The sequence below is a fragment of the Pieris brassicae genome, chromosome 12, assembly GCF_905147105.1.
Source record: "Pieris brassicae chromosome 12, ilPieBrab1.1, whole genome shotgun sequence".
NCBI lineage: Eukaryota > Metazoa > Arthropoda > Insecta > Lepidoptera > Pieridae > Pieris > Pieris brassicae.
In genome coordinates this window covers 4796799-5085156 of record NC_059676.1, presented here as the reverse complement: position 1 = coordinate 5085156, position 288358 = coordinate 4796799, and the positions used below count along the sequence as shown (strand labels likewise).

The window sequence follows — 288358 nt, the reverse complement described above, 5'->3', positions numbered from 1 at the left end:
ATGATGTTCAAACTTGTTAAATGGTTAAATGAATCGCTTTACTATATAAATATTAATTTACCTACTGAAAGAAGCATTGGAGAAAACCTAGTATTGCTAGTGATAAAAGAAAGTTTTGACAACGGATTAATATTATCTATTTTTATCTATTAGAATTAATCGCTGTCAGCTAAATAAATAGAGAGAAAAATTCATAAACATTACATTTTAATATAACAAGCTTCGAAGCAAGATGTTGCTAAAACTTTTATTAGTTTTCTGTGCCTTTGTGGGTGAGTAAAGTTTTAAAATATATTTTCATATTTCCTCATAGCCTTAAACGAATAGTAAGGATACATTTTGCATTTAATTAATGTACATACAAATTCTTGTTAGTATTCATTAAGTAGTGAAAAAGAAACCAGTGGGGGCGAATGGCATATTTTTGGTTTTTTTCGCTTCGTTCGTTTTTCTTTCAGAGCGTATGCGACGCGATATTAATTCAACATAAAGTAACTTTTAAAATAAACCATTAATGATTGAGACAAATGAAGAAAATATTTATTTTTTATATATATATATAATATTTATGGCGGGAAAAAACAAAAATATACTCTAGGACAAAAATTCAAGAGTTACCATTTTGCTCTGATATTTCTCAATAATGCCTAAATGATAAACTCGTAAATAAATGACAATATCTACCATATGAGAATATATACCTAAATGACATGTATTCTATGTGAAATGAATAGACATACATAATTAACAATTTATTATTATTCGATACTACACGTATTACCGATATAATGTTTTAGTTTCTAGTTGTTTAAATTTCTAGGATGCCTGACTCAGTCAGAGTACTTTGAAGATAATTTGGGAGGATCGGGCAGCTTCAACGAATATATTGCATATACAAGGTAAAATTATAGTATCAAAAATCAACATTTACATTATGTTGTCTGTTTTATTAGATAATGCTAAGATATGTTTATTTGGTTATAGACACGTATAAATAAATCGCATGCAGGTACAGTAGGCTGATCACCTACTTGACTATGATAAAAAGCAAATGGTTACGAAACAGATACAAAAATTTTCGGCCCAGAGCTTAATATTAAAAGTGTTAAGATAGTTAATATTAAAAGTGTTGTCTTTGATGTATTTAGTAAACATAATGCTTTCTAAATTTTCATTAAATATTTATACAAACACGTTGACTTTTATAATGTTTATTGTTTTAATTTTTGCTAGATTAAAAACACTTTCTAATATACAATTTTTTATGAACAGAGCTTCAGAAAATGGAAGGGTGGGAATACCATTCAACACGACCCTAGAGTCCATTGAAGCGGTTAATTTTAACAGTAACTTAACCACAACTTTCATTGTGCATGGACACCAAGGATCGGCGACAACATCTCTCAACCCCACTGTTAAAGATGGTGAGATCATAATACATACTTGCAGCATTTAAAAGTCGAGGCGTAGACATTTTTACTACTAAACCCTTTTCTGTGCTTCCATAAATCCAAATGTTTTAACGCGAAGATTCCTTCACTAACATGGCAAGTTACGTGTAATTAAGAAAACTGTCTTTGGTGATATTATTTTAATGAAAATAGTTACTATTTAGAAGTGAATTGCAGCAGTCAATATTTATTTAGTCTTTTCAGCAATTATCAGGAATCCATATCGTGAAAAAACGTTACTGCTGAAATTGACATTGAAACCCTTCGTATTAATTGGATTCCTCGATCGTCAGTGCGGAAAACGTCACACGCCAAAATCATAGTTGCAATTCAATACTTTACCATTCATGTTTAATAAATAAACAGGAAAGAGATTGAAATAACATTTGATAATATTAATTATTAACATATGTGCGGTTCCGTAAATACAAGTATATTTCCGTGTTTATTATATTGAACTTTCGACTTCATGCGACCTCTTCAACTCCTCCGATGTTTTTGACTGTATCGCGTTCATAAAGACACGGATCTTTATAACATTTAATGATTACTAAGGAGCAAGTAGTTCCTTTGTAGCTTCACGCAAATAATGTTTTGTGTTTATGTGTATTATCCAGGAACAAAATATAATATGATGAGTAGGAGAATGTTTAAATAAGTAGGTTTAAAAAAAAATCTAAAATTTATCATTTCCTGCTATTTCTCAAACCAGATGCGAACCATTCCGCCATACTTTTACTCTTTATATATAAAGTAGCTCTTACTAAAAATCATAAAAGTCCAAAGTCTTTACAAACCAAAATGAGTACAAAACGATAAATAAAATATTTTTGTTTCGCAAGTATCAAATATTTAGGGTGACATTCAAAAGCAAGATATCACAAACGCCAAGTATCGTCTATAAAACTGAGAGTTAGCATAATGTTTTTTAAATTAACACGTTTAAATATCAAAATTCGAATTATTAAAAACTTAACTCAGAACTATGAAGACAGAAAAAAAACTTAGGTAAACGTAACCTATTCTAATTAATAATTGTATCAATAATTCCAGCTATATTAACAGTCGAAGAAGCCAACGTTATTATAGTGGACTGGTCGCAATATTCACTGCAAAGTTATGAGAACGCTGTCAAAGCAGTTCCCAGTGTTGGTACCTACTTAGCAGATATGATTCAAGCCCTTCTGACAGCTAACGTTACAACCCTGGAGCAGGTTCATTTAGTCGGCTTTGATCTTGGGGCACATGTGGTGGGATATGCTGGGAGAACACTGAACGGCGAAGTTGCGAGAATCACTGGTATGTAGAAGAGAAATCAGTCCCCATAAATATGTAAAAGGAATAAGAAAGTACGTAAGTTGCTTGGAGTCCAAAATAACATAACAAGATTCGACTGGTACTTTATCGATTTGTATTACTTTGTAGTAGTTCCGCTAGGCTAGTAATGCTAGGCTACTACATATTTTCTAGAGTTGAGTTCCTTAATTACATTATTAAAGAAGTCATGTTTTATATATTTCAGCATATACTTCTCCTGTGTTAGACGGTAAAAATATATCTCTTAGACTGCATAATATAAGTAGTAAGAATACTACTGTGAAAAGGAACTATTCAAACATATCTACCCAGGCCGACTACAGTTTATCAAGTTATCTATTTTCAGGCTTAGATCCAGTACGAAGAAGCTGGGGAGAGAACACCCCCCGCCTGAACATAGAGGATGCGAAATACGTAGAGGTCATTCATACCGACACTGGTGGTGTATTCCCCAATGGGATTGGAACTCCTTTGGGCCACGCTGACTTTTATCCTAATGGTGGAGGGAGCCAGCCTGGCTGTCTTCTCCATAGGCCGTGTTGTCATAATCGCGCCTGGGAATATTTCGCGGCCTCTATCACACACGGCCATTTACAAGGAAACCAATGTTCGTCATTACTCCAAATGAACTTGAACAGATGTCGTGGTTTTCTTCACCCAATGGGCAACAACGGTTTGTCAAAACTTGGGTAAGTACATAGAAAATTTAATTAAATTTTTTGAATTCTATTACTTAAATACTTTTGAGTTTAACTTGTATCTTCATATAAAACTTTAAAAAAACGCAATTAATAATGTTAATATAAACTATAATTGTTGTTACTATGGTGTCATTAATAAGTGTATAAAATATATAAAATATAGAAAGTGTTAAAACGTTTTAAAGGTCACGACGACAAATGATAAGGACTAAGCGTTCAACAGCTATATTTATTAATAATTATTATTTATGAATTTATTTATTTTATAAAATAATTATGATATTATTTTCGTTACAGAAGCGGAATTTATCGTCTAAATACTAAAGGAACGTATCCTTATTTATTGACTTGGTTTTAATTCGACTAAGCTCCATCACTCTTCTCAAATAATGTTACGATAAAACAACTATTAAGATAAGATATTAAGATTTGTAAAATATTAGCTATTATTTTAGTATTTAAATAAATAAAGTATTATTCCAAATAAAACACTATTATTTATACATAGCGCATAATATACCACGAAATAATTACAACCTTCACAGTGAATGAAATATTAATAAATTGATATAATTCATCTGGCTATGTAACACAATTTCTTTACCTAAACTACTTCTTTACTTTACCCTAAACTTTCGATACCTAAGGCATACCCCTGAGAATACAATCAGTACATACATAGAATCGCACTATTGAAGTGTTTACAACATCTTGACATCAGGCGCGTCATCTGGGCTCAGCTGGGCTCGTCGAGGATGCTCCGTTTAACAATACACCATCAAACCTTCCACGCCATATTTTTACTAATTTTAGTCACGTTATATTTTACTTGGGATGTGTAGTATATACATAGTATAAATATAGACTTTATTCTCTGACAGTTGATTATGAAAAAAATATTATCATTTTATCTGCAGTCAGTTTTTAGTCATATGGCCTTAATTCAAAGGTCTCCCCGTATTTTGGCCTATTCTGCTCTATCTTGGCTAGCCTGCTCCAACTTTTGGCTAACCACCTGCCCATATTTTTAATTGACGTCCCTACTTCCTTTTGCCTTCTCTTGGATACCATCCTAATACATATTTTGTCCATTTCTCTTTTTTGATTTTTGTAGAACGTCATTTACTTTTGTCTTTTTCCGTATTTTTGTAGTCATCCTGTCGCGTAATTTTATGTTTAGTATATGTGTGAGCCTGGGTATCCGGAAGCTATATCCAGGATGCTTCCTTCCCTAGGTGAAATAATATGCGCTGGTTCGGCTGTCGCGTAAAAAAACAGTAAATAAACCCGTTCACATACATAGGTTCGGAAAACTTATTGTAATTTAATAGTAACTTTGTACAACACTCAGTTGTTATAAAATGATTTTGGGAGCCTTGTCTGTCTATAAGACAACGCAAAATATTATTAGGTTCGTCTAAGGAGCCAGATGTGACACGCGCACAAGTACTATCAACTAGCAATGACTCAATGGTTCGAGCGTTTGATCGGAGTCCATCGATAACAGGTTCGAACGGTTTCACCTGTTTTTCAAATAAACTGGGATTTGACGAAAAATGCAGCGATGTATTGTGCGTATTGGAAGTGTAAGTTTTACAACTTAAACAGAATTACAATTGGTGGTTTTATGTTTTACGCTTAAACATTTTACGCAATAATTCAGTTTTTTAATGATATTGAATCGTTCTTTTGCATTTAATTTTAAAAAATCTGGACAACTGTATAACTGATCGTGAATTTTACTATAACATAAAGGACGTTTTGAATTAGTTTGAACAGAAATAGAAGTTACAAAAGATTTATGCTTTTGGAATATTTATTATTCGCCGGTTTTATCATAGTAGAATTTGTTCGTTCTATTGTCATGCTTCTCTGATTGACACCGATCTAGCGCGAACAGTATACTTCTCTCTATGTTTCCTTGGAAAACTATTAGTTTTCACCGTAACTGACTAAGATTGACAGCCATAATTTAGACAGGAGAGCACGCATGTGTTCTGTATCATAACATTCGCATTTGCTTGTTTGCGTCATTGGCATTGTGTTATTTTTAAATATTTGTTTTAGTGGCGTATTCGTTTACGACCTATTTATTTAAAAATTTCCAAGCATTACTTTCCTCTGTCGACTTGAATATTCATCCTTTATAGATATGAAACCACTTCTTATATGGAAATTGTATTCGTTTTTACAACAAAAATTAGAGAATTTTCACTAAATAAATTCAAAGCCCTCGTAAAACTTAAATTAATAAATCAAGCTTTTTATAAATTTGACGAATAGTTTAAGTATCTCGTCGTATGTTCTTCTAACAAGTTCTTCTTGCCCGCTCTACACCCTTGACTTGCGAACTGTTAATAATAATTATTCCACATCTTTGACATACATTTGATTAAAAAAAGATAAATTTACAGTTTTAACTAAGATGCGGACCCTGTCCGGGAGAAGGCCTCCTCCAACTTTTTATTTTGTGCCATCGTCATCCAATTTCTACTAGCTATCCTCTCGATTCCGTAGGCCCATCGCTCTATTAGTCTACCTTTGTTCCTTTTTCCTTTCGGACCCGTCCCTTTGGTTACTGCTCTAGACCATCTGTCATCTGTACAACGGGCTACGGGGCCTGCCCTTCTCCATTTAAGCATAAGGGCACACTCCTCTTCTGATACGAAATTATGGTCCAAGTCGGTCCAGTTTTACTTTACTGGTACTCTTCTTATATATGTCTTTAATAATGTTGATGTATATGACTGGTATGTCTTGATATGAAAGCGCCTGACAAATACTTTCATGTGAGGTACAGTCAATTGCTTTAGTATAATCAATGAATGCTAGATATATGGGCTAGTTAAATTCTTGATGCTTTTCTACTATAAAATCTACCGTGTGTATATGATAAGTCGTTAAATATCCTGCCCGAAATCCAGCTTGCTGTTTAGGTTGGTGCTTTTCTATAAATATAGGTATTCTTTTTTCTAGACATATTGCGAACAGTTTGTTCAAATTTGGTAGAACACTGATAGGGCGGTAATTACCAATGTCTGATGTACTTTTTTATACAATAAAACTATATGAGATTCCCCCAAATTTTGGGAATTTCTTGATTTTTCAATATCTTGTTGAATAATGTGGTTATCAAGCTTATAAGGATATTTTTTCCAATTATTAAGGCTTCATTTGGGATACTGTCAGGATCTGGACTTCTGTCAATCTTCAGCTTAATTTTATTGGTTAGTATTTTATTGGAATCGAAGGGTGAAATTGGTGGAGTTTGTTGTAAGTCATGTTTGAAGTAGCCTTGCACTCCATCCAGATTGTCCTCATAGAGGTCACGATAAAAGTGTAATGCTATATTTATTATGAAATTTCGAGATTTAAGTTTGTCTGAGTATCTCTGGGATTTTAAAGTGTGAATCTATTTTTTCCTTGATAAGTTCTTTGAAGGCTTTCATTTGACTCCAGTTATTTATTAAGTTCCTTTCGATTATATCCTTTCTGTATTTTATATGGTCGTATTTTATCACTTATATAAATTTGTAAACTTATATAAAGCGGACAGTTCTGTCTTTTCTTCTTTGGTCTTGGATGGTTTTGATTGCAGTATATAACGTTTTTTTATTTGTTGTTTTATCTCATCCGAAATAATTTCTGGTTTTGTTTTCTTTATAGTCACGCTTGCCAAACTTTGTTTTATAGCCGTTTCAATCTTTACGTAGAATGAGTCTATGCGAACTGGTAGTAAATGTAAATTTACTATTAATTTAACTTCTTTTCTGACATTCATTCATGACACATTCATTGTTTAGTATTATGAATAAGTTATTTTGAGTTTGAGTTTGATCGTATGTATATTGGCAGGCAGGTAAAGCACGTGTGGCTTTTTGACCTTATTGATCATAAACGCGAGAACTACAATCTAGAACTAAAGGATATAAAATAGGAGGCTTACTACATAACTACGCTCAGTAAATCATAAAAAAGGTGTAGTTTTAACTTACAAGTATTGCTAAAACATATATAAAGGCGTTTGTAAAATATTTATTTACTCCTATAATAAATTTACTAGCAAGATAATGTCTTAGAGTCAGTATAATAGTTATAGTAAAGTATTAATAATAACTAAATCCTAAAGATTGCAAAGAAGGAACCTGCCTGGCTAAATATTTCTTACATTAACGCCATATAACCCGACGTAAAGAAACATATCAACAAAACAACTTACAGAATCTGCTTCATCAAGAGGTTTCACCATATATACCCAGCATACATATAAAAAGATAGTTATTACGCCTTAGAGCCGTTCGTAATCCAATACGATAAGTACGCATTTACAGTAGAAGGCTTCTTCCTAATACTCGAGCTGGTCACTGACTTCAGCCCAGTAGGCAGTATGAGACCTATTATTTAGAGGCATACAATTTATTTAAATACTTTTTAATTATAGAATTATAATTTCGATTATAAAATATATGGAAAGCTGATTTCAGAAAATTAAGGATGACTTTTCAAATGCTCTAAACTGTTCACTACTGCCGGGACACGCGTCGTTCGTCTGAAAATAAATTTAGAAGTGTCAAAAACATTTGGACACAGTTACTAAGTTTAATGTGCATCGGGTATTTTGATTTATTCGCCTCCTGGTTTTTTACCTTTGAACACAATACACGTGAATCTAACAAGTAACACTTAATTCAGGGTCCGCCATAGCAGTTTTGCTTGTTGGGTTTTTGCGCAGTAGATGGCAAAATTGCGATATAAGTGTATAAGTCCCTGAAATTATAATTTGAGATACAAATCAAAGACAAATCAAATAATAGACTAGCAATGTTCATATAAAAATAAATATACCGACAATTCTAGCTATAGTAGAATGGCGTGACTGATAAGGAGAAATACATGATATGATTTAATCTAAAGAAATATATAAAACAATCTTGATCTTTTATATTGTATTTCCGCTAAAACTTATTTCGCGTCAATATAACTTAAAAAAAAATTCGTTTTTTATAACGTTAACAACAATTTTATATTTATAGCAACAAATTCCTTAATGAAAGGGAAGATGAGACAAATTTTTTAGGATGGCTTGCTTGTTACTAAATAAAAACCGCTAATATTGTGAGCTGTCTTTTCTTAATATATTAGTATATTTTAAACATATATTTTTAAGACTACCCCTGATCTAGGTATATGTAATAAAAATTTAATAGAAATTTATAAATCTTTAGTGCGGCATCCCAACCATTATAAAATTTGCGACGTTGCCGCACTTGAATTCAACCATTCCTATTAAATGATTGGCACCTTGTTAGGCGCCAGTGCGTAGGACAGACTATTATAGTGATATCGATAGGCGGTTTTCTTAACATTTCGAATTATTAAGTAATAATTTATTTATATCTTGATATAGGTTATGACATCCATCGTCAAAATTTGTGATTACCACAAGAGTTACGCAAGTTACTCACCGGTACATAACGGAAGTCCTCATTCCATATGCAAAACCCACATTGACTGCTCTTGAGGATGAACTGCTTTATTTTTGAACAACAATATCCCGCACCGATTTGGTGAGGTGGAAGTGTATATCCAAGTTGGGATCAATCGTTTAGATCGGCTAGCTCGAAGTCCTCAACTCACTCCAATTGAGCATGTCTGAGATGTTCTAAAGAGATTTGTAGGATCACTGCAACCACTTTAAAGAGCTAATTCATCAGAGTGCAAAAAAGATTATTTACACAAATGTCAACGTATTCCTCAAAATGTTATTAAATCATCGCGGAAAGCATGACCAGAAGGAACCAAGCTGTGATTTTGGCAAGAGGAGGTGACACTCGTTATTAGGTGTTTACATTGGTAACTTTATTTCGTTTTAAAAAAGTTAAATAATCTTATTGCCGACGTCTTCTTTACGTTTGGCCGTGTACGTCGGTTTTAAATAATTCATTAAAAAAAATTAAAAAATTCGCAGAATTCACTTCACGCATATTAATTAACACGATTATGAGTATACAGACTACGTCAGATATTTAAATTTCATTTATTTAACTGAAATCGACAGTAGGACGTAAATTTCCTCAAGGGTTAATATATACGATTGAATAAAGTCAAATAATCGAATTAATTAATCAATTCGTTATATAAATATTATTATGTTTTATTCAAGCCCCCTTAAGAATAAAGTTCATCGTACATTTCTAGATAATAAATAATATCATATTTTGATAATCGTTATTATCACACAGATATCTGTTTACAATCGGTTGTCAATTGCCAAAAGATATTTATTCCGACCACTGTCATGTCGAGAGAGTGTATAATTAGTGTGTAATTTAGTGCTCTGTGCATTGAGTACAAAACATATGACTATATTTTTCATAGGAATAGATTTTCAATGTATATGTATTATAATTATTAATGAATTTGATGAAAAAATCGTTTTGTATTTGAAACTGAGTGACTCAATCTGGCGGCCAATCAAATATTTATCATACTTTATTAGTATTATAAAATTTAGTTCTTATCTTTAATATTACTTCCTATCTGTTCTAATATGACGCATTAGTAATTTTCCGGTGTAAACAATTCATTTATTTTTAATTTTATAGTAACTTAACCTTCAGTATTATGTGGTATAATTTTAATGTTTTTTATTTAAATCATATTTAATATTTTAAGCATTGTCACTTATCGATGGGTTCATATGGGGTTGACCCTCTCTCTATTAACGGCGAGAGAGCCGATGGCAGACCATGCTAAGAGCTCCTGGTGAATTTTCAGACTTGAATTCGTGTATGCGTTGATATTAATAACTTAATTCTATCCTCAACGCCACGCTTCGGCTGATAGAGACTAAACATTTTTATATTAAATTATTACTTATTATATTATACAATCGCAAGATCCGTACGTTATAGGTATACCAAAACAAATAAATATTGCATATCGTTATAAAATGGGTAGAATCTATATGGCCAAGAGATTTGTTTTACTGTCCTATTAGAGGTGAGATTCTGAAATGAGATTTAACGTCTGACTCAAACATCAAAAATTTATTGGATTTTGACATACGGAAGACATAGTTCCCGCTATGTACCGTTTCTGAATTTCATCCTTTGAGTCATGAAATCTCTAAATATTAAAAAGTTTGTTCTTAAATAATATTTTCGATAATATCATCGAAGTTAGGTAAGCACCTTTCAATACTTCTTGTATTGAGTGTTTCAAAGTAGTATGTTGCTATATTTATAATACTTACTTTTATGCTAAGTATTCAACAATCACAGTAACAAGGATTAGATAAATTATTGATGTTGCAAGGGCCGCCGCTTCTACACCCGCCACATTTGACACATACGAAAAATCTATGAAATATTATAATTTCAATTTAGTTTTAAAGCACAGTATATGTATTTGTCTATGCATCTCATTATCTGTGGGTCGATCTCGATCTTGACGTTTCTCACGAACTTTTTAAATTTCTATTTTTAACATCCTTTTATCTAGTATAGTCTTTTGTTAACATAGCTTGTACACATTCAAATTATAAGTTTATAATAATACAAATAGCTTTAATCCGGTTAAAAAATTGTTATCTTTCGATTCTTTTATCTGTTTTGTACTTTTTCACAATTTTATAACATTGTTTCTCTTCATTTGGGTTGCCGAGAAGGAAACATTTATCGACGCGCATCTTGTTTTTTTTGTTCCCTTGTCTCAAATTGTATTAACATCACAAATTTCAAATTAAGAAGATCTTTATAAATTTGTGATGTTCAAAGTTTGCTAAAATTAAAAGAAATTTTTAGATACATCTTTAACTGTACAACACTATAGGAAAATTATTTACAAAATAATCAAGGTCTGATAATGCGCTGTCGTGAAGGACAATAAACTTTTATTTGTATTCAAATCTTAATAATTAATTTTATATCAATCATATCAGATTATCAGTCTAATCAATCTATTGATGAAAAGACGCCGCTTTTTACGAGATATTTTCAGAAAATTAAGGATGACTTTTCAAATGCTCTAAACTGTTCACTACTGCCGGGACACGCGTCGTTCGTCTGAAAATAAATTTAGAAGTGTCAAAAACATTTGGACACAGTTACTAAGTTTAATGTGCATCGGGTATTTTGATTTATTCGCCTCCTGGTTTTTTACCTTTGAACACAATACACGTGAATCTAACAAGTAACACTTAATTCAGGGTCCGCCATAGCAGTTTTGCTTGTTGGGTTTTGTTCCCTTGTCTCAAATTGTATTAACATCACAAATTTCAAATTAAGAAGATCTTTATAAATTTGTGATGTTCAAAGTTTGCTAAAATTAAAAGAAATTTTTAGATACATCTTCAACTGTACAACACTATAGGAAAATTATTTACAAAATAATCAAGGTCTGATAATGCGCTGTCGTGAAGGACAATAAACTTTTATTTGTATTCAAATCTTAATAATTAATTTTATATCAATCATATCAGATTATCAGTCTAATCAATCTATTGATGAAAAGACGCCGCTTTTTACGAGATATTTTTTTAACGGTCACTTTTTTATCAATTTTATCAAATTATTTAAGTATTTAAATGCGTCCCTACTAAACATAATATAGTATTGCATTGATAACTTTTAAGACATGTTGTTCAAGGTGCTAGTACTGTGCCTTGCTGTGGCGGGTAAGTTGATATTTTTTTAATAATTTACTTAGATCTTTGAAATCATCTTTCAGTTTCAATTAAAAATGTTTCAGTGGACCAATTTGGTTGCAAATTTGATAACACTTAACTTTAGCAATTTATCACAACTTTATATGTTTATTACTAGTTAGCTCCAATGCTCCATTTTAAGTATGTATTTCTGTAATAAATAAATAAGTATCGTACTCGTTTGTCACTTTCTATTAAGTTGGCTTTACGCTGGAACGAAGAGAGACAAGATATGGGTTTGTTAATTAATTATGCAGATTTAGTTTTGACGAAGGCTATGATTTCTAATATACTTTAGATAAATTTACGACATTGAACAGCAGTATTCAATGTCGTAAATCGTCGTGTTACTGCTAAAATATTTCGTATATTTTTAATAATGTGTCTTGTTTCCAGGGAGCAGTGGAGCGTATGAAAGCATTAAACCATCTAACGGAAGATTGAACGTATACTACGCGTATACCAGGTAACGTTTTAATTTATTAAATGGCAACATTAAGGTAATAACTAGACTAAATGACCATAGGGTGAGATTCAGAACAGTGTCGCGAATTATGGCTCATGTCGAAGTCCACTTCATTCAAACTGAAGAGCATACGAATTACGTATATGTTTTAACTGAATATATGTGTATAAATAACGTAATATATGTTCTCTTTAGAGTTCTTAACTTTTCAATTGATTGTTTCTTGCAGTTTCACTTGGTATTAATATGATTTTATCTATTTTTGCAGTAAATGCATTATTATTTTGTTATATGGCTTCACAGATTAGAAACAAAATTTTCACTCTAATTATGCCAAAAACAAAAGAAAGATTTAGCTAACTTTGACAAGAACAATGTTTCTGAATATGATTATGTTAGTCAAGTTGACTTGGCTTAGTCCGGAGTTTGACCGTCTTACAATAACGTCTCTTAAATCTCAGCCATAGATAAAGTTCAACCTTTCCGCTCACCTATTATGTGTCGTATAGTTTTAAATTAAACATAATAACATAATGTTGTATACATAAAAATATGTCCAAAATTTTTCTTAGAGATAACATACGTAATCTTGAGAGATTCAATGGAACGATCCAGTCTATAGGAGAAACTTCATTAGCCGGCACGCGTAATGCCACAACCATCATAATCCATGGTCACGAGGGAACTGCTTTTACCAGTCTAAATCCTACTGTTAAAGATGGTAAGTGTCGACAAAAATATAATCGCAATATTAAAAATATGTACTAGAAATACGTTGTTGTTTAAAGCAAGCTTTTATATTAAAATTTAAAGGCCGGCAATGCACCTACTAACATGAATGCCCATGGGATACGGCAGCTGCGTTTTTGACCTCTCCAAAAGATGCTGTGCCCACTTATAAAAAAATATTTTAACGCAAATAAAGTTCGGTGGCGCTTGTTGTATAGAAATGTATAAATAAATCTCTTTGTAAATAGCTAAGTAACAACTGACTTTAATGCTTTAAAATAAGAGCTTATAACTGACACAAAATTAGGAGTAGAGGGGTTGTGACCCTAACAAAGACAAACTTGGCTTACCTGAGGATCCATAAATCTAATGACACTTATGTTATTGTGCATTTTCGGAAACGAGAATGTTAAAATACAATTTATAAGTGTGGTAAAAACTAAAGGGCTCTATATTGGCTTCAAGTGTACGACGGTTGTTTACATTTGGTTAACGCTTCTCATTATTACACCTAAATTATTTATATGTAACTTAACTAAAGTTAGGTTACATAACTCGCATGGCAACTTATTTCTTGAGATAAGAACTTTCTAGAAAATATGTTAAGTTTAGAGGTCAGGAATTAGTGACAAACACAAATACATTTTCGCATTTCTATACCAATTAATAGTTTTCCTTAAAGCTATGATGATGCTAGGTATGATCAACTTTCTATGGCTTATAACCAACCACCCCCCCCCCCCCCCCAGGAAGGCCTAGCAATATGTTTTTAGGGCTAATTTGATAGCCACAAAAGGTTCTATGTATTCAATTAATTTTGATTTTCCAGCGATGCTAACTGCTTTCGATACAAATGTCATTGTTGTGGACTGGTCCCAATACTCTCTACAGAGTTATTCCAATGCTGTAAGTGCCGTGCCTAGTGTTGGTACTGCTGTGGCTGAACTTATTAGTAATCTCGTAAAAGCAAACGTTACCACTCTCAACGATGTGCATTTGGTCGGATTCAATCTTGGAGCGCACATTGCCGGATACGCAGGAAGAACCCTGAACGGTGAAGTTGCAAGAATCACAGGTAATGCCTATTTCCAACATATTATTGGTGTATTAAAATTATTTTTATTTATTTGCACTACATATAATTGAATACATTCCGTATTTTCTGTTGTTTCTATTTATCTCAAAATTTATTGATTAATTTTGAAGTGTTAAATATTTGTTTAATTTTAAATAATTTACCAGACTTGTGTTAATTAATATTTTGTTATATTTAAATATTATATGTATATTAAAATACTATTGAATCGATCAACTTGGGAACTAACAATAAGCACGCTTCAGGTCTGGACCCTTCACGTGATCAATGGGGAGCAAATTCCCGGCGTCTTTCTTCAAGGGACGCGCTGTACGTCGAAGTTATTCACACTGATGCTTTCGGCCTCTTTCCGAGGGGTATCGCAGATGCCATTGGTCATGTAGACATCTACCCCAATGGTGGGGATGGTCAACCAGGATGTATTCTATCAGGACCTTGTAGCCACAACCGTGCCTGGGAACTGTTTGCCGCATCGCTGACAAACACCCACCTCAGGGCTAACCAATGTTCAAATTTGTCTGATATGAGATGGAATACCTGTAGGGGATTCCTAATTCCCTTGGGCACGAATGATCTTTTTAAACTTGGGTAAGCATCACAATTACTATGGTTATAATTTATTACAGCTCTAAGGGTTGTTTAGTTAATACAGTGCAATCAAACTGATTTAGTTTTAAAAGGAGGCATATTGATTATGGCTATCTAGGTATGATCAACTCTAATCTATCTTAATCAGTGATTTAAGAGCCAGAAAATGTTGTGTAAGGTGTATAAGACGTGATAAATATATCTACTCTTTGTTTATTTACGTTTAATCCAACATACATTACAATAACAGCGGCGCTACAATCTGTAGATCTTGGCCTTCTGTATCAGTTTCATGATCATTTTATAGGTAGCTAGATCTGCTTTCTGTTCCTGACACATGCCGTCGAATTTAAGGTCTAAGGCATGCCATTTCACTACGTTTTTCATCACCGACAAGCAAATAAATTACCCACGTATATAGTAAGTTCATCCGCTGTGATTCGAAGGCACGACATCAGAGTTTAGAGGCCCACGCTCAAGCCAGTACCATCACTGCACATACATTATATCGACAGTAATATTGATTGAATATAAGGATCGACAAACAAACGACTTTATGACAAAGACAATTTGATTATCTGATCACGATTTTATTAAGCATTAATGTTAATTAAAGTACTTAAGTTCGTGATATTATCTATGTTAAACTGCGTCGTATTGTTAGTTGACGTAAAGTTAAAGATGCTGTTATTTTTAATTTTAACATTAATTAAATTATTTCAGAACTGGAATATTCCGTGTAAACACCAAGAGGAACTACCCTTTCTAGATCGAATAAAATATATGACCGACTATTTAGTGTTTTATTTATAATTGATTTTAATAACAATCTCATTTTAGATCAATATTTTTCAACCATATGAAAATATTTTAGTACAGTTAAAAATCTAGATTTCTTTTAACTCTTGCCTCTATTAGATATAGGAGGCTTCCGACCCACACGTTAAAAAATATTCTTGATAAAGATGTTGTCAGTAGGCAGTATAGGTATGCGACGAAATAGCCATAAAATACATAAATTACAGCATTTATAAAGGTGCTGGTAAGAATTTAACGTTAATTTACTGGTCCGTCGAACGCTCCTTCAGGACTTTCGTTATATAAGTAAGTTCAGATGTAAACTGATTGATGGCTACTGAAACATTAATGTTTATGTATTTTATTGAGAACACCAAGTTACAGTGTCTATTACACGGCTGTGGGAGCCTGCATGTTGCACCACGATATATTTGAAAAATTTACTATAATTTTGACAATAATTATAAGTAACTTAACTGTTCTTATTGACACTATGATTATTAATATTTATATAATATAGCTTTTATATAAATAATTAATCTGATTGTACCATTTTAATTGCAAATAAACGATTTATAACTATAATAACCATTGTAACATTTAAAGTGAATTGTGATAATGTTAAACACATTTTAAATTAATAAAACGTAGTTCAAAACTCTGACGGTAATTATGGACTTTCTTCTAGGACTTTCTATCAACAAACAGTTGTCAACTAAAGTATGCAATAACCGTGCCTCTGTAGTCAATTGCAATAATGAGGTTGGGTTTGCAGAAAAAATTCTACCTTTCTAGAGCCCTGCAATGGTGAAAGTCAAATAAAAATCAGTATAAAATAAAATAATTGATATTAATTTATTCATTATTATCTTAGTAATTAAAAATGTTTTTCAGTGGAATTTAGACACATTTATTTTATCAGACATAATGTACACGTTTAGAATCCCAAGAGCTCACGATATCGATTTGACTAATTAAAAAGAAAGGTCACTGAACTCTCTAGTATTATAATCTAAAATAGAAAAAGCTATCTTTAGAGCAAAATCTCACTAGGATTCGTACACAATCGTTTAAAAGGATTTATCGTGTCTATTTCGAGCGTTAATGAATCCTTCTTTGAGTATCTTTTAAGCTTTCTATACCTTACTTTTTACATATTCGACGGAGTTCTTTAAATCTCAATAACTAATAAGTCAATGTCCAGAAGTGTACCGTCAACTTGTGGCAGTATCTCGCTGACGATAGCTGAAAACAAATGAATCGTGTAGATGTGTAAAATGCAATAAATTATCTTAAATTAAAAACAATTATAAAATAATTGTTTCCGACTCTCACACAACTTTCTAGTTACATGTACCTATAGACATGTTATATTTAAATATTAATTTGTACTTTCATGTCCAGGCTGCTATGGGACTGGAAGCAAACAAAGATAGTTACATGCAGTTGAGTTACTATTGAAAGTGAATGTAATATTCTGTTCCATAATGAAACAACAGTTATACAGATATGTCATATGTGTACAAATAAAGAAAGAGCCTACAACAAATTAATTACAATGAATGATTAATTATTTATACAAAACACAAAAAACAGTTAATAAGTATCCTTTTTTATGTCTGGGCCTCAGATTTCTGTATCTGTTTCATGATCATTTGTTAATCTAATAGGCAAGCAGGTGTGACTTATGACTGATGCCTTCTGTGCCCGACGCACACCGTCGACTTTTTGTGTATAAGGCAAGCCGGTTTCCTACGATGTTTTTCGTCACCGTTCGAGCGAATGTTAAATGTGCACATAGAAAGAAAGTCCATTGGTGCACAGCCGCGGATCGAACCTACGACCTCAAGGATTAGTCTCACGCTGAAGCCCATAGGCCAACACTGCTCTAACAAAAAACATTTAAATGTAAATAATCTGAACCATTCCACTTAAACATCAAAATCGGTCCAGCCATTTATTGTATGACGGCTTTGTCGGAAAAGAGACGATCGTCCTGGTCGTGGCATTGTTAATGATAATATCGGCACGATAAGGTAATAGAAACTCGAAATAAACACATCGACCAAACAACTGTAAAACTTCTAATTGTCCATTTTATACTGAACCATAGATAACATTACGTTTAGCTGTCAGTTGTGTTTTGTTATTTCGTGTTACTTTGCGATATATCAGTTTTAACAAATAAACGGCCTGACTGATATATTTTTTAGATTGCTGTTTGCTGCGTTTTGTTATATGTTTATAACATTATATATAACGTTTTACATTACATCCCACGGAAACGGGATAAAAAGTCCGTCTGCTGGTTCTAAGCTAACTCTAACTAACTAACTTGAATTATAAATAGTGTAACAAACGTGACCTTCTTTTATATAGATAGATAGATTTAATGCACCAACAAGGCCACATATTCAAAGAAAAACAGACTAAAGCGAATGAGTTTTCTAGATACTCGTAATAAGTGCGGATAGCGTACAATGTGATAAAACCTATTAAAATATTACTTAGTAATATCCTATTCACAGGTATAGATTTTTTCTCAGAAATGCCATGTTTCTCATAGACAAGCCACCTAGAGCCCGTGCATCCTAGCAGTTTTGCAAACGTTCTTAAGGTCGTCCTATGCGCTGTTCGAATAATGGTCTTATCCATGATGTGACACGTTTTGTCCCTTTTGAATCTAAAATGTAGATATTGTAATCTTAGTTATTTTTCTAACTATAATATAAATTTACATCTATGTACCCCAGACCAGTGTCTATATAAACCCGTGAATGTTTAAACTCATTTTCGTATGATAAGAATACAAAAGTATTATTCAGAATTCGAATTCCAATATAGCGACCATCAAGGGAAATGTCTGATCTTTCGAGCATACCACGTGTTAGCTATGTCGGTCACAGAATGCCAATTAATTAGTCCAGTTTGAATGTCGGGACACGTGCGTCCAAAGGCTTTTAGTGGTGAGTTCATTTAAAATAGATGGGACAGATTACTTGAGGGTGTCTAGACCTAGACTGTATTGCTTACCTTCATATTGTATAAATGTATGTTTACACAAAATTACCGGTATTTCTATATTTTTTAAACCTTGATTATGATGCAACAGAAAGTGGTAAATGTATTAACCATAGATAGGCCATTTGAGATAGACTTTAAATTAAATTAAAATCTTACAAATGCTTTTAATTCACACATATGCTCACGCCACTCATGCTTTAGTTTTTTTATTCTTCTTATTCTTATAGTACGTCTCCACTACTGGAGGTTGGCGGTCAGCTCGTCATACTTCTTATTCTTCGCCAAGCGCATCAGCTGTTCTACGCTGGTTCGACGACTTCCTCCTTCTGCTAGCACGTCTTTTCCCTCGACCGACCGATCGATTAATCATCTCCAGGTATTTTAACCCCTCTTGGTGAAGTGCCTGGGCCCACAACAATGATTCCATATTCCGCTGCATATCTAAAATCATTGACAATTTAAATTAAAATACTTTTTTAAATTTATAGTATAATAGAAGTACTGAGTATATACCAGACCTTATCATTTACATAAAAATGTTTCGTTTTCATTAGTATTATTTTTACTTTATTGACTATATAATTTGATAAAGATAATGAAATAATAATAAGTCTTGATGTGGCATGAGGTCAAGTAGTCAAATATAATACATAATGATGACTAACAAGTTTTTAAATGGTGGTTTCCATTTTCTGGTACACACTATATGTATGTTTCAAATAATATGTACATTTTAACTAACACTCAAATGCACATGTCCTAAGTAACTTATCTTCTTCTTTTTAATGGTCATAGTGAGTTCTCGGGATCGTTTGGCGCGCCTAAGAACTTTTCATTCGTGGCTCTATGGACCCAGCTTATCCTCAAAATTCTTCGGTAACACCACATTTCAAAGGCGTCGAGTTTCTTAATGGTTGCCTCCTTCGAGGTCCAAACTTCACAACCATATATTACAACCGGCCAGATGTAACATTGAAGCATCCTACTCCGGAGGTGTAAACTGATGTCGTTGTTGTAATGAGAAAGGTACTCTACCTTTCTCATTTGGTTGAAGGATTCACGACCAATTTCTATTCGGGTCTTTACTTCAATTTCAGATTTCCATGCGTCAGTCACCCATGTGCCTAGGTACTTGTATTTAGTGACTCTCTCCAAAATAGCACCTGCCACCGAGATTGTTGGGTTCAAGTATTCTTTTCTAAAAACCACCATAAACATGGTTTTGGCGAGGTTTATTGCTATCTTCTGGTTCATGTGTTACTTTAGTTTAATCGTAGTGTATAGTCATCTCTTTGAATGACTGTTGACCTGTTACCACAGACTTCTAAAGATCTTTTATAGGCACCAAATCATCGTGAGGAGATGGTATTACCTGTAAAATGCAATACTGTGATGAGGCAAACAAACTTAATACATATTATTATTAAATATAAATAGGTATTAAATAAATTAACTATTGTTTAAATTTCTATTGCGCAGTTTAGAGTTGAGTTGCAGTTTGTTACAAATTATAAATTGTGCTTATGTTATAGTCTCGGCACGTAACTTGGTCAGATTATGCATGGTGAACAAAATTTCATCGCGCTCATATTTTTAATAGGAAAAAACCTTAAAGTCACTTATAGTATTTGTACTGTATCGGTACTGGGCAACTTATTTGTGGTTCATTTAAAAGCTTATTCAATAAAGTGTTATCTAATTGCACCCTTTTAATTTCACTAATATTTCTCTTTTGTACACAAGTCAGTTTTTAGCAACATAATCTATATTGAGAGATTTAATTTTAGAAGGTACCTATGGAACTTAGATAAATCAACGATATGGTTAGACTCATTAAATAAATGTTTGATAAAGGACCTTTAGTCAAGAAAAATTTACGGAAAAAGTTTATTAAGGTTTACCTCCTGTATGTTTAAATCGAAACTAAATCTAGGCTTAACTCCTGCACGTATGAGATAGGATATTATCCTACGATTTAGTGGACCCGGTGCTCCATAAAACGGTACTAAGTAAACAGAAATTATTCCTGATATGCAATGCCTATTGTTCTCGGATATTAATTTTTTTACAATTCTCTTTTATTTAATATTTACTAAATTGAAACAAAATATATGTTCCGAGTTTTATAAGCTTTCCAGCAAGCATGGTATTACTATAAAATATGACGTAAAAATTACTGACATTCCTTGGTTAAGGAATTCCAATTGTATAACTGCAACCTACGGATCCTGAATACAACGCCTGAGAACTTATACCCGAACTAAATCTCGTCTGCCCGAGTATAGAAGACATTGAATACAAAAGGTTGAAATGGCATAAAATTTTCCATAAATTATTGAAATGAATCAGCTCAAAAATTAATTTAACGTAACATTTCAACGAGCAAGTATTAGTACTAATTAAAACCCCTTTTCTTTTACAATAGAATGTAGTAAACATTCTTATTATATACTTATCCTATTTTAAATTTACACTTTAAATACCTTTTTGAGATCAGCGCCATCTATAGTACATTGTATACAACTTGTTACATTTTAGTTAGTTTTTATTTTATTCCAACTTCCGCATGTATTTCAGTATATTTAATTATAACTACTGACCTTTTAATGAAGACTTTATAAATATATTCATCTAATATTTTGTTACAAATTCTAAATGTCGTCTAAATTATAAAACATAAAATCGACTTGACTTCAAAAGGAAATGATAATCAGATGTCAAGTCTGACAGTTGACGATTGATCACGTTAATACATACATTAAAATCTAAATATTATACTGGGTAATGCTTTAAGTATCTGTTAAAGTTTTTTTTAAATACGCCATCTACTTTGTTGATGTGTAAATATCATGACTTTTAAATAGTAGTTATTTTATTGTAGGCGAATGCCGCTATGGCGTTGATTTCTGAATTGTAACTTTTGATATTGCAAAAGCTATCAATTTACTTTTCATGAACCTGTACATTTGCTGGGGGAAAAAATTGAATTTGGGACAAACGCATCTCTCTGCGTTATGCATAATTTTCTAGCCGTAACTAGTTTTATCAGCTATTTATATTCCCATGAAATCGAAACCAAAAACCTCCGTTGTACTTGTAAAAGGTCAAAACATTCCTCTTAATTTTACTTATTTATTTAAAAATCAGTAGGCCGGCCACATAGCGTTGGGTCCGTTGGGTCCTTGGCGACTCGGCGCTCATCGACTAGGTGGACTAATAACGACATCATCAAGGAGCTTGTCTCCCACTGGATACAGAAAGGCCTGTGCAACGCGTAGGTGCTGGAGGATAATGGAGAAGGACTACGTCCAAAATGGATTAAATAAAGAGGATGATGTTGATTTATTAATACGTTACCAATATCAACTCGTATAATCATTAAATTTCGTTGTTAAAAATTACTAATCAGTTAAAAATCGACTACTAATGTTGTGTGTTTTTGGAGGAACGTGAACGATGAAATAACAACTTATGTTATACAGTACACTCAGTTTTCTAGAAACGACATAAAACGATCATACTGTATTGTTATTAGAACAGAAACCAAACCAACCTAGGAGTCCAAGCACCTCTCTTTCCAATTCTTCGCGATTTTAACGGATTGAAGAGTGCTTATCCGCAGCTATTCGGTAGTAGCGGTAGTAGCTGATCGGTTATAGAGAGCGCATTGTTGGGTGCCTATCTCGAACCTAATTATTTGTTTTTTTGATTATTTTTGTTTATTTCTATTAGTTTTTCTACTTTACCAAAAATTTCTGTTAATGTTATTTTGTGCTTTTTTTATTTTTAATTTTCTTTGAAACACTTATGTTTAATTCAATTATACATTTTAGATGAAAGATTTTGTAAAATATGCAGTAGATTTAGTACTATTTATGATGTGGTAAACTTTAATAAATAAATAAACAGTGCAAGATGTCTGAAGTTGTGTCTTATAGAATAACAATAAATTGTATAGTATGATGTCTTTATTAAATTGTATAGGTAATGCACAATGAAAATCGGTTCAGTAGACTTCTTAGAAATTAAACAAAAGTAATAGTAATAAATAAAATATAAAAATAAAATTATAGATGCCTACCTAAGCCACCTAAGGTTTGCAGACGACTTGGTTCTCTTATCTGAAACAGGAAAAGAAATCTAAACTAGAACCAGACAGACAGATAGACATATACCTGGGTAAACAAATAAGCTTACACCACAATAATAATGATCAAGAACTAGAACGTAGGACACAGCTTACCTGGAACAAATACTGTACAATGAAGGACATATTCAAACGCAGCATGCCGATCAAAGTTAAAACTAAAGTACTAAACTCGTGCCTAATACGGTGCCGTACGTATGCTCGCCAAACATGGAAATTTAACAAATAATAAAATAGCTGACTTTTATCCTAATGGTGGAGGGAGCCAGCCTGGCTGTCTTCTCCATAGGCCGTGTTGTCATAATCGCGCCTGGGAATATTTCGCGGCCTCTATCACACACGGCCATTTACAAGGAAACCAATGTTCGTCATTACTCCAAATGAACTTGAACAGATGTCGTGGTTTTCTTCACCCAATGGGCAACAACGGTTTGTCAAAACTTGGGTAAGTACATAGAAAGTTTAATTAGATTTTTTGAATTCTATTACTTAAATACTTTTGAGTTTAACTTGTATCTTCATATAAAACTTTAAAAAAACGCAATTAATAATGTTAATATAAACTATAATTGTTGTTACTATGGTGTCATTAATAAGTGTATAAAATATAGAAAGTGTTAAAACGTTTTGAAGGTCACGACGACAAATGATAAGGACTAAGCGTTCAACAGCTATATTTATTAATAATTATTATTTATGAATTTATTTATTTTATAAAATAATTATGATATTATTTTCTTTACAGAAGCGGAATTTATCGTCTAAATACTAAAGGAACGTATCCTTATTTATTGACTTGGTTTTAATTCGACTAAGCTCCATCACTCTTCTCAAATAATGTTACGATAAAACAACTATTAAGATAAGATATTAAGATTTGTAAAATATTAGCTATTATTTTAGTATTTAAATAAATAAAGTATTATTCCAAATTTAACACTATTATTTATACATAGCGCATAATATACCACGAAATAATTACAACCTTCACAGTGAATGAAATATTAATAAATTGATATAATTCATCTGGCTAAGTAACACAATTTCTTTACCTAAACTACTTCTTTACTTTACCCTAAACTTTCGATACATAAGGCATATCCCTGAGAATACAATCAGTACATACATAGAATCGCACTATTGAAGTGTTTACAACATCTTGACATCAGGCGCGTCATCTGGGCTCAGCTGGGCTCGTCGAGGATGCTCCGTTTAACAATACACCTTCAAACCTTCCAAGCCATATTTTTACTAATTTTAGTCACGTTATATTTTACTTGGGATGTGTAGTATATACATAGTATAAATATAGCCTTTATTCTCTGACAGTTGATTATGAAAAAAATATTATCATTTTATTTGCAGTCAGTTTTTAGTCAAATGGCCTTAATTCAAAGGTCTCCCCGTATTTTGGCCTATTCTGCTCTATCTTGGCTAGCCTGCTCCAACGTTTGGCTAACCACCTGCCCATATTTTTAATTGACGTCCCTACTTCCTTTTGCCTTCTCTTGGATACCATCCTAATACATATTTTGTCCATTTCTCTTTTTTGATTTTTGTAGAACGTCATTTACTTTTGTCTTTTTCCGTATTTTTGTAGTCATCCTGTCGCGTAATTTTATGTTTAGTATATGTGTGGGCCTGGGTATCCGGAAGCTATATCCAGGATGCTTCCTTCCCTAGGTGAAATAATATGCGCTGGTTCGGCTGTCGCGTAAAAAAAACAGTAAATAAACCCGTTCACATACATAGGTTCGGAAAACTTATTGTAATTTAATAGTAACTTTGTACAACACTCAGTTGTTATAAAATGATTTTGGGAGCCTTGTCTGTCTATAAGACAACGCAAAATATGCCACGCGTATCAAAAGTACATACGCGGGCAGTACCTAGTAAAACCGTTGACGGTTGTTATGTCAAAGTATCTTCGTTCTACAATAAACATAAAGAAATCGGCGCGTGAATGTTATTAGGTTCGTCTAAGGAGCCAGATGTGACACGCGCACAACGCGACTCAATGGTTCGAGCGTTTGATCGGAGTCCATCGATAACAGGTTCGAACGGTTTCGCCTGTTTTTCAAATAAACTGGGATTTGACGAAAAATGCAGCGATGTATTGTGCGTATTGGAAGTGTAAGTTTTACAACTTAATTGGTGGTTTTATGTTTTACGCTTAAACATTTTACGCAATAATTCAGTTTTTTAATGATATTGAATCGTTCTTTTGCATTTAATTTTAAAAGTCTGGACAACTGTATAACTGATCGTGAATTTTACTATAACATAAAGGACGTTTTGAATTAGTTTGAACAGAAATAGAAGTTACAAAAGATTTATGCTTTTGGAATATTTATTATTCGCCGGTTTTATCATAGTAGAATTTGTTCGTTCTATTGTCATGCTTCTCTGATTGACACCGATTTAGCGCGAACAGTATACTTCTCTATATGTTTCCTTGGAAAACTATTAGTTTTCACCGTAACTGACTAAGATTGACAGCCATAATTTAGACAGGAGAGCACGCATGTGTTCTGTATCATAACATTCGCATTTGCTTGTTTCCGTCATTGGCATTGTGTTATATGCTAGACCTAGACTGTATTGCTTACCTTCATATTGTATAAATGTATGTTTACACAAACTTACCGGTATTTCTATTTTTTTTAAACCTTGATTATGATGCAACAGAAAGTGTTACATGTATTATCCATAGAAAGGCTATTTAAGATAGACTTTAAATTAAATTAAAATCTTACAAATGCTTTTAATTCACACACCCTCACACATATTCTCACGCCACTCATGCTTTAGTTTTTTTTTTATTCTGTTTGTTCTTCTTCTTCTTGTAGTACCTCTCCGCTACTGGAAGTTGGCGATCAGCTCGTCATACTACTTCTTATTCTTCGCCAAGCTGTTCTACGCTGGCCACTCCCGTCCATTCTCTGATATTGCGGAGCCATGAGTTCCTCCTTCTGCCAGCACGTCTTTTCCCTCGACCTTGCCCATAATGATGACTTGAAGAAGTCAGTACCGTTCGTGTCGAAGCACATGTCCCAAGTAATTTATCTTCTTCTTTTTAATGCTCAAAGTGAGTTCTCGGGATCGTTTGGCGCGCATAAGAACTTTTCATTCGTGGCTCTATGTATCCAGCTTATCCTCAGCATTCTCCGGTAACACCACATTTCAAAGGCGCCGAGTTTCTTAATGGTTGCCTCCTTCAAGGTCCAAACTTCACAACCATATATTACAACCGGCCAGATGTAACATTGAAGCATCCTACTTCGGAGGTGTAAACTGATGTCTTTGTTGCAGAGTACCTTTCTCATTTGGTTGAAGGATTAACGACCAATTTCTATTCGGGTCTTCACTTTAATTTTAGATTCCCATGCCTCAGTCACCCATGTGTCTAGGTACTTGTATTTAGTGACTCTCTCCAAAATAGCACCTGCCACCGAGATTGTTGGGTTCAAGTATTCTTTTCTAAAAACCACCATAAACATGGTTTTGGCGAGGTTTATTGCTATCTTCTGGTTCATGTGTTACTTTAGTTTAATCGTAGTGTATAGTCATCTCTTTGAATGACTGTTGACCTGTTACCACAGACTTCTAAAGATCTTTTATAGGCACCAAATCATCGTGAGGAGATGGTATTACCTGTAAAATGCAATACTGTGATGAGGCAAACAAACTTAATACATATTATTATTAAATATAAATAGGTATTAAATAAATTAACTATTGTTTAAATTTCTATTGCGCAGTTTAGAGTTGAGTTGCAGTTTGTTACAAATTATAAATTGTGCTTATGTTATAGTCTCGGCACGTAACTTGGTCAGATTATGCATGGTGAACAAAATTTCATCGCGCTCATATTTTTAATAGGAAAAAACCTTAAAGTCACTTATAGTATTTGTACTGTATCGGTACTGGGCAACTTATTTGTGGTTCATTTAAAAGCTTATTCAATAAAGTGTTATCTAATTGCACCCTTTTAATTTCACTAATATTTCTCTTTTGTACACAAGTCAGTTTTTAGCAACATAATCTATATTGAGAGATTTAATTTTAGAAGGTACCTATGGAATTTAGATAAATCAACGATATGGTTAGACTCATTAAATAAATGTTTGATAAAGGACCTTTAGTCAAGAAAAATTTACGGAAAAAGTTTATTAAGGTTTACCTCCTGTATGTTTAAATCGAAACTAAATCTAGGCTTAACTCCTGCACGTATGAGATAGGATATTATCCTACGATTTAGTGGACCCGGTGCTCCATAAAACGGTACTAAGTAAACAGAAATTATTCCTGATATGCAATGCCTATTGTTCTCGGATATTAATTTTTTTACAATTCTCTTTTATTTAATATTTACTAAATTGAAACAAAATATATGTTCCGAGTTTTATAAGCTTTCCAGCAAGCATGGTATTACTATAAAATATGACGTAAAAATTACTGACATTCCTTGGTTAAGGAATTCCAATTGTATAACTGCAACCTACGGATCCTGAATACAACGCCTGAGAACTTATACCCGAACTAAATCTCGTCTGCCCGAGTATAGAAGACATTGAATACAAAAGGTTGAAATGGCATAAAATTTTCCATAAATTATTAAAATGAATCAGCTCAAAAATTAATTTAACGTAACATTTCAACGAGCAAGTATTAGTACTAATTAAAACCCCTTTTCTTTTACAATAGAATGTAGTAAACATTCTTATTATATACTTATCCTATTTTAAATTTACACTTTAAATACCTTTTTGAGATCAGCGCCATCTATAGTACATTGTATACAACTTGTTACATTTTAGTTAGTTTTTATTTTATTCCAACTTCCGCATGTATTTCAGTATATTTAATTATAACTACTGACCTTTTAATGAAGACTTTATAAATATATTCATCTAATATTTTGTTACAAATTCTAAATGTCGTCTAAATTATAAAACATAAAATCGACTTGACTTCAAAAGGAAATGATAATCAGATGTCAAGTCTGACAGTTGACGATTGATCACGTTAATACATACATTAAAATCTAAATATTATACTGGGTAATGCTTTAAGTATCTGTTAAAGTTTTTTTTAAATACGCCATCTACTTTGTTGATGTGTAAATATCATGACTTTTAAATAGTAGTTATTTTATTGTAGGCGAATGCCGCTATGGCGTTGATTTCTGAATTGTAACTTTTGATATTGCAAAAGCTATCAATTTACTTTTCATGAACCTGTACATTTGCTGGGGGAAAAAATTGAATTTGGGACAAACGCATCTCTCTGCGTTATGCATAATTTTCTAGCCGTAACTAGTTTTATCAGCTATTTATATTCCCATGAAATCGAAACCAAAAACCTCCGTTGTACTTGTAAAAGGTCAAAACATTCCTCTTAATTTTACTTATTTATTTAAAAATCAGTACCACATAGCGTTGGGTCCGTTGGGTCCTTGGCGACTCGGCGCTCATCGACTAGGTGGACTAATAACGACATCATCAAGGAGCTTGTCTCCCACTGGATACAGAAAGGCCTGTGCAACGCGTAGGTGCTGGAGGATAATGGAGAAGGACTACGTCCAAAATGGATTAAATAAAGAGGATGATGTTGATTTATTAATACGTTACCAATATCAACTCGTATAATCATTAAATTTCGTTGTTAAAAATTACTAATCAGTTAAAAATCGACTACTAATGTTGTGTGTTTTTGGAGGAACGTGAACGATGAAATAACAACTTATGTTATACAGTACACTCAGTTTTCTAGAAACGACATAAAACGATCATACTGTATTGTTATTAGAACAGAAACCAAACCAACCTAGGAGTCCAAGCACCTCTCTTTCCAATTCTTCGCGATTTTAACGGATTGAAGAGTGCTTATCCGCAGCTATTCGGTAGTAGCGGTAGTAGCTGATCGGTTATAGAGAGCGCATTGTTGGGTGCCTATCTCGAACCTAATTATTTGTTTTTTTGATTATTTTTGTTTATTTCTATTAGTTTTTCTACTTTACCAAAAATTTCTGTTAATGTTATTTTGTGCTTTTTTTATTTTTAATTTTCTTTGAAACACTTATGTTTAATTCAATTATACATTTTAGATGAAAGATTTTGTAAAATATGCAGTAGATTTAGTACTATTTATGATGTGGTAAACTTTAATAAATAAATAAACAGTGCAAGATGTCTGAAGTTGTGTCTTATAGAATAACAATAAATTGTATAGTATGATGTCTTTATTAAATTGTATAGGTAATGCACAATGAAAATCGGTTCAGTAGACTTCTTAGAAATTAAACAAAAGTAATAGTAATAAATAAAATATAAAAATAAAATTATAGATGCCTACCTAAGCCACCTAAGGTTTGCAGACGACTTGGTTCTCTTATCTGAAACAGGAAAAGAAATCTAAACTAGAACCAGACAGACAGATAGACATATACCTGGGTAAACAAATAAGCTTACACCACAATAATAATGATCAAGAACTAGAACGTAGGACACAGCTTACCTGGAACAAATACTGTACAATGAAGGACATATTCAAACGCAGCATGCCGATCAAAGTTAAAACTAAAGTACTAAACTCGTGCCTAATACGGTGCCGTACGTATGCTCGCCAAACATGGAAATTTAACAAATAATAAAATAATTGCATGTCAGCGGGGTAAAGAACGCAGTATTCTGAACATTAGAAAGATTCAAAAAATAAGCCACACCAAAATTAGAAACATAACCAAGGTAAGGAATGGATTAGAACACGCTCAGTCATTAAAATAGAGGTGGGCTGGTGTGGCGCGTCTACGTGACAAGAGATGGACGAAAACGGTGACCACATGGGCGGGTCCACAGGGAAAAAGAAAGAGAGGTAGACCTGTGGCTATCTGGGAAGACGACATTATAAAAATAGCTGGTTCCAGCTGGATTCAAGTAGCCCAATCTAGAGAGGACTGGCTATCTTTGGAGGAGGCCTTCACCTACAGAGGAGTCCTTACATAATGAAGAATAATAGTTTAATAGTAAAGTTAAGAAAAAACTAACACAAATAAATTTAGAATACAAACTTGCAAGCTAATACTTGTATGTAATCAACATACAATTATTAGTTTTGTTAGTAGTAGTGTTATTATTAGTTTTTTATTAGATTACAATTATTAGATTTACTAACTTAATCTAACTTCTTGTTTTATAAGTAAGAATTAAAAGGCTTTTTTATTTTTAATAGTAATCAATTATGTTTGATAACTCTCAATTAGCTCTTTGCCTCAGACTTTGCCGCCCTTCACTCGATTCCATATGTTTAGCGTCTAAATTTGATTTTCGGAAATAAACAATTTAAAAGAAATGTGTACTTTGCCTATTCATTTGGTTTTAATATATCACAAAAACACCTATTATTATATTCTTATTTATTTATTTTGTAAACATGACATATATTAACTATTTAGGCAATAGGATAGGACTAGTTTATCCCCGTAACTTTTTAATATATCAAAATAAAACTTTTGTATAAATTAAACATTTTAATGTTTGCATAATTCTTAAACGCCGTATTAAAAACCTGTAATTTACCACTAATTATACATGTTTAGAGTTGTCCAATAGAATACCAATTAATTATGTCAAATGCCTAATACATACCTGTGTACATCGTTGACCTATATTGCGATACAATTGGCCTCATTCAAGTATCGAGATGTCAGATTTCCATTTGCTTTCGTGACAGGCAATGTGAGCTCTTGACGCTAAGAGCCTTGAGGGCGTCTCTAATTAGAGATTAATTGAATAAGGGAGCGAAAAGGCTTTGCTACTAACGTGTTAAAACAGAGGGAAGTAATAATTTTAACGCAACGCAGCCGCGAACTAGTTATTACTAATTATTTACTAAAAGTAATTATTAACAGTCGAAGAAGCCAACGTTATTATAGTGGACTGGTCGCAATATTCACTGCAAAGTTATGAGAACGCTGTCAAAGCAGTTCCCAGTGTTGGTACCTACTTAGCAGATATGATTCAAGCCCTTCTGACAGCTAACGTTACAACCCTGGAGCAGGTTCATTTAGTCGGCTTTGATCTTGGGGCACATGTGGTGGGATATGCTGGGAGAACACTGAACGGCGAAGTTGCGAGAATCACTGGTATGTAGAAGAGAAATCAGTCCCCATAAATATGTAAAAGGAATAAGAAAGAACGTAAGTTGCTTGGAGTCCAAAATAACATAACAAGATTCGACTGGTACTTTATCGATTTGTATTACTTTGTAGTAGTTCCAGTAATGCTAGGCTACTACATATTTTCTAGAGTTGAGTTCCTTAATTACATTATTAAAGAAGTCATGTTTTATATATTTCAGCATATACTTCTCCTGTATTAGACGGTAAAAATATATCTCTTAGACTGCATAATATAAGTAGTAAGAATACTACTGTGAAAAGGAACTATTCAAACATATCTACCCAGGCCGACTACAGTTTATCAAGTTATCTATTTTCAGGCTTAGATCCAGTACGAAGAAGCTGGGGAGAGAACACCCCCCGCCTGAACATAGAGGATGCGAAATACGTAGAGGTCATTCATACCGACACTGGTGGTGTATTCCCCAATGGGATTGGAACTCCTTTGGGCCACGCTGACTTTTATCCTAATGGTGGAGGGAGCCAGCCTGGCTGTCTTCTCCATAGGCCGTGTTGTCATAATCGCGCCTGGGAATATTTCGCGGCCTCTATCACACACGGCCATTTACAAGGAAACCAATGTTCGTCATTACTCCAAATGAACTTGAACAGATGTCGTGGTTTTCTTCACCCAATGGGCAACAACGGTTTGTCAAAACTTGGGTAAGTACATAGAAAGTTTAATTAGATTTTTTGAATTCTATTACTTAAATACTTTTGAGTTTAACTTGTATCTTCATATAAAACTTTAAAAAAACGCAATTAATAATGTTAATATAAACTATAATTGTTGTTACTATGGTGTCATTAATAAGTGTATAAAATATAGAAAGTGTTAAAACGTTTTGAAGGTCACGACGACAAATGATAAGGACTAAGCGTTCAACAGCTATATTTATTAATAATTATTATTTATGAATTTATTTATTTTATAAAATAATTATGATATTATTTTCTTTACAGAAGCGGAATTTATCGTCTAAATACTAAAGGAACGTATCCTTATTTATTGACTTGGTTTTAATTCGACTAAGCTCCATCACTCTTCTCAAATAATGTTACGATAAAACAACTATTAAGATAAGATATTAAGATTTGTAAAATATTAGCTATTATTTTAGTATTTAAATAAATAAAGTATTATTCCAAATTTAACACTATTATTTATACATAGCGCATAATATACCACGAAATAATTACAACCTTCACAGTGAATGAAATATTAATAAATTGATATAATTCATCTGGCTAAGTAACACAATTTCTTTACCTAAACTACTTCTTTACTTTACCCTAAACTTTCGATACATAAGGCATATCCCTGAGAATACAATCAGTACATACATAGAATCGCACTATTGAAGTGTTTACAACATCTTGACATCAGGCGCGTCATCTGGGCTCAGCTGGGCTCGTCGAGGATGCTCCGTTTAACAATACACCTTCAAACCTTCCAAGCCATATTTTTACTAATTTTAGTCACGTTATATTTTACTTGGGATGTGTAGTATATACATAGTATAAATATAGCCTTTATTCTCTGACAGTTGATTATGAAAAAAATATTATCATTTTATTTGCAGTCAGTTTTTAGTCAAATGGCCTTAATTCAAAGGTCTCCCCGTATTTTGGCCTATTCTGCTCTATCTTGGCTAGCCTGCTCCAACGTTTGGCTAACCACCTGCCCATATTTTTAATTGACGTCCCTACTTCCTTTTGCCTTCTCTTGGATACCATCCTAATACATATTTTGTCCATTTCTCTTTTTTGATTTTTGTAGAACGTCATTTACTTTTGTCTTTTTCCGTATTTTTGTAGTCATCCTGTCGCGTAATTTTATGTTTAGTATATGTGTGGGCCTGGGTATCCGGAAGCTATATCCAGGATGCTTCCTTCCCTAGGTGAAATAATATGCGCTGGTTCGGCTGTCGCGTAAAAAAAACAGTAAATAAACCCGTTCACATACATAGGTTCGGAAAACTTATTGTAATTTAATAGTAACTTTGTACAACACTCAGTTGTTATAAAATGATTTTGGGAGCCTTGTCTGTCTATAAGACAACGCAAAATATGCCACGCGTATCAAAAGTACATACGCGGGCAGTACCTAGTAAAACCGTTGACGGTTGTTATGTCAAAGTATCTTCGTTCTACAATAAACATAAAGAAATCGGCGCGTGAATGTTATTAGGTTCGTCTAAGGAGCCAGATGTGACACGCGCACAACGCGACTCAATGGTTCGAGCGTTTGATCGGAGTCCATCGATAACAGGTTCGAACGGTTTCGCCTGTTTTTCAAATAAACTGGGATTTGACGAAAAATGCAGCGATGTATTGTGCGTATTGGAAGTGTAAGTTTTACAACTTAATTGGTGGTTTTATGTTTTACGCTTAAACATTTTACGCAATAATTCAGTTTTTTAATGATATTGAATCGTTCTTTTGCATTTAATTTTAAAAGTCTGGACAACTGTATAACTGATCGTGAATTTTACTATAACATAAAGGACGTTTTGAATTAGTTTGAACAGAAATAGAAGTTACAAAAGATTTATGCTTTTGGAATATTTATTATTCGCCGGTTTTATCATAGTAGAATTTGTTCGTTCTATTGTCATGCTTCTCTGATTGACACCGATTTAGCGCGAACAGTATACTTCTCTATATGTTTCCTTGGAAAACTATTAGTTTTCACCGTAACTGACTAAGATTGACAGCCATAATTTAGACAGGAGAGCACGCATGTGTTCTGTATCATAACATTCGCATTTGCTTGTTTCCGTCATTGGCATTGTGTTATTTTTAAATATTTGTTTTAGTGGCGTATTCGTTTACGACCTATTTATTTAAAAATTTCTAAGCATTACTTTCCTCTGACGACTTGAATATTCATCCTTTATAGATATGAAACCACTTCTTATATGGAAATTGTATTCGTTTTTACAACAAAAATTAGAGAATTTTCACTAAATAAATTCAAAGCCCTCGTAAAACATAAATTAATAAATAAAGCTTTTCATAAATTTGACGAATACTTTAAGTATCTCGTCGTATGTTCTTCTAACAAGTTCTTCTTGCCCGCTCTACACACTTGACTTGCGAACTGTTAATAATAATAATAATATGCCTTTATTCCACATCTTTGACATACATTTGATTAAAAAAAGATAAATTTACAGTTTTAACTAAGATGCGGACCCTGTCCGGGAGAAGGCCTCCTCTAACTTTTTATTTTGTGCCATCGTCATCCAATTTCTACTAGCTATCCTCTCGATTCCGTAGGCCCATCACTCTATTAGTCTACCTTTGTTCCTTTTTCCTTTCGGACCCGTCCCTTCGGTTACTGCTCTAGACCATCTGTCATCTGTACAACGGGCTACGGGGCCTGCCCATCTCCATTTAAGTTTAAGGGCACACTCCTCTTCTGATACGAAATTTTGGTCCAAGTCGGTCCAGTTTTACTTTACTGGTACTCTTCTTATATATGTCTTTAATAATGTTGATGTATATGACTGGTATGCCTTGATATGAAAGCGCCTGACAAATACTTTCATGTGAGATACAGTCAATTGCTTTAGTATAATCAATGAATGCTAGATATATGGGCTAGTTAAATTCTTGATGCTTTTCTACTATAAGATCTACCGTTTGTATATAATAAGTCGTTGAATATCCTGCCCGAAATCCAGCTTGCTGTTTAGGTTGGTGCTTTTCTATAACTATAGCTATTCTTTTTTCTAGACATATTGCAAACAGTTTGTTCAAATTTGGTAGAAGACTGATAGGGCGGTAATTACCAATGTCTGATGTACTTTTTTTATACAACAAAACTATATGAGATTCCCCCAAATTTTGGGAATTTCTTGATTTTTCAATATCTTGTTGATTAATGTGGTTATCAAGCTTATAAGGATATTTTTTCCAATTATTAAGGCTTCATTTGGGATACTGTCAGGACCTGGACTTCTGTCATTCTTCAGTTTATTTTATTGGTTAGAATTTCATTGGAATCGAAGGGTGACACTGGTGGAGTTTGTTGTAAGTCATGTTTGAAGTAGCCTTGCGCTCCATCCAGATTGTCCTCAGAGGTCACGATAAAAGTGTGATGCTATATTTATTATGTAATTTCGAGATTTAAGTTTGTCTGAGTATCTCTGGGATTTTAAAGTGTGAATCCATTTTTTCCTTGCTAAGTTCTTTGAAGGCTTTCATTTCAAAATTTGCGATTATATCCTTTCTGTATTTTATATGGTCGTATTTTATCACTTTATTTGTAAACTTATATAAAGCGGACAGTTCTGTCTTTTCTTCTTTGGTCTTGGATGGTTTTGATTGCAGTATATAACGTTTTTTTATTAGTTGTTTTATCTCATCCGAAATAATTTCTGGTTTTGTTTTCTTTATAGTCACGCTTGCCAAACTTTGTTTTATAGCCGTTTCAATCTTTATGTAGAATGAGTCTATGCGAACTGGTAGTAAATGTAAATTTACTATTAATTTAACTTCTTTTCTGACATTCATTCATGACACATTCATTGTTTAGTATTATGAATAAGTTATTTTGAGTTTGAGTTTGATCGTATGTATATTGGCAGGCAGGTAAAGCACGTGTGGCTTTTTGACCTTATTGATCATAAACACGAGAACTACAACCTAGAACTAAAGGATATAAAATAGGAGGCTTACTACATAACTACGCACAGTAAATCATAAAAAGGTGTAGTTTTAACTTACAAGTATTGCTAAAACATATATAAAGGCGTTTGTAAAATATTTATTTACTCCTATAATAAATTTACTAGCAAGATAATGTCTTAGAGTCAGTATAATAGTTATAGTAAAGTATTAATAATAACTAAATCGTAAAGATTGCAAAGAAGGAACCTGCCTGGCTAAATATTTCTTACATTAACGCCATATAACCCGACGTAAAGAAACATATCAACAAAACAACTTACAGAATCTGCTTCATCAAGAGGTTTCACCATATATACCCAGCATACATATAAAAAGATAGTTATTACGCCTTAGAGCCGTTCGTAATCCAATACGATAAGTACGCATTTACAGTAGAAGGCTTCTTCCTAATACTCGAGCTGGTCACTGACTTCAGCCCAGTAGGCAGTATGAGACCTACTATTTAGAGGCATACAATTAATTTAAATACTTTTAAATTATAGAATTATAATTTCGATTATAAAATATATGGTAAGCTGATTTCAGAAAATTAAGGATGACTTTTCAAATGCTCTAAACTGTTCACTACTACCGGGACACGCGTCGTTCGTCTGAAAATAAATTTAGAAGTGTCAAAAACATTTGGACACAGTTACTAAGTTTAATGTGCTTCGGGTATTTTGATTTATTCGCCTCCTGGTTTTTTACCTTTGAACACAATACACGTGAATCTAACAAATAACACTTAATTCAGAGTCCGCCATAGCAGTTTTGCTTGTTGGGTTTTTGCGCAGTAGATGGCACGATATAAGTGTATAAATCCCTGAAATTATAATCTGAGATACAAATCAAATAATAGACTAGCAATGTTCATATAAAAATAAATATACCGACAATTCTAGCTATAGTAGAATGGCGTGACTGATAAGGAGAAGTACATGATATGATTTAATCTAAAGAAATATATAAAACAATCTTGATCTTTTATATTGTATTTCCGCTAAAATTTATTTCGCTTCAATATAATTTAAAAAAAAATTAGTTTTTTATAACGTTAACAACAATTTTATATTTATAGCAACAAATTCCTTAATGAAAGGGAAGATGAGACAAATTTTTTAGGATGGCTTGCTTGTTACTAAATAAAAAACGCTAATATTGTGAGCTGTCTTTTCTTAATATATTAGTATATTTTAAACATATATTTTTAAGACTACCCCTGATCTAGGTATATGTAATAAAAATTTAATAGAAATTTATAAATCTTTAGTGCGGCATCCCAACCATTATAAAATTTGCGACGTTGCCGCACTTGAATTCAACCATTCCTATTAAATGATTGGCACCTTGTTAGGCGCCAGTGCGTAGGACAGACTATTATAGTGATATCGATAGGCTGTTTTCTTAACATTTCGAATTATTAAGTAATAATTTATTTATATCTTGATATAGGTTATGACATCCATCGTCAAAATTTGTGATTACCACAAGAGTTACGCAAGTTACTCACCGGTACATAACGGAAGTCCTCATTCCATATGCAAAACCCACATTGACTGCTCTTGAGGATGAACTGCTTTATTTTTGAACAACAATATCCCGCACCGATTTGGTGAGGTGGAAGTGTATATCCAAGTTGGGATCGATCGTTTAGATCGGCTAGCTCGAAGTCCTCAACTCACTCCAATTGAGCATGTCTGAGATGTTCTAAAGAGATTTGTAGGATCACTGCAACCACTTTAAAGAGCTAATTCATCAGAGTGCAAAAAAGATTATTTACACAAATGTCAACGTATTCCTCAAAATGTTATTAAATCATCGCGGAAAGCATGACCAGAAGGAACCAAGCTGTGATTTTGGCAAGAGGAGGTGATACTCGTTATTAGGTGTTTACATTGGTAACTTTATTTCGTTTTAAAAAAGTTAAATAATCTTATTGCCGACGTCTTCTTTACGTTTGGCCGTGTACGTCGGTTTAAAATAATTCATTAAAAAAAATTAAAAAATTCGCAGAATTAACTTCACGCATATTAATTAACACGATTATGAGTATACAGACTACGTCAGATATTTAAATTTCATTTATTTAACTGAAATCGACAGTAGGACGTAAATTTCCTCAAGGTTAATATATACGATTGAATAAAGTCAAATAATCGAATTAATTAATCAATTCGTTATATAAATATTATTATGTTTTATTCAAGCCCCCTTAAGAATAAAGTTCATCGTACATTTCTAGATAATAAATAATATCATATTTTGATAATCGTTATTATCACACAGATATCTGTTTACAATCGGTTGTCAATTGCCAAAAGATATTTATTCCGACCACTGTCATGTCGAGAGAGTGTATAATTAGTGTGTAATTTAGTGCTCTGTGCATTGAGTACAAAACATATGACTATATTTTTCATAGGAATAGATTTTCAATGTATATGTTTTATAATTATTAATGAATTTGATGAAAAAATCGTTTTGTATTTGAAACTGAGTGACTCAATCTGGCGGCCAATCAAATATTTATCATACTTTATTAGTATTATAAAATTTAGTTCTTATCTTTAATATTACTTCGTATCTGTTCTAATATGACGCATTAGTAATTTTCCGGTGTAAACAATTCATTTATTTTTAATTTTATAGTAACATAACCTTCAGTATTATGTGGTATAATTTTAATGTTTTTTATTTAAATCATATTTAATATTTTAAGCATTGTCACTTATCGATGGGTTCATATGGGGTTGACCCTCTCTCTATTAACGGCGAGAGAGCCGATGGCAGACCATGCTAAGAGCTCCTGGTGAATTTTCAGACTTGAATTCGTGTATGCGTTGATATTAATAACTTAATTCTATCCTCAACGCCACGCTTCGGCTGATAGGGACTAAACATTTTTATATTAAATTATTACTTATTATATTATACAATCGCAAGATCCGTACGTTATAGGTATACCAAAACAAATAAATATTGCATATCGTTATAAAATGGGTAGAATCTATATGGCCAAGAGATTTTTTTTACTGTCCTATTAGAGGTGAGATTCTGAAATGAGATTTAACGTCTGACTCAAACATCAAAAATTTATTGGATTTTGACATACGGAAGACATAGTTCCCGCTATGTACCGTTTCTGAATTTCATCCTTTGAGTCATGAAATCTCTAAATATTAAAAAGTTTGTTCTTAAATAATATTTTCGATAATATCATCGAAGTTAGGTAAGCACCTTTCAATACTTCTTGTATTGAGTGTTTCAAAGTAGTATGTTGCTATATTTATAATACTTACTTTTATGCTAAGTATTCAACAATCACAGTAACAAGGATTAGATAAATTATTGATGTTGGAAGGGTCGCCGCTTCTACACCCGCCACATTTGACACATACGAAAAATCTATGAAATATTATAATTTCAATTTAGTTTTAAAGCACAGTATATGTATTTGTCTATGCATCTCATTATCTGTGGGTCGATCTCGATCTTGACGTTTCTCACGAACTTTTTAAATTTCTATTTTTAACATCCTTTTATCTAGTATAGTCTTTTGTTAACATAGCTTGTACACATTCAAATTATAAGTTTATAATAATACAAATAGCTTAAATCCGGTTAAAAAATTGTTATCTTTCGATTCTTTTATCTGTTTTGTACTTTTTCACAATTTTATAACATTGTTTCTCTTCATTTGGTTTGCCGAGAAGGAAACATTTATCGACGCGCATCTTGTTTTTTGTTGTTCCCTTGTCTCAAATTGTATTAACATCACAAATTTCAAATTAAGAAGATCTTTATAAATTTGTTATGTTCAAAGTTTGCTAAAATTAAAAGAAATTTTTAGATACATCTTTAACTGTACAACACTATAGGAAAATTATTTACGAAATAATCAAGGTCTGATAATGCGCTGTCGTGAAGGACAATAAACTTTTATTTGTATTCAAATCAGACTTAATAATTAATTTTATTTGATTTTATATCAATCATATCAGATTATCAGTCTAATCAATCTATTGATGAAAAGACGCCGCTTTTTACGGGATATTTTTTTTAACGGTCACTTTTTTATCAATTTTATCAAATTATTTAAGTATTTAAATGCGTCCCTACTAAACATAATATAGTATTGCATTGATAACTTTTAAGACATGTTGTTCAAGGTGCTAGTACTGTGCCTTGCTGTGGCGGGTAAGTTGATATTTTTTAAAATAATTTACTTTGATCTTTGAAATCATCTTTCAGTTTCAGTAATTAAAAATGTTTCAGTGGACCAATTTGGTTGCAAATTTGACAACACTTAACTTTAGCAATTTATCACAAGTTTATGTTTATTACTAGTTAGCTCCAATGCTCCATTTTAAGTATGTATTTCTGTAATAAATAAATAAGTATCGTACTCGATTGTCACTTTCTATTAAGTTGGCTTTACGCTGGAACGAACAGAGACAAGATATGGGTTTGTTAATTAATTATGCAGATTTAGTTTTGACGAAGGCTATTATATTTCTAATATACTTTAGATAAATTTACGACATTGAACAGCAGTATTCAATGTCGTAAATCGTCGTGTTACTGCTAAAATATTTCGTATATTTTTAATAATGTGTCTTGTTTCCAGGGAGCAGTGGAGCGTATGAAAGCATTAAACCATCTAACGGAAGATTGAACGCATACTACGCGTATACCAGGTAACGTTTTAATTTATTTAATGGCAACATTAAGGTAATAACTTCAAACTAGACTAAATGACCATAGGGTGAGATTCAGAACACTGTCGCGAATTATGGCACATGTCGAAGTCCACTTCATTCAAACTGAAGAGCATACGAATTACGTATATGTTTTAACTGAATATATGTGTATAAATAACATAATATAAGTTCTCTATAGAGTTCTTAACTTTTCAATTGATTGTTTCTTGCAGTTTCACATGGTATTAATATGATTTTATCTAATTTTGCAATAAATGCATTATTATTTTGTTATATCACAGATTAGAATCAAAGTTTTCACTCTAATTATGCCAAAAACAAAAGAAAGATTTAGCTAAGTTTGACAAGAACAATGTTTCTGAATATGATTATGTTAGTCTAGTTGACTTGGCTTAGTCCGGAGTTTGACCGTCTTACAATAACGTCTCTTAAATCTCAGCCATATATATAGTTCAACCTTTCCGCTCTCAGGACGGGTGGGGGGTAATTGTGCATCTATTATGTGTCGTATAGTTTTAAATTAAACATAATAACATATTGTATACATAAAAATATATACAAAACTTTTCTTAGAGATAACATACGTAATCTTGAGAGATTCAATGGAACGGTCCAGTCTATTGGAGAAACTTCATTAGCCGGCACGCGTAATGTCACAACCATCATAATCCATGGTCACGAGGGAACTGCTTTTACCAGTCTAAATCCTACTGTTAAAGATGGTAAGTGTTGACAAAAATATAATCGCAATATTAAGAATATGTACTAGAAATACGTTGTTGTTTAAAGCAAGCTTTTATATGAAAATTTAAAGGTCCATGGGATACGGCAGCTGCGTTTTTGACCTCTCCAAAAGATGCTTTGCCCTCTGATAAAAATATATTTTAACGCAAATTAAGTTCGGTGGCGCTTGTTGTATAGAGTTGTATAAATAAATCTCTTTGTAAATAGCTAAGTATCAACTGACTTTAATGCTTTAAAATAAGAGCTTATAACTGACACAAAATTAGGAGTAGAGGGGTTGTGACCCTAACAAAGACAAACTTGGCTTACCTAAGGACGCATAAATCTAAATGACACTTATGTTATTGGGCATTATTGGAAACGAAAATGTTCAAATACAATTTATAAGTATGGTAAAAACTAAAGAGATATAGATAAGCCAATATAGAGCTATTGGCTTCAAGTGTACGATGGTTGTTTACATTTGGTTAACGCTTCTAATTATTACCTAAATTATATATATATATATATGTAACTTAACTAAAGTTAGGTTACATAACTCGCATGGCAACTTATTTCTTGAGATAAAAACTTTCTAGAACATGTGTTAAGTTTAGAGGTCAGGAATTAGTGACAAACACAAATACATTTTCACATTTCTATACCAATTAATAGTTTTCCTTATAGCTAGGTATGATCAACTTTCTATGGCTTATAACCCCACAGCGAAGGCCTAGCAAATACCCAATAAAGTCAGTTTGGGCTAATTTTATAGCCACAAAAGCTTCTGCGTATTAAATTAATTTTGATTTTCCAGCGATGCTCACTGCTTTCGATACAAATGTCATTGTTGTGGACTGGTCTCAATACTCTCTACAGAGTTATTCGAATGCTGTAAGTGCCGTGCCTAGTATTGGTACTGCTGTGGCTGAACTTATTAGTAATCTCGTAGAAGCAAACATTACCACTCTCAGCGACGTCCATTTGGTCGGATTCAATCTTGGAGCGCACATTGCCGGATACGCAGGAAGAACCCTGAACGGTGAAGTTGCAAGAATCACAGGTAATGCCTATTTCCAACATATTATTGGTGTATTAAAATTATTTTTATTTATTTGCACTACATATAATTGAATACATTCCGTATTTTCTGTTGTTTCTATTTATCTCAAAATTTATTGATTAATTTTGAAGTGTTAAATATTTGTTTAATTTTAAATAATTTACCAGACTTGTGTTAATTAATATTTTGTTATATTTAAATATTATATGTATATTAAAATACTATTGAATCGATCAATTTGGGAACTAACAATAAGCACGCTTCAGGTCTGGACCCTTCACGTGATCAATGGGGAGCAAATTCCCGGCGACTTTCTTCAAGGGACGCGCTGTACGTGGAAGTTATTCACACTGATGCTTTCGGCCTCTTTCCGAGGGGTATCGCAGATGCCATTGGTCATGTAGACATCTACCCCAATGGTGGGGATGGTCAACCAGGATGTATTCTATCAGGACCTTGTAGCCACAACCGTGCCTGGGAACTGTTTGCCGCATCGCTGACAAACACCCACCTCAGGGCTAACCAATGTTCAAATTTGTCTGATATGAGATGGAATACCTGTAGGGGATTCCTAATTCCCTTGGGCACGAATGATCTTTTTAAACTTGGGTAAGCATCACAATTACTATGGTTATAATTTATTACAGCTCTAAGGGTTGTTTAGTTAATACAGTGCAATCAAACTGATTTAGTTTTAAAAGGAGGCATATTGATTATGGCTATCTAGGTATGATCAACTAGTCTATCTTAATCAGTGATTTAAGAGCCAGAAAATGTTGTGTAAGGTGTATAAGACGTGATAAATATATCTACTCTTTGTTTGTTTACGTTTAATCCAACATACATTACAATAACAGCGGCGCTACAATCTGTAGATCTTGGCCTTCTGTATCAGTTTCATGATCATTTTATAGGTAGCTAGATCTGCTTACTGTTCCTGACACATGCCGTCGAATTTAAGGTCTAAGGCATGCCATTTCACTACGTTTTTCATCACCGACAAGCAAATAAATTACCCACGTATATAGTAAGTTCATCCGCTGTGATTCGAAGGCACGACATCAGAGTTTAGAGGCCCACGCTCAAGCCAGTACCATCACTGCACATACATTATATCGACAGTAATATTGATTGAATATAAGGATCGACAAACAAACGACTTTATGACAAAGACAATTTGATTATCTGATCACGATTTTATTAAGCATTAATGTTAATTAAAGTACTTAAGTTCGTGATATTATCTATGTTAAACTGCGTCGTATTGTTAGTTGACGTAAAGTTAAAGATGCTGTTATTTTTAATTTTAACATTAATTAAATTATTTCAGAACTGGAATATTCCGTGTAAACACCAAGAGGAACTACCCTTTCTAGATCGAATAAAATATATGACCGACTATTTAGTGTTTTATTTATAATTGATTTTAATAACAATCTCATTTTAGATCAATATTTTTCAACCATATGAAAATATTTTAGTACAGTTAAAAATCTAGATTTTTTAAACTTTTGCCTCTATTAGATATAAGAGGCTTCCGACCCACACGTTAAAAAATATTCTAGATAAAGATGTTGTCAGTAGGCAGTATAGGTATGCGACGAAATAGCCATAAAATACAGAAATTACAGCATTTATAAAGGTGCTGGTAAGAATTTAACGTTAATTTACTGGTCCGTCGAACGCTCCTTCAGGACTTTCGTTATTTAAGTAAGTTCAGATGTAAACTGATTGATGGCTACTGAAACATTAATGTATGTGTATTTTCTTGAGAACACCAAGCCTGCATGTTGCACCACGATATATTTGAAAAATTTACTATAATTTTGACAATAATTATGAGTAACTTAACTGTTCTTATTGACACTATGATTATTAATATTTATATAATATAGCTTTTATATAAATAATTAATCTGATTGTACCATTTTAATTGCAAATAAACGATTTATAACTATAATAACTATTGTAACATTTAAAGTGAATTGTGATAATGTTAAACACATTTTAAATTAATAAAACGTAGTTCAAAACTGTGACGGTAATTATGGTTATCCGTATCTTAGCTCTCATAAGCTCGCCAGACTTTCTTCTTCTCGGACTTTCTATCAACAAACAGTTGTCAACTAAAGTATGCAATAACCGTGCCTCTGTAGTCAATTGCAATAATGAGGTTAGGTTTGCAGAAAAAATTCTACCTTTCTAGAGCCCTGCAATGGTGAAAGTCAAATAAAAATCAGTATATAATAAAATAATTGATATTAATTTATTCATTATTATCTTAGTAATAAAAAATATTTTTCAGTGGAAATTAGACACATTTATTTTATCAGCCATAATGTACACGTTTGGAATCCCAAGAGCTCACGATATCGATTTGACTAATTAAAAAGAAAGGTCACTGAACTCTCTAGTATTATAATCTAGAATAGAAAAAGCTATCTTTAGAGCAAAATCTCACTAGGATTCGTACACAATCGTTTAAAAGGATTTATCGTGTCTATTTCGAGCGTTAATGAATCCTTCTTTGAGTATCTTTTAAGCTTTCTATACCTTACTTTTTACATATTCGACGGAGTAGTATCTCAATAACTAATAAGTCAATGTCCAGAAGTGTACCGTCAACTTGTGGCAGTATCTCGCTGACGATAGCTGAAAACAAATGAATCGTGTAGATGTGTAAAATGCAATAAATTATCTTAAATTAAAAACAATTATAAAATAATTGTTTCCGACTCTCACACAACTTTCTAGTTACATGTACCTATAGACATGTTATATTTAAATATTAATTTGTACTTTCGTGTCCAGGCTGCTCTGGGACTGGAAGCAAACAAAGATAGTTACATGCAGTTGAGTTACTATTAAAAGTGAATGTATTATTCTGTTCCATAATGAAACAACAGTTATACAGATATGTCATATGTGTACAAATAAAGAAAGAGCCTACAACAAATTAATTACAATGAATGATTAATTATTTATACAAAACACAAAAAACAGTTAATAAGTATCCTTTTTTATGTCTGGGCCTCAGATTTCTGTATCTGTTTCATGATCATTTGTTAATCTAATAGGCAAGCAGGTGTGACTTATGACTGATGCTTTCTGTGCCCGACGCACACCGTCGACTTTTTGTGTATAAGGTAAGCCGGTTTCCTACGATGTTTTTCGTCACCGTTCGAGCGAATGTTAAATGTGCACATAGAAAGAAAGACCATTGGTGCACAGCCGCGGATCGAACCTACGACCTCAAGGATTAGTCTCACGCTGAAGCCCATAGGCCAACACTGCTCTAACAAAAAACATTTAAATGTAAATAATCTGAACCATTCTCGATTCCACTTAAACATCAAAATCGGTCCAGCCATTTATTGTATGACGGCTTTGTCGGAAAAGAGACGATCGTCCTGGTCGTGGCATTGTTAATGATAATATCGGCACGATAAGGTAATAGAAACTCGAAATAAACACATCGACCAAACAACTGTAAAACTTCTAATTGTCAATTTTATACTGAACCATAGATAACATTACGTTTAGCTGTCAGTTGTGTTTTGTTATTTCGTGTTACTTTGCGATATATCAGTTTTAACAAATAAACGGCCTGACTGATATATTTTTTAGATTGCTGTTTGCTGCGTTTTGTTATATGTTTATAACATTATATATAACGTTTTACATTACATCCCACGGAAACGGGATAAAAAGTCCGTCTGCTGGTTCTAAGCTAACTCTAACTAACTAACTTGAATTATAAATAGTGTAACAAACGTGACCTTCTTTTATATAGATAGATAGATTTAATGCACCAACAAGGCCACATATTCAAAGAAAAACAGACTAAAGCGAATGAGTTTTCTAGATACTCGTAATAAGTGCGGATAGCGTACAATGTGATAAAACCTATTAAAATATTACTTAGTAATATCCTCTTCACAGGTATAGATTTTTTCTCAGAAATGCCATGTTTCTCATAGACAAGCCACCTAGAGCCCGTGCATCCTAGCAGTTTTGCAAACGTTCTTAAGGTCGTCCTATGCGCTGTTCGAATAATGGTCTTATCCATGATGTGACACGTTTTGTCCCTTTTGAATCTAAAATGTAGATATTGTAATCTTAGTTATTTTTCTAACTATAATATAAATTTACATCTATGTACCCCAGACCAGTGTCTATATAAACCCGTGAATGTTTAAACTCATTTTCGTATGATAAGAATACAAAAGTATTATTCAGAATTCGAATTCCAATATAGCGACCATCAAGGGAAATGTCTGATCTTTCGAGCATACCACGTGTTAGCTATGTCGGTCACAGAATGCCAATTAATTAGTCCAGTTTGAATGTCGGAACACGTGCGTCCAAAGGCTTTTAGTGGTGAGTTCATTTAAAATAGATGGGACAGATTACTTGACCTAGACTGTATTGCTTACCTTCATATTGTATAAATGTATGTTTACACAAAATTACCGGTATTTCTATATTTTTTAAACCTTGATTATGATGCAACAGAAAGTGGTAAATGTATTAACCATAGATAGGCCATTTGAGATAGACTTTAAATTAAATTAAAATCTTACAAATGCTTTTAATTCACACATATGCTCACGCCACTCATGCTTTAGTTTTTTTATTCTTCTTATTCTTATAGTACGTCTCCACTACTGGAGGTTGGCGGTCAGCTCGTCATACTTCTTATTCTTCGCCAAGCGCATCAGCTGTTCTACGCTGGTTCGACGACTTCCTCCTTCTGCTAGCACGTCTTTTCCCTCGACCGACCGATCGATTAATCATCTCCAGGTATTTTAACCCCTCTTGGTGAAGTGCCTGGGCCCACAACAATGATTCCATATTCCGCTGCATATCTAAAATCATTGACAATTTAAATTAAAATACTTTTTTAAATTTATAGTATAATAGAAGTACTGAGTATATACCAGACCTTATCATTTACATAAAAATGTTTCGTTTTCATTAGTATTATTTTTACTTTATTGACTATATAATTTGATAAAGATAATGAAATAATAATAAGTCTTGATGTGGCATGAGGTCAAGTAGTCAAATATAATACATAATGATGACTAACAAGTTTTTAAATGGTGGTTTCCATTTTCTGGTACACACTATATGTAAGTTTCAAATAATATGTACCTTTTAACTAACACTCAAATGCACATGTCCTAAGTAACTTATCTTCTTCTTTTTAATGGTCATAGTGAGTTCTCGGGATCGTTTGGCGCGCCTAAGAACTTTTCATTCGTGGCTCTATGGACCCAGCTTATCCTCAAAATTCTTCGGTAACACCACATTTCAAAGGCGTTGAGTTTCTTAATGGTTGCCTCCTTCAAGGTCCAAACTTCACAACCATATATTACAACCGGCCAGATGTAACATTGAAGCATCCTACTCCGGAGGTGTAAACTGATGTCGTTGTTGTAATGAGAAAGGTACTCTACCTTTCTCATTTGGTTGAAGGATTCACGACCAATTTCTATTCGGGTCTTTACTTCAATTTCAGATTTCCATGCGTCAGTCACCCATGTGCCTAGGTACTTGTATTTAGTGACTCTCTCCAAAATAGCACCTGCCACCGAGATTGTTTGGTTCAAGTATTCTTTTCTAAAAAACACCATTAACATGGTTTTGGCGAGGTTTATTGCTATCTTCTGGTTCATCTGTTACTAGTTTAATCGTAGTGTATAGTCATCTCTTTGAATGACTGTTGACCTGTTACCACAGACTTCTAAAGATCTTTTATAGGCACCAACTCATCGTGAGGAGATGGTATTACCTGTAAAATGCAATATTGTGATGAGGCAAACAAACTTAATACATATTATTATTAAATATAAATAGGTATTAAATAAATTAACTATGGTTTAAATTTCTATAGCGCAGTTTAGAGTTGAGTTGCAGTTAGTTACAAATTATAAATTGTGCTTATGTTATAGTCTCGGCACGTAACTTGGTCAGATTATGCATGGTGAACAAAATTTCATCGCGCTCATATTTTTAATAGGAAAAAACCTTAAAGTCACTTATAGTATTTGTACTGTATCGGTACTGGGCAACTTATTTGTGGTTCATTTAAAAGCTTATTCAATAAAGTGTTATCTAATTGCACCCTTTTAATTTCACTAATATTTCTCTTTTGTACACAAGTCAGTTTTTAGCAACATAAATTGAGAGATTTAATTTTAGAAGGTACCTATGGAATTTAGATAAATCAACGATATGGTTAGACTCATTAAATAAATGTTTGATAAAGGACCTTTAGTCAAGAAAAATTTACGGAAAAAGTTTATTAAGGTTTACCTCCTGTATGTTTAAATCGAAACTAAATCTAGGCTTAACTCCTGCACGTATGAGATAGGATATTATCCTACGATTTAGTGGACCCGGTGCTCCATAAAACGGTACTAAGTAAACAGAAATTATTCCTGATATCCTAGCATTGCCTATTGTTCTCGGATATTATATTTTTTACAATTCTCTTTTATTTAATATTTACTAAATTGAAACAAAATATATGTTCCGAGTTTTATAAGCTTTCCAGCAATCGTGGTATTACTATAAAATATGACGTAATAATTACTGACATTCCTTGGTTAAGGAATTCCAATTGTATAACTGCAACCTACGGATCCTGAATACAACGCCTGAGAACTTATACCCGAACTAAATCTCGTCTGCCCGAGTATAGAAGACATTGAATACAAAAGGTTGAAATGGCTTAAAATTTTCCATAAATTATTAAAATGAATCAGCTCTAAAATTAATTTAACGTAGTTAACGTAACATTCCAACGAGCAAGTATTAGTACTAATTAAAACCCCTTTTCTTTTACAATAGAATGTAGTAAACATTCTTATTATATACTTATCCTATTTTAAATGTACACTACCTTTTTGAGATCAGCGCCATCTATAGTATATTGTATACAACTTGTTACATTTTAGTTAGTTTTATTTTATTCCAACTTCCGCATGTATTTCAGTATATTTAATTATAACTACTGACCTTTTAATGAAGACTTTATAAATATTTTCATCTAATATTTTGTTACAAATTCTAAATGTCGTCTAAATTATAAAACATAAAATCGACTTGGAATTCAAAAGGAAATGATAATCAGATGTCAAGTCTGACAGTTGTATGTATCACGTTAATACATACATTAAAATCTAAATATTATACTGGGTAATGCTTTAAGTGTCTGTTATAGTTTTTTTTAAATACGCCATCTAGTTTGTTGATGTGTAAATATCATGACTTTTAAATAGTAGTTATTTTATTGTAGGCGAATGCCGCTATGGCGTTGATTTCTGAATTGTAACTTTTGATATTGCAAAAGCTATCAATTTACTTTTCATGAACCTGTACATTTGCTGGGGGAAAAAATTGAATTTGGGACAAACGCATCTCTCTGCGTTATGCATAATTTTCTAGCCGTAACTAGTTTTATCAGCTATTTATATTCCCATGAAATCGAAACCAAAAACCTCCGTTGTACTTGTAAAAGGTCAAAACATTCCTCTTAATTTTACTTATTTATTTAAAAATCAGTAGGCCGGCCACATAGCGTTGGGTCCGTTGGGTCCTTGGCGACTCGGCGCTCATCGACTAGGTGGACTAATAACGACATCATCAAGGAGCTTGTCTCCCACTGGATACAGAAAGGCCTGTGCAACGCGTAGGTGCTGGAGGATAATGGAGAAGGACTACGTCCAAAATGGATTAAATAAAGAGGATGATGTTGATTTATTAATACGTTACCAATATCAACTCGTATAATCATTAAATTTCGTTGTTAAAAATTACTAATCAGTTAAAAATCGACTACTAATGTTGTGTGTTTTTGGAGGAACGTGAACGATGAAATAACAACTTATGTTATACAGTACACTCAGTTTTCTAGAAACGACATAAAACGATCATACTGTATTGTTATTAGAACAGAAACCAAACCAACCTAGGAGTCCAAGCACCTCTCTTTCCAATTCTTCGCGATTTTAACGGATTGAAGAGTGCTTATCCGCAGCTATTCGGTAGTAGCGGTAGTAGCTGATCGGTTATAGAGAGCGCATTGTTGGGTGCCTATCTCGAACCTAATTATTTGTTTTTTTGATTATTTTTGTTTATTTCTATTAGTTTTTCTACTTTACCAAAAATTTCTGTTAATGTTATTTTGTGCTTTTTTTATTTTTAATTTTCTTTGAAACACTTATGTTTAATTCAATTATACATTTTAGATGAAAGATTTTGTAAAATATGCAGTAGATTTAGTACTATTTATGATGTGGTAAACTTTAATAAATAAATAAACAGTGCAAGATGTCTGAAGTTGTGTCTTATAGAATAACAATAAATTGTATAGTATGATGTCTTTATTAAATTGTATAGGTAATGCACAATGAAAATCGGTTCAGTAGACTTCTTAGAAATTAAACAAAAGTAATAGTAATAAATAAAATATAAAAATAAAATTATAGATGCCTACCTAAGCCACCTAAGGTTTGCAGACGACTTGGTTCTCTTATCTGAAACAGGAAAAGAAATCTAAACTAGAACCAGACAGACAGATAGACATATACCTGGGTAAACAAATAAGCTTACACCACAATAATAATGATCAAGAACTAGAACGTAGGACACAGCTTACCTGGAACAAATACTGTACAATGAAGGACATATTCAAACGCAGCATGCCGATCAAAGTTAAAACTAAAGTACTAAACTCGTGCCTAATACGGTGCCGTACGTATGCTCGCCAAACATGGAAATTTAACAAATAATAAAATAGCTGACTTTTATCCTAATGGTGGAGGGAGCCAGCCTGGCTGTCTTCTCCATAGGCCGTGTTGTCATAATCGCGCCTGGGAATATTTCGCGGCCTCTATCACACACGGCCATTTACAAGGAAACCAATGTTCGTCATTACTCCAAATGAACTTGAACAGATGTCGTGGTTTTCTTCACCCAATGGGCAACAACGGTTTGTCAAAACTTGGGTAAGTACATAGAAAGTTTAATTAGATTTTTTGAATTCTATTACTTAAATACTTTTGAGTTTAACTTGTATCTTCATATAAAACTTTAAAAAAACGCAATTAATAATGTTAATATAAACTATAATTGTTGTTACTATGGTGTCATTAATAAGTGTATAAAATATAGAAAGTGTTAAAACGTTTTGAAGGTCACGACGACAAATGATAAGGACTAAGCGTTCAACAGCTATATTTATTAATAATTATTATTTATGAATTTATTTATTTTATAAAATAATTATGATATTATTTTCTTTACAGAAGCGGAATTTATCGTCTAAATACTAAAGGAACGTATCCTTATTTATTGACTTGGTTTTAATTCGACTAAGCTCCATCACTCTTCTCAAATAATGTTACGATAAAACAACTATTAAGATAAGATATTAAGATTTGTAAAATATTAGCTATTATTTTAGTATTTAAATAAATAAAGTATTATTCCAAATTTAACACTATTATTTATACATAGCGCATAATATACCACGAAATAATTACAACCTTCACAGTGAATGAAATATTAATAAATTGATATAATTCATCTGGCTAAGTAACACAATTTCTTTACCTAAACTACTTCTTTACTTTACCCTAAACTTTCGATACATAAGGCATATCCCTGAGAATACAATCAGTACATACATAGAATCGCACTATTGAAGTGTTTACAACATCTTGACATCAGGCGCGTCATCTGGGCTCAGCTGGGCTCGTCGAGGATGCTCCGTTTAACAATACACCTTCAAACCTTCCAAGCCATATTTTTACTAATTTTAGTCACGTTATATTTTACTTGGGATGTGTAGTATATACATAGTATAAATATAGCCTTTATTCTCTGACAGTTGATTATGAAAAAAATATTATCATTTTATTTGCAGTCAGTTTTTAGTCAAATGGCCTTAATTCAAAGGTCTCCCCGTATTTTGGCCTATTCTGCTCTATCTTGGCTAGCCTGCTCCAACGTTTGGCTAACCACCTGCCCATATTTTTAATTGACGTCCCTACTTCCTTTTGCCTTCTCTTGGATACCATCCTAATACATATTTTGTCCATTTCTCTTTTTTGATTTTTGTAGAACGTCATTTACTTTTGTCTTTTTCCGTATTTTTGTAGTCATCCTGTCGCGTAATTTTATGTTTAGTATATGTGTGGGCCTGGGTATCCGGAAGCTATATCCAGGATGCTTCCTTCCCTAGGTGAAATAATATGCGCTGGTTCGGCTGTCGCGTAAAAAAAACAGTAAATAAACCCGTTCACATACATAGGTTCGGAAAACTTATTGTAATTTAATAGTAACTTTGTACAACACTCAGTTGTTATAAAATGATTTTGGGAGCCTTGTCTGTCTATAAGACAACGCAAAATATGCCACGCGTATCAAAAGTACATACGCGGGCAGTACCTAGTAAAACCGTTGACGGTTGTTATGTCAAAGTATCTTCGTTCTACAATAAACATAAAGAAATCGGCGCGTGAATGTTATTAGGTTCGTCTAAGGAGCCAGATGTGACACGCGCACAACGCGACTCAATGGTTCGAGCGTTTGATCGGAGTCCATCGATAACAGGTTCGAACGGTTTCGCCTGTTTTTCAAATAAACTGGGATTTGACGAAAAATGCAGCGATGTATTGTGCGTATTGGAAGTGTAAGTTTTACAACTTAATTGGTGGTTTTATGTTTTACGCTTAAACATTTTACGCAATAATTCAGTTTTTTAATGATATTGAATCGTTCTTTTGCATTTAATTTTAAAAGTCTGGACAACTGTATAACTGATCGTGAATTTTACTATAACATAAAGGACGTTTTGAATTAGTTTGAACAGAAATAGAAGTTACAAAAGATTTATGCTTTTGGAATATTTATTATTCGCCGGTTTTATCATAGTAGAATTTGTTCGTTCTATTGTCATGCTTCTCTGATTGACACCGATTTAGCGCGAACAGTATACTTCTCTATATGTTTCCTTGGAAAACTATTAGTTTTCACCGTAACTGACTAAGATTGACAGCCATAATTTAGACAGGAGAGCACGCATGTGTTCTGTATCATAACATTCGCATTTGCTTGTTTCCGTCATTGGCATTGTGTTATATGCTAGACCTAGACTGTATTGCTTACCTTCATATTGTATAAATGTATGTTTACACAAACTTACCGGTATTTCTATTTTTTTTAAACCTTGATTATGATGCAACAGAAAGTGTTACATGTATTATCCATAGAAAGGCTATTTAAGATAGACTTTAAATTAAATTAAAATCTTACAAATGCTTTTAATTCACACACCCTCACACATATTCTCACGCCACTCATGCTTTAGTTTTTTTTTTATTCTGTTTGTTCTTCTTCTTCTTGTAGTACCTCTCCGCTACTGGAAGTTGGCGATCAGCTCGTCATACTACTTCTTATTCTTCGCCAAGCTGTTCTACGCTGGCCACTCCCGTCCATTCTCTGATATTGCGGAGCCATGAGTTCCTCCTTCTGCCAGCACGTCTTTTCCCTCGACCTTGCCCATAATGATGACTTGAAGAAGTCAGTACCGTTCGTGTCGAAGCACATGTCCCAAGTAATTTATCTTCTTCTTTTTAATGCTCAAAGTGAGTTCTCGGGATCGTTTGGCGCGCATAAGAACTTTTCATTCGTGGCTCTATGTATCCAGCTTATCCTCAGCATTCTCCGGTAACACCACATTTCAAAGGCGCCGAGTTTCTTAATGGTTGCCTCCTTCAAGGTCCAAACTTCACAACCATATATTACAACCGGCCAGATGTAACATTGAAGCATCCTACTTCGGAGGTGTAAACTGATGTCTTTGTTGCAGAGTACCTTTCTCATTTGGTTGAAGGATTAACGACCAATTTCTATTCGGGTCTTCACTTTAATTTTAGATTCCCATGCCTCAGTCACCCATGTGTCTAGGTACTTGTATTTAGTGACTCTCTCCAAAATAGCACCTGCCACCGAGATTGTTGGGTTCAAGTATTCTTTTCTAAAAACCACCATAAACATGGTTTTGGCGAGGTTTATTGCTATCTTCTGGTTCATGTGTTACTTTAGTTTAATCGTAGTGTATAGTCATCTCTTTGAATGACTGTTGACCTGTTACCACAGACTTCTAAAGATCTTTTATAGGCACCAAATCATCGTGAGGAGATGGTATTACCTGTAAAATGCAATACTGTGATGAGGCAAACAAACTTAATACATATTATTATTAAATATAAATAGGTATTAAATAAATTAACTATTGTTTAAATTTCTATTGCGCAGTTTAGAGTTGAGTTGCAGTTTGTTACAAATTATAAATTGTGCTTATGTTATAGTCTCGGCACGTAACTTGGTCAGATTATGCATGGTGAACAAAATTTCATCGCGCTCATATTTTTAATAGGAAAAAACCTTAAAGTCACTTATAGTATTTGTACTGTATCGGTACTGGGCAACTTATTTGTGGTTCATTTAAAAGCTTATTCAATAAAGTGTTATCTAATTGCACCCTTTTAATTTCACTAATATTTCTCTTTTGTACACAAGTCAGTTTTTAGCAACATAATCTATATTGAGAGATTTAATTTTAGAAGGTACCTATGGAATTTAGATAAATCAACGATATGGTTAGACTCATTAAATAAATGTTTGATAAAGGACCTTTAGTCAAGAAAAATTTACGGAAAAAGTTTATTAAGGTTTACCTCCTGTATGTTTAAATCGAAACTAAATCTAGGCTTAACTCCTGCACGTATGAGATAGGATATTATCCTACGATTTAGTGGACCCGGTGCTCCATAAAACGGTACTAAGTAAACAGAAATTATTCCTGATATCCTAGCATTGCCTATTGTTCTCGGATATTATATTTTTTACAATTCTCTTTTATTTAATATTTACTAAATTGAAACAAAATATATGTTCCGAGTTTTATAAGCTTTCCAGCAATCGTGGTATTACTATAAAATATGACGTAAAAATTACTGACATTCCTTGGTTAAGGAATTCCAATTGTATAACTGCAACCTACGGATCCTGAATACAACGCCTGAGAACTTATACCCGAACTAAATCTCGTCTGCCCGAGTATAGAAGACATTGAATACAAAAGGTTGAAATGGCTTAAAATTTTCCATAAATTATTAAAATGAATCAGCTCTAAAATTAATTTAACGTAGTTAACGTAACATTCCAACGAGCAAGTATTAGTACTAATTAAAACCCCTTTTCTTTTACAATAGAATGTAGTAAACATTCTTATTATATACTTATCCTATTTTAAATGTACACTACCTTTTTGAGATCAGCGCCATCTATAGTATATTGTATACAACTTGTTACATTTTAGTTAGTTTTATTTTATTCCAACTTCCGCATGTATTTCAGTATATTTAATTATAACTACTGACCTTTTAATGAAGACTTTATAAATATTTTCATCTAATATTTTGTTACAAATTCTAAATGTCGTCTAAATTATAAAACATAAAATCGACTTGGAATTCAAAAGGAAATGATAATCAGATGTCAAGTCTGACAGTTGTATGTATCACGTTAATACATACATTAAAATCTAAATATTATACTGGGTAATGCTTTAAGTGTCTGTTATAGTTTTTTTTAAATACGCCATCTAGTTTGTTGATGTGTAAATATCATGACTTTTAAATAGTAGTTATTTTATTGTAGGCGAATGCCGCTATGGCGTTGATTTCTGAATTGTAACTTTTGGTATTGCAAAAGAAATTTTATTTAATCTACTGATACACTATCAATTTACTTTTCATGAACCTTTACATTTCCTGGGGATAAAATTGAATTTGGGACAAACGCATCTCTCTGCGTTATGCATAATTTTCTAGCCGTAACTAGTTTTATCAGCTATTTATATTCCCATGAAATCGAAACCAAAAACCTCCGTTGTACTTGTAAAAGGTCAAAACATTCCTCTTAATTTTACTTATTTATTTAAAAATCAGTAGGCCGGCCACATAGCGTTGGGTCCGTTGGGTCCTTGGCGACTCGGCGCTCATCGACTAGGTGGACTAATAACGACATCATCAAGGAGCTTGTCTCCCACTGGATACAGAAAGGCCTGTGCAACGCGTAGGTGCTGGAGGATAATGGAGAAGGACTACGTCCAAAATGGATTAAATAAAGAGGATGATGTTGATTTATTAATACGTTACCAATATCAACTCGTATAATCATTAAATTTCGTTGTTAAAAATTACTAATCAGTTAAAAATCGACTACTAATGTTGTGTGTTTTTGGAGGAACGTGAACGATGAAATAACAACTTATGTTATACAGTACACTCAGTTTTCTAGAAACGACATAAAACGATCATACTGTATTGTTATTAGAACAGAAACCAAACCAACCTAGGAGTCCAAGCACCTCTCTTTCCAATTCTTCGCGATTTTAACGGATTGAAGAGTGCTTATCCGCAGCTATTCGGTAGTAGCGGTAGTAGCTGATCGGTTACAGAGAGCGCATTGTTGGGTGCCTATCTCGAACCTAATTCGTTGTTTTTCTGATTATTTTTGTTTATTTCTATTAGTTTTTCTACTTTACCAAAATTTCTGTTAATGTTATTGTGTGCTTATTTTATTTTTAATTTTCTTTGAAACACTTATGTTTAATTCAATTATACATTTTAGATGAAAGATTTTGTAAAATATGCAGTAGATTTAGTACTATTTATGATGTGGTAAACTTTAATAAATAAATAAACAGTGCAAGATGTCTGAAGTTGTGTCTTATAGAATAACAATAAATTGTATAGTATGATGTCTTTATTAAATTGTATAGGTAATGCACAATGAAAATCGGTTCAGTAGACTTCTTAGAAATTAAACAAAAGTAATAGTAATAAATAAAATATAAAAATAAAATTATAGATGCCTACCTAAGCCACCTAAGGTTTGCAGACGACTTGGTTCTCTTATCTGAAACAGGAAAAGAAATCTAAACTAGAACCAGACAGACAGATAGACATATACCTGGGTAAACAAATAAGCTTACACCACAATAATAATGATCAAGAACTAGAACGTAGGACACAGCTTACCTGGAACAAATACTGTACAATGAAGGACATATTCAAACGCAGCATGCCGATCAAAGTTAAAACTAAAGTACTAAACTCGTGCCTAATACGGTGCCGTACGTATGCTCGCCAAACATGGAAATTTAACAAATAATAAAATAATTGCATGTCAGCGGGGTAAAGAACGCAGTATTCTGAACATTAGAAAGATTCAAAAAATAAGCCACACCAAAATTAGAAACATAACCAAGGTAAGGAATGGATTAGAACACGCTCAGTCATTAAAATAGAGGTGGGCTGGTGTGGCGCGTCTACGTGACAAGAGATGGACGAAAACGGTGACCACATGGGCGGGTCCACAGCGAAAAAGAAAGAGAGGTAGACCTGTGGCTATCTGGGAAGACGACATTATAAAAATAGCTGGTTCCAGCTGGATTCAAGTAGCCCAATCTAGAGAGGACTGGCTATCTTTGGAGGAGGCCTTCACCTACAGAGGAGTCCTTACATAATGAAGAATAATAGTTTAATAGTAAAGTTAAGAAAAAACTAACACAAATAAATTTAGAATACAAACTTGCAAGCTAATACTTGTATGTAATCAACATACAATTATTAGTTTTGTTAGTAGTAGTGTTATTATTAGTTTTTTATTAGATTACAATTATTAGATTTACTAACTTAATCTAACTTCTTGTTTTATAAGTAAGAATTAAAAGGCTTTTTTATTTTTAATAGTAATCAATTATGTTTGATAACTCTCAATTAGCTCTTTGCCTCAGACTTTGCCGCACTTCACTCGATTCCATATGTTTAGCGTCTAAATTTGATTTTCGGAAATAAACAATTTAAAAGAAATGTGTACTTTGCCTATTCATTTGGTTTTAATATATCACAAAAACACCTATTATTATATTCTTATTTATTTATTTTGTAAACATGACATATATTAACTATTTAGGCAATAGGATAGGACTAGTTTATCCCCGTAACTTTTTAATATATCAAAATAAAACTTTTGTATAAATTAAACATTTTAATGTTTGCATAATTCTTAAACGCCGTATTAAAAACCTGTAATTTACCACTAATTATACATGTTTAGAGTTGTCCAATAGAATACCAATTAATTATGTCAAATGCCTAATACATACCTGTGTACATCGTTGACCTATATTGCGATACAATTGGCCTCATTCAAGTATCGAGATGTCAGATTTCCATTTGCTTTCGTGACAGGCAATGTGAGCTCTTGACGCTAAGAGCCTTGAGGGCGTCTCTAATTAGAGATTAATTGAATAAGGGAGCGAAAAGGCTTTGCTACTAACGTGTTAAAACAGAGGGAAGTAATAATTTTAACGCAACGCAGCCGCGAACTAGTTATTACTAATTAATTAGTCATTCCGCAACAGTTTTTCACTTTTCATATACCAGTTTGTATGGTATGTTATTTGTATAAAGTCAGTCGAACGCCACGCGTTGTTGCGTGCACACGTTGTGTATAACGCAATGTTCCGTGCTGTATCTGTTAGTTGGAAAAAGTACTGGTGGGGAACAGGTAAGAATTACTTGGATATTACTAAATGTAAAATATAATCTTATTAAAATGGCTTTTATTTTTACCTGAATTCGAAAATTTAAATCAACAGTTTTGTTTATCTCGGTCATTGAACATTTCTTTTAAATGTAAAGTATTATAAATTGAAATAGAAATGTACCTGTATTTTATTTAATGTTAAAGAATGCGGCTGCTACGGTCATTGGTTTTGGCAGCAAAAAGCATTGTTGTGCCGGCTTAGAATTTGTGTGTATATTTGTGTACGTTCCCACTCGGCTACTTCCGGAACACGTGGGATTGACAGGTAATGCAAAACCATATTGGTTAACGGTCAATGCCATAGATAAGATAAAAAAATACCGTTTCGGCCTTGAAAGAATTAAAAACAGGAAATTTGAATTTAAACCTCCTAAACAAGCAAGCGTTTGAAGAAAATCCGACCTATAATAATTATTATACATAGCAAACAAGAATATACATCACGATTTATTTGAATTTATGAATAGAAAATAAAAATATAACATAAATGAAGGGCATAGTAGTTCCACATCGATGAACTCTAGCAATTATATTCTTTAGGCCTCGAGTGCTTAACCCCTTATCAGGAATTTTATCTACCGTTTACAACTTTAGTTTGAGTTTGGATTAGTTAAACTATGTTTCATTTTGTTAGTCTGATAAACAAAACACATTTTTTTAATTAACGAAAATTGTCGATACAATTTATCTTTTACCGGAAACAATTTATAATAACTGTACAGATTGCTTAACACATCTTTATCTGAATAATATTAGGATAACACGACATTTCGATTTCTTTTCAGCGACTTGTGGTAATTCATTTTATAATGCTTTCATAAATACATTTGCTAACCATAGACTAAAAATAGATTCGAGGTCTCGTTTATTTTTATCCCATGTTATAAATACGATAATGACGTAACAGTCCCGAGGAAATCCCGTCTGGATGAGTTATGAATTCAGCTAAAGCTAAAAAAACAGTATTGTGAGTGCAAAGTTATGGAAAACTGCTGCACGTTTAGATACGAATAAGTTTGGCCTAGGCCTAGACATACAGAAGACTGATAAGATACTCCAGCTCACCTCACCACTCTATAATCGAAATGGCGTAAGGTTGTAAGCATCTAAGGAGCTCCAACCAATACACCATGCTCCTAACCTAACCTAACATTGAAGCAATACGCCAAAAAGAAACAAACTTCAGAGATTTAATTTATAAAATTGATATTTATGCGAACAATAAAAAAAATATCAACAGAGAAATGTTATAGCGATCAAGACGAAGCAAAATAACATTTGTACGGTTGATATACATGTAGCATTTCACACTAGGCACTTCGATTTATTTAGCAAATTAACTTTGAAAATCACTTTGGGTTAGATCGTGTTTATTATGAATGAACTATTTTACTATAGCAAGCTCATGATGCATGTGCGAAACTCTCGCGAGACACTTGCTATATATACAACATCATACTAATAGTTCCATAATTGATTCTCCTTGGTCTTATTGATTCATTGTAATGTTTTATGACGCAATCAGCTCCAATTAACTCACTTGTCTACTACTGTATGTTGATTTAAAATCCAGCTGTGATTCGGTGTATACGTTTTGGTAGAAACATTTATGAAACTGATGAATATTGCGAGTAATATCAAGAAAGTAAGAATTGACAAAATAGTAAGTAAGTCTTGCCATGTTCTTTAATTAACTAACTTCTAACTTTATTACGTTAGCGTAATAAAACAGTAATTTCTCAATGGAAAAATGGAGCGTTTAATATGCAACATGCACGAATACATAATATTTGAATAGCATTTGTAGAAAAAAAGATATTATAGAATTTCATTAATTGTAATAGAATTATTACTATCATTGTTATCGTTATTATATATTTTTGTTATTTATGTCTTCGAATCAACCGTGGCGCGTAACGGAAAAATATGACGCGTAACGGAATAATGTGACGCGTAACCGAAAAATGTGACGAAATATTTTACAACGCCGATAAAGAAGTTTCACTTCAATAGTAATAAGAAAATTATTCAAAAATATGTTTAGAACTTTTACTTCACCCTTATATAAATAGCAGTTTTCTTCTATATATATATCGCTTACCCCAAATCTTTATTTTTTCAGGAAAAAGAAAAGAAGGTAATGCTGGTATTACTAGGATACTAAGTACATTACATATATAAATATATCAAATTAAAGCTAATTTTGTTTTCCTATTCCACGATTTAAATATTGTAGTTATGTTTTTAGTGTAAATAGTTTAAAAATACGACGACACACGTAACCACCACATTACGACGGTAATTTTGACGAAAGTCTAGAATTTAATAAGCATATATAGACATATATTATTACTACTCTTTCCTTGTTTTTAACTTTCGCATTAACTTAATGATTATTTGGTAGAGTTACAATCTAAACTAAATGTTTATGGTTGTTGCTTTCTATTTCAGGAAAGTAAAATTAGTTTATTAGTAATTAGTTGTTATAACGAGTATTGCTAACACTGTCCACAAAATTCTTTATTTAGAATTATTCAGAAACAAGATTTAGAAAAAAATAACAGTTACACCTAACCAAGGAAGCCAAAAATGAGAAAACATTAAAGCAGACGTTATAGTTCTTTACGAATTTGTTCCCCGGGCAGCTATATGTTCACTGTTTACGACAAAAGGTAATTAAACAAAAGTCAAATTAAGTATAATTTTCGTTTATTTTATAATTATTCAAGGGTTTCATAAAAATATTATAAAAACTATTAAAATTACGTATACACAGTATCAATAAATGTATCGTTTTTGTAATATATATCACATATAACTTTTATGCACTGTTTAGCTGTCTTTGACCAAGGAAACTAGTAAAGTATAAAACAAGATTATTTAACATTTTCCTTTTAAATTATTAGCTTTTATAATATTGTCATACAAAAAGAAATTAAGGTATATTTTTTTGCATATTGTAGCATCGTTTTTAGAAGCTTTTCAATAATAGAGATAGTTTCAATAAAACAAATAAAAAACGTTTGTATGACAATATTATACAGATAGTATTAGCATGTGTAATACACCAACTTACAAACCCCTATTTTTTACTCCCTATTCTCTTGCACTGGCATATGACTTGCAATTAAATTAAAAATATGCTCTTATATAAACATATTTTCTTACACATTATTTAACTATAAAGGCACACTTGACTTTCTGACCTACATAAACACAGTCATTGAAATTGTAAAGTTGCCTATATTGCGGCACTGTGGTGGTTCAACATTTTAATCGTAGTTTTTAAAAAGATGTGTGCGTGTACTAGCGTACACACGTAATAAGTGAAACTTCTTTATGACCTTATTTTTCGGAAAATGATCTACTATATGCAACTTATAGAAATTGGTTAAATAAAGTTAAATTAGATAAAGTTTAACAAAAGGCTTTTATTATCATAGACATGAATACAAATAATACAACTATTTAATTTTACCTGATTACTACCTACTAAGATTATTACAGAATTTCATTAATTGTAATAGAATTATTACTATCATTGTTAAGATTATTATATGTTTTTGTTATTAAGGGCTTCGAATCTCTTCGAATCAACCGTGGTAGGGACAAGAAAAAGATGGCGCGTAATGGAAAAATGTGACGAGTAACTGAAACATGTGACGGTAATTTTTTTTCCAACAACGACAAAGAAGTTTCACTTCAACAATATCTAAAATCATTTTATCTTTTTCATGTAGGCCTTCGCCCCGCTTAATAAGATTTAGAATTTACAGATTCAGATTTTATTGGTATAACAGATGTCGAATCTAATAGGTTGTTTAATTGTAAGTGCTTCTTCGACTGAATTACCTAAAACCGCCGTGTTGGTGTACGAAAATGTGTCATTATTCATATGCAACGCATATGACATTCTTGTTATATGCGTTCAAATTGAATCACATTGATAAATTTAAGGGACTTATATGGCAGGAGGAGGAAGGAAGACATCGCTTAGCTTAATGTATTAAAGTTATTGGTAAAAAAATTGACTAATACTATTTGTAGAGTAACTAGAAAGTTAATAAACGGCACTGTTTTGAGGTCACAGTCACACTCAAGTTGAACTTGAAGTCCTGTATGCCACTGAGGGCAGTGAGAGCCAACAGATTTAAATCTGTTTTCTCTGGGAAGAAATAAAGGAAGACGGTAGAAGTAGGCGGTATCATTTTCTAATAGATGGTACAAATACTTTCAATACGTTTCGCTTGATATTACATTTATTAAAATGGATTAAATAAACTAAGTATTGAATAATGTTTTAAGATCCAAATTGATTGAATTGTATTAATACCATAAAAAAAGAAACCCAACCTTGAAGTGAATTCTTGGAAAAACCACGTTGGAATAATTCTTGGAACTTTTATACAAACAGTTTGGAGCCAAAGCAAAACTATGATCTGTGGTGGTTTAATTGCGCGACTTAGTCCACGACGTCCATGAAATATGTTGTTCACCTATAAATGTGCTTTTTTTGTGCGCGAACTCTGTTAATACGTTGGAGTTAACCATCGTAAGGAAGCTGGCAAGATTGTGCAAAAGTTTTTTATTAAGATACGCGTTTGCACCATTCATGGTGGAAATTTATTTATTTACAGCATTTTAAATGTTTTTGTAATTAATCATAATTTTATACAGTTAGCAGACAACTTCTTGAGGTAAATTACGTCTTCAAATCACACTATACACACACGGTTTCCGGCGAAGGATCAAGAATACAGTGATATTATACATGCAAAGGTCTAGGCCTCCTAAAAGAAGCCCATTCCATTTTTAAATAGATCTATAGGTTATGGATCCCTTCTTGTCCATAAAATAAAATGTTCAGTGATTCATGATATCTAATCATTACATTGAAAATAATAAAAATACATAGAGTAACTGAACTAAATTAATCTCTATTTTTTTTATTTGAACATATTGTCACGACTGCATTTTGTTATCTATTACAGATCACTGTCACATAACGCTGCCCTATAGATAAGAAAAAGTAGATAAGATAAATTAAGTATGGTAATTTAGTCAGAGCAAGATTTATATGATCAAAGTTATAGACAAAAGGAATTAAAGATTTCCTTGGTACAATTTTTTTTTTCATGAAACCTAGTGTGCTTACTTAAAGAAACAAGATAAAATAAATATTACATTTTTACACATTATTTTGCACCTTTATTTCTTATTTCTTAGCTATATCAATATAAAATATAGTTTCGGAAGGCCAATTTCAAATACTTGAAAATAAATAACATTGAGTTACCAAAAAAAATAGTTAATAGTTATTTGTACATTTGTCATCGCCAGTCCAGGTTTCTAATCAGGAACGAGAATTAACCAATCATCCTAGTAATTTAAAAATATCATTGCGTACCTAATTATAATATATGTACTTCATATGTAAATCTAAAAATGCTTCCGCAAGCGACGGCTCATTAAAAGTAACAACTGGCCTTTGGTTTTACGAATTAATTGACAAAAAAGGTTATTCAAGGCTGATAATTCAAAGTCTATACCATATCACAACAACTACCTCCACAAAATGCATCTTTACTCTATGACTGTACAACATAATTAATTCATAATAAAAAACAATACTGTTTACTAATACAATAAATATTCAAATACGGGATATGATGAAATTCATTTTAGAAGGCGCGAAATTTCTATAGTCTATTCTTAAGTATTGTAGTTTATACTCTGTGGCATAATTTAATTTTGGCGCCACTAATACTTTGAACTAAGAATGTATAGATCTTTATATGTAGGTGAGTTTTAAATTTAGAATACAATCTATGTCACTAAGAGATCGGTTCTGAGTGTATCGTTTAAAAAAATACATAATAGATATTATTTAAAATCCAAGGTGCTATGGAATTCTTTCATACGTACAGTCGTAGCTTTTAAGCGAATATGTAATGCTAATTTTGTTATACAGTAAATAATATATTAAATTCGGTTGTTATTAAAATAAAACGGGAACAAAAAATTATCACTGGCTTGTGTGATGAACAAAACGTTCGGTGCTGTGAAATTTAAATGCATTTTACTTCGTTAAAACTATTTCTCTTAATTAACTAATTATATTTTATTTTAAACCTACTAAAGATAATCATATGATAAATAAATATAGGGAATATAAAAGACTATAAGTCTAATAGTTTTTCGTAACAACGTAATAACATACGTCCGTAATCCAACCTTTAAACCACAATGACTGACACGCAAGGTTAATATACATATAATACATTAAAATTACCAAATCATAGAACAAAAAGTCATTTTCCTTTTGAAACAAGTAAAAGACAGTCTATTGTTACACAAGTATAGACAAAGATTCAAATCAAAATGTTTTGTATATATATTTTATTTATGTTATATCTATGTGAAATATATGGTGGTGGCGATAGAGATATTAAAGGTGAGGTGCAGTATACATTGGTACTATATTATGATAATATCTATAAACAGCATTCTATACAATTTATTTTTAAACCATTGGATAAAAATTATGGGGGTTCGTGGTCGATGTGCTGGTGACCATGTACACCTTACACATAGATGGTCAGCAGTAATTGAGTTCAAGGGAAGCCGCTAGCGGTTGGTTTGGATATAGCGTAAGCCTTCGAACGGGTGTGGCATAAAGCGCGTCTCTCGAAGCTTCCAGCCTATGTGCTCTGATAACTTATGCGACTGGCTGGCCGACTGCAGCATGAAAGTTGTCATCCACGCCCACAGGGTTGTGTCCTATCATGTTTCTTATGCATATCAATCATATGCCGCAACTGAGTATCATTAATTGCTATGCCAACGATAGCACTGGAGGTACTCACTACACTGGCAATCATGTTCATGAGCAGCTGTCGATCAGTATCGGAACAAACTTATGTCTCTCTGTCTGTGACGAAACTCTGTTACATGGAGTCTCGGACTGGGGTCGACGAATACTAGTCTAATTTAACTCAAAGAAGACATAAATTTCCGCGTTTTCCAATTAAAAAGCATCCTTTGTCGCTACTCCTCTCTTCGAAGACTCTCTCCTTAAAGCCACAACTATCATCGGAATACTAAGCGTTCGCGGTCATTTGGAAGAGAAGGTTAAATTAGCCTCTGAAAAGCTCAGTGTGCTCAGCAAGGCGGAACAGTACATAACTCCCGCCCACCACTTACAACACTATAAAGCACAAATTCAGCCCGACATGGAGAACTATTCTTGCCTCTGCGTGGTAGCTCCTAGTACCAATTCTAACCACTTGACCGTATTCAACATAGAGCGGTTAGAATTGTCGACCCATGCCTACACCTGGCTAAGGTATTTCTGCATCTTTTACCGCATTTATCACGGAGTGTTCAGAATAGATGAAATGCCTCATTCTTCAAAATTCCACATACCTCAAAGTCCATCTAAAATGGAAGGAAATTTTTTTTTCAATAATATCTTGATTTTTTTTCAGGCGTACTCCCTGACAGAACTAATCGAATAGAAGACATTTATCTTCGAGTCTATAATGGGTGAGTACTTCAACAAATTGTACAATAGTTAATTGCTATGTAAATTCATTGTTTTATTCAAAATTGCTCTTTGCCCACTACGTAATTTGGATTACGTGAAACATAGTTCATGACAATATATGTTTTTTCTCTGTTGAAATCATAATATAATCATAAACTATGGACGACTATTTGATTTTCTTATATAACTTTGGCGCTAAATTGCCACAGACCTTAATTTATTACCGTACTCTATATCCATAGATTTTTTTTTATAATAGTATCAAAACGTTTTCTCTAATAATATGAAATAATAATAATAATGAATAAGATAACCTTAACAATTTGACACTTCCACTTTATTTTATGCAATCTGATTTAAGTTAAAGAAAAGTTTATAACTGCATCAGTTTAAAACCGTAATAATAACTAATAATATGTGCAAGGATATGGTACAAATCTATGGTTCGCATAATCTGCCACTAGTACATTAAGTCCATTTTTAAAAACTAGTAGGTAAATTATTATATACCTTGATACAAAAGGTGTTTTTCCTATACAATTCCAGATAAATTTTTGGCACAGCCAATTTCTCCCCATGTCTACTTCGACAGATGTCTATTCCTGTTGACTTGAATATTTATGTTTTTGTGAATAAATAAGGACATTTCTAAAATATACATAAACGAAAGATAGAATATTACTTGTATTTGATTTAACATTAACGTTGTTAATTTATAAGCCTTGTGTCCTACTTTAATAACATAACGTATGCAGCTGACAGTAACGTTATTACACCGATATTCATTATACATATATAATAGCTATTCCTTTCATATGAGTTTAAACATGTTCAAAATATAGTTACAATTCATAGAAGTTGTACATGTACTTGTCGTGCGTCGAACTTTGATCGATCCCTTTGACAGTGGAAAATCTAATAATTTTACGATTTTATCTCTCAATGCGTATCAAAAAGTGGTGAAGACCTAAGACTTTGCACAGGTCTTAGCATATTCATTTTAAGCTTTTAAATTTGTTACAAATTGTAAAATAGTTAGCCACGAGATCAAAATCAAAGCAAAATCTTAATAAACGTATACCTAAGATTATTATTGTAAAAGATTGTTACTATCAAGAGCCTGAACGACCCAATGAAACGTCACAAACAAACCACATCTAACTATATTTCTAGTACAACATGCGAGGAATACGTCGACATGTCGTTGGAACAAGCGCATCGTGTGTTGGACGTCAAAGGCTTTGATAAAGACAAACGGACGGTCTTATACGTTCACGGATTCATCGAAACCGCACAACAAGAGAGTGTACAGGTATTTATTCTCTGTTAATTTCTTGGCTTTTAATTTTCTTGCATTTTTCTTATTCGCCATAATAGCCTGCCAGAGTTTTCTTTCGTATCGTTTTTTTTCTATTAGGTAAAATGTAATTCTGTTGACAAGTGACTTTGCGTTCAATGGAAAAAATTACAAGTATCTAAACCATCATAAAATGAGATGGAAAAATTAACGAAAAAATATAAATCAATGGCGCTACAACCTTTTTTTGGTCTGGGCCTCAGATTTCTGGATCTGTTTCATGATCGTTTGTGAATTGAAAAGGCAATAATATAATAGGTGCTCAGCCTTCTGTGCCTGACGCACGCCGTCGACTTTTTGGGTCTAAGGCAAGCCGGTTTTCTCACGATGTTTTCCTTCACCGTTCGAGCTAATGTCAAATGTGCACATAGAAAGAAAATCCATTGTTGCACAGCCGGGGATCGAACCTACGACCTCAGGGATGAGAGTCGCACGCTGAAGCCACTAGGCCAACACTGCTTATGTTATGGAAAAACCTTTGTAATACTAAAGTCTTGACTCAATTTTAATTTATGTTGAATAATCATTCGATTTTCCTTGCAGGTCATGGTTAGCGCCCACTTAGATGCAAGGCCGGACACAAACATTATACTCGTAGACTGGTCCAATATGTCGCATGGATCTTATTTGGTAAATGCAGCAAGAAACACTAAAAAGGTAATGCCAGAAACACTAAGGAGTAATTAGCATATTTGATCCCATATTTTAATTCGAACTATCCTGTGAGCGTGCCATCAGCGGACTTTCTATATGCGTAATTTACACTATTTCGTACGGTTAAGAAAAAATCGTAAAGAAGTCGGCATGTTCTGGAAACAATAAAGTTAAAAGCGTGAAACATGTACAGAGAGCTGTTTACTAGATACTAATTGCCCTTTAAATAATGAACTGATCACGAAACAGGTACATAAATCTGAGGCCCAGACAAAAAAAGGTTGTTAAGGTTAAGGCTCTATCTCGTTGAGTGCTGTCAAACATGTTCTAAAATAAATTTTTGATGCATTCTAATTCTTAGATAAAAATCACATTATAATTAACTATTAGAAACCATTATAAAAAACATATTATTCCCAATTACTAATAACTGAAATTCGTGAAACATAATTATTGTACAAAATATGCTACATACGATGCAAAGTGTATTTTAAAGCTTCAGAATATTTTATCTAAAGACTTTTGTGCAGTCCGCATTTGACAGCACCGCTTTTCCATGAATGCTAAATAAAATTAAAATACCATCTGACCCAAGCATTTCTAAAACATATGTACCTTATATTTATTATTATATTTTATTACAGCAAACAAAAAACTTGTTTTTGGATTGCATGAGACAATGTTTTTTATTAAACCAGAAGTGATTTTAAAGTTAAGTACGTGTTTATTACATATTGTTATAAAACAAGTTATAAAAAAATATCTATCTGCAATATCTTGCTCATTATAATGTTTTTGTCGCTTTGTTTGGTTCAACAGTCTGGAAAGAATAACAAATACACAAACATGTTTTTTACTATTTTAATGTGTCAAAAAAGGCTATTATGGTCGAGCGAAACCCTTGGGTTTGAATATCACCGAAAAATTATTGTTTTGGTTTCGCCGACGTGTATGGCTTCTTGTTTAGGAGACTTCAGACCGGACAAATCCGAGATTAGGACTTACACAAACACAATGTCCGGAATACGTAAAATTGTACTTGTACTTGTAAAGGCATTATTATAGCCATTTAAATTTAATAACATCTAAATTGCCTGTGTAAGGGAAGCTTATTCTAACTATCGCTAATGTTATAGAGGAGTCGATTCCTAATTAAAATATCAGTCTAGTGGCGCTACAACCTACTGTATATCAGTCTTGGCTTCAAATAGCATTCATATACTTAATAATTGTTGTATTTTATAGCTTGACAGATGTCGTCGATTTTTGGATTTAAGACATGCTATCCTGACGATGTTTGCCTTCACCATAGAATCATGTTTTAATTGTCAACATAGAAATAGAATGCCATTCGAACGCTGTATATTTCTAGTTTTATATATAGAACAAGGGGAAAATGGGCAGGAACTCACCTGATGTCGCCCACGGACACACACACCGCCAGAAGGCTCACATGTGCGTAGCTGGCCTGTTCATTTGGTATGCCTTTCTTGAAAGATCCAAAGTTGAATGGTTCGGAAATACACCAGCTGTTTCCACATAGCTGTGTTGAAATAGAGAACTTGAAGAAATTAAACTTGTTTGAAATAGAGCTCAGGGTTGAGAGACTGAGCATAACGCAACGTAGTGGCTCATGTTCCAACAAGTACCTAGAACGTTAATCCAAAACAGGGAGATGGTTTTATTTCTATTGTATTGTCTTCAGGTAGGAGCAGCAGTGGCTGAACAGATCCACAAATTAATAGAAGGCGGTGTGCCGGTTGAGAAGCTACATTTGATCGGTCACTCACTAGGCAGTCATGTCGCCGGCTATATTGCACGAGAGCTGAAAAATAGATATGGAAACACTGTCAAAAGGTAACGTTAATTTATACATTAACTTCTTGTTTTAAAACTTTAAAATTATGTATTTTCCAAAACCCGGTTTTTACCATGTCTGTTTATCATAATATTTAAATTGCCATTAATAAATTTCTAGTAAATATCTTCGCTATTTTGAAATTTATCAACGTAGTAAAAGCCGAAAGATGTCAGATATCGGGATATCTAAATTGTTACGTAGGTAATTTAGTAACAAAAAACATACGGATGGCGCCAAAACACAAGCCTGGGCATGCCCTACAGTGCAGGAAACTACCACAGATTATAAAAAAAAACTTGGATTTCGCGATATATTAAACATTGAAATTTATTTCTTAAATTTGCCATGACTCTTAATGTATAAAATAGATCAAAATATGTATAAGTTAATTAGTATAAGAAACCAAATATATGCGTATACAGTATAAACTATAGACAACTTATATTTTAACATTTATAATAAAATTTCAGAGTCACTGCCTTAGATCCAGCATTCCCTGGATTTTACCCCGACGGGATTTTAATGGAACACATAGCAGAAAAAGATGCCGAGTTCGTAGATGTTATACACACAGATGCGGGAATGTATGGAGCTCCAGTGAGGACAGGATCTGTGGATTTCTGGCCTAATGGTGGGAAGAGTATACAACCAGGCTGCCCGAGATTTGCACCTGTACCTCTCTCAGAAGATAGTAAGTGTAGATAGTCTATGTTTAACTACGAGCATGATGACAGTATTGTACTTATATTATGACCAGTATTAGCAAGATTGTATTCCTTGATTATATAAATAATTGAAGACAATTTACTCCAAGGAATATCATTTATATTAATATTATAGAAAACTTTTACTCACCTACCTTAGGTATAAATTTTGATTTTGATTTAAGGCCCGTATTCCATAGAGTATCTTATTTTTTTTTCAACTTGTATTTACCTTTCAACTAGGCTAAAGTCCATTCGACCATATAGGTAACCTTGTACGTTCTAAAAAGTACCTCAAGGCACAATCGTTGTTTAAATTTATCAAATATGTCAATCTTCATATAGAAAAAATTGTTTGATGTTCTCGAATATGGTTTCTGATATTATGTTAGTCAATATTACCATGGGTCATGCATTTCCAGACTTGTGCAGTCATTGGCGATCATGGAGGTTTTACGCAGAGTCCGTTCGAAATCCCGAAGCCTTTCCTGCCTCACCAGCGGAGTCCTATCACAAGTTTAGAGAAAACGCATCTCCTGAAGCAGGAATGATATATATGGGAGCTAACTGTGATACAAGGTAACTATTTTGGTGATTGATTGCTAAAACTTTTTTTTTATAAAATAGGGGGCAAAACTCGGACTTAAATACGAGTACCTATGTATTAACCTTGAAAATTAAATAACATTTTAGATATAGGTGAAAAACACATCAAATTCCGATCTAGACTTCTTGATATTTTTTCTCAAAAACTAAGTATTATAAATATTATACTCTATATTCATACACATATACTTAAGAAAAACGTTCAAATTATGATAATATATTATCTATTATCTTTTTAGTACTCTCTATCTTATATCGAAAAATACGTTAATTTTCTGTTCTGTCTTTTTATTATTTTCGTAATATTCTATTAAATTTCTTATTTCAGTGCCCGAGGATCGTTTTATTTAACAACGAATTCAAAATCACCTTTCGGCAAGGGCTTGGACGGTATTTATTATAAGAAAGATAAGAAGAACAACGATAAAAAGAAATGAATCATATTGCTTCAATATTTTCTTCTGTGATGGTTCGATGATTAATCTCATAAGTAATTTGAATCCAGTGTTATAATAAACAAAGTTTCTCTCGAGTAAAATCAGACAGAGTAAAAATACCAAAGACAATAAAAAAAATAGTTGTTTATAAAATCAAAGACAATTAATGCAATTATCTTTGGTAAATCAAGAGATTTATATTAGGTCCTTACATATGAAATTGGCGTTTTGTCGTACTGGCCACTTTGACCTCAAATACCTCCTTTTTGGTTAGGAATTTCAAATTCAAATTTGTACAGCTATTTACTCATGTATTTGTGCTTCGATGACCGTCATTCATTTGTTTTTTTCTGTTTGCGTCACTCATTTTACAAAATGGGAAACTTAAAGTATCGCATTATTTACGAGTACGAGTTCCGCCGTGGCACTAGTGCTGCGGAAACGACTCGAAGGGTGAATGATGTGTATGGCAGTCATGTTGCAAAGGAAAACACAGTTCGTTTTTGGTTCCAACGTTTTCGTTCTGGAAATTTCGACCTGCAGAACAAACCCCGTGGACGGCCTGAGACCCAAGTTGATAATGAAGTATTGAAGGCTATTGTGGAAGCGGATCCATCCCAAACCACGTTCGAGTTAGCTGCGGTGTTAGTGATAAAACTGTTTTAATTCACTTGAAGCAAATTGGGAAGATTAAAAAGCTTGAAAGGTGGGTACCTCACGAATTGACTGAAGCAAACCGGCAAATGCGCGTCGACTGCTGCGTTACATTACTGAACCGGCACAATAATGAAGGTATTTTAAACCGAATCGTTACCTGTGATGAAAAATGGATTCTTTATGATAATCGGAAGCGCTCAGCGTAATGGTTGGATCCTGGCCAGCCAGCCAAATCCTGCCCCAAGCGAAAATTAACCCCAAAAAATTACTTGTAAGCGTTTGGTGGACTAGTGCCGGTATTGTTCATTGCAGTTTTCTCAAATCTGGCCAGACTATTACGGCTGATGTCTATTGTCAGCAATTGCAAACCATGATGGAAAAGCTAGCGGCTAAACAACCTAGGCTGGTCAATCGCTCCACGCCACTGCTACTTCACGACAACGCTAGACCACACACTGCACAACAGACGGCTACCAAATTAGAAGAGCTTCAATTGGAATGTCTAAGACATCCTCCGTACTTCCCGGACCTTGCTCCAACAGATTACCATTTTTTTCGAAATTTGGACAACTTCTTGCAAGGGAAAAAATTTAACTCTGATGGGGCAGTCCAAATCGCCTTCACAGATTGTATTGATTCCCGTCCGACTGGTTTTTTTAGTAAAGGGATCAATAAACTACTTTCATACTTGGTTAATTAAATATATTATATTTAAAAATATTCGACTTTTTGTTCCTCCCATACAAAATGCCAATTTCATATGTAAAGATCTAATATTATATAGATAATTACGTAAAGGTAGCAATCAGCATAAGACCATTTTTTGTATATAATTTCTCACCACATCCATGAAAAATAGAAGAAAACTCTATTTTATATTTATCAGATCTAAATTTAATAAATTTGTTTGTTTTTTTTCTATTTTATAATTGTTCATAAAATTGATTTTATATAATTAGTCTTATATAATTTAAATTGTTGTTAAAAATTACATTTTTGGGTAGGTATTGTTCTTGCCAATACATCACAATTAGATCACAAAAAAATTAGACTATGATAATTGTGTGCCGAATTTAAATGCAATTTGACCACAAATACATTCATCAAAATGTGAAGTTGTAAATTAATTACATATAGTGTGTAATTACTTAAAATTAACCTTATCTTTATAAAAAAGATATGGTTATTATTATGAGCTACAATTGTACTGTGACATCTATCGCAGTATAATTGTATACATACACTTGTATATTGTATACATTTTTTATTAAAAAATATATTTTGTTAAAGATACTGCTAGACTAGGCAATAAATAATTTAAAAAAAACATTCAGAAAATAACACAGTTTATTTCTATTTTTTTCACGCAATAATAAATATATTTTAGTGACATCTATCGCATGGTGATGATACTTCTACAATCTAGAACATTTAGTATAAGCATGCTATGTTGCTCGCACGTAAACTTTCCTTGGAGTTTCATAGATGTCTATATTTATGTGTTTGTCATATTAATTATTGAAAGCTGAAAAAATACGACTGTTGTAAATATAATACATCAGAATATTGTGTAAATATTATTATAGTAGAATAATTTAATGTACACAATACAACGATAAAAATGCAGTTTAATGGTCAATACATTACATAGGGACCTCATCGCCACAGTTATACAAGTCTATATTAGATAATATTGTTTTGTATATTTAATTCAGTCTTTAAATCGTACTTCATGATACGGAGGTAACAAAACTTTCATTTGTACGCTGAAATTAGAAAAAAAAAACATAAAAAAGTTGTCTTTGCTAGAGCTGACATTTGGAGGGATACACAGACTTGTAAATTTTTACCCCTTTATTTCTAAAAAAATCAAATCAGTCTGTGAACTTTTTTACCTTAACTATTCGTATTTTGTCATTCGTGTTTCGTCGTAAACTGTGTTTACGATATGATGAAAACAGACGGATATAATTTAGTTTAACACTGAAATTTGATATCTTTAAAAAGAAGGGATAGTTTCATAAATAATAATCTAGGTTAAGGTGAAGCCTAGATATCAAATAGCTTTTTAGATAACGCAACTCTTACGAGGCTGGTCAACATTCGATAAATATTAATTCATTTTATTCCAAACAACACAGATAAATTGACAAATATTTACCCAATTTAATTATTTTTACAAGCTAGCTTATATTGAATTGTGTCCTTAAAATTGTACATGATAATAAACAAAAATAATATAAGGAAATAAATCTATATGCCCAACAATTAACAAGTAATGTATGATTTTTATATAACTTTTTAGTCAGGTGCAGGAAAGTAGTAAGTAGGTACATATTTAAATTACAAGGCCATGTAAAAGAAAGTAAGTATTTCCTACAATCATGCTTAAAAACAATGAAGATAAATAATGTGTAGCTTTAAAACACTGGAATTCCAATGTACTTAACACAATGGGCTAATATGGCAGATGTAAGAAAAATAAAACATAATTAAATCAATGAGTTTTATTGCTTTTCTGAATTTAATAATACAAATAAAATTCCCTGTATACAAACTATTTTATAATAAAAATTATTATGTAATCAATATTTATTTGGATAATGTTCATTTTGTTTATATAGTTAGTAGGCTTATTGTTTAATTATTGTATTAAAGCTAATCTTTGGTATCTTCTACATAATTTCAGTAGTGGTATTAACAAACCAGTTAATGTCATCATTGTCCAATGAATAGTCATCATCAGAAAGCATGTTTCTTTTCGCCTGATGAAGTATTAAATATAAGCCAAACACCATTACACCAGTTAGTAGGAATCTGAAATAAATGATTAATAAAAGATATATATTATTGTATAACTTTATTATATTTGAAAGAAAAACAAAACTAGGTTAAAAACAATTTTACAGTGACATTTTTATACTATACTTAATGTTTTATATTGTAAGTATAAATATTCATTATTAATCATAAAGAAATAATCTCGCTCACAGATATGGAATTTCTGCAGATAACATACTTAGCTTTTTTGCTGTAAGAAGGATTTCATCAATAAGTACAAGCAAGCAATGCAATATAAATAAAAAAGGAACCAAAGAAGCAAAAATGAATTAAGTGTTTATGCTACAAATTTTTGTAGTAAAAATATTAGGAGCAATTATAAGTTGTTTACTCTAAATACTAGTCAAGTTCTATATTTAAATGTCATGTTTTTTTTTAAAATGATAACTAAATTGAGGATTATACATACTCTGCTAACTTTAACTAACTATTTGTGTTTTCTGTAAACAATATGAGAGGACTTGAAAAGTATTTAGAGCTGAAGCTTCCCTGTAGTTATTACCCTCTTATGAGGGAGGAATACTTTTATGTTTTTATGGGTTAATACAGAAGTAATCATACAAAACTCACTGTCCATTGTGATTGTATAATCCACAAAACAAATTAGGTATTCTGTCTTAGAGTATAATTAGTCAATATACTCTATGTATTCTCTTCTAAAAGGTATAGCTGTAGTAACAGGTACTGCACTGTAAGTCGTTGAAGTCGTGTTACGCTTTGATGCAGTATAAACAGCGTTAAAGAATTTAATCGACCAAAACGCAGAGAATATTAGTGCTCCAAATATAATCACACTGTAAGTATAGTTAATAGTTAGTTATTATTCGGAATAGTATGACTCTTGTTTGTTCATACCATATTAAGGTTTTTAAATCAAAGGCATCTCTAGTTCATGTAGCGCCCATCTATCAATACGAAAGCGAGTGTTTAAAATGAAAAAGGTAGGAACAGATGTACATTGTACATGGGCGCATGGTTCATTAGGGATCTACTTATTTACCGACCAGGTAGAAGCCATGAACGGTTTTATAGTGTGGATCGAGTCTTAAAATGCCGCAGCAAACAGCGCTGTTTGAGGGCGCCCTGTTCTATATAATATATGTACTGATGTAGTATTATAGAGGAACTTCAAGTACTCTATTAATTTATAAGTAATTAAGAAAACAGAGGTATTCGTTAAAGACCAAGAATCGACTACCTCTGCTCTCCTTTGTATTTCATAAGCCTTCCCTTTGATTACCTTGCGTATTCAATAGCGATTTATCCATTGTGTCTTAATGAACTAAGAAACATAGTTTATACATTAGATTAAATTATTTTCCGCCATTATTACACCTACAAAAATACAAAGTAAACCAGTTATTTGATTCATATTTTTCTAAAATTTTTTTACCGGCAATTGTGCTCAAGGCCTTCGTGTTAGATGCCAGGAGCGTTAAGTGGTCTAGTTTAATTATGGCATTCGCATTCCCTTTGTACCTAATAAAACGTATGATACCGTGAATTACTGAAAAACATCTAAAAACCTCGCATCGGGCAAAATTTTATTAAGACCTAAACATTTTTGAAGCCATTACTTGCTCCAAAAAATACGAATGTACTTAATAAAGAAATAAATAATACTTACAGACCAGCGCCCATTTCTGAAAATCCAACCACCAGTGCACACAACAGATGTTCTTTCACCGTTAAATCTAGAAGACTTCGAATATTTTGACTCGTATTTATTAACTTTTGTTTTAGTGTTTATTTTAACATACCATTGTCCTCTTTGTTGTTGTTGAACTCTTTGATTGTTTGCGTTATATTGAAAAGATGCCCAAATAAATAAATGGCGTAATCTGTGACAGTAGTTAAAAAAAAATCGTATTTACTGGTGAAATGTTGAAATATTCTTCATCATCTATTGTAGAGTGCTTCCTCGTAAAATATATCTCATTAATATTTTAATTATTATTATTAATAGGTATTTTGATAAAAATACTTTATGTTGAATAACATATAATATTTACATACAAATATATATTTAGATTTAATATATTGATATAAGAAACGAAATCATTATACAAAGTAGCATTTTTATCTTCTATCCACCTTCGTTATTTTATTGTTCTTTATACATCTTTAATCTTCTTAAAACCAAGTTGACCCTGTCACCGCCTAAAAATAATATTTTTGTTATCGATTATTTGTTTTCGCAAAAATATCAACACATGATAGTATTACGACCATTGTCAGTTCACATTGAGTATAGATAGTACAAATTAAAATATTTACCGAATCCAGTTAAATTTGTAATTGGAATTTCGTTATTAACACGGTCCATTGCGAGTAAATGTTTGGCGCCGAGTAGTAATGTTACCATCAGCGCACCAAAGATGAGGAAGCTGAAATAATTTCAATGAACCCAATCACGCATGTCAAACTATATCCCCCTTAATCATAAAAAAGGCTAAATCTAACATAAGGTCCCATGGGAATTCATCTCTTTCTGTCAAATTGTGTTTACTCTATGATGAAAAGTAACGGAATATTAGAGAGTTGATTTTATTATATTATTGTGTAGATTTATTCTTTAACGTGCCTTAGCCGTACGTTCAAGAGAGAAGCGTATCAATTCTTAAACGGCCGCAAGGCCCTTGCGAACGCTCGGACAATGTGAGTTGTCAACGAGTGGCGGTAACACTTAACATCAAGTGAGCCTCCTGCCCGTTTTCCTTATATAAAAAACATCGTAGTGATAGCGATGCCGATTCCAATAGTTTGACCCACAAATTTTAGACATCAGCGTTTATAAAAAACTACAAAGACATATTTGTGACAGTTTTGTAGAGTTGTAGATAATTTGGCGTTTTCTATTCAAGGCAACCAAATCCTAAATAGTTTAAAGTATTAACAAGTACAGCTTACAGTACAGTCTCAGTAACCAAGGGCTCCAATGACTTTATTTTTAAACAGGTGTTTTTGAATTAAATTAAAAGGAAAAATATTTTAGTGAAACAATATATTGAGTTTGACTTTGTGACTTTAAAAATATCCTCAAAATGCATTTTATTATTGTAAGTTGGAACTTTCCTTTACATAACTTAAGATTTTAGTTTTGTTACGTCTCCTGTAGCAAATCCTAGAATGTTAATGGTTTGCTACTGCATAAGTCACCTCGCCAATTTAATGATTCAAAATAAATTAAAAATTATACTTACGTCCCTGCGATCATGCTCTCAACACAAAACACTATGAATACTATGTGTACTGCAACCAAGTGTTTGGATGTTATGATATTAACATCCTTTCCTTCTATACACACGAGATTGTAATAGGATGTTAAAATAAACATAATTTTACAAAAAAATCCACACAAAACAAACAAAAATTTATAATATATTTTAAGTAATCACGAATCATATATGCAAATGTTCAGAAATGCTTAGAGTTATTTGAAATGAAATGCGAATTATATATGTTCATATATTGTTATAATAAAATTCGCTTCTTAACAGTTTCCTAAGTTCTGCACCAGAACTGGATATATTTACGAATGTAAAATGTTTTTATTTTTAGAATACTTACAAAATGTGTTAGCAGCCTTAGGTAGTATGTATGTTAGTATACATTATAATTATTATTTGACATAAACGAGTGTTCACAAAACACACTGGTCTTACAGCTATCTATTAAATGGCTTTTGTCAAATATTCGAATATGTCATTGATAATATAAATAAATTATAAAATCACTATCACATTGGTTTTACCTACACGGATATTTACTTTTTGAGAGATACTTTCCGTTAAGATTAATATACGCTACAATTTATAAACTCCTGTTGTTACATCTCCAGTTACATTGGTGGTAATAGAAGCGATTCATCTTCAAATATATCAAGAATTCTTCTGCGCGTCACATTTTCTGGTGGAACTGTAGTTCTAACAGGTGCTAAGCCAGATTCCAATCTCGGTCTTCCAACTCTAACCTCGGGCGTAATAGTATCAATTACATTACCACTGCCTTCGTTAACCACATCCAACTCATGACCACCTGAACCGCTACCGAAATCATCTTTTACATCACCACTACTCTCGTAACCACCATCTTCATCATACTTAGGAGTAGTTGTGGTTGTAGTGATTGCACTACTGGTGGTATTACCAAAAAAGCTGCCTTCCATTAAGGCATATTTAGTTGCCCAATACGTTCCGAAAGCTAACAAGCACGTCACTAGCAAGCTGAAAAATGTTAAATATATAGACATTTATGGATAAAAAAATATTTTACTTTCATGTGTCCTGTACGGACACGTCCTGTACGTCCGTTAAACGCTTTAGATTTTAAAAACAACCGGTACAGCTATCCTGCGTGGCTAAAGAGTATTTTCGATTGATGTGTCATTTTATTCAACACTTCGTTGTAAAACAGTATAATTAGAATTAAATCAATTTATATATCACTGTTTACATGATATGTGTTAATTGCTTTGTTTTGTTCCATTAGTTTTGTATAAATGACTATATGTTCTTGCTAAACTTATCTAGTGGTGGCCTGGAAGCGATCGCTCGAAATCGATAATGCTGCCAGTTGCCTTCCTTTTCATTTAATAAGTCAATGGTATTATATTTATGTATGCAAAGTGTTGATAAATAAATAATAAGAAGGACAACAGCCGGCCTTATCGCTTTCGAGCTATCTCCAGGTAACTAAAGGCAGTTTAACACATATAACATAGAAAGTATATAATTAAACATTTATGTTGGAATGAAAAATGTAATGTTATTCTTAGCTGTTAGACTTTTTAGATCATTAGACTGAGCCTAAAATACTTACAATCCAAATGTCATGGTTCTAACAAGACGCGGTAGCAGAAGATAATGTGTTTGAACTAGCTGATTAAAGGAAGTATTCTCTGGTTGACCATAACATCAATACGTATAAGGGCATTGATACATTTTCAATTTTCGTAAAATATATATTTAGTATTAAAATTAAAATATTTTCTAATCATACCTAAGGACATAGTTAATTAAAAATATTTGTTCATGTTCATGTCTATTAGTTCTTTCTGTGCAATTGTGTATAACAAAAGTGTGTGTTTACACAATGTATCAAATTCTAGGCTTAAGCAAACTTAAAATATCAACATATTATGTGTTATATAAACTAATAACAAGATGGAACCGGGCCTTAAAATCAGAAGAACGAACAAACATTTCCGGTTAAATATTGTCTAAATATGAAAGCGTGAGAAAATTGTACTGTAGATATTATTTCGTCACTGTGATCAACCCGAGGTTATAACTTCGAACCCCAGTTTAGAGTCATTACATTTAAAAATAATAATAAGTCGTTTATTTGCCAAGACAGTGGTACAATCAGCCATATACATAGGCATGCATATGTCATATAATTTTTTTGTCTTATCAAAAATCAAAATATGTTTATTTAGTTTAGATGCGTCTTAGCGCCTGCTTATGAACGTCAAAAACGTTTACAAAATTGGCGAAAGAGCAAGACTACGACTATATTATAATAAAGACATTAACATAATGTCAAAGTTATTTACAATTGGTCTCAAACCTGTGGCCCAAATACTCGCCTACGCTATAAAGGAGTGCCTTTAAAAGAATTACTCCCCTTGAAATAATTACACGGCAGCGAAAGTTCCAGGAAGGTGATTAAATAGTTTTATAGCCATGGCGTAACAATTTTTTGGTTGTGGTTTATTTATTTTATACAGAAATAAATAAAAAAATATCCTTAAATCATTTATTTGATTCTAAAACTTAAACTATATACAAGCGTGTGAATTCAATAAAATAAATCATCATAATTTCGGGACAATGGTAGTTGTTAATGGATTATGAGTTGTGGATGCGTTGTTGTCGGTCATGCTTAATAAATATTTTGTCGTCCAATAGGCGCCAAACGCAAGGATTCCCGTGACTATTATACTGTTGAAAATATATAAAAATGTTACTAATAGTAAATTTGATAAATTAGCTTAGCCTAACGTTAATATAAAGAATAAACATTGAAAACAGAATATGTAAAGGATACATGAATCATAATTTCTAAAATTACATCCAGTAGAGATTTAAAGAAACCTTGAGAAGGATTTTAGTTATGCATCAAATATATTAAATTCAAAGCACTTGAAAGAAGAAGAGGAATATAAAAGAAGAGGAAGAAATAAAGATAGGAGTAGTGAGTTCGATTAAAAAAATAACTTACAATCCAAAAGGCATTTTAACGATACTAGCAAGATTGCGGTTGAAACATTAATGTTTTAATTATAGCATAATCACTCATTTGTCTTCTTATATATTGTATTAGCAAATGATTTTGATACAACAACGATCACACGCAAAACGGTTTGCGTTCCAGTGTACTGCTATATTTTAGCTTCGGTCGTACATAGTTTTCTTAAATTACTCGCAAATCAGACTTGTCCTTTTAATATCTGTTGTAATTATTATAACTGACCTTATTTATCTTAATCAAACAACTACTACTTGCCTACATTCATTTATTTCCAAAACAATAAAGAACAACCCGTATATTAAATAGCTAGTTACAAATTATAGATATTTATGAATAACGGCTAAAAAATATTATATTATATTTTATATAAAAACTATCAATAACTTTTGTAGCATCTCATATCTTCTACGTCTATTTAGTTACACAAACTTGGTGTAGATGGCGCTAAATAGTGTATCAATAATTATAAAACACGCTATTAGAACAATTTCGTTTTGAGTTATATACTACATAATAAAAAAAATTGGCATCGCTTCTCGGCCTTTTGGCTAAGATCAAAGTGTAGTATCTGTTCTTTTCAGCTTAATATCTGAAAGTTCCCGCATAGCGGGACCAGTATATTAAACTGATTTTTGGAAACTGACGGGATGTTCGGGGCTCGCTCCACTCCTGTTACGGGTCGACCCGGCATTGCAGTGCCGCCGGGATCGGCCCACATAATAAAATTATATGTACTAAAATAAACAATTTTGTTTAATTTATACAATCATCAAATTCTGTTGTCGAGCCGAAAACATAATATCAGTTACCTCTAGTGTTGCTAGTTGCTCATTATGCCAGATTTAGCATATTAATATGTTATTCATTACATTATATTTTAATAGTAGAAAAAATGACACGGAATAACCTTTTTAATATTAATTTATGATTTACAAGAGATTCTGAGGCTATTTCGGGGATATTTTAAAGCCTAAAATATTTCATAGTACTACGGGAAACGAGCAACGCCAGTTATCCGTCAATATTCTTGAAACATTTACAGGGAAGATACAGCAGTTCTTTGCGCCTGTCGCTTCCACGTCATTCGTATTGATACGTTTCACGAACTTAACCATTTTTATGCAGAAATTTTCTAAATGCGACCTGGAAAACTTTGGCTAACTGATCTAAAGTTATTCTTGAATTATTCCTCTAGGTCGCATCTGGCAGCTGCAATCAGAGGATAAGGTGTAGTACGATTTGTTGTACTAGGTTAAAACAAGCAACCCCCAAGCAAGCAGAGCTCGTTTTAAAATGAATACGGGAAAACAAAAACGGATGGAAAATGGAAAAAAGTTCTCCGTAAAAACCCATCAAGATCGATAAGCGACGTAAAGTCTAAACTCTAAAGTCTGTGACACAACTAAGTGGTAGACGAACTATTTTACGTGAGTGACAAAGGTAGACGAATACTTTTGCGTTGTTTTTTACAATATTTAAAAATAATAATTTATGTAGTCTTGAAAGAATTTCCGTAATGTTAAAATAAACTTTAAAATGTTTCTTTAAATCGTGGTTTACTTTTTCTTAAACGTTAATTATTTTACCAATATTTAATTTTTATATTTCACGCTTTGCACTATTTTCCATACTAGCCGATACTTATTTTGCTTTGGGGCTGGTATATTCACACGATAGGGCTTAATGTATTTTTTCGGTGAATTCCAGATGTTTGGATTTACAATATATATAGACATGACATGAAAAATATTTTTATTCGGCTTGATGCTATAATTTGTAGAATATTTTTATATCAGTTACATAAATATTAACTATGTATTATCATTATTTAGATATTATTTATAATTTATGGTTCCATGAAACTTAACCAGTTTACTGTTTAATTGGACAAAACAGTTTTGTCTTATCACAATTTTATCTTCATAGTAAATCTACCTCTTGATTTCTATATTATTTAGTCATTTAGATAAGACTCTGAATTAGTCCATGTTTTGCATGGTCAGAATTAAATGGAAATTTTTACATATTAGATGTCATCTACACTCTGCATGGTATAGCTCATAGTAGGCAATACCTTTAACCGAAAAGTCATGCGCGCTTTATATACTTTGTAAATATTATCGTAATTCATCAATTGGCTTTCCCACAGTTGTTTTCGATAATTATAATCAATTGCGTATATATTTACATCTGCATGTACATATGTATTCATGTTATATTCACTATAATCTCAGAAAAAACTAAAACGACACTAGTTGAAATGATCTTTCTATCAAATATTAAGACACGTGTTATGATCACACAGTGGAGTATTTTATAGACCTAATTATACGATAATATCACCTACCTAATATACCTACTTATATATATGGATAAAACAGCAAAACATTTAATATTCAAATTTAAATTGTATGAGCTCATTTTTACATAATAATAATAATATAAATGAAATCTAAAAATGTTAGAATACTTGCTAAAATACATAAAACTCCGATAGTGAAGTAGATTTTATCAAAACGACTGGATAGAGTTGTTATCTGCGCGGCTTGTTCCAAAACTCCGCTCAGTCTATGCGATCTACGCTCCTTTAGTCTTTTAAATTCTAAGCAAACCTGAAAATAACAGATCCTTAGGATTTCAGCGTATACAAGATATAAAGTCAGATTTGGAGTGATGTAATTAACTAAAAATTGAAGTACGAGATAAGATAAATGAAATAGTAATAATTCTCACCAAAAATAAGCCAGTTGTCACCAATAAAGCTGTACCAGCGAATAAAAAATAGCCGTGAACGAATGTGTAGAGCTTATCTTCCACCACCAGAGTTATTATTAAGCCAATCGGAATAATTATTTGGGACCATATTGCACCACCAACGAGGGTCTGTTCATCTCTATTCTTAGGTCTTAATTCTATATCAGTCCCGGCCCAAAGGCCAGCAGCACCAATAACACAACCCAAGCTGCAGCATTTTAAAATTATACTCGGAACATTGCCTACCATGTCACATAGCAAGAAAACCAGTTCGAGAAAGAGAATTGAAATTTTTATACTCCATAATTTATAATAACTCCCGTAAAAACAAGAATTGCAATGACAAATGTCTTATAATGACAATTGCGTTGAAGCATCGCGGAGTTGATCACGAAGTTTAGGTCTAGGGTGTAACAAATCGATAAATTACCGAAGTTAAGCTCTACTTTCCTTAGCGAGAATCTTGATGGGTACAATCAACCTTAGCTAAGTTGGATTTATGCGGAACAGAGTGATGCAGCCCTAAAATGTTTTCTGAATTTCTCGCATTGCAACATTGCGCTGTACGTGACGAATTTAACAAGTAAAATAAATTGCAATGAAATCGTACTAAAAAAACTGCTCAGTTGTTTTGGGACTATTGTATGCAAGCAAGTCTGCAAGGCTAAGAAAATATAGATTAAGCTTAAACAATTTAATACTCCATGTAAATGTGTCGAATTCCATTCTTCGTTGTGTTAATATTAATTTTTGAATTAGACTTATTTACTTTTTATAAGGGGGTAAACAGCTCTAAGTAAAATAAAGTTTTAGTGCGAATCCAGCGCAACAAAATTTTAAATATAGGTTTCCAAAAAAGCGGACATTACATAGATATATATCTCTTATATTTAGAGATAATTCTCGGTGGTTAAATGTAAATCGCCTATAATCATGTATTTATTATCATTATACTAAATGTATTTAACTAGAATAAACTAATATTAATTTGAAAAAATATCTCCGGACAGTTTATGGGCATCGGTGGTTGTAACATTATGTTTAAGAGAAAATATTCGTTTTTTATTTATTCGATTACTTTTCTTCATTTTATTATAGCTGTTGAGCCATCAAAGGATTATGTGAGTGATGTGACAATGCTGTTATTTTATTATATAAATTTCCTTTCGCGAGCTAATCTTGTGTTGTAGCTGGTAACGCATGAGGTGTAACTCGGGGTCCAAGTTCCAGCGCAATAAGTAGGTTTGTTAGCAAAACTAGCCTACTTGTCTATAATACAAGAAAGCAGAAACAGATCGCTGCTATTATTATGGGACTGCAAACAGCAAGATGTCTCGTTTATCTTAAATAATGTGTATTTTTTTTAAACTAATGAGCAAGTAATAACTTGATTTTGCTTAGCATACTTAAGTGGTTGCCTGGAAGAGATTGCTCGAAAGCGATAAGGCCGCAAGTTGCCCTCCTTTTAATTATGTTCAATTTTTATATTGTAATGAAACGAAGTGTTAATAAAATAAAATAAATTAATATAAATAAATAAAAATTATAAAGTTGATTCATATTCTAACGTAGAAGGTGAAGTAGATTCTAACAGATAATGAAAATTTGAAGCACTGAATTAAAATACTTATAATCTTTTTAGGGTACATTCTCAGTACACGTGTATGACCTACGGCTGTGTAAGGGTCCAAAACGCAAAGACTGTTGCGATATCAAGGCTAAAATGCTCAACAATGTCGACTTATCATATGACATTGTGATCAAAGAGGACGTCATTCCGACCAGGGTATTGGCTTTGCGATAACTTTAATGAATGTCATCACAAAATATAACTGTAGATCTTATTTTAAATGTATAAAAATATATCTCGTAATAATGTAGTGAATAAAATAGATAAATTGAGTTCACATATCAGGATCGCTTTTGGAAGTTAGACTAAGGGCACAGTAATATCTCAAGGGTTAAGTTTATATATTAACTCAATTTGCATCTACCCTATAACTAATATTTTCCTAAGATCTTGTTGTACTTTAGAGTGATATAATGTTCGAATGCTTTTTGGGACTGTTATCATTCTAGCTTTTGTCGTTCTATATTCCCCAATAAAGAAAGGAAAAACAAATATTTATAATGTAAACTAAATGAAATGACTATTAAATATTGGTTGACCTAAATTACATTACTAGAGAAAAGCTCTCTTAGTCTTACTTACTCATATAAAAGTAGTAACAGGGGTAAAATAACCTTTTCCGCTAATAGCCAAACTGTTACAGACCTCAACAATACGTTAAAGTATGTTTACAGGGGAAAATATATGCTAATATCAATGGAAAGAACGTCATCCGTTTTCAGATGAAAAATCCTTGTAATCATCTATTCATGAAGCCACTTTTTCAAGCAATACTTAATGTGACAGATGAGTGCGTCTTTCGTAAAGTGAGTTAATAATTAATCTAAAGATACTTGTTTAATAGACATAAAAAAACGTGTGTGTACTTATGTACACGCAGCAGAAGTTATACTTCTTTGGCGTAACAAGATAAAAATCTTTTCAACAATTTAATCTTTCGCCTTATTCTACGTTTGTAGAAAAAGCGACACTAACAATAGAAAAAATAATCTCTTCACTTTTCCCTAACGCGCCAAAAGAAGAATAACTTCAATTAAATAGTAATTCAGAAGGGTAAGGAAAAACGAGCAATGCACTTTGCTTTATGCTCATGGGCATCTCACAACCTAAAAGATCTGATCCTTATATTTCTATATCTTTTTCGTTATTAATTGTGTTTAGTCGTAAGCGAGTGGATCAGCCATCTTTTTTTATGTACCTGAAGACAAACTGGCAGGAGACTCATCTGATTTCTAGTGATACCGCCATCCATGGACATTAACATTGCCAGAAGGCTCGCAAGTGCGTCGCCGACCTTTTAAGAATTAGTACTCTCTTTTCTTGAAGGACCCTAAGACGAGTTGGTTCAAAAATACTGCAGTGGGCAGCTCGTATAAATTTGCAAGCGGTTACCCGAAGTTAGGTACCGTCTCGCCTTGCTGAGCACATAAGCCTTGTTAGAGGCTATTATAGCCTTCCCTTTTCAATGATTGTGAAACTGAATGTCATTGGATATGTCAACACCCAGTATTCTGATGCTAGTTGATGCCTTAAGGAGAGTATCTTCAAAGAAAAAAGTAGCGACAAAGGGAGTTTTTTTAGCGAAAAACACGCAAACTGGTGTCTTATTGAACTAAAATTAGTCGTCCCCAGTCTGATACCCCACGTAGCAGCGTTATGACTTCAGACACAAGTTTGTTCCGTTACTCATCGACAACTGCCTGAGAAATGCCTGCCCGGCTAATGTAAAGACTATCCCCAGTGCTGTCGTCGTCATAGCAATGAATGTTGCAACATATCATTGATGTGCAGAAGAAACAGGGGAAAACTGGGATAGGACACAGCCTTGTTCGTTCACGGGCTTAAGGTCGGTACATGCTTCGCCGACCTTGATGTTCTGATCATTGAGAAAGTGGAAATCCAGTTGCATAATTTCTTGGGGAGCCCATAGGCTGTATGCTTCGAGATGTCTAAACGTTCGCCTCCACTTGGACACAATAGCCTCTGCTCACCTATATGTAAGGTATACAAGGAGGTCTCCATCTGAGCGACCACGGTGAAAGCCGTACTGATAATCGCTACACCGGAGCCAACTGAGGGGCATAAGTATGCAGCACAATTGGGTTGGTGCTATCAGGCCCACTCGAGTCATGCATGTCCATAGAAGATATTGTTTTGCGGATAGCTCGTTGCCGACTTATTATTCCTAGTAGCATACCGCAATAGTGTCGGTGGTGTCCCTTGGTCATCCAAAGTGGAGTTACAAATGTAACGTTAATATGCAAAGAGATAGACTTGAAATTCGTATTCGCCTTCTTCATCGGGGTATGGGCTATTGAGTCATTCTCCCTGTTCAGTAGTGAAATAAAGTGCTGACAGAAATTCTCTTGGACAGCTTTGGCAAGATACAAAAAGGCTCGAGTCCTCGAAGGGAGGTAGGCTAAATCTGGCAATGTGTGCTGACTTTGCCTTTCCCGTTGGAAGTACCTGTTGGCCAGACAGACATCGTCGACATTTTTTGTGGACAAGGCATTACAAATTCTTCACCAGGTTTTCCTTCGCCGTGCGAGCTAGTGTTTAATGCACATAAAAAGTCCATTGGTGCAGCCGAGGTTAGAACCTATGACCTAAGGGATGAGAGTCGCACGCTGAATCTGTATACAGTAGAGCTTGTGCCTTATACAATTCTCGACGTGATGCATTAATTGAAATTGTGAGGTTTATACCAGATCTACTTGGTCATTCGGTCATTGATGTAAACAAATTCGTCGAGTTAAATAAATAACGTAATACTTTTATTACACTTCGTTAAATTAAGAGTATAAGTAAAATCAGTTCAGCATATTTCAGCATAGTTCATAAACTATATTATATCGTTATTTTTAACGTTTTTGTATAGACCCAAAAATCGAGTAAAGAAACCACCTAAACGACTCCCAGCGGCATATAGTCAGACTAGACTTGTAAAAGTGCTCTATTCGCGGAATTTGGTCAAGAACTAGTATTAATATTAAAACTAAAAGTTATTCGTTTACATACTCTAATAAAGTTTAATTAAAATGTATTGTAACTTTCAGGGTAAGCATCACATACAATTGAATTTAGACACAGTTGCACAAAAATATTATGGTGGCATGTTCTTGTATGGAAATATTACGTTTAAATCAATGTTTTATAACAATGACTGTAATTTATCCTGTACAGTTGTACAAGTAGAATTACTTCCGAAGACGAATAGTACTTTGGCAAAAATTTAATTCGAACTTTAATTTTTATATTCTACGTCGTTAATTTAATAGAATGTGTCTATTTGTGTATGTAATACTGTAAAAATGATTGCAAAAGGTGCTCTATATTATATATTAAAATAAAATACACACAATATGAATCCTTAAAATTTTATTTTATTATAATTTAAATTGAACAGCCGTACTTAGATTTCAATAAATTATCTATCAATGTAACCTTTTAGGTCTGGGCCTTAGATTTGTGTATCTGTTTCATAATATTTTTTATCAGGGTATCAGGTGTGGTCAGGTAATAGGTGTGATCAGCCCGAATGCCTAGTTTCTTTACGATGTTTTTCTTCAACGTACAGAAAGCCGAATTCGCACGAATCCATTAGACAACACGGCTCTCCATTAAATGTTCTAATGATTTATTAACAATTTTAATGTTTGATGGAAATAAGTCACAAAACAAATACTCTATTCAGTAAGCAAATGTTTTAAGTTGGCATAGCAAAAATAGTACTACATTTTATGGAACTGTTAATTCATTAACGAAACGAACATTGTACTAAAATCGTCATGGTTTTTAAAGCTCATTTATTTTAGCTGGGCTTTAAATTTAAGAGACCCAAAACATATACAACACTATTTGCCAAGTATTAAAGAGTATTTTGAATCCTTGAATGACGTGAATGGGTGTGAAAGGGCAAATCTCAAGTTTTAAATACTGTCGCTCCCGAGATGAACACTCCTTTTATCACATCTCTTAGAAAATAAAGTGCAACTCAGTAAGTAAAGTAATATTGACTGAAATCCGAATTTGAAAAACAATAAAAGAATGCGTTCTGCGTGAATTTTACAGAAAGTTTTTTTTTATTTAGTCTGGAGCATTTCTGTCAGCCAGTCATAATTAACGTTTTCATACTATGTTCGTGATGGAACTCTTTGGTGATTTAAATACATGTGTAACAACAATACCCACATTGCAAAAGGGTGTAAATAGTTTACTTTGTTAACACGACATTTTTTGAATTGGTGTAATAAAAATATTTGTAAGCTAAATAGTCGAGTCTATCAATTAAACTGGTAATATTATAAAATACTGATGAGTTCTTAATCAAAAGGGCAACTCTCATCATGATCCAATTGAACGCAATACATTCCTCTCGATCTGAAACAAAATAAATTTATAAATCGTATAAAAACAATTGGTATTTCATAGTAATATAGAGAAGTGAATTATAATTTCTATATTATGAAACAAATAAAACTGGCCCTATTTAAAAAAAAATTAACAATAGAATGCTATATTAACCCTGAGTAATAAAGTCTTAAAATTTTAAAATTATATATGGAAACTAAAGTTATTAATTTATAATTAAACAATAGCCTCTTGTAAAAAAATACTCTAAAATCTTGTGACTCAGTCGTAAATGGAAACATATATTTACGAATCTTACGTGGGTGGTATATCATCTCCGAGGCGTATAGGTTTTGCATCGGCCACTAGTAGCGATGTACCCTGCTTCGGACAGGAAGAGTCACAAGGCACGCCCATCATACGTACGCGCTTGCGTACACTAGCCGCAAAGTAACAGGAACTCATGAAATGACTACACCTTGCTACACCTGCACAAACATAATACTGTCAAATGTTATTCAAAAACTCGTTCAAGCTGGATTGGAATTTTTCAAAAGTCAAAAATCATTTATTCATATAGGTTACACAATGTACACTTATGAACGTCAAAAAAAAGGAAATATACTTTAAATGCTTATAATTTTACATTTACTCCCAGTTCTCAAATCAAGGGCGTAGAACGGAAGAGAAGAACTGGCAATAAACTCTCCGCCACTCTTTTTAATCGCCAAGTTTTTTTTGTATTACACAACGTTTGTAAGGAGCTGCAACCATCACACCATGTTCCACATGACAATAGCAGGAGGCATGGTGAAATAGGAGCACGCACTTACATTCTCGTGGGAACAACACGCAAATACATAGTCGAAATAACTAACGCATACACGAATTCAAGCACGACCAGTCACCAGTCAGTTTTGAAAAATATATTGACCTTTTAATGTATATATTTGAAAGAGGAAATATGTATAAATTTGTAACGAATAAACGGCTATTGGACGGATTTACTTAAATATTTATCATTTATTTATTTAATATTTTATTGCCAATATCAGCACTATATACAATAATTAAATAATAAGGAGGACAAGCGGCGGTATTGCAGAGATATCTTCCAGGTCACCTTTTAAGAAAAAAAATAATTAAATAAGGTGAGGGCAAGAAGTGAAAATAAAAAAAGTTAATCAATGGCGCTCCAATCTTTTTTGGTCTGGGCCTCAGATTTCTGTATCTGTTTCATGATCATTAGTTAATCTAGGCAAGCAGATGATCAGCCATCTGTGCCTGACACACGACGTCGCCTTCTTGTGTCTAAGGCAAGCCGGTTTCCTCACGATGTTTTCCTTCACCGTTCGAGCTAGTGTTAAATAGAATGAAAATCCATTGGTGAACAGCCGGGGATCGAATCTCCGACCTCAGGGGTGAGAGTCGCACGCTAAAGCTAACACTGATCTTAAAGTGTCAACTACTATAACTAAAACATAAAGAAAAAAAACAATTAAAACAGGTATAGACTACACATGAATCATGATAATAATATACGAAAGTGTTACTTGTGGATTATGTTAGGGATACGATGTGGGCAAGGACAGTAGAGATTTAAAACAGAGAAGGAGCTAAGCTAGAGACAGAAAGTGAAATCCACAGCCGTAATTCGAGATGAGAATTTAAATTAAATAGGAGTACATTTGTTTAGATTAAATATTTTTATAATACTATCAAAATTATACTTCCGCCAGATGAAATATTAGTTAAGCGTTTATAATATAATTTTAGCTATTACTATGTGCTTAACCTAAGAATTCCATGTGCACCAATATATATTATTATGTGTTAGACAGCGAGAAACAACATTGTTTAACACTAAGGGAGTAACACAGTAACAGCATGCTATTGAAGTTTCATTGAAGTTCTTGGACAAGATTATATATATATATATATATACAAGATTATATATATATATATATACAAGATTATATATATATTATTTATTTATTTATTCATACGTCTTTAGAAAAATAAAGGAAACACAAATAACACAAAACATACAAATTACAAGGGATTCATTCAAATTTCACGGGCGGCCTTATCGCTAATAAGCAATCTCTTCCAGGCAACCCTAGTAAGAGAAAAACAAAAAAAATTATGAGTGCAAGAAGTGCAGAACCAAATAACTAGTAACAAACCAAAAATGAAAAGCTAATCTTACAGATTCATGAATAGCGAATAGCGATGCAAATGCAATATAAAAGAAAAGGAAAAAAATTACACAAGTCACGATTGATCATGATAGGATAAAGTTAAGAAGTGTTTATACAGAAGAGTTTTAAAAGACGATAGAGAGGTAGCCAATTCGACAACTTAATGGCGGAGATCCTAAATGACTTGCCTATGAAGGATAGACCTGAATACCATTATGTTAATAATTATTATTTATATATAAATGTTGTGTGAAGCGCTGTTGAAGCACTTATGAAAAGAAAAATCTCAGACAAATATTATTACAGACTGGATCATATTAGGTCCTTACATATGAAATTGGCGTAGTGTATGGGAGGAACAAAAAGTCGAATATTTTTAAATATAATATATTTAATTAATTAAAGTATGAACCATTGTTTTCTATGCACTTTTGCCATCTCATAGGTAGTTCATTGATCCCTTTACTAAAAAAATCAGTCGGGCGGGAATCAATAAAATCTGTGAAGGTGATTTGGACTACCCCATCAGAGTTAAATTTTTCCCTTGCAAGAAGTTGTCCAAATTTCGAAAAAAATGGTAATCTGTTCGAGCAAGGTCCGGGGAGTACGGAGGATGTCTTAGACATTCCATTTGAAACTTTTCTAATTTGGTAGCTGTCTGTTGTGCAGTGTGTGGTCTAGCGTTGTCGTGAAGTAGCAGTGGCGTGGAGCGATTGACCAGCCTAGGTTGTTTAGCCGCTAGCTTTTCGATCATGGTTTGCAATTGCTGACAATAGACATCAGCCGTAATAGTCTGGCCAGATTTGAGAAAACTTCAATGAACAATACCGGCACTAGTCCACCAAACGCTTACAAGTAACTTTTTTGGGGCTAATTTTCGCTTGGGGCAGGATTTGGCTGGCTGGCCAGGATCCAACCATTGCGCTGAGCGCTTCCGATTATCGTAAAGAATCCATTTTTCATCACAGGTAACGATTCGGTTTAAAATACCTTCATTATTGAGCCGGTTCTGTAATGTAACGCAGCAGTCGACGCGCGTTTGCCAGTTTGCTTCAGTCACTTCATGAGGTACCCCCTTTCAAGCTTTTTAATCTTCCCAATTTGCTTCAAGTGAATTAAAACAGTTTTATCACTAACACCGCAGCCTGCAGCTAACTCGGACGTGGTTTACGATGGATCCGATTCCACAATAGCCTTCAATACTTCATTATCAACTTGGGTCTCATGCCGTCCACGGGGCTTGTTCTGCAGGTCGAAATTTCTAGAACCAAAACGTTGGAACCAAAAACGAACTGTGCTTTCTTTTACAACATGACCGCCATACACATCATTCACCCTTCGAGTCGTTTCCGCAGCACTAGTGCCACGGCGGAACTCGTACTCGTAAATAATGTGATAATTTAAGTTTTCCATTTTGTAAAATGGGTGACGCAAGCAGAAAAAATAGAAGAAAAAAAAACAAATGAATGACGGTCATCGAAGCATAAATACATGAGTAAATAGCTGTACAAATTTGAATTTGGAATTCCTTACCAAAAAGGAGGTATTTGAGGTCAAAGTGGCCAGTACGAGAAAACGCCAATTTTATATTTAAGGACCTAATATTTAAATCATTATTACCGCACTAATTTGGGGTACAACGCTCCACTGCAATGTGCAATCGGAGACTGAACAATCTTGATATTTTTACGGATCGCCTATACGATTACAGGAAGGTCATTCTGTTGTCACTTGTCAGTAAGGTTCTTTAGCTATGCATTACAATTTAAGGTATTTTTTGTAATACATTTGTATTATTAATTTTTTGTAAACTTATGTTAGTTATAAGCACTATTATATTATATTGTTAAGTGCTCACGCCTATTATCAAGGACACACATTGGTTATAATTTGAATAACTTGTTTTCTTTTTTGTTTATCCTATGTGTGGCCTTGGGTGTTAGTTAGTTAGTGGGTATAAGTAACATAATATGCAATGCAAAAATCTTCTACGAGTTCTAGTAATCAACACTTTGCTGGTTTCCCGATTTAGAGAGGATTTTACGAACAAAGAACAAAGGAAAGGAAAATATGGTATGAAAATGTTTCATTTTATACAATTCATTTCCTTTTTAAAACTATCAATAACTTTGTTTTTGGAATTTGACATCTCCTTCATCGTAATAGATAACAATATCGGGCGCTTATAAAAATATGCCTATCTATCTACGTGAATAGATAAGCCTTAAATGAAATGAAGCCTTATACTTAGATTAACTGACTGTCAGTTGTCACTGTGGTTTTGTATTAGGTGTCTAATTAGCCACAAGATTTTCTACAAGGGCGAAAGTTCACACAGATTTCATAAGCCTCATTCGAAGATTAATAACATAATAAAATGTTGTTATCAGGAGATTTTACCCACTACAGAACTTCAGGGAGAGTCGGTTTATACGCAACATACTAAAGCCCATATTATATTTATTATTATAATATAACTATGAATTGTCATACGATATATATTACTAATTTATATAATAGATGACGTTCACTATTGTTTTTTTTCTTTTTGCATTTCTCTGTGCTGCTATGCAGAAAAAAAAACAGGCTGGTATATAAATCTATTGGCGGGCAATGATAAACAAATTCAGTTTAATCAATTCTTGCATTACGACAACTTCAACTATATTAAATTAAAATATTCTGTTTAATGAAACCATAAAAAAAATACGTATAGACGTAAAATTATTAGTATTTTGTAACAGAATTAGATAGTCCTGTTTAACTTATCTTGTAGGTATCGTCAGTCCTTTGACAAAAGACTGTACGAGAAGACTTTTGCTGATAATTAAACTTTCGTTTAACAAGAAATTCCTATAGTCAGCATATCATTCCATTTAACACTTTGTTATGGCATAAGTACACTTACGCATCGCATGACCCTTGCATCCGGGTTGTAGCCTGCCACCATTTACGCAGAAATCTACATGGCCAATTTGACCACTCTCTCCCAGAAATCCAGCATTTGTGTGAACTACCTGGACCACGTTTGCGTCATCACGACTGAGGCGGAACTCTCTTGAACCATATTCAGAGACTAGGGGTCGAGCTGGATCTAATCCTGTGAAAATGTATACAATTATAAGTACTGTGTACCTCTATAGTATGTTTTGTAATCGTGATTAAAAATTTGTATGATTTTTTTTAGTTTATTACCTAAAACCACCTGCTTTTTAATCAGAGAAAATGCCTTTGTACTAATTGTGGACAAATTTTCGACACTCGCCAAGAGTGTATCTCTGAATCTGAGCATCCCTTCAGGGCAACAGCGAGATTACATTTTTAATAATGCACCCTTTGCTATTGTGATTAGTCAAACGGAAAGGATTGGGAAAACGGATTGGGTAAGCGATGCTGTTTCTAAGCGCAATCCGTTAGTTTACTACGTTAGTATGTTCTGGATTTGATTATCGAGTTAACCATTATTAATTGTAAATGAAAATTTAGCTCTTACCTTTTTTAAAACACGATGAAATTATTTATTGAATAGCCAACAAAATTACAACTTAAGGTTAAATCGTACTAATAACTTTATGTATCAATAGTAGGTGTATATAATATATAACCTATTAAAATATAAACTTAAAATTTTAATTGGAAAACGCAAATATCAAGTTTATAAACAATGTTGATTTAGCTGAATAAACATTAAAATATTACCTAAAGATATAGTGACAGACAAATTGAAAACATATGAATAAATTGTATTATATATTTATTGTATTATGTATTTATTTCTCCTTCAACCTTTCTCCTTGTAAATAAATAAATGTAATTTTAGTAAACTGATACTTTTAAATATCGTTACTGCATAATTTTCCATTATTTTTAGGAAGTACCTACTTTTTGTTTAATACAGGAAATGACCTTCAAACGATACCCTTTTTGAATTAGTATTGCATTGTTATCTTATCATAAAACTAGAACAGTTTACAATTGTCTATTAAGTACGGTTCTATATAATAACACTGTTAATATGCGAATTACATAATTATTAACTATATTGTGAAATTTTCAAATAAATATTAAAAAAGCTTAAAACCACTTTGGTTAAGATTAATAATGTATAATGACTTACGTAACTAAGCTTCTATAAGGTAAACTCATGTATAATCGATACAAAATAAGGTAATTAAAAAAACACTAATAAGGAATACATGATATAATAAATTGTTATATAATAAAGAATTTGAAATTTTAATAAAGCTTGATGGTTTTTTTGAACCAGAGAACGAAAATACCACCAACCAACCCCGTAGTATGGATATAGCATATCATATCAGTCATTATCAGTTGAAAATTGAGTGTATTTATAATCTCCGAGTATAATAAGACACATTGTGGGTGGCTGCCGTACTTGTCGCACGTATCGTTCACGTAAAATTCCCAATGGCTAAAGTGGATATTAAATACACCAAGGTAAGATTAATTTATTTCAGTATTTTCCACTATTCAACCTTATTCCATTATTTAGACAGTTATTGGCTCGTTTCTAAACTAAACTAAGTTCAGAAGCTTGTAGACGTACGCATAGTTTAAAATAAACATTAAAACGTTTTATTTAATAAATCTATACGAAATATTTACTATACTATCTCCATAATACAATATGAAAACTAGAGTTCACAGATATCTTTTAATTTGTTGGAAAAGAAATTTTATTTCGATTAGGTGTAAAAACATAGACATCATTTTATCATATACTTGGTATCAAATCGGCGTATTTACTGGTTTATCTTGAAGAATTTTTGATGGAACAGATATGGGTTTCTTTACATATGGTTCTAATTATTAAAATATTTTAATTATATATATAATTTCGTTAATATATGATATTTTTACTTATATATTTAGAAGCGTTGAAAAAGATACGACTACTAGGATAACGCAAATACAAATTAATTTAAACATGTTAAGAGTATTTCTTCAGTGCGTGAAGGTATATATAAACAAAACATTTAAATCGTTCATAATACAAATATGTAAATATACAATGGAAAATTCTCAGTGAGTTGTAAAAAGTAGTGTGTGGTAGAGCCATCTTATACACTCCACGGAACAATTTGGCACAACTTTACGATATAGATATAATATATGTATCTCTATTGTTTTTTTATTTGCCATTATTTTATTAGAATCGAGATGAACATTTGCTTAATATTGTACTCATAAATGGGGTTTGATAATAGAGCGGTCATTAAGAATATTAAAAAAAAATATTTAAAAAATCCAATTAAATTCAATTCCATGACCAAGTTACGTGTTATGTACTTGTAAAATATTTTTTATGTAATTATAGGAAATAAATCCAATAATTTGAAGAAAATAAAGTTTTAATCGTGCTAAAACCAGATGATCTATTTTAGATTGGTCATTGCCCTATTGGGGTGAATGCCCTTATTCCATCGACTCATTCGGTTCAATTAGAATAAAACACAAATTTGATCCTTATATCCTATTATAGATCCTTAAACTGAAAACAAACTGTTAATATGAAATGTTTGTTTTGTTTAATCACAAGAGTATTTTACACATTTTCTGTTTTTTTTAATAAAACACAGAATATATACAAATTTGTAGAAGTATACCAAGGTAGGTTGTGCTCCAAGTAAAGAATACGTTTTCTTTCAATTATAATATTATTGTAAGAGTATTGTTGATCGGCATGGCTTATAAAAACAAAAACGATCAAAGAAATGCTCACAATATTAGACCCATATAGGGTTGTAGCGCCACAAAATTATTATAATTCATATTATTGTTCTTTGTATCTACACGTGTTCTGTATATGTAAGTACGAAATGAAATAATTCATAGGTAGGTTTTATGGCCTTCTTTATATCTTTGTACTTAATAGAATTTGTTAGTGGTATATGTGCCAGCGTATACAATAAGTATAATCTATACTAATATTATAAATAGGAAAAAAATGTATGTAAAAAATTCTTTCACCAATTGAATGCTACAGTGTCATTGATTATTATAGGCTAAATAAGGACCCCTACTAAAACTACAATAATGTTATCCAATGTAAAAAAAATGCATATAAAATATCTTTCATCGCATGCGCTGCAAAGGCTCTTGATGATAGAATGTTCCACAATATTAAATAACATATCAAATTCAACCAAAAAAAATTCACGATAGCTATTGTAGATATGTCACTATAACTTCTTTTTAATATTTTACATTCCTTCTAAAATAGTTATTTATACCTTTGCCTTAATCCTAACCTAAATAAATGTGAAATGTTTTTAAAAATTAATCATATACATTCAGAATACATTATTGTTTAGGTATGTCCTGCATTTACTGTATGTTTAGGTCAAAATGTTTTAAAAATGTCCAGTTACAAATAAATAGGTCTTGATCTGTATCTGTTTATTGGAGAATATAACTTCATAGGCAAGTGCCTAATACATGATGTTTGGTTCATCGATTCATAAAGGAAACTTCGCGAGAACTAATTACCTTTTTGTTTAATTATTTTTATATAAGGGTTATTTTTATTTAATTCTTTAATATAAGGGTCTCCTTTAGACCCTAGAACACGGGGGTCTTTTTAGAAAGTTATCACCGTATAAACAAGTGTTGCAAAGAAGAAAATCCATACAATTGGACGATATCATTATCTTTGAACAAACAACTGTAATACTGACAAAAAACTAAGGAATACGATTCGATACGGAATGGGCGAATACAAATTTAATGATAACCCATACATTTTATGTCATAAAGTCTCAACACATATTAAATTGCTATGTTGAACTTATGATATCAAGTACATAAACATATCGTAGGTGTTCAAGGTCAAGTTCATATTGTACATGATTCACACAAATTAGGGTTTTAAAACAATTGTGATAGAATTCATTTTACTTTTTAATTAATGCCAGCTTCAGTTGTCCAATCCTATAATAATTATGCAATACACAGTACACATTCTGAACGAAATAACAGTTAACATTGATTATAGTTAAACATTTCTGATATACATTATATAAAAAAGTTATATTTTACTATGTTCTAAAGTTCTACATATTACACTTAATAGTATACGATGTAAACGCTTCTAAAATAAAACTAAGTCTAGGTACATAATAAAATATATAATAGTTATCGCCGATATTATATAAGCAAAGTGTCGCAAGAGTTATGAAATCACTTTTCCTTTAGTTTTTAAAATGTTGATATTGATATTTTTTTTTCTTTGTTATGTTTGCTGTAAGAACTTGTATTTTTTTATATACTAGTTATATCAGTGTATCGAGCATTGGCAATGATTATAATAAAAATGTTAGTACAAAATTGAACGGATGCAAAGTTAAATTCAATAAGGTATAGACAGCCATACGACGATTATTATTGAAACTGAAAGCGTGAATGGCATCCATCCGGTACAACAATTACCATTACTCAGTATGAGCACTCTATTGTTCCCTGCTATTTATGAACACAATTGGATATTTTTAACTTTTGTTCGAGTTGTTTTGATTGAAACGGAGCAAACCATTTTCAGAGATTAAAGCTAATGCCGTTTTCATTATTTAGCTTTTGCGAGTTCGTATGTAAATAGCGTAGGTTAGTAGCTTTCTATGTTCCATGTTTATGTGGTAAACTCTATTAATATAAATATCTAACTTTGGCGTGCATAGAGTTAGATTCGAAACTGAAAAGATAAGAAGCTACACGGAGCCCCCTGGTTATTAACTAAATACACCAAATAAACTTCTATTAAAACATTTTAGTACTAAGTTCTTTTTGAATTATTAATGAATTTAATTCCAGTTGTTCATCAACAACGAATTTGTGGATGCTGTTAGCAAAAAGACTTTCCCCACCATCAACCCTCAAGATGAATCTGTCATCGTACAAGTCGCCGAAGGAGACAAGGTATTTACATAATTTAAAATCTCTCATAGATCGTGAAGAGTTGTGTAATTGAAATATACTAGGGAAACGTTTTTCTATTTTATACAACTCGAGGTAACGATATTTGGCCTATGTTTTTGTTTGCAAATAGAAAAATTGAAGTTATAAATTTTCTATAGGCTGACGTAGACCTAGCAGTAGACGCAGCCGTTAAAGCCTTCCACCGCTACTCCGAATGGCGTACCATGGATGCTTCTCAGAGGGGAAGACTTCTACAAAAATTGGCCGACCTTATGGAGAGAGACGCAAAATACTTGTCAGAACTTGAAACTTTAGATAATGGAAAACCCGTCGCTCAAGCTCACGGTGAAGTTATCTGGGCATCTCATGTGGTCAGATACTACGCTGGTAAAGCTGACAAGATTTTAGGAAACACCATTCCAGCAGGTATTTATTTTTATAATTGCTATGCTAATATATGAGGCGTCATATTAAAATTTAAAATCCAGACTATAAATTAAAAAAAAATCAATTAAATATTTTTAACCAGATGGAGAGGTCATCTCCATGACCCTGAAGGAACCAGTTGGTGTTTGTGGACAAGTTCTTCCCTGGAACTACCCTATTCCTATGTTCGTATGGAAAATCGCTCCTGCTTTAGCTGCTGGTGAGTTCATTTCAATCACATTATTATATGATAAATAGTTATTTTTACCAATCACAATGATTTTTTAGATTATTTAAAATTGAATTGAATTTTAAAAGTGGGTATATTAAAATTCTTTTAGGATGCACCGTGATCGTAAAGCCAGCAGAACAAACACCTCTTACGGCGCTCGCAATGGCTGCACTTGTAAAGGAGGCTGGTATTCCTGCTGGAGTTGTAAATGTTATTACTGGTTATGGCCCGACCGCTGGATCTGCCCTCACCAATCATCCACGTGTAGACAAGATGGCTTTTACTGGATCGACAGAGGTAAGGCTTTAAAAGTATGAATTTCATTTTATGACAACCACTAATGAAGTCAGGAGGCGCAAGGCGATATGCAGTCTATCCACACTTTCTGGATTTAAAGTAATACTCATATTTTAGCTTGTGTATGTGTATCTAATAATTTAATAATGCTGATAGGTCGGTCGCATCATCATGAAAGGTGCCGCTGCTGTCAACCTCAAGAGAGTCACTCTTGAGCTTGGTGGAAAGAGTCCCCTTGTTATTTTCAATGACGCTGACGGTGGGTATTGTAGTATTAAATTTTACTACCTTTTTATTTTCTGTTAATTCACACAGCAAACAATTCATTATCAAGTCTTGTCAGATGGTTTAATGTGTAGTATTTTGATATCAATTCTAATGTCTACAGTGGAAACAGCTGCAGAGATTGCCCACCGTGCTGCATTCGCCAACGCAGGTCAATGCTGCGTAGCTGGTACAAGGACCTATGTTCAATCTGGAATCTACGACAAATTCGTTGCTAAAGCAGCTGAAATCGCTAAGAAGAGAACTGTAGGGAACCCTTACGGAAATGTTCAACAAGGACCACAGGTACTTAACTATTTATCACGGATATTTATTAAGGATATATACTCGACTTTAGGCCACGGGAGCCTTCATGCTAGCCTGTCAGTGGTTAGACTGGTCTTGGATCCTCTCTTTGGTTCAGAGGAAGAATAGCATCTGTCTTCCTCCATACTTCAAACAGTGTCATTCCTCAGTTCCGTTTATAGGTATTACCCATTTTAATTATCCGACTTTCAGTTCTTTATGATGTTTAAATGTTCATAGCACTTACTCTTATCTATGTTTTTCTTGTAACAGATCGATACTGAGATGTTCACCAAAGTGTTGGGTTACATAGAGGCTGGTAAAAAGGAAGGTGCTCGTTGTGTGGCTGGAGGCGGACGCCACGGAAACGTCGGTTTCTTCGTTCAACCCACTGTCTTTGCTGACGTCACTGACAACATGAAGATAGCCAGGGAAGAGGTAAATATGGATTAGGAGAAGATTAATGAAGGGGACGTATTTGTTAAGAGCCTATTATAATCGTCATGAAAAGAACTACAATCGGCGTCAAAATCTTTGATATCTAGCGTGAAAGAGCTTTACTAGCTTTACTAGTTTACTATTGAGCTCTTTATTGTATTTCTTTTTTAATTTCATCAAATTAAATAAAAACAACGTGACACAACACTGGTGGAGATTACAAATGAATTAGTCGCACACATGAATATTTAAATTTAAACGCTGCTGTATACTGTTCACGATGAATAATTTATGAACGTGAAACATTATTTGTCTTATTATTTTTACTAGGAAACCATAGCATGAAAAAATATATATATTTTATTAATGCATCGGGTATGCAACTAAAGGTGATTAGTACTAAATCCCCTTATTAAAATATTGGAATATTGGTCCAGATATTGGATTATACTCCAGAATATTGGTCATCGGAAAGTATGCACCATACGTAAATTAAATCTTTATCAAGTACTGTCTGATCTTCAGATCTTCGGGCCAGTCCAGAGCATTCTGAAATTCGAGACCTTTGAGGAAGTGGTAGATCGTGCTAATGACTCCAACTATGGCTTGGGCGCTGGTGTCGTCACCAACGACGTCACTACCGCTCTAGCCTTCGCCAAGTATGTACGTGCCGGAAGTGTTTGGTAAGTACTATTGTTGAAGAGTTCTATAACGGGCTGCTTCAACTTATCTATTAAGCCAAGGTAGAAGGAGACCCAATGTTATTTTTCAGAATCGCGGCAACCAATATTAAAGTAGTCATGATCGTCAAACCTTCGAAATAAAATGATACTGAAGAAGATACTTATAATTTTATGTAAATTAAATAAATAATATTACAGGGTAAACACATACGAGCATGTCGCTGTCCAGACTCCGTTCGGTGGTTTTAGGGAGTCCGGTATTGGTCGCGAATTGTAAGTTAAAATTATACTATGAAATTATCATTTTAATTGGGGTATAATAAAAATAATAATATAATAACTACTATAATGGTATAATTTAAATTATGTATGTATTCCTTTAAATTATGTCGCAGTTTAATAAGAAGTGTTTTTTTTTCAGGGGTGAAGACGGTATCCTGCAGTACTTAGAAAATAAGACAGTTACAATCAGTTTACCGAAGAAACCAGTGGTCTAAATTCGATACGACATTCTCGCATTTTTGTTATTTTTTTAATTATGATATTTAATCTTTATTAAAAACTATTTTTGTTTTCTATGTTTTTTGTTTCGACATTTTTTAATTATAAAATTAATATTAACATTTCAAACAAATATGTGTAAAAATTCAAAAGATATTAACAGAATAAGAATACAAAATTACATTCATGACTATTATCAATAGGAGTCAAAGTGATAACAGAAAGCGTAATAATATTATTAACTTTAGATTATCTTATATTTAACATTTCATACAATTCATTTATAATATATATTTAATATAATATACATAGTGAGAAATCATAGTATTTACATATATTAGTTACCAGTTAGGAATCTATTATTTTAGCTTCTCTTACCTACTTTTAAAAAAATACTAACATCAGAAACAGTAATAAGCTACCGGAAGAAAAATTGCTTCCCATTCAAACAATAGATTTCGATTTTTAACATGGAGGAATCGAAATATTTTAAAAAAGATTACTGTAATCTTCACTTCAAATATATGATAAAGGTAAAGATTTGAATTACTGATTAAAAATAATATTTTATTTCCGTCTATCACAAATAGAATATAACCAATATAAGCGGTGCACTTATATATAAAAAATACAGAAACGTAAAATAGGGGACTTCTTCCTTACTGAGATCTCCTGCGGGCGCTAAATAAACATGTATGATGAATAGTTTTGTTTTTAAAGTTCAATAAAAAGATCTAGTTTAGAAGACCTAAGATTAAGATTACGTCATTATAAATATTTTATTATAATTGAAATTGTTAAAAGATTTCATTATTTTCAGTGGTTTATAATCGACACACGTGACAAATCCTTATACAAACAATCCAAATCCAAATAAATAAAATAGCTTTTGACGTTATTTTTTTCAAACTTGAGAGATATAGTGTGATGCAAGTGCAAATCAAAGCTGACACAACTGGTTTGTGTCAGTCATTATGAATTTATTGTGTCACACAGTCGTTTTAATTTCAAACAGAATACTTCATTATCTGTCAGCTGTCAGTTTGACAAATAAACAAAAATTGGCTCGGGCTGCTGGCGCCGGGCAATTACTTACCATTCGGCAGGTCGGTATCAAGGACGTTGGTAACTTTTTAACAAGATTAAAAGGGCAAAATGGTTAAAGTTGACGTTAAATATACGAAGGTATGTTAGAATGTTATTAAGTTGAGTATTTCTTTTGCTACGTTGTGAAATATTTTTACATTGCGTATAAAATGTTCACCGAAATATTTCGATGAAGCCAGGAGTGTTCTTTTGTGAAATTTATACCGGTGACGGATAGAAATTATTACGGGTATAAATCAAAAAATACCAGCATATATAGTCTTTGTTTTTAATTAAAATTACCCGGCACGGTAACGAAACCAGCATTCAAATTGATTGTTTTTCTATAAAAGATAAATATACTTGATAATTTAATAATGATGTGATATTATATTTGACATATAGTCAACATCAATCCACCATCCAATTTAATTTGAGTTGGTTTTGTCTAGGATTCAAATGAATTATAAAATTGTAGCTTCGTATGATCCTTGCTATAATAGTTTAGTTTAGTAAATTATTTGCATAACAACGAGTGCGATTAATAAGAGACCGGTTCAAAATTGTTTTATTGTCGGACCAAAATAGATAGCTTAAACAATTTAAAATTTTCACTAACGCCTTTAAAGGTTGAAATTATTTATAAAACGATTTTCCTTCAAATTATTTCGTAACAAAACTTATACTCATATTCTAGTATAGTCTACGATTATTATTAGATAGGAGTATGTTTGCCCAACGTTAATTTCTGAGAAAGCAAATTCTGATAAGACATATTGTTGTTTCTGTTCACGTGGTCGAAAATCACATTTTTAATAGACAAACAAATTTGTTTTACAAACTCTTAAATAATATTTTTGAATATTCCATTATTAATAAATTAGATAAAGATAGTAGATAGTAGGACCAGACTGGTATCCAGTTTCAAGTGGTATTGTCGCGTAACTTTATCTTTTAAATCAGAAGCGTTGCATCCCATAACGACTATTAATAAGTTTTTTTTTTACCTGCTTTATTATTATTATTGCAATTTCACGACGTACCAACAGGAGTAAAATCGAATAGCTATTATAATATTATACGATATATTTTTGTATACAAAAGATAAGAAACGCTTTCTGAGCAAAATTAAAATTTAACGGAAACACGAACATGCATCGAAATAGAATTCGTGTATTAAACAAATTTTATGGAAGTGTGACCCGATCTGCAACATATAGAAGTTACAGAGTAACAGTGCTTATAATATTATAAATATCATGTTTTATATTTCACAGCTGTTCATCAACAATGAATGGGTAGACGCTGTCAGCAAAAAGACGTTCCCAACTATAAATCCTCAAAACGAAACGATCATTATTCAAGTCGCAGAAGGAGATAAGGTACAGATTGCCAAGAAAAACAACATTTATATTGATAAAATTAAAAATTCTTCTAAGGGTAAAGACATGAATCTTATTCATTAAAGTCTTAGCGCTAGAACTCCCGTAAAAAAATTATTGCATGTAAATTTTTTTGTTGGCATTATGAACCTTTACAACTTTTCTCTATACGTAAATCTTATATCGATCTTTTCAAATCAGTCTCACGTCAAATCACGACAACGCTTTCATTTATTCGAAAGAATATATAGCATATACATAACGCACAAATAACATGGCTAACTATTAGTAAAAGAATTTTCAAGACCGGTTCCTTCCCTGGACCGAAACCTTATTTTATGTAAGTAAATATAACAGCTTAATAAATAATACACATTAGAATATATATTTTTATAATCACTAAATTCATATTTTCATTTTTCTCCTCAGGCAGATATTGACTTAGCTGTAGCGGCAGCAAGAAAAGCATTTCACCGTTACTCCCCATGGCGCACCATGGACGCCTCGCAAAGGGGATTCCTTCTGCTCAAACTAGCTGATCTCATGGAGGCCCAAGCCAGATATTTAGCTGAACTGGAAACTCTGGACTGTGGAAAACCAGTCAAAACAGCCGAGGAAGAAGTGTATTACTCTGCAAGCGTTTTTAGATATTATGCGGGAAAAGCGGATAAAATTCACGGAAATACAATACCTGCAGGTATATTTAAGTTCCTAAATCGAAGTTTAGTCGTAATGTTTTAAAGAACATGGTATGAAGATTAATTAATATGTTTCACCATGATTTTTTTTTATAATTTAATGCTGATAACGTTCAATGTTAGTTGAAAAAAAAAAGTTGAAGTTGATATCATGAGTGCATAAAAAAATTGGTGTTTAATTTTAATTAAATTTTAAATATATCTATATTTCAAATATTTGTTTAACATCAGCCATTAACAATTTCATGATTTGATTGTCATTAAAATTAGTATAGTTTCATGAATAATGCAGTTTCACGTGTTCCTTATCGCTTGTTTATTGACCTTTATCACGGTTTTCAATACATATTTTTGATAACAATACATGATAGTCATGTAAGATTCTATTAAAATAGAGTGAAATCTCTTTTACTCTATTACAGTGTGACAATCTCGTTAGTTAATGATAATAGATAACACAAACATATACAAAAGAACACGAGCAACAAACAGTCCAATACTGAGATTTATATTATTATTTGGACCACCAAGTTAAAACAAATACAATTTACATATGAAAATATTGCCATTTCTATATTCTGTAAATATGATAAATGAAATTAAGCGTTATTAACGTAAGCAAGAGGTACCTAAATATTGTGGCAATTTGTCAAATAAAGCAATTGTTTTCCTGTAAAGAATAATTGTGTATAATATTATCCCGTACATTTTTAACACTACAAAAAATTTAACTTGCGTTTTATTCAATATAAATGAAACTGCATCATGAAATTATTTTATATTATGTACGTATGTTTATAATTTTTTCTACATTTCAGATGGCGAGGTTTTATCTATGACGCTCAAAGAACCAGTTGGTGTCTGCGCCCAAATCATACCATGGAACTATCCAATACCTATGCTGTCATGGAAAATAGCGCCTGCGCTTGCTGCAGGTATATATATAAAGGATTAAAACTAAAATACCCTGTATTCGAGTACTGTAAAAGGATTACATTAAGTTTATGGTATGATATTTATTATTAGTACCTAGGTAACACTGAAGCTTTTTAGAAAATGAAAAACGGCTCAATGTATAAAGTTGGCAATACTTTAATTGTTTTTCGAAGTAATCTCCGTTCCTCTACACATCGTCACATTCGATGGAACCACTGAGAAAATCAGTGGGCCCATTCTTCCCTAGGGGTCTCTTCTATGGCATTTTCGTACGCTTTCACCGCATCTTCAGGGCTCGTAAAGCGAATACCTCGAATTTTATATTTAGTTATTGGGTTAAAATGAAAATCGCAGGGCACCAGGTCAGGACTGTATGGCGGATAACTCATTATCTCGACACCTGCCATAGTCAAATATTCATCAGTCCATGGGAAGGTGTTTCTGGTCGTCGGTTAAAGTATGGGGAATCGATCTGGTATTGGCTTTGACCGAAAATTTTCTCGCGTTAGGTTCAAACAAGAGTTTTAGCTTTGCCGCACAAAAACAAATGTCAAATGAATGCAATATACCTAGTACATTAGGTTACCAAAGAGTTCTAAAATTGAAATGAAAAAAGTATTCATTAGCAATGTCTCTAACTGGCCCGTTCTGAACATTCTCAGTGTTACCCACGTACACGAACTCCGACATAGTGAAGGCCTCCTCCAAATTCTTCCATTTGTCTCTCATTTTCGCTACTGTTTTCCAATCTACACATATATATGTTGGCGTTAAAATGTAATACAAAGTGCTGTATATTAGCTGAATTATCTACAATGAACTCCTAATCATTGTTGCGGAAGATAAAGGCTCACATATGAATAAATATAAATATTTGCACCTGATAGCGTTACATCAGCATTATTTTAGCAGTATTAAAGAGAGTTCATAAACAGTTACCCGAAGAGCTAGAGTAATTTTTGCGTAATCAATTATATATAAATTAGTATTTTTTAAACTAATAATACACAAATTAAAAAAACACATACTGCATATTGATCTGACACCAATACCCACAGAGAGCCCAGTCTTGTGAAAATATATATTTATATATATATATATATATATATATATATATATTAAATCTAGTATTTTTTCACTACATAGTCGCCCGCCATGATTTTTTAACTATTGCATAATCTAAATTTATGTTTTAACTTTCATAAGAGTTATTTAAGTTTACACCATCACATGTTTCTTAGTACCTATGGGATATGTGCGACGGCGAAGGCCTAGGTTATTTGCGATATCAAGGGCAATAACCAGTCTGTTGCACAGATCTCCGTTATCCAGGACATTGCGACTACTGAATGCTGTCTATGACACTATCGATATACTTATATGTTCGCAGAGTGAATTCACAGTAGTGATTTTGGGTATATTATGTGTTTAATACTATATATGTACTTTATTATTTTTTATTTAATGTTTATCGTATTGGCATAGTCTGTAAGGATAAAATTATTTGTCATTTCTAGGTGAGTTACCAGCAAAGTGCTTATTGTGGGTAATGTTCAACTCACTATTTTTTTTCAGGTTGTACATTAATAGTGAAGCCGGCCGAACAAACACCCTTAACAGCATTAGCAGTGGCTGCTCTCATCAAGGAAGCTGGTTTTCCACCTGGTGTGGTCAACATCGTGCCTGGTTACGGCCCTACTGCTGGTGCTGCACTGACGCATCACCCAGACGTCGATAAGGTCGCTTTTACCGGATCTACTGAGGTTAGGATTTACTACTATTACAAATTTTATTCTCAATACTGTATACACGAATCAAGCTTTTTATATACGGTAACATTAAAACTGACATGTTATCTCAGTAGCTCGTAAACTAATTAGGGTAAAAGCATTCCTTGCTACTGACTTGCCTAGTATTACTAATAATAATATACGTTAGAGATAGCTATGCGGTTTGGATTGCAATGTTTTCTTTTACTCATAGTAATAATATTAAAGTTTCTTATAACGTCATATATTGAATATGTTACTGTTGCTAGCTTGTATCTTTAAGATTTCTGTTATATATATTTTTTCATTTGTCGTAGAAAACAAGGGATGATTTGAATTCTGTTTACTATTTCGTTACTACAGTCTAGGTAAACTTATAAAATAAAAATAAATTGAAATAACCTATTTCATATCGGCCTCAGATTTTTGCATCTGTTTCATGATCATTTGACAGTCTAATAGGCAAGTAGGCGATCAGCGTCCTATGTCTGACACACGATTTCGACTTTTTGGGTCTAAGGCGATGTTCTCCTTCACCGCTTGAGCTGATGATAAATGCGCGTATAAGCCTTTATATTCCTAAAATATTTACAGGTCGGACGATTAATCCTGCAAGCTGCACCAGTTGCAAATCTTAAACGAGTGACCTTAGAATTGGGAGGAAAGAGTCCTTTAGTTGTTTTTAATGATGCTGATGGTATGTTTTCAAATATATAAACAGTAAAAATATTGGGTATTTATATGAAATAAATCTGCAGGAAGATTTTTATATTTGTTATGAGTTAAACACATTTATTTGCCAAAATGTCAGTTGCATATACAAGAAAGAGCGTAACATTTACCAATGCTTGGAACATTTTACTATATCAAAGAGCTTAAATTCCCATGACATGAAAGAATTCAGTTTGTATAAGTATAAATTATCCTATGTAATCTATTTCCAGTCGAAAGGGCCGCTCAACTGGCGCACGCAGCTGCCTTTGCAAACGGAGGTCAATGTTGTTGCGCGGGAACAAGAACTTACGTCCAGTCTGGCATTTATGACCAATTCATTAAGAAAGCTGCTGAAATTGCCAATGAGAGATCCGTAGGAAACCCTTTTGATGATGTTCAACAAGGACCTCAGGTATTTTAGCTTATTAAAACCATAACGTGCGCATCGTTGTCACTTATTACTTCCGTCAAACATCTATACTCTTATAATTTTTTGGGCACTGCAATTAATATTGATAGTGCTAATCTGAGTATAAAAATATTCCGGAACAAAGATGAACTATGACATTAGCATAGATCACCGTTGCTCTTTGTATTCCGAGCTGTAAACAGTGAATCAAGATGTAGATGTTTCTTAAAAAAAACGCACGATTATATACTATTTATATTAATGCTGGATCCCAATCAACAAACTAAACCAAATATAAACTCCAAGTGTGGCTATAACTGAAATATCAAAAAGCTATAAATCTTCAACGTCGAAATAACATTTATGCATGTACAACAAAAACTTTAGGGATTTCTAATCGATATATAGGGGTATTTGTAGTTGGGATCCTCCTATAGAATTTTTCTGGTGTTGGCATCACTGGCTGTAAACCCAAACTCCTAGTCATTTTTGTCAGTCTTATTTTTATTCCTCCAAATCGCATTTTTTTAGAAGAGGGACAAACGAGCAGGAGTCTCACTAGATGTTAAGTGATACCGTCTTTCATGGACTCTCTCCACTTCCAGACTATGCTAGACGGCTCGCGTTGCGTCGTGCATTGCTGGAAAACATTCGATAACAAGAGAGTTATCATGTAAAACAAAAAACTATATTATGGCGCTACTACTATTAACTACGACACCTGGGCATAAATAACTATGCGTCAAACACGACAAAAACCCGTTCAAATTGAATTTTAGGATAGCAAACTTAGTTGTAAACATTTAAATATATAAATATAAATTATTTTTAAAAAAATAATTTTCAGATAGACAATGAGATGTATTCGAAAGTACTTAATTACATAAAGGCAGGAAAGGATGAAGGCGCAAAGTGTTTAGCGGGTGGTGATAAATTCGGCGATAAAGGATATTACATTCAACCAACGGTTTTCGCAGATGTTAAAGATGAAATGAAAATTGCAAAAGAAGAGGTAAACACAAAAGTAACGTACTACAATATGCTAATGTGAAGTATAAAAAGCGCGATTTCTATAGAAAGGAACTGGAATAGGAAGGAATAAATTCTAGAATGATTTGGATTAGAGAATTACTAAATAGAAAATAAATAATACTATTTTTAATATTAACATGACCATTATTGTATAATCACGGCGGGCGCGGGTGAAATCCGCTTAGCGTTTATTGTTTCCTATTTAACCGTGAACTGTTTGTAGTTGATAAAGTGCTTCATCAATTTAACACACCTTAAATGTTGTTTTTGTTATCTTTTCATGAGCGTAATTTGCGGAATACACTTAAGAAATAGCGCGATTTTTTCTCTAATATTTATAAATTACATTTTTTTATAGATTTTTGGACCAATACAGAGCATATTGAAATTCGATACATTTGAAGAAGTGATCGACCGAGCTAACAATACAAATTATGGCCTGGGAGCTGGTGTCATCACAAACGACATTACTATTGCTCTAAGCTTTGCTAAACACGTCAGAGCTGGTTCCGTTTGGTAAGATTTATATAATACAAGCAAATTAATAAGGCTATACCTGGTATGATATAAAGTTTTTTATGGCAATTTCACTAGACTGACTTTGATTTTAACGTAACACGTTTTAGTAAGACACAGATTATAGAAGATTAATTCTTACTTCCGACTATTGTTGTGAAAATTAGATAGTATTATTAGCAGGTATATGTGATTACCGCTTCATCATGTCCCTTTGCAAAGGACCAAACAAACATTTTGAAATTATAATATCGGTATCATGTGATTTAAGCAAAATATACACGTATATAATATAGGCAACATGACACATCCCAATAAAAAGAACATAATTCATACATAAATTTTGCGTATGATTTTGATATTTAAATCATTAATATTACTTTAATACAAAATTTAAACAAAGACAATATTCTATAACTTCCAATACCAATAACAATCAATCCCGATCTTAAAGTTTTCCGTTCATCGCGACCCAAAGGCTGTGATATGAGCGCTGAGAGAAATTGATGAGATACAAAAACATCCGATTCTTTATCTCTTATTGAAAGGTCTCCGGTTTAATCACTTGTTAAACAATACCAAAAATGTTTCTCCTATGTGATTTTGGATGCTATAGAATTAATTAATTATCTATTAATATTTTTGTTTTAGGGTAAATACGTATGATCACGTAACTAGCCAAACACCATTTGGTGGCTTCAAGGACTCAGGCTTAGGAAGAGAATTGTAAGTGTTATTTCAGATCTTTAACGTATTTCTATTTCTAAGCAAATATTTTCGGGGGTTTCTTAAGTAAATGTCGATTTTTCATTTTTTTTTCCTTTTAGGGGTGAAGATGGTGTTAACCAATACCTAGAAGTTAAAACTGTTACTCTGGCACTACCAAAAAAAACTCAGTTATAAAAGTTGATTGCTTCCAAACTAATATGGGGGCTCGTGCTGGCACTATGTCTTCCGAAATTATTTCTTAACCAAATACTTATAAAAATACAATAAATAAATTTGTATTGATTCTTTAAAGTATTTTTAATAAAAGAAATAAGTAGGTGATCATCAATGTGTGAGGTGAGGAAATCAATATAGAAAATAATAATAATAGTACTATAATGAAAATAAATAAATCAATGGCGCTACAACCTAAATTAAAAACGTATATTCGTTCGTTGACCGTTGCTTATTTGTTCCATTAAATTACTACGTATTCGATTTTATTTTATAACTACAACTAAAATGATTTAATACTGTAATTTTAAGAAAATGAGATTTTTATACATCGTGGGGTACATAAGGTAAGCGATCAAGTATGTAGAACTCGATCCATAGACCAGAATTTGCTATTCAGAGACTGGGAGACGTTAGTAACCTCCACCTCGCATTCTACCCTACCTAGAATAAATTTTAATACATTAAATAAAGCACTAACCTATAATCTTGTTCTGTTTCTCGGTGAGATGTCCAGACATCATACCACAAATGTGAGCGCCCAGTGAATGTCCGACGCAAGTGATCATTTTCGCAAGCACACCACTTTGAGTTAGGTACGAGTAAAGTTGCGCTGAACATTGTGCTGCTAGCCTAAACACCAATGACCTTATAATTTATAACATAAACTTAAAGAAACGCGAAAGTCTTTCTATATTGTAGTCAGAAAATAGACTTATCGCTTGACTCCTACCTGTTAAAGTCCATTATATTTTTTAATCAGCTTTTCTAACGATTGTCATCTTTCTATATATTCCCGAAGCTTTGTTACAGAGCTTTTGATACTCAACTAGGTTTGTGAACCCAGTTGGCAATGGATTTTGGTTTATAGATGCAGAGTAAATACTTATATAGTGAAGTAAACAATACCATTTAAAATATACAACGGAAGAGATGAATATATAATATAGCCTTACTAGAATTCGTATCCCATATACATAACTTAATTTTAAATAAGTAAATTATCGTAAAATTAAAGAAACATAAATATTAGGTCCTTACATATGAAATTGGCGTTTTATATGGGAGGAACAAAAAGTCGAATATTTTTAAATATAATATATTTAATTAATCAAAGTATCTCATCTCATAGGTTCATTGATCCCTTTACTAAAAAACCAGTCGGACGGGAATCAATAAAATCTGTGAAGGCGATTTGGACTGCCCCATCAGAGTTAAATTTTTTCCCTTGCAAGAAGTTGTTCAAATTTCGAAAAAAATGGTAATCCGTTGGAGCAAGGTCCGGGGAGTACGAAGGATGTCTTAGACATTCCAATTGAAGCTCTTCTAATGTGGTAGCCGTCTGTTGTGCAGTGTGTGGTCTAGCGTTGTCGTGAAGTAGCAGTGGCGTGGAGCGATTGACCAGCCTAGGTTGTTTAGCCGCTAGCTTTTCCATCATGGTTTGCAATTGCTGACAATAGACATCAGCCGTAATTGTCTGGCCAGATTTGAGAAAACTGCAATGAACAATACCGGCACTAGTCCACCAAACGCTTACAAGTAACTTTTTTGGGGTTAATTTTCGCTTGGTGCAGGATTTGACTGGCTGGCCAGGATCCAACCATTGCGCTGTGCGCTTCCGATTATCGTAAAGAATCCATTTTTCATCACAGGTAATGATTCGGTTTAAAATACCTTCATTATTGAGCCGGTTCAGTAATGTAAAGCAGCAGTCAACGCGCGTTTGCCGGTTTGCTTCAGTCAATTCGTGAGGTACCCCCTTTCAAGCTTTTTAATCTTCCCAATTTGCTTCAAGTTAATTAAAACAGTTTTATCACTAACACCGCAGCCTGCAGCTAACTCGGACGTGGTTTGCGATGGATCCGCTTGCACTAGCACTTGCTAGCCTTCAATACTTCATTATCAACTTGCCGTCTCAAGCCGTCCACGGGTTCTGCAGGTCGAAATTTCCAGAACGAAAACGTTGGAACCAAAAACGAACTGTGTTTTCTTTTGCAACATGACCGCCATACACATCATTCACCCTTCGAGTCGTTTCCGCAGCACTAGTGCCACGGCGGAACTCGTACTCGTAAATAATGCGATACTTTAAGTTTTCCATTTTGTAAAATGAGTGACGCAAACAGAAAAAGACAGAAGAAAAAAACAAATGAATGACGGTCATCGAAGCACAAATACATGAGTAAATAACTGTACAAATTTGAATTTGGAATTCCTTACCAAATAGGAGAACATCGTGATTAAAGTGGCCAGTACGAAATACGCCAATTTCATATGTAAGGACCTAATATTATCATATTGTTAAGTAATTGAGTATCTAAGTAAAACATATATTGAAATACTTAAATTCTAATTTCAAATAATTTTCATTCATTTTTTTTTCGAATAGCCCCCTGTGGAGCGTGGATCTCACGTAAACACTGATTTAGATGGTGGGTTTGTCCCCATTAGTAACTATAACCATACCAACGTAGGGATTTGGTCGCTCCGCCTAGTGATGCCAACTTGGGGGTTATCCCCCAAATTAAGGGAGGATCAAGATGCCCTGGGAAATTTTTTTTAGGGGGTACAAATACAAGAGTATTTTTATCTAAAAAATACACGACTATACAATTTATATTTAGCCTGAAACCCAACCAACAAACTAATCCAAATATTAACTGCAAGTGTGGCTATAACTTAAATATTAAAAAAAGCTTCAACTTCGAGATCTAAATTTTATACTACTTGAATGTATTTTTCATACATATTTAAGATAATCTCTCAAACCGAGTGTACCACTAAAACTTTTTATTATATATTTTTATATTTGATATTTTGGGTCTTTAAAGTTGGTCCTAGGGGGAAGATTCTGTAAGAGTTGGCATCACTGGATCCACCACATCAATACTTAATAATTATGTGAAATTAAATGTACTTATATATGGCGATACTGAATCTAAAACTAAATTTTTCGAATCTTATCTATACTATTATGATAATAGGGAAATTTATATTATTTTGTTCAACAATCTTATCTCACCTCATGTTTGCCAGAGCAGATAAGTAACAGGGAAATCTTGACAGTTCCGACCAGTCTACCATGAAGACATTGTAATCATTACGCCACAGGTAAGCTGAAATTATTATTAATATACTTCAGACCTCAAAGATTAAAGATTTTATTTTAAGATTACTTGTAACATATTTTTGAAACATAAAGGTTTATTTATTTACGGTCTATTTATTGCAAAAAATCAGTAATATTAGAATAATTATTAAGCCTTATCGCTTTCGAGCGAATACTTCCAGGCAACCAGAGATATATTTGAATAAATATTTATTGAAGTAGGCACAACAGACCTCTGAATCTTCCAACCAGTTTCCAGCAAATCTAATCGTTACAGTTATTTAAAAATACTCAAATTGATACTCGTATGAGGTACGTAATAACTAGGTTTAATAAATGTTATATATTATTTCATTTACACTATTGATTAGGATAAGTACCTAATTAAAAAGTAAACACAATTATCGACTCTTTAATTTATTAATTATATTCGATTTATTATTTCTTTAAAATACGTACGTACGTAATTATTACGAAACTAATCTTTTTATGTATTAAAATTTGAAATTTTTAATTATAAACCAGAAATAAACCCTAGTTATATGCTCTTTGTTTGTTTCTCATTAGTTTACATAGTGACTGCTACTACGCTATATTTACGGATTTATAAGTTTCTGAGATAGAGGCAAGGTAAGATCCAGAGTATGTACTTAGCATTGAGCATGACTTCCGTTGATGAAAAAAGTTTAAAAAGTTATCGCGTATTCAGTGTCAGGGAATGGAAACACTATAAAAAAATCTCCTGAGATCCAGATCCCGTCCCGTCCCAGTCCTTCACGTGTTTCTGTTAGATTTATGACTGACTCTAATCTAAGATAGATTAGGTAAAACAGAGATGAATCTATATAGGGGAGCAAGGGGTATCTTTTTACAATTCGCTCACGCTGGTGCCAAACAGTGTTGAATCTACGAGGGCATTTTCAGTTGTTGGGTACATAGCGACTGACATAAGATGCCGCTTAACAGCTAGCACTCTCGATACTCTTAGCTTAAAAAGTTATTACACAATAGCTTTTAAGTATCTAGTATTCCGAAACCTCGAAAACGCTGAGATCTCGCGATCTCGACTAGAGATTACATTCCTTACGGAGTGTCTATTTTATAGTGCGCGATTACGTCACATCTTGACAGAGGTGAAAAACTTACCATTCCGTATAAAAGACATAGGAGTCTTCGAGTGTGTACCATTGAAGCCATGAATAATAAATACATTCTTCCTCGTTAACTTCCAGCCAATCTTAGGTAGCAATTGTATCCTTCTTACATCAACCCTCTGCTGGTATGGCCGTTCCCTGTGTAAAGAATGTTTGACCATAGATTATTTACTCTTTGGCAAAGAAAGTATAAATATAAGCTGGCAATATTATAAGAACAGCTGCTTATTGGCATTGTGTTAAGCATGTTTGACAACAAGCTAGCCGCTTTACACTTAAGAGCTCTTAGGCATAATAACAATATGGAACAATTTTACTTAATTAAGAGTTTTTTATTAAACCTAGCATGGGGATTTTTAATTAAATCTAGTCTGGAAATTATTTATCACGCCAATTAATTCGGAAAATATAATCGAATTGCACAGCTTGTATTTGGAATTACATTTATCTACTTAAGACATGCGTGGAAGTGGCAAATGGGGACAAATAAAGGATTATACACATTTTCGGTTCTATAAGGGCCGCGATCGTAAATGTAAATCATCTTCATTATGTATACCTGATACAATGAGTCATAGATGAACTGACACTGTTCTATTTTTTCTCTAATAACTTTTATATATCATGTGATTTAAAAATTATATCATTGTCTAAATTTACCAAAAAGCTAACTCAATGTATAAGCGACTCATTTCGCCATTTTTGTTCCTCTTTATGGTGACAATTAAGAAAAAACTAATTATAAAAAAACAGTTTAACTTTTTAAGTCTATCATAGACTGAATTATATTGTTTATCATATTATTATTTTACAGCAACATTGGCTTAAAGGTCTCGTTACCAGACCATAAAATTAATAATAAAAAAAACTTTACGGCAACAGACGCAATACTCAGGTATTTTATGTAGGCCGAGAAGTTAAAGATAAGCAATCCAAAGACTGTGTTTGTGATTAATTCAGTGTGTTAAAGTCAGAGAGACACACATTTCGCTTATGAAGCTGATTCCGAAAATATATCATTACTCAGATTTGTATAAAGGAAGCCTGTCACAATTAAGTTATCTGTTTAAGACAATTATTCCTGATGTTCAGGAAAAGCTTAAAGTTTTACTTACGGAGTGTATAAAAAGAAGTTGATCTCACTATCAGGGCATTTCCACTCCCGTTTCATAACACATCTTAAATACCGAAAGTCTAGCATTGACATCATGGTTCCATTCACATTAACTGGCCCTGTAAATAATTAGTAAAAATTTATTAAGTTTTATGTAATAAAAGTAATGCACATTATGCAAAGAAAAATGATATTTGTACAATTACCAAACAGTTTTACATCAACCTTTTCGAATTCTAATAATAGACGAATAATTTGTGTTTTTACTCTTTGTCTAAACGAAATCTTATAATTTATATATGATAGGTATTGTACTTTAGTATTAATAAACCGAACAAAATTGTTGTGACGAAAACATGATTGAGAGTTCACAATGCTCGGTAGTCGGTGGCGCCAAAAATCAAAAATCACTTATCAACTTATTAGCAGATCATCACAGACAGTGTAAAAGCTGAGCTCCACAGGTCATAAAAATATTTTTATAGTTTATTAATTTATATAATTGTTTTATCTGTAGTTGGTAAACCGTAGGTCGAAGTGGCTTTTGTTTAGTTTGAGTTCCAAATTCAAAGTTTGAAAAGTAAACAAAAATAAAGTTCCTTCCTTGCAAATATATAGAGTGAAAGTAAAATGTATGATTTAAAATTTATGTAAAGATTATTTCTAGAAAGTTAAATTTGAGTGGCTTGATTTTTAGAATTACAATTGTAAGTCTAAAGTGATGTATATTTTGTTTTTTAATTGTCATTAAATAAAATATTAAGATGTTTTTAATCTAGCTGTTTGTATACGTTATTACGTATTCATTATATAAAACTATTTATGTGTGCATGCGCTTTATATTAACCAATTAACTTAAATATAACATTAAAATATTGGCCTCTTGAATCATATTTCTTTATCATTAATCATCAAAATGTTGAAATCAAAAAAAAATATTCCTGGTGCAAGTTAAAATCTAGGATACTTATTTAATATAAATAATTGTAAAATGCACAATTTGGTTGAAGTAACCAAAAGCATCATCATGTATAGAATTACTGTACTCTTCGCACTTTAAGATGACCAAGCCGAGGATTTTTTTTCAGTATAGTATAGGCTTTTTGGTAGGATGTATAAGGATAGGTTTTGTTATTTTTGTTTTTACTATGCTTATATGATGCAACAATATAAGCTTCATACTGATGTTACATTTTGTAATAATGATAGTATTATTTATGGGCACTTTTTTGTGATACATTTAAAAACTCATATAAAATTATAATATGGAAAAGAACATACATTTCAATGTGAAAAAACAAAGGAATGCCTTATGTGCCTACTCTCATATGAGTAATGTATTTAAAATTATATACATATATATATAATTTTTTAACAAATTAAATTGTTTTTTAAATGTGTGATTGGATGATTTCAGTTTCAACATAAATACTACTTTCCAATTTAAACCTCTCATATGTAATCATATCAGAATCACTTTAAAGGGCCATATTATTTAAGATTCTATTTTTCTTCATGCTGTGTATATATACAACTATGTTGCTTCACTATGCATTTGGTGCAATTTATTATATCCACAATAATGGAACATATTTTCTCAATTATATTTGTAATTAACTACTTTATACTACATATCTGTTATAATGTGACTACTGTAACAATGGTATCATGGCACAATAGGTATGATGACAAAACAAAGAGATAAAACACTTTCATTTATAATAAAAACTTAAGCTAACATAGATAATCTTTGTTGGGACTTCCGACAATTTTCCGTATCAACGGTCGCATGTTTTGCTATTTTAATTTGAATTAAAAAATATATCTGCCTGTATGACCATCGCATTAATTTAATATTTAAAAACTTATATATATTTAGAACAACATACAATTATACCATAGATACTGTCTGTAATATATGTTTAGGTATGTTACGCCTTATTATTGACATTTACAGTCCATACATATGAAATCGGAATACCTTAGTATTTCCCTATTGTTTAAAATTAAATGTTGCTTTATAATCTATATATATATATTATTTTTTTCTAGCAGGTTGTTCTGTTTTAGTTTTGTCAAATTTGGGTTTAGCGTCTCTCGGTATTCGGCTCATAAATTTCTTGAACTCTAACTCTTGAAGTTTGTAAATTGAATTTCAATACTAAAAACCAACTTAAGCCATCGACTCCAATACGCAAAACAGTTTTATGTGACCAAATATAACTTCAATTATAGTAAAATTCGTAAAAGTGAACGCGTTTCAATCTTATAAAACTGCATTTAATAAAAAATAAATAAAAATACTTTATTTGACACAAAAACAATTACATTCTAAGGTTGTATACATACAATAGGCAACAAATCGTTGAGATACCCAAATTTAAATTCTATAAAGGTAGAATAAATAAATTGTGATGTTAAGAAAGTAATGGTAATATTATGTACAAGGACGCATAGAATTTGACCGTTGCGATAGACTTTGAATACTTAAAAAGTAAAAACTATTTAGAACGTCTATGGAAAGTTATGTATTTAAATCTATGTAAACATTAGTCCTCGTATAAAAAGTCTGAAAAGCATAGTATTATATGCCGGGAGAATCGGATAGTCACAAAACCACTTTCACAGGCTTTCACACATAAATCGTACCTTTTATCTTATCTATGGAAGGGAGTATTAGTTAATTTATTATTTCATTTAAGACAATCACATATAGGTATCCATATAAATATTTATAGAACAGTTGTAATTATAAAAAAAAAATCCTTAACCCCATATCTTACGTAGAAATTATTGTTTTCATTTGATATTTAATGCATCTTAATACCTAACTTTTTTACAATTAATCACAGTTATATTATATAAAAAAAACTTTATAATCTTATTTTTTGTATAGTTTTGATGAATGTTTACAACATTATACGCATTATAGCTAATGCACCTCTCATGATTTAGATTGTATAAAAAACGAAAAATCGATCTTTCATTAAATGTTCAAGAATACTACATCATTTAATTTATCTAGTCAGTCTATCCCTAGTTGGCAGATGTTAACAATTTTTTTAAACACAAATTCAATTAAAAACCTTACCTATTGTTATCAAAACTATGATAATTACAAAACCACATTTCACTAACATAATTCCTAAGTATTGCACTACACCGGTAACTATTCACTTTTCTTTTCACTATCAACTAAGCGACATGATACCTGTCGCAGGTTTCTAACCGACTAAAAGTTTTGCTTGCATCGAGAAAGGTGCACTTATCCCACTAACTAGACCGAAAAGAGGTTTTTTTTCTTATAACAGCCAAGCTTTTGGTCTTTTTTACTGAGATAACGTTGAACATTGAAATTACTGTCTCTGGCTCGTGAGTGGTCGTGTGAGACAGCGGATTTCCTGGTGTCTTGGGTTCGAGGCGACGAAAGGCATGTAAAATATTAGTGAAACAGACAGCTTAACACGTCTGCACAATTGAGCGGTTCCGGTTCTTATGTCAATTATCTTTATTGTTAATACTGTTTAATGTTACTGTAAGTATAGCGATATATATAGCGATTTTATTGCTCAAAATCATTTAGAGAAGAATTTGTATGGATGTTGTTTTGAAAGTTGTTGAAAGTTTTGAAACAGACATTTTATTACTGGACGAAGTTCAGTTTTCACCATTTTTAAAAACAAAAAATAATTAATTGCTTTGTGATTATTATAAAATGTTACTAGCGGCAAACCTCCTCCACACACAAATAAAAAAAAACTAATTGTTATTCTAGACATATACTGCCTTTTTTTTTAAAAGTATTTTTTACATCCCAACAAGAATGTATCACATTATCGCTATTTATGAAACACTATCTTACTAAGTTAATAAATTAATTACAATTATTTATCTACGTTTAAAATTGTACTTATTTGTTTTGGCCATACCTTAATATCAAGAAAATAAAAATTGCCCTTGTTTATGATTAGGCATCCCAATATATGGGAAGAGCGTGAAATAGTTATTATGTAAATATATTGCGGCATGTTGCATAATTATTCACATTAACAATAAACTTTGGTTCATAAGAAGCTAAATTTTATTTAATCTGGCTTTAAATGAAAAAATAGTCTTAAGTGAGGCTAGATCGTACTGTTTTTTGATATCAGGACATTTTTTTAAAGATAACCTCTATTTCGTGGTAATTAAATTTTTGACGATTTTTCTAGTTAATTACTTTTATTTTAATGACTTTTTGTCTAGACACTACATATTATATAATGAGCTCATTAGTTTTTGTTTAGGTTGCGTTTTAATATTGCTGTTGTGCCTATACTATTTGTTTCTTGTTTTTATGCTATATGCTTATTTTTTGCTTGCTTGTTCTATTTTCTAATGTAATTATGTATGTGTCTTAAATTTGTGATGAAATAACTTTAGAATTTTTTAGTAAGCATGCTTATTGTTGTTAATGCACTGAAACAGAATTAAAATAACTCATTATTTACTGAGTTCCTTGCATTTACTTTCAACTAGCTTTAACCCGGGTCAATGTAACACTCAACGCCACTTTCGCTTCGGCTAGAAGATGTTTCTGCCAGACAAATGCCAGAAGTAATCATAATCGATACAGCTGTTTATAAGTGGAGTAAACTCACTTTTGGAATTATAAATACCTTCTACTGTGTTACTAAGTGCCACCAAAAGTAACATACAAAATTTACGAACTCGCCTCAGAAGTTGGTTGTCAACAAGGTGAAACTCTTGGGCCAGCTTTATTCAGTCTGGCTATGAATTCTTGTATACAAATTTAAAATCAAATTATAAAGACTAGACCTTGATAATGGTACACTAGGAGGTAACGTAGATATATCTACTAGTGGGAGGTCGATAACGTTTTCACATTAGATCATGAACATCTTTCGTGATTGTTTATTTATCTGTGGTTTCATTAATGTCACACAAACGCGTATGACATAAGATGCGACCCACGTGATTACAATTTAATTTGTATCCTTCATATCGAAGTTAGAACTAGGCAATTAGATTAGCGAGTACATGTTACTTCCGATCTTGTTGACTTTTGACTTACGTATTGCCAATGGCCTTGTGATTTGTAAATAATATAGCTCACTTTGATAATAAAAGCAAAATAGTATCAACGCGATCTCGTTGGGAACGCTTGTGTTTTGGCGCATTAACTCCGTGCTTAATTATCATTATTAAAGTACCATCGGTGTTATTAGCTTTCAGCCAGTAATGCAGGATGTCGTTATAAAGAAGAGAACAATATATTTGGTAAATATTCCATATTTACACACTAATTTAGACTTAAAAATAGAATGCTCACCCGGACCTCGGGCCTACCGACGCAACCTTACGCCCTAGAGGACGCTGACATTTTCCCGCATCACGACTCCGAGGAAAATCAACCAATTGTGGGGCTCGTCAATAAAACTGTTATTTTACAAAACTACATGAAACATACATGTATTATTTAAAGTACTTATAATTTAAGATGTTAATACAAATCATCTTTTTAATTATTTTACCTCAATTATAACAAACTCTTGTTTATTGTGTAAAGCACCGGATATTGTTGTATAAAGTGTAAATTATCAATCGGTTTCTGTGAATGACATATTACTAACAAAACACACAAAATAACAATAATATAATTTACCTTTTTTTTTCTTTTAAAGAAAAAGGTACGTTTAAGGTGTGTAATGCATGTGTGCTGTGGATGAAATTGGCCCTGGCTCAGCATTATGAGCAGCAGACTGTTCCACAGCGCTGCATTGGCTAGTGGTTTCGCGTAAATATTGAGGACCATCATCAGGCTTACAATAGAACCGTTATTTTTATTCTAATTAATAGGTTGGGGAAAAAGTTTCTTCGTATTTTTTAAGAAAATTCACAACATTTTTTAAATATAGTTTACTTACATTTAACTAAAGTATGTAGGTACCATTTTCAGTTCAGGGCCTTTTTCGCACGTTTTTGTCGTACGTAATTAATAAATATCACACATTTTCCTAATTTGAATTTTGGAATTACCTTCTTTAAAATTTAAACTTTTAATGGTAACAAAACCAGCCAGATATAAATAGTATAGCCAAAGAGATTTTATTACAAGTTCAAACATACTATACTGCGAAAAGACCTTCCCCAACCTAATACAATTTGAGAAACCCTAACAGTATCTCTTTTTATGCGTTGATAGATTACCGCCAAAAATATTACCGTATTTGTTAAATTTAAAGAGAGATTAAAGATACGACTTATGGTCTTTTTAAGAAAATTCCGTACCGGTTCTTCAAAGGCCGGCTTCTGGCAGTGCGAGTTTCCATTGGCGGCGGTATCACTTAACATATGAGCCTCCTGCCCGTTTGACTCCTGTAAAAAATACACATTCTGAGCCTAGAGGACTGATGATACAAAATAATAAAACGGTCCGATGGCGACGTGCAATTCTTATATTATTTATTCAAAAATATATTCATATTTTTCTTTCGTTTGAGCATAATTAAATTAGTGCACAATTAATTTAAGACCTTGTTTTTGTTTTAATATATAACTAACGATTACTATAACGCGGGAACAATAAAATACGCGCATAATTTTCTAATTTATAATAAAACTTCTTTTTTTTTAAAGTTAAATTTAGTTAATTCATTATTAATTAAGAGAAAGTTCTGCACAATGATGCAGCTTTGCATAGTTCAAGCTAGCATACATTAATAAATTACTGTAGTTATACCGTATACTTAAAATCTGTATGATTTTTACTGGCTTAGGAACGTAGATCCTCTTTGCTTGAAACATGTAGTTTTTTTAGTTAACAAGTCGAGAATGAAGGTAACTATCTAGGACTACCACAATTTATGATAGGTTAAAAATATTAAACGCTTTATGGTTTGAATAGATCAGACCACAATTAGAAGTTAAACTAACGGCCTTATCATTGAAAAGTGCTCTTAAACTTAACGGCCTTATCATTGAAAAGTGCTCTGTTCCGGGCTCTGTCAACCAGTATGGTTTACATTTAACAAGTATTTAATTTGAAATACTACAATTACAATAATTATTGGCGTCAGCAATAAAAATCATTCCTTGTCTATTAACCCAGTGATTTGAACAAAAGAAAATATAAGGCTATTACCAAACTAAATAAGGGTCCGTAAAAACATAGTCTGTTATTATTAGTAATCTAAGTCTTTGTAAATCCGCTTGATAAGAGAAGTCTACAAAAGTAAAACAGGTTGCCATAGCGACCTAAATGGCGTAGGTCGACGATGAAACGTAAACATTATTAAATGAATGTACATAAGTGATTCAAATACAATATCTTCATAAACATACATCGACAGCATTTATCTCACGTACAAAGCAGACAGTTTGTCGCCAAATTTTAAAAGGCAAGAGTTGATTATATGCTCCAATGGGTTCTTGTTATGTTCAGAAATAACACATGCTTGCATGGTGAAGGAAAACATCGCCATCAAACCGGCAAATCTTAGTTAAGATATCTCATTAAGACTCAATGTTCTATACGTTTTTTATCGTACACCCCGTACGTTGACTACTTCGTGACTACTTCATACCAATTCGTTTTGCGTTAGTGGGTCACACCTGTCCAAAGTGATTGTGTCCTAAGCCCAAATTATCAATATAACTAATGCAATCTGTGGTATTGCCACATAAGAGTAATTTTGTGACCAGATTTTATTTTCTTTAATATAATTAATGATCGTTTAGAAACAAAAAACCTATGTAAAAATGCCAATAAACACTACACTATTAATGGCTAGTATTTTTTTAATACATTTCCTTTGATTGGTAAATATCTATAAAATATCGTTTTAATGTAAACAGAAAACAATCATTACACTATGGGTCATATTTGAAATACACAAGTGTAAAATTTTTTTATATACCTATATAAACTTTCTTATCTTTACAGACTGAGAAAATTATGAAGACATATTATGGCACAAAAGACTGAGGAAGGAATGAGTATGTATTTTTTATTTAGTTATAGACCTTAAACGTTTTCTAATCTAAAATATAAATATTTATAATATAGTATAAGAAATTTAAGTAGAGCGTTGGGTTATTATTAAACTGTACAGAAATTATGGTTAACTATTAGTAGTATCTCAAAAATAATTTTTTTCGGTAAGTCTCATATAAACCAATTATGTATACAAACAAAGCCCCTGACAAATATTGTGTAGCATATGCCTTTTGAATTTTATACTTATTTTTATTACAACTGTATACAACTTGGCAGGTTTTTGATATTTTGATTTTGCCTTTAGGTGTTCGAGTCTATACGTTTATTGGTAGGTTAAAAATGGTATTTTTCTACGCTAGATTGCGCATGCATGGTTTCTTTGCACTTTAAGCCTTTAGCAATTATAATTTCTCTTTTTAATGACAGATTGTCACTTAATGCGCGGACGTTTGTTTTTTTTAACATGCATGAAACGTTCAATACTAAAGTCGACGCATTTTGAACTTAGTCGTCGGGCAATAAATGTCACTGTCACTAGGAATGTGCACGCAATGCAACCCTACCTGCGCAAGCACTGACTCCTGATTGGTCGTTACAACTAAGGGTTATTGCTTTTCTATAAATATAAGATTTCTTATTATGACACTCATTACATTACTTATCCTTTGTTACGCATTACGCACAATGGAGAATTTATTTTCTAACGTGGTCTATACCTCTCCATAAAACCTGTAAGTGTGAGCGAGATAGAGAGATAAATATGCTCTATGACCCGATTACCGAAGTCTCAGTTCATAATTCGACGATGACAATAAGATTTCGTTGTTTTTTTTTAACAAATTATTTATCTATGGTTGCATGATTATTTTTTCGAATTTATTGTTTACACTATTCTATTTGTTTACACCCTTAGCCAATATTTTTTCTGCCTTTTCCGCCTTTTATTTTTGGGGGACTTTGGAGTAGTAGGGTACGCTTAGTGTTAAAGGTATTTACCATAGTAAGACTTTTAAGCGTATTATTATTTGTAATAACACGGTTTGGATGATCTACGGATGCACGTTAATAGCTAAGAGTTCCGTGTGCATGGGTTTTATAGTATATATACATTATTTCTTGTTTTAATCACTTCTTAAATGTTTACAGATGACAAAGATAAAACGCCACATATAACGTAAGTCATAATTTGAATATAAATAATATTTAAGATAAATAGTAGTTACGATAAAAATAAGATTTTTTTGAAGTTGCCTTTATTTGTAGTACTTTTGGCTGTTTCCCCATACCCATTCGTAACAATACCAAATGACCGGATATAGAAACCGACAGGGCCATGTCATGTGCTTTAACCACTAATGCGCGGGTGACCTCGAAGAGTTACGCACCTTAGCTTTAGTTAATTCTTTAAGAAATAATTAAAAATTTGTGCATGTACTAGTGTACACATGTAAGAAGTGAAACTTCTTTATGACCTTATTTTTGGAGTTTACTCCTTAAGAAACGATTTGAGTTATAAGGCCCGGTACGGAAATTTTATGAGGAGTAAAATCAAGTGTAACACGAAAAGTTGAGGCGTTACGTAGAAAGAGACAAACATATATATCTGTAGGATTGAACGTGGAAAAGAATGATTCCATCTCATTCTCTCTCTAAAATTGGATTTGTATAAATTGAACACAATTATTATTGTTATTATTATTATTTATATTGTTTTGTAACATACTTTATGTAATACGCTTTATTGAAGTAATATAAATAATCGGAATAATTACAGATATATGTTTGTTTCTCTTATCATTTTAGCAGATGCGTTCATTTACCCTTTTTTTCTATTCGATATATATCATAATTATCGTTCGTAAGGAGTAAACTCCAATCGTGCGTCGTAGCTGACACACACACACATTTTTTTTTAAATTATCTACTATATGCAACTTCACAGAAATTGGTTAAATAAAGTTGAATTAGATTAAGTTTAACAAAAGGCTTTTTATTATCATAGACATGAATACAATTATTTCATTTTACCTTATTACCACTAAGATTATTACAGAATTTCATTAATTATAATATTATTATTACTATCATTGTTATCATTATTAGATATTTTTGTTATTAATGGCTTCGAATCAACCGTGGTAGGGACAAGTGGGACAACACCGAAAAATGGGACGGTAAATTTTTTTTCAACGCCGATAAAGGAGTTTCACTTCAATTAAAATTAACTAACTTATATCTTTTTCAGATGGTGGCGAAAGTTCTGTTTGCGATGTCACCAACCGGAAACAACGCCATCTTCGGAGCCCTTGTGGTGGGGAAAGGTGTTTCCGTTTCCCATATTTCCAACATTTCGGCAAACAGCACAGCAGATATGTATTATAGTTTTCTGTAAGTATTATTATATTGAGATTAAAATTACTCGAAATCTACGAGTTAAATAAACACAGCCATTCAGTTTTTAGGAAACATTAGACAAGAGTGACAAACTGTTGTTTATTTCCACAGGAAAGGAATTATATATTTTTTTAAATATTCAAATCACCGTGGAAAAAAATCGTTGCTAACCACAAATGACCTATACTGTTAACTTGTTATTTCGGACTTACATTATTTTAAACATCAAAACAGAATCCGGAGTGTTAGCATTTAAAACGAAAAACAAAAGAGGCGCGATTGATAATAATTGCGTCTCTAATCCATAACATGCTTAACGTTCCGTTTGACCAACAACATACAAGCAAAATGCAAAATTGTTTCGTCTTTTGATTTACACTTCTAAATTGTTGTTTGTCGTTTGTTGACTTTTAAACTTTCTTTTTACGACAAACGATCTAGTTTATTATTATCAATTAATTAATAAAAATGGATAAAACTTAGTTCTGATTTCAGTCTTGCTCATATGGGGAATTCTGTTTGCGGAAATAGGAGAGCCCCTAAGCCTTAACGGTGAATTACTTAGTATGACATTACTGGTCATTGCATCGTACTTAGTTGGATGGATCTGGTTGAAAATAACAACGTTACCAGCACTTATAGGCATGCTACTTACCGGAATATTATTCCAAAATTTACATTTGGTTCACATGACGGATACTTATCGGCAACTTAATCAGGATCTTAGGTTTGTATTATAAATTAAAATTAATATTACGTCCACTTAAAGATTCAATTAGGGTTTCCAATTGTACGATTATTATCGTACATAATTTCATAACGATGGCCAAACTGATATACTAATACTGACAATAATTGTAAGGTTCATCGAGTTTAAATAATAAATTTTAGTTTTACTCTATATAAACCACTCGCGTACAACAATAGAATGTAAGCAAAATAATAAAATGTTAATTGTTAAGTAATGAGTGAATGCAATGTAACAGTTGAAGAGAGTGCTTGCGTCTGGCTATACTCTCGGGGCATAACTCCCATAATTTATTTAATTGCTATGTAACAAATGAATACACCTAAGGGCGATTAGGAACAGTTTTGGTAACACGATAACTTTACGGCCCTGGTAATAGTACCAGGTATCAACAGTACCAGTAGCTAGGCATAGGCCAAGCTTCAGGTTGTGTACACTGGATCTAATACACCTTATATAAAAAGCGTCCTTAATAAAATCGGGTCAAACGTATGTATTAAAATGCACAATTTGTAGTGTTTATTGTGATCACAACGCCCGTATTCTACAACTTCACTCAAACTACTACATCTACTTTCAAGAGCTGTAGAACTTTGTCATATTCGACAGTGCTCGTTGTGACGACCCTTAATAATACATACATACAAATATCACTCTGCTGGCGCAGCGGCCCAAAGTGATTTTAATCATTTGTGTTATTCGTTTCAGGAAAATAGCCCTAGTGATCATTTTAATGCGAGCTGGGTTAGGTCTCAATGCGGATGTTTTAAAAAAACATTATATAGCAGTGCTCCAATTAGGCCTTCTGCCGTGGCTCGTCGAATGTGTTGCGATAGCTGTCATGTCGCATTATCTACTAAGTTTACCTTGGATATGGGGTAAGCATTTTTCAAGTGAATTTTAAATAGAACCTCTTTCAATCAGTGTTGGCCTAGAGCCCTCAGCCTACGATTCTCATCCCTGAGGTCGTAGGTTCGATCCCCGGCTGTGCACCAATGGACTCTCTTTCTGTTTGCGCATTTAAAAATGTTAAATCGAACGGTAAAGGAAAATATCACGAGAAAACCGGATTCATAGCGCCAAGCAATAAAATTTACGACCTGTGTCAGGCATAGGAAGCTGATCATCTATTTGCCCATTTCATTGAGAAATTATCATCAAACAGATACAGAAATCTGATACCTAAAATTGTCGAAAGTGTGTAAAGTCTGGCAGCCAGGCGGCTCTAATTTATTATTTTTTTCTTTTAAAAACACCTACGTAATCACAAGTCGCCGTGACCGAGGCCTATTGTCCCACATTCATGAAAACTGAATTACTCTAATTTCACTTATGACTAATGTACACTTTCGTCTCTTTCTATCAAATCGTATTTATGCAATGATAAAAAGAGTCAACATTAGTGCATTCAATTTTTTTATTATAAGGTTTAATAAAACCTTAAAGACCAAGGGGTCCAAGCGTATTTTTAATATTGTTATTATCTTTCCAGGATTCCTTCTAGGTTCAATGATAGCGTCCGTGTCACCAGCGGTGGTTGTGCCATGTCTATTCCGTTTACGTGAAGTTGGTTACGGAGTGGCGAAAGGGATACCCACTTTACTATTAGCTGCTGCCTCCATTGATGATTCAGTCAGCGTAGCTGTTTTTGCTATCATACTAAATGCTATGTTCTCTTCTGGATCGACGACATTCAATATTATTAAGGTAAGATGTCATTTAAACCTGCTCGTACGTACATATGTACGCTAGATTGAATTTCGCTTTTCGCAGTTTTGACAGCTGACAGTTAACATATACTTTATGTTTGTTAAGGAGTTCTAGTAAAAAAGTTTACTTAAAACAGCTGTAACCACCTGATAAAGTGCAAACCACCGCCCCCCAATAATACGCTCTTCCTATAGCAAATAAATTTACGAAAAAAAAGTTTCTTTTGCATCCTAGACTGGCCTATTTGCATATACTAGTGTTATGTATGTTATCTGTAGCTGTTTGTTATGTTTAAAAGGATTCCTAAAAACACAAGCTCGCAAAACAATGTGGAAATTATTACTTTATCGACCTCCTTCATAATGAAACTTTCATTGATGACTTCTCGTAAGGATTTTATAACAAATTATGACTTGAAAGAAAACAATTTTTTAACCGGATTAAAGCTATTTTTATTATTATAAACTTATTTACATAATTTTAAATTTAAACTTTTCCGACGTTTCGAGTGCTTTACAGCGTGCGTGGTCACGGTGTAAATAATTATAAGTTTATAATAATACAAATAGCTTTAACCCGGTTAAAAAAATGTTTTCTTTCAATGTGTAAAAGCTATGTTAAGCAAAGACAATACTCAATTATGACTTGGCATACACTTCCAAATAAATACCCTTATATAAATAAAGTAATTAACTCTGTTGTATATATTTTTAATTTTTTTTATTACTATTACAATGTAGTTTAATAATATTGTAAATACTGTATGTAAATAAAAATGTATATTACATAGTTATAATAATAATTTAAAAAAATATAAATAGAAAACTTAAACAAATTTTAAAAGTTTGGCCCGGTCGGTATTGTCCAATATTGAGAGCATTTCCTCGCTGTATTGCGATACATATTCGTTGAGCGAAGAAAACACCAGCTCTGGTGTCACCAGTAGGTACTTTCTACCAGGTAATAGAATCATAGTTGGAGACAAGCCTCTTATATTTCTTAATTAAAATATAATTAACACCATCTTAGTAAAAGGCCAATCAATACAAAAAAATATATACATTTATTAAAACTTTTTAGTTAATTATTAATTTATTAATGTATAAGGTTTATATTTAATTATCGAATATGCGTTGGACAATTATTTTAATTTTAGGGTCCTTTATCAATAGTCGCTGGTATACTCCTAGGCGGGGTGTGGGGATATATGACCTCCGTGATCCCAGAAAAAGGAGACAAATATGTGGTTGTTTTACGGTTCTTGGCTTTATTTTTGGGAGGTTTATTCGCGTTATTCATATCGAGTCTCATTGGATGGAGTGGGGCTGGTAAGTTTAAAAATTCTTCGAGCTTTGTTATTACCTCCACTCCTGGATGTATTTACAGTCAAACCTGGGTAAGTGAGAAAACTCTATAAGTAAGAGTAACTCTATAGCCGGGACCCGTCATTTTAAGCTCCCAAAACCTCAATTAGCGAGAAACAGAAACCTCTCTAAGAGAGAGTCGTTTTTCCCTCATGGGCCTTCGTAAGTGAGACTGCTACTTATCTATACCTCTATAATTGACAGTCGAGCATTATTTATTTATATTATTTAAGAGGAACTTTAGTTACAATAAAAATACATACATACAGTAACAAATGTCAAAACAAATTACAAATTTAACATCTGCTATTTTATGACTCATTTTTAACTTTCCTCGAACTAAGTAAAGTTGCTAATACATATTAACTACAGTCGTACTTTCTGTGACTTGTTATTGCTGCGTACCTCTATAAGAGAAAAATACCCATGAACCTGCATCTGCAAAATATACAGAAACCTGTGCGCTTCCTGGATCATCGGGGCGCTTTAAATAACAAGATCTTAGCGCGTTCTTTACTGAAAAATATTTATTTAATTAAAGTAAAATACACAATACTTTAACCATATATGGCCGCGAAGCTGGTGTCATCAGAAACTCTGATTTCAGTGGGTTATTTATTTGTTTATTCACTTTAGAAATTATATATACATTTATGAACGTCAATATTTACAAAATCGAAGATGTTTTTTCATATAAGACTAATTTATACATTTAATAAAATCCTGTTAACTAAAGAATTTTGTATCTTGATTGAAATATTAAGAACAAAATATGGGTACACAGAATCACAAACTGGTATAATTTTTAGGTCCTCTAGCAATCGTTTCGTCGGGTTTCATGGCCGCATACTTTTGGGAGAAACAAGGCTGGCCAGTGAATAATAACCCAGTTAGCGATTTGTTTAGAATACTGTGGATTTTCTTCGAACCAATACTATTTGCGTTTACCGGAGCTCAAGTAACGGTAATAGTTTTTTGAAAAAAAAAATTAATAATATATTATATTTTTAAACTAAATTGCTAGCAAGTATTTCCAAACCAATTCGTAAGCGCAATTCATAGTGTCCATGGGCGGCAGTATCACTTAACATTAGTCGAGCCTCCTGCCCGTATGCCTCTTATTACATAAAAAAAACTTCATATAATAATAATCTCTTATCTATGAGATGAAATAAATATGCAGCTGCCCCCGCGAACTACATTATGTACTGTAATTTTTTTTAGTGATTTTACCCCATAGACTTTAGCCATTACCTTTCTCGGAGTTCAAAGATTAGATTAAAATAAAACTACTCGAATTGGTCCAGCCGTTTTAAAATTAGTAACATATTTTGCGATTCAATTTTATTTAATAAATAATTATTAACAATTTAAACGAATTTTTGTCTTTGCATTTTTTTTAATTCAAGTTTTTTTTCAGCTCAGTGCATTAGACCCAGATGTTATATCGATGGGCGCTATCTGCCTTTTGTCCTGTCTGGCGTTACGTGTAATTGCGACTTTCTTCATCAGTTTCGGCTGTGGACTTAATTCAAAGGAAAAACTGTTTATTGGACTAACATGGATGGCTAAAGCTACTGTTCAGGTGCGTTTTTAACCGTCTTAAATGGGTTCATCAGTTTGACCTGTATGTATGTCCATACTTGACGTATTTCAACTTATAAGCACGTTCTAAATTTCGTCGTGTATACACAAATTCGGAAACTAACAGTTATGTCTTTAAAGTATTTTAAATATATTTTAAATGCTTCTACTAGGTGTAGAACTGGTACTACTGGCAGAGCTTCTACTAGGTGTGTTCCATTTTTGAAATCACCCATATTTAAATGGAAAAACCTCAGACATAAGAAATTACTATTAAAACCAAACAAAAGATGTGATCTGTGTGGTTTTTATCCGTCGAAAAAACCTATAGTTTTTACTTGAAACGGGCATAAAGTTAAAACTATTGCCATAATATTTAAAAAAAAAAACCTAGACTAAAACACTGCTACCGGTGTGACCCGCTGTTGACCTTTAAATTTGTATGGAAACATTCACGTGGCCAAGCCTGAATTTACCAACGCCTAGCGCAAAATATTTTTGTGTAGCACCACTGTATTAGACGTATTGTATTATAACTAAAGTGAATTTAAAATCTTGTGAATATTTATATTTTCTGTTTATACAGGCAGCGCTAGGTCCAGCGGCTTTAGACTTGGTAAAGAGCGGTAAATCGGCCGGCGACACACTCGCTAATGAAGAAGTATATGCGAAAACTATACTTGCTATGAGCGTACTTAGTGTGGTCATATCCGCACCGGCTGGTGCAATATTCATAGCATTAACTGGACCAAGGTTACTTAGTAAAGAATGTAAGTACCTATAGTTTGAAGACTTTATACAGGTATAATTTTACATACCGCCTAGAGACAATTTTGAGGTGTAATGTTTTTTTCCGAATCATTTATTAAATGGCTGGCTACGCAAGGCAAGGGCTTGCTAGAGAGCATAGAGTATCCATGGTCACTTAACATTAGATTAAAGGACCAACTTGACAGTTACATAGTCAGAAGTATTTTTTATAAAACAAAATCATGTGCAATATTTATTAAGCTAGCGTCTATTTAATGTCTTTTTTTCAGCACAACGTAAAACAATAGAAACCGTCGAATGTATTGAAACAATTGTACAAGAAAATCGAACGTCAACGGATTTATGACGAAAGCGAAAGTTTTAAAAATCGAATGCGTGTTATTAGCCAGTGTAAGGTGTCGTTGTGTGTGTTGCACTCTGTATACTGAATAAATAAATACATATGCAGAGAAATTTTATATTCACTTCATCCTTTCACCCATATACTGAAAACCGTAGGTTCCAATTCAGTCCATGACAAAAGCCATAGAGAACGATGGTAAAATTATTTATTTTGTTTAATTAATGTGTTGATAAAAATTAAGCTGAGTCTGTGTTAATTAAAAGGCGTAACACATTAAACTAAAAATTTAAAATGTTAAATAAATTTATTAAGTTCTTAATTATCTTTAAAAAATATATCAATTTGGTCTCTTTTAAAATTGAAAATAATTCCTTCTTATGTGACTATCCATAACGACGCCGACAAAACGTCATACTTATTTAGTTGCTTGATTCATTTTCGGTTTATTGAAAATCTTAATTTAAGGAAGAAATAAAAATAGCTTTTTAATATATTATCATTATGTGGCAATATTTATGATATTTCAAGCTCGGGTTCAAGTTTGTATCAGATATTTATTATCTATATAATTATATATACCTTACTACATCCTTGATCCTGAATTCTTACTACAAAATATTGCGCAACTGGGTTGGAATAACAACAGGACATGTCTTAGTGTAACAACCTTCTCCTTTGATTATTTTGTAGTGTAATTAAAGTTTAGAAAAATGTTCTATAGTAATTTTTTAATTCTATCTATACGCGCGATGGTAGTGTATTTAGTTAGCACAATGATCTCTAGGTAGCGCTAGTGCGATAAAATGTACAGTGAAGTATTATAGGATGCTATATATAATGTACTCTGTGGTTTTCTATTATTAACAGTAAACCCCACTTAAGTGTTAACTTATTTTGTTTACTGTTCAATGTTCAGTCCAGTCTATCAGTGTTGTTTTTATTTTTGTTATTGGAATTAACTCGGCTTAAAATTGTATATTTAATAACATAACTACAAAAATAATCTAAAATGAAAGACTTTACCTCATAATCGGCCACATAGTTCATAATATCAAAGTTAAAAAATGTCTGTAATAGTGATAGCAGTTGCAACTGATAGTGGAGTTCCTATATTCTCAAGAAAACGAGGGAATTGCGATAATGTGTGTTCTTATGATTAAAATATTATTATTATCAGCAATTATTTCAAGATAGGAAGTTTAATATGAAAACAACTTAATTTCAGGTTCAATTTTCCACTATAGCATCTCTACACGGTATTAACATGTTTAGCAAATGCCATAATTTAACGATTATGAAAACACAAGTTGATAATGGATCAATTTTATGGAAAGAATATTGTAAAAGGTAGTTAACTTAGTTCATGAGGAAAACTATATTTTTATACATCAATGTTCAAGAGTTGAATGGTAATTGTACTCTTGTTATGGTAAATGTCTAATTACATTTTTTTTAGTGTAACTCTAATTGGCATAGTAACAGGAGGCCTGGAATGTGATCTAGAACTTCTGTTGTTATATGTTCATAATCTTATGGTCTTTTGCATTGGAAAGAAGGAACTGGAAAACCTAAAAAATATAGATCAAATAAAACGTGAATTACGGCAGTGTTATCCTATCCTAGATTACTTGTTGGAGGCTGTAGATCCTAATTGTGTATCCCAAACTTGTATGTTTTTGGATCTCATTCAAAGTATGTTGTGTCCACAGGCTCAGCAACTACAGGTACTACCTATTTATTTGTTTTGCAAAAATTATTTTGTAAATATAGGCAAATTATTTCCTTTTAATTTGAACAAGTTAAGTTTTCAACAAAATAGTTGAGAATTTAATTTATAATGATATTAGCTTATTAATATGGGTTATGCAATAAGTTTTGTATTTTTTTTATACAAGATAACTTTTACTAAATTAAACAATCGGATTCACTCACTCAACAAACTTTTATCTATATTAAAAAATATTTTTTGTTTTACAGCAAGTATTAGATAGTTACTCCGAAAGAGTTACTGGGAGATGGCCTTGTCTTAGCATTCATGGACATATAGTAGCTACCGGCACTGATTTCTATGAACTAGATTCAGTTGAGGCTAAATTGCTAATGTTACTAGCTGCTTCACAAGATGGTGCACCCTTAAGGGAAACACCTATTTATTTACCACAGATGAGCCCTAATGTAAGTAGAGACAGAAAAAGTATTAAATTAAAAAAACCTAAAACAAAAGTTATAAAATTTTTAATAAGACCTCTTTTAAACAAGTTAATAAAATGAATGTAATGCAACAAATTTATGTCATATCCAAAATAAAATTTTTATACATCTAGTGTTAAATTAGTTTATCCTTTACCTTTGTCATAATTATAATATTATTTATAATGCAATACAGGTTGCATTTAGAGCAGTAACATGCAAGCTATTAGCTGATGTATATGTGTTGGTGATATGTGGAGCTACACCACCCCTCTCTGAAATTGATGAGATTGTCCTACAATGTTGGGAAAACTCTGCTCATATCATAAAAGAGGCAAAACTTGTCTATCCTAGAAATTTTCCTCTCAGTATTACATTTGAACCATGTATTCTAGGGTATGAATTTTGTTTTAAAATTGGGATGCTTTGGGTACTTACAAGCAAGTCTCCATTACTTAAATTATCTGGCTTCTATTTCTTTAAATATCAAATTAAAAACTCACTAACATGTAACATAACTGATGTTATTATATATACCTTCTCTGCACCTGCCTTAAAATAAGACTGCAATTAGTCCTTATTATAAAAATTGTGAAACTTATTATACATGCATTTGAATGTTTTCTTTTACTTAAAATAAAAGGGCTGTATTATCATGGGATAGCTTTGGAACTATTTTTATAAAAATTAAGAAACATCCAATCCATTAAATATATCCTATATTCCCAAGTAAACACATAATTAATATATCTAAGCATGCTGGGTGTGGTGCATCCTAGCGTAAACAAATTTACAGTACCAATGATTATGAATTAAAATGTTACTTTCATCAAATTATTTTTTAAACAAATCTTTTCTTTAATTTCAGAATTCTAATAATTAATATACCGAAAAAAAGATGTGTTTTTTCACGACATCTAGCAGGTAACCAGAAGGGCAAGAACATATCAAGCTTGCACAGGATTGATGTGTTACGGACATTTTTTGTCACAACTGCTAGGGACTTAGCACCAGAGCTACAGATTAAAGAAGGGGATGATAAAGGTAATTTATTACTTTGAATTTTATTGGCTTATAGTATTATTAACAACCTATAAATAATTCTATAATATATGATAGACTTTTGAAATCATACACATACCTCACCCGCTTGATTCATTGATTTTGTTGCATATCATATGCATATGCATCTTTGCGTCGAACTCAACTTTGGATGATCAGGGGAAGGAACCACCGACATTATTGCGGTGTGATACTACGATGCCTGAAGTTACATTCCGGCAACGTGCTATCCGTAAACATTTATTTTCCCTGGACATCCATAAGTCGAGCGGGCCTGATGGCATCCCCCCAATTGTGCTGCGTACTGTACCTGTACTCCCTCAACACTGTTCCGAAGTGCTGGAAGACAGCTTTGATACATCCGATCCCTAAAAAAGGCGATCGCTCTGATCCGTCCAACTATCGTCCAATCGCAATAACCTCCTTGTTCTCCAAAATAATGGAAACCATTATTAACGGCAAGCTCTTGAGGTATCTAGAGGGCAGCCAGCTGATTAGCGATTCTCAGTACGGCTTTCGTCGTGGTCGCTCAGCTGGTGACCTCTTTGTATACCTTACAGTGGGCAGAGGCTATTGAGTCCAAGGGGGAGGCGCTGGCGGTAAGTTTCGACATAGCGAAAGCCTTCGATCGGGTGTGGCATAGAGCACTGCTCTCGAAGCTTCCAGCCTATGGGCTCCCCGAGAAATTATGGAACTGGATTTCCAGCTTTCTCGCTGATCGGAGCATTAAGGTCGTCATCGACGGAGCATGCTCCGACCTTAAACCCGTCAATGCTGGTGTCCCACAAGGCTGTGTCCTATCCCCGACCCTGTTTATTCTGCATATTAATGATATGTTGCAACTTAGCAACCTTCATTGCTATGCGGACGACAACACTGGGGATACTTTTTACACGGGCCGGGCAGGTATTTCTCGGATTGTTGTTGATGAGTGCCGGAACAAACTTGTGTCTGAAGTCGAAACTCTTTTACGTGGAGTCTCGGACTGGGGTAGACTAAATCTAGTCCAATTTAACCCCAAGAAGACACAAGTATGCGCGTTTTCCGCTAAAAAAAACTCCCTTTGTCGCTACTCCCCTCTTTGATGGCACTCTCCTTAAAGCCTCAGCTAACATCGGAATATTGGGCGTTGACATATCGAATAACGTCCAGTTTCGCGGTCATTTGGAAGGGAAGGCTAAATTAGCCTCCAAAAAGCTTGGTGTGCTCAGCAAGGCGAGACGGTACTTCACTCCGGGCCACCGCTTGCAACCCTATAAAGCGCAAATTTGGCCCCACATGGAATACTGTTCTCACCTCTGGGCGGGAGCTCCCCAGTACCAGCTCCTTCCACTAGACCGTATTCAACGAAGAGCGATTCGAATCGTCGACGACCAATCACTTTCCATGCGGCTTGATCCTTTGGCGTTGCGTAGAGATGTTGGGTCCCTCTGCATCTTCTACCGCATTTACCATGGGGAGTGTTCAGAAGAGTTGTTCGGTCTAATACCCGCAGCTGAGTTTCATTATCGGACGTCAAGGCAAAATACAAAATACCATCCGTATCACCTCGACGTCCGTCGTTCCACAACTGAGCGTTTTCTAAGGCAGTTTTTGCCGCGCACCACCACTATTTGGAACCAGGTGCCCACTGAAGTATTTCCGAACCAATTCGACTTAGGGTCCTTCAAGAAAAGAGCGTACCAATTCTTGAAAGGCCGGCAACGCACTTGCGAGCCTTCTGGCAATGTGAGTGTCCATGGGCGGCGGTATCGCTTCACATCAGGTGAGCCTCTTGCCCGTTTGCCTGCTATTACATAAAATTTTGACTCGAGTCTGATGAACATTCTATATTCTAGAACAATATTAATTTTATAGTATAAAAATACATTATAGGTTAAATGGCGAGTCATGTTGTCTCTAGAACTAAAAACCAAACTATTTAATAATGTTTAACAAATTCTTCAGAATGTTGCAGTTCACAATGCGTTCCAAGTGAAGCATACTGGTGTTCAGAATACCACAAATGGCACGCCCGTCGAATTGCCGACCTCATGGCTTGTGTGCTGTATGCACCCACTGTACCTATACATACAGTAAGGTATGCTCTAAAAATATATACTTATTGTATGGGACTTAAAAAGTGACTTAAAAAAATAACAAAACGCAACTGACAGCTAAACGTAATGTTATCTATGGTTAAGTATGATTGAAAATTTGACAATTAGGAGTTTTAAAGTTCATTAGTCGATGTGTTTATATCGAGCTTTTTTATTAGCTTTTCGTGCCGATATTATCATTAACAGTGCCCCAACCAAGGCGATCAAATCTAAATGTTTTTCGACAAAGCTGTAATGCAATAAATGGCTGGACATTGATGAGGGTTTAAATGGATTAGAGAATGGTTCAGATTATTTAAGTTTAAAATTTTGTATTAAGGATGTAAGTACAGGACATCTGTGGAGTCCACTGGTATTACATATATACATACTTTATTTATATGTAATAAATGTTCATGTGAATCAATATTGTATCTTTATTTGTTTAATGTACAAAATAATTTAATATAATCACAATCGCGGCATGCATATAAAAGTAGTTTTTTTAATTTACTGTTTATGTTGGTTTGCGTTTGTAATTATTGTCATTAAAATATTATTAACAGTACATTAAAACTTTCCTAAATTTAAAGATAAAATTACCTTAATTCATTGATAGACGTTTTCTCGTCCTATCAACAGTCGTGTGACCATAGAAAAAATGTTGGAATAAAAACAATTTGATTTTAAGTAATGTTATTTTTTTCATTTCAGGTTATTAACCAACCAAATATTGCAAGAAATATCTACGAGCAAGGAAGTGTTTTGGTAGAAATGTATTTAAAAAATAAAATAGTTAAGACTTTAAAAATATTTTATTTGATTTTCTAAATGCTAAAACACAACAAACACTAAATATATCGCTAAAAAGGCATTGTTTCGTCATACAAATATCAATTCATTATTAATTTAAATGTGCGAATTATGATATGATTTGCGAGTAGGCAGTACATAATTTATACCTTAATAGAGGTAATACATTCAGTTACAATTCTCATAATTCTGCATTATCGACAATTTTTGGGAAAATATTTTTTCTTAAGGGAGGGTTCAAGCATTACGTCACGCAATTTTTGGAGATTCTTGACCCCCCTCCCCCCATGAAACGCGCCGTAGCATTTCTGTATCCAATAGTAAAACGTTTCGTGAACAATCCCAGTGACTTTATACCTAAAATTTACCATTATGTGGTATATATTAACAAAAACGTGTAATACAATCCCCGCCCCGTATCGTAACGTTTTACAAGAGGACCCCCCCCCCAAATTCGTTACGTAATACTCGAACGCTCCCTAATACATATACATTGTATAACAAAAACTAAGCACTCCTACAGTATCTTATACATTTCTTAATAATTTTACTAAATTCAAAAATTATACAAAATACAAGAACGATCCGATGATTAAACGCACAACTTATTATAGGATTTATCACATTTTCATAACATAATTTAATATTTTCATAATTGTTAAAAATTAAATACTGAAAGCAAAATCCAAGTGACGCTTGAAATGTCAATACAAAATGGTGTATTTAAATATATGTGTAAAAATTCTTATCACTAATAATAAATTACACATTGCGAAAGCGATTCCCATTAATCTAACGGATATCCGTAACACACGCTTAGTTATTATTTCACTATGATCCGTTGTCATCGCTTTGCTGGGTGTCGCTATAAGCCCTGCTCTATTTGACCACGCTTTATACACAGCTATTGACTCTCTATCTTTCTATTTAAAGCCGCCCATAAGTCTGCATTGTGGTTGCTTAATTTTACACTTAAGCTGTTGAATCAAGTCGAATATTTTAAGAGATGGACCGACTTTCATTTCGAGCAATTCTATGATTTCATCCTTCGACAGTTGCAGCATCATTGGTCCATTTATTTGGCTAAAATTGACACAATAGGGTTGACAGTCGTTGACGGTTAGGAATTTGGCGACGTCAGAGGTACTCCAGTTTTCCGGGTCTACTGAATTCAGTATGTCCAATGGAACTGATGTGTTCACTAATCTGGGAATGATTTTGTCATCAGCGTTTTCAGGTACTCCCGGACTTTTTACAGGAACGGAGGCAACTTCCATTTTTAAATCAGCTATGTCTTCCGTTTTGGGAGTTTCGATTGGGACTTTAACCTGTAGACGAGGAAAATTATTATAATGAATAAATAATACTATGGTTTGATTATTTGTGAAATATCAATTTGCAAATGTAATCAACAAAGAATTTTAAATATCAGTTGCTAATCTTACGTTGATGAATATAATTGAACTAAGATTAGTCAATTTCGTTTTAATATGAACATTAATTTTGCGTATACATACGTGTGTTCCTATATTTTTTACTACTACATCAATCTACGGAGTTGACAAGGTTTCAAATTCTTTGTCTTAATACAATTGCACATAGCATTTCTACAAAAACCCTTCATCTTTTAGTCGATATCAACTTCGGGGAAATAAATACAGATTAGCAACTTTCTCTACAGCTGTGATACTTTAGACATTCAACACCTTTTGTCTTTAGTCACCGTGACCACGCACGCTGTAAAGCACGCGACACGTCGGAAAAAATAAAATTATGTAAAATAATTAAAAGTTTCCTTTTTTTATTAATTTTACTTTTTGCCCCCAAACGGGCAGGAGGCTCACCTGATGTTAAGTGATACCGCCGCCCATGGACACTCTCAATGAAGTTTGTAATAATTAGTTTATAATAATACATAGCTTCAATACGGTAAAAAGTGTTTCTTTAATACAATTGTTCAACTAAATTATCTAGAGAAATACCAATTAAAAGCTTAGCTTGGCGTAGTTACCTTGAAGAAGAAACGCGTAAAATCAGGGCATTCCCCATTTGGGGCAATCAGATTTTAACCTATAATAAATTTGATTTGAGGCTTGTCGAGAAAGTTAATTCTACGTGAAACTCACCAGATCCTCTTGACCGAGGTCTTCCAGTTTTGGTAATTTTTGCTCTACTTTAATATCACTGTCAACTTCCATTTTCACGGGGGTTAATTCTACACGTCCCTGGGAGGCTTCCGATGCACTGATCGGTGACGAGCTCTTCGTGTCTGCGATGTCCGAGCCGCTTTTATTATCGCCCATATCGGAGTTCTGAGAGCTGTCTTCCGTTGCATTTGGCGGCTGAGGAGCGACTTTGGTTACTGAAAAGCAGTTTTTACTAAATAAGCTGATATAAACAATTTTTTTTCTTATTAGTCTGTCGGCAAATTTAATAATCACGTGACGATATCGCCATACAATAAATCGCGTAAAATTAATAGTCCCAAGGCGGGCCCATACATCTACAATAATATTGGACAATATTATTAGCAGTGTAAAATAATATTGAAAAATTGCGCAATGATTGAACAGAAGTTTGAGCGAGTTTAAATTTTAATGCGCAATATGTATTTTTTGTACTGTGTAGGGTTAGAATTGCGCAATATTTTTTTCTCAACAAAATAATTGGCTGCAGCCACAACTTCGTCGTCAGATATGTTTCTCTCATGAAAATATTGACGTTAATGGTTTGTCAATATTATTGCACAATATTTTTATTGTGCAAAATTATTCTTGATGTATCTATCTCTAAGTAAAAATAATAAAGGATTCCAAAAAATACGAAACGTACTTGACTTTAGTATTGAAAGTTACCATAATTATTATTTATTACTTTATATTGAGAAAACCTGGTTACCATGGTAACGAACACGATACTTAATTCACGTTCCACAGGCCAACCAAAATCCTCATCTAGGGTTCCCCTGGCTGTCTATCTAAAATATAATTGGTTATATATCTTAAAACATATACATTTACCTTGTTTTCGCCGTCGTCTCGCGGGTTTAGGGTGTACTTTCCTAGCTCTCGGTGGAGGCTGCTGCGGTCCCTCCAGGCGATGTCCGACAGCTCTGCACCAGCCCACGGGGTAGACGTCCGTACTGTGCGCCCATAGCCACTGGTCATATTCCCCGCCCCAACCGTCGAAGTGTACCTATTGATTCACCCTCAATTCAGCTTCTATGCAGATATCTATATTTCAGGTATGAGTAACTACGCCAGCCAGGTAGTAGGGCGAGATAAAACATTTTGTTCACCAAAAACATTTATTTTTTATTTATAAATAATGTGACGGTAGTACACAAATTGGTCACAATTTCTTTGCCACCGAAGCGACGTCATTTATTGCAATAATATTAGAATATTTAAAACAAAATAACTTTAAAAGATGATATCTGGTATCTTTTATTAATAATGGCTTTATTATTCTTCCTTATCCTATTCCTTATGTTATTACTACTGTTATTTTATATTAAATATTTATTATAATGATCAATGAAACTAAATCTAGAATCTAGAATTTAGTATGAATTTGTACTTTGTTATATTTTTTGTATAAATAGGTAAAACTGTGCTTTATGTTTATGTTTGAATGTGTATGACGTAATTGTTTAATGAGTAGTTGTAGGAATACATTAATAAAATAAAATAAAAAATAATTTACTACAAAATAGGTAGGATCCTTAGGATTACATCGACACCCGTGCCAAGTGTCGTGGTACAGGTGGCTTTGTTAAGTAAGTATAAGTAATAAGTTGACTTTAGCCGGAGGCGGCCTTACCCATAGCGAGACTACGGCCGGTAGATCTTTACGAGGCCCTTTGTCCTTCGTGAGAAGTATGTGATGCGCAAGTACGTCTGGTCGTTTGGTTTAGGTATTTGTTATGTTTGAGGATAAATGCTTCAGTTATACAAATAAATGTAATTTGAGTTTTAAATTGAAAAATTTACAAAATTAACAAATACAAAATTGATGATGACATTTTAAAATTGGTATTTGCCGCTTTTCCTAAGGCTTCAAATCTTTAATTAAACAATAATCTAATGAATGAGCTACATCATTCTCGATTGAAATAATAGAAAGCCGATCCTGTGTCATAGAATTCCTCAGATATGTTTTAATCCTTTTAGGCCTCGAAAAACTCTTTTCAGAAGACAATTGCGTCTGGTAACTGGTTACAGGTACCACACAGGTACACACAGCAATAATTCTCAGGAGTATTACGATAGTGGGGTTAAACTTCAGTTATTTTTTTTTCTATTATGTATTTAAGCACCGAGATAATGTCGTTTCATACGCACGGATACGGAATATATTAAGTTATTCGTACAATTCATGTCCATCAATATCACATGATTCTCCTACTATCATAGATATTTGCAAATCCCTGCATTGCTTCAAATGTTCACTATTACTAATTTCCTTTATTTTTTTTATATTACACATGAAACTAAACTCTCATGATCCTTAAGAGCCTCAAATCTAGGAATGCAGCTTGCGCTCACATTGTCGAAAAAGACATAAAAAAAAGTTTATTAGAAAATTTCTGCCGCATTCAATTCATGAGCTTCATCTACATAATCAAAATGCCTTTTTTACATCGTCTTATGAATTCTTTAAACTGTCTATCAATATCATTATCCTCGGCTATTTCTCACGCTGTTACAGGAGATGACTGAAAACCATTTTCTCGATAATTATCGAGCCAACTTGTGAATGCGTCTAGGTGTTGTGTAGCCACATCGAAGAGCATGCCACATTCTACTTATAATATTTATCTTTATAAGAATGGTGATAAAGTTTATATCTCAGGTTAATAATGTTTATATCGCAATTTCATAAGCTTTATTTCCTTATTTAATAAAGTTTATATCGCAAATTAATTAAGTTTATATCTAAGATGAATAAAGATTATATCTCAAGTTGATAAAGTTTACATCTCAAGTCTGAATAAGCAGCTTTGTTGGCCTAGACCTTAGACCCAAAAAATCGACTGCGTGTGTCAGCCACAGCTGTGCCTCTTACCTCATCACCTACTGAATGAATCAGATACAAAAATGTGAGTAAACCTAAAAAGTTTGTAGTGTTTACTACACTTATTTTTTTTATATATTCTGTCCCATGAGGCTAACACAAGTCATTGACACTTTAAAAATTTACTTTAAGCTTTAGTTGCGAGTTTTATTTATTACAAATTTCAAAACAAAATTTCCTATTAAAATACCTTCAACAAGTCAGCCACGACTCGTGCCACGGTGGCCACGCAGACGAGCCGTGGGTCCATAAGATCAGCGCACTCCAGCCTCATGCCTGCAACAAATCCGTGTGACACCACATGACCTCTCGCCGCGAAGACTGTGCGACTTGCTGCGAGCGCGCCGCTCGTTGTTAGGTAATCCTCCCAGGTGAAGTCCTCCACTTTAAATCTGGAAGGTAATTTTATTTCTATGATACCTATTTATTTAGAAAATACATTTCGAATAAAAATATCTTTGGCTACCACGATTTTCTGTAATCACAATTGAACGTGTTTTAAATGTGATCAAAAATATTCTTTTGTCTTTTAAGATGAACGCGTCACGAACAAGAACAAATGTCTATAAAAGACAAGATTCAAACAGTTTACATTGCCCCTTAAACCTAGAATTTCTTAACTGTTATTTTAAGAAAACCTTTTTAAACGGAATGAAGCTATATTTTATAAGCTTATAATTATTTACATAATTTTTAATTTAAATTTTTCCAACGTTTCGCGTGCTTTACAGCGTGCGTGGTCACGTCAGTTTATAATAATAATACATAGCTTCAATCCGTTTAAAAAGTGTTATCTTAATGTGTAAAAGCTATGTAAACAAAATACAATACTAACTGTTATTTTATTATTTATAAGCCAAATTTTTACCTTAAAGTTAATTCAAACTAGGGTCACGAGAAGAAATCTGATAGGCATAGTATACACAGTCTACAATATTTTCGACTGTGTATACTATTTATACTACGCTCAGCGTAAAGCATAAAGCAATCTTTTGGATCATATATTACAAAATAAGCTTTATATACTACCTAAATGCTAAAGTACTTTCCATACAACTCACCCAATAGGCGGTACCAAAGGGATATTATTTGCGAGTGAAAATCCAACAGGGAATATACACGGTGACCGTTGATGATAGCAAAACCAATCAGCACCAGTTGCATCAGCCGGGTAACAGTCAATCCTTATCATCATGTAACCTTCGTTCAAAATCCTCATAACAGTGGCCGCACACACCGCGGACAAATTCAATGGATCTATGGCTTCTAACTTCATTCCTTCTAAGAACAGCGGTGGTTCGTTCGTCGGATATTTGTGGAACATCTCAGCGGTTGTATCGTTGGGTAGGAGTCGACCAGCCGCTACCCGTTGGCAATAGTTCTGAGGGGCGTCTAATGGATGACCAACTCGGAACGCCCACCCGACAGGGTGTATTAATGGAGAGTCCTCGTGGCACCAAAAACCGTTATCTTCGGGAGAACTGTCATAATATTTTACATGTAAACGTTTACCAATTATTTCACATACACTTGCTACCTGGAAAAAGAATTTGAAGTTTGTTTATATTCACGCCTTTTAAATGGATTTAGGCAGATACCACGGATGTCAACTTGCACGGTCCTGCAATTCATTCATTCTTTTTCATTCATAACCAAAACACCTATCACTCCCTTTCGTGTCATACTCACTACGTCCTCTTTAACTCACACTGCTCACGTATCTCACTATTATTTATCATATCACGCAATCTTCACACAGTCTTCTTAACGCTCTCATTTAAACAGTATTTATCCTCCAAACTCAACATTCACTGCCGTATAACGTTGGGATAATCACGCCGCTATGTACAGACAGTTGAGCCTTATTTGAGATTATTTGGCGACACATAAAGTGCACTCTATTTACGCTATTCCCAGCATTGACTCTTCTTCGTCATGCTCACAGAAAAAAATTCAATGAAATTTAATTTCACACCATTCAATTTAGTATGACAAAGTTCTTAAATATTATATTTATGTATATACAGTAATACTCCGGGGTATTACGAAGTAGGTGGGACCAAGCGATAACCGTGTATAAAGTAAAACAATTATTTACAAGAGACATGTTCAATAAAATGTTAGATAAGAAAACAATTCACATGACTCTGACAACGTAAACCAATCATATTGATGTCGAAGGCTTCATATATTCTAGCATTGTCGTCTGAGTTCTTTCTTCTTCTCAAGCAAAACTTCCTCATAAAATTCACTTTTTGTCTGCTTCTTTAAGTCTGTTAAATATCTGCTTAGCTCGAAAGCACGCTATTTTTTGGCCAACAGGACAATCTTTTATGTTTTACTTGATTATCACACTATAATTGTAACTTTGTTTACATCTAAGCGATACTACCATGACGTTAACGAATAATACTTGAATTCAAATATTGAGAGCGCCTTATGATTTTTTTTAATTTTTTTATAACGCTCATTCCGGTTGCTCTATATTATTTTTTTCTGAACTCATTGTCTTTGATAATATTTAGTTTAAACTCTACAAACTAACACGTTGTTGCGCCGGCTGTTACTGTATAATATATTTACATAAAATAGCAAACACAACCAACTAATGCTCTACTAAAATTATTCTTCTGCAAAGAATCAATTTAATTTAATTTTTAGGTTCAACCAAAACCTAAATATATTATTAAAAATATACAATAGAATTACAAGACTTAGTAATATTTCAAAAATATATGGTTCAGATACAAAAGTTTAATTAAGGGAAAATTTCACTTTACAATAACATCGGTGAATAAACAAAAACAACTTAATATATACCTTGACTTGAGAAATTCTATTTTTATCCACAACTTCCATAATGGAGCCAATAGTGAATCTCGACACAAGACTATCATTTAACTTGGTATAGAAATTAGCAGGCAAAGTTCTTGCGCCAGTCAATTGCTTCACTAGAAACCTTGAAACAAAAATAATATAGGATATGGTTTGTAACTGAAAATTAAAACTGAATGAAACTGTGTTGGTAAATAATTCTATTAATAAAATCAATTTTATTAACCTGTGCAAATGAATAAGCACAGAACACAGTTTTTGAAGTATCAAAAACTGTATTTAATAAGGTCATCTTACTTTTTTTTAAACATTATATCCAGAACGCTGCTTAATGAATTCACACACATCAAATTAATATAAGATACTTACTTCTTCCAATCTGTGTATTTATCCTCTATACTACGGGGAGGTATGAGAGGTTTCCCTCGTGTTGCACACCATCCAACAGGATGTACTTCAGAACAGCACAAATTCACCCAGAAGTCTTTTGTATCATCACTGCCAAAGCCTTCATACCTTAGTAGACCCATATACCCTTTGACCTGTAAAGGTTATTTTAAAGATATTTGACAGTTGTTACAGTTCAATATAGACTTTAGATTTAATTTCATACATATTTTATTACATAAGACTGGTTTAAAATGCAGGCATAGAGATTTAGTTATATATATGTATGACAGACAATAATATAATTATAAATAAAAAATACATATAATTATTCAAAACAAAAAAAATTGTATGGTCATTTGAAAATAATTAATTAGCCTATTAAGCACTACTACATAGGCAAAATTAAATTCTAATAAAAATTATACTTATAACATAGTAAAATAATTTGAATTTACTACTAATACAAAATATATTGTGATAGTAATATATTATTGTAAACAAGATAATTTGTAAACATTATGCATAACATAAATGTTAAAGTAATTAAAAAACAAACTTCAGATAAGAGGATAGTTTCTAATGTTTGTATATTAATGTAATACTAATGCCCTACACAATTTAATTATTTTTCTTAACAGTTTGTTGCAAGAAATAGACGACAATTAAAATATTTCAAGAATATGGAGGGCAAGAGTGGCCTCATCATTTTCAAGTAATATCTTCCAAGCAACCACTGTAAAGAAAAAAATAATCCAAAAAGGTGATTGCACGAAAGTGCATAGTAATTACGTAAAAGGACACAGGAATCATGATACATCGCAATAAATACAAGTATCATAAGTGAAAACCTATAGTCTAAAGAGACCAAGACATTTGTCTTGTCTTGATTAAACTATGAATTCTAATTAAAGTAATTTGAATATTCACAAATTACCAACCTTTAACACAGTTGCAACCCAAAGGAAGTCATTTAATTTTTCTGAATAGTTTTCTACATCTGTATTTTTTACCTCCACCTTCATGCCCTCAAATGTATTATCCCACATTTCATGAAGTGGGGCATGTTTGAATAAACTGACAGGGGCTGCAAGGAAGTCACAACCAAATAGTTCATCTTTCCATTCATAACTATTCGCAAGCACAGCAGCTGACTGCTTAATTGGTCCAGCCTAAGGATAAGTAGCACAATTAGATACTTAAAAAGAGTACATAAATTATATTTTAAATTAACTTTTGAAAAAATGGAATATTGAAATCAAACATAATTTTTGTAAAACTGGTTAGAGTTAATCATTCACAGATTAATTATTTTATGAAAACATAACACAATACCAATATAATACAATAAAATTATTATTATAGTACAGTATTACACAATAAAATTTTAATAGTTAAAATAAGTCAAATCACCGAAGCATAAAGTGCCTCTAAATTTGACATGGTTATAACATCTTTTACAAATATAATGATTATAACCAGTATTTTCACTATGACAAAATACTTTTGTAAATTCATAACTATTATATCATTAAAGAACTAGTATTTGTGGTTTTATGTTATACCTGTAGGTCACTATATGTAGCCTGCCAATGTTGCAGTTGAGGCAAGGGTTCCAAGGGTATCATGCCAGCCATATGTTCTGCCCCTTCCATTAGCTTAAATCTCCAATTACAACACTTCTTCCTTGTGCTACTGGCATGACATCGAAAAGAACAAAATTTGTTGTTTTTTGGGTAGAACTGATTTCTTCTACCAACTCTACCACACAACTCACATATCGCTAAAAGGTAAATATTTCATTCCAGCATAACTAGAAAAATTTATATAAGACAAGATATTCAAACAAAAATAGTATTAAAATTTTGGATGATTATAATTAAAAAGCTCAAACTAAACAATAGCATTTAAATAATATTTCTTCCAGGTTTTGAAGATTTTAATATATCGTGTGATTTTTGTAAGTTTGCGAGAACCTTTAAGTTGCTTAACAGTAAACTTACCGAAACTATCTTTTTCTAAAGGAACTACAGACAAATCATCAACTATTTCATTTACGAAATCGTTATAATTACTCGAACATACATCATTGCCGGCATTGGGATAGGCCATATTCAGAAAGCACAAAATTCACACATAACAATGAGGTTGTAAACAATACAGCTGTCATTTTTCAGAAGCATTGGATACAAACTGTCGTGGACGGTGGAATTCAACGTTAAAAATCCTTATGCTTAAATTTTTGGAAACAATTTGAATGCTGAATTACTCAGATTTTATTTCTCTTTTTTACTACTTTCGACCAGTGTCCAGACACATTGGTGATTACTGATTTGTAAAATCAACACAAAATCAAGTTTACAAAGTAACTTCAAGCTTCAAACTTCAAGCTAAACGTACAGATTACTTATGATACAGAATGTACATTTGATCACAGAATTATTACAGAGTATATGATGTAAATAAAATTTAAACAGCTTTAAATTGTTACGTAACTAGGTGAAAATAGATCCGGTATAGAACATATTAAATATACATTTTCATATGGCTTGAGTAGGCATTTATAAATTTTGATAAATGATGGCGCTATAGACAAAACACTTTTTGTGACGCGTGTCCTAACAACGCCAAGTAATTTCGCCAAGAGTTTAATTAATAACCAAATAGTGATGTAACAACATACGATCCGAAAAAAGATCAATTAAACTGAACACAAAGTAGTTTAGGTACAAGTATGATTTGTATCTTTATTATTATTAAAAATCATATTTGTGCAAGATATTATTATTTATTTTAAATTTACGAATATTTAAAAATACTTCATAGATACAATGCAAACCCGATACAATGAGATCTCGTGCCCTTTTTCGATATGAATCCCGAAACATGACGTGATCTCGTAAAATTCACGAGATTATGTAGCAAGACTCTAAGATTATTAAAGAAACTGAGAGTAGCTAAAAGTCCTTTATGTGTTTTTCATCACTCATCAAAAAAGAGATGAATCTGTGTCTATGAGTGTAGAGGAGTAAGAAGTAGCTTACAGATCTCTTATAATATCTTACTCATGCTAGTATTAACCAATATTGAGACTGGGTATATGTATTTTCAGCTGCTGGGTACATAGCGAGTTAGGTATATAAAAGGCCGCAGACAGCACTCACGATAGTGTTGCTTCTTATGAAGTTATTTCCACAATCACTCCTAAATACAAAGGATAATTAATTCCTGTTATACTTATCACCTCTGCCAAGGCTTGTATTCAAATATCTTTCGTTTCATGCTCCTTTATTTTTTATAGCAAATAAATCATAGGAACAGTGATATAAATATACTAAATATATATATTAATTATAAATATTAATATTGTACTTTAACCGAAACAACACATTTTAACAGTTTGATTAAAACAGTAATTTTGGCAAAGTACCTCAGATCCTGCAAGATTTTAATTCTTATTCCCAAGAGAGATTGCATTCCATAACTATAGTACTTAAGTGAATTTTAATATAAAGGATTCTTCTACGACGATGCCTTTTGGTTAATTAGTTAAACACCTAGACTTGTTTTAGTTGGTTCTCGATTTCAATTGCATATATTTTTTTTATTACTAAATATTTCTCATTATCATAATGCTACCGAATAGGTATTAAAGTAATGCAATTAATAAAATTGGTAGACTGAGTTGCTTGTCCATGTAAATACTTTGTACCACTATTTTCTAGAAACAAAATGTGCGTCTAGGCGATACGGCTTACTCACCTATTACCTTGTTCTGGCCGCATTTTCGCGGCAAATTTCTTAAGCAGGGTGAGTAATGCTCAGTGTGAGTCAACAATAAAATTACCATATCTATTTATAAATTTATTAATAAACATCAAGGGTATAAATCAAAAGAACATGAAGATTAATGTATGAATAGTTATATAGCATTCGGTCGAAAAATCGAAGTTGATTACTTATACAAATATGCTAACACGTATATGCTAATTTTTTTTGTAATTTAAGTTTTATTTCAGGTTTTTTTTGTATTTTTATTCTTAAATTGATTAAACAAAGAACATGCGGCTAAAATCAAGCATCCTGTTCAAAACTTGAAGCCGTTGTGGTCTCAGTTCCAAGTCTCTATTGTTGTATCTGTCCCCGCTGTGAACAAAAATTAACCAGTTTCACCTTGCATCAACTTTCTACTAACACATATCAAATATTTGTAAATCAGACATGAAAAAATAATATATTAATAATTGTTTATATTTTATGGGTTGGCCGTAATTTTTTCACCGGACTATAATATTAATAATTTAAGGTTAATATTATAATTAATAATAATATAATATATATATAAAACAGTATTTATTACCTTTTTGGTAATACAATAGTTTATGGTCATGTGTTCCAGACACCGAACCGGACTACATATATCAAAATTCGAGACGAAAGCCCTAAAGGGGTTCTGTTCTAGCTCTGAATAATTATGTATAAATAACTTACGCTGTGAGATGTTTGGCACGTGTACAAGCAAGATGGGCGTAGTACGTGGGCGTGGGATATGACACAGAGCGAGTACAGCGCGAGTACAAATGACACAAGTAATAGGTCAACTGCTCTACTTCCTCTATGGGAATGTTGCCATCGTTGCGCACTGCATAATAACGTGTAGGACGGGCCGTGCCTTTTATTGCTTGATGGGATACCTGAAATATGAAAATTGTAATAGAATTGTTAGTCATTTCTGCAAAAACCCGTCATCTTTTAGTCGATATCAACTCCGGGGAAATAAATACAGATAACACAACTTTCTTTAGAGCTGTGATACTTTTGACATTCAACACCTTTTGTCTTCATTCACCGTGACCACGCACCCTGTAAAGCAGCACGCGAAACGTCGAAAAAAATAAATTTAATATTATGTAAAGAATTATAAGTTTATAATAATAATACATAGCTTCAATTCGTTTAAAAAGTGTTTTGTTAACATGTAAAAGCTATGTTAACAAAAGACAATACTAAATTTGAAATTAAAAATATATAAGAAAAAAATTATATAAATTAAAATACATAAAATAAGAAAAGAATTTAAAATATATTTTCTAAGAAAAACATTACCATGTAAAAGTCCATTTCGCTGTTGTGCACAATGTCCTTATCTACAACAGTTCCTGGCAACACGTTCTGTGCGTTGTTCGCGCCCAAAAAGAATCTGAAATTTAACGAATATAAATAACTAGCACATCCCCAGTTCAATTCCAGTTATAACAATAATCATAACAGTATTTGTATATGGTTATATGCTGACTTTTTTGGAAACAAACACCGACTACACCACATAATAAACAACGTAAACCTACATATAAGCTGCCTTATTCTTCTTCAGAGGCCATTTCATCTTTAACCACTATCTTAAAAACAGACTTAGAAGCAATTAAAACTTTACACATCCACTAATAATCTTAAACAACATCTTTTCAACCTGTGTGTCATGTGGAACATGGTTGTAATGGTCGCAGCTCCTTACAAACGTTAAACAAAAATGGCGGAGAGTTTATTGCAATTTCTTCTCTTCCGTTCTACGCCCTTGATTTGACGTTCTGATTTCTTTTTTGACGTTCATAAGTGTATATTGTGTTACCTATATGAATAAATGATTTTTGACTCTGACTTTGACCTGTCCTATGCTGATACGGAATGTATTCTTATTGTGCAATAGTAGTTTGAGCATAAAATTTGTAAGTGTTATGTAGAAATTATTATGTCAATTACCGTTAATATAACAAATGGAAGAGACTAACTAAAGGAATCTCAAAACCCTTTCTTTTTCTACTAAACATGTTTTTTTATTATATAAAATCTTTAATACACAAAGCGTAATACGACCAATAGTAAATAGAATTCATTGAATACTTTTTTGATGATTCATATGTTTTAAATAACAATTTCAAAGTAGATAGTAGTCAGTAAGTAGTAGTAGTAATAAATTCAATTTGATAATCTTATTTAAGCATAAGCTTGTACAAGTTTCGCTTTTTTGAGAAAAAATATTTAAAATATATTCCAAGTATGACACTGAACAAATAATATTATCGAAAATAATTAACTGAGAAATGTCAATTATGCTAAGAAATTATGAAAACGCGATTTCTTTTTACATTATATGTTTACATTTAATTAGTTATAAACTAGCTACCTGGATTTCTAGTATTTAAAAAATATCTTTAACAGTACCTAACTGTTAAGCCGATTAATATACATAGAACCATTATAAATAAAATAGCTAAATCTTTCTCAAGAATCACAGATAACTGTACAAAAATCCGTTAGGAAATGTTTGCTTTCAAACATACACATGCAGTCATTTATATTTCATAATATGTAAGCATATAAATACCTAGTGTGATGTCGCTTTTGGACTAAAAGGAACAAAACCTCAGGCTTCACATTACACCCGGCAAGACGTTCATACGCCCTGTAAACAGCCACCAGCTCACTATTCATCACCTGAAAATATTTCATATAAAAATGTACCGAAGAACTTGGAAACAGCTCAACTATAATAATAGTGGAAGATTCACAATGATCAGAAATATTTAACAGGCTTTCGAATACTTAAAATGTAACAAATACAGTCGACTAACTGACGAATGATTTGAATTTTTTTCGGACTTATACTCGATAAATTTAATAAACACAATGTTAATTCATAAATAAAATCAAAATAAACAATTTGAAATATTTATCGTGCAAACAAACGAGGTTTACATATTACATACATGTATCGACTATATCTATAATAAATTAAATAGGCTGCTTAACTTAATAATAAAATACGACTAAAAGACTGGCTTATGAACACACCCTACGCAGTGTTAGAGGCTCTTCTGAGACCTTGTATGTATATACACACTTTATTCATTCACTCACTGACTCACTCATGCACTCAAGCACGTTGATAACAGTTGCAAAATTAAAAACTAAAATAAATAAAATAAAAGATGCAATTAAATCATATACAAATATATTTTAAGGAATGTATAATTGTGTTATGAATGTTATGAAAGAGCTGGAAACTGTCACAAGTATTTTTTACTTAAAAGGGTTACCAAATCTTACACATTGTAATGAATATGTACTTAAAGTGAATAAATACGTTGTTTTTATTTTTATATGTAAAGACTTGTTCTGGGAATGTCTTACTACCCCTACGACCTACGGAAGCGACACGTATGATCATGACAATGAGACTGAAGGCGCTCATTACAGACTTCTTTTCGAAAAATCAAATATGAATAATTGTTTATGAATGTAAATACTATAGATAAAATAAATCACGACTTTTGATCAATCTTTACTTCAGTCCTCGTGGTTATAAACGCTTGTTATTTTGAACTCTTGGTAATTTAAAAGTTATCTCTAATTCACTGAGTTTCAATATATCGAGAGACGACTGTAAATCCAATAAAGTTATGTATGTATGTTACAAATATCTAAAAAACCGTTTGTTAAAAACGTATTGGATTTTGACATACGAAAGTATACGTAACTACTACGTACGTAAACACTTAGGCTCTACGTCTCCTGAATTTCTGCAGGCTTTATTGTTCTTTTTCAGGCAAGTAAAAGATCACCTTTTTTATAAAACAGGAGGCTCATCTGATGTTAAGTGATAACGCCGCCAATGGACTCTCTCATTGCCAGAGGGGTCGCGAGTGCGTAGCCGACCTTTGTCTGCCCCATTATTTTTATTAGTAAAATTACTACCTGAGCAAATTGTCCTTCAGAAACCCCGTCACGGAAGATGAATATTTTCTTCGGGAGCGAGTTTTGATGCTTCTTGTAGACTTTCAAGTGTTCCACTATCATATTTTCAAACTCGACAATAACTTCTTTCTGTAAATAAAATCTTGACGCTTATCATGGGATTTGAAATTGCAGAAGTGCTAAAATATTTTAACAACAATATTACGTTATTATAGTTCGACAGTAATCATTTTGATTAATAATTACATTAATATTAATTAAAACTATATAATTTATATCAATAATGTATTATATTATTTCAGCTTTAATAAAACGGACTCAAATTTGTACCCGTTCACAAACACACGGTAATTCTTGTATAATCCTTGATTAACTCTAACATTACAAATAGAGCAAAGTTCCATTACCTCTGTCAAATTAACCTAAAAATATCTACTATGAACTTTAAGTTTTTAAGAACGAATAGATGAAATATTTTTTTTTCTTTGTATTTGCGAAAACAAAGCATAAGTATATAAAAACTTACCTTAGGAGTTTGAATACTCAATTCGATATTGTACTGGAAGCATTTAGTGTCAAAGGATGCGGTCACTGCTGCAATACTTGGTATGTCCGTCTGTAGTAATGCAAAGTAGTTAAAGTTTTTTTTTTGATCTAGATTAGTATAATAATAGTTTTATATAATCATTAATGTCTTCTATGTATATGTGTATCTATCACAAATAAGGATAAAACAATTTTAACTGACTGAACTATTTAGATTCAGTTAGTTATGTTATAAATATTTACACAATAAAAATTAATTCTATAGTTCATAATCCTAAAATTAAAAGCGTAATCACGGAATGTATGTATTATTCGTATTATATAATTTATCACTATTCGCTATGGCGTGCGACTCTCATCCCTGAGGTCGTAGATTCAATCCCCCGTTGCGCATTTAACATTCACTCAAACGGTGAAGGAAAACATTCTGAGGAAACCGCTTTGGGGAGCGTTCAAGTATTACGTTACACAATATTTTGAAGATTCTTGAACCGCCCGGAGCACATAATTTCATACCAACCTCAATAGCGAAATGTCACTAATTAAAATCGACGTCGAAACATGTATCCATGAAAACTACTATAACTCTATTGTATGTAACAATACATCACATCCGTTCCAGAGACTAATATTATTTTTATTTATTTATTAACACTTCGTTACATTACAATATAAAAAAAATTAACATAATTAAATCAAAAGGAGGGCAGTTCCAAGAACGTAATCACGTAATACACGTACACGCTATTGCTTAAGTTTTACGTATTTATACGTAACTCTACGTACGCTCGGACAACCGGTTAATATGGCTGATGAGTTTTTTTTTTAATACAATAAATCTGATTTGATATAAATGTATTATTTGTAATTTAAAATTTTTAAGCTCCCGTAACGTGTTATTAAATCCACAAAGGTGTTATTGACACCGATAATATTTATACCTATTTAACGAAATAGTAAACTATTATTTTCTTTGTTCATATTGCTAATAATACTTTAATCTTAATATGTTCTTACTTGTTCAGGCGATGGATGGGTCACATCAGCTCCTACGACCATAACCCCACCGCTTCTAAGGCAAGCCGGCTCGGACGAAGTGCCAATTGTTTGATTCACACCCATCAGTTTTGAATTAACCTAAAAATAAACAAGGAAAAAGAAGAGTGGCGGAGAGTGTTTTGCTAGTTCTTCTTGATTTGAGAACTGGCATTGAGAAGCCCTATCCCAGCACGAATTGCCGTGTCAGTGTCTCGGGGTGGACTGCGATGCTCAGTGCGGAGCTGGAGCACTGAGGCGCGCCGGCCCGTAATAGTTATGTAACACATTAAATTAATGTAATTCTATCATTTTTAAATAGATTACTTGGCTTGCTATAAAATATATCGTGTAAATTTCAAAATCATGTTCTATATACATTTACGTCATAAAATGAATTCGAAGTGTCAAAAATTGGCTATGTTTGGATTTCTTTCTATAGAGCGAAGTTATTTAAATCGTGAATCGATCTTTAAAATGGACACATAAACTACTCAACTTCACCATATATTTTTTCCATTCGCGTAATTTCAAGAAATGATGACAAAAAATGGAAATGAACAATGTACTTTTTTGGAGTTTAGCGACCGGATAAAGAGCCTCCTTTAATGTCAAACTACTGTTACCTAAATGATTTTGAATTTGACATGAGAAGTTCTTTTTGGCCATTTTAGCCGGTTACGTATGAAACTTTCTTTGTATTGGGTGTGGTAGGATACTATATTTTTATAGATATATGATGCGGAAATGTTGAAGACTAGGACTGCAAGTGCCAAATAAACTTGGTGTGGTAAGCGGTTGAAATTTACGGCATTTACGGCGCGCCTTGTGAACTAAATATATCAAGATGGCATTATTTATATTTTTTTATAAAAAGGTGTAGGTTTCATGTTTTATTGTTTTGTTTATATTGTTACGAGCTAGGGGATCGGATAGAAAATGCCGTAGATTTATTCAAGGGTTTATTTCTTGATAAATCAATGAGGAATTTATGGGCACAAATTACTTGCAGAAAGGCACTTATAGCACACACAAAAACAATCACTTATTACTTCACTTATGCACACTTTACACAGTACTTTGTCACTTGTATTCACTTTATTCGCACTTTATCGCTTCGGTGTTTCTCTCTTGTTATCGCATTCCAAACTAAAGGCGACTAGTCGCGTTTCGGCTCGCTTATATATCCCTGGGAATAATTCTAAACAATATTCGAGAACTTTCTAGGCGGGCTTGCTACTGAGTAGCGATTGCACAATTCTAGAACGTCCGCACTCTTTGTCTCTTTCGCACGTTGCTTCGTCCTTGTCGTACGGCGTTCTAGAGTGCTCAGTCTAGTTTCGAGAAAGTTCTGATCTTCTCTCTCTCTCTCTCGTATCATTTCGTTCTTGTCTCACACCTAGAAAGTTCGGTCTAGAATATTCCTTCATCCAAGGGGTATAACTAGGCCTGAAAACGGGTCTCCTGAAAACTGCACCACTCGACTACACATGTTCTGAAACCGACTGAAAAAAAAGGTTTCAGCTTCCTGAAAACTAGGGTAACATTATGAAAATTACAATTTTCTAATATGTGATTGACCCTCTCCTGAAACAGTCAGAAATCATATTACAGCCTGCTGAAAAGTTCTCTAAGTAGTGGAAAAACCTAGAAACATTGTAGTCGACCCGTCTTCGTAACACTACCCCCTCCTTAGACATGCTCGTCCCGAGCATCATTACTTCCTTTATAGGAGGCCATTATCTTTTCCCATCGAGATCGAGTCTGCGGATCCTTAACAACTGCACAAGCTCTACATTTCTTGATCCAGCAGATCTTGATCATCTGCACGATAATGTATCCAATAAAACATTTCCTTAACCTTCATAAGGGTCCGTTTTACTCCTAAATGTCCACTAGACAAGTCAGTATGACAAATTTCTAATATGTCGCGAACCTTCAATCTTGGTACAACTATCGCAAATGATCGCCTTGAGCATTTTTCAATTTGCGACATAACACTCCATTATGTAGAACTAAACTATCCCATTGAGCCCAGTAACTCTTAGTAGTGATACTTGTTGATGCAACTTTACTCCATTGCGGCTTGACAGCTGAAGATTGCATCCAGTCCAGAATTGGTTTAATGTCAGAATCTTGTTGTTGCTGTTCCTGAATTAATTTCCCACACCAATCTGTACTTATGGTGTCTGTCCGTAGTATTCTCACGTGGTCATTTACCATTCCATCCTGTTCGTTAACTTTTTCGCACAGTCCTTGAGACATATCATCTGAATTCCTTCTTAGCTCTTTTTCGCGGGTAGATAACATGTCAGAAAATTTCTTTAACTGTCCCTCTGCTTTTGATAGAAGTATTGACAGGGCTTCCGTATAATTATCCGGCACTGTTCGAACTGTGTTCCACTCTTGTTGATTACTGACTTGTCCGTCCACATTGATTACTCTACAGGCGTCATAACCACATTTTGAAGAGTTGCCTTTAAAACAAACTTCCTGTTCTCCACACTTGAACATCCCTTTTTCCAGATCTATCTTACACTTATAATACTTCATGAAGTCTAATCCGATTATGCAGTCATCTACTATGTCGGCAAGAACAACCTTGTGTCTGTATAAACTTCCACCAATCTTGAAGGTTGTGATACCTTCTCCCCGATCGGTTATGCGCTGACCTGTTGCCGTCACAAGCTGTACAATTCCTCTAGAAGGGCTTTTATAAAATGTCTTCAAAAGCTGGTATCTGATCACTGTTCGTGAAGCTCCGGTATCAAGTGTCAGATCACACTTAGTGCCATTGACTTCTCCTTCGATAACTAAGGTATTCCCACGTCTAACCTTGACATCACCTCGGAAGTCTTTCTTAGGGCATGAAAACCTCATGTGCCCTACTTCCCCACAGGTGTAATAGGTTGGCCCTCGTTGACCCTTAGCTTTTTCCGTGATAGCCCTAATGCGCTAAGGTTGAGGGTCTTTCCGAATCACCTCCAACGCATGGGCTAGAGCATCCTTAAGGTCCTTATGGTGACCAAGATTTACACTTATCCTGACTTCACGATCTCTTATTCCATCAATGAAGGTTTGTACTAATATCTTGTCTGCTACATCTGGTAAGGATGCGTAGGCTTTCTTTACCAGCTTCTCTATTTCCAGGCCCCATTCTTGTAAGCTCTCATTTGGTTGCTGCACTCTCTCCCGTAATTGAGCCCTACAGACTGGCTCCAAATGTGAGTCCCCATAACGTGACTCAAGGGCATCCAGCAGTCGCGTTAGTGTCACATCACCTTTCATGGCTTCTAAAACGGTCAAGGCTTCGCCTCGCAGTCCCAACATAAGAGCAGCTACAGCCTGATCATTTTTCCAACCGTTCATCCTGCACAGAGTATCAAACTGTACCTTATAGGCCCCCCAAGAAGAAGAACCATTAAAGGTAGGTGTTTCCAGCGTTCCAGATGATTCCACAAAACCTGACATCTTAAGGCACTGAATCTCCTTTTCTAACTCAAGCAAGCGTTTCTCCTGTTTAGATAACCTACTGTCCAGGTTTTCAAACTTATCTTTTAACGAATCAGTTTTCATTGTCTGCATCTCCAAAGCTGCTGCAGACTCTGCCACAAACTCCTCACGATACTCCCTTGGAGTAATTAGCATTTTTCTATCCCACTTCTGACACCAAAATGTTGCCGTAGATTTATTCAAGGATTTATTTCTTGATAAATCAATGAGGAATTTATGGGCACAAATTACTTGCAGAAAGGCACTTATAGCACACACAAAAACAATCACTTATTACTTCACTTATGCACACTTTACACAGTACTTTGTCATTTGTATTCACTTTATTCGCACTTTATCGCTTCGGTGTTTCTCTCTTGTTATCGCATTCCAAACTAAAGGCGACTAGTCGCGTTTCGGCTCGCTTATATATCCCTGGGAATAATTCTAAACAATATTCGAGAACTTTCTAGGCGGGCTTGCTACTGAGTAGCGATTGCACAATTCTAGAACGTCCGCACTCTTTGTCTCTTTCGCACGTTGCTTCGTCCTTGTCGTACGGCGTTCTAGAGTGCTCAGTCTAGTTTCGAGAAAGTTCTGATCTTCTCTCTCTCTCTCTCGTATCATTTCGTTCTTGTCTCACACCTAGAAAGTTCGGTCTAGAATATTCCTTCATCCAAGGGGTATAACTAGGCCTGAAAACGGGTCTCCTGAAAACTGCACCAATCGACTACTTTTTTCAGCTTCCTGAAAACTAGGGTAACATTATGGAAATTACAATTTTCTAATATGTGATTGACCCTCTCCTGACACAGTCAGAAATCATATTACAGCCTGCTGAAAAGTTCTCTAAGTAGTGGAAAAACCTAGAAACATTGTAGTCGACCCGTCTTCGTAACAATATGTTATATTATGTATTAGTGAGTTTTCTATTGCATTAGTATGAAATAATGTTTCATGTTTTTAAGTAAGGAATTTGGAATTTGCTATTCGAGAACAATACTAGAAGATGTTTCCTTTAAAGGGCATAGTTGTGTTGGTGGGCTCTATGTATGTTTAATATCGCTATGTTGGACTGTTATCCAAGTATGTCCCAGTCAAGAGGCAGTTAATAAAAACGATTCGAAAAAAAAAAATTAGCCAAAAATAACTTGATCAGAATCAATTAAAACTAAAATTATATTAAATAAAAAAATTACCTTGAGCAATATATTTCGTATGGTCTGCTCATTCATACGCCTCTCAGCGGTCTGATCTTTAATGCACTGGGTCAAAATACCCACTTCCAACTCCGCCATTTTCTTCACCTACAACAATATTGAAAGAGACAATAGAACATTTTAGTCTTTTACGTACATACTATAAAACGTCAAAATCTAGTTGTATGAGCTGTCAAACCACATGTACTAAAAAAGGCCGACGACGCTCTCGCGAGCCTAACTAACTCTACGACATATATAACATCAGGTAAGCTTCCCGTTTATTCTATATAAAAAAAAACAAAACTGGACGACTGATGAGTTTCTGTATTTTTACATCCATTATATAAACGTACTTTCGAACGTGATATTTTTCTTTCTTTAGATTATGCCTATATGCTTGACGCATTAGCTATATATTTGAGTCAACGCTGTTAAACCACTCTAAAAAAATCTTCAAATAATCGTACTTTGGTAAGCCATTTTTAACGTACACTTTTCTTTCTTATACAACGAACACGCATCTGTTTGTATGATCGCGTTAAAATCGATTATTATTCGTGAAGTCGCTAAAAATGTTGCCATAATACACGAAATCCACGCGAGGCTAAAATATCGCTAAACCAAGTTTCAAATCATATTTTTATCTCTGTAAAGTCTCCGTATTAGGCATAGTACTCTTAAACATTCCATACCTTTTGGTAGATATCCCTAGACCGTGAACTGACGATAACAAAGAGGAAGTTGATGTGACTGTCAGAAGCTCGACGGAAGGTCGTGAGCAACTCATGTGCCCTCACATTGAAGTTGGTCAAGGCTGGAACTTGTACCGACATACCCATTTGGCGACCTACGTCTTGAATCTGAAAACGATAACTTTTATATTAACCTCATGTTACGGGCTTATACGGTTGCCAAACAAAAAAGTAAATTGTTTCCTTCCATTTTTTGTCATCGTGTCTTGAAGCAAACGGAAAAAATATATGGTGGAATTGAGTAGTTTATGTATCCATTTTCAACGAACCATTCAAATAACTTCGCTCGATAGAAAAAAAATCCGAACATAGCAAATTTTTGACACTTTGAATTCATTTTATATAGAACATGATTTTGAGTTTTACATAACTAATTGTTATTACGGGCCGGCGCGCCTCAGCGCTCCAGCTCTCCCATCACCGCAGACCACCACGAGACACTGACACGGCAATTCGTGCTGGGATAGGGCCTTAATAGCTCCATTTCACTTTTTTTAAATTATTTGACAAAGTTATAAAAATCGTTTTAATTTAGTGATTATAGAATCAATACGAAATGATATGCCAATCATTATTGTGGCAGGTTCTTAGAACAATTATTGAAATATCAAAAACACGTATACAAATGTCAAGTTCGTCACGTGTGCGTCGTTCTGCGTTTGTGTCAAAGTACAAAAATCGCGTATGTATTGCATTTTGACCAATTTAACCACCAAAATGAAGCACAAAAAATAATAATAATATCTAAAATTATCGTGATTTAGGTGTCTTTTTACTTCCTATTTTTAATGTATCATCTTTTTAGTTTAGTTTGTTCTTTTTTTTTGTTATTCCTGTTTAGTTTTTGTTTTAATTACTGTGTATAACATGTATTTTTGCACGTCTTGCCTATCTTTTGTAATTTAATAAATTTTTACTTTTTTACTTTACTCACAGTGGTTGCCTAGAAGAGATCGCTCGAAAGCGATAAGGCCGCCAGTTGCCCTCCTTTTGATTTAATTATGTTATTTTTTTTATTGTAGTGTAACGAAGTGTAAATAAATAATAATAATAATATTTTATTAAGTTTTATACCTTTTTAATGATGTCATGGCATTGCAGTCTATTAGGGTCAGTGTCGACTACCAAGAAGCCCCAAGACTGAAGAGCACTGGGCTTTAGCAGTTTCTTTGCCATCCAAACTCCGCCCCTGTATTTTAAATATTACTCATATATATATGAACCAACACGGTCATGTAAATAATGTAATAAATTATAATAATAACAGTTTGATTGGTTTACCTTGGCCTTACAGTTCCCTCGCCAACATTCAAAACTGGCGCGTGCAAAACTTTCGCGTCAACCTCGTAGAAATTATTTGAGATCTCCAATCCAAACTCCTTGAAATATTCGTTACTCGAATATTTCATCTGAAAAACGTTTAAAAAATCTTTATGGCAAATATATTTTTTCCCATTATTTACATAGTAAAAGTTAAAACAGTAATAAAACAATTAAAAAAAAAACTTTCTTTGACTTACGTCTCTAATAACCTCTTCAATCTTTCGCTTTCTGTCACTGGGCGGTGTTGCCGCTTCACGGACCATTTTCGACAGTTGTCTGTCATTCAACTGTCTGTTCAGGGCCTATAAAAAATATGAAAAATTCAACCGAGTTATTAACATAATAATACATTATAATACATGAGTACATACATGAGTAAAACATTATTATGAATAATAATTTAAAAAAAAAACGGAAATCTCTCTCAGAGCACGAAACGCGAGTACAATAAGGCGAACCTATTGCATCACTTCACGCCGGTTTTCTGAGACAGTGGTACTGCCCCGGTCCTGCCTGCCCATTTGGCTGAAGCCCGAAGGCAACAGAACGGCACTCCCATAGGAAGGGGTTGAGTGCTTGCGCTGGTGAAATAATCTCACTCACAGGTAATTTCACCAGAGAGCGATGGGGTCGTCACGTCCCGACGCTGCAAAATTGCCGCGTTTAAAGCGGGACGCAACTAGTCAATATACAACATCTTTGTGATAGTACCTGTCCATATGAAATTTGTAATAACTCCATTGGGTAGTATATCTCTTTATCTCTCGCGCCAACCCAAATACAATTAATGTTTGGATAGCGAAGCCTGAAAAAAAAGACATTTATAAATTCCAAATAATTCGAAAAATTTTAGTAAAGTGTTCTGTGCATATGGCAATAATTATTGATTCATAAGGCAATACACACGACAACAAAACTTCCAAATTACAAGTATGCACTGATATTAGAAAATAGAGAATTAAAAATGACATTTAAAAAACAAAATATATCGTTGAGACTACAAACAAGCTTATATTAAAGTTTTAAATCAACAGTTAACCTCAATCCCTTTTCCGTGAAGTATTGCTCTACGGTAATAGTGCGGCTACGCCCCGAATCGTCTTGCATAGTGAATTTCAGGACGTTCGGTGGCGGTTTGATGTCATTACAAATAAATTCACGCTTTCTGAATCCGGTTTTAGCATCACCAATTGTTGCCACCACCTAAAAATATTTGACATAACCGCTGCCACTACATAATGGCAATATTGTTGCCAGTTTCTAAAATATAAACATAAAAATAATCCCCCTAAAATATATAAGTTATTCATATTTTTTTACAATATGGCTATAGCAAATCTTCTTAGTGTTTTTACTGAATTATGTACTGTCTTTTAATATTTATTCTTCCTTAATACAGTAGGACCAAAATATTAAAAACCCAAGGTTAATATGGAATTCTGCTAACATTATGAGACATAGAAACTAAAGATAATTGTTGTTATTTAAATTTCTAGCCTTTTGCTAGATTGACTTGAGTTGTCCTTTATGTCAAGTCTGTTGCTCGTTTGTCTTTGCCCTACTCTCTACTCTGTGAACAATACTAGTCAATATATTGTTTTTTCAAAGTAAATAAATACTACCATTCTATTAAATTTTAACAGTATTTTTTGAATAAATACCCTTAAACCACGGAGAAATTTCACAAACAGTTCGCATTCCATCCTACGCTGCCTTTCAATAGGACTGTTGGGATCCAAACGGAAGTCATTTAAGTATGTGTCCAATAATGGCTGTGACTTCGGAAAACCTTTATGGGCAACTGAAAACAATTTTAATTTTAAATTACGGTAGAAATGTCGCAGCTTAGCTAGCCTAGCCTAACCAAACAAAGCCGTTTTACAAACGTCTTGAAATATATTCAGCATTTTTAACAAACAGCTAGGCAAATACTTGGATCCATGACGTTTCGTTATTTGCCTATTTGTTGAATGTTAATTTCAATTTAGTTTCTGCTACCTAGTGGCTTGCGTCGAAATTCTTCAAACTGTCAATATGACGTCGGGAAGTGCAGTCAGTTAGTCCCAACTAATGAGAGTTTCATGCTGGATTAGCAGTCGATGAGCTGACACAATCGGGTAAATACCACTTTCCCACTGAAAACATGCGTGAGCCCACGCAGGGCGCGAGTCGCATTGCACTACAGCTGAATCTTTCAGGCCGCTATTCAAACCGCGTTGTTTAGATAAGAGGGTAGGCTGTAATTTATTGGCTAATTAAGATAGTTGGATGCAATAGAAACAATATTTAAAAAAATCAAATTCTTTTAAAGTTTACTTAAATAGGTACTTAAATTCTACTAGTACCCTCCAAAAACTACTACTTCGATTTTAATAAAATTTGGACTGGTCCCTAAATTGGGATATATAGTTTCCGATAAATTGGTGAAGAATAATACTTATAATGTAAAATGAACATCCAAGCTGTTTTTTTTTTATTTTTCGATCAAATTCTATTTGAACAGCAGCAAATTATCTCAAAAGCAAAGTGTAATTTAAATTATCGGTTAGTTAAAACTTAAGGACTTTAACACGTGCTCAATTGCTGATATAGTGACAGTCCTTAAGTGTTAACAAGGGTACATATAAGCATGTAATATGTTCTTACCATCAATGTTGATAAACGGTCTGGAAGTAAAAATGGCCGACTGGAACAAACCAGTCCACATTTCAAGACCATCTCCAAGGTCGATAGGGTTCTTGGGGCGCATAAAGTATTGACGGCTGGCCTGCAAAATAATTCAAGAATTCTGTAGAGTATATTTGTATTCATTGTAGATACTACTCCAGAATTACCGACAGTACCCGGCACTGTCTTAAGCATTAAAAAAAATACTAGTGAATAGAGATCAAATGTCCCTTGGCGATCGCGTAAATATTTTAATTTCTTTCTATATTCTAATTTATAGCTAAGAAGATCCTGGATATCTAAATTTTAGTCCTTCGAGCCGGATTTATCAACTTGAACAACTATGAACTACAGAAAGTGTCAACATTTTAAAAAAGGCCGAGTAAAAATAATGCGCTTGCATATAATTTAAATTTTAAGTAAGATAACTAAATGTTACAAAGTTTTGCTATGAAGATGTCGCTAAAAACAGAATTAATAAATGTAACTTTAACTTTACGATAATAAAATTGAAAACATACCTTCACATACTTTTCGAGGGCTCCTTGACGCAAAACAACATCAATACAATGAATTGCTTCGGTTGGTGGGGCTAACGATGTCCCATCACGGATGTAACTGAAATTAACACCCCGATATATATTTATTTTTGCTTACAACTCGAGCCAGGTTTAGAAACAATTTTAGCAACGATTTAGACTTAGGTACCTATATTACACATATCCCATTGAGAAATGCGTGGGTACCCCTTATCTTAAAAAATACTGAACCTGTTTTGGTGAAACTTTGACATGGAGGACTTATCCGTAAGAAATATAGATAATCATATTCAAGTATATAATAGGTGAAAGTTGCTAGTCTTGTTGAAAGTCAAACTTGAAGTTTTGACCCAAAGTCCTTTTTCATGACTTGTAATATATTTTCTAATACTGTACGATTCCTAGGTGTGCTTTAAACAATAGAGGATTTTACTTTGACTGTATATAAACCACTCGCGTACAACAACAAAATATAAGCGTAATAATGAAATGTTAATTGCTATGTAACGAATGAATACAATGTAACCGTTGAATAGAGTGCTTGCGTCTGGCTATACTCTCGGGCCGTAACTAACATGATATAGGTCATTGCTATGTAACGAATGAATGCAATGCAATAGTTGAAGAGAGTGCTTGCGTCTGGCTATACTCTCGAGGCGTAACTAATATGATATAGGTAATTGCTATGAAACGAATGAATGCAATATAACAGTTGAAGAGTGTGCTTGCGTCTGGCTATACTCTCGAGGCGTAACTAATATGATATAGGTCATTGCTATGAAACGAATGAATGCAATGTAATAGTTGAAGAGAGTGCTTGCGTCTGGCTATACTCTCGAGGCGTAACTAATATGATATAGGTCATTGCTATGAAACGAATGAATGCAATGTAATAGTTGAAGAGAGTGCTTGCGTCTGGCTATACTCTCGAGGCGTAACTAATATGATATAGGTAATTGCTATGAAACGAATGAATGCAATATAACAGTTGAAGAGTGTGCTTGCGTCTGGCTATACTCTCGAGGCGTAACTAATATGATATAGGTCATTGCTATGAAACGAATGAATGCAATGTAATAGTTGAAGAGAGTGCTTGCGTCTGGCTATACTCTCGAGGCGTAACTAATATGATATAGGTCATTGCTATGAAACGAATGAATGGAATATAACAGTTGAAGAGTGTGCTTGCGTCTGGCTATACTCTCGAGGCGTAACTAATATGATATAGGTCATTGCTATGAAACGAATGAATGCAATGTAATAGTTGAAGAGAGTGCTTGCGTCTGGCTATACTCTCGAGGCGTAACTAATATGATATAGGTCATTGCTATGAAACGAATGAATGCAATGTAATAGTTGAAGAGAGTGCTTGCGTCTGGCTATACCCTCGAGGCGTAACTAATATGATATAGGTCATTGCTATGAAACGAATGAATGCAATGTAATAGTTGAAGAGAGTGCTTGCGTCTGGCTATACTCTCGAGGCGTAACTAATATGATATAGGTAATTGCTATGAAACGAATGAATGCAATATAACAGTTGAAGAGTGTGCTTGCGTCTGGCTATACTCTCGAGGCGTAACTAATATGATATAGGTCATTGCTATGAAACGAATGAATGCAATGTAATAGTTGAAGAGAGTGCTTGCGTCTGGCTATACTCTCGAGGCGTAACTAATATGATATAGGTCATTGCTATGAAACGAATGAATGCAATGTAATAGTTGAAGAGAGTGCTTGCGTCTGGCTATACTCTCGAGGCGTAACTAATATGATATAGGTCATTGCTATGAAACGAATGAATGCAATGTAATAGTTGAAGAGAGTGCTTGCGTCTGGCTATACTCTCGAGGCGTAACTAATATGATATAGGTCATTGCTATGAAACGAATGAATGCAATGTAATAGTTGAAGAGAGTGCTTGCGTCTGGCTATACTCTCGAGGCGTAACTAATATGATATAGGTCATTGCTATGAAACGAATGAATGCAATGTAATAGTTGAAGAGAGTGCTTGCGTCTGGCTATACTCTCGAGGCGTAACTAATATGATATAGGTCATTGCTATGAAACGAATGAATGCAATGTAATAGTTGAAGAGAGTGCTTGCGTCTGGCTATACTCTCGAGGCGTAACTAATATGATATAGGTCATTGCTATGAAACGAATGAATGCAATGTAATAGTTGAAGAGAGTGCTTGCGTCTGGCTATACTCTCGAGGCGTAACTAATATGATATAGGTAATTGCTATGAAATGAATGAATGCAATGTAACGGTTAAAGAGAGTGCTTGCATCTGGCTATGCTCGCGATATTTAGGAAATCGCCACGCATATAAATCTAAGAAAGCCTGATTGAGAAAACTGCCTTGGCTCGTATAAATATTTGAAAATATTGTCTAGATTATACTTTACACAAAAGCTTAAAGATTTTATAATATAGAAATCATAGTTCCGAAAAACAGAAATTATTATTTTGCTTTTACATTGCACACATAACCATCCATACTAAAATCAGTGTTTGTTTTTACAATGTATTTTCCATGTATGAAAGACAACACACTGATATGTTTCAATCCAAGTTTAGAGACACAAACTTAGAATCGTAAGCTACTACAGCACGAGACCTTTGATTTTTGTCCACATAACCGGTAAAATTAAGTACATACGCAATTTGTTATAAATAATACCTCAATATCGTGCCCAAGTCGACCTTTCCAGTCAATTTCAATCCAACTTCATATTTGCAAGCTTTGCCGTTGTCATCCTTGATTTCAACCTGAAAAAGAGAAACACCTTTTAAAATGAATTCATTATTGACGAGTCTAAAATTAAAAAGAAACAAATTATAAAGCACTGTAATGTTACTGTCTAGATATATACACAGCCAAAGACATGAGCTATAATAAGATATATAAAAAGATTTTTGTCAATTTAAGCATGAGAAAAATTTACGCACAAAATACAGTTGATTTCCAGTACACAGATAAGATACTTTTAAATTCCTTTTTTAAATATAATATTTTATTGAATTCTTGAGTCCGAGTTCTTGTTAGCAATACGTCCATCCATTATTTTGTATTTTGTAAAAATAAAAATTAAACTAATGTGTTTTTGTGATATATGGTTTTGCTGGCTGGTCTAACAGACTTCAAGATCTAAGTATAAAATCTTACCTCAGTTATAAACCGTTCATCTGTAGTTAAGAGAGGTTTAAGTGTGTAGCAATTCTTCATTTGGTCATATGCAACTATATGTTTTGGATAATGCTTCATTTTCATTGCTTGGAATATCCTCGCCATAAATTTTTTCGGCTTGTCCGGCTTTATGGCGACGTCGTAGCGATGCTAAAATAACATAATAAAAATAGTGTATATAGTAGAGTCTATAAGTTGAGGAATTGTTTTTAAGGTTAAACAGATAATACACAAATTCAAATAAAATTACTTAAATAATCTTATTATATATCAATCTCCTGTCACGATGTTTGTCCGTGATGGACGCCTAAACTACTTAACCGCTTTTAAATTAAATTGGCACACTGTGAGCAGATAGATCTTTAATTATAGTCGCAATTTTATTTTATTGCAAATTATTTGTCTATAATTAATTGACAGTCACAATTATCTGTTAACTCTAAATATTCTTCTTCCAACAGATGTCGATACTTTTCGACTGGATTGAGTAAGTAATCAATAGATGGCACTGCTATGGTAAACCGACAAACGTGTCATATAAGCTACAATTCAATACCATGATTACCACGTGTTATTGAGGCTAAAGTATAAATTAAATTTATTTTGTAGTAAACGAAATACCGTGAAATTAAATTATTTCTACTTTTTTAAATTTTTGGTGTTAGCATAGCGAACCACGTGTTACTTAGACCGAAGTGTAAATCAAATTCAAATTATAGTGACGATAATACAGTGAAATTATTCTTTCGTGTCACGGTATTAAGGCTAACTAAAACCACATCCACCACCACCCCACAAGGAGAAACGAAGTTCGCGGGGGCAGCTAATACTATAATAAAATGATAACACATTATTGCATAAATATCCAACAAGTTTCTTCTTTCTCAACCATGTAAAGATCACCACAAAACTCCACAATCTTTTACAAACTGGCTGCCAGAAGATAATCTCATCTCATATCAGCAGAAGAAGTCGGGGTTGATCGCCTACTCATTGGTCAAATTCAGACAATTATGGGTATTCACGTAACTAATGCCCTGAGACAAGCAGATTTAGAGTATATAGTGGAGGCAGCAGTTGATGTATTGATGTGAAAATTTCGAGACAAACTCAACCTTCAATATTAAGAAGGAATGATAACGCTTTGATATAAGAAAGTTGCCGGTTCTTACAAAAAAATAATACTTTTAAACATATTTTAAGGCGCTTTTTTGCGTGCCTATTAACTTCCTTCGTTTTTCATAGACATTCACAGTCAATCATATAAGTGATGTTATATGAGATATGTATTTTGAACTATTATAACAAAAAAAATTACACATACAGACATGTGTGCGTAAATTGGTATACAAACTGACCAATATAGTATTGTCTTTTAAAATATCTTTTACACATTAAGAAAAACACTTTTTGAACGGATTAAAGCTATGTATTATTTTTAAAACTTATAAGTTATTTACATAATTCTAAATTTTAAATTTCATTTTCTCTGCAGCTGTGATACTTTTGACATTTAACACCTTTCGTTTTCAGTCACCGTGATCGCGCAGACTGAAAAGTACACGAAACGTCGGAAAAAAATTTAAATTTAAAATTTAGAATTATGTAAATAACTATAAGTTTTAAAAATAATACATAGCTTTAATCCGTTCAAAAAGTGTTTTTCGTAAACTGAGCAATTTTTTTTATCTAACTATTTAACTTTACTGATATAAAACGTACTTACAATTATAAGTGGCTTTATGGTCATGGGTAGATAATTAGTTAGAACTCTCGTAGCATCAGCAGGTACAGGAACCCTAGCCCGTATTTTTTTCGGTAATTGGAACCGGCACACAGCTGATGTTGGTTTTGAACTTGCTGGACGTTGTTGTTCAATTGGTACTTGGGAGGTTGATGGTTTCAGTTCTCTTGGTGCTTGGGAAATCTGAGCAGCACTTTGGCTGTGTGGCACTGGGGCCATAGGTTGAGGTGCTTGCCACGGTGCTGGCGCTCTTACCGCGGCCTGCTGTGTGGCCCCAACTTGTGGATCACTCTGGCCCCAGCCTGGTGTTGGGGCACCTGGAGGTGAAATTAATAGTTTTAAGCAAAATATGATTCAGATAAGATACATAAGAAATATATTGTACGAGCCCCGATGCAAAATAGTTCGTACGTTCGTTGAAGTGAGATTTTTTCTAAATTATTTTTATATATATCTATATAAAATATTAAGCTGTTCTACTATCACATGTCGCGTTACTTATGCCATTTTTTAATTATGAACCAATAAACTATTTTAGCTTTTTAAATTTATACATATTCTGTTTTAAATTCGAAGAAAAAAAATCAAAATAGTTCGTCTAATTGTTAATCGATGCAAAAGATTATACCTTATTTATGTTGCATAATTTAAATTTGTAAAAGTAATTCAGTGTCAGTTGTCAAGAGGGACTAAAACTTCAAACCCGTGTGTGTGAAGAGCTTTGAAAGCTAATAGATAGTGGAATCGATGCTGGCAAATTAAGTTACCAAATATCTAAAGACTTGATACTTCCCAGGTCTATAGTCCAATCTATCATTCAGCCCTATAAAAATAATGGAACTGGTCCACCCCACATCAGAAAATTATCAAAAATAATCGTTGCGCTCAAGCTGGAGAACTCACGGTGCAATGGAAGGACATGATTCAAAGTCAAAAATCATTTATTCATATAGCTTATGAACGTCAAAAAAAAGGAAATATACTTTAAATGCTTCTTATTTTACATTTACTGCCAGTTCTCAAATCAAGGGCATAGAACGGAAGAGAAGAGCTGGCAATAAACTCTCCGCCACTCTTTTCAGTTTCACTCTTTCAAGTTTTTTTGTATTAAACAACGTTTGTAAGGAGCTGCAACCATTACACCATGTTCCACATGACATCTGAAGTAAATAAATGATAATAAAATAAATTAAAAACAAGGATTTGTCTCAGATTGTCAAAGATCCTGTATCAGCAGGAGGCATAGTGAAATAGGAGCACGCACTTACATTCTCGTGGGAACATCACGCAAATACATAGTCGAAATAACTAACATCACCGCATACACGAATTCAAGTACGACCAGTCACCACAAGTAGCACCCGTTCACGAGTATCACGCATGGTCAGCCATCGGATCCCTCGCCATATTTAAGGGAGAGAGACAACCCGACGCATGGACGACATTCACAAAGACGCCTCAGTGGATTTTACACCGCTAAGGAGAAACCACTGTTGATTGCTATACAAAAAAAGAGGCTGAAGTTTTCTCGTGATCATTTAAATTGGAGTTCCGATCAGTGGCGTAGTATTATTTGGAGTGACGAGTCCAAATTTGAAGTGACAGCCGGCGATGAAAGGAAAAATGTGATTCGGAACAAAAATGCGGCATTTCATACTGATTGTCTCAAACGCAAAGTGTAGTTTCCGGCGTCTCTTATGATGCTGCATGTCTGCACAACGTGTTAGTGGTATGCAGTTTGTGGATTGTATAGAACCATCCAATGTTGCAAGGTATCAAAACCTTTTGGAAGAGAATTTACTACCCTCTATTCCGTCACTTAAAGAGTCAAGATTCCTTCATTTTTCAACAGGATGGTGCTTCCTGCCATACAAGGACAACAAAGACATGGCTACTGGCGAAAAGCATCCATACGATCGAATGGCCATCTATCAGGCCGGACTTGTCGCCGATCGAAACCGTATGGTGGAAAATGAAAAAGCTCTCTGTAAAAATCCATTAAGATCGAAGAGCGACTTAAAGGCTAAAGTCATGGCTGTCTGGGAGTCAATTACGCCCGAGGAGTGTGCAGCATTGGTTGTAACCATGCATCTTCGCATTAAAGCTGTCATTGAGAGCAAAGGCGACACAACTAAGCGATAGACGAATTATTTTGCGTGAATGAAAAGGGTAGACGAAAAGTTTTGCGTATGTTTTTTAGAATATTTTTTTACGTTGTAAAGTCATGAAAGAATTTCAGTTATGTTAATATAAACTTTTAAATGTTTCTCAAATTGTATTTTTTAATAAACGTTCTTAATTATTTTAACAATATTTACTTTCTATATTTTACGCTTTGCACTACTTTCCATACTCGACGAACTATTTTGCATCGGGGCTCATATATATATACACTAGGTACTGTAAAAGATGCAATGTATTTTTTTAGTGTTAAAGTATCTTACACTATGTGTGTAACATAACATATTACAGTTAAATACTAGGATACTTAGGTTGTGATTCAGAAACAAGACTCAGAACAATCTATTAGTACCATAAATAATCAAAATCCAACGCACTTACAGGACTTAACCAAGTTTCCAAGAGCTGCTATTGTAATTTTTGACATCCAGATTTTATATAAATGGGTATATTTCTTACTCCAGTTATAATTTCAACTCACCAATAGAAAATAAATTTTTTTAGATTTTATTCTTACTACTAAACAAAAGAGGCAAAATACTATTCTATATAGTAAAGGACATTGTTTGAAAACAATAATTATTTTGACTTGGAACTCTGTACTAGTAACTTATGTAACAGGCACACATTTTTATTACATTAATTTGTAATAAAAATTTAAAGTAGCTATTGGAACTTCAATATTTTATGTTTTTGCAGCATGCTTTCGTAACCTTGCTACAATACATTTACGGCGATTCAGAAAACTAGAACAAAACTATCAGATGTAGTAATAATATGGATACTATTATCTCCCCTACATCCTACCTATCCTACCTATCTAAATGTTAGGGTTCCAGTTCCAGGTACAGAACAATATTGAGAAAAAATTATAAAGGATTTACCTCTACCCCAACCAGCCTGTGCCTGTGCCGGTGCACCTCCACCGCCACGTCCACGGCCACGTCCAGCTGAAGCCGGAGGTGCAGGACTTGGTTGACCAGGACCTGGAGCTGCTTGACTTGGGTTTAAAGGTTTTGGTGCTTCTTGTGACGGTGCATTCTTTTTCTTCTTCCTAGGTTTCCTAGGACCTCCATCACCCAGCAGTGAAATACCATCGTCATCAGCCTCTGCCTCTTTCTGAAGTGGTGGATCTGCTTTCGTAACTTCCTGAGTAGCAATAGCTGATGATGTGGAAGGTTGATCTTCCAGGGACAGCAATCCTAAGCCTCCTCCAATATCCTCAGACTCTTTTTTTCCTTTCTTTTTACCCCCTGAAATATTTTAAACAGAAAAATATTCTGAATTAATGAAAACATTATTTCATAAAAAATATATTTTTAATTAAGGTAATATAGACATCAATAAAAAACAAACGGCAAAGAAACTGAGTCAACTGCCATCATCTTTGTTTCTACTTGGGATCCGTTAATTTTTTTTTTTTAACTATTTTACTTATATAACGAGATATTTTTTATTGTTATTGATCATATATAACCAATTTCATTTAAACAACAAATATAATTAGTGTTATAAAAAAGAAATGCAAATAGCTGATAAGTTCGTAGTTGGTCCCAAAGTTCTGTCATAAAAAATTATTGCATTCTATTTTTGAATGTTTGACTATTGTTTTAAAATAAAAAAAGCAATCACTTTCCGTAAATTTTTCACGATGATGTGGATATTGAAAGAAAACAGAATAGCTGTTATTGCGTTGCACCGCTGTGGGCACTCGCCGAGTACCATATTCAAGTTGCTCAATTTGAATATAATGCTTAGGTTTGTGTACAATACTATTGATAGGTACAATGAAGTTTCCAAGTAAATAGCTTGCCGGCCACGCTCCGCAAGAACACCAGCAGTAATCAAAGCTATTAAGGCGCGGATAGCAAGAAATCCTGTCCGAAAACAGAAGTTGATGACAAAGTGTCGTTAGGAAAACAATAAAAAAGGTTATAAATGAAGATCTTGGTCTACAAGCATACAAAAAAAGCGTGGGCACTTACTTAATGCTCGTTTAAAAGCAATAACGCTTAAGAGATCGCGGGTGTTAAAAACTGACATCGTGATATCCTCTTTACGGACGAAGACAATTTCGATATTGAAGAGAAGTACAATTAACATAATGATAGAATTTACGCTAGTTCTAAAGAAGCTGTAAATAAAGTTACGAGGATGCAACATGGACATCATCCATCATCAGTAATGGTCCGGTTGGGAGTGTCCTATTACGGGCCAACTGAGGTCGATTTTTGCAAAAGGGGGTCAAAACAAGTGCAAAAGTGTACCAAGCGACAGTTTTTGATCGGCTTGTTAAAGACCTGCCCAGCACGCTATTTGCGGGACATCGCTTCATGTTCCAGCAGGACTCTGCGCCTGCACACAACGCCAAGACCACTCAAGCCTGGTTTGAGCGTCTAAACATTGACCTAATTAGACATGAGGATTAGCCTTCCTCCAGTCCGGACCTTAATACTTTGGACTACAAAATTTGGCAGGTCTTACAGAGAAAGGTCTGTGACAATCTCCATTAAAAAAATCATTTTAAGAGTCTGAAGTCATCATTAAAAAAAACAGTCACTGAAATTGACATGAATATGGTGCGTGCTGCCATAGACGACTGGATGCGGCGCTTAAGGAACTGTATTAAAAATAAGGGAGGTAATTTCGAATAATTTTGTATATGCTATTTGTATTCCTTAATTAATGTACTATAAATTGATATATCACTCTTAAAACCTGATAAGTACTTTTGTTTTAATCATTATTTATTTATATTTATGGCAGAACTTTGGGACCGACCACGTAATTAACATAATTAATATACAATCAACCAAGCATACTACTACTAGTTCACAGAAATGAACACTTTACCTTTGGAAATCAATCAAAATTTGATAATGAAAGATATAACTATAATCATAAAGGTAATATGCCCATAGGTAAGGTAGATCATTAACATTTTTTTTTAAATTATAATCATAGAAAATAAACAAGTCAAGAGTAAAGAACATTAAGTAAGGTTTATAAAAGATAATAAAGCTTATTATTTGACAACTATTAAATTTATTTCAATAATTACAACATTTTTAGTACTGTACCTTAACAAAATGATCAAATCTCAAACAAGCTTTATCCAAACACAAAAACAAGATTTTTTTATGTCATTTGAGTAAATATACTATAAACTAGTGTAGCTAACCCATAATGTTTAATTGACTGATGTTTGAACTTCCCTATTAAAAAAATGTTACAAGAATATTCAGTCTTCATCAGAATTCATATTTTCTATATGTGTATCAGTAAGTTTTATTTTTATAAAAATTATGGTACCTTGAGGGGATTAAATTCACAGAGTGATATCAAATATTTATATTTAGCTGTCATTATTTTCAAGGTATTGGTGGGAGCATTGTTAAGCGACTCAACATTATTTTGTCTATTTCTAGTATTAGCATGTCAACGAAAATCAATCAACATTGACTTAGCTTCAAGTAATTAATAACATATGGATTACTTGGATACACTTTAATCTCTCTAATCTAACCTTTTTTTATTATTTAAATATAGTGTGTATTGATTTAAGATTTCTTCTATTACTGGTTTTAGCTTATTATTATAAAATGTAAACATTATTGTTGTAAATAAAGCAAGTTAATATTATATTTAAAACGCCAGGCGGCCATGGCGAAATGGTCAAGTAACAGATATCTTTGTTTATAACAGCTGACAAGCTGAATTGCCCGATACAACTAACAAACAAACAATGACTCCTGTGTATATGTTTAAATTTTCGAGAAAGGAAATATCACAACATTCCGTGTTGAATTATGCAAAAAAACGATTTTAGCAAAAATGCAGATTTGTTTTTTGTCGCCATTGATATAGACATATAAAAATCTTTAAGATACATTTATGCCTTATAGCTATCAATACTCTGAACTATCTTACCTCTACCCATAATTGATGTTTTCTGTTATATCTGAAAAAATATTTTTAAATGTAAATATGAATTCTCAATGAATAGATAATTTTGGTAAAGATTGTATTTAAGTAACTCTATACCATATAATGTGTAAATTTTTGCCTAGATTATATTACATTGAAATTAGTAGGAATAAGGAGTTTAAACCTATAGATGTGAAACATAAGAACGATTTACTATTATAGTAATACATATCCCTTTTTTAGTCATGATTTACCGATGACCTATGCACCATATTGGTGTATTAATAGAATTGGTATTGATACAACGAATTACCAAAGAATCCTTTAGATAAGTAAATTATGTTTATAAAATAAATACTATATAAACACAGCAACATAATAAGAATTTACTTATAAATAAAATATAATAATAATGTAAAAGTTTACCCACCAAATAAACGAAATGTCTTGTATCCCAGTTTACAATGGAGATATTGATTTCGTTGAAATGAATGATTAAGCTGTTTTTTAACACTACTCGGCTCAATGATATTTACTATTTATTAAGATTAAGAAATAGCAACAAATAGCAGGGCTGTATAGTGTAAACAATATAAATAATTGTTTTAACTGCCAGTTGTCAATCTATCAGAAATATTGCATCAGCAATATGTAAGGGGGTTTCCCCAAACAAAAATCAATTATCTAGAACATTCTATTTACAGAAATTACGTAAAACTTTATAGTATATAATAATTATAATATTTGAATTTCAAATATATATAATGTTACAGGGTTTGGGGTAAATATGTTTGTGTAAAAGCACAGATTAAGACTATGAGCGAGTGTGCTAAAGTCTGACAAGCGAGTGGGACGTGGATTTATTTCGAATTCTTCATATGGACACACTGCGGAGTGCGGACTGTCAAACTAAATGTCACTAACTTGTTGTTGTGTGATTATTGTAAATTTTCGTGCGAAAAAATGTCGAAACCCTTTAAGAGTAGTGCCCATTACAGGTTGCTGTGTACAATGACAAGCAAGTATGAACAGAGAAAGGAAAATATGATCAGCGCTTCGAGGAAAAACAACGATTTTTTGATGAAATTATTTCAGCTTGAAGTAAGTACAACCTAAACACTGATACTTGCTCTAAATTTTAACAACTTAAAAAAGTAGTTGGTTTAAAAAACTTTTAAACCCAGAACCAATGAAAAAACTTTTGCTTCTATTAATCATGTTTTAACATGAAGATTAATTATTTCTTGTTTTAAGGACTGTCTGATGACGTAATTTTAAATGTAAGATCCAAGAATTAGTCAAAGATGAAAGAACTCAAATATGTTGAGAAAAAGGTCAGAATACCACCGAATCCAGTTATTTGGCCCATTCATCTAAACTAATAGATTGGTAACTAACAGATTTCATTATATTTAGTCCATTGTTAGTGATAATAATAAGCCATCTAACCGAATTATTGTTATTATTGCAGAAGTTGGTGTCAACATAATTAGGCCAATAAAAAAAGAAGGTTCCTTAATCCAAGGTGTGTCAAACACACCAGGAAAAAAAGGGACTTGTCACTCCAGAGTTTCAAACTTAGATGATTTTAACATGTCAACAATTCTTAATAAAATAAATTAATTTCACTGTGTGAAGACTCAAGTTCCAACAATAATACCTTTGTAAGCAGAACTGCAAAAATCCATTAGATTCACTGGATCTCTAGAGACTTTGAGGACAATATTTTTAAAGAATGGTTTTGAGTTTAAAACTAATAGAAATGAAAGATTCTAATTGAAAAGTTTAAATTTTTGCTCTGATATCCAGTTATCTTAGAGCTGTATAAGTGACAAGAAGGAAAGACCTTTACCTGGATGAAACATATGTCCACCAAAATTACTAGCCAAAAAAGTCATGGCAAAGGACCAAGTATGAGTGGAGTAACTGACAAAACTTCTAAAGGTTTTTGTAAAATAAATTTTGACTTTTTTGGAATGATTTTCAGAATGTTTGATTGTTATTTTTATTACTATGTTGTTATTTTTTAAGTAAAAGATACATCATAGTCTATGCTGGCTCTGAGAAGGGTTTTTGCATTATTGGTGTTCAGAACAAAAATCTAAAATGGCTGATTACCATGATGATATAAACCGCAATAACTTCATGAGATGGTTGGAAGAAAAATTGAGACAGAATTTTACTGAACCTACTTGTAATGGATAATGCAAGTTATCATGTAACTCAAATTAAGAAGCCACTTACTAGAGCAGTTTAAAGGCTGATATTTAGAAGCAACTCACCAAAAATGATATTCTCGTTGACAAAACTTTTACAAAAGCTGAGCTTTTGTGTCTTTTGTGTGGCAAGTATGAATCTAGGCATGCCAGCTGCCAAAATGGAATATTTAATAAGAAAATGTTTTACCAGTGTGACTGCTGATGACTGGATCCAATGGATCATGGGATTACTGTTGAAAATAAGTACATGGTAAAAGACAGAATAACAAGAGGAACCTGAACCATTTCTCATCCATGTTCATGACAATAAAAGTTACAGCGATGAATCATTTGAAGGTGTCAAACTTCTTAAATCAGATTTTGGTTATGGTTCCTAATGAATAAATATTTTTAAGTTTAAATTGAGCATCTTTATATTTCCTGTTTTATGCCTGATAACGTGATACTACACGCACCATTGTCCACAAACGCTGTATTTGACCATCATTTAAATTATTAAGAATGAGACTTCTTTAAGAAGTAGTCAAAATCTGTGACTGATATTTGCATCCACAAGGTAAAGAAAAAAATAAGACTTTTAAAACTGGAACCTAATAGAAACCGGAACACTTTGCTTTAATTATAAAGTTTTAAACACATTTCGTTTAAATGAAGTCAAATAAAATCAAGAGAAATGGTTTTTAAGAGTATATATACAGATCTTACAAAGTATGTATCATTGCTTTACCCATGTTTTACACACTTAAAAGAAATGTTTCTCTTTTAATTTGGTATAACGCACTTCACAAAAATTATTTTAAATAAGTCAGACCATATCTATTATATAAATCATATTCTTTTAATACTAATTTCATCGCTGTCACTATTTCAGAAATTACATCGTTTACGTTTTAATCAGGTAATTAATTTACTTAACAGAAACCTTAATTAATAAATAAAAATGTAGGTACACTCGTTGATTTAATACAATATTTTATAGTTCTCATTAAAAATATAATATTTAAGAGCATTTTAACACGGCTCCCATACTCTGCCGGATATCCTGTATATACTTTTGAATAAACTTACTAAGGTAGATCGATATTAAATAATTAACTTACGCCTACGTGTTACCTTAACGCATTCCCGCTTCATTAATTTGGCTACATCACATATTCAAAACGTGTGAACAGTCACGTAAGCTATTTGGTATATGTTGATGTTTATGGTGTTCACAATACGCTAATGACATGTGCGTATGTCAAAACGGTATTCGATTGACATAACGTTGTTCGGCCTGTTGATTCAAAAAGTTTTGTTTCTGAATCACATTCTAATTGCAAATATATTAGAGGAGAGCTCATCATCATGCATTCAATCATTCATTTTTTTATGTAAGTAATAGGCGGCAAACAGGCAGTAGGCTCAACTGATGTTAAGTGATACCGCTACTCTGGACACTCACATTTTCATAAAGCTTGCGAGTGCGTTGCCGGCCTTTTAAGAATTGCTACGTTTTTTTTCTTGAAATACCCTAAGTCGGAAATACTTCAGAGAGCAGCTGCTTCCACATGGTGGTGCTACCTCACACCAACACTAGGTGCCTTAAGAAACCCTCAGTTGTGGAACGACGGACGTCAAGGTGATACTTCATTTATTTTTTTATTTTATTAAAGTATTCCAACAGCTACTCATTAAACAATTATATACAAAAGCCAAAAACGGAATACACATTCAAACAAAACATAAAGCACAGTTTTACCTATTTATACAAAAAAATATAACAAAGTACTAATTCATACTAAATTCTAGATTATATGTATAAGTTCTAAGATTCATTGATCATTATAATAAATATTTAATATAAAGGAAGAATAACAAAGCCATTATTAATAAAACATACCAGAGTTTTTAAAATATTTTTTTAAGCATTCTTTAGTCACATTAAATATATGTATTTGCTGCTAATTTGTGTTATAATCTGAAGGTATACGATACATGGCTGAGTTAAATAAATAAATAAAAAATGTGTTTATTCATTTTAAGTACAATTGCATTACAATATGTAAGATTTGGGAACCCCTTTTAAGTAAAAAATACCTGTGTCAGGGTTTCCAGCTTAACTAACAAACTTAAAATATTTAATTTATATATAATTTAGTTACATCTTTTTTTTATTATTGATTTTTAATTGTTATCAACACGCTTGAGTGCATAAGTGAGTGTGTGAGTGAGTGACTGAGTCAGTGAGTGAATGAATAAAGTCTTTAACTACATACTAGGCCTCAGAAGAAGCTCTAACTCTGCGTAGGGTATGTTCATGAGCCAGTCCTTTAGTCGTATTTTTAGATTGTAGACGGTAAGCGGGTAGATGTTAAGCAGCCTATTTAATTTATTATAGATGTAGTCTGCTTGCATATTGCGTCTGGCAAAGTCAGTCCTTACGGTCTGACCGACAACAACATCCCTATTTATTTTTAAGAACAGCCTACTATCAAATGGTACCGCTCTGTTTGGGTTTAAAATTAGACTCAGGACATACAGCTTCATAACGGAAAGTAATTGGCTGAGATGATAAAGCTCTTCCGATGGGAATCTGTTTGGCCGGAACAGCATGACCTTTTGAGCATGAGCATAAGCATGAGTTACGTATACAGTTTTTATTAGACCGAGGTATCTGGAATAGTTGGGTTTGCCTTGTATTGTATGATGAAGGGGTGTGAAAAAGTAAAAGCGACAATAAGTCAGGCAGTCAATTAAACCGTCGCAAATAAAAACATTAGGTCGTATTGTTTACGTCTACATTCAAGGGATTCAATACGAAAGTACTTGCAGGAATCTATGTAGCTACTATACTTTCCTTTATACATCCTTAATATTTAATAAACTTTTTGGAATGTTCTCTATTTCTTCGATGTATTTCTTGTAAATGGGGGACCAAACAGTCATTTAATACAATTTATGTTATTGAAAGGTTTGCATACACGTTAGACGAAGCCAAGTTGTTTATATGCTTTTTCTGTTATATTATTCCCAAATCTCCAATTAAATTCACCTGTTTAATTGTTGTATCTCTTATTTTATAACAAAATTGTATTTTATTATGTTTGCGAATGACTATATACTATTAGCCGGAAAATTATGTTGTGTTAGGCCTGAAATATTAATATCATTTAAAAACATTGCGGAGGTATTTTGTATTTTAGAAGTCCCTCTTTTTTAATAGAATAGGTCCTAGAGGCGCCCAATTAATATTTGGGAGGTTAAATTCACCGACTATTATAAAGATATCACTTAAATTTGTGTCTATTATACGGCTATACGACGAAATAAACGTTTCAAGTCTTTCAGCCTGCAAAGAGTCTGGAGGTATATAGACAATGCCGATATGGGGATTGCGCCGGTTGACTTTTGTTGATTATAGGGTATAGCTATCCAGAGTGTTTGAACACTATTGCAACAGGTATTAGTCCGAACAACTCTGAATACTCTCCATGGTAAATGCGGAAGACGATGCATAGAGACTGAAATGCTTGTCCATATTTTCCAAAATATCGCTAGAACCAGCAAAACAGATGTATTTTTACTAAGTTATATTGAAACGTATGAAAAATCTTAGTGTTCCACAGGCACTGTGTTTTTTAATTGAGCGAGAGCGATTGGAAATTTTTTAAACAGTAAAAACTGTTATAATTTAAAATGACACATTGCTCCGGATTTGAAATAAATATCCATTAGTTGACACCAAAGAAGGCCAGTCTATGAACCCTAGATGTCGGAAGTAGAGACAAGGCCTCCACATCCTTCCTTCCGGTCTTATCTATTCCACTTAATTCCACGTCACCTTTAAAAAAATTAAGCGTTCAATATATTTTCTTATGTACTATTTAAAGGTAGTTTTAATACGGCCTTCAAGTTTCATATATTACATTTGAAGATATTTTTTGAATGGACATTTGAATTATATTAACGTTATTATTTTTACCAGTTTATACTGATATGGATTACCATAATTATTGGGAGACTTCGAGGTTATTGGAGTAACACTTTGGTTTCATTATGTCAATTTCATATTCTATATTTAATTTTATATTAGAAAGAAAACAAATAACTACAATTTTTGAGGTCTTGATTTCGTTTCACCAGTTCTTACTATTAGATATTTTCTCTCACCGTACAAGCGAGTGTAACTTTCGCACAACAAACAATACATTTCATTGCCAAGGTTTCGAACCTACGACCTCACAGACGACCGTTGCATGCAGAAACCACTAGGCCAACACGAACATATGATATCATAACAAAAATATTGATTAAAAAATGCAACGAATTAAAAGGCGTATATAATATATTGTTAAAACATATTTTAATTTAGTTATATATTTTCTTTTTAACTGTCTTCAACGTATCTCTTGTTGGTAATTGAAACGTGACGGCTTTCAGGTAATAGGAAAAGATCGGTCTACCTTTACCTATAAAATAATGATGGACCACGCCTCGTTCTGGCAACGGGAACTTCCTTATTATACACATTAGCAATTTTATAAAGAAGCAAACTTTATAAGGTGTTAGAGGGTAATCTGGATTTACAATACCGAATTATAAAATTAGAAAACATTATTTATGAGAGTCATATGTATATAGTAAACCGATAAATTAAAATACTTTTTCTGTGGTAGTCAGATTTACAAAGTCTGTAACGGAAATGGATCGTTCTGGTATATATGATTGAGTACTAGAGAAAAAAAATTATGTGTAATTATCAATGACAACATATTATACAAAATATGTACTTTTATATTATATATCGCGTTTTCTGTCTGTATTCGGGATAAATTTAAAAATCACTGCTCGAATTTTCTGCACCAATATTCTACAATTATTCATGAGGACAGTTTAGGTAAAATATTTTTAATGTCAACGAGCGAAGCCATATGTGTGAAGGGTTGAGCATAACATCATCAAATCGTCAAGGCATAAATATCAATCACCGTATGGCTACTTCAAATCATTATATACTAACATTATTCACTGTTATTTGGACCGATTCAGTTTGTTTGACGCAATATGGTGGCGTAGATATATCAATATACAAAGATTATACAACCAAACATACAATCATATAAACTTGATTACCAACTTATGCCGGGTCTGCTTTATTTTTTTCTAAGTAACCGGCCAAAGGGGGCAAGGGGCTCATCTTATGTTAAATGTAAAGTGCCCATGGACACATTGCCGGAAGCTTCGCAAGTGCGTTGCCGGCCTTTCATTCCTTCCGATATATATATTTATTATCATTACGTAATTAATAACTAGCACATAGGTATAACTGCGAAAACTGTATGATATCGTGACTAATATGACAATTATTTTCACAATGTAAGGTTAAGTATATAAAACAATGTCATTAGCAATGCTTTTTTAAATTATTAACTGCGTTTAGTTTTAAATAATTTATGCTGGTGACAGCAACTTAAAGCAGAGTTGGAGTTCAAACATTTAAAAGAAATTGAGACCTTTGCCGTTCTTTTTGGTGTTAAGACTAAATATAATAAATATTGGCGACCCTTTGCCAGGACTGAGGGAGGGAGGGACTGTATGTTTTTCTTTCAATATTTAATTAATTATATTACAATAATTTGTTGTTAGTTAAATGTGTTGAAGAAATATTACATAAGTATGTTAAATTATGTATATTTTCCAAGTCTCGTGTAAGATTTTAAAGGTAAGGATTTTTGAAGTTACGTTTTTGAATGAAGAGGTTTGTATGCAGCAATAGTTACATTAATAATGACGGGATAATGTGTTAAAAGTATTCGTTGTTTTTTTTTAATTTTGGTGAAAATCAACCGGTGAAACCTCACCTGGCCTCAACGGGCTCCTGGCCAGAGGGCTCACGGGTGCTTGCCGGCCATAAGAATTAGTCCATTTTTAAAAACCATTCAAACCTAACGAGGTACAGTTCCAGGTGAGCCGAAGAGACCCGGTAAGACTTGGAATGAGATAAACTGCGTAGATCAAGACTGAATGCGATGAAAGTCACTAGTTTTTAAGTTCATTGCAAAAACACGAATCTTTCCTTTTTTATGTAATTATAAACCTGTATCTGAAATATTAGAATGAATTGAATTATTGTATAATTGGTTCTCTACGTGATATAACGTCAGCGTAACGAAAGTTGTAATTTGACACAAGTGCCGGCGAAGCGTGCCAAGTGATCTTGGCACAAATATTGTTAAATAACGAGATTTTTGCGTCTATTTTATTACTTGAATGTTTAAAATGCGTCTACAAGGTGAAGGTATTATGTTGACTATCTATTTTTATGATATCAGCCTTAACTGAACGTTCATATCGCTGAAGTGTCTAGAGAACATTTTGGAAATGTTTTTTGATAATTATGCTTAGACGTTAGATGTTAGTAAAATAATGTTTCAGTATTCAAAAATAGCCATATCTATATAAAATATAAATAGCAAATTAAAGGAGGCAACACACAAATGGATGGAACAATTCTCAGATGTAAATTTAAACTCGATTAATAGTTGAATGATGCTCCACCAATGAATGCTTATTGGAAATTTCACCTCACGGCTCATCCTTCTTAGGCAATTCTTTGGATCTCCGCCATTAAGTTGTGGAATAAGCTGCCCGACTCCATACGATTGGCTACCTCCCTAACATTTTTTAAAACTCTTCCATTTCAACATAACGATATCCTTTTGTAATTCTTGTATTGCATCGCCATTCATGAATCTGTGATATTAGCGTTTTAGTTTTTAATTTGTTTTTTTAATTGTTGTTTTGTATTACTTTAGATTAAAGTTCTATATTTTTTATAAGATTTGGTTATTATTTTTTAGTCTTTTCCTACCTTTACGGTTGCCTGGAAGAAGTCACTCGCTAGCGATAAGGCTACACGTTACATCCCTTATAATTTTTATGTATCATGTTATTTGTTTTTGTATAAATGTAACGAAGTGTGAATAAATAATGGCTAATCATGGAAAAATGACACAGAATGTTATAACAAATGCTGAAAGATATTCCATTATTCTTGTTTTAATAGAACTGGCTTGGAAAAAATGCAATAGTGTTTACTGTGGGCGCCCTCTGGCCCATCCATGGTGACATAGGACATATTCATTTTTGAATATACGTGAATAAATTAATTACTGAGTAAGTAAGTCATCAGTATTTTATATCTTACATTATTGAAACATAAAAACATACTTTAAATTAAAATTGTTTAAGAAAAATATATCAAAAATAATTATAATACATAACATACACATACATACGTTTTACAATAAAGATTTATCGTATATCATTTTTATACGATAATAATCATTTAATAATTAATCTTAAAGTAATATTAATTAATATTGATTCGCCTGAATGAACCTGTGATGTTGATGTGCTCTTTGGATCGTTGAACCATAGACTACAATTGGGTCAGTGTCTACAAGTTCAATGTTGCGAGAAGGTTACTAAATTATCATAATAAATTCATCCATAGACAATAAAGTTTTTGTACGGCATTTAATGAAAATCAAATACCGACATTAATTATTGACTCAATCATTAGTAACCGCTGGCACTTTTTCAATTAATGACATGCCTAAAATTCGGGAATTAGCGCTGCGTGCCTCCCGTATGTCAAATACGTATGGGATTTGATTCTGTGGGTAAAAATCATGTGTCAGCAGTTAACGACGGAAATAGAGCTGACATCGTATACCTCGTATATGAAGTTGGTAAGCTTACTGAAATTGAACTTCAGTTCATGCCGTGATGTATATGTAAATATTATTATAATTAATAAATATTGTATATATTTTTATAATTTAATTATTGAAAATAGGAAACCCGTACTTTTTAAGTTATACGCAGCAGAAATATTGTCTGACCCATTGCTGTTAATAAATCTGATTGATAAAAATTATTTTGTTACTTGCTTAAAATACTTAGAATATACCATATGAGTTACATTAAAACCTTATAAAATCTTAAACAAATTTATTATTTTATACAATTATTGAGAAACGCCCAAAACTTGCTCGTTTTAAAGAAAATATGTGTAATATCCGATCCAATTTACTCTAAAGTTAATCAATGCTAAGTACATCAAGGCTTTATAAAGTATTTCGCAATATTTTGTTAATATACGTATGTCAAAAGCAATATATACTAGATATTATTAACTTCAGTGACTTAAAAGTTTCTTCTTATCCTATAGTGTAATCTCTTTTCGAAGGTTGGTGATCATCTTGCCTACTTTAATTTTTAATGCCGCGCTTCTGAACATCACCTGGTGCTTGGACCAAACCATTGCCGACGATTCTTTAACCAAGACGTGCGTCTCCGGCCTAGTCTCTTTCAAGGTATTACTTTGCTTTGAATTTAAATGAGCTCGGAGAACATTTAAGACTTGGGCTGTGTAAAAAATTCCATTGCTCCTAGGCCAAGGCAAAAAAAAAGAATTTGCGTTGGATTTAGATTGATAGATAAAATATAATTTTATTTATATGCCTATGTATAGCTATTATGCAACGTACTCATACAACACAAATAATAAAAATACATTTTTTTATGTAATTTTAAGTATACACTCACTAACGTACGCATAGACATAATAAGACGTAATAGTACAAATATTGTTAAAAAAGACAGACTTTAAATATTGTATCCCTGAAATAATAGGCGTAAAACTGACAAGGTTTACATATAATTATTCTTCACATAATATTACGTAGGGATTTGATAAAATAAAAAATGTATCCCATTCACTGGCATTGTCCAATGCCTGCGGCCATTCACCTTCGACAGCGGACCACAGATTTTGCGGAAGTATTATTGTACCTTGTTTTGTCGCTATCTAGATTTTTATCGACATACCTTGATGACACTAGAACTTAATAGTTTTATTTACTGGATGAGTGTAATTTTTGACCACTTAACCGACTGTTTATTGAAGAATGTAGCTGGGCTACAAGAGAACAAATCATATTTTGGATATTGATGAAATTTAAATACTGTATAATAATCATTTAAACTTGTCCCTAGCCATATGTTATTTTAATTTTTCGGGGAAAGCTATGGAGATATAGGAAATACAAACTTAATTTAATTACAAGAAGAATCTTGGTTGTGATAAGGAAATACTTTTCCCTCGTCTAAAACTCGCGCTACAAGGTATCAGAAACATCCGTGCGTGCATATATCAAAATCTAACAAGATTATGTCTAATATATATTAGGAAGGACATAAGAAATCCAAGAGGTGGTACAAATAAACAGCCCATTGTAAAGCTACCAACAATATATGTATGTGAAAATGGAATGCTCAGTGTGACTCCCGTAAGTCAAAAACATATTGAGGGCCATTTGAGGTTTGTTTGGTTTTGAGGTTTGTTAGTAGTTAGTGTGTCTAATCAAGTGTGTCTAATCTTTCATGAAATAATATTTTTCTACGCTATCTGACGATGCTACCATCTCATAGTGTGCACTATGCATAGATATATAAATTTATATAAAGTTATGGGCCGAAGGATAAGTTAAAAATTACAAGGCCTAAAATAAATAAAGGATTGTATTTGAGCTTAATTTACACTGAAATTGACTTTTATCAACCCGTTTATAAACGACTTAAATTCTTAAGTATAATTGCTTATTATCACTGCGTTAATTGATTTTACGAAAAAAAATATTTATATGGCCTAAGTAAATATAATATATATTTACTTAGGCCAAACTAAAGGCTCGTATTCCAACCACACCTGAACATTGACTTGAGAACTGGTGTCAAAGTTTATTGTCTTGTTTTGTCTGTTTCTCATCTTTTTAGTTATGATACACGAATTATACTAAACGACTTCAGTTAAAAGTTCAATATTAATTACATTGTTTTTTATGCTGCGATTTTTTGTTGAATATTCTCTGGAAGCGTCTCTCGTCTGATGCCAGATGCAGCAAATCTTCTGCGGTAATACTTTGGCAGTTACATTTTTTTTTATCTTGACTTCTACTGACTATATAACTCAAGTAGTACTTATAATAAAACTAGTTATAAATGACAGGATAAGGCCTTTACGACACATGAAACTCGTAGACCGAGTCTTTCACTGAAATTCGAAACAAAAAGGCTGACGTACATGTCACGTGCTTTTGAAAAAACACGAAAGCTGTTTACGAATAAAGTATTCAATTCGGTATTAATTTATATATAATATTTGAGATTATAATCTATATCTATGGGAAGGATATCCAAACCGATCGGATCAGAAGCTCAGACTTAGCAAAAATAAAACGATACGATATCAGCGATTAACTTAAGTAAATAATTGGTTGGAATTGGTACAAAGAACCCAAAAGACGTCATGTAACAACGAAACTATATTCGATTGGAAGAGGCGTTTTGAGAGAATATGATTTTTTTACTAAGAATATACGTGTAAAAGATGGATTCAATGAGTGAAATGGAAATAAAATAAAATAATAAATTAATGTATTAAAGAATCATAATTAAAATATGTACTGATTTTGATACTTTAGTCACGTGACAGAAATCGACGATGATACGAGTATAACATGCTTGTAAATAAGGTCTTCGCCTGTCAATTATAATATGTATATTTGTGCAATTTGAGACAAAACGCAGTATTGTTTACGAGTTTGGTACGTCACAGGGACTGGAACAACGCCATCTTGCCTAGAGCTATCTTGTTTTGGCGGCCAATACTTGTCATATAATCTGGTCACTTGTCATGTAGCATGTTTCCGGTATGAGAACTCAATATTAAAATCGGAATCGCTATTGAATCCAGTATGCCTTTCGACCAATCATTATAGAAAAATAATGTATACGTATATATAAAACATAATTTCACATTAAATAAACGCGTTCAAAGCCAAACTATGACTTATAGATTTGTTTATATTATACTTTTACGGTAAAGAAAACATAGCTCAACGGCACTTTCAACAGTGTACACAACTTATTGAAGACAGAAGTCATTCAAAAAAGCTGTTAAATGTCAAAAGAAGTTAAACATTCTTTCTACATAGTTTCTTCATACAAGTTGCCACAGACTTAATTATAACTAACCTTATATTTTATCTATTAGATACCGGTAAGTGCTATTTAACTTAAGTCGAGGTTTGTGAGTCGTTAAACAATGCGAGTTATCAGTAAGATACGATAAAATAGTGCAAATTAATTTAATGAATAAATTGCTGTGTTGTAATTAAAATGTATCTTTGTGCGACACAATAGCTTTTATTGTTAAAATATAACCTTGACTTGGTTGTGATATCTTTGCATAAAATAAATTTTTACAAACTGTAATTAAGCCCTTTTTAAAATAATCTGATACATTAGATTATTTTATGCATAATTTTCTCAATAGGCGTGTCACATATAGAGATAAATTATACGTTTAAAATCAATGAAATAGACTTCGCTGAGAAAATTTTACTAAATCAAATGTAAATCATAAGTTACCCCAAATGTGTTTTAGTACCAGAACTTTGTATTTAATCATTGTAAAATCTTATGCAATAATTACATAAGATTTTTATTAAATTTGTTAAAACATATTTTGTAAAATTAATTTCCTTAATTCATATTTCTGATCCACGAGTTGCTTTACTAATAAAATAGTTTATGTATCCGGAAATTAATTTACATACTATTTACCTTATTGGGTTGTAAATAGAGAGGAAATCCTTAAGGTATCATTCCGTTATAGTTATTATACTACTTTATAATTTTTCAACCCCAAAAGACACAAATAGTTATGTTTCGTTAAAGGCCTGTCTGTAACTTCCAATAGCGATACCAACAGCGATTCTGATTCCAATAATAAGGTTTTGTGCCGATCCCAAGGATGTGACATAAGCGCTACGGTTATTGAGAGAACTACATCGAACTTGCATACAAAAACATCGAGTTTATTCTCAAAAATTTATTCTTTTCAGGGAATCTATCAAACTTTTGGCTTATAAGCCATAGTTCATTATAAAGTGGAATCATTTGTATTTTGTAGCGAATACTCCCTAACCGATTTCAGAAATTAATTCACAATTAAATGCTACACTGTTAAAACATTATTAGTCAAGCAAAGACAGGCATAATAAATATTTAACAATCATAATTTCTCAGAAATTTGTTTGACAGACAAATTATTTAAAAAATATTATCAAATAAATAAATAAATTTAAATACGTTTTGTACACGTAGAAAGCCTATACGAAATAAGGGATTCCTCAAAGATAAGATATCAATGGAGCGGCTGTAACCTGGAGGTCACGGTCTGTCCTATATAACTGGAACTCACAACTGAAGCACCTTACTACCAGATCCAATCTCACGCAGCCAACACCAAAGTACGTAAAGAAAATATATAAATTCGACGACTGTCAAGGTTCCTTGCGAAACAGTTTCCACATCCCCGCGATTCGCTTTTCACGTGTCTGTTGTGTATTCACCACCACCGAACGTTTGGTTGCAGGCGGAACCAGCTTTAGTATTCGCGGCCGCAGCGGACAACGCGTTCGCTACCAGTGATTCTGTGACAGTGTATCCACGTTTACCCGCCAAAATGAATAGCTACGTCAAAATTGTAAGTACTCTTTTCAGCTTTTTTATATTTGTAGTCTATTGTTTCCGTGATCTTTACATTCACAGATACCAGAATATTTTTAATCTAGTAAATACTTACTAGATTAAAAAAAACTGTGTATATTAGGTATGTTGAACTTTCAAAAATTTACGTTTAAATCATGAAATAAAAGTTGAAAGTGTGAAAAGACAAGTATTATATATTATCTGAGTTTTACATATAATTATGGATCTTTGAATAATATTTAGATGGTATTGTACGCCACATAGCGTATAAAGAAAAATTAGGTAGAAGCGTAGTTCTCAACGAAACTATTGATTTAGCATCGGCAATATTATTTTAATTATAATGAAAAACAAAAGCATCAGATACATATAAGGAAATATCCTTGGACGTAAATATCATAGCTACTAAACATACTAAATATAGTTTTAACTTTTTCAAAATGTTTTGAAATCAAAAGCGGAAAATGCCGCATACGATAATGTTATTTATTTTCTAATTGGTAAACGTCATTGTTAAAGCGAATGCAGTATAATAAAATAGAGCTCGTGACTTGGTCAAACTGGTTATTTAGAACAAATTTCTTAATACGACCGTGTAATTTAATGTAATCCGGCACTACTTCCTTAAGTCCTGTCATATTAATGATCCGAATCAGTGTTTGCGTCTGCGGCCATTAAGACCTTCGGTATCTTGATAGTGTTTAACAGACACTTTTCCTTCGTAAAATTTCAATAATAGTATAAAGAATAACAATTCTTTGAAGGCGCTACTACTGGTACAATTAAAAAAAAAATAGCATAGGCCTACGATATTATGACGCTTCGACATAATGAGAATAGAACTGCGGGGCATAGACTGTATTTAATCGCTATGTTTTTCTTTGTTTAAAGTATTAATTTCATAATTATACTGCATAGTGAACAAATAAAAGTAATTTACGAATAATTAAAACTTAAATAGCAGTGTTGGTTGACGTCTAACCCTGGATGGACTCTTTTTATCCAAGAAAATAGAAACAAAACTGTGGATTGTTACGCCACAGTTTATATTTCAATATTTATCTAACTATTATCTATAAGCTGTGTTGGTCTAGTGGCTTCAGCATGCGACTCTTATCCCTGATGTTGTAGAATCTAACACTCGCTCGTACAATGAAGGAAACCGGCTTTCCTTTGAGTCAAAAGTCGACGGCGTGTGTCAGGCACAGAGTTGATCACCTGCCTAATAGAAATGATTACGCAACAAATACAGAAATCTGATGCCCAGACCTAAAATGTAGTAGCGCCATTGGTATATATAACCTTTATTAAAAAATCTTTAACAGCTACTATGTTTCGTAGTATTAAAGAATTTTTCACCATAGGAAATATTATGATTTGATGTTATGTCAAACGTTTCTGACAGCAGTTATGCATCCGGATATGTGACATTGTAATAAATATTTTACTTGCAACTTATGTAATGCTTCGATTTCACTATGTATAGCTTTATTTCATATTCCTTTGAGGAGATCTTCAAAGTCATTCTTATTTGGTTTTAAAACATTGCGTCATTTAATATTGTACTCGTATATCGTCTGTCTTAACGAAATCTATGAATTTATACTCTGTTGGCTTTGAACAGGGACTTTTCTCGTGTGATTTTGTATAAAGCATACTTTCCGATTAAAAGTTAAATCTCTACTATTCGTATCATTAAACGTTATTATTGCGTCAACGTTGTTAATAAATAAACATTTGTTTGTGGTCTATACATATATATATATATGTATATAAATGTGTACATTCACAAATTTGGGAATTAGATCGGATACTAATAATAATGATGTGGCGCTACAACTCTAAATAGGTCTTGGCCCTGGACTACGTGCATTTCTTAGATTATTTTTTAGACAAGTAGGTACTTGTGTCTGACACATGACATCGATTTTAGGATTAGAAGTTTCCACACAATGTATGCCTTATCTGTAGGAGGAAGTGCTAATTGCGTGTGCGCAAACAGAAAAACAATATCATTGCGGCACGGCCGTGATTCGAACCCACGACATGAGGGTCGCACCCTTCCAATTGGCTCACGCTGCTTTTTAGAACGGATACTCCTATATTGATAATAAATTTAAAACAGCGTGATTTATTTGGCGTTTCTAACAAAAGAACTTATTAATTACGGCCAAGGTAAAGTTCAGTAAAACAATGTACCTGATGCTCATTACTGCTCACAGTAAGGCGTATATGCCAATTTCGTTTATAATACAATGTATTATGAACCAGAATTGTATTCACATATCTTTGGACACTTGTAGTTCCTTGATACTTCTCATGACCGAGTTACATTGGCATGTAAAAAGTGACCTTCGTTGTTCCGTGGCCTATAGGTGAATGACCTATATAGCCATCATTACGTGAGATATCTTTAAAAATTATTCAGCTAATTTGACGATTAGTACATAATTGATCTTGTCAAGGTGAACTCAGCGGTGCGTTAAAATTTGCGCTTGTAATTCGAATTAATTATAGATAATTTTGCATTGTGCTAGGACACATGTTTTCAAGTTATTTAGTTAGACACCATTTTAACTTTGCATAAAGAAATCTTCATCGCGAAATATCTGATAACGATTTCTTATTTTCGTAAGAAAACGTCGTAGTAAATTTTGAATTTTCTTTGGTAGGCATTTTTACGTTTCGATGGAAATAATATATTTGATCACAGGATATTTAGTTAACGGTATATAAATGTCTTCTATTTTTAAAATCTAACTTCTCTTATAAAAAACAAAAACTATACCCAAAAGAGGTTTTATCAATCTATCTTCTTGCATTTTATGTATTTTTGTTTCTTTATCAGTTTCAGTCGTACCAAAGAAATAACCTTAAGAACATACTTTTAACCTAATTACCCGTAAATTATCTTAAACCTTGTGTTCTTACCATGAAAAAGATATTAGTACAATAGACAAATTTTATCTAGAACATGCGACAATATAGCCTTGTAAACGTTGTGTGACCAAAATAATAGGACTTAAATGGACTTGACGACTCGTAAGATGTCGCAACACTTGTGTAATGCAGAAAGTACGAAACGTTTTAGATGACATTTTTATGTGTAGGAAGTAATATTTCGATATCTTGTTAAATACACCAGCATAATTAATGAGATAATATATTATAGTGTATGTAATCCTCCAGGTCTCGTATAGTGCGTGTTGTAAGTTTCTGACATACAGATACAGATATGTGACGTAATGGAAGGGATGCTGACGTATCCTTACAAGCATAGGGTTGATATGAGAGAGATCGTGAAGTACTAGGCTATGCTGTTATCATGTTCTGCCTAGGATTACCGGTGGTGCCGTATCGTATGCACAGTAGTGAGTCTATCGCAAAGCAGTCGGCGGGAGTGTATGGAAAACCCAGCAAAACATTTGTTGTTTTATTTACTTATTTTGATATAAATTTTAACAAAACTGAAATATTATTTGTATAAATTATTATGCAGTTTCGTAGTTGTGTTTCATATTTTTATAAAAGAAAAATGCGGTTTCTATGGAAAAACATGTTCTTGAAATTGCTATTGGCATTTTAGAAGACACGGGGGATGTCAACATACTTAATTTTAAAAGTATATAGTATTACATAAAATATGGCAAGTTTCTACATATGTCCTAAATCCATAGGTTACCTAAACATTTACTTTTTACCATCTATTTCCGCAATCTTGTTTATAATTTTAACCAAATCAGTTTGGTTTGAAGAAGAATAGTAGTTTGGAAGAGTAATTTGCATATTGATGTTATTTCTTAAACAAACTTTAAAAAGCTTTATTTCTTTCCAAGCTCGAACATTTATCAAATAGTATGATTTATAGATAGTGCATGCCGTAAATTAAAGAAATAGGAGTAAAAAATAACCCAAAAAAATAGCGATGTTGTCAAACTATATACCAAACGAATTTCGTGTCTTATACATATTCTTATAAAGATTTGTAACGACATCGTGCTATTTCTTGACATTTTTTACATTCATTATATTAACGACTGAGTTATCGTATTATTACTCGTTAAAACCTTATACAATATAATTCTCCTTAATTTTGTTGGTATTTCAATGTCATATGCCAAGAGAGTGTCAAAATCAAGATTAACGGAAGTGTATTAAGAAGTTATGTATTTCATTCAATATCCTTAGTTAATTTTATTACTTATTATATTAATTATTGCAATATTTATTTAATTGATTTTGTTTAATCTGCATTTATGTATATTAATATTGATTATTAACGTATTATAAGGCAATTTCCTTGACAAGCAGCGACTGGCTTCAGAGTGCGACTCTCATCCCTGAAGTCGTAGGTACAATCCCTGGCTGTGCACCAATGGACATGCTTTGCGCATTAATTATTCGCGCGAAAGATGAAAATATATCGTGAGGAAATCAACTTGCCCTAGACCCAGAACAAGTAGATAGCTTGAGTCAGGCACAGAAAGCTTATCACCTATTTGCCTATTAGATTGACAAATGATCATAAAACATATTCAAAACTCTGAGGCCCACACCTAAAAAGTTGAAGCGTAACTCATTTATTTGATATAATTTGGGTATAGAGATTTATACAATTATTATTTATTTGCCAACTATTCATATTAAATGCAATGTTTCGTACCACGAAACCCACACACAGTTTACACTACCGGCTACTTTATTACGTTACTTGTAGTAAACAACTTAAAAGTTTTTTTTATTAAATTGCTATGTTAACGTTTTTAACTTCTGTAATTCACAAAAGAACACTACAGTCTGAGTAATGTATCCTCCAATGGATATATAATTATGTTAATTGTGGTATCATTGAGGTGATATAAAGGATAAACAAATACACATACAGGATTAGGTATACAATTAGTCACGCAATAGTGATCTTAGTCAACCTCATTCTGTGAAATTTGTTCTGCAGATAAGCGCCTTTTGAGTAGTTTCCTTTTAAATACAATACGCACTTTAAACAAAGGTTCAATTGACTTAATCATGAATGAACACTTCCTTTTCTCAACTCCACTGGCCTTACATGTATAGGAGTCAAGGTGACTGTCCACACCGTTTTAAAGGTAAAGCCTATTGAGGCCTTGTCATTGGATAGACATTTACATACTGCGGCCTTACCCAATACATACAATTTTGTCAATAAATGCTGCGGGTCAAGATAGTTGAAATATTTTATAGTGTGTATAATAAAAACGCGCCTTACATGCAAAAGATTTTTTTATTTGTTAAACTGTAAAGTATAGAAACACCAATTCGCTTAAATGTTGAGTGCCTGTCGGGCCACACAATTTCATTTCCTTTGATACTATATAACTATTTAGAGAAGAGCTAGTTAGAATGGCATAAAAAAACCTTTTTCAGAGTAAAGCATGAATGTTAGAATGGGGTAACACAGATTATAAAAGCACCGATTTGATGAAACCACATTGTGTTTGTTAATTTAAAAACGTTTCAAACATTACTTTTTAAATTAAATTGCGTGAGAAATTTGTTATCAAATAAGCAATATAAATCGCGGAAGGCGGAAACACAGACCGGTTTGTGGGCACACGCGCGACGTATGAGAACTTGACTATGTTAATATGCGCCTGCGCCGGTGTTTCACAAACGGGCGACACCTGAAGGTCGAATATAAAATGTTGGCATGCGTAGCAATATTTATAAAATGATTTATTATATGTACAAATTTACGTTGCTCATTAAATGAATGTTAATTTACATTCATTTAAAGAAAATATATAAACTTCACGTCACCGCTTCGAATAATTTTACTTTAGTCTATTATTAAAATTCAATTTCATTATAAAATATGTCTATAATCATTTTATCACTTTTAGCTGCAATTTAGTGTTATACCATTACATTTTACAGCATGAAATTACAAGTTTATTGAGTGAGTGTTTCCCAACTAATCTATGCAAAGAAACTGTTACAAGAATTTAGCAATTACAATTTTCCAAATTAATTTATATGTCTACCCTGTCATTACAGTTTATATTAAACGTATTTATATATAAATTGCACGAGGAATACAATTTAATTCAAAAATATAAAGCAATAGTGTTTAGAAAAGTTTTAAGTTGTTGGACAGCTTGCTATTATATATATTATATATTTCGTTCCAATGCGTCGCTCGTATACAACCGCCAAGCAATGCGTTCGCCTTAGGGCATGGCTTCCCGTCATACGAGCTATTACAGACATTCGCACATGTGGACTTGAATTAATGATCGATACATGTGTTACGTAAACCAATTCGTAGATTCCGCACGTCTGCATTTTCATCTATATTTTTACTTTGTAAATTTCTGTGATACAATTTTTTTAAAAGAATTTCTTGTTTCAATCGATTTTTCACAACCTTTCTGTAAATGTATTTTGTATAAAATGTAATTTATACTACTGAAAATATGTATCAACCATAAAAAATCCGAATGCAAAAGTTCATATTAGAAGCACACTGCAATAATCGTTGTAAAGAAAACATTATTTACTATTCTATAAATAATTATTATTTATCAAATCAGTGATTGCTATGTATGTTGTTTTAATAACTATGCCCTAAAAAGGTTTGTGGTATATAATCATAACATATTTTTCCCGATTAACACATTCTCTTTAAACGGCAATTAATTAGAAAACAATTAGTGTAGCAATTAAAATAATATAATACATATCCTGCTAAGAAATGGCTTAATAACTTTAGTAAATTTCTTAGTGTATTATTATTGATAGAGGTTCTTTTCCTTTACGTTTGTAGATCTGTAGTCAAGTCGTCCTTATTTGGCAAATATAACATTTCTTTAACTGATTTCGATTGTTTTGAATGATTACAGTGTTCCATAGTAGAGTAGACTGTAGTTTCAGGCTTATTCATAAATTATATGAATCCGTATTGCGTTACTTTGTGAATATATAAAAAAACATTAATTATCTAAAGGTTGTTACCTTCAATTGTTTACTAGATAAGATACTAAAATGCGTGTTCATAGGCTGTGATGACTGCCCTATAGGCGTCCCCTGGGCTCGTTTTATAATAGAAAAAGTTTATACGTTTTAGAATATAATCACTACACATATTAATAGTATTTTTATGAGATTATGTTCTCGTTCTGTATTGAATAGAATTTGGTAGATTGTAAGTGTAATGCCGAATTATGCCTTTAGAATGGTTATATATTTATTAGATTTTCGTAATAATAGATATAATAATAATATTGGTTTGACACATAGCATATTCTTGCGAATCATGGTATGTACAATGTTAAGTTGTCATTGCTAACGCCTAGATAACGAAGGTTAAGCCTAGTAGAATACTTTGTTACCACACAACTAATAGTTTACGCCACACCTTACATATTTTAACGGGTGCTACATTTATTAACGGTTTATTTGTAGAGAGAAGATTTTTTTCCAATAGACAAAATTTTAAACTATTTTGTATATTTATTCGTTAATCTAACAGTATTATTGACTGAAGTATTTGTCTCTTACTGCGAGCAGTTTTGGACTAGTGGCTTCAGCGTACGACTGTCATCCCTGAGGTCGTATGTTCGATTCCCGGCTGTGCACTAAAGTACTCTCGTTCTATGTGCGCATTGAAAATTTGCTCGATCGGTGAAGGAAAATATCGTGAGGAAATCGGCCTGCCTTAGACCCAAAAACGTCGACGGCGTGCGTCAGTACCTAAAGTCTGATCACCTACTTGCCTATTAGATTAACAAATGATCATCAAGAAATCCAGAACTTTTTACTTGCGCCATTATTTTTTTTTATTTATCTCTTACAACATTGATAATACAATTTAACAGAGCCAAATTTGAAGTTGAATCAATACACAATTAATAATTCAGAATACGTTAAAACCCGTATGCCAAAAAAGAATTGGATTTTGATATAAAAAATTATATGGTATGGAGAATGTAAAACAAAAACTAAACTTTGGGACTATACAAAGGATATTTGTAAAACTAGAATTATAAATTAATTAACGTCATCAGCTGCAATATAGGAATAATCAATTGCACTAAGTTAAGTAATTTGTTAAACTCAATGCATTAAAGTAAATTATCGTTAAACAAAACTGTTTATCATGAGCTAGTAAAATGATACTGATTTATATCGTCTTGTTGGATATATAAAGAGTTATTATAATGAGAATACTGTTAGGATTACGCCTTGGAGCAGTCAATATGGTGAACGCATTAGAATATTACATTGTATCTGAGTAATGAAAAGGCTGGGACAAACTTGAAAAAACCTCCAAAGATATAATAAATGATACATATAACAACAAGATAAGAACAACAAGGTAAGACACACAGACAAATGAATACTTTAACTCCTAAACAATACCGCTATGGTTACGTTAATACAAACCACAACGGTTTTCTAATGTAACATATTGTGATTATATAATATTATTATGTAAAATATAGAAGAAAAAAAACTAAAACAAAAGATGAAACAGATTATGTTTTATTAAATATTTGGCCGTTAGGCTTCTGCCATATCTGATTGTGTGCTTTCTAAAGCTTTCTCCTGAGCGAATATTTTTCCATTGAACATTATTATATAACTATTTTTCTAATACTAATCGTACTTTAAACCTAGAATTGTTGACCACTCTATTTTAGTATGAAATGTAATTTAACAATAGTTGAAGGTCACTCAATGCCCTTGAGTAGATACATTTCAGATATTTAATTCGATAGTAACAATGCCACTGATATTTTTGGTGGTAAACGTTTTCATATTAACGTTCATTAATCAATATATCGAAAAGCACCATTTGGAAAAGCGTAATACTACCGAATACCAATAAAAATATACAGTTTATATATATAAAATAAATGAAAATCACTATAATAATATACATACAATTATAAGCTTGTATTGTTATAGACTTTAAGATTATACAGCGTCATGTTCGGAGTAATACGACAAAGTACGGCAAAAATTTATTGATTAAAAAGCCATGACCAGAATACATAAAAAATTTAATTTATGTCGAAGAATACTAATAACTTTATTTGGAAAATCCTTGCGTGTTATGAAATTGAAAGAACAATTAAAATAATAATAGGCTCAAGAAAACCATAATGCCTTCAATTAAATCGTAATAAATAATTCACAAGTAAAACTTGACCTACATATTATTCTTTCACAATAACTAATATGCGGAAATCCGGTGCATGTGAGATTTATTACTATGACAAATTATGTTATGACAGTTCATTAAGATTTCTGCTTATTAATATTTGGCGTTTGCGTCGAACAAAGCCTAGAGAGAATGTAAATGTACTAAGTTTCTTTTGTTTTCTCAAAGAGTGCGTAACAGACAAAGCTGTATTTTACCCACTCAGACTTCGTTAGTATTATAAGCGTGACGATTACCTCAATGCCTCGAGAGCGTTGCCAGATGCAGGCAGTCTCTTCAGCATTTACATTACATGGCATTAATTAAGCAAGAGATACGTATTGATTCTTCTTTTCTAATACGGATTGATAATAAACAGTAATCAGTATATCAGGGGCCCAATCCACATAGCGTATTAACATCGCAGCAAGATCTGTTATTGAATTCTTCATTAAGCCCCTTATCGATTTAAATTCGCTGTAAATTCTTTGAGGAGATAAAATGTTTCTCGTAAACTTCTGTCAGTCTTTAACTAATCGAGTATTAAAATTTAAGTGAGTTGTATTGCTCTTTAAATATAACTAGGTAATTGTTTGTATTAGTAGATATTTTGATGTTCTTTTCTGTTAAAAGATATATTACTGCTACCTGTTAATTCCGGATTTAGTCAGTTATGATCGCCATCTATTTTATTTTACAATATACAAGGAACTAATACAACACCTAGCTCCATATGTAATGATACAATTGTATAATTACAAATTAAATGCTAAGCTTTTATCAGCGGGTGAAATGGTGAAATACTCTCATATTATAGTTAGAACAAAAATCAAGTACGATGCATCGAATCGCTTATAATATAATTTGATATTTATGATAAGTATAAATATAATTTCGTTCGTTTAAGTGCTATTTTAATGAATGTTACCCAAGAACCACATTTGTATAGGCTTAGTACAGGGTTAATAATAATTATTGCTATAAATTATAATTGGTTTTGGGTAAATGTTATTATTTTATGTTCGATATAAATTACAAAGATATTACAATAATATATTATTATGTATTTGATTACTTTTATTCTATAAATACATAAAAAAGGCTTTATCAACAAAAAAAAAATAGTTCTGTAGTCGTAGTATTAGTTAATAAATATTTTTTTACTATACAGACGTTATGCCGGAACCTCACCTGACATGCAATTTGAAGATCACGTATGTCTATGGTAGTAGGTTCCCTATTTAACTATTTGCAGTAGCCCATTATATATTCTGGGCAATATTGAAAGACCCCGGGGCTTTCACTTTTTCGCCGTTGGATCCAAATCGTTCAGTGCACTTAAGGCAAAAGGTAAAAAGAGTCAACGTTTTGGATTCATATCGGGAGGGAAATAACGCTTTATTTTGATTCTGTAATTTCCCTAACAGTCCCCGTAATAAAATATAGCTTGGTGTCACACCAAACTCGCCTATTCGTGTTTTTTTGATGATATCTTTACTTCAATAATACTATCAATAATCAATGTTTTGACAATATTTATTAACTTATGATCCATATTATTACTTCCTAATATACATGAATAAGGATACGCAGTGTTTATAGAGTATCTTCTTGATTCGTGTCGGACTTCAAGATTTACTTGATAGTCTGATGCAATATCTTGCATGCGCCTATTGTAGTTAGTAGCCATTTCTCTGTTAGTTTTGTAACAGTTACAGCTTCCTATGCACATTGCGTTGAATATTTAATAGACCATTTTGTAATGTTGCTGTATACATTTTATCAGCTGTCAGAAAGTAATATTTTCTACGTAATTTACATTGTGAAACAGTTTTAAGAGTTAATTATCGCGTACTTTGATAGTTTATTTATTGATTTAAATAGGCGTAGTAAAGGGAATAGAGCGAAAAATATCATTCTGGTATTTGAACAAATAATATAAAAAAAGTTTATCAACATTTTTAGTGACGTTTTCGGCATTTGAGTATTGTTATGGTTTTCAATATTAAATCATTAAATCTCTTTTATTTAATGCGCAACGCAAATTTTCAAAAATAACAATTAATTAAAATTTATGGCATACTCGTATAGCTTATATATGTTAAACTTAAATTCGAATATAATTAAAAAAAATTGTCTTACTAAATATAGAAATTATAATATGATATCTTTGATACATAACGTAGGGTAAAAATCAATAAATTGTTTGACACACGGGTGTAAAACTTAGGGAAAAGTCTCGTATCTGAACACCGCTCTTAGAGTCAAGCTTAGCGCGAAGTATGACTCCCATATGTCAATGATTATGACATACGAAAGTTTTTGTTCACCCTGAATCTTAGAATCGTTTACTAAATTGCATTAAAGATATAAAAATAATACTTTCTATAAGTTATACATAATATAATCTTGAAACAGTTAATTTCTTTGAGAATATTTTAATGTTAGTTACTATCCTTGTTTTATGTATTGACATTATAAACTAGTTATGTTAATCGGCTTTGGATTGTTTAAAATCTTTGGTATCAACTAACTTTGGCATTCAAATATTAACTGCATTTCCTTATTCGTTGATTTTATCATATTTCGATATCAAAGTAAGTATAGAGTAATTTATAAGAAAAATTAAAAGATTATGGTTTTATAAAGTCATTTTTTGTAATTGAAATATAAAATAATTTGGTTGAATTGCAATAGTACTTTAAAATTTAGATGTTTTCAATTTTATTTCATTGTACAAAATGCGTACCTGACAGAGGTTGTCTTATATTATATACACGTCTTAAATACAATAGAAACACCTTACTGTAAATCTAAACCTCCTAAAAATTGTTATTGAACTCCTCCCAAAACATTTCAGATGTTTGACAATTTGAATAAATAATTTATATTTAAATAAAAGATTCCATTGCTAAAATTTAATTTTAAAACAGTGACTCCGACTTCTTTAATAAAAAATATACTTGGGTTAGATCCTACGAAAAAGGAAATCTCCTGAACCATCTTTTAAATGTTAATAGTTTCATAAGAATTCAATAGATGGCGTTGAATGCAACCATGTGGTGATGCACGGTTGATTCGCTTTCCATTCATGCACTCGTAAGCATTTCATGGCATGCATACAAAATTCGTCCCTTGACCGGCATCTAAATTCATGCTATGCCTTTGACCAATGTTGGGTATTTACCTGAATGGAATTAATATTTTTCTATACAAATATTTGGACCAAGTAGTCTCTAGATATGGTGGGTTCACCTTCTTAAAGGCCGGGGTCCATTTTTAGTAGTTTTATAGAATAGTAGTAAATAATTTAACTTTCTAAAGCGGTGGATTGCTCAATTCAAAGTCACAAACAAATTTACAAGAATATTATTGTGTTATTATTTGTATTAAAGTTGTCGTTGTCGGTGACATATATTAATTTAAAAAATCTTACACCAATAAAAATATTATCAATATATTTTAACTACATATTTCCGTAGTAAGGGATAATTTCGTAAATACGGCACCTTTCACGTCTGCTATAAGAAACGTAATAATAGGTCTTGTTCATTCCTTTTCCTATGACTCAAACAGATGTCGAATTCAGATAATAAGATAAGAATTCAAATAGTACACTTAAGCATTTATGCTTATTACCGGCACATACATACTATGTTATCCTGATTGGTTTATAACAATACTTTTAGTTGACGGTACCTATATTTCATACATTAATTTTTCTCACCTAATCCTTTTCATAGATTTAAATCAGGTCGGATTATATTTTAATTTTCAACTAGATTATAAACCTTTATAATAAATGTATAGTCGTTTATGAATACGGGTGTAACTTGTAAGCCCTTATATTGTAGTAATTGTTTTAAACAAGGATTACTACGTAAGCGTCCTTGCTGGGATGCCGGACTAGAATGTACGTTGAAGAATTTATGAAAATGATTACTTAACAAAACCTTGTTCTAGTAAAGGATAACAAGCTAACTATCATCGTTATGAGGCGAACGGTTCGAAAGTAATCCGTGTAGCGTGTTTGTTTATTCTCTGGTTCAAATAGTTCAAATCACGGATTGAATAATCAAGGATGGAAATATAGTCATCGCGTATAAAGCATGTTTGCTCTCACTTGTTTTGAATATGAGTGAAAGAAAGAAGTGAATTTTAACGATGACTTTTGAAACAACGGCTTTAAGTTGCTGTCACCAGCAACACTGTTGTTTAGTGGACCCATACCATCTTTTCACACTTGTTAAGTGTCTGATGAGAGTTTGATTGAATCTCAGTTTATGAATAAGCGGGTAATTTATATACTGATTTAGTTCTACTAAAATTTATCTTAAACTTTTTGATTGAAAATATGCTGGAAAGCTTGGTTACAAAAAAGACTTACGATGGGATATTTACAAGAATACTAATGTAACAATTCAACAAAGCTGTTCATTGAACCTTTCTCAGGCTATAATACAATACAAGGTATATATATACAAGAATAATAACAAGTTACCGGTTCTTCATTAGATTGCCCTGGGACGAGCCTGATATTCAGTAAATTATTGCAATAGAACAACAGTATCAACATTCTAATACCGATTGCTTGAGGCACGTTTGAAGTTTACAATTTCTGTATATTAATTTTGAACCAGAAATAATGTAATATAGTTCAGAATTAAACCAAAATTTGGTTCAAACTCACACGTCTATTTTTTATAGCCATTATAGCAGTTGAAACTTAAAGACAAAGTTAAAACTATGTAATGAATGATGTAACGTAGCCTTACAAACATAACACATTCAAAAAGTTAAAGTGGAATTGGGCAGGACATATTGCCAGTGGAAGGATTTTGGAGGAGTTCTTTACTCCGTCGGAGTTCGTGTACCAATGTTAAATATAACGATGGACTGAATATAATCTTGATTATGTAGTACTCGCATACAGACTATTTAATTTTTTAATTATTATGGCTCCTTTGTTGAGTTCAAAGCAATATTTCAAAGATACTTAGGTCTTAAGATTGAATGCTTAAGATATTTTAATTAATAGACTGCGTAATTCAAGTTTATATGTATTATTTATTTATTATAAATAAGGTCACACAATGTCTATAACCTTACATATAGCATTATTGTACGAGCAGATTTTTATTCCTTAGCGCCGCGGTTACCAAATGTCAACCCAGAAGTAATTTAATTTACAGTAACCGCTATGTGGAACCAGCTGCCCACTGAAGTATTTCCGAACCAATTCGACATAGGGTACTTCAAGAAACGATCGTACAAATTCTTAAAAGGCCGGCAACGCGCTCGCGAGCCTTCTGGTATTGAGAGTGTCCATGGGCGGCGGTAACACTTAACATCAGACGAGCCTCATGCGTCCTATTTTATTAAAAACCAATTAATAGTCATTGAAATATTATACGTGAGCGTCAATGCGAGCCAACTGAACCTAAACTGAAGCGCGTCAATATTTTTATGGAACAGGGGCAAACAGGCAAGAGGTTTATTTTAAGTAATACTGCCGCCCATGGACACACTCATTACCAGAGGGCTCGCGAGTGCCTTGCCGGACTTTTAAGAATTTGTTCGCCCTTTTCTTGAAGTGAAATTGATTCGGAAATCCTTCAGTGGACAGCTCCTTCCACATAGCGGTGGTGCGCGGCATAAATTGTTGTAAAACGCTCAGTTAATGAAGGGTGGACGTCGAGGTGATACGGGTGGAATTTCGTATTCTGCCATGTCCGATGATGAAACTCTATACGGAGACATCGAGGTGATCGCATTTCTCCTTCATTAAATTTTATTTTATAAAATTATTAATAGACCCTCCTTATATAGACACTTGTCACGGAGAAGTCTGCTCTTCCTACCACAACTACATTCATATTAAAGAGACAAACGTTGAAACTACACACAAACAAGAGTTAAAAAAAACTACTCCTACAATTAAAACTCTGTAAAGACTCGCTATATCGACAAGAGATGGGTATCTCTATTCCCGAAAAAAATTTATATGTCTTTATAGAAAAAGCTTGCGGGAGCTTAGTAAAGTTTTTCCTCCGCATTGCATAGAATGCAAGCGATGTATGACTAATGCATACAAGTGGCCCGCCTTCATACGAACCTTAGCTGAGGTCACATATCAAGTTCAGCAACCGTTTCGGTGCAACCAGTTATGTTAAGTTCAGCAATTGTTTCATTTACACAATACAAGCGACTTTTCACGCACGGGTGTAATAAATTAAACCCAACATGACCTAAAAAAAAACCTAACCTAAAAATTTGTTTATGTAAGTCGCTTTTCTTTCTTTCCATGACATTTAAAAACAAAAATTATAAAGGCAATCTTATTTTTATGGCTAAGAATTTAAGTGACTAATCGGCTGATATCAGATACAACAACAAAAGATTCAATGAAAAGATTTTTCAAATAAATTTTATCAATCAGCCCAATTTCGACAAAATCTAATACCAGGCAGGCCGGGAGGCTGTAATTTTAGTTGACTAAATAATATTTTTTTTATCTGTTACGTGAATTTTTTTAATCTTTTCTCTATAAATTTTAATAAAATTACAAGATCTGACTTACCTTCATAAATTAACCCAAACAATGACGTAATAATTAACTATGTTAAGAATTGTGCGACATTCTTATATAAATCACGGCTTGTAATTTATGATGAATTTGATTATAATTATTTTCGCGTAGGACTACACGAGCAAATAATATTCTATCTTTCGCGGTAAATTAGATTAACATTTGTACTCCACCTTGTACAGAAACAGGGAACACAGTATGTAAAATCATAAATTAAACATAAACTAGATTTTCCGATAAATATAACAAACTAATATACAATTTTCCTACATAATAATGAGTAATAATTTAAATTAAAGCAAATTTAAAAAGTTTGGTCCCTGTGCCAGTGTACCTTTAACGCTGGCAGCATTAAGATTATAATATATAATTAGTACGTAAACAATTTATTTACTCACTTATTGAATAAAAATAACTATATTTAATTACATCGTTAGAAAGTATCATTTACATCACACCTTAAACAATTGAATACAACAAGATGAAGAGATGCCGTTAAAAGATTTCATATCGTGTTGATTTATACTATCCTTAGACTAAACTATCGTTTGTGCTAAAGGTAAAATTGATGACCACAGCCAATTTTACAAACTACATTGGTTTTTTTACTGGTAATCCATACAAAAATACTGATATATAGCACATACTTAGTTTGTTAAAGTTTCTAGTATCTCTGTAATTTTTGTGTTCAAGAACATTACTTAAAACAGGTTTATTATTTTCTCGGGAACAGAGTAAAGATTTCACAAGAGTAATCAACGAAATAGAAAGGTACAAACATTTCCAATAATCCTTCGGCAAGACTATAAATCTTTAAAGCAACAATTTGATTTATTGTCTTATCAAAATGTTCTTGAGATAGGCTTTAGTTAAAACGTGTACACGTAAATGAAATTACGTAAACGCTTTAAGTCGATCTAAGTTAGCATATCGCGAAATCTAGCCTTATTATTATATTTGCTTAAAACATTATTCAATGTTGTGCATCTCAGTAGTTCATTTATAAATATATATTCACTATGTATGCTTTTTCCAAATCACTTCCTTGCGCGCTCTGAGCTACAATATTTTAGCAAACATACATCATCTTTTATTGTATTACATCGTCAAATATAAATGACATAAAGAAACGTCATATTTACAGATATAAGTACAACCTTCCTTCCTTGTATTCCTGGGAACTCTTTAGTGATGATTGATTCTACAACTACTTGTGACAAAAAATAAATTAAAACAAAATTATTATTTTTTTTAAATTTTCAGAGGAAATATAAATTTGTTGATACATAATATCATAGTAATAATATTAAAAAATAAATTTAGAACCTAACCTCGCTCTAGCTTTTCCTTTTTTCTAGGTGATACTTTATTTTCATTGTAATGAGTTTTTCAACACTTGCAACATTTTTATTTAAAATCTAGATCAAAGATAACAATAACGTATTTTTTTAAATTTCAATCAGTATAAAAAAAATTGTTTCTCTATTTTTTCAGGCCTTAGTATTATGCGGGTGCCTCGCGTTAACATCAGCGCAGTTTAATTATGGTTTCGGTAATGGTTACCTCGGTAGCTTCGGCGGTGGATATACTGGTCTTTCAGCGAGGGATCCCAGAGCGAATACTGGTATGTATGATTTAAATATAAGGCAGGATGTTTTCATGATGCGATTGTGCTCTTTATTAAAATAGCTTCGAACGACTGAACACTTATTTTTTACAATATCGAAACATCAAGCTAATAGTAAAACAATATTTGAGATCGCTTCAGTATTATCTAGTTCATCCGTTATAAATATACAAAAAACAGAAATCTTTCGTATATGTATTATGTATACGTTATGGCCGGCAACGCACTTGCGAGCCTTTCGGCTATGTGAGTGACCGCAATGGGTAATGGCAATGGGCGGTGGTATCACTATCAGGAGAGCCTCCAGCCGGGTTGCCTCCTATTACATAAAAAAAATACCTTAGTTTTCGCTTAAGATATACTATAATAGTTTAAAAAGGACTCCGAAGGTATTTGATAAATATCGTCGATATTAGGGATTTAATATTTAAATACTAACTTAATATTTTTAGAGCAGTGTAGGCGTAGTGGCTACAGCGTGCGACTCTCATCCCTGAGGTCGTAGGTTCGATCCCCGGCTGTGCACCAATTGATTTTCTTTCTATGTGCGCATTTAACATTAGCTAGAACGGTGAAGGAAAACATCGTGAGGAAACCGGCTTGCCTTAGACCCAAAAAGGCGGCGGCGTGCGTCAGGCACAGAAGGCCGATCACCTACTTGCCAATTCGATTAACAAATGATCATGAAACAGATACAGCAAATCTGAGGCCCAAACCTAAAAAGGTTGTAGCGCCATTGATCTTTGTTTTAAACTCAATAATTACTTGAAAAATAAATACTTCAATATATCTATTTTAAAGAATCAATAAATTACAAACATTCATAAATTGTTACGTGAACCGGAAATGTGTTTATGCCTTTGCTAATAGCCTAACTCGAATTGACCACAAGACAATGAGTCCACATTGCAACAGTGTTGCAAAATGCTTTCAACACTGCGGGCACTGTTTTCAAGGAATCCTTTTTAATTAGAAATTATACTTCCTATGTGCAATTGATGTGTGTCTACCAAATGTAGGTTTAGTTAATTATAAATCTTATTATATTTTCAGTGAAAGTATTTATTTATTTATTTATTTATTTACACTTCGTTACACTACAAAATAAAAATAAAAATTAACATAATTAAATCAAAAGGAGGGCAACTGGCGGCCTTATCGCTTACGAGCGATCTCTTCCAGGCAACCACTGTGAGTAAAGAAAAAAAAATAAATGTATTAAATAAGATAGGCAAGTAGTGCAAAATACATGTAATACACAGTTATTAAACAAAACTAAACAGGAATAAAATATTAAAGATACATTAAAGAGTAAAAAGACACATAAATCACGATAATTTAAGATAAGTCTCACGTCAGTTAGTAGTTAGTAAGAAAGTTCGGGATACGATGTGGACAGGTAATGTTTGTACAGAAGAAATTTAAAGGAAGATAAAGAAGGAGCTAAGCGAATAGGGACGGGAAGTGAATTCCATAGCCTAACTGCGGAGACCTTAAAGGAATCGCCAAGAAAGGAGGAGTTATGAGATGGGATTTCAAGGGTATAATTTTCGGAAGAGCGTAAGCTATAGTTATGGGCTCCCAAAAAATTGAAATCATTTTTGAGATAGGAAGGAGTTTTAGGGTTGAACAGGATGGAATATAGGAGATGAAGAACATGAGCATCGCGTCGCTGACGAATTGGCAACCAGCCTAGCCGCTTACGGAACGCAGAGATATGATCGTACTTTCTTAGACCGAATATAAATCTGATACAGAAATTTTGGAGACGATCCAGTCTATTTAGCAATTCCTCGTTAAGATCGGAGGAGCAGGAATCGGCGTAGTCCAGTAAAGGCAGGAGGAGAGATTGCGCCAGTGAGGTTTTGGTACTAAAAGGAAGAAAATTACTAAGACGTCGAAGGATACTGGAGGCACCGTATAGTATGTAAATAATAATAATTTAATTTATTAATAGATTTAAAAATGATCATATATTTTTTCACTGTCATAAACTGAGATAATTCATAAATAATTATTTTTAAAATCTTCACAATATGGATAAATTTAATCATGGATGCGCTAGTACTTCCAAATGTCAAAAACGATAATTTTGGGATCGAACTCTTTACTAAGTATTTTAAAGTAATATTTTACTTACAAATTATATTTCGTCTTTTACCTAATAAAAGCAGTGTTGGCCTAGCAGTGTTAAATCCAAAAATCGAAGACCTGTTGACTATGTTTCTCGAACGCATAGATATTCCATTCGTTTGGTATAGAATGTATTCTCACTATTTCGTAAAATAGCGAAAAATTTTATATAAAAGGAAATTTGTTATACACATAATGTTCGTGATTCCGTTTCATTCCAAATACGATCAGTACATAACAATAATAAATATTGGTATTTTTTTCAATAACAATTTTATTTTAATATAAGTAAAAAAAATGTTATAATTCTTTGTTAATAGAATTTGTTCGTACTAAAGGTGACCCGAGTAACGGATTATAGTCTAAGTTATAATTAATACCAAAATATGAAGTTATTGACAAGGGTAGGGTGCTAAGAGCATAAAGACAAATTCATGCTTCGTCAAGCAAATACTGTGGTTTAACAAGTGCTCAAAACAGAATTACACTTCGATAATTACGATTTAATTTGATAAGTTTTTTGTAGTAAGTTTTATGATAACATTATACTAAAACTTAATGTCTATTACACTTAACTGGAGCAATGGTAGCCAATTGCGATTCTTCAAAACTCAGTTGTACAACATTTTATTGTTCATTTTTCATATGGAATTGTTTAATTAATCAGATTTTTTTCTATCTTTTTCTTTTGGTGCCGTTATCTAACTGAAGGTTGGCCGTCAGTCTCGTGAAGCGTGTCTTGTCCTGTACCAGATGCAGCAACTTTTTCACAGTCGCAATACCGCAATAGTCGAAGCTTTTTTCCTCCTACTCCTTTTCTATATGAACATTTTATACTTGCTTTTGAGGACTCCAATATGTTTCAGACATCGGTCTGAATTATGAAAAAAATAAAGATGCAAACTGAGGCCAAGACTGTAGGGACTGAGCACAATATATTCTTATTAGTTTTTATTCTTGAATAATTACAACAAAAACTGTTTTTACGTTTGTAGCAAGATTAAATCTATAATAGATTAAAACTGCGACGTACATAATACGTTTAACAAATACACACACGCGTAGATAACACGCCATTAATGTTTAAAAGGTTTCACAATAAAGTTCAAGATAACATCACCTTAATTGTTAAAAGTAAGTTTAATTGAGGTATCACGTGACCATGTGACTTCAATGTCATTTTGTAATCAGTAATAACGAAGGGCGTTATAGGTATATTTATGATAAATGTTTTTAGATATTTTAAAATCATACCTTTCTTAAAAAGCTTTGTAGCAATTACAATTTTAATTATAAAACGCTAATAAAGATCTATTTGTAACAATTAATTATTATTTTACTTAAGTCTCGTTGCGTGTTTCGTTCGTTGTTCTTTAACTTCATATGTTTTTTACTGCCCGCATCGACAATCCTGGTATAAGTATTTTGGTGCCATATTAGAACAAGGATTTTCTTTATCTGAGATTTACCAATTTAATTTCTTTTAGACTTCTGTAAACTTACGGATATCAAGGCGTAAAGTACTCATTATCTTTAAGAAAAAAAACTTGTAATACAAACAATTTTAAACTTAACTTAGGTACATTTAATCTATATCGAATTTAAAATATATGATTTTTGTTTAATTAAAACTCGATTACATACAATAATCATTTAAATCGTTTTCACTTACACTAAGTTATACTATAAAAGCAGAATTTAATGTAAAACATATCTTTATTGGCCTATTGCCAACTGTGACGACCTTGATGAAATTGTACATTCATTATTAATGGCTTTAATTAATTCTTACCAATTATTAAATTTACTTTTAAATATTAATTTAATTTTGTATAATAGTAACAAGTGATGTGTTGCTGATTTCTAGCCAGGCATTGATTTACAAAGATATCAGATGTCTTAGATATTTTCAAAAATTTTTGTTAAATTGACAGGTTCTTCCTGCCAGTTCACTCCGTTAGTAAACCGCAAACAATTGCAATGTGTCGTCGGGAACCTAATAGCCGATATATATGTCGCAGCTAATTAGTTTAATTAGCCGTTCAATTAACAGCCTAGCCTTTGAACTAAACGGCGCCGTTTAACTAACGGCCTGAAAGATATTCAGCCGTAGCGTTTGTTACAACATTTAATAAACTGGCTGGCTAATGCTTGGGCCATTCGTACGATAGGGTCATTATTTGGCAGAAATAAAAAAAAATATTAAACATATGACATAAAATATATTTCTTTTAAAATTATATTGCTGAAGTCAAATTCACATTATTGTCACTACACTCTTGCATTGTACTTGTTGTTTTTCATGAAACTTTGGAAAACACCATCAAAGTAGTGGTTTGCCGACGCCATATTGACAGTTGAAAGAGTTTCGTTTCGAGTTTGAGAGTGGCAGAATGTGGAATTAAATTTAAATGAACAGTCAACATACTAGGCCATTATGAAAGTCGTCGATCCAAGTCATTTGCCTAGCTGTTTAATCAACTGGCTGAACATCTTTCAGGCCGCTAGTTAAACGGCTAGGCTGTTAATTGAATGGCTGATTAAGCTTGTTCGTTGCGACATATATACATAAAATCAATGCGTGGCAATCGCCTGAGCCTTTAATATTATTTGTTTATAGAAAAGTAAACATAAAAATATCGTAACTAAGACGACTAATACAGTGGGTAAGAAACCTGAGATTGTCCTACGTTTATTAACATTTCGGCATTCAACTACCTGTAAAAAAAAAATGTCTTGGTTTTAAATAAACTAAAGGAAACTTATAAAAATAGTCAGTAAACAAAGACATGTCTGCTATTTATAATGTACTGGTTTATTGTTTTTATAAACAACCATTAAAATTGTATTAAACGACCACTCGTTACTTAAAAACAAATTATTATTATCCTTGAGCCCAAAAGTGGTTTATTACGCCTACCTAACTATTATGTTGCCGTGTAACATCTCATTTAGTCTGTGCATATTGGGTATAATTTGTCGTTAGTAAACAAGGCCAATGGTCTATGGTTGCTACCGGCTTAGGAAGACAAAATCGACAAAGAAAAAAACATGTTCTATTTAGATATACTCTTTGAAAATCAGGCATCGATATTGTTTATCAAATTTGTTGAATGGCACTCTCGTATTAAACTTAAAAGGTGAAACTTTAACAATATATTTAGAATTATATATTCTACTTTGCAATTGGCGTAGTTCTTTATTTGGCTACCTACTATGGTTACCTACGCTACAAAATTGACCTCTTAAAATTAGAATCCTACGTTATCTTTTATGAACATAGGCTATAGAATATATATTATAAAACAAATGTCTAGCCGTGCGAAGCCGTACACTTCCACGATCTCTCAACTTTAATTAGTTGACGTGTTTGTTCGAATAGTTGCTTGTTTATTTTGCTTCTTTCCTATGCTAGTTGCGTATGGTTAGAATAAATATATTTGTGAAGAGTTAGCTAATCCATATATCCAAGACGTCTTTATTTTGTTTAAAAAAGGTAGTGGCGCTACAGCCTCTCAGGTATGGCCTTAGATTTCTGTTTTGTGAACATATGTTTTTTTTCTAATCTGCAACCCTTTAAGGCCTAACATAGTCGATTTTTTTGGTCTAAGGTGTTTTCTCACGATGTTTTTCTTCGCCGTACAAGCAAGTGTAGACACATACACACATACTGTACATAGACAGAAAGTCCATTGGTGCACAACCGCGGTTCGAACCTACGACCTCAGGGTTGATAGCAGGTAGCACGTGAAAGGGGCCAACACAGCTCCTAAGTTTTTATAATATGGTGGGAATATCCATTTACAAAATTTTAGCGTTATTATGGGTCTATAACAGAACGGAAAGTTACTTAAGCCATTCAATCCTATAATTATAGTACAAATGATATAGTTGTGCATAATTTGTCTTAGTTGTTAGGTATTTTGAGGCCAATGAAAGTTATTGGTTATTTGTCAATACATATTACATAGTTTATAAAAATTCTTTTGTTTGTAAATGCTGAAGGTTGTAAGTCTGATAGCCAATTAAAATTAAACGAAGGTCACGTTTAACTCTCATTAGATAGTGCAGTTTTATAATAGTTGTTGCATACTCAGTTATTAGTAATATACGTTTGAAGGTTTCAACATTTTATCGAATCTCAATACCTATTTCAATGTATGAAATTGAAGCAAATGAAAAAAAAACCATTCGATGTGTAAATGGCGCCAAAATTAAATGATGCCGTAGACTATAAAAATTGGACGCCATCTTGATAAAAATAACCCGGAAAATGTATACATCGTAGTTAACAATATAACATTGTATGTATAATGTATATTGATTTATTTTAATTAAATAATCGTTCTGATGTTACTAATTCAAATATTGCGATACAAAATAGACAACATTTTTGTAACAGTATGCTTTTGTTATAATAATTAAACATGGCATGTAATCGAACCTTCGCGGTTATGGTTTCGTACCGGCGATCAACTATGAAGATAGCTTTTAGCGGAAGCGCGTTAAGATAAGCCTGAATTAAATTATAAATTAACACGATAGTATGTCAAGTGACTTTTAAAACGTTTGTGAGATTTTATAGAAACAATAATTTACCACAAAGCCTAGATGCTATTTGTCGCCTAAATTTTCTATATTAATGAATTTAATTTGCAAGTAAATTTTTCTTTAACGGGCATTGTAACCTCCAAAACGGTCACCGCTCGAAGGCGATGAACTTATTCAGAACCAAAACTCGTGGAAATTGTTTAAGACAAGAAAACTGTGTTAGGCAAAATTCAATGCCGGGTCTTAGCGATACGTATGTCCCATATATCAATTTCAAGTTAAACTTTTCGTAGTCAAGACTCTTACCATTAAACTTCATCTTTAAGGCGTACGTACAACAGCTATTTTGAACCTAATTTTCATTTCTCATACATTAACAAAATTAATTACTGATACAATGTGGTGGTAGAAACGAACGAGAAAACTACATTTGAAAAGTTAAATTAAAAAGAAGTGTTTTGAAATAACATTTAAGTTAAATGTTTGTTTGTTTACAAATTGCCAAATACAATCTATTTTTACAATAAAATGCGGCTTTAAACATATATGGTGACGCGATTAAACAGGTTTTGTCACTATTTGAAGGTTTACATTGCAAAAATAACTTATTAACATTTATTATACTTAAATACCGTCGTAAATAATCACGTAACATGATTTATATTTGTGTATTTTGTACATTGTCGATATTTCTGAATAATTTCATGGTTTATTTTAGTCTTTAGTGACATATAATTGTAAGCCTTACTCTATATGATAAGTAATAAATCATAAGAGTAATGTTAGCCAAATGGCTTCAGCGTGCAACTCTTCTGCGGATGTAATAGGTTCGAACTCCGACTGTGCACTTAAAGACTTTCTGTCTAAGTTCACCTCTAATAATTGCTTGTACGGTATAGGAAACCATTGTCAGGAAACCGACATGCCTTAGATCCAAAAAGTCCATCCAGATCCAACTTTTTGGATTTGGAAGGCTGATCACCTGCTTGGTGGTTTAGATCGTTTATTTACTAAGCATGCATTTGGTATTAATAACAATCTCCTTTTTCAGGACCCGTGGTCTTCCCCCCATCTCCCCCCGGTGACCCATCTCAGACTAGCGGCGTTGTAGCTGGAGCTTCTGGTTATGGTTTCCAACCACCAGGCGCACAAGGTAACCAATACGGTCGATAGGAAATGTACATAGTAAACACACCGATTATGTTCCCATTGGTACATACTGAAGCCTTAATGTAATAAATGTTTTGTCTAACAAAAACGATATAAGACCTCTTATATCGTTGCTAAGTGTATCATAATCGGACCCATAGTTAATTTATATAGTTTGAAAGCATTTTTTGTTTTGTTACTTTCGTGCGGGTCTGTCAGTCGGTAAAAAAATAAAATATAAAATTTTATAATTTTGTTCATATAAAATTCTATAATTTTGTTCATATAAAATTCTATAATTTTGTTAATATAAAATTTATAATTTTATTATATCAGTTATGTAGTCTAGTTTTCGTTTCTTTGTGTATCCACATACAAGGTAATCTGTGGTAAACAATTTTTTTTTTTTCTGGCAGCCCCGCTTTCGTGACGTTTGTGATATTTGTTTTAAGGATAGATAAGATTTCAGCTTCGCTTTGTTACCACACTATTACGTCTATTCTTGTTAGTTTAATTTATTTTTATAAGCATTGTCCATTGCCATAAACAATATGGTTTCCTTTAGCACATTTTTTATTGTTTTATCTTGTTTTTGTTACAGCTGTAAATATGACCAATGTAAATATTTATTTGTAATAAATATTAAGAATTGTTCCCTGTTTCATTAGCATTCCTTATTTACGTGATACCGTAGTTGTAAACTAGATTAAGACTGGTTATTTGTTTGTTACAAAAAATTACGTCACTATGGTTATAGAAGCGTAAACTTTTGCTCTTATATAATATATAAATATAATAGTTTACTTATAAATGTATTATTTTAAATTATAAATATTGATATACCTATTAATGCTTCGCAACGCTGCACCTATGCACTCAAGCAATGCTTTTGTGAACACATTTTCTCCACCGGATTTTTTTATCAAATTCGAAATACTAGCTTATTTGCACTAGATATGGGCAGCCATGCGTTTCTGGAGAGAACAATGTTGACGGGTATTTAAAACTTGTAAATTCTTTTAATTTAGTTACGTACTCTAATCATATTTTTAAATTTGCTTCTTTGTCTCCCTTTTGGTAACTAAGAGATTAATAAAATAATTAGTATTTCTTTGAATTATTTGTATTTGATATTACGTCTTGATGAATTATTATAATCTTTTGTGTTATTTATCATAAGTTTTGCACTTCTTCTTGTCTTTCAATACTTTTTTGTTATTGTGTTACCTGGAAGATATAGGTTTTTAGGTCGCACGTACTTTGTTGAAATTGTTATGTGTAATAAAGTGTTTAAAACATTATCATAAGTAATGAAATTAGTCGCAATAAAATGTCTAAATTAGTATAAGATTGAAAATAATGTATACTAATTTTAAAAGTTCGGTTTACTTCGTAATTTACAGACAATTTTGGTTTAAAGGTTCCATATAAACTTTGAGGCATTTTAATTATAATTTCTCTTTTATTATCCACCCATTTAAAATACTTCTTTTTAAATAATTAACTTTAAAAAATCGAAGGAGGCGCAAAATTCGACGCGTTGCTTACAAAAATAAATTCTCTAAGTAATACAAGCCCAATCAATACCGTAAATATGGTATATTGATATTTAACTCTTTTTAGTGAATTCTATTCTCGGTTCTAGTTTTTAAATAATATAATTATATGAAAACCAGTAATAAGGTTTCTGGTTTTATCAGTCTTTATCTAGATATTTGTCGTCCATAAAATTTTGTTTGTATCCTTAATTAATCTTTAAACCTTAATAAACTTTAATGTGTTGAGTAGGATTTAAATTACCAGAGCTCGCCATAAACCAACTATAATTTGGACTCATGAATCATTTGGAAATACATTTGGCATACCCAGTTCCGGCATTACTCCACAATTAGATGACCTTCAAATTACCGGATCAATTCGAAACACAGACTTCCTACAATCACAGAGTTACATTTCACAGATATTTGAGACAATTTTTATTTTATTCATTTATTACGCTCGGATTTATCAACAAGGACAATCGGACAAGCGTTTCGTTGGCTAAGCGCTTGGGGCCTTAACGACATTACGATGACACTAATAATTTATAGAGAAAAATGGTTTGAGACATTGTGTATTTAGGGAATTTTTGATTTTAGATAGCCCACACCACAAGCTTAATATTGCATTTAGACAGTTGAAATTGTATAATGAAAATATCTACGGAGGAATTCTTAGATCTTCCAGCCTAAAGTTGTGGGGGTGTAAAAATTAACGCCTAATGAGGAATGCCGACTATTTGAAGGCTTTCAAGTGTAGAAAAAGATGTGGAAACTTTTGTATCTGTACCACTCATCTAAATACGCGAATGTAACTTGATATTATCAATGTATCTAGGTAAGTTGCAGAAACTTTTATTGTTTTTCGAAGTAATTTCAGTTCCTTTCTACACATCGTCGCATTCGATGGAACCACTGAGAAAAGCAGTGGGCCCATTCTTCGTTATGGGTCTCTTCTATGGCATTTTCGTACGCTTTCACCGCATCTTCAGGGCTCGTAAAGCGAATAGCTTGAATTTTATAATTAGTCCTTGAGAATAAATGAAAGTCGCAGGGTGCCAGGTCAGGACTGCATGGCGGATGACTCATTATCTCGACACCTGCCATAGTCAAATATTCACCAGTGCATGCGAAGGTGTTTCTGGTCGTCGGTTAAAGTATGGGGAATCCATCTGGTACAAAGCTACCTGACGCCTAAATGTTTTTGTAATATTTTTTGAACTTGACTCATATCAATGCCTAGGCTTGCCCGTATCTGCTGATAGGTCACTCTCTTATCTTCCTCTATCATGCGTCGCACAACACTTATCTTCAGTAGTCGCTGTTAAAGGACGTCCCTAGCGCGGATCATTATTGAGATTGCTACGTCCACGCTTAAACTCGTTAAACCAATTGTAAATAGTGGCACGCGATAGGACTTCATTAAGAAATGCTAATCGCAGCCATAGCTTTGTTGTTGAGTAAGCCCACAACGAAAGTCATAATAAATCATTGACCGAAAATTTTCTCTCGTTAGGTTCATTTCACGTGTAACAAGAGTTTTAGATTTGCCCCCACTTTACAAAAACAAATTTCTGCAATATACTACATTAGGTTACCAAAGAGTTCTAATATTTAAATTCTAAAAAGTTTTCATTAGCTTTGTTCTAACTGGCCCTTTCTAAACATTATCAGTGTTACCCACGTACTATTTTAAGCATAAAATTAAGTAAATATGTAAATATTGAACAACACATGACGTTTACGCGAGGACTACATTGTTATTTTAACTTAATTCTAATGTAATCTGCCCTAAAGCTAATAAATAGTCTAATAAAACATACTATTACCTTTTTAATTTAAAGTCCATCCACTAGTGTCTAAAAGTGAAAACTGTCACTTAGGTACACAGTTCCTAAAATCTAAATACGCCAAAGTACTTCAGTTGTTATACGTAAATAATAATAGTACTTATTATATAAATATTCGATTTCAATACATGAAACTCTTGATGTGATAATACGTACTAAATATAAATTTTAAAAAGTATATCTCAAAACATGCGAATTTCTTACATTAAAAGCTCTTGCTACTTATCTCCCAAAAGTTATGTAAAATTAGTATTGTTTTAAAAATTTTAAAACAAACACACATAGGCTTATAAAGCTTCAATTATTCATATCATTTAATTATATTTCTCAGGCAGTTTATACTTTTGGGTTCCGTGTTAACTCGACCGGGCAACATTCAATTTTCTCTCAAATCCCCTTGGTACGGTCAAACGCATTTTAATTATGAAATTGACATATCAAAAGTAAAGGTCAGTGGCGCGGACATTTTGTAATTTAATATAAAAGTTACTTGCAGCCACCATTTTCTAGCCGTTGTTTAATGAATATTTATATGTTTGCACTTGTAAAATGGAATCCCGCGTGTGTTGAATTAATTCACGTTGGAAAGAAATTCATTTTTTGCATACATTATTCAGTCTGTGGTGCGTTTGTTTGTTGTTTAATTACTGTGGAATTTTGTTTTAGTATTAGAAAAGTTAATTATCACATTTAATCTCTGTGTGATTAGCATAGTAGATAAATAACTATATTGGTTAATTGTACAGACTTGTCGTATATACCGTTCATTATATTATGTGCGGAGTACGAAGATCCTTTTCGGATATCTTTTGCTTCTTTATCTATGGAACCTATTCGCCACGAAACCAAGTAATTTGACTCCTCAGTAGTCCAAATCGATCAACAGAGCAGCTACGCTGCAACATTCACAAAAACAAATTTATTAGATGTCCGATTAACTGTCCTTCGGTTGCACAAAGCACAATGAATCTAGCATAATGACACGGAAATGCTGTACCCCTTATAAATGGTAATGTAACATTATGTACAAGGAATCTTTTTTAAAATAAATCCCCTAATTTAATTTATCGAGAAATGAGAAGTGAAGTATTTTTGATAAAACTCCTTAAGAAATATTCATGTCATAGCAATTTACGCATTATTTCGTCTCCTCGAAAATATCTTGTTCATCTTGGAGAGATTTTTGCCATACCTATAGTATTTAATTGCACTTATTAATTATTATGATTACACAAGATCGTTAACTTGACAGCTAATTACGTTATTAAAGGATATTGACGCAAATTGAGGTATTCGAATAAATTTCAAATTGATGCGACTTTATTGCGTTGTGTTAAGTCTTAAAGTAGCCTAACTTTTATAAGATTCCAATACTAAAGTTAATAGTGTAAAAACGTCGGAAACGCTTAGGTTCGGATTTACAATACCAAATAATATATTACAGCGTTCGTATTTAAAATTTAAGAAATAGATAAATGTTTACATTGAAGTTTTGTCGTATTTCCATATTAAACAAGGCATTCACATTTCTGCTTCGGTTTTATTGATTTAGTATTGCGAAAATAGGACCGCATTTATCGCTAAACCAAAAAGGTTATATGTATAGAAATAAGTTACTATTACTATCAACCATTTAGTCTTAAATTTAAAAGATTTTTATTAACTTTGTATAGGTAACTTGCTTTCCTTATAATAATTAAGAATCTAGAATATTTTTTGTACAACCTCCTTCCATCGTTATAATAGCGAACATAGGAAAAATTAAGAATAAAATTGGAAAATATGTAAGGCGTCTGAACTGTGTGCTTTTGTAAGAGAAAAGTTCTCTCATGTAACACTTCAGCAAGTATCGCGACGTCTTGTCATAGGGCGTGCCTCACGCTGTGGTGCATATAATACTTGAATTGGGAAGACAAAATATTTTATAAAAAAACCTTATTCAGGGTACATGTGCTCGACATGTATGCATACGGAAATGCTAAAAGGGCTGTGAAATTAAGCAATACTAGCAGTTGTAATTTGTGACGCTTCCAACAAAGACCATACCTACAGTACATAATTACATCAGTAAGAAGACGCTACAGCAACCTCTACAGCAATTATTCCAGTGACTAAGGCTTACGATTTATGAAATTCCGTGAAATGCCACAGACATGGTGACTGTACGAGCAGGAATTGTCGACGTCTCGCCGAAGCGGCGCCTCACCGGAACTCAGCTGAAGGGTTGCGCTACAAATCAAGTTATGAGAAGTGACACAAAAGGAAACTTTGTGCATTTCTCTTGTAACCGTGAAATCCTATGTGTGACACGGGTGATATAGCCCTTCAAATAAACAATGACAGTAACACCACCAAATATAAACGTGTTTTAAGTGTTCAACACATTCATAGTTTAGTTATGTCTAGTTTATTATTAGTCTGACATATATAGGTTGTAATAATTTGTATGTTTGATAATTGAAATTTATAACATAGGTCCGTCCTTTTTAATTGTCGATAATGAAAAATAACTTTTGCTATTCCTAAAAAAACACTACTTGGGTAGAACTCTAACATAAGCATAAGAATAATAAATAGAACATAGTAAATTTAAATACTACCAGAATGTAGCCTAAGTCTGTGGACAATTTCAATTACTAATTTATTTTTAATTATAATTGTTAATAGCCCGCGGTTACACTCGCGTAGATCTCGATCTCGTGGTAGTGGCAAGACTATTTAGTCGGACTATAAATATATTTCTGCTATCATAAAAGTTTTATTTTACTTAGTTTTAAATAACTTTTAGATTATTAGATACACACTTGTATTTATCATCTTATCAATATGTATATTTTAGTTTATATCTAATACATTTTAATTTTTTAACATAATTTACGTAGAATGTCCGACATTTATAAATTTATTAAAACTATAATGGTATAGAAAAAGGTTTGAAGTAGGTGATGACATAATTTTTTCATCAGTCCAGGATATTTTAGCTTGATTATTATAAATTGATTTGTTGATTTATTGAAGTGAAGAGGTTTATTTGCAGAACTTCAGTGTCTTCGAACTTCCCTACACACAAAATTTGTCGTAGTTCTGTTTTATGGCAGCAAAATAATTTCATGTTTTAGAGTTCCGACTAGGGATAGGCCAATATACAATTGCCCATGGGTAAAATATTGTTTGTGTAAATATTGATACGCTCTATAATATTGTACAACATTTTTTGTTCTATCATCCACAGCAGCATCTGTTTCTACAGCGCACAAGATGACAGTTTTTTTATGGAGAATTTTTTCACACATTGAGTTATAATGAAAATAAATTTAGCCTATATCAGTCAGTAAAGCTGTGCAGCTTTCTAATGGTGGAAGATTTTTTTAAATCGATCCAGTAGTTTTTGTATGAAAATATTACAAATATACTAACCAAAACACAAAAATGTTTCCTCTTTATTATAGTAGTATTCATAGGTTGTAAATGTACGAGTATATAGTTTCAAACTGATAAAGTTGTTTAAAATTTATTATTCAACTCGTATTATATTAATTATTATTTCTAGAACTCCGAAGAACCATATTCGACTTAATATCTCATGTCAGTCTAGTTTGAGCACGATGAAATGTATCAAATACCCTGTAAAAATGGTTAGACAGCTCTTGAAACTAGATTTTAGTCAGTTTACTTTAAATACTTTCGTAGTAATATTTTAATTTTTGATTAAATTTTTGATTTGAAATATTTAATGTCCAATGAAATAAAACTTTGATCTACAGTTCTTATAATAATAAATAGGAAATATTTGTATTTATGTATGTTTGTAAAGAAAAACACTGCCTGAATGGATTTTTAAAAATCTTACATCATCAAAATGCTACATTATCCTTTACACACAGTATTTGCTTCCATAATATTAAAAAATACATTCCCTAACATTCATAACTGCATTATAAAATATTGTTTTATTTTTCAGGTCCAGCGTTCCCTCGATACTATTACAGCAGATACTTCCTAAGATAAAAGAAAAATGAAACAAAATCTTGTATAAAGTAATTAATTATACTTTAATATTATTTAATTTGATATTGTAGGGTACTTTACATTTAGTATAATACACTTGTAAATATGTAAAACGAATTTCACACGAAGAGGCTAGAGAGAATCTTTTGTTTCTCTTATAAAATTATTACGATCTTAGATATTTACGAAATTATCTAGATGTGTAAATTATAATTTGATTTTTAATAAGTTAATAAATTTTAAGTACTGGCACCAATAACCATTGTTGCTTGAAGAGCTACAGTATATATTTTGTAAATTCAAACTAAAATAAGACATGTAAATCTTTTTATATGTTTGTAATATACGTATATTAATTTTAAGGCGGCCTTATAGTAAATTATTCGTAAAATAAATTTATGTTTGTATAAAGTTAAAGTTTTTGAATAAAACTTCATAAATATTTCTTTGGTAAAAATTTGTGTCAAGAATGTCAATTATCACGCATTTTTGTTCTGTAATACCAGTGTTGCAACTTGCAAATAATATTTCGAAGATAAATAATATAAGAGACTCTGTCATTAATAATTTATTGCGCCTCACAGAACTATGTTACCACTTACAAGTAGCAAAAGATTTATTTTTAACAAAACTATGTTTAAACAGGTGTAAAATAAAAATAATACAAAATTGATTGTTTTTTTTATCTCGAAAGAAAAAAAAGAAACCTTTCATTTATCGCCCGTAAAATTGCGCCTTGCAAAAAAATATTAGCAATGGATTTCCAAGCGTACATTTCTTCACGCATATGTTGAACCGCAAGCTCCTATAATCCTCAGAGGGTCACGAAAGATGTAGAAAGGGCAGAGGCAAATGAGATTTGTTCTCACTAGACTACTTTTCACGCTATCTATGCGTCATTTCATCACCTAAACGAAATTTAGTGCTACCATAATATGGATATGTATTTGATAAACTATTTATTATTGTTTGACAGGTTTAGAAATACTTGTGGACGAATTAGTAAACGGTTGTTAGATACGTAGTTTATTGAAGCATATGTTTTTTGGAACAAGCTCTAATAGTAAATGCTGTTTACACAGTAAAAAAATCAGTGCCTTTCAACCTTTTACATCTGGGCGTCAAATGTCTGATTTGTTTTTATCATATGCAAGATGATCAGCTTTCTGTTCCTGACACATGCTGTCGTCATTTTGCGTCTAAGGCATGCCGGCTTTTTTGTGGTTGTTGTGTTTCTTTATTTTTCTTTACATGCATGGTGGTGCATAGCATGGGTTCGAACGTCAGGGATGAGCTTCCCATTGTAATGTTTTTTTATATAACATAGTGGGCAAACGGGCTTACCGGATGTTAAGTGATACCCTCCATGGACACTCTCAATGCCACAGGGCTCGCGAGTGCGTTCCTTGAATGACCTTAAGTCGGACTGGTTTGGAAATACTTTAGTGGGCAGCTGGATCCACGTGGTGGTGCTACAAGGTCAACACATAAATTTACATCGTTTGAAATTTTCAGTGTGCTTTAAATTTAAACACATATACTGTTCAAAATATTTATTATAATTCATGATAATTGTAACGTTTAAGTTTGGTATAATTTTAATAAAAAAAATTCACATCTACGTAATAATATGGTAAAAGGTCATACTCACTCTTTTATCGACTTCTTGAAGAGTCTTTACCACCGTTTTTATTTTTTAAAGTTAATTTCAAGACAGCCTTGTTCAGGCGTAAAGTATAATAGGAATATGTATTTACTATATTTATAATATCTTGTCGCTTCGATTGTTTGGCCTTTGTTGTAGGCGTAATACGCACATATTACATTTATAAAGGTTATCAAGAAATAAAATAAAAAGGCTAAAGCCTCATTTATGGCTTTATTGAACATAAATATGCATTCTTATCTTTCTACCCAATTTATTCATCCTGATTATGTCCAACCTTCGAAACTATTACTAACAAAAAGCTATTTATTTTTAAATTAGATTCCTTTAGGATGCACCCAATGTTCTTGCTTTGTATTCAGCCATTACGAGAATATATCACTCTGGTGGTCAACGCGGATCAAAGAAAATGTTGATTCAATAAGATGGTTAGGGAAATGCTTTTGTTGTTTAAATTTTAGAAAATTGTTAAATGAAAAATGTTGGTTTGGCATAAGATTTTTTATTCAATAAGGAAACAACACATTACTACAACACGATACATAAAAAAAAATACAATTTATAATTTAACTTAAATTCTCCGATAAGATTTGTTCAATAACACAGTAAATACAAACAGAACTATAATAATAAAAATAATTTTGAATTGCAATTGTAAACATTAAAATGGCAGTAGTTTTGATCTTCAAAAATTTTTAATTCGCTGAACAATAGTCAAAATAACCGTACACATTTATAATCAGCTTACAAGATAGTATTGTTTTTTGTTAAAATAGCTTTAGAAACGTCGGAAAAAATGTAAAATTTAGAATTATGTAAATAATTATAAGTTTTTAATAATAATACATAGCTTTAATCCGTTCAAAAAGTGTTTTTCTTAAAGCTTACAAGATATTTACATTGAGTTTGCATGACTATCGTTTGGGTGATCATGCAAATTATTGTTCTTATGAAAGACTTCGGTCTCTATAAGAATACTAATAATCCAATGGGGCTGTAGCCCTATATACGTCTTCGCCGCAGATTGCATCAGTTTCTTTGGTATTTTTTTATATACTAGTAAGTGCTTGACAATTATCCTAGATTTTTGTGTAACCTTGGTCGTTGAAATTTATAGAGTATTCCACATATTGGGGTGCGTATTATTTTAATAAATTAGAATAAAAAACGGTGCTACAAAGTTTTAAAGTCTGGGCCTCAGCTCAGCTATCTGACAGCATGCCGATTTTGAAACCTACGACCTTACGCTTGACGCTTACACTCTGTGTAATTAAACAGGACTTGGGGTAATAAAAGTCGTATTTAATGTCATAACTTTTAATTTTGTATCAATTAAAATTATCACAGTTTAATAGACCTTGGGATTACAATATGGAAACATAAAGCAGGCGTCAAAATAGGATATATATACCTTGAAACAATCTATCCATGAAAAATACATTTTACCAATGCCTAACAGAAAGGAATCTGAAACACGAATTATCATACGTTAATTAAGTTAGTTAAAAATGTAGTATTCTATATAGTTAAATTTCAAAACGACTCAGGCGATGAGAGATAGCCATAGAAACTACAAGTTCTACGGCAAATAATAATAATTATTTTGTACTAGCTGTCCACGGAAAATCACGCCGTAATATGCGTTTAGTTAGCCTACGTCTTAAGTAGCGACATGCCAACATATGGAACATTTTGCTATGCTGTCCCATAGTGAGAGAACCTTAGAGACCTTAAAAAACTTAGTACTAAGTAAAACTAAATTTTACTTTATATTGAAGGAACTGGTACTCTCGAAACAATATTGATGAAAAAGCACATGTGGACAACAGTGAATCAAACATAGATGTGTCCTTACAAGACAATACTAATGTTGTATTTTACTTTTAAAATATTTACCTTAAATTAAAAAGGATTATATTTGAAACCTACCAAAAAATTGAAAATGCCAAATGGACAGATATTCTGTTTGTCATATATGTCACTATCTAAATCTTCGTAATCAGCATTATCCGAGAAATCTGATTCTTCATTGTTTGACGAAATATCAACATTGACAGGACTCTCTGAAAATGAACAAAAGTACGCTGATAATGAGCCTTTGAAGTGCATTATAAAACAATTCTAAATACGTTTCGTTTGCTTGTGATTGGTGAACAGCATCTCCTCAATCCTCTTACTACTCTTAGACAACAAACGAACGTATTATGCAAATATATTATTTTAGACCACTGATCATTAAGTTCTTTGGAATCACAGAATATATATACTTTGTCATCATTTAGACGTCATGCTCGCTGAAATGTCATTTCTCGTGGCGGCGTCCATGCTTCTGGCCATGCGTCATACTCGTGAACAGATGCTACTTGTGGTGACTGGTCGAACTTTGAATTCGTGTATGCGGTAATGTTAGTTATTTCAACTACGTAGTTGTGTGTGGTTCCCACGAGAATGTAAGTGCGCCTACTGCTGATAGAAACAAATCAGACAAATCTTTGTTTTTAATTTTTTATTATTATTATTAATTACTTAAGATGTCATGTGGAACATGGTGTAATGGTTGCAGGTCCTTACAAACTTTGTGCAAAACAAAAAACCTTGGCTGTTAAAGCTTACAAAGCGCAGGAGAGACCTTATTTAGCCAAACCGTGTTTCATTTGATAATCCAGCAGCTATGATCGGTACTCCTTGTCTGCTAAGAGTGAGTTTGCTTTCATTTCGAGATCAAATCTACTGGTCACATATCTCGGACACCTAATTGTTTTACCATTTAAAGGTTGCAGAATCTACTCCTTAATCGCACTGGCAATCAGAGTTGCTCTTCCGTTACGAGACTCTTCCGTTACGAGATGCTTACGTGCATCTTTCATATTTATTAAGTTATTATTATAAGAATTTATTTTACAGCCTCAACCACTAAGGTTATCTGCTTTCTGTAAATATACAGTATAAAATAATAATTTTATATTAATCTAGAAGACTTACCATCAATTATATGATGTGGAAATGTGTGCACTACACGTCGTTCGAAATTATAATCTGTAAAATAAATGTGATTTCGTAAAATAATGACGCCTAGTCCACGAAAAAGCTGTATGACAAATATAACGAAATATGTTTAAGAAACTTACGCTTAGTAAAGCACGAAGGAATGAAAGTAACTAAAACGAAGATAAATAATGGTTTATGCATTTTAAGTCTATTCAGTAGAATTTTTTCATCAATTATGAATGATGTAATAATTAAGGCAAAAATTAAAGTTGTCGTAAATTTAAAAAAAATGGTGAATGTCACGATTTGGCTATGAAAAGGTTGTAAAAAATATGATATTAAAAACGAATAATGAAAATTAACTTTATGAAACAGTTTTATTATACGCATATATATTATATGTTAATAATATATATGCGTATAGTAAAATTCAAACGGAACGCAGAGCATTAATATTAGAAGTTCTTTCTTTCTTTCTTATATTCTTGTTGTCTTATATATGTTGGGTCTCTCTAAACAAGTTTTAAAGAGTTTTATCAAACTCACACTCTTATATTTTATAAATATGCTATGTATTGTTTTCCAAATATATGCTTGTAGAAAGTATGATTATTAATATGTAATTATTATGTACTCTTGAAGTCTAACTAACTGATGAAAATACGCGGAGTATTATTTACTTATTAATTAAAATCCATTTTTGCTTTGAAGATACATTTGTAAACAAAATAATAATTGTATTTGACAAGGAAAACAAAACCCGGCGCATTGTTCCATTGTTCTGCCCCAGAGATTTCTGTAACTTTCCATTCTTAATCTCTTTTTTAAATAGTTAAGTAGGCGGTTAGCCCTCCGAGCCTGACAGACACCGTTGATGTTTAGGCCATAAATATTCTGAGTACAGACAGTGTGAAATCTGAATAAAACGTAATAGATTAAACGTTGTGAACATACATTCATTGCGTTACGGTGAGACTCAATACCGATACTTGGCGCAATTTATGCCTTTCGTAAGTCAAAGCTTCCACTGTAAAGAAACCGGTATTTCCTTGCTGACTACGACGTTCAGACATGTTCTGCCGACTGAAGAGAGAGAGATAGATAACCAAGTCCAATACATTTTTGAGGTTCCTCCCGTACCAAACGACGTCAGGTGAGGCAAAGCGCAAACATAAACTACTGCTACCAATACTACTCAACTGTTTAAACTTGAAGCTTCTCTTCTAAACATGCAAAATATGTTGGGCAAAGAATTAGATTTGTAGTTATTTTTTAAATCAAGAGCAGTGGCCTAGTGGTTTCAGTGTGCGACTCTCATCCCTAAGGTCTTACGATCCATCCCCAGCTGTGCACCAATTGACTTTCTTTCCATGTCCGCATTTAATAGTCGTTCAAACGGTGAAGGAAAATATCGTGAGGAAACCAGCCAAAACAACCCAAAAAGTCGACGGCGTACGTCAGGCACAGTAGGCTGTTCACCTACTTGCCAATTAGATTAAGAAATGATCATGATATGATGATATGCCAAGGAAAGCTGAGGCCCACATCTGATAAGGTTTTAGGCGCCATTGATTTATTTTATTTTAAATCAAGTAAAAGGGATGTCCTATGCATTGCTGAACATTGGAGTAGATAAGGCTAAATCATCTTTATCTTTAATCAGCACCAAGTTGCGAGTCAGCGATTCAGGGCTCTTTGATTATTGTTAATAAAAATTGGTAGTAAAAAGAGCGTCATGATATCGTGTGTCTGTCTGTAAAAGATTCTTTGGAGGTAGCCTGTGTAAAGATTGTGAACTGCATTATTTTAAGTGTTTACAGACCATTTTACGAAATTTTGTGTAAAGTTTTAAGAACAATAAGTATATCATTGTATGCTTGTGAACGGGTGCCACTTACGGAAACTGTACTGCGAGGTTTCCGTTCAGTTTTATAATTTAATACAAATACAGAGCGGACTGTATCTCTCTCCTTTCTGGTTTCTTCTATCTATCTTTGCCTTAGTCATTTAGTATGATGATTTTATATTTTAAAAGAGTACAATTCCGATACAATTTTTTTTATTAATCTAATACGGGCTTGCTATATAGCTAGAGAGTTAACGGGCAAAATATCTATATGATTTGCTCATGTGGTAGACTTTTTAAATAGCTATAATAATTATACGATAAGGAATATTAAGGACTACGCCTGCTACCATGGTAGCTCTGCGTTACACCCCATTAAAAGTATAAAAAACAGTTATACCATATCAGTTGCTCATGTCTGCCTCAAAAAATATATATGAAACGCACGCTTGGCAGACCTGCAGTGGTTGTTTAAAAACCCTGTCAACGACTACAGGAAAACAGCCTGCCATAATTGTAACCGAGTTTTCTTTTAAGAGCGCTTCAAAAGTGTTATATTTTTTATGCTCTGGTTTGCCTCTTTGACTGTTGTTTATATTGCTTTTAAAAAGAACCTAAACGAGGCAGACACCCAGGCCACTGATATTCCGAAAGCAGACCATTTGATTTTTTTAAATGTTATTCACTTATTTTTTTACCTATTCATGTTTTTTTTTCGGATTGGAATTCATAATATCATCGCAGGTCAATAAAAAATTAAAAAGAAAATAGATTTTCTTCCTCAGACTTCATCGAACTGTAAAGGTTAAAGTCAGTAATTTAATACATTTTTTTTCTTTACTCACAGTGGTTGCCTGGAAGAGATCGCTCGAAAGCGATAAGGCCGCCAGTTGCCCTCCTTTTGATTTAATTATGTTAATTTTTTTATTTTCTGTAGTGTAACGAAGTGTTAATAAATAAATAAACAATTAAAATATCTGCCATTTTTATATATTTTGCGGGTGAACGAAATGATTTACTTTCGATTTTATTTACAGATTGAAATCCCTGTAGCTTAAAACAAAATACGGGCAAATTATGATTTGAAGAAATTCAGTGCCCTCCAAAGCGTAGTAGTTATAATTTATATAAGCCAGGAATTGAGCTTTGCTCCGAGTAATAGTACAAGCTCGATATATCTGTACGGAAGGGGGTTTTCAAATACAAATACAAAAGTAAATACATCCTTTATTTCTCTTAACTACATCAAGGTATCCATCAAAACAGCAGTACGCCCTCTGAAAGAATAAAACATATCTATTTTAGATTGTAATACCTTATATGCACGGCATCCCTTTAACCTCTTTTAAGACGTTTTTTAATTTAAATAAAGATTTAAGAAATTGCGTACTTTCTAAATAGTAACGTATCCTTATTTCACAATAGTATTTGAAGAAATTTAAATATTTATTTTCATACTAAAGTATCGTTAGTATTCTATTCTATCTGATCTGAGACAATCATTGCTTACAGGCTGTCAAATATAATTTGGCGTGAACTTGGTACGAAATACCATATCTCATTATTGTTCACAAAACTTGAAAATAATATACATTTTTAATAGTTTCAGCGATGCTTAAGTTCTAAACGACGCATACAAGACTGCTAATCTTTAACAATTTATATTTGTCAAAGATAGTTCCTTTTTTTACACGCAGTCGTCGATGAGTACCGGTACAAACATGTGTCTGAAGTCAAAACTCTCCTGGAGTCTCGGACTGGGGTCGACTTAATCTAGTCCAATTTAACTCCAAGGAGAGATTTTTGACAAGTTTGCGTTTTCCGCTAAAAATCACTCTCTGACGCTACTCCTCTCTTCAAAGATACTCCCTATTAATGCCTCGGCTAACATACTAAACTAAATACTGGGCGTTGACATGTCGTATGACATTCAGTTTTCGTCGAGTGAAAGGAAAGGCTAAATTTGAAGCGTCTAGAGGCAGCGTTTGCCCCGTTACATAAAAACATAGCTATACTTGGCGACTATAGTCAGAAACACACGTACGTAAGTATTTGGTAACCTTAAAATTGTTATAATTATCTCTGTGGAGGAAGGATGGTGAACAGTTCCTCTTTCCTAAAGGGAGGATTTTTGACCTAGTCTAACCAATGACGGGCCGGCCCGAAGGCCACAAAGGCAAATTTATATACATACTTGGCGGCCGGAATAATTTGATATTTTTGAATTTTTAATAATAAATTTTGTCATCGAAGCGATTTTAAACATAGAAGATTGGTGTCGCTTTATATAAAGTGCTTTAAAAGATAGAATACTCTTAAACTTACACTTAAACGGGAAGAAAGGTATTTTCGGCTTATTCTTTTGACTCTGATTGCCTGTAGTTTTCTGTGTGTCGGTGTTTGATGCTTTGTTTGTAGGGCTCACTGAAAAAATACGTTCCACGTTTCATTGATAATTTTTCTTTACATCCTACATCCAAAACTGATATAATCTTGAGGACATCGAGTCTAAGAACTCTTAGGCAATTAATTTAACTTCACAGTTAAAATACTATAACACATTATTTTATGTTCGAGGCATGGTGAATATATATTTAGAATAATACATATAAATTTTATATACAATTTATTAAACGTGTGGAGAAGATATTTACCATCAATGACATCACTGGACGGCAACGGGTTGGCTGAGAAAGAAAAATATAAATGTATGTAGGAAATTAAATAAATCTGTCATCACACAAAAATATTTCGACAGAAGTCAGACAAAGTTAAAACAACCACATTTACTTTAACTTTAATTAAGAATACAATTATATATGACTTATAAAAATATTTGTTTACTTACGTTCACAGATAGCTATAGTAAGCAGGCTCGACAAAACGAGCATAGCTAGTAGAACAGCTTTGGTATCCATTTTGAATTTGTACTGAATTGTCTTACGCCGGACTTGGTTTTTATAAAATACGTTTAATGACTTCGTGACGGTGAAATGGAATGTATTTTGTTATCTAATAATTTTATTATTGTGTAACTAACTTTTTTTGACAATAAATATTTTATTAATTTATCGCAAACTGTCGCTAGGTAATTTACAACGTATGTTTAGTCGAGTTAGGACTTTTAGTAATTTTTTAAGAAAATTGAAACAGCACATATTAAATTCCATTTTCATTCAATTCATCCAAAACTAAATGACTAAGTTATCGAGGTTCACTAAAAATTCTGTAGATTTAATAATAATAATATTGGCAAATCAAATAAACAATATAACTGTTTTGAAATAATTTGACTTTCATGTAATTAAATTATTATAATAAAAATGACAATATTTAGGAAAGGATCCAAAGAGTGCATGTCAATAGAGTCACCTCTGCGGGTTCGCAAGTGTCAACAGGCGTCCCTCAAGGCTCGATTCTCGGGCCTTTCTTATTTCTGATTTACATATGGTATTGTTTGCTGATGAAACTTCACTTCTATTTAAAGTGGATAGGAAAAACTTATTATTGTACGATGTAAATTCTACTTCTCGTATAGTTAACTGGCTTAATGTAAATAAATTACTGCTTATTGAGAATAAAACAAATGTATTAGATTTACAACTACTAGTATAAAGCGAGATATTGGTAACCTGAAATTTAAGGACAGTGAACTAATCTTTGTTGACAAAACTGTTTTTCTAGGCATAGCAATATAGTAAAGTCCAGTGGGGCCCACACATGGAGACTCTTTTGAAAAGGTTGAGCTATGAAGCATATGCAGTAAAGAAAATCCGACAGTTCACTGTTAAGGACACGGCTAAAATTGTATATCATAGCTACTTCCACAGCGTTATGTCGTACGGTATTCTAGATATACTGTGGGGTGCTGCTGCAGAGGTTCAATCCATATTTATGCTGCAGGAGCGGGCTGTTCGGGGTATTTGTTGTGTTTCCCCAAATATTCGGAACGATAACAATGATATGTTTGCAACATTAATTGCTATGCGGACGCCAGCACTGGTGATTTTTACACGGGCCGGGCAGGTATTTCTCGGGCTGTTGTCGATGAGTACAACTTGTGTCTGAAGTCGAAGCTCTTCTACGTGGAGTCTCGGACTGGGGTAGACTAAATCTAGTCCAATTTAATCTCAAGAAGACACAAGTCTGCGCGTTTTAAGCTAAAAATGCTCCCTTTGTCACTACTCCCCTCTTTGAAGGCTCTCTCTTTAAAGCCTCAGCTAACATCGGGATACTGGGCGTTGACATAACGAACGACGTTCAGTTTCGCGGTCATTTGGAAGGGAAGGCTAGATTAGCCTCCAAAAAGCTTGGTTTACTCAGCAAATCGGGGCCGTACCTCACTCCGGGCCATAACTTACGATTCTATAAAGCGCAAGCGCGGCCCCACTTCGGAATACTATTCTCATCTCTGGGCGGGAGCTCCCCAGTACCAGCTTCTTCCACTTGACCGTATTAAATGAAGAGCGATTCAACTCCTTGCCGACTTTCCATGCAGCTTGATCCCTTGGCGTTGCGTAGTGATGTGAGGTCTCTCTGCATCTTCTACCGCATTTACCATGGAGAGTGTTCAGAGGAGTTGTTCAGTCTAATACCTGCAGCTGAGTTTCATTATCGGACGTAAAGGCAAAAACAAAATGCGATCCGTATCACGTCAACGTCCGTCGTTCCACAACTGCGTGTTTTCTAAGGCAGTATTTGCCGAGCACCACCACAATGTGGAATCAACTACCCACCGAAGTATTTCCGAACAAATTCGATTTAGGCTGCTTCAAGAAAAGAGGAATAATAAATAAGCGAGCTGAATCGCGACCTCTTAGTTTAGGTTTCGATTGCGATATCAAAAGATAAACACCGAAGAAATGAATGAAAGTGAAGACAAGTGATAAAATACTGTGTGAAGTACAATGTAATTACAGTAATTAGTGATTGTATTTTGTGTGTGTAATTAGTGCATTTTTGAGAGTAATTTGTTTAGAAATTCCTCTCAATATGTGAACTTATGATTTATAGGTTTTTTTTAAATATAGATTTCCCAATGTTCAGACTTAACGCCTGCGCAAATATAACGCCAGAACACCATCGCGGGAACATTGCCGTCACCCACATCAGGCGCTTGAAGATTCTTCATACAAATCTGTCTACTCATGTCACTTGACCTACAATCATTGAACAATTCACATCCTTTTTTTAATTATATTAATTTATTAAGTATCTGGGCATTTAATTTACACCATCTATCCGCTAAAGATAGAACACCCAATATCCCCGACTCTTGTGGTGCGGGGCCTTATTTTATACATATATTTTGCACAAACATATATACATACACTAAGAAATTTCCTAATATATATAATACATACAAGTTTATATATATTACTACTAATTTCTACTTTATGGGCTAGTGTGGGCCCGTCTCACCTCTGCTATGGTCTTGTTGCAGTGAGTGTCACATGATGCTGCCGACCCACACTCCCTCTCAGCTCCCCGTGGAGTACGTCAATCTACAATCCCTTCCTCTCGGCTGGCAACCTAGACTGGGATAGTGATTAGAAGAGATTCGTTTCGAGTTTGAGAGTGGCGGAAAGTGGAATTAAATTTAAATTAACAGTCAACAGCCTAGGCAAGTAATGAAACGTCGTCGATCTAAGTCATTTGCCTAGTCGATCGATTGGTTCGATCAACTGGCTGACCACACAAGCACTAGGGTTGTACTTGTGCACACTGAGATTATTAAAGCATTGCTTCATTTAGAATCGACACAGGACCTCCAGTCAAATAGTTTTTCCATCTGGCTCATTTATATTTTTCCCAACCCATTATTGTTTTGCTGTTAAGCAATAAAGTATAAAATCCCTATGCTATACCAGTTTTTGATCGAAAATTGTAATTCAAAATCAGACCATGTATATCCGTGTTCCGTGTATGCGTATCGCGTTAAAACCTAATTCTCCGTTCAATATAAATTGAAATAATTATTATTATTTACATAACCAATAATAATTTCTATAAGTACTACAATGTTCATAGTATGAATAAAATACATTTTTATGAACTTTAAATTCATTGTTTCAAAGCTGTAGGTTTTTTAAGTTACCTCCATCCTATCTCATCAGTTTCCACATCATATTTGACTTTAAGGATTCAAAAGTAACTCAAATAGAGTAAGTAGTAATTGAAACTTTAAAATGCTATTGACATATTCCGAGAATGACTTTTCTGATATAATCAAAATTTAAGTTACAAGGATTCCAAAAAAACACTTAGATCTTTTATAAAGATTCTTCATATTGCGCTTCGCTTGACTCGGATGACAATTGGCTTGGACGAGATGCATGATTCACCTGTTATTTTTCCTTAAATGTTTGTGTAATTCAGGAATTGAATGGAAGAAAAAACTATTTTTTATGTACAATTTATTGTTTATTTTATTGAAGGTTCTCGAGATTGATGTTAACACATGTTTGGTTCATTGTGTGTCCTCTTCCTAAAAAATAATAATAAGTCATGGTCAGGTAGCAAAGTTAAAATTTTCGTAATAAAAATATATTTAATTTGAGAAGTTGAAGGTTAACAATAATAAATAACTAGTAAAAAAATAAACATTGCTTTGTGGTGACCCAACGAGCTGTACGTTATACTACATTTACACTCAGCCCTGACGAACAGGGAAATGGGTCACACAATAGTGTTTGTAAATAGGTTTCTTGCACTTAGTGGGAGTGTGAACTCACTGTTGACATTAGAATAAGTATTAACGGCAATATTTCCGTTAGAAGAATAATAGCAAGCGCTGAGTGTAAATGTAGTATTCGTATGTAAGCTTTGCAGCATTATTAATATTACTATAACAATATCAGTTATATTGTTTAATAATTATATATTGTCCTATACCACACAGCCTAGTTGAAAAGAATTAAGCGTTTGACGTTGGTTCAACGTCAAACGTCGTATATTCGACATTTTACTGAATGAGGCTTTGATACTTACGAGATTTACTATAGGATTCCTTGTTTCTTCTGTCTTTGCTGGCCTTGAGTTCTTTGGTTATCAGTGTTACTAGCTGCGTTTGAAGGGTTAACTGAAAATTAAGTTATTAATTAAACTCTAATATCTTTTTGAGTATATATTATTTTATATTTATATCTAATTGAAATATTACCACTTAAGAAGTCATGGCCCGGATAAGGGTTGGCTGGAAATAAAGAAAAAATATTATTATTTTTATTAAAGATATTTTTTTATATGAAAAATGTATGCGGAAATGCTGAACCTTTCTTCGCACGATAATTGTACCTCGCAAGTAATATTATAAGAACTTAAGAGATAAGCTGAGCTCTTTTCTTGGTTATTCCTTGTTAGTTGAAGAAAGCCATTAAGAATCAAGCCTTATCAAACAAAGAACTTTGTAAAATCACATTTTTAACTAACAAAGTAACAAAGGTATACCAACGTTCAGCCAAGGCGGTGGCAATAAGGCAGGAGGTCAATACTAAGAGTGCGAAGAAAACAATCTTTCCATTCATGGTGAAGGCTTGAATGAACTATCACTTAATATGAATATACACCAATTTATATTAGAAAAGCAATAAATATATTTTTTATGAATTTATTTTATAGGTTTATTACTGTCACGATTTAGTAAAATTGACAACAGTAAATTGTAAGTTTTTGTACATCATCTATTCTATGTTTTTAGTGATAATAGAACAGTGCAATCTGAACAGACCCAATAAGGGCTGTAGCGCCACTAATTTATTATTATTAGTAGGTACTATATTATGCTATATTATTTTTCGACTATCCTTTTCGATCTTTAATTAACTATTAATCTACTAAAATCGATTTATTCAACTATAGTAATGTAGTGAATTGAAGCTTACGCACATTTTCATCCTGCCGTAGGAGTTGCCCTTGAGCTAGTTGCGGGAAAAGCCCAATCCAGCTGAACCACGCTCGCCAAAACAGCCCGAGCTGTGCTGTCAAGGCTCTTCAGGCCAACAATGAGATTATATTAAATATTTCGAACCAATTCGGCTTAGAATCCTGAATCCGAAAAGAGCGTAGCATATTTTAAAAGGCCGGAAACGCATTCGCACTCTGGTATTGAGAGTATCCATGGGCTCAACTCAACATCAGAAACATCTGTTTCCCGCTACACAATAAATAAGATGAGTTCATATTCTTGAACTATCCTCGTTAAAGTGTAAAGTTTAAACAACACTTCAGTGAGTTACTTGCTGGCAAGGATTCCTAAAAATCATGCAAGTTTTAAATAAATTAAGTGTTTTGAATTTTTATTATAGGGTCGGGATCAAGTGGAACTACCATTATAAAGATGTATGTATATAGATAATCCATTTTCTTCCCTTTTTCTTTTGACCATCTGTTGATTTAATGTCACTGTCAACTACACATAGTTAAAATGTGTGGTTAACTACGAAATTTTAATGCGCTTCCAAGAAATGCACGCTCGCTCTTTTCATGAGCAAACTTTTAACGCTTTTTGGAATTTATAATGTACTGAGACAGAAGAATTGAAAATGCATGGAAGAGATATTGGTCCCTAAAAGAAGTTATCAAAAATAGTAAAACAAGCATGCACATCAAGAGAAAAATTGTCAACACATGCATACTACCAATTTTCACATACGGCTGCCAATCATGGGCACTTACTAAAGCACAATGTGAAAGATTAAGCGTAACCCATAAAGCCATGGAAAGAAGTATTATAAAGAAAAGAAGAATTGACAAAATAAATAAATAAGAGTTAAAACAGGGTTTGCTGACGTTACATATGAAATAAAACAACTAATTGGAAATAGGCAGGACATACCATAAGAGGAGCAGATAAATGGAGTAAAATTGTAACACTATGGCAACCAAGAGGCCATAAAAGAAAAAGAGGTAGGCCGATGAAATCATGGAAATGGCTGGAAAGACCTGGACGAAATTAGGGTACAATAATGAAAAATGGAGGATAATGGGGGAGGCCTTTGCCCGTAGGCACACAGAATCGGTTATCGTAGTTTAAGAAAAACAATAGTTATAATGTATATATTTTGTATTTCTGATATAAGGCAATAAATAAAATGTACTGAGTTTATATCATGCCATGGTAACTTCGATCATTGAGTGCCATCTCTGTTATGACAACGGAAAAGAAAACACATGATGTTGTCACATTTAAGATTAATGATGACAGCGGCAAAATCGTTTTTTGATAAATTTTAATAAACAGAGCTAGCACATACTAAATTAAGTGAAACTAATTTATTGCAAGGATAATAATAATCAACGGCGCTACAATCTTTTTAGGTTTGGGCCTCAGATTTCTGTATCTGTTTCATGATAATTTGTTAATCGAATAGGCAAGTAGGTGTGACCTCGCGATGTTTCACCGTTCGAGCGAATGTTGAATGCGCACATAGAAAGAAAATCCATTGGTGCACAACCGGGGATCGAATCGGGATCTCAGGGATGAGAGTCGCACGCTGAAGCCACTAGTCCAACACTGCTCTATTATTGGAAGGATAAGTATGTTTATTTTTATTGTTATTTCTTGATATGTGTTGTGAAATATGAACTATAAAATATGTGAAAATCTAACTTGCAATAATAACCTGCGTGGGAGTGTGTGTACGACATGAGCATTTCCTTTTGTAATTGAATTTCTGTTATTTCGGGACAGCATCTACTGATCAGTAAGTATGTTACTTTTTAGTAGGAAAGTATTTAAATATATAAAAAATTAAAAATAAATCAATGGCGCTACAACCTTTTTTTTAGGTCTGGGCCTCAGATTCTGTATCTGTTTCATGATCATTTGTTAATCGAATAGGCAAGTAGGTGATCAGCCTTCTGTGCCTGACGCAAGCTGTCAGCTTTTTGTGTCTAAGACAAGCCGGTTTCCTCACGATGTTTCCCTTCACCGTTCGAAATGTTAAATGCGCGCATAGAAAGAAAATCCATTGGTGCACAGCTGGGGATCAAAACAACGACCTCAGGGATGAGAGGCGCATGTTGAAGCCACTAGGCCAACACAGTCTCATTTAAATATATATAATTTTATTTATTCATCTCAATTTAAATTCATTGATTTTTTTTCGACCATATCACCTAGTCATTCGTAGAATATTTCCTTTAATTATATATTAAAGTTCATTTATTTCTTCGTAACATTAAATTTATTGATTTATTAAAATATACTCAACGTCAAATAATGTTCATAAAGCTTTTAAATTTATCTAGCTATAGTCTGTACTATAAGCCGTTACGGTGACGTTAGAGCAATACTTTTAACTAGAATATGGATTACAATCAAGTAAACAGTATTTAAAATTTTGTTAACCTACACAGTAATAATAAAAATAATTAAAACGAATTTAAATAGTTTGGACCATGTGGCAGTGTACCCTTAACGCTGGTAGCATTTCCTCGCTGTTGCGATAACTATTCGTGTTACCTAAAATAGTTTTGCTTTGGTATAATAAAAAATACATAGAGCTACATTATATTGTAGTCTTTGGTATTCATACTCATCACCGCTCATGCACAAGCAGTTGCGTTCACTTGTTACTCTTACGTCTTACGCCCTTTAATTATTTTGGGTTAAATATTATATTTACGTAATAATTCATGAACTCTTAGGTATTTTAAGAGTATATTAGTTATTTTAAGTAATTAATAAGAGTTATCAAATAATATACAAACATTAATTTTTCAAGCAATTTATTTTTGTCAAAAGAGGTTCATGCAAAGATTGATCCACTATCAAACTCTGAAAACTACACATAAATCACTTAATAATAGGGTATCCAGCACTTAAAATAATTAAATAATATAGATATTGTTTATTGTTGACGACGCAGACATAGTCAAATAGACTTAAAGTGACATTGATATACCATAGACAAGAAACCGTTTACAAGTGTCAAATCTTCTATTTTAATTTAAGGATCGGACAGAAGTTGTCCTGTACGTACAAAATAAAATCTAATACTGTAAATCATTCTCGACTACACTTGAACACACAAAAAAATCATCAAAGTCTGTCCAGCCGTTTAGGAGTTAACTACGATCACATGTACAGAAGATTTATATATATACCAGTTGTTTATTTGCTGTATAGATAAATTATCTTCTGTAGCGCCATCAGCCGGGCGGATCTAAACCATCCAGAGCGCCACCCAAACGCATACAAAAAATAATCATTCAAATCGGTCACGCAGTTTAAGAGAAGTTAAGTAAATTAAATATATATATATATAATAAAATTATTCAGCTTATTTTGATTGTGTTACACACACAAAATTGACACAGGTTAATTTCAATTACGATAGTGGCAATAATTTCGGGGGATTTCTAGATTAAACTTTCAAAATAATGAGTTAAAATCAGTTTTTAAGTCCTACCATTGGCTAATGCTTCTGATTCTGATTCTGTTTGCCTTGAGTTGATTGATCATTGCTGTTACTTGCTGAGTTCGATGGAGTTCTTGCTGAGTTGGATGGCTGAGTGATGGAAGACAGGTGTACAAAAACCAACATAGTTCATTAATTACTAGAATATTCATTGTTTACGTAGTGACTTTATGTGAAAACTTAACAAAAAAGAATAACGACCAATGAAGACGCGAAATAACATAAAAAATGTCTTTAATTTTAAGCATGTATAAGATGTACTTACCACAAATTGCGTCACTACCCGGTTCTGGGTTAGGATTTGCTATAATAGTAAACATATATTAGTAAATTCGTAAAAAATAACCAAAATTTATATTAAGACTATTTCAATGGAAAACGATGTTATTAAATTTGATTTTTTTGAAACGAATTAAATAAATTTTAGTAATCATTTATGATTTTGGTACTTACGTTCACAACTAACTGTTATAGATGCAAAGAAGCATGACAGCACTAAAAATGTGACGAATAAAAATTTTCCGTTCATTGTGCTACGAGTTTCGTTATTGAATCATTAAATTATTTTAAAAACGAAATTTTTATAACGAAATATGTATATTTTTTATGGATTCGTGAATGTTTTATATCTGTCGTGTCAATAAATATAGGACTAATAAAATTTATGTAATTTAAAAATATGAATATATCGTGGATTACGACAAAAATAACAACAATTTTGTTATTGATTTATATAGTTTATGACCCAAAATAATTTCGTTTCTGTAAAATCATAGTAATAATTTTTCTCATTTCCCGCCGACTACGACTACTTTTACAAAATAAATGTAATATATAATTGTAAATCTATTTTTGCTCAGATTTTGTTACGAGATACAAATCTTTTCTGTTATTAATTAAGAGCATGTATATTTTTTAAACTTAGAACGTTAACGTTAGAACAAAACTCGTATACTAATAATAGCCTATGTATAAGCATATTTTTTAATGTATTAATCACTTTAAGAAACGATTTTCATTACATAAAACTATAATTTATTTTTTATTACATAAAAAATAAACAATATTATAAAACAGGCTTTACTTTTTTCTTGCCATGTACATCTTTAATATATTTTTGAACACTTTTCTCTGTCTTGCCATTTTTTGTATTTGATGCGACATTTGTTACATTAACTGAAACAAAAAATTTATAGTAAATAGTAATTAAGTTATTACAGCTGACTTGCTATGTGATGATTGCTATAACGGAAAACGTGTCATGTTGAAATGTATACGCGAGCGCACAATTTGGCGCTTAATCCCTCAAGCTGAGTTTCATCATCGGACGATAGGGCAGAATACAAATTCCACCCCTATCACCTCGACGTCCGTAGTTCTACAGTTGAGCGATTCTTTAGGCAGGTTTTGACGCGTACCACCATTATATGGAATTATCTGCCCACAGAAGTATTTCCTTATCAATTTGACTTAGGGTCTTTCAAGAAAAGAGCTAATTCTTATAAGGCCGGAATCGCACTTGCGGACCTTCTGACAGTAGGAGTGCCTGCTGAGCCTCGAGCCCGTTTGCTCCCTGGTAATAAAAAATTGGAACGGCGATAAAACTTTAATCTATTTTTAAGGACTGTTTAAACATTTTCTTTCAAGAAATTTGTTATAAGTGCTAAAGACGGCATAGTGACTATAGTTACTAAGTGAAATATGGGACCGTACGGCGTAAGAAGAAAAGCGATTGGATTACTCACGATGTATAACATCTCCTGTAGCTTCTGATAGTTCTGCAATAATTAAATATATATACTTACAAGCAATCTTTTGAATTAAAAAGTGAAGATAAAAGTAATTTTTCGCAAAAACTTAGAAAAAAAATTGTCTGCAACTGTTTGATATCTTTTAAATTTACTTATACAATGCTTTAATAACACCAAAACATAAAAAAATAATGCAATTAGTAAACTAATTCAACTTACGTTGAAAAAGAAGGTGTTGAATTAAAATTATGCTAAAAAGCATAATTCTAAACATTGTGTTTAATACCGGTTATATATGTGCACTAGAGAATGTAATAATGACATGACAATAACAAAAGGCACATTTATATGTTTATTTATCGTTGTTTAAAAAATTAATGTTATATTATATTATAGTCTTTGGTAGTAGTTGAGATTGTGACAAAAACAAGCTAAGAAAAAACCCTCTGAAATAAGATTATACTGTAAAAGTATCCGAATTTTTGTTTAATATAGAGATAATAAACAATTAAAAGAGTTGGATGAGTTCTTTGTATGAACCGTCACATCGTTCTGAATTAAAATCCATAAAAATAAAGGTTAATGATAATTTTTTATCGATATTTAAGTGTCCACTATGAAACCGGTGTAGTATATATTTAAATCAATTTTGATAAACTGTCATAGCTTATTTAGTTTTCAAAATGAACGCCAAATCGATATTTTTATTTTTTCTTATCTTTACATGCTTAATAGCATCGACCTTCGTTGCGGGTAAGTCCATTTTGGAATCATATTAAAAAAATCCTTTATTAGATATTTATTAGTACAGATTTGTTTCTTAATAATTAGAATTAGAACGGCGATGTTATAATTAATATAGCAAGCAAATATTTTAAAAGGTTTATATAATACTTCTACGTGATATAAGAAAGATAATGTAAGTTACCGTTAGAAATAGGATATGCTCAAAGTGCAATTTCTTCGGAAAATATATTATTTAGTTATATATTACGAATATTGTTTATTAAAACATGCATGGCGTATAGCCGGTGTAAGTGTGCCCCGTCATGACTCTTAAGAAAAAAGCTACTTATTATCATTATTTTTTTTATAATAATACTCTCTACTCCACTGCCATTGTCTCTAGAGACTTTTTCTATCTCTTACATTTTTACTTAAATGATACATAAATTTATTAAATTGTGTTACGCGTCTCGTGAGATACGCATTATTATTACTTAAATCTACTTTCTTGTAATCTATTTGATAGTGGAGTCCTGTGTTGTAATAGATTAATGTATAAATATTGTATTTCCAAGCTCTTTATTTGATAATATTGATATTATAGTTTTATTGAAAGAACGCAAGGACAAAGTGTCATCAACTTGAACTCTGTATGGCCATATGCCTATACAAGGAACTGGACTGGACTGGGATATAATGAAAACTTTTTGATTTATATTATTACTTTTAAGGTGCATGATATAATATTTCATGTATGTTAATAAAAATATGAAAAACAAAGGTAAAGAAACCGTCACATACACTTCTTAACCAGTTTGAAGACATACAGACAGACAAGAAGTTTACATCTCTCATTTTACTAATAGACAAATGATCATGATACAGATACATAAATCTGAGGCTCAGACCTTAGAAGGTTGTAGCGCCACATATTTATTTTTATTTTAGAAGAGAATGTATGATCTTCCTTTTTTTGTGCACATGAGTGCATTGTCGCCCTATAATAATTGGTACGTTTTATTATAGAAGGACCCTACGTCGAATTGGTTCGGAAATACTTGTGGTTAGCTGGTTCCACATAGTGGTGGTGCCCGGCAAAAACTGCTTTAAAAATTGCTCAGTTGTGGAAAGACTAACGTCGAGAGGATTCGGGTGGAATTTATAGGATTTCGCTATATCAGTACTAACCGCTAGCGCCTCCTCTTTGCACTTAATAATTGCCTCTGCCCATTTATGTGTAAGGTATACAAGAACGAACGGTGAACGACGATGAACCACGATGTTCGTTGGTTGACTGATTACACTATTACAATTTATATACGCCCACTGGTGAAATAAGATCTATCGCCTGTTATTTCACCAGTGGGCGTATATAAATTAAAACTCTAACATCTACATTATGTAGTAATTTACTATAAGAGGTAATGTTGTATTCTTAGATCAATGTAAGGTTATATCAGATTTTAGTAAAATACGTTAAATTTGAAATTTTGATGAACACTAAGCTAGAAAGCTTGTCTCAACAATGCTTTTCCCTTTATTAATTTAATAGCAATATGATACTAGAACAACTCTATCGATTATGGCGAGACACCGGATGGCATGTTTATAATCGCCAGATTTGTTGGACGGGCATTTCGTATGAAATACAATGTACACTTACGAACGTTAAGAAAAAAGAAATATACATTAAATGCTTCTAATTTTACATTTACTGCCAGTTCTCAAATCAAGGGCGTAGAACGGAAGAGAAGAACTGGCATTAAACTTTCCGCCACTCTTTTAAATCGCCAAGTTTTTTTTGTATTAAACAACGTTTGTAAGGAGCTGCATCCATCACACCATGTTTCACATGACATCAGCAGGAGGCATGGTAAAATAGGATCACGCACTTACATTCTCGAGGGAACAACACGCAAATACATAGTCAAAACTAACTAACATCACCGCATACACGAATTCAAGTACGTCCAATCACCGCAATTTCACGAGTATCACGCATGGCCAGCCATTGGCTTTATTTTTTGAAGTGAAACTTCTTTAGAATCGTTGTGATTTCAAACCGGATGCAACGAAAAAACGACAGGTAAGAGACACAAATACAAAAATGTGTAGGATGAAGCCAGGGGAAAGAATGAGACAGAAATATACATACAATTTGTATATTATCGGTCTCTGCTCTTTGTGCCATACTTCGTAGCGTCCCCACTCCCGTCTTCTAAGCATAGTCGCCTGTAATTTGTGAGCCAGAGCGAGAGAGCAGATGTCAGTGTGTATGTATATTGCACACTGTTTAATACGTGCTTGTATTTGAGCATTTAACGTGTGTAGTGCATGTGAAAACTACGTGAGCTTACTGTACACTGTATGCGGCTGCGTATTACAGCGTTTTAGTAAGATAGCGTGGTGTGTTATTATTTAACTGTTTGTGAGTATTTTTTTCTAATAGGCAATGATCAGGCTTCTGTACTAATAGACAATTAAAGAAACACATAAAAGAACCTTAGATTCCTTGACTATTGAAAGCGATTGGAAGTGAAACTTATTTATCGGCGTTGGAAAAAAATTACCGTCTCATTTTTGAGTTACGCGTCACATATTTCCGTTACGTACTATCTTTTTCGTGTCCCTACCACGGTTGATTCATTAATAACAAAAATATATAATAACGATAACAACGATAGTAATAATTGTATTACAATTAATGAAATTCTGTAATAATCTTAGTAGTGATAAGGTAAAATGAGATAATTGTATTATTTGTATTCATGTCTATGATAATGAAAGCCTTTTGTTAAACTTTATCTAATTTAACTTTATTTAACCAATGTATATAAAGTTGCATATATTGGATCATTTTTCGAAAAATAAGGTCATAAAGACGTTTCACTTCTTACGTGTGTACACTAGTACACGCACACATTCTTTTTTTTTAGGGAGAGAGACAACCCGACGCGTGGTCTCCGCCACAAGCAATAACATTTAAGCGAGCATGACGATCCTTGAAACTACTTGTGTAAACACAAGTATCCCCATGTCACCTACCCTGGCCAAGCACGAAAGCTGTTGCGGCCGCAGAACAAACACACAGCACAAGGAACATACAAACGGTAAAATTACTTCTTTCCTTCAACTTTGATTGTTCCCCTTGGAGAAATGACTCTAGAAACTATCGTAAGGGATTCATAATGTAATAATGCTATACATTTCTGTTAACGCAAGCTTTTTCGTTTTCGAAGCGCCGCTGGAGTTAACACCTTATGTAAATAAATTATTTAACAAAATTCACACAAAATACTCAGCTAGGGATGTCTTGCATTTGAAGTATTGATGTATTTCAAATTCCAAAAGTACCGTACAGAAAACAATTACGTTGTAGAAATATTTTTTTATTGTAGATCATTAAAACATTTAATGATAGTAATGTTATGTTTAATTGTCCACTATCTGATTGCGTGGGTATATAAACATCGGAAATTTAAAAAATTGTATTCTGTATTCATAATGAACGCCAAAGCGATATTTTTAGTTTGCCTTATGCTGGTATGCTTGATAGCATCCGCCTACGCTTCTGGTAAGTCATATTTTATATTTCACTTTTAAATTACTGATAATAGTATAAATAAACTTTAGATTCTAGTACCTACCAATAATTTACATAGGGTAATAAATAGTACGTACAGTCGGGACATTTTATGCTTCTTTTAAAAAGAAGTCTGTTTTGTAACGGTATAAAATATGGTCCTTTTCTAGCTTCCCACGTTATACATTAAATTACTAAAAATTCGGGAAATTAATTATAGCCTATGTTACTCAGAGGTAATGTGGCACAGCACATCAATGGTGAAAATTCTGAAATTGCTCTAATACTTTTAAAGTTTATTTGTTAAAATTATGTTGAATTTAATTTTAATACAAATTGAAGAACATAATTTACATTATATGCATATCCTAAAGATTATTCTCGAAATTTACCTAGCAAAGATGAATGATGAACAAACATGAAATATTAATACGAAATAACAATTTTTTACTTACAGCTAATCCAGGAGGCGATTTAATAAGTTGTAAGCATGATTTAATTTATTATAATGACAACATATTTGGTTGCCAATACTAATATATATTGTGGTTAAAATTTAAATTTATGTCTAATCTAATAATAATAATCGACAAAGCTTAATAATAATTTGTTGCATTTGAATTACACATTTATACTATAATTAAAAAGATAGAAAATGAAGTTTACTTTATATTCAAATTTATTGCTAATTATTAAAAGCAACTATTTAATCTTTTTTTATTAATAATTCTAGCAAATCCATCCAATAGAGCTACAGACAACAACGGACAAAATTCAAATCTCGGTCAAGCGCAAAAGGAACGAAAAGGACTATTTGGTTGAAAATTTACTTCCCGATGGTTTATAAATAAAACTTTGAATAATAATTAAATACTGTTTTAATTTATTACATTACAATAAGTTCGTTTCATAATAAACACATTATTTAAGGCACCGACACCAAAAACACTATTAATACGACTGATATGATAAGAAACACTCAATACATTAAAATTAATGTAATTGATGATTTCCTTTCCTCCTTCTTTACTGTGCAAAGTAACCTGCTATGAAAATCCTTACCAATTGATATCAGACGAGCTCAGTCTTTCAATTTATATAAAAATCTTCCTCTTGATCATTTTTCTTCTGCCTCGTAATTAGTAATTAGCTACTACTAATATATATTCATTCTAACTCAATTAACCTTTGGATTAGCTTTTTCATTTTCGCTTATAAAAATTTTTATTTTTATTTTTCTGTTGATTTCACTTTATTTAATTTTAGTTATAGTTACACGTTATTTTAAGTTTATTTAATAAATTACGTACTTCTTGTACTTTACCCTCTGTAGATATTTTTTTTTATTGTTACATATTTGGGTAGCCTGGAAGAAATCGCTTCTTAGCGATAAGGCCGCCCGTTGCCTAATAACTCATATAACATGCTTTTTTTGTTTGTATCATTTTGTATATTACGGTAACGAAGTGTAAATAAATAAATAAATAATTACAAACTACCTAGACTTTTCTTTTAAATCAAAATTATGCTAAAAAACATAATCCTTAAAAAATTACTTATGTTTTGTTCTAGAAATATTCAAATGCAATAATAAAAATAAAAGCTTTTATTGTTGTAATTACTTATACTAGTACATAAAACATGTGAAATTCTAAAGAAAAATAACACTCAAAATAAAAAAGGACTAAAAATTACTCGGCCAGCCGGTTAATGTCTGTTATAAAGCTTGTCCTTGGACATAGGCCTGCTTTAAGGGCTTCCACTCATCTTTGTTTCCAGCTTTACGCATCTACACAGTGCCAGCTACTCTTCGCACATCATCTTACCATCTTTTTATTTGTCTTCCTCGTTTTCTTTTGTCATTGCGAGGAAGTCATTCCGTCACTTTCTTCGTCCATCTAATTTTATCTTCTCTCATAATGTATCCTGTCCATTTACATTTCAATCTTTTACTAGAGGTAACATCATTTCCTAACTTTGTCATTTCCTTTATTTCTTCTAGTATTAATCCATCTTTCAATTTCAGACCTAGAACACTAATTTCCATACTATTCTGACATACTCTTAGTTTGCAATAATGATATTAAAAATATAACGAAAGGCACATTTATACCCCGCCGTGATATTTATAGTTGATTAAAAAATTCATATCCTATTATGTGATATTTGATAGTAATTGGCAGAGTAACGAAAATATAAGTTCCTGAGAACAAAACTTTCTAAAATACAATTATTAATTATATTGTATAAGTATCGAGATAAAAAAAGTATGATACTGCTGTTAGGTATAAGCACCTAGACTGTTAACAAATGAAAGTTAATGTTTATTGATGTAATGTATAAGTTATTAAAATTTATATACAGTCTCAGCAAAAAAAAATCTATTCGAAACCTTTGGACTTTGATACATGCCTTTAATCTGTTTGGACACGAATCTATGGTTTTACGCACTGTTGAATTTCCAAGGGAATCTTCGCTTGTTCCAAAGATTTTTAAGAGAATCAATGTCACCGTCCTCTAAAACTGATCATATGTTGAACTTTAAAGGGTTGGGACTAGATGAGTGCCAGTCTTCAGATCTTATAAAGTACGGAACGTTGGTTTCATGCCAGGCTTGGGTAGGTTTTTGTAACCAGGTGCAGAATCCTTCGTTAAATACGGTCATGTGGAATGAGCAGGTACTGGGGAGCTCCCACCCAGAGGTGAGAAGAGTATTCCATTTCCTATAATATAACCAAAATTTTATAGAACTTGCAGTAGCTTGCTATAACTGCTAGATAGAATTAAAATTTACTCAATTAAATTTTCCTTTTTAATTTACTGTAAACATTAATATGTAAGTGTATATTTATATTAAATCTATGAAGGTTAATAATAGAATATTATAACATTATTAACAAAGGAAAAGGTGCCGTCACTCACACTTCTAAACCAGTTAAAAAGGCTATGTAGTATCTACATCTCTTAATTTACGCAGATCTTATGGAATGCTACTTGTATAGATACATTAGCCGCGTCTCACCTCCCTAAGCCAAGAACAAAGCTGTCATGGCTGCAGAGCAAGTTAAGAATATAAAAACAGCAAACATTTTACTTTCTTCCAACTTTGATTGTTTCCTTTGGAGTAGAGACTCCAGGGCCGTAAGGTACGTAAGTGCCAAGACGCAATTAAAGATTTAAGTTTAAGACTCGTAGACAGTACCTATAGGACTGAACTATTCTACGTTCTTCGATTGAAGTGTTTATTTATCGCCAAATCTATTTTAATTTATTTAACGTATAGTTTGTTTTTTGTAAGATTCTATTGTTAGTAGTATTATTTCTTAAATGATACTGACAAAGTAATATGGCAGGAAATGGTTTTACGATAAGATTTTGTGTGAAGATTTATCGCGTGAAGTGTTATATGTTACTTAAACGTGTTCGATAGTCGTGAATTCGATCCCCGGCTTACATCTGGTCATACGACAAAAGAAAATTATTGTAAGGGCTTCAGAATGTTTTATTTCTTATATATTTCCTAAATCAATGACGTGTTTTTAATGAGTGGTTAGTTGTAAATGGTCGAAGAAATATTTGACGCGTTCTTATTGCAAGGTTAGAATACTTCATACTAAGAGGTTCTTTCTATGTCCTTCTTTAATTAATAAAAATTGACAGTCAATCTACGACACTCATTGTTCATTGTAAATAAATACAATTGTTCTCCTAACTTGACACTGTTTACTCTCGGATGTTCCGTAGCCAGGGGAATTTGCATTAACCGAAATTCAAATTTCCGGTTAGATTCAAATTTCTTTTTCGTCTGAAGCGCCACTTGACTTATCACTTTATTTAAATCCATTTACAATTAAATACAAAATTCACACTGAATAGGCTTACCTCAGCCTACCTACAGGTACTTATCTAAAGATGACTTGACGTAAGTATTTTTTTTCATATTCTTATCTTCCAAAAGTACCTTACTGAAAACATTCATATTGTAGATAAATATTATTTATTGTAGATCATTAAAACATTTAATGATAGTAATGTTATGTTTAATTGTTCACTATCTGATTGCGTGGGTATATATAAACATTGGAAATTTAAAACATTGTATTCAGTATTCATAATGAACGCCAAAGCGATATTTTTAGTTTGCCTTATGTTGGTATGCATGATAGCATCCATCTATGCTTCTGGTAAGTCATATATTCTAATTAGCATTTAATTTATTGATAACAATATAAAGGCATCAAAAAAATAGCCGAGGTAACATCCCTTTAGTTTCTTGTATAATACAGAAATAAACCAATATACACAGGGCTGGACATTTTATAAGTGAATACTATCTATATATATGATATGATATACTATCACGTAACGGTTAGTGTTACACCAGAAATCGAAACATACCTTCATATTAACGACAGTTACTGAAAATTCTGGAAATAAACGAAGCCTCTGTTACTCGCTTCAATGCTTTTAGTGTTTATTCCTTAAAATAATATTACATGCATTGTAATACAAATTAAAATAAATAGTTACAGTATATGCATGTCTAGAGAGAGAGTCATGTGCGAGACTAGTTCCGAAACATACCCTGTTATAGCTATACTAGATAAAATTTGCATAAAATATTAATACTAAATAACAAATTTTTACTTACAGCTAATCCAGGAGGTGATTTAATAAGATGTAAGCATTATTATTTAATTGATAATACGATTGATTTCCAATCTGTATAAATATTGAGGTTGAAACTTAACCTTATATTTATTCTAAAAAAAAACATTATCGCCCAATTATTTTTACCCGAAAATTTAAGGGTGTGAATTCATTTATGCTATAATTAAAAAGGTGGCGATTAAGTTTCAATTGTATTCAAATTTAAGGCAAATCATCAACACAGCTATTTAGTTATTTCCTTTATTAATAATTCCAGCAAATCCATCCAATGGAGCTACAGACAACAACGGACAAAATTCAGATCTCGGTCAAGCGCAAAAGCAACGAAGAGGACTATTTGGTTGAAAATTTACTTCCCAATGGTTTATAAATAAAAACTTCAAATAATAATCAAGTGTAATTTTCCTCATGGTCTCTCATATCAAAAGAAGTATTTTTAAGTATATCTTTCTGTAAAGATTGAAGGTCTGTACCTTAGCACATATTATAAGGACATACTAGTCTAGAAACGTATAGAATATTAAAAAATAAAAATTTAGACTTAATAAATGACTATGAACATTTTTAAACTGTCAGCCCCATAAAAGGGATTCGTAATCAGATAAATAATTTATATATTATTATATTAACTGAAATGTCTCATGAACCTCCAACAATTTATGATGATTATTTATGGAAAATGGATTTAGATTAAAATAAACGACTTGGTGAACTTAGCAAATGCGCATTTAACGATTTCATTATACATTCTCCCGAATTGACTATAAAAGTCGTAAAATAAAACACATTTTGTTTTAGGCACCGACATCTAAAAATTAGTCAAATAAGATCTTCATACTCCGTATTTATATATATTTACAGATTCTGCTTTCTTAGTACAGAAACATTAAAGAAAACAAATTAAATCTTTTTTATTTAATTATTTTTCAACAAAGTTTTTCATATTTAAAAATTATTTGACTTTTTATAATATAGTAACAACATTTATACTGATCATAAAGCTAGTAGAAGATAGATTTTCCGGGCATTTTAACGACATATTTAACCATTTTCTGCAAATTTACACAGAGTAACAGTGAAAATTTGCTCATACTTTACAAGTTTGGTACGTGAAAGGGACTGGTGAAACGTCATCTTGCTTCGAGAAGCGTTTTGGTGGGTTTTTAAAATGATAAATTTATAAAAAAAATACTGAATTAAAAATAAGAGAAGCTACACAAATAGATTCTGTACTAGTAATCTGAATTTGAAAATTATATCACATAATCTAAAAAAAAATCTTATCTAGAATTAATTATTTTTCAATTTTAATCTATACGTTTTTATACCTAGGTAACACTGAAAATGTTTAGAAAATGAAAAAGGGCTTAATGTAGAAAGTGTATTGGCAACTTTATTGTTTTTCGAAGTAATCTCCATTCCTTTCTACACATCGTCGCATTCGATGGAACCACTGAGAAAAGCAGAGAGCCCATTGTGCCTTAAGGGTCTCTTCTATGGCATTTTCGTACGCTTTCACCGCATCTTCAGGGCTCGTAAAGCGAAATACCTCGAATTTTATTAGTAATAATTGAAAGTCGCAAGGCGCCAGGTCAGGACTGTATGGCGGATGATTCATGTATTTCGAGACCTGTCATTGTCAAATATTCAACAGTCCGTTTTGCGGAGTGCGCTGAAGCATTGTCGTGGTGAAGGATCGCTGCTGTCAATTTTTTCCAAGACAACAGACAAATGTTTCTAACTGGTCAACTCTAAACATTTTCAGTGTTACCCTCGTATATGTATATGTGTTAACAATTATCTTTGCTCCATCTTTAGTTTTAGTACACAAAAAAAAATCTTAACCTGTTATATGAATGTTATATGATTTACCTGACGCTGTCTACAACTGGATAACAGACTTCTTGGCGAATCGATCACTTGAGGTAGTCGTCAATAGCTACAATTTCGATGTAATGGCTGTTAACCACAAGGATCTCTTCTTTCTGCTACTGATAAAGATATCTGTCCAGAGCTAGAGCTTCGACAATTTTAATCTAAAACAAAGGCTATGATTGAACCAGAAACATGAACCACAAATTAAACCCAGGCATTTCTATGTTGTCCAAGGAGTTCTTTTGGAGTCAGTACTAAGACCCGTGTTTTTTTGCAAAACCATCTCCAGTTGCTGAGCATTGTCCCTGTCGGCAGAACTTTAAACTTTGCGTTTCGTCAGTAAGCACTCTTGGTATTTTGGCAAAACTTCGACCTTTCTTCACTCTGGAACAAGTTCTTAATCTTTCTCAAATGCGTTTGAGTTTGCAGTACAGCAGTCACCGCTGGTGCTGTACTGCCAAGTGTCATTTGGGTGCTCAATAGATCGATTCACTCGTTGAATTGAGCTCTTTATTCTTGATCGCCGTTTAATTAGATATCTTTCAGTTTTCCATATTACATTTATGAGAATACTCTTTTGTGGTAGGTACACAACTTGATTCCCTCATCCCCTTTCAAACTGCGCTCGTAAGAAACACGCTGGAGTTTCACGCCTTTGTTACATCACAAGTGCCGCACTACTTGTTGTTTCTTGTAAACACAGTAAAGAAGTGAAACTCTTTTCCCCCTAAAATCTTTCGTAAACAGTATAATATGGGATCATTTAAGCGGCGGCCTAATAGTTTCATGTAGATTTGTGTGACAATTTTACTTTACGAGATGAAAATGTCTCAGTGAAGAACCAGGCATGCCTTGTAATAATAAATTTAGGAATATGTAAGAAAATCCAGGAAAAAAAGTAGTCTTTTAATTTTGTCGACTTAAAGAGGCCTTAAATAATATTTTTAGGTTATTTTACATTTATTTTATTTAATATATATTAAATATATAATTAAAAACAGTTACCGATATTTTACAAGGACCATATTTATGAACGCATACATGATGTCAGGTATTGTTACTAGTCAAGTGAATATTGTAATAAAAAAAATCGTGAGCGTTATAAAATAAAAATATTTTTTTATTAAAAGATCGTTGATTTGCATTCATAAAATTAAAACACCTTCAACTATATAAGCAAAAACCTTTTAGGAAAATACATCAGAGTGCTAATAACCAGCAAAATGAACGGAAAAGTATTTATTTTAACCCTTCTAGTACTATCATGTGTCATTGCGACCGTTTACAGTTCACGTAAGTAATAAACTCACAGACTAACAAGATTATAAATATTTTCGACTATGTTGTTCTACCTCGAGTGTGAAGTAAAAAAGATACGTTTTAAAAATATAATTATAATATATGTATAAAATACTTAAATATAGTTTATTTAAGCCAGGATGGACTTAATCGTCTATTAATAGCATATATTTACGAAAAAAATGGTGGCCAAATGCGCTTATAAAATAAGCGTAAAAATGTAATGTTGTAAAAAGCCAGGTTTACGCGTAAACCTCATATTGTTTATATTCATAAAAGTACATATATATTTCACTTTATATGACTCAATTAAAATATTAAAATCCTTAACGTTATAATATTCTAAATAACAATAAAATATTTCATACATTACTTTGGACCATTGAAGCTAATTGTTTATTTTTTTCGTTTTCAGCTGAACCTGGATCCGATGCTATTCGAAGTATGAATTTTTAACATTTATAATACTTTACACAAAGCCAAATTCCAGGATAGTTGAAATAAGAAACAAATTATTTGTTAAATTCCAATTGGCGAAATGTATAATAATAATGTCGCCTTTGACCATTCACAAACGGCCCGACAATCGCTTCGTCATTGCTTTTTTTATTTGAATGCCATAATGTAGTATTTTTTGTGTTAATATTGTCAGTCTTCGATGAATCAAAGTTTACTTTTGAAATATTATTATTTTTATTAATGCCTTATAAAGTGAAAACAATTGAATATTATTCTAGCAAACCCATCAAACTCTGCCCAGAACTCCAATAATCAGGACACTGAGGGCTCACAAAAACAAAACAAAAAGAGGGGCCTGCATTTACCATTTCTACCATAAATAGTAAGTTTCTGCGTCATAAAGTCTAGAAACATAATTTCATACAATATTTTTTAACGACAAATTACTAATTAAAACCTGTGTCATTTGTGTTATATTTTAACATAACGGAGTAATAATTTAGCCTAGAGAGCATACTTTCGTTTCCTTTTAAATAAATACAGTGTTTTGTTTCAGGTGGCTGCCATCTTGACAGTCCAGCTTAAAAGTCGTTACTCACATACCTACTGTTGCAATCTAAAAAGTTCAACCTGAAATCTTGTACATACAAAGTTATATAGACAATCTTGATACTGTTTCTACTAGATTACGTTAGGTTTGTGAGAAGCAGGCTTTACTTGGAGACAATCTTCATGATATAAATAAAATATATAAAAAAAAAACTTTTTTTAATTATACGCTTCCCAAATGGTATTTCAACTCTCAATTACCAACCTTAGTTATTTGTAATCTTTATATCGTCTGTAGGATACTTTTGAACTGCACAACAGATTTCATTGCGGTTTATCAATAGACAACATTCTATATTAATACGTACACAGAAAATAGGTCTACTGAGTATAAAATAGTGCCGTTTTCTGCGATTATATTTGATTGTATAAAGGCCTTTTGTCAAAATAGTCATTTTAATAATTTTAAGTTTTCGAATTGTTAGTGTTTTTACTCTGCCGAGAGAAAGAGAAAAGTTCTGGCCTGAGCTTTAAGCGTGTGGCCTATTCGTGTAATAGATCTAGTAGAAACCGCGGAGTTCCCATGTGATGTGTAAAATATGATTTTTTTTATTTTAGTAAAAAGTAAGAAAAATACTCATTATTTCGTTTTCTCTCACTATTCTTTTTTTTATAATTAATCCTTTTTATTTTTCCATTTGAATTATAGGGTACTATTAGAAATGTGTTGTTTTAATGAGACCTTATTTATCGAATCAATACAAAATAATTTTCTGGACTCCAAACGGTCGGAACTCTTTCCAAAAACTATCAGGAACTATAGAACTATTGTGTGTGCTACAAGAACTCAATATTTCGTGCTCTGCTATCTTCACAGACACAGGCAAGATGGCGTCGCACCAGACCCTATGACGTACCATCCTTGTAAACACGTAAACAAACGTTTCTTTCTTTACAATCTTTACAATTAATGTTAAATAATTAGAATGTTTATTCCTGGTACATTAAAAAACAGAAATATTTATATACATATAAATAATTTGTTTGCACCAATTATTTATTAACACAAGTTACTTATATAACAAAAGAAAAATAAGATAAAATTATAAAAACAAAAACGTATAATAATTACTGAATAACACTAATCTTTAATTTATTATCGCTCATAAAACAGTCAATCACTTAAAGACTTGGACTAAATATATTCGTATATATTACTAATTTTAGACTAATTCGTAGAAAATGAGAATTATATTAGTTCGTATAACTGTCGCGCCGGTTCTCTTGGGCACTAATTCTAGTCCTGATAGTTTCGTAATAAAGTGACCGTGACATACTGACATGCCAAAATATATAGAAGAGTTCGATTACGACTCGGGGACGGGTTATACGGAGAATAAATATGCAATTTTCTGTATTTATTGTTCCGTATTTAATTTTATTGTGTAAATAAACATCAGATTTTACTATTCTATCAATATTATATATAATATAAACAGTTAATATATTTTAAATTAACAATTCTATCGAAATGTCTCTATACTAATTTGTAAAAGAAAAGTCTCAAATCAAGTAAATAACACTTTTATTATATTTTAAGTTGGAAAGTTTTGGCATCCATTTTAACATAACATCTGAAACAGAAAAAATAAAAGTAAGAATTTCACATAAATTTTCAAATATACTCTTCGTTTGTTAGGTATAATGAATATTTAATTATATTATTAAAACCTTCTTTTTATAAATTTTAACAGACTACTAGATGGCATCGTGTTTATTAATTAACTTAAGTACTCTAATATCTTTGTCTGCCAAATTGTCATCAGAAGAGATGTACTTAAAACGTAATTTTTTCGTCTGAATAATTTTTGATGGCTTCAAAATGCATCACTATTTCAGGTTCAAGAGAAAGAACATGTGCACCGAATGGCGGATGATAGAACCTCAAGCTACAGACGAAGCCTAACTTTATCCTTTATCACAAACCGGTAGAGAATAGCCCGTAAACGGAGACGACATTGGTGGGATGGAATTGTCAAGGATTTTGAAAGAATAGGGGTTTGAAGTTGGACGCGGGAAGCACCGGGTACATTGCGATAGGGCCCCTAAAGCTGGGGCTGGGAATGTTCATTTCTCTCGATAAGATTTTGTTATTTTAATGGAGTTTCGACGAATTTTGGCTTTAACAGCATTAACAGCCTTTGTAGTTCTACACGCTAGCACGTGGCGGTTCCGATTTTTTCTGGTATTGGATAGACGAAGTGTTGTTGTACCTATTGATAGTACGATATACGAACATACGGCTCATACCAAGCTTTTGCAGTGTCTGGAATATGGTCATATTGACATAGACTGCTCCATACGCACATTGTGAAATGCGATCACTGCAATCCTATTTTCGTTAACCCCCATTCCATATTGTAATTTGATAGTGAATACATATATGAAATGACGCAAAATAGAAAGAAGATTTTTAAAATAATTTAAAAAAAGAAACGTTTTTATGTAACAGAATTATGGCCAGACTAGTTAAATGTGACTTACCCCGCCCAGGCATAAAAGAGAACTCAAACTGCTTTTTTGACGGTCTGAAGTTCTTTGGCTATCGCTATTCTCCGCATCGTTTATTGGTTTTACTAGTGAAAAGATTGGTTATTAAAATTAGAACAATTATGTCATAGTAGTGTAATGTGCCAGATTCCAAAAAAAAATTGTATAAGCGTTTACAAAAATTGGACTAGTTCATAATAAGCATTAACGACTAGCAAAGAAGTGTTGCAAAAAATATAAAAGAAATAACTTTTTTATCAGTTTATTGGGAATCTGTCACATTATGTCTATATAATTTACTAATCGATTAAAAGTTTATAGTACTTACCATTAATGATAGTGTCCTTGGCCAAAGCTAAAAACAGGTTAGAAAATTATCTTTATAAACACAACTGTATCTAGTATTGTCTTTTGCTAAAATAGCTTTTACACATTAAGAAAAGCACTTTTTGAACGGTTTAAACCTATGTATTATTATTAAAAACTTATAATTATTTACATAATTCTAAATTTTGCGGAAACGATCCGCGAAAACAGAGGACACCGTGAGTCACTTTTGCAAAACCCCGTAATCTTTTAGTCGATATCAACTTCGGGGCTATAAATACAGATAAAACAACTTTCTCTGCAGCTGTGATACTTTTGACATTTAACACCTTTCGTCTTCAAAAAATTGGAATTACGTAAATAATTATAAGTTTTTAATAATAATACATAGCTTTAATCCGTTCAAAAAGTGTTTTTTCTCAACTGTATCTCATTAACTTATATATTACCTATTTCGCACATAAACAAACAGGAAAGAACCAGAACACATAGCAGAACCTTATCCATCTTGCTTGTCTAATAACGACTAATGTTTAAAAACAATTTTTTTCACCTTTATAACTTAAAAAACGTGACAATATCAATACAGACATAATATTTATATTTAACTGGGTTTTATTGCATTGGACACACGTGGAATGTTTTCTGTAAAACTAGTTAGAGATTTTTATTTAGCCAGCGCCTCAGAATAAACTGCGTTAAAGGAAATAAACTAAAACAATATTAAATGAAACCACAACAGTAACGCTTTATCCTTTATTTTAATCAAAACGTGATTGTAAGTTGAACATAGACTTCTATTGGTATTGAATAACAAGTAAAAACAAATCACAATATTACTGATGTATTTCTGTTTAAACATATTTCTATTAACTTCATGTTAAGTGAATTCTAAATTATTGATATTTTTTCAAGAGCCTGTTTGTCCATTAATATTTTCTACAGTACAAATCAACTTGTTAAACTTAATTAAAATTATTAAATAAATATCTTAAGACAAATGCCCACATTCCAGTCACAAGGAAAAACGAATGTATAATCCCTAATATATATGTTTAGTTGATCTACACCTCATACTAAAGAACAATTTGCTATAGTAAGAGAAACATATTTAAGCCTTTCCAAGTGGTAATAAAGATAATGCGTCCTCTAACGGCTGCAAAAGACCTCCTCCACCTTGACTTTGATCTTGCTTTGTTGATTGGTCATCTGAATTACTCGCTTTATTTACTGGTATGACTGGAATAAAGTTAAAAACATACAATCAAGAAGAGCATATGTCGCCTCGGTTAGACGTTCAGACCTAGTAGTGAACTAATTTATTTTTCCTTCATACATTATTATCGCTATTGCTCTTACGGTGAAAATTTTTTAAACCGCTTTCTGGTATGTCTAAAACTACTTATATCAGCGTCAGATTACGGTGACAATAAAGAAATAAATAGCAATGTTGAGTCAACCATAAATGAGGTTAAGTGTTTGTATTGAATATTATAATTATATTAAGTAACAATGATATTTTGGATATTAAATACATATTTGTTCGAATCAACTCACCATTTATAATTGTCTTATCATGAGCTGTGGAAATTAAAAATACATTAAATTGACTTAAATATATGTTTAGGTTACTAAAACTATATTATTAGCAGTATATTCTATGAAATTATAAATAAACTTGCCATTGGTGAATATGAAACACGACACCAAGAAGGCGAAAACAAGTGCGGTGTTCTTCATGTTGAATTCGGAATGAAGATTTTTTTCCACACCATGCATTTTATTCAGAACCAACCAATTTTATAATCACGATTATTTATATTTTAATGATTTTAAAGAAAGTATTGTGCATATTTTGTTCGCTAAAAAAATAGATTTATTTTTCGTAATATATTTTATTTACACCGATAATATATTTAATGTCTTGTATTTGACCTTTTATTTGGTTCTAGTAAAAGCGTAACAGTTTAGTTAATTACAGATAGTGATAACTCATAATCTGTAATTAACTAAACTGTTATTTTGCGTAATAATATTGCCTTCATATTTAAGTACCTACACAGTTGTGAAATCTATGATAAAACTGAAGAGTATGTTTCGTTGCTGGAACGCGCCAATTTACTGTAACTATGGGTTCGAATAAAAAATTATAACGCGTTCAATAGACCATTTCTCGAAGAAGGCCTCAAATAGGCTACATGTGACCGAATAACGTGGTAACAACTATTCTAGGATAATGATTTGTTTTTCAAACTAGAAAAAAAACAAATATAGAATCCGTATTTTTATTTATTATTTAACAATATTTTACAAGTCCCGATATTTTACAAACAATTATTAATATGAATATTTATGTAAAAGTATAGAAATTTCTGTTTATTTTATCACATTAATTTTAGAATAAAATTCTTTTCTTGCTCCTACAGCTACGGCTGTTCTTTTGATAGATTTTCTTTGCTTATGAGATAAGTTTGCGATGCTTGCGTTGTCGTCTCTCCGTGTACATTGACATCTACATTAATTTGCGGAGGAACACTGGTCGTTGAAGTTGGTTCTTCATCTGGTAAGATTTTTGATATGCCTGGGAGGTGGGGAAAGGCTGCAAAATTTAAAAATACAGTAATTATAGCTTTCAATATGCAAATTTGTCGGGACATAACTAAACAATGTTAGAAGACCCTCCAAAGATATTCGTAGTTTATAACTGCGATGATCCAATCTGTTGTTATGATTAATACTTTTAAACAAAATATACACAATGAAATCTACAAAACGGTTGGGGTGAGCAAAATATTGCATTATTTATGTTAGATTTTATTTTGATAATGAATTTACCCAATCTTGATCCGCAGAAAATAATAAAGTTGATCAAACATAACCTGGCTACTAATTTCGTGAACATTTTAACGATTGAAATACAACAATAATTATGATAGTATAATAAAAACAATTCGTTATTTATATACCTGATATGATCATAAACCATAAAAAAAATTATAGTGAATTCATGGGTTTCGAGCATTTAAATAAATATTGTTATGCACTACAACGTGATTTATAATCTAGAATATATTTGTACACAAAAGCTTTCAATAGTATTAATACTGACATTGTAATACTAGTAATTTAATTGAGTTCATCGTCACAACTAGATTAAATTTTAGTTAAGGTATATTAAATATATGTCTTTTAGTTACAAGTAAATATCGGGAGAGACTGTAAGTTCTCTATGCCATCGTTTCTCAAGCGGGGTTCGCGACCCTTGGAGGGGTCGCAGTCTCTTGAAAAATAATAAATAAAAACTACGTATAGGTACAAAAGATTCGTTTAAAATAACGCGCTATGTACATATTATAATAAATTAAACTAAGTAGTACTGAAATTTATACTATTACTTGAATCCGTAAATTGACATATAGTTTATTCTAAAACAATCTTCCTAAAGTTGTCAGCGAGCAGTGTTGGCTTAGACACTTGATCGTTGCGATGTTTTTAGGTAAGTTGGGCACAGAAGGGTTCACGTATTCCCAAAGAAATTTTTTTTTAAAATTTTATTAAGAAATCAAACAAGACCGATACAGAGAAATCTTAGGCCTAGACTGGAGGTTATGGCGCCACAGTTTTTTATGCCTAAATTCACAATATACCATAGACGATAAACGTGATCAGCTGTTTTTAGATATCCTTGGATTTTGGGTCTATGATTGCTTCCTCACGATACTTTCTCATGACGTCTTCGTGCGAACAATTATTTATTACGCATATAGAAATAATATTACACTGTTCACATCCAGGCCATAATCTCAGCGCACATCATCCCACGCTTAATCACTATGCTATGTTTTCAATTGTGTGTCATTCAATTTAATAATGGGAAGCAATCCAATACAGTGACTGTTAATTTTCACCATTGTATCGTAAAGGAATAAAAGCTGTTTATTTAGGATTCTACCCTCCCGTTGGAGCAGAGTAGAGCAAGAGCAGTGTTAGCCTAGTGGCTACAGCATGCGTCTCTCATCCCTGAGGTCGTAGGTTCGATCCCTGGCTGTGCACCAATTGCTTTTCTTTCTATGAGCGCATTTAACATTAGCTCGAACGGTGAAGTAAAAAATCGTGAGGAAACCGGTTTGCCTTAGACCCCAAAAAGTCGACGGCGTGCGTTAGGCATAGACGGCTGATGACCTACTTGCCTATTCGATTAAAAAATGATCATGAAACAGATATAGAAATCTGAGGTCCAGACCTAAAAAGGTTGTAGTGCCATTAAACCTACCTAACTTTCTGTGTGTATATTTTTTACAAAACAGAAAACTTAAGCAACATTATACTAGTGACGACGAGTAAGAGAAATTTCATGCTAAGAAGTGGCGGCGTGAGCCTGGCACGAAACAAGCACTGAAAGGAGAATATTATCAATGGATCAGCTATACAGAAATCTACGGTTGTAGCAATACGAAAATCTTATTTTTTAAATCAATTTACACGTGAATTTCAATCGGCAATATTAATTTAATTAGTTTGAAAATACAAATCGTGTTTCGATAATATTTTTTAATATTTATACGAGTTATTTTATAGTGCTCGTGAAAATAAATTTCTATCACGATAGAGAAAGTTCGGTTTAATGTTGTCTTAAAATTATGTTGACGTTCTTTTTTTTTTAATTTCCGCTTAAGAGGCTTATTTTATTTCCTTCATACCTTTATATCATATACTTAATTAACAGTACAAATGTTGTTAGGTATTGTTAGTATTACTTATAGGTAAATGTATGGACACCTCTTGGGTAAAGGCTTTCTCCAACCCTTTCCAGGTGGCTCTATCTTTGCCAATAGTCTACAAACTATCAGCTGTACTATCAAGATCCAATTTATAAACTCGATAATCTATAACATATTTTCACTTTTAACTTTTTATTAAATTATTACACAACTTAATAACTATTGAAATAAGTTTTAAAATTTAAATAGTAGTTTTTTCTCATCGCTATTTGGTGGCACCATAGATATGTTGTGCATTGTACGCAATTATTTAATAAAATACCTATTATTTTATTGATAAGTCGGCCACAATAATTTAATGCATCGCCAGTTAGTTTGGTTTCAATCGGGTTTTAAACTAATAAAAATAATTCTGAAGAATTATTCTTAACATTACAACGGAGAAGAAATATGTCCCGATTTTAGTACTTTCATTTATTATTATAAAAAGGAGTGGCTCCTTTAACTACTTCCGCGAAAGGCATGAAGATCCTTGTGGATTTGCAATTTGCGAAAAAAAATATGAATACAATAAAATAATATTCATTACAGAATATAATTAAATTATAAATTAAATTAATGTTCAAAGTTAATGAATATAATCAAATTAATGTTCATAGTTCTGGATCCATACTAGAAGAATAAAGTCATACAAATAGGTCATGGCTAGCATTAACGACCATAAATGATAAGTAAGAAACTAATTCAAGAAATAAAACGAAGGAATCTGATTTGATTACGTAATGATAACCATATTAAATAATAAAGGTATTTATGTAATAAAATAATTAAAATATATGAACTATAGCCTGTGTTTTCTGTGGCGATATGTTAATTATAAGGTTGTAATACTAAGAAAGTATTTTTAAACTGTGACTCTTGCACTAACAAATCTTTTAACAACACAGTTTAAACAATAAATATATACTTACAACATATCTATACAATCTATCATAACAAATATATTATGATACAACATGTTGTAGTTTTGGTAGTTGTAATTAACAACACTTTATTTACATAACAACCATTAACACGACATTTGATTATTAGGTACTCTTACAGTTCAGAGGAGTTTTAGATAACACAGACCATGATTGAAAAAATTAAAAATAAACTCTAAATATATATACATATATACGTATATACTAGCACAAAATACAATTTAAAACCAGCAAACTAAACCTAAACCTACAACTAATCCTTGCAGTGGGAATCTTACACAGGGTTAATACACTCAATAACCCATAAACTACAATGTATTGGTCACAGGTCTGACAAGCCATTCTTTAATCTTTGCATATGCCTGTCCATGTAACCAAATGTATATTAAATTTATTTATCCTGCATATAACAAGTGTAGCGATTGAAGCTTAATAAAATCAAAGAGCAAGACCGGCAAAAAACGTAAAATTATAAGAATTTTATATGTTCATCTATTGTTATTATGAGTTGATTTGTATCATTTATTTATTAACTCCCAACAGCGGCAAACAAAATTATACATCTATCATGTTTAATAAAATCATTATAATTAGTTATAGTACCTATATGTACGCAAATTAATTTGTAATTTGAATGAATGTTTCTTTTCAATTGAATTTGAAATGCAAAAATATCTAAATTTAGTATTTCTTAATAGTATTTATTTTAGGGTTGGTTAATTACATTATTATTATCACGAGCGCTGGTGCAAAGAAGCGTAGTGTGCACGTCTCAATGCAGCGATTGTGACTAACTGGTGTAACAAACGTATGCCTTAACTTTGCGTAACATAAGACAAACAATTTCTCTCGGAATAATTATTTATTTAAATATCTCTTAAAATGTAGAATATTTAATAAAATCGCTAGTAACTGCTATAGATCATTCTAACATGATGTACTTCAATTAAATTTTTGGCTCAATAATAGTGGCTCTAACTAAATAATAACCAAATTAAATGTGACTTTGTGATTTTTTATATTTCGTATCGGTATATTATAAATATATGGTGATTTTCATCAAAGTAATCTCTTGAAATTTTAGTCAAATATCACTACGTATGTATTGTTTTTAATTCAAACATCATATACTTAGATACAATTATTGGTAATATAAAAGTTTACCTACACGTCAAAATATCACTACTGCATTAAAAAACAGAAAAACAAAAACAAATTAAACCAAGTTTAATGGTCTTAATTTGATGAAAATTTGTGAAAAAAGATGGGCTATAAATTAAAATCATTCATAGTAGTTTAAAAAAAAATTCAGTACGTATGAATTTTATAAATAAAACTACAAATGTGTTGAAGGATTTTCTTATGATTTCTTAGTCTGAACGTGATAAACATAACTTGAAATTTTTAACAACTAAAGTGGTATGTTAAATCGACGATCAATAGTAGGCGTATCAATAGTAGGCTTATTCAAGCAGAAATCTATAGATAATGATGATGTTTATTTTCGGGGTTTTTATTCTACTAACTATAATTTAAAGTTTTCTCTTTTATCCTCTCTTATTTTTTTGTTGTATTGTGTTCCAAATACTACTATTTCAAACATATCGAACTAAACTATTCAATGAAAATATATTAAACTTATTTTATTAACATATGCTTTTCTTCTATAGGATTTGTTCCTGAAGTGAAAAGTATAATTTCTGTGGTCATAGATCGGACAATGATAAGTTGATTTATGCTCTGTATGATTTATCAATATATCGAGTGTTTCATATTTTAAAGTGCCTTCAAGATTCCTTAATAATTTAATTGCTTGTCCTGTAAAGTAATCTGCATTTATCATATTCTGACATACGGCCACAGATTTCATAAACACCAAAGGCGAATTTTTTCGTCTTAAAATTAAAATTAAAGTCGATATGGATTTTTGGATGCTCAATATATTTAATGTAATAAACAACCTTTAATATATACAATATAAAAATAGCAATTCATATATCTCCTTTTTACGTTGCCAAGATCTGTATCTGTACTGTAAGTATCTTTCTCGTTATCTATACTTTTATTTTCTTATTATTACTAACGGGGCAAGGGCAAAGACGCATTCCTGAAGAATTCAATCTCCTCGTACGGGAATTCTCTTTACCTAGAAACATATAAAATAATTCATAAGTTTTAAAATTACATAGCTTAGTATTATAAAAAAGAGTCAATGTCGGCATGATACCAATGCTATTCTTAAAATTTTGAAATAATATAAGATTTATTATTTTAACTATCTGCCTACTGGGACAAATATTTAATGATTTGAAAATACATTTCTTTTAAATTCTTAATTACCTGATATTTCAAGTTGGGGCATGAGGATGTATCTTCTACGTTTGATCGACGAAGGTTGATGTTGACTTAAAATTTTATTACACGATTGTATCATCTGTTGGATGTTCTGTGGATGGTTAATTATATTCCCAGATTTGGGTACAGGTATGCTGGTACGGTTTGACGCAGGCTTTGTGACATTCACAGGTAATCCCTTATTACTTGATTGGCGTGGATTGTGATCAAATATGTCTATAATACTGCTAAGCAGTGATGGTGAATTGGAGCGTTTTGGTTTTTCTGTTGTGATTGGTTTTTTCAGTTTACCGCTTTTTTCAAGGTCTAAAATATATTTGTAATATTTATTTAATAACAACGGAGATCCTTCGGGTAAATTTAGTTTATTAAGGTAATTGTTCAACTCGGCAATATTGATTTTACCGCCGCTCGCTTTAACGCCATGAACGTACAACTGTATGATATTTTGTATATCCTCTTTAGTTGCCCTATTATGGTTTGCTTGTATTGCTAGCATATAAAGGTTAATAAGCTTATCGACATCTCCTTTATTTGTATTTTTGCTATTTCCCAACCCATTTTTAAGGTACAATTCTATAATATTTTTAATGTTCTTATAATATTTTTCAGCGGAATCGATGTTACCTCGGCTGGGATTATTTTTGTTAGGAATGGACGGTTCATTAGATTCATCATTAGATGACGAAGATGAAGACGAACTATCTTTGCTGGAGGCTACTTTTTTACCTGGTGTTTTTTTACTGGGTTTGTCTTTGTGACGGGGACTTGATATATCCGAACTATTTGAATCTTCGGAACTACTTGTAGAGGAATCACTAGATTCAGAACTGTTTTCTTCGCTCGGTGAGTTTCCTTTGCCTGACTTTCCAGATCCATGTTTTCCCGGCTTGGATTTACCCGGCTTGCCAGGCTTACTATGTGAACCTGATTCGTTCGAGCCTTCGGGTTCTTCAGAATTGCTTTCTCCACTTGGTGAGTTTCCTTTGCCTGGCTTTCCAGATCCATGTTTTCCGGGCTTGGATTTTCCAGGCTTTCCATGCTTACTAGGTGAACCTGATTCGTTCGAGCCTTCGGGTTCTTCAGAACTGTTTACTTCGCTTGGTGAGTTTCCTTTGCCTGGTTTTCCAGATCCATGTTTTCCTGGCTTGGATTTTCCAGGCTTGCCAGGCTTACTAGGTAAACCTGATTCATTTGAGCCTTCGGGTTCTTCAGAACTGCTTTCTCCACTTGGTGAGTTTCCTTTTCCTGGCTTTCCAGATCCATGTTTTCCCGGCTTGGATTTTCCAGGCTTGCTAGGCTTACTAGGTGAACCTGATTCATTTGAGCCTTCGGGTTCTTCAGAACTGCTTTCTTCACTTGGTGAGTTTCCTTTGCCTGGCTTTCCAGATCCATGCTTTCCCGGCTTGGATTTTTCAGGCTTGCCAGGCTTACTGGGTGAACCTGATTCATTTGAGCCTTCGGGTTCTTCTGAACTGCTTTCTCCACTTGGTGAGTTTCCTTTTCCTGGCTTTCCAGATCCATGTTTTCCCGGCTTGGATTTTCCAGGCTTGCTAGGCTTACTAGGTGAACCTGATTCATTTGAGCCTTCGGGTTCTTCAGAACTGCTTTCTTCACTTGGTGAGTTTCCTTTGCCTGGCTTTCCAGATCCATGCTTTCCCGGCTTGGATTTTTCAGGCTTGCCAGGCTTACTGGGTGAACCTGATTCATTTGAGCCTTCGGGTTCTTCTGAACTGCTTTCTCCACTTGGTGAGTTTCCTTTTCCTGGCTTTCCAGATCCATGTTTTCCCGGCTTGGATTTTCCAGGCTTGCCAGGCTTACTAGGTGAACCTGATTCATTTGAGCCTTCGGGTTCTTCAGAACTGCTTTCTCCACTTGGTGAGTTTCTTTTGCCTGGCTTTCCAGATCCATGTTTTCCCAGCTTGGATTTTCCAGGCTTGCTAGGCTTACTAGGTGAACCTGATTCATTTGAGCCTTCGGGTTCTTCAGAACTGCTTTCTCCGCTTGGTGAGTTTCCTTTGCCTGGTTTTCCAGATCCATGTTTTCCTGGCTTGGATTTTCCAGGCTTACTAGGTGAACCTGATTCATTTGAGCCTTCGGGTTCTTCAGAACTGCTTTCTCCGCTTGGTGAGTTTCCTTTGCCTGGCTTTCCAGATCCATGCTTTCCCGGCTTGGATTTTCCAGGCTTGCCAGGCTTACTAGGTGAACCTGATTCATTTGAGCCTTCGGGTTCTTCAGAACTGCTTTCTTCACTTGGTGAGTTTCCTTTGCCTGGCTTTCCAGATCCATGCTTTCCCGGCTTGGATTTTCCAGGCTTGCCAGGCTTACTAGGTGAACCTGATTCATTTGAGCCTTCTGGTTCTTCTGAACTGCTTTCTCCACTTGGTGAGTTTCTTTTGCCTGGCTTTCCAGATCCATGTTTTCCCAGCTTGGATTTTCCAGGCTTGCTAGGCTTACTAGGTGAACCTGATTCATTTGAGCCTTCGGGTTCTTCAGAACTGCTTTCTCCGCTTGGTGAGTTTCCTTTGCCTGGTTTTCCAGATCCATGTTTTCCTGGCTTGGATTTTCCAGGCTTACTAGGTGAACCTGATTCATTTGAGCCTTCGGGTTCTTCAGAACTGCTTTCTCCGCTTGGTGAGTTTCCTTTGCCTGGCTTTCCAGATCCATGCTTTCCCGGCTTGGATTTTCCAGGCTTGCCAGGCTTACTAGGTGAACCTGATTCATTTGAGCCTTCGGGTTCTTCAGAACTGCTTTCTTCACTTGGTGAGTTTCCTTTGCCTGGCTTTCCAGATCCATGTTTTCCCGGCTTGGATTTTCCAGGCTTGCTAGGCTTACTAGGTGAACCTGATTCATTTGAGCCTTCGGGTTCTTCAGAACTGCTTTCTTCACTTGGTGAGTTTCCTTTGCCTGGCTTTCCAGATCCATGCTTTCTCGGCTTGGATTTTCCAGGCTTGCCAGGCTTACTAGGTGAACCTGATTCATTTGAGCCTTCGGGTTCTTCAGAACTGCTTTCTCCGCTTGGTGAGTTTCCTTTTCCTGGCTTTCCAGATCCATGTTTTCCTGACTTGGATTTTCCAGGCTTGCTAGGCTTATTAGGTGAACCTGATTCATTTGAGCCTTCGGGTTCTTCCGAACTGCTTTCTCCGCTTGGTGAGTTTCCTTTGCCTGCCTTTCCAGATCCATGTTTTCCTGGCTTGGATTTTTCAGGCTTGCCAGGCTTACTGGGTGAACCTGATTCATTTGAGCCTTCGGGTTCTTCTGAACTGCTTTCTCCGCTTGGTGAGTTTTCTTTTCCTGGCTTTCCAGATCCATGTTTTTCCGGCTTGGATTTTCCAGGCTTTCCATGCTTATTAGGTGAACCTGATTCATTTGAGCCTTCGGGTTCTTCCGAACTGCTTTCTCCGCTTGGTGAGTTTCCTTTGCCTGCCTTTCCAGATCCATGTTTTCCTGGCTTGGATTTTTCAGGCTTATTAGGTGAACCTGATTCATTTGAGCCTTCGGGTTCTTCAGAACTGCTTTCTCCACTTGGTGAGTTTCCTTTGCCTGGCTTTCCAGATTCATGTTTTCCCGGCTTGGCTTTTCCAGGCTTGCTAGGCTTACTAGGTGAACCTGATTCATTTGAGCCTTCGGGTTCTTCTGAACTGCTTTCTCCACTTGGTGAGTTTCCTTTTCCTGGCTTTCCAGATTCATGTTTCCCTGGCTTGGATTTTTCAGGCTTTCCAGGCTTACTAGGTGAATCTGATTCGTTCGAGCCTTCGAATTCTTCAGAACTGCTTTCTCCGCTTGGTGAGTCGCCTTTGCTTGGCTTTCCATCTTTTCCCTGCTTCGATTTTCCAGACTTGCTGGGCTTTTTATCTGATAATGATTCTAGCTCGTTAAGAACTTTATCTTCACATGGTTCGTTGTTTTCTTTGGGGTTTTGACTATTTTCCTCCTTTTCAAATTTACGGAAGTCATCTATAACTTTTTCTTCGCATGGTTCATCATTAACTGACCTACTCGACCTATTTTGCCTACTATGGATTTTTGAAGCAGAATTTTCTTTGTTTTTATTTTCTTTTATTCCACTATTATCCTCTTCACTGGATGGTTGACTTTCATTTTGTTCCGAGGAAGACGCAGAATTTTTAGGTATCCTGTGTCGTTGATGTTTTTTAGGATGTTTAGGCATTTCATCATTGCGAGTTTCTTCATAAGAGTCGTCAGATTGTCTATTTTTATGTCCTTTTTTATGTCTGTGTGTTTTAGAACTGTTTCCATTATGTTGTTTATTACCTTCACCAGATTTATTTTGGTTTCGTTTCTGTGGGATTTCTCCTGAATCATTTTTGCCTTTTTTATTATTTATTTTTCCTTCAGATCCATTACTTTTATTTTTTTCCTTACTTTCTTCTGGGCTTTCTGGATGTTGGTTTTCTTTACTGCTAATCTCTCCAGATTTGTCATTTTTATCCGTACTTTTTTCTTTAGATTCTTTATTATGCTTGGGTTTTGATGATGTCTTGGAATTATCCATTGCGTTAGATTCATTTTTGGGTTTAGACGGTGTTTTGTTACTTTCTGTTTTATTTGTTTGGCCCTGTGTTTTATCTTCAATTGTGGTTCCATTTATTGGTTTTTTATTTATAGCAGTACCATTTTTTATCTGTTCATTAGAGGGCTTTGTGTTATTTGATTTCGTACTATTTTTTTCGGCTATAGTGCTGTTAGGTGCATTTGATGAATTATTCTGGGATCCAGGAGTTGACTGAGGCTTTCTTTTTCTTTTCCTCCTATTGGTTGTTGTATTTACTGTTAAAAAAAAACAAATTAATTAGAAATATTCTTAATCTATACATGAAAGTATTTTCAATACTGATATTGTCGTTTGCAATAAGAACCTAAAACGGACTAGTAAATCAATACCTTGCGCTGTTGCAGAAGCAGACGATTGGGCATTTCCAGATGATTGAACTGTTTTAGAAAAAAACTTACATAAAATTTTTGTTATTTTGCTATACAAAATTATAATACGCATAATAAATATATCCATTAACTTACCAGAGGCAACAGCTTGCGCTCCTAAAATGAGTGAAAGCATAACCATTAAATGGAATATTAACTATGTATATTATATCAAAGTTTAAATAAACTAATCTTACCAGAAGATGAGGGTTCTATTGAGTCATCATAATAGTCTGAAATTAAAAAAAAAAGTTTTTGTAATATAACAACATACATTTTGCCAGGAAAAGTACTTTGATATAGGTAGGTAGGTCACTTATCAATATGGAATATGTTTGAGAAATTAAGGGTTGATCCTACAAGTGGGTATAATTAATTCCCAATATTACGGGGTATCTCTTTTGGCTGTAGTTGTGAACCAACCTACTTTATAACTTCTATCCTAAAAGTTATATTGAATTCAAAGAAGAATTATAACAAATAAAGTAAAAGATATCTTACAGTCATCATTGGAGTCTTTAGAACCATTAGTCGCTGAAACAATGATTTTTTTAAATTAAATTGAATATTGTACATTTTTTACTATGTATATATAACTGATTTCAAAACGTATAAATTTATTAAATAATAGATATCTTTCTGATAAGTTTTTGATATAATATAATCATTTTAGAAACATAATTTAGATAAATATACACACAACACAAAATACCTACGAGCCTAATTATAAATGATTTTTGGCAATTTAGAAGTCGATTAATAAAGTTTTGTCAGTAAATCAGTAATAATGAACTTCATTGAAAGGTTGTGGCCGGCAATATATTTGTTGAATATTATTAGTACTCACGTTCAGACTTATTTGATGGATTTTCGCTGGCGGCGCCGTTTGCTATAAAAAAGTAATAACCATTTTAACTGATTCGGGATGTTCACATAAATCATCGTTATATTATCTTAAGATGAGACGAGGAAAAGAAGTTCGCAGCATTTGTAGTTGGAACTTGGACCGGGGTTGTCATTATCAGAGCTCAATGGAGCCAGTAAGAGCAGGACTTGGATGTGGGTAAAAGGAGGCAGGAATGTCGATGTTTAAGTTAGTGATAATATTGTCTATAAATAAAGATGATAATGCAGCTTGGTAAATACCGCTTATACAAAATTACAAGGTACTAAATATATACCACAAAAGTATTTCTACTGTTTACAAAAATAAATAAATAAATGCGTTATGTACTAATTAGCTGCTAATAAAATATATGTTTACCACTTGCAGAACCTCCACCGCTCCCTGCCGCTTTTGCACTCGTTGACGCTAAAAATTTGTACCAAATTGTTATACATATTAAAAAAAAAACCATGGCACTACAGCCTGTTTGTCTCTGTTATGTGATCATTTGTTTTTTCTAAAAGGCTAGTAGGTGATAAGCCTTCTGTGCCTGACACCCGTCGACTTTTTGAGTCTAAGGCATGCCAATTTCCTTCAGCGCACGAGGTTCAATCAAATCAAATATAAGCATCGCTTAAATAAAAATGTAATCATTTTTTTACGCGTTTTGTTAAAACAAAAAAAAAATATTATTCGAGTATGTCAGAATTAAACTTAATTATTCTAGGTAAAACAGTAAACTTACCTGCTGCATAAACTTGTACTGACGCACTTCCCGATCCAGTGGTGCTAGCTAAAATACATTGAAATATTGTATAGAACAGAAAAAGTAAGGATTACAAAAGAAGAATTATTAATTGGGAAATAATACAGTAATGATAGAATTGCTGCATCTACATGCAGCCAAGGTATTTAAATTTATATAAAAACAAATAGGTGCGAAGCTTTTCACGTATCAGTTTCATAATTCGAAAGTCATTTATTTTATTTTAAAATTAATAACACATTGTGGACATATCATGTGACTGTTCATTCCAAATTTTTAATGATTATTTCAGGTTTACGGTTAACGTTTCAAAAATAATTATTTCCTGCATCTTACCACTTGCGGCAGCATTTGCTTGTTCACTGGGCTCTAAAACAACAAAATATATAAAGATATTTCATTAAAACTGATAATCGTTAGTTTACGTCTGTATAAAGAAGGTTAGAAATAGCATTTGTGTTTGTTGTTTTTAAGTTCTTCTTTTTTTTATTGATCATTAATGATTTATATACTGTTAAATAAAATTATATTTAATGTTATTCATTGTTCTTATTTATATTGTTGTAGTTTTTAACCGTGACTGGTAAACATATTATATCTTCCTAATTAATCACTCTACTGGTGAAAACTGCATGAAAAATCGTACAGTATTGTAGATTATTGCGAAAAGACAGACGCAGAACTAAGTTATTTGCGCAAATTAGTGAATTCTTACTTATTATTAGAAATTCATAGATTGTTAGACTTCGTATAATATGATATCACAGGATGAAAACAGCTGCCTTTCAGGGACTTAAGATACGTTCTTTTGTCACAATTAGTCCAGCCCAATTAACACATGACGCATTGTATACTATATAGGTTTTTGATTTTCTCACAATTATATAAAAAAAATACTTACCACTTTCAGCGAGTAATCCCACTGGTAAAACTAATAAATAAATAAAAATAAATTTAAGCCGTTTCCCCATCATGTTTTGGCCTGCTTTTTGGCCGATGGTATGATATTTTGATTAAACGAATCAATATATAGAGTGAAAGACAATAAAATTAAATAACGTCGTGATGTATTAATAAATTTATTACAATAATTCGTAATCATAAACTGTATGGTGCTCGTGATGTACTTTTAATAAAATTTTAAAATTAATAAAAGCGTGAAAAGTTTTAAGCATTATTTAGTTAGATTGTAGGTAAATTTATTTAATAAAAAAATGTGATAACTATTCTAGTTTTTCATCTGTAATAGATAATTTTTTGACCTAGATCTTATCATAGAATATAACATGGACCTTTTAGCGTAATATTTATAACTAAGCATGAAACGTCTCACTCGCTTGGATAACACAAAAGCTGGTGCGGCCGCAGAGGAGGCGGAATACAATAAACGATGAAGATATGTCCTTCCTCCAATTTCAATTATGTTCCATTTGGAGTAAAGGCTCTTGATCCGTGGGGTTCAAGTTCACAGGCCTTAATTGAAGATTTAAGTTGGTGCCTGGTAGATAGTACCTAGTAGCAGCTCTGGGGTTACTATCTACAATAATTAATAATTTATTTTATTTTCTCCCATATAACATTTACAACAATAAATAAGATTACAGTTGAGAAGGTATTGGGAGACTGGTTTCCAAACTAGGTAAGAACCTCTGATATGGATAACCAGGATTCCATTCACAGGAAAGTCGTATTGAGTGGTAACGAAAAGTACATACATACGGGTAGGCAAAAAAATTTCACGTTTTAAATAAGGAAAGAAGGCAAAACAAAGCAGTCAACTAGTTGGGAGTTAGTAGAAATAAAGTTGTATGGGTTTATGATAGGGTTTGTGTGTGTATGTGTGTGTAATAGTGGGAGAGATTATGTACAAGTAAAATAAGTATCGCAAAAAGCTCGCTCAACGAATGAGTATCGCAGTACGGCGAGCAAGTGCTGCCAGCATTAAAGGGTACTGCTACAGGGACCAAATTTGTAAACGTTGTTTTAATTTTCTATTCAAACATTTTTAATTTTTATTATGATACTAATTAAAAATGGTAATATACGTACTTTAATTCAGGATCGATTCGCGATCTTGGTACACGGGCCTAAACCAAGTAAAAACAGTTTTTATGGGTTATTATGTTGTAGAAATTTGCCGGTTATTGTTATTATATTTAAAATTACTGTTCTTTGAAGAACGATAATAGGTTGCAGGACGTCTAAAAATTTTATAGATTCGTCTAATTGTTTTTGGATTATTCCGTTGGTGGTATTAAGGCCGCGAAAGCAATTTAATTAAATTTCTTAAATCTGTATATTTCGTGATATTATAAGTTTATTATGTAGCATACTAAAGTTAAGGATATCACGATTATGAAATTGAAACATGTTCATACAGATTCGTAATAAGAATGTAGACATCTTGAGTTTATGATCTTGGTTCGAACTCAATGACTTCAATATAGCCATTTCCAAGTTCCCTCGTTCCTGCTGTCGTATGCACCTCGTAATTTTAAACCATTCCCCAATATTCATATTGGAAATTTCCTTTATTGTCTGAATTTGTTATTCAAATTTGATACTTATATTTATGCCTAGTTTACGAAGAGTGTGTTTTTCTTGGCGTATATTGTGCGTAGTAGATTGAATAATTGATAAGATGTGCTGCATATCTGAAAGAAGATTTTTGATTAAAATGACAACAGCCCGTGAAAAATGCAACGAGTGCCTCGACAGCCTTTTCGGAAAGACTAGGCTTGTTTTTAAAAGATAATCTTAAGTAATTTAGGAACTAAACTAATACGATCAACAGGCGAGAAAAGTTCACTCTATTATGTTTTATATTTGTAACTTTATTTAATTTGAAAGAGTAAAAAAATCTTGTCTTTATTACCAATAAAATTAACCAACTTAATTCTGACAGAATTCACTTTACGTGATATATAAGTATATAGACTACGTTAGCCAGATGAATTGAAAGACAAAAGATTAAAGAGTTATTTTTCTCCTTTTGATGTTATTTAGTTCGATTCTATAAATATAAATTATACACAGTTACAAACAAAGAAAACGCTAAAATGCAGTATACAAACGTTCGGAAATCTATACTCGCAATTATACAATTATTCGAGTATGAAATATATTAATTACAATGTAAATAAGAACAAAAGTACTCACACAGCTAAATGTATGCATGTTCATAGCTATGTAACCTTTGGCAGACAGTACAAATGGCTTCTGGGTACGCATCATGAACATTAACATAATAGTCTTAGTCTCTGGACTTGCATAAGGCCAATTAGATGAATAGATAGAGTTTGTTAAATTTTTACTCTGTAATAAATACTCGTAATTATTTTACTTTTTATTTCTTAAATAAGACCATTTCTTTAATAATGGGAACGTTAAAGTGAAGTGTTGGAGGTTTTGTTTGGACTTTGGTTAATATTTTTCTTTATGTCTGCATTAAACACATGTTTATATGGTGAACGAAAATAAAAAAGTTAAAATTACCAACTTGACAGTTGCAAAAATGCGTGAGCCGATGCCTAAAAGTAAGCATACAGAACATCATATTTAGTACAAAATTAGAGTAATAAAATGCTTACATGATCGCTTATGATTTGCCCCATAAAACACTGAATGAAACATTCCACAATTAGTGACAAACACATAAAGGAATATCGAACACGTTTGTAGAAGTTACTAAGAACCTAAAAGTTAAAGTATCGTAAAATAATTAGAAAGATGTAAACATTATAAATTATATAATAAAACTACTAACTGTGGATGTAAATGCTGTAAGACAAATGAACACTGCTCCAAGAGAATAATTTATAATCATTGCATCGCCTAAAATAGTGTCGAGCGCTGCAATTTGTCTGAAATAATGAATAAATAACTTTGCAGATATGTCTTGGTAAAGTATAATATAATTTTAATGAAAACGCCTTACGAATGAGATCCTCACTTATCCTTCTATCACTGCTTATAATACTTTCAAATACTTACTTAGCCAAAACGTCATGTCTTGAAATAATCATTTTTATTCTCCTCACAGATCGTTTATATATCTCTTCGATTTGTACACCTTTTCTTATATGGTCAACATCTTCATCGCTTATTAGCTCTTCGAGACAATTGCCCAGTATCCTCAACTCCATACAAGTGAATATTATGTATGTGGAGTGTATCATATTTGTAATAACATACAAACTTACAACAACAGCTGTCATGCAACTCTCCCATATATACGCAGTACCGTAGAATTTAATTTTATCAAATGGATACCAAGCTTCAAATGGATACAAATATTCCTTTATCCCCAGAAATCTCTCTTCAAACCGCATTACAATATATGGGAAAGAGTCAACAACGATTATCAAAGGAATTGAATAGTACAGCAAAAATCGATTAAAGACCATGGCAAGTTTTTTGTAGTACCTTATTATCTTTCTATGTATATCAGAATTTGTAACAACGTCCCACATTTCATCATGGAAATGTAAAAATATCTGGTTATAACGTACTGTATGCATTTGTATGTTTGTGTATTTTATTGCGGACATTACACAGACACCTAGATTTGGAGCGGCATTGATAATGGCGAGCCATTCGGACGTATTTGCTGATACAATAGTTATTAAAAGTTGTAAAGTTGTAGATAAAACTAGAAATGTGGTAAGTACGTACCCAATCATGGCCAGCTTTGATCGTCCTATAAAAGGGTAAAGGAATATTTTAGTAGTGAGATATCGGATGAAATTTAGTTCCGAAAGGACCTCATCTCTTGGTCGTAGAGACGGCATGTTTTTGATTTTCTTTTAGCTTTTAAATGACTTTAATGGAGAAACTAAGTATATATATATGTTAATGATAATTGTTCGATTGATTTATTAAAGGGCTGATGCTCAATGGATTTAATGACTTAATTATACTTAGTATTCTGAAGAATATGTATAAAATTATACTCTTCTATATTTTTCTCTGCCTTTTAATAAATTTAAGAACAGAAAAATGTAAAGGCTCACTATAAAGTTAACGATTAGTTGATAAAAGTGCCAGGGACTAGTGCTAGACAGCCTTATTAATTTGCGATATTTGTTTTAAAATAAGTGTTGTTTGATGATTTGCTATTTTAAAAGAGTGTACGTTTTTGTACGCCGGCCTTTTCTCTCGGCCTACACGTTCTGTATTCTTTGTCGATGAGTAGGAATATATACCGATTAGTAAAAGAGTAAACAAGCTCAATAATGAGCTTGTTTACTTGTTTAGTCGTTATCGACTTTGCTAGAAAAGTGTGGTATGGCTAGTTAAGCGTGACGACGATTTTGTCAAAATACCCAAGTATTCCTTATTTGTTTCAACGTTACACCATACAACTCCTCCCGCAACTCTTTCATAAAACAAGCCATTTCATGTCACTGAATCAAGCCCACATGCTTATGTTACACACACAAATCCTGAACCAACACGTACATACACATACAAATTCACATTTTTCTATAATATTATTGTTTAGTCTGTAAACCTTTTTATGTTTATTAAGCTGTAAGGTTTTCTAAATAAACAAATTCCTACGATTTTTTCTTACATAGACAAAACCGCAAGCATCGCTATCAAAAATTACCCCATAATTAGAAACCTATATATCCATCAAACATTTGACTTTGTAATCATGCTATCAATCATATCAGTATTTACTTTAATAATTTAATCAAAAATCGTCTTTCTCTCTTTACCTTAAGGGTTATAATCCTACGTACCTTTGTTCTGTTAGAAATAGGTCAAGATGCTCTTAGACATAGCGATTGCTTATAATTTGCCGGCATTGTTCAGTAAATCAGAGGAGGGCGTCACTTCACAATACTTGGGCCCTTTGATGCATGACTAATATGGACATTAATCTGATGAGAGCATGTCATCCACTCAATGCTAATGTATACCGGCTTTATAACTCCCAAATTCCCTTTGTATGACTGCTCATTGGAAAATTTATTATACTGTTATAATATTAAGAGCTAGGTCTATACAAATTGGTTTATGTGTAATTTATTTTTATTTATTTACTAGAATACTAATTCGGACTTAATATAGTATATATAATATACACATGACCCGGCAAACGTTGTTTTGCCATATATATTATTTCCAGGAAACATTTTTGAGTTCAATAAAAATAACCTATCTACTATAATAAAAATAGGGGTTTATCGTAGAGAGGTGACAATTAAGGGTTGAATGTATTTTTGTATGCCTTATCATTAAAAAAAACATTTTTTTTGGGGTGGACACCCCTTATCATTTAGGGGTTTGAAAGGTAGATAGTAGCTGATTCATAAGCATCGGTCGAGCCGTTTCGGAAGAGTATGGGAACGAACATTGTGACACGAGAATTTTCAGTCTATTCAGTCAGTGAAGATTCAGCTTTCTAATAGTGAAAGAATGTTTGAATCGGTAGAAGTAGTTTTTGTGTGAAAACATTACAAACAGACACAGTTGATTGATTTCGTTGATAAGATAATATAAATTATATATAACAAAACAATCAGATTAATGATATAGCCAAAGATGGAATACATAATATATATAAAGGTTCAAATATTTCGAAAGGCAAAAACGTTTTTATTATTAATTATGTTTGGGAAAGAAAAACTTTGGACTGCCAATTCATTTTAATACACATTACAAATATTTTATTTAAGTCCGAGTTCAAATCTTTCGATCGCAAACTGTACCATTTTGAACGACCTAGATGATCTCGAAGCTATAAAGCATTGAAACACAAAGAATATCGTATCCACTTTGAGGGCTTACAGAGCTAAAATCGATTGGTTTTTGTCTCGAAATATAATTGAATTTTCCTCAAATATTTTGGTATTATATTTGAATCAGAACACAAATGTTCATTGAAATTGCGAATACAGAAAGGCATTCGTCTTCAAATTGTGTTCATTCGCAGAATGCGTTTCGAATCTTTATAAATGTGAACCCGTACGTTCTTGATTACACTTTAGTACCAACATATGAAGACCTCCTCTCCTCCTCTCTACTTTAAAGGCTGGCAGTAAAATGGCGAACGCAATAAGTAATGTGGGGTCTTAATATACTGGATCTCAACGACAGCGTGTTTGAGTCTTTTGTGTGTATTATTCATTCACACATTACGGAAAGTATTTTTATGTTTAACTACACATAAGGAGTTGCTATTATATTCTGATTATCAAACATTGTTTTTAAATATAATGATCGTCATAAATACGTATATTATGTAGTAGCTAATTATTCAACAATATGATTATAATTATTAATAAGGACTTTAACCAACTTTCGTTACGATTTTTGGGTTACAAATATCGACTTTACCTAACGTTTATATAGTAATTTCTTTAAATTAACAGCTCTATATAAATATAAGATAAAGAAATAAGGATGTATTCAAGAATAATAACGAGAAGGTTATGAGGTAGATATGTTTCTACACAATGGGGAGATATAGCGTTTTATTCGAACAAGGTCTCACACGTCAAATTTCACATCTTGAATAGCGTTCACCCCACGGAATCTTTATAAATAGTTGCGCAAAGGTGATGCTTAATTTGATGGAAATCTCGGGGCTGAATGCGTGCCAGGAACGGATTGTGAATAGCTCTGATTTAATTGAGAGAGATTAAACTTGGTATTCTCTTTAAATTGGACGTCAATTGTACACCTATTGTTAGTTAGCTTCCATTTGTACTGAATTCGTATTAATAAATCGCATTCGCTAAGACTACGGTTTGTACCAGCTTAAGATTAATTATATTTGTAAAATATAAATACATTGACTTTAAAAACTGTTATCAATAAAATAGTTTACCTATGTATACCTTTTTGTATCGTCAGCAAGCTTCAACGTGATTACTCTCGAAGTTTAAAAGCGTCTTATTATACGTTGTATTTCTTAGTCTTAATAAACAAATAGCAACAATACATTTAAAAAGTAAATCTGTTTAATAAATGATTCGGTAGGTAGAAAAACATTACGTTATTACATAATAGGTTTTTATGTACCTTATACATTTTTATTTTATTGACATAAATTCATATGATGTATATCTACGCGATTCTCTACGTACTTTCTAGTAACGATAAATACACATAAAATCTTATCTTGTAAAATATCTTTATCACTTATGTTTACGGACAGTTAAAAATAATATAGGTGCAATTGTTCCAGGCAGAATTATTTAAAACTATAGAATTAAGTTTTAGTTGGTAACAAGCACTTACCTTCAGTAAGCTGCTTGTACGTTAAGTATGCTCCTTGTACTAATTAAAACAGACAAAATGAGGACCATTCAAGGCATTACAAAGGAGCATAATACTTTTGCAGTAAATAAAGTTGCAAATTAGATTGTTCCTCTTTGTGTTTCTACTGAAACTTGTACCTACAATTCTTATCGTCTGAAATAGTATTAATTTGTTTTGAACCAGCTGAGTGTAATTATATTACGTGTCTTTCACATAGGTATTGAAACCGGTCAGAAACTCTGAAATATTTTTTTATACAAAATAAACAAAACAAAAAAACGGGCAAGAGGCCTCATCTGATGTGAAGCAATATGGACACTTGCACGCGCATGGACACTTAATTTTAGAGGGCTTTGCCGGCCTATTAAGAATTGGTAATTTTTTTAAATTGTTTCGGGTATACTTCTGTGGGCTGCTGGTTGTGCGCGGATAAAACTGCCTTAAAAACACTCGGTCGGGGGAAAAAAACAGCGCAAATGTAGCCCCTTACAGAAAGATTATGATGTCTAACAAATTACTATTATGAATTTTAATATGAAGTTTATATCTTATCGTTTAATTTGTAATACTTAACTCCATTTGAATTATTTTAAGTTAAATATAAATGTTCTTCAAGTATCTTTTCTTTCTTAACAGGTCTCTGCATATATTCTATAATCATAAAAGTAAATTTAAAGCCTTAAGGAATTAAAAAAAAACACGTTCTCTCCATATAAAAGGGATAGTAACGACTTTATTAAAGTTTAAAGGTCCGCTCATAATTCATGAGGTGGGATGGCTTCGGTTGATTGCCCACACGAAATAGTTGCAATAAATTGGGACAAGTTTATTGGCTATTAAAATAAGTAATGAAACTGTTTCATGCTTTGTGCAATGTTGCGGGTTTTTGTTCGATTTAGGATTTTTATTATGACTCAATCTTATCCGATTTTTTTTAATGATTTATTGAAGATTGCCACATCGTTAACGAAACTAACATCGATTTAAATATTAATCCTATTTATTAATAATATAGACACGAAACAACGCTGCTGTGATACCTTATACCTATACTTTTGGTGGCCTCTGATTTTTGTCTATGTTTCTTGATATTTTTTCGCCTTCCCTGCCAGACACATGTCGTAATTTTTGGTTATAACACGTAATGGTTTCCTCTCTTATTCACTTTAAAAACAAGTGTTAAATGGGCATACAGAATCCATTTTTAAACAGTCGGGATTTAAAGGCACGCTCCAGCCACTTTCTTTAAAAGTAGGTGAAGATGGTGAGCTTCCCCGCGTCAAGCTATGGGGATGGGCCCTCGGGGTTCGCCAGGTATTCTACCCAAGGGACCTGACATACAGAGCTCATTCAAGACCTGCGGTTCCGGGCCATCGAGGTCGTGACCCCAGCCACCATCAAGTACCCAAGAACCACCGATCAGTCTACCGTCATCCCTAGACCTCTCCCTAAATCACTCAGCAGCCTCCTTCCATTACATGCTCACAGAAGGAGAGTATTGCACCACCAGCCACTAGGTCAACACTGCTAATGCATGCGTAGCAAAGAGAACATTAGATTATTATGTACATTTTTTCTGTTTTGTTGAAATTTTGTTTATAGAGCCTTTATCAAAGTTGTTCTTAGTTATGATTAAGTTAATTTAATAAGAAACTAAAAGGTTAAGCATTAT

The 288358-nt window shown here is 32.6% G+C and overlaps 15 protein-coding genes, 11 long non-coding RNA genes and 1 other non-coding gene across 41 annotated transcripts; 14 read left to right on the top strand and 13 right to left on the bottom strand.

The window, feature by feature from the left end:
* Positions 1–222: 222 nt before the first annotated feature.
* Positions 223–3889, top strand: LOC123717301 (pancreatic lipase-related protein 2-like). The gene is made up of 6 exons (XM_045673222.1): positions 223–272; positions 821–899; positions 1273–1424; positions 2505–2750; positions 3115–3457; positions 3767–3889. The coding sequence occupies exons 1-6, from the start codon at positions 233–235 to the stop codon at positions 3825–3827; spliced, it is 921 nt and encodes a 306-aa protein (XP_045529178.1). The 5' UTR covers positions 223–232; the 3' UTR covers positions 3828–3889.
* An 8152-nt stretch (positions 3890–12041) lies between these two features.
* LOC123717491 (endothelial lipase-like) lies at positions 12042–15849 on the top strand. Its single transcript, XM_045673499.1, has 6 exons — positions 12042–12146; positions 12573–12642; positions 13215–13363; positions 14201–14446; positions 14713–15055; positions 15779–15849. The coding sequence occupies exons 1-6, from the start codon at positions 12107–12109 to the stop codon at positions 15822–15824; spliced, it is 894 nt and encodes a 297-aa protein (XP_045529455.1). The 5' UTR covers positions 12042–12106; the 3' UTR covers positions 15825–15849.
* A 10133-nt stretch (positions 15850–25982) lies between these two features.
* Positions 25983–32326, top strand: LOC123717426 (pancreatic lipase-related protein 2-like). Its single transcript, XM_045673412.1, has 4 exons — positions 25983–26112; positions 30937–31170; positions 31527–31869; positions 32170–32326. Exons 1-4 carry the CDS (start codon positions 25983–25985, stop codon positions 32228–32230), a joined length of 768 nt encoding a protein of 255 aa, XP_045529368.1. The 3' UTR covers positions 32231–32326.
* A 7642-nt stretch (positions 32327–39968) lies between these two features.
* On the top strand, positions 39969–43791 carry LOC123717505 (endothelial lipase-like). Its single transcript, XM_045673518.1, has 6 exons — positions 39969–40080; positions 40511–40580; positions 41178–41326; positions 42145–42390; positions 42657–42999; positions 43721–43791. The coding sequence occupies exons 1-6, from the start codon at positions 40041–40043 to the stop codon at positions 43764–43766; spliced, it is 894 nt and encodes a 297-aa protein (XP_045529474.1). The 5' UTR covers positions 39969–40040; the 3' UTR covers positions 43767–43791.
* Positions 43792–58969: 15178 nt separating this feature from the next.
* LOC123717541 (pancreatic lipase-related protein 2-like) lies at positions 58970–72544 on the top strand. Of its 2 annotated transcripts, none has more exons than XM_045673588.1 (8): positions 58970–59049; positions 66576–66633; positions 67808–67946; positions 68535–68648; positions 70351–70502; positions 70977–71197; positions 71633–71789; positions 72145–72544. In XM_045673588.1, the coding sequence occupies exons 1-8, from the start codon at positions 59001–59003 to the stop codon at positions 72251–72253; spliced, it is 999 nt and encodes a 332-aa protein (XP_045529544.1). In that variant the 5' UTR covers positions 58970–59000; the 3' UTR covers positions 72254–72544. The 2 variants fall into 2 exon arrangements, with proteins under 2 accessions (XP_045529544.1, XP_045529543.1); XM_045673587.1 differs by lacking the exon at positions 58970–59049 and adding an exon at positions 65420–65542.
* A 2949-nt stretch (positions 72545–75493) lies between these two features.
* Positions 75494–77632, bottom strand: LOC123717511. 2 transcript variants are annotated; one of them, XR_006754829.1, is made up of 4 exons: positions 77379–77632; positions 76992–77086; positions 76322–76545; positions 75494–75727 (listed from the first exon to the last, which is right to left on the bottom strand). It is a non-coding gene; the product is annotated as an uncharacterized LOC123717511 (long non-coding RNA). The 2 variants fall into 2 exon arrangements; XR_006754830.1 differs by lacking the exon at positions 76992–77086.
* A 229-nt stretch (positions 77633–77861) lies between these two features.
* On the bottom strand, positions 77862–79010 carry LOC123717450. Its single transcript, XR_006754820.1, has 3 exons — positions 78955–79010; positions 78029–78138; positions 77862–77911 (listed from the first exon to the last, which is right to left on the bottom strand). It is a non-coding gene; the product is annotated as an uncharacterized LOC123717450 (long non-coding RNA).
* A 2487-nt stretch (positions 79011–81497) lies between these two features.
* Positions 81498–82023, bottom strand: LOC123717503. The gene is made up of 2 exons (XR_006754828.1): positions 81977–82023; positions 81498–81696 (listed from the first exon to the last, which is right to left on the bottom strand). It is a non-coding gene; the product is annotated as an uncharacterized LOC123717503 (long non-coding RNA).
* A 511-nt stretch (positions 82024–82534) lies between these two features.
* LOC123717594 lies at positions 82535–82727 on the top strand. The gene has a single exon (XR_006754846.1). It is a non-coding gene; the product is annotated as a U2 spliceosomal RNA (small nuclear RNA).
* A 7123-nt stretch (positions 82728–89850) lies between these two features.
* LOC123717278 (phospholipase A1) lies at positions 89851–122149 on the bottom strand. Its single transcript, XM_045673190.1, has 8 exons — positions 121973–122149; positions 118883–119000; positions 117760–117905; positions 116527–116620; positions 113986–114137; positions 95850–96041; positions 91060–91228; positions 89851–90770 (listed from the first exon to the last, which is right to left on the bottom strand). The coding sequence occupies exons 1-8, from the start codon at positions 122019–122021 to the stop codon at positions 90713–90715; spliced, it is 978 nt and encodes a 325-aa protein (XP_045529146.1). The 5' UTR covers positions 122022–122149; the 3' UTR covers positions 89851–90712.
* On the top strand, positions 97275–104093 carry LOC123717275 (aldehyde dehydrogenase X, mitochondrial-like). Its single transcript, XM_045673184.1, has 11 exons — positions 97275–97399; positions 100769–100873; positions 101032–101299; positions 101403–101519; positions 101641–101828; positions 101985–102087; positions 102217–102398; positions 102672–102836; positions 103362–103519; positions 103718–103792; positions 103941–104093. Exons 1-11 carry the CDS (start codon positions 97370–97372, stop codon positions 104014–104016), a joined length of 1467 nt encoding a protein of 488 aa, XP_045529140.1. The 5' UTR covers positions 97275–97369; the 3' UTR covers positions 104017–104093.
* On the top strand, positions 105059–113576 carry LOC123717276 (aldehyde dehydrogenase X, mitochondrial-like). 3 transcript variants are annotated; one of them, XM_045673186.1, is made up of 11 exons: positions 105059–105205; positions 106384–106488; positions 106918–107185; positions 108005–108121; positions 109698–109885; positions 110486–110588; positions 110836–111017; positions 111904–112026; positions 112405–112562; positions 113214–113288; positions 113390–113576. In XM_045673186.1, the coding sequence occupies exons 1-11, from the start codon at positions 105176–105178 to the stop codon at positions 113463–113465; spliced, it is 1425 nt and encodes a 474-aa protein (XP_045529142.1). In that variant the 5' UTR covers positions 105059–105175; the 3' UTR covers positions 113466–113576. The 3 variants fall into 3 exon arrangements, with proteins under 3 accessions (XP_045529142.1, XP_045529141.1, XP_045529143.1); XM_045673185.1 differs by having other exon boundaries at positions 111862–112026; XM_045673187.1 differs by lacking the exon at positions 111904–112026.
* LOC123717274 (sodium/hydrogen exchanger 9B2-like) lies at positions 115747–135952 on the top strand. Of its 6 annotated transcripts, none has more exons than XM_045673179.1 (13): positions 115747–116615; positions 126827–126879; positions 127185–127208; positions 128027–128054; positions 129126–129268; positions 129770–130001; positions 130731–130900; positions 131515–131729; positions 132889–133060; positions 133906–134060; positions 134517–134681; positions 135267–135450; positions 135721–135952. In XM_045673179.1, exons 2-13 carry the CDS (start codon positions 126852–126854, stop codon positions 135795–135797), a joined length of 1593 nt encoding a protein of 530 aa, XP_045529135.1. In that variant the 5' UTR covers positions 115747–116615; positions 126827–126851; the 3' UTR covers positions 135798–135952. The 6 variants fall into 6 exon arrangements, with proteins under 6 accessions (XP_045529135.1, XP_045529137.1, XP_045529134.1 ...); XM_045673178.1 differs by lacking the exon at positions 115747–116615 and adding an exon at positions 119314–119588; XM_045673177.1 differs by lacking the exon at positions 115747–116615 and adding an exon at positions 123972–124161.
* A 481-nt stretch (positions 135953–136433) lies between these two features.
* Positions 136434–141929, top strand: LOC123717277 (protein fuzzy homolog). Of its 2 annotated transcripts, XM_045673188.1 has the most exons (8): positions 136434–136936; positions 137020–137141; positions 137251–137518; positions 137772–137969; positions 138181–138380; positions 138853–139028; positions 140994–141126; positions 141839–141929. In XM_045673188.1, the coding sequence occupies exons 1-8, from the start codon at positions 136859–136861 to the stop codon at positions 141894–141896; spliced, it is 1233 nt and encodes a 410-aa protein (XP_045529144.1). In that variant the 5' UTR covers positions 136434–136858; the 3' UTR covers positions 141897–141929. The 2 variants fall into 2 exon arrangements, with proteins under 2 accessions (XP_045529144.1, XP_045529145.1); XM_045673189.1 differs by lacking the exons at positions 138181–138380; positions 140994–141126; positions 141839–141929 and having other exon boundaries at positions 138853–139010.
* Positions 141930–141975: 46 nt separating this feature from the next.
* LOC123717357 (polycomb protein Sfmbt-like) lies at positions 141976–152613 on the bottom strand. Its single transcript, XM_045673300.1, has 10 exons — positions 152239–152613; positions 151801–152018; positions 151177–151407; positions 150218–150390; positions 149834–149972; positions 148075–148550; positions 147204–147405; positions 144958–145132; positions 144064–144299; positions 141976–143265 (listed from the first exon to the last, which is right to left on the bottom strand). Exons 1-10 carry the CDS (start codon positions 152345–152347, stop codon positions 142861–142863), a joined length of 2364 nt encoding a protein of 787 aa, XP_045529256.1. The 5' UTR covers positions 152348–152613; the 3' UTR covers positions 141976–142860.
* Positions 152614–154086: 1473 nt separating this feature from the next.
* Positions 154087–183996, bottom strand: LOC123717561 (protein argonaute-2). 3 transcript variants are annotated; one of them, XM_045673626.1, is made up of 23 exons: positions 183926–183996; positions 180597–180627; positions 177551–177919; positions 174468–174802; positions 172721–172891; positions 172235–172323; positions 169529–169625; positions 168987–169107; positions 168002–168141; positions 167380–167543; positions 167052–167145; positions 166538–166642; positions 166299–166426; positions 166092–166206; positions 164958–165125; positions 164263–164370; positions 159554–159673; positions 158517–158606; positions 157991–158119; positions 156621–156730; positions 155342–155435; positions 154727–154929; positions 154087–154381 (listed from the first exon to the last, which is right to left on the bottom strand). In XM_045673626.1, exons 2-23 carry the CDS (start codon positions 180604–180606, stop codon positions 154285–154287), a joined length of 3057 nt encoding a protein of 1018 aa, XP_045529582.1. In that variant the 5' UTR covers positions 180607–180627; positions 183926–183996; the 3' UTR covers positions 154087–154284. The 3 variants fall into 3 exon arrangements, with proteins under 3 accessions (XP_045529582.1, XP_045529581.1, XP_045529580.1); XM_045673625.1 differs by lacking the exon at positions 183926–183996 and adding an exon at positions 183000–183017; XM_045673624.1 differs by lacking the exon at positions 183926–183996 and adding an exon at positions 181024–181274.
* On the top strand, positions 181487–183207 carry LOC123717563. The gene is made up of 3 exons (XR_006754839.1): positions 181487–181694; positions 181848–181982; positions 182065–183207. It is a non-coding gene; the product is annotated as an uncharacterized LOC123717563 (long non-coding RNA).
* Positions 183997–194978: 10982 nt separating the features above from the next.
* LOC123717562 lies at positions 194979–228684 on the top strand. 2 transcript variants are annotated; one of them, XM_045673627.1, is made up of 5 exons: positions 194979–195177; positions 195303–195413; positions 212683–212812; positions 220551–220652; positions 227998–228684. In XM_045673627.1, the coding sequence occupies exons 2-5, from the start codon at positions 195393–195395 to the stop codon at positions 228042–228044; spliced, it is 300 nt and encodes a 99-aa protein (XP_045529583.1). In that variant the 5' UTR covers positions 194979–195177; positions 195303–195392; the 3' UTR covers positions 228045–228684. The 2 variants fall into 2 exon arrangements, with proteins under 2 accessions (XP_045529583.1, XP_045529584.1); XM_045673628.1 differs by lacking the exon at positions 194979–195177 and having other exon boundaries at positions 195186–195413.
* A 2327-nt stretch (positions 228685–231011) lies between these two features.
* Positions 231012–232940, bottom strand: LOC123717304. The gene is made up of 4 exons (XR_006754796.1): positions 232839–232940; positions 232693–232746; positions 231640–231773; positions 231012–231177 (listed from the first exon to the last, which is right to left on the bottom strand). It is a non-coding gene; the product is annotated as an uncharacterized LOC123717304 (long non-coding RNA).
* A 2819-nt stretch (positions 232941–235759) lies between these two features.
* Positions 235760–237487, bottom strand: LOC123717287. Its single transcript, XR_006754793.1, has 4 exons — positions 237393–237487; positions 237199–237231; positions 236870–236968; positions 235760–235821 (listed from the first exon to the last, which is right to left on the bottom strand). It is a non-coding gene; the product is annotated as an uncharacterized LOC123717287 (long non-coding RNA).
* A 3456-nt stretch (positions 237488–240943) lies between these two features.
* LOC123717327 lies at positions 240944–242105 on the bottom strand. Its single transcript, XR_006754801.1, has 4 exons — positions 241998–242105; positions 241707–241739; positions 241535–241625; positions 240944–241031 (listed from the first exon to the last, which is right to left on the bottom strand). It is a non-coding gene; the product is annotated as an uncharacterized LOC123717327 (long non-coding RNA).
* A 3153-nt stretch (positions 242106–245258) lies between these two features.
* LOC123717354 lies at positions 245259–246036 on the bottom strand. The gene is made up of 2 exons (XR_006754805.1): positions 245959–246036; positions 245259–245331 (listed from the first exon to the last, which is right to left on the bottom strand). It is a non-coding gene; the product is annotated as an uncharacterized LOC123717354 (long non-coding RNA).
* Positions 246037–251926: 5890 nt separating this feature from the next.
* Positions 251927–257088, top strand: LOC123717175. 2 transcript variants are annotated; one of them, XR_006754779.1, is made up of 3 exons: positions 251927–252018; positions 252485–252511; positions 256955–257088. It is a non-coding gene; the product is annotated as an uncharacterized LOC123717175 (long non-coding RNA). The 2 variants fall into 2 exon arrangements; XR_006754780.1 differs by lacking the exon at positions 256955–257088 and adding an exon at positions 252761–252898.
* A 2673-nt stretch (positions 257089–259761) lies between these two features.
* LOC123717319 lies at positions 259762–260948 on the top strand. Its single transcript, XR_006754799.1, has 4 exons — positions 259762–259866; positions 260288–260314; positions 260610–260713; positions 260888–260948. It is a non-coding gene; the product is annotated as an uncharacterized LOC123717319 (long non-coding RNA).
* A 1500-nt stretch (positions 260949–262448) lies between these two features.
* Positions 262449–264300, bottom strand: LOC123717250. The gene is made up of 4 exons (XR_006754783.1): positions 264207–264300; positions 263759–263785; positions 263425–263516; positions 262449–262514 (listed from the first exon to the last, which is right to left on the bottom strand). It is a non-coding gene; the product is annotated as an uncharacterized LOC123717250 (long non-coding RNA).
* Positions 264301–271515: 7215 nt separating this feature from the next.
* LOC123717425 (collagen alpha-1(III) chain-like) lies at positions 271516–279402 on the bottom strand. The gene is made up of 11 exons (XM_045673411.1): positions 279314–279402; positions 278749–278781; positions 278392–278439; positions 278025–278072; positions 277608–277649; positions 277262–277294; positions 276958–276993; positions 276857–276877; positions 276722–276769; positions 271802–276607; positions 271516–271607 (listed from the first exon to the last, which is right to left on the bottom strand). The coding sequence occupies exons 1-11, from the start codon at positions 279384–279386 to the stop codon at positions 271516–271518; spliced, it is 5280 nt and encodes a 1759-aa protein (XP_045529367.1). The 5' UTR covers positions 279387–279402.
* A 1586-nt stretch (positions 279403–280988) lies between these two features.
* Positions 280989–283202, bottom strand: LOC123717424 (odorant receptor 4-like). Its single transcript, XM_045673409.1, has 5 exons — positions 282406–283202; positions 282179–282275; positions 282003–282107; positions 281572–281727; positions 280989–281066 (listed from the first exon to the last, which is right to left on the bottom strand). The coding sequence occupies exons 1-5, from the start codon at positions 283200–283202 to the stop codon at positions 280989–280991; spliced, it is 1233 nt and encodes a 410-aa protein (XP_045529365.1).
* Between the last annotated feature and the right edge of the window lie 5156 nt (positions 283203–288358).

Excerpts from the sequence above, each read along its gene's own strand:
- LOC123717357 (XM_045673300.1), bottom strand. The coding sequence starts at position 152,347 with ATGGCCTATCCCAATGCCGGCAATGATGTATGTTCGAGTAATTATAAC. Across the intron at positions 150,391-151,176 it reads GGGTTGCAACTGTGTTAAAG|GTCAAAGGGTATATGGGTCT; the intron begins GTTGGTAATTTG and ends TAACCTTTACAG. Across the intron at positions 145,133-147,203 it reads TCGTGGCTGACTTGTTGAAG|GTACACTTCGACGGTTGGGG; the intron begins GTATTTTAATAG and ends GTGAATCAATAG.
- LOC123717424 (XM_045673409.1), bottom strand. The coding sequence starts at position 283,202 with ATGCCGTCTCTACGACCAAGAGATGAGGTCCTTTCGGAACTAAATTTC. Across the intron at positions 282,276-282,405 it reads AGACATGACGTTTTGGCTAA|ACAAATTGCAGCGCTCGACA; the intron begins GTAAGTATTTGA and ends TCATTATTTCAG. Across the intron at positions 282,108-282,178 it reads TTACAGCATTTACATCCACA|GTTCTTAGTAACTTCTACAA; the intron begins GTTAGTAGTTTT and ends TTTAACTTTTAG.
- LOC123717561 (XM_045673626.1), bottom strand. Across the intron at positions 172,892-174,467 it reads CCATAAAGCCACTTATAATT|CATCGCTACGACGTCGCCAT; the intron begins GTAAGTACGTTT and ends ATGTTATTTTAG. Across the intron at positions 167,544-168,001 it reads AATTTCTCCGTGGTTTAAGG|GTGGTGGCAACAATTGGTGA; the intron begins GTATTTATTCAA and ends AAATATTTTTAG.
- LOC123717491 (XM_045673499.1), top strand. The coding sequence starts at position 12,107 with ATGTTGTTCAAGGTGCTAGTACTGTGCCTTGCTGTGGCGG. Across the intron at positions 12,147-12,572 it reads ACTGTGCCTTGCTGTGGCGG|GGAGCAGTGGAGCGTATGAA; the intron begins GTAAGTTGATAT and ends TCTTGTTTCCAG. Across the intron at positions 13,364-14,200 it reads AAATCCTACTGTTAAAGATG|CGATGCTAACTGCTTTCGAT; the intron begins GTAAGTGTCGAC and ends TTGATTTTCCAG.
- LOC123717276 (XM_045673185.1), top strand. The coding sequence starts at position 105,176 with ATGGTTAAAGTTGACGTTAAATATACGAAG. Across the intron at positions 106,489-106,917 it reads AAGTCGCAGAAGGAGATAAG|GCAGATATTGACTTAGCTGT; the intron begins GTACAGATTGCC and ends TTTTCTCCTCAG. Across the intron at positions 112,563-113,213 it reads GTCAGAGCTGGTTCCGTTTG|GGTAAATACGTATGATCACG; the intron begins GTAAGATTTATA and ends TTTTTGTTTTAG.
- LOC123717426 (XM_045673412.1), top strand. The coding sequence starts at position 25,983 with ATGAGTTCCTCCTTCTGCCAGCACGTCTTTTCCCTCGACCTTGCCCAT. Across the intron at positions 26,113-30,936 it reads TCTTCTTTTTAATGCTCAAA|TCGAAGAAGCCAACGTTATT; the intron begins GTGAGTTCTCGG and ends AATTATTAACAG. Across the intron at positions 31,870-32,169 it reads AACGGTTTGTCAAAACTTGG|AAGCGGAATTTATCGTCTAA; the intron begins GTAAGTACATAG and ends TTTTCTTTACAG.
- LOC123717275 (XM_045673184.1), top strand. The coding sequence starts at position 97,370 with ATGGCTAAAGTGGATATTAAATACACCAAG. Across the intron at positions 101,300-101,402 it reads AGGAAACACCATTCCAGCAG|ATGGAGAGGTCATCTCCATG; the intron begins GTATTTATTTTT and ends ATTTTTAACCAG. Across the intron at positions 102,088-102,216 it reads TATTTTCAATGACGCTGACG|TGGAAACAGCTGCAGAGATT; the intron begins GTGGGTATTGTA and ends TAATGTCTACAG.
- LOC123717425 (XM_045673411.1), bottom strand. The coding sequence starts at position 279,386 with ATGATGGGGAAACGGCTTAAATTTATTTTTATTTATTTATTAGTTTTA. Across the intron at positions 278,073-278,391 it reads AGTACAAGTTTATGCAGCAG|CGTCAACGAGTGCAAAAGCG; the intron begins GTAAGTTTACTG and ends ACAAATTTTTAG. Across the intron at positions 276,770-276,856 it reads AGCGCAAGCTGTTGCCTCTG|TTCAATCATCTGGAAATGCC; the intron begins GTAAGTTAATGG and ends TTTCTAAAACAG.
- LOC123717562 (XM_045673627.1), top strand. The coding sequence starts at position 195,393 with ATGAATAGCTACGTCAAAATT. Across the intron at positions 195,414-212,682 it reads TGAATAGCTACGTCAAAATT|GCCTTAGTATTATGCGGGTG; the intron begins GTAAGTACTCTT and ends CTATTTTTTCAG. Across the intron at positions 220,653-227,997 it reads CCAACCACCAGGCGCACAAG|GTCCAGCGTTCCCTCGATAC; the intron begins GTAACCAATACG and ends TTTATTTTTCAG.
- LOC123717541 (XM_045673587.1), top strand. The coding sequence starts at position 65,470 with ATGTTTTGTATATATATTTTATTTATGTTATATCTATGTGAAATATAT. Across the intron at positions 65,543-66,575 it reads TGGCGATAGAGATATTAAAG|GCGTACTCCCTGACAGAACT; the intron begins GTGAGGTGCAGT and ends ATTTTTTTTCAG. Across the intron at positions 68,649-70,350 it reads CAGCAAGAAACACTAAAAAG|GTAGGAGCAGCAGTGGCTGA; the intron begins GTAATGCCAGAA and ends TATTGTCTTCAG.
- LOC123717277 (XM_045673188.1), top strand. The coding sequence starts at position 136,859 with ATGTCTGTAATAGTGATAGCAGTTGCAACTGATAGTGGAGTTCCTATA. Across the intron at positions 136,937-137,019 it reads AACGAGGGAATTGCGATAAT|GTTCAATTTTCCACTATAGC; the intron begins GTGTGTTCTTAT and ends ACTTAATTTCAG. Across the intron at positions 139,029-140,993 it reads TAAAGAAGGGGATGATAAAG|AATGTTGCAGTTCACAATGC; the intron begins GTAATTTATTAC and ends CAAATTCTTCAG.
- LOC123717505 (XM_045673518.1), top strand. The coding sequence starts at position 40,041 with ATGTTGTTCAAGGTGCTAGTACTGTGCCTTGCTGTGGCGG. Across the intron at positions 40,081-40,510 it reads ACTGTGCCTTGCTGTGGCGG|GGAGCAGTGGAGCGTATGAA; the intron begins GTAAGTTGATAT and ends TCTTGTTTCCAG. Across the intron at positions 42,391-42,656 it reads TGAAGTTGCAAGAATCACAG|GTCTGGACCCTTCACGTGAT; the intron begins GTAATGCCTATT and ends AGCACGCTTCAG.
- LOC123717278 (XM_045673190.1), bottom strand. The coding sequence starts at position 122,021 with ATGTTAGTGAAATGTGGTTTTGTAATTATCATAGTTTTGATAACAATA. Across the intron at positions 119,001-121,972 it reads CATAGTTTTGATAACAATAG|GGCCAGTTAATGTGAATGGA; the intron begins GTAAGGTTTTTA and ends AATTATTTACAG. Across the intron at positions 114,138-116,526 it reads TCTGCTCTGGCAAACATGAG|GCTAGCAGCACAATGTTCAG; the intron begins GTGAGATAAGAT and ends ATTGGTGTTTAG.
- LOC123717301 (XM_045673222.1), top strand. The coding sequence starts at position 233 with ATGTTGCTAAAACTTTTATTAGTTTTCTGTGCCTTTGTGG. Across the intron at positions 900-1,272 it reads GAATATATTGCATATACAAG|AGCTTCAGAAAATGGAAGGG; the intron begins GTAAAATTATAG and ends TTTTATGAACAG. Across the intron at positions 3,458-3,766 it reads AACGGTTTGTCAAAACTTGG|AAGCGGAATTTATCGTCTAA; the intron begins GTAAGTACATAG and ends TTTTCGTTACAG.
- LOC123717274 (XM_045673179.1), top strand. The coding sequence starts at position 126,852 with ATGGCACAAAAGACTGAGGAAGGAATGA. Across the intron at positions 129,269-129,769 it reads GATATGTATTATAGTTTTCT|TCTTGCTCATATGGGGAATT; the intron begins GTAAGTATTATT and ends TTCTGATTTCAG. Across the intron at positions 134,682-135,266 it reads TGGCTAAAGCTACTGTTCAG|GCAGCGCTAGGTCCAGCGGC; the intron begins GTGCGTTTTTAA and ends CTGTTTATACAG.